This window comes from Anser anser (genome assembly GCF_964211835.1).
Source record: "Anser anser genome assembly, chromosome: 1".
Classification (NCBI taxonomy): Eukaryota; Metazoa; Chordata; class Aves; order Anseriformes; family Anatidae; genus Anser; species Anser anser.
The window spans coordinates 117,134,214-117,381,882 of record NC_139720.1 but is presented as its reverse complement, the minus strand read 5'-3'; the positions used below and the strand labels follow the sequence as shown (position 1 = coordinate 117,381,882).

The window sequence follows — 247,669 nt, the reverse complement described above, 5'->3', positions numbered from 1 at the left end:
GTGTACTCACTTCAGTTTGATGGTGAGACTGCTGCTTTTTTCTGAAAACGTAGAAGCTACACAGAAGGCTAAATAAAATGCCATTTTAATCCTTTGTATTTGCAAATTACAAGCACGTAAAAATTAGGTTCAGTAATATTTAGGCTGGCAACTGCAAATAACAGAATACTCAGATTCTCGAACTGCTGTTACTTCTACGCATTGTGCATATTAAATACGCTCATTAAGTGCAGCTCATTCCTTAAAGCAAGCACAGATATGTTTGTAGAGTCAGGGCCTTAGCTGCTTACTGAGAACTGTCCCAGATAGATAAGAGCATTCCCCACAGTTGGACCAAATATTTGCAAACACTAAGCTATTAAGGTCCTGTCTCACCAAATGAGAAAAGCACGCTCCCAGATCTCTTCTCTGAAACACCCTTTCGGTGGCAATTTACTGATAGCAGGACTGCATAAATGTATCAGAGGGCAAAACTGGATCCTACGTACAGTTGCTGGGCGGGTTAGGATTACTGTGGCACCTTTTAGTAATTTCCAAGTTCTAAATGTTACAGCTGTGTGCATAATGCAACATTCATATGCATTCAACCTATTCAGAAAGAGGAGATTTCTCATTTTAGATACATAGCATTACTCTTGACGGTGCGCTTTGCAAGTCTTTCATAATAAAGCTTTCAAAGGAAACGTTTATGTAGAAGAGAAGGGATGGGCTCCTATGCGGGTGGCAGTAATCTGCCCTCCTAATTTATTGAATAAAGACTGTAATTGCAGCAAGGAGATTGGAATAATCTAAGCAGAGCAGGGTTTCCCCCAGATTTCCATACGAATCAGGTGAGTTTTTAAGCGAGGATCTCGTAACAATGGGAGGCCTCTACAGCAAACCAGTTTCTTCTTTCATCACTCTTAGGGAGAAAGTTTGCAACCAGACGTGTCAACGACTTAGATGTAGTCCTCTGGCTGCTTGGAGAGCATTCCAAAAAGCAACCTTTGTGTGCCCGGTTTGCATGCACAGCACGTTCACATCTGCGGCCGCAACTTTACGTGGTATAGGAGGAGCCTGGGAAAAATGTGCGACTTATTTTATGATGGATATGGCTTTTAAGATTTTAAGGCTGAAATTAACGAGTTAACTCAGTCTAAATAAATGTCAAGCTTTGCTTCAGCTAGATCATGGAGATCTGTGTAACTCAGCTGGGAACGCTCCCTCTGGAGAAATTAAGAGCTCATGTCCCACAGCAGGATTTGGGCTTGGACCAAGAGCTGGCACTGCAGTGCAGTACTACTCCAAGGAGTTTCTGCGTCAGGATCAAGATGCCATCCTTTCTGATGAGTTATTATTGTATTGTTTTCCCCTTCTTCTTTGTTCAGGAGAAAAGGCAAACTACTGAGAGCCTCCTTCAGAAAAGGAAAAATGATAAATCCTTTATCTTATTCAACATTTCTCCTCTCGTTAAATCAAATTGCAATTTCCAGAGCTGTACATTAGCTGAATCACTGGCTGCATACTACTCACTCCATCTGTTTATATGGTTGAGTCACTGCATTACCAATATCTAACACGTTGCTTGGAAAGAATTTTAGGAGATCTGGAGGATAAAACCCCAAAGCTCTCTAAGATAAAGCTCCCTTCTGTACATTCTGTAGTGCCACGCTCTTCACCGCTCACTTTTGGCTACCAGAGATGTTAATTTGAACAAACTTCTATTTTAAGGAAAAAAAGCTTATCACTGAAGCACAGTGTATGCTTAAAAGCTGAAGACTGAACTGTGATGTAGGAAAACGCTATTGCCTCCCCTCGTGCGATGCCTTGCCCTGGAAATTGCACCGGGGGTTCCATGGCGATGGAACAAACATCTTTCACAACTCAACGTGTCTTTTTTCCACTTGAGATACCACAAACAGATTACCTTCTGAAGGCAAACGGTCTGCTTTTAATGATGCCAAAAGTTGAGAGCATCTTGTCGTTGGACTGCAAAGTTTCTTCCAAAATACGTGTTATACTTAGGAAGATATATTTTCATTTACGTCACTGTGGAAGGGGCAAAAAAAAAAAAAAAAAAAGGACTGAAGAGCAGAAAAGCAGAAGGACAGAGGTGGAATGAGGTGGAATTGCTGATACGCATCTTGTTTGTTTTATTTTTAAGAAAAATGTAAAAAGGACACATTATATGAATCCCACCATGGAGGACTATGAATGCATTCACATTATTCTGGGAGTTGAGAGGGAGAGAGTGAAACCAACTGAAATAAAAGAAAACCAGTGAGACTAGTTTTACCTTCCAGACCAGGGGCTAGATCCAACTCTCACAGAAGTCAGTGGAACAATTCCCACTGGCTTGAGCAGGATTTGGATTCGGCAAAGCGAAATGCAGAAAAAATAACCAGGAAGCATTAATGAGAGGTTCTCAAGCAGTGGTCTACAGAGCACTTTCTCCAGTCCATCGAGACCCGTCTTTCCTCTCCATTACTCATTTACTTCCAGCTGCTTTTACGGGTTTCTGCATTTTGGAGGCCAGAAGAACTGAGAGGCGTTAGTAGTGGGGAGGGAGAATGGCCGGCCGGCCAGCCTGCTCCCAACACTCTTTTGCAAGTGGAAGAGGAAAGAAAGCAATTGCTTAGCAAACAGAGAAAAAAAATAAAGACGGGAGTATCTGAAGGAGTAGAAGGCCATTAAGCTGAGAGGATTAGGCGGCCTTCAGTGAGGATTAGGTGCCTTGCTGCCTAATGCAACCGTCTAGCCAGATACCTGAGCTCCTAGCACAAAGCGAAAGAAGCTGAGCTCCACACACACGTCCGCGCGCTGAGCTAGAAGCAAATAGGAAATGCCAAGGGCAGAAGCGATCCACAAGTGCTCCCCTTCCTCCCTGCCAAGCCTGGGTTAGGGGAAGCTGCCACGCACACCCACCCCTGGGCTGAAAGCAGACGAGCCCGGCTGCCATGGTCCCTGCTGCAGGACTTACACCACCAGCTCCTGCAGGCCCGCACCACCAGTCCAGGTGTGACACGCGGTCCCACCGCCACATGGAGCCACAGCCCTTCCTCTGGAGCAGTCACGCACCTGGACCAGGCTCTGGATCAGCTGGCTGTTGTCTTTTGGGGCAGCATTCCCACTAACAGAGAGATTTCAGGCTCTTCCTCCACACAGAGGACTGTTATCACTGGGGTACAAGGCGGACACATGGGCGCGTGACAAACCAGGTGGACCTCGTTGGCGACTGATTCTCAACTGCAGGGCAATGCTTCCTTCTACCTTCACATCACAACAACCGTGTGGGCCAAAATGCCTTGAGTCCAACAGTAAATGCTTGGTGAATGAGTGTAAGAAACATGGAAACAACGGGATCAGCCTTCCCCTTGTGTCTCTTAGTTGCTCCTGGGGATCAACAGTTCAGCCCCTTTCTGAAACCTAAGTTGCAATCAGGCCATCACATTCAATAGCTACTGACAGTATTCTTCACCATTAACTCCTCCATTCCCTTTTTTGAACCCCCTTACAGACTGCGTTTCCATAATGTCCTTTTGCCAGCTGGGAGTTAGACTCCTAAGCCTGCCCCTCCTCACAAGAAAGAGGAGGTACAGGAGACTTCCCGGACATTTTTACCAAGGTTTATTAGCGAGAAGGCATTCCAGGAAAGAAGGGACATATCAACAGCTTGCAGAGCAATAAGGTACAGAGATCCCTACCCCGGCTCTGCATGACGTAGCTTTGGCTCTGGAAGCAGCAGGAGTAATACCAGCCCCGTGCTGTGCCCAGGTCAGCTGGTGGGCTGAGCGGCAAGGCGAGTCAGTGGGAGACCGAGCGCTACGCTAGGCCGGCAGTGCTGCTTGTGGGATCCATGCTTGTACCCCCGCCAAGGTCTGCTCCTTCCTCTGAGAAATACTGGCCTGTTCAGACCTGGGCTGGGCATCTGCAGTGCCGAGCTGCTTGGTGCCACACGGGCTCGTCCCAAGAGGCCTGCTCCCAAAGCTCTGCGCTGCCCCAGGACACTGACCCGCCTCCGTGATCCATGCAGGATCTCACCTGGAGGCTGCAGGGCAGTGGCTTTTATCTCCCAGAGCGGGTGCAGATTCGCAATGAGAGACTTAAAACCTCCAAACTGTAGGCCATAGAAGGGGTGCACGAAGTCCCACAGATCTGCAGACCACATGCTCCATACCACGGCTATCGGGTCGGGACCTGCACCCATCCGATACTGCGATTCTTCCTCATTGCAGTCAATATTTACTAAACAGCGCGGGTGATGATGAAGCAATGTTCTGTAGGATTGTTTAAGCAGGTCTGATCCAGCACCGTACCAGAAATAAAATTTGCCCGTACCATGCCCTGATTGCTCTCCTTCCCCATACCCAAGCCCAACCGCATCCTGCACCCACCAGAAAGCCCCACACTTCACATCATTCCCTTAGGAAGCAGCTGAGGTTCGCTGTTACAGTCCCCAGTCCCGGAGCAGGGTGAATTTTTTGGCATGCCCAACAGCCTGCTGCTGCCATGCACGGCTTCCCGATGACCAGACCCCAGCAAAGTTCTCCACAGAAGACCCTGGTGAGGACCAAATTAATTACTCTGGATAGGGGAGAGCTAGCTCTCAGCTCCTAGCCCCAACCAGTAGCCTACACAGTCGTGCTGCCTAGTTTTTTCTGTCTTATCCAGGGAATTTCAGGCCCTGGAGAAGAAGTATTAGCAACTCATTCTCTTTTACTAATGTATAAGGCACAGGGGATGGATTTTCTTTTGTGAAACGTAGTAAGTGAAGTTCATACACATTGCATCAGTTTTATAATATTCTGCATATTTTGGTGGCATTAGCTTCAAAGGTATGGCACTGCAGATGCCTTTCAGAAAGTGCCAGAAACACTACAGCTTATGACTTTGTACCTGTTGGTGGAAAGCAGGAATCAGCACTGCAGTCCACTTCGTATTTAACCAATATGCTCCATCAGTAGTTTAAAGCATCAGAAAAGGCAGCAATAAAATATGCTCTGAATGGATAGGTTATGTTCCCTCACCATTTCAGAGACTTAGAGTTCAGCTTTGTCCCTAGGGCTTGCTTCTCTCGTTTCTGCTTTTTGGGTATTGTCACTGCACCCTGGCACTGCCTTCTAAAAGTGATCGTGCTTCTGCTTTTCCAGTTGTGCAGGAATTAAAAAGCTGGATCAGGCCGGTATGTTTATTTCAGTATGACATCCCACGTATAAAATATGTGCCAATTTCAGAGGTTATTCTTCCTCATTTTCGTTATTTCAATCAGACCTACAAAAACGAACACGAAACATGCATTTTTTCTTTCTTTCTCAGTACTGTTTCACAGTACTGCATGCATCCACAGGATGATGGCATTCTTTTGGCAGCTAATAAGTGTATTCCTTGACCATACAATCTCCAAAGACAGAAAGCAGCCTAGCTTTCGTCCTGCCAAGTTGGTGCAACAGACTGCATTCGCACAGTGAGATGCAATTCTACCTACTCCTAGGAACAGTAGCTTTCTTTTTAAAACCCAGGAACAACATTTCATATTATCAAAGGTTTGGTATTTTCTATGTTTTCCCCCAATTAGTGTAACAGAAGCTGCCTGTAGCCACAACCTGTAGTGACTATAAATTCCAGCTGCTCCCCACGTAGCAGCGGGACACTGCTGGTACAATAAAACGTCAAAACAACGGAAACCTTCAGAGTCCTCGTTTTCCCGTCGTACCTAGACCCAGCCTTGCCCCTTTCTCGTACACCAGTTCGGTTTTGTATCACCGTCTCCACAGCTGACAATACTTTTTTCAATGGGAATATCACAACTGCGGCCGCTGCCAGAATCTCTTGGCAAACGGGCTGCGCTCTGAGTCACAGCCTAATGCCATTACAAGGTCTGCAACAGCTGCAGCAGTCATACATCTGCAAGTCATTTGAACATTTTATGATGAATAAAAACTATCCATTACATAGACCTATACATTATATATTAACCCTAATACTTATTCAGTTACACTAACAATAACCTTTTCCCTCTGCATGCTGTAAACTTCTTTGGCTGCAGCATGTGTTAACAGAGATACTTAAAGCTCCGTTCCATGGTGGAGCAGTCCCTGTGTACATATTACCTAACTTATTCTACCTATTTAAATATGATGGAAAGAAAGAAAGAAAACAAATTTAAAACTATAAAAAATCATACCGTGCATGAGGAAAGCATTTCTATAATAATAGCGTGAGACTGGATGCACTCGTACAAACACAGAGGATACAAGACAACGAGAAATACAGAGGAGGAATGAAAACATGGACTCAAAATGTATAGCTAAGAGATTTGATTATGATATGCACGGATCTCAAACCTATCCAGATGTCCCCAGCCGGCAACCTGATCCTCAACACCATAGCCAAGATCTGAAATCTAGAAAGTCAGAATGTCAAAGACAGGGTAGCGGGGCTTACAGAAAAAGGAACGGGAGTTGTGAAGAGTTTTGAAACGTTTAAAATAATAATGATAATAAAGAAACACAAGTGTGGGTTCATGAAAGAAATATATACAGAGCCACAAATTACGAAGTCAGCCCTTCAGGACATTGCATTCCTCATGCAAGTTGCTGAGCACGCTCAACATAAATAGGTGTAAAATACACTCACCGGCTTAGTGACTTCAAGGATAGAGTCCCATATGTGATCCTCTACCAGTGAGTCTTCTACATACGTATACTTTTACAACAGTAAATGCATACTGGGCAAGACATACCTCCCTATGAGTTTCACCAAAAGAGTTTTAAAGAGACAAGGCAAAAGTCTGACATTAGAGAAGCCTATCCTAATTTTTCCATGTGATTCATCCAGAGCCAGAATTTTACCAGCATCCCATATACATGTAACTATCATTTCATGTTAGTTCGTTATCTGTTGCTTGCAAACTCTTTTTGGAGCCTCAGAAATACCTCTTTATTGCTTCCTATTCACTTTTACTTTGTAGTTCGTATATCAGTCTAGTGTCCTTCCTCAGTGTCGCTGAGGAAGTGGAGTGTCAATTAACATGCTCTTCCACATTAAGTTAGATGTGTGGATTAATAAGCTACAAAATAGTGCAGGTTTTAAATACGAAACAGCTATATTCTGGTAGCCTCACGGTTAGAAAAGTGACTTTTAGAAAATGTTTTCTTGAGTCGATCTGCTTCCTCTGTGCAGTCAGAGGCCAAACTGTTTATTTTACTGGCAACCGTCTTTATTGCTTGTGCTGGTTTTAATATTTCCATTTGAATGATATAAACATTAGAAATGAAAAAAAAAAATCCTAACAAGGTTACAAACAGTTCATTTAAAGGGGATTTGAAAGGCGTCCAGCAGAGATCTTTTTTAGTGTGCGTTATGTTTCAGGGCTGAAAAACTACCTCGCCACTGATGAAGGGGAAGATTTGCTTGCTGATACAGCAGAATCTCTGCGGTCAATTCGCACGGCACCTACATCCCCGTCCAAGAAAAAAAAAAAAAAAAGGGAAAATCCTGGCCCTTCGGACGGCAAAGATCACTTACCCAGCGTGACGTGACGCGACGCAATGATGCCTTTCTAAGTCAGCCTCCGGCCGGCCGCCTCCTCGCTGCTGCTGGGGCCCGTCCCGGTGCCGCGGCAGAGGGAAGAGGAGCAGAGGGGTCAGCGGCACGGCCGCCACGGAGCCAAAGGGCAAGGGGGACGCTCGGAGCGAGCACGGTGCTTGGACTCGGTCGCTTGAAGTGCTGCCAGGTCTCTGAACGTTCGCGCGCGTACACCGGGAAGTATCAGAAAGCCCGAGGCCCGAGCAGCTGGAGCCGTGCAGTTGTTACCTGAAGTCTTAACATCCAGAAAAAGCGCTTCCCCGTTCCTTAAGGCTATGTGGAAAATCTCAAAAAAAAAAAAAACAAAAAAAACCAACAACCAAAAACCACCCCACAATCGTAAACGTACTACTAACATCAAGGAAAGAAGTTCCCAATTATTTTTTTTCTTTAGTTCTCTTTTTTTTTCGAAGTCGCCTCAAATTTGCAGGGGGGGGACGGGGTGTCTTTCTTGAGGTTTTCAAACAGGCTGCTTCCCCAGCATTGTGCCAAAGAAAGCACTCTCGGGGTAAGTCCTAAGGATGCTCAGAGCAGAGGGAGGCTGTGAAGGTGAGCAGCTGAGGGCCCAGCAGTGAGCAACCAGCTGGAGGAAGGGCAGGCTGGTAGGTTTGTCTCTGCCCCACAGCCATCTTCAGGAGCGGGGCAGAGCCGTGGTATTTGTCCCCTGGACAACAGCTTTGGAAAGGTTCCTCAGGACCCGAGAGAAAAAGCTCCTTCTGCTTGCCCAGCCACCAAGAGAAAAAGAGTTTAAAACCACTGGATCCTTATTGCTAATGGGAGGGTGATATAAAAGATGGAGGCCATTGACTGGTGTCCAGAGACAACAACCTGGTATGAATTCCAGCACCATTCCACTTCCCAGCAGCTGGATTTCTCACCAGGGTGGATTGCTGGTTTTGGATACCTCCCCAATTTTTCCCGTCTGTTAACAGTCTTCCACTATTTGGAAGTTGTATTTGGAACAGTCATAAAGCTTTTTTTTTTTTTTTTTTTTTTTTTTTTTTTTTTTTGTATCTAAACGGCCTTGCCATTGCTTGAATGCAATTTCAGAATTGCTGGCATTTCTGTGTAGGCTATCTGAAGCATATTTTTGTCAATGTGTTAACAAGCACTGCGTCTCCTGGGAGAACCTGAATTAGCTCAGGGTTTCTAAACAATATGCGTGCTCGACACAGGAGATGTAGGAAAAAATCTTTCTTATTTTCTTATGAGTTTTTAGTCTGAGTTGTTCTGTAAATAGACATGAGGAACAAAGAGAAAGCTGGGACCACTAACTCTTCATCTATAAAATGATGCCGAGAACCCAAGAACTGATGCGACTTGCCAAAGGTTACACAGGCAGCCAGGGGTCTCGCAAAGGAACCTAGAGCCAGCCCCACGCCCGAGCCATAAGGGCCATCCTTGCTCCCAGCTGCTACATTAGCCTTCTGTTTTCTCTAGTCTGAATTTCTTTCCTCACAATTATCCCCGTCCTAATATAACAGAATATAGGCCACTTTTAAGGACACCCCAGGGGAGTTCGGGAAGCGTCAGTACAGTTTAGAAAGGTCTGGTCTGGCATGATTTTAAACTAAATTAAGCATAGGAGATGCTTCTAGGACAAAAGAGCACATGAAAATGAGACATGAAAGCTTGAAGGGGTGGCTCTTTCAAGTCCTTTTCCAAACCTCCAGGGAAAAGTTAATGTTGCCCCCTTCTTTGATAGAGGACATTGGCATTTGCCTAGTACAAGGTGTCTTGGCTTGCATGTTCCCTCTCCAGGGCTGGAAACATGCTGTCATAGATTTTGGAAACTGAGTGTATCCGTCTCCACTCTGCAAACAGCAAAATGTAATACCAAAAGCACCTCATAATGATTGGGAGAGATAAGACAGAAAGAGAGAACATGTCAAAGACCCAACCAACAAAACCAGAAAGCGTAAATAATCTTAATTAGGTCATTTTTAAATAACTGGATATTAACTGCTTTAGGAACTCTCCAGACTTGACAAAACACTCAGATTTGGAAAGGGGTACTGCCATTTGAAGTGCATGTCAGACTGGAGAAACTGAGACTGCTGCTAAGAATTTTAGGCACTAATTTTAACTCAGATACCTGGCATGGGCTCTGTGAGCATTAGGAAGGAGTTAACACACAGCCCATGCGCTGTATTCTGTGGAGCTGCAGATTTACAGAACCACGTCCCTCTTACTCTATTTTGCAGTTAACAATTTGTTGAGAGCTGACCTACTGACCCTGTACATTGACCCCAAGTTTGTGGGATACTTTATTATTGTAAACACACATCTAAACCTATGTGTGTCCCTAACTAGATATTAACACATTCTTTTCTATCCCAAGCTTGCCATATATCACAACGCTTTCAGAGGTGGGGATGAATTTCTAAATGCAATGAAATGTGTGTAGGCAAAAAAAATTACAATAAGGGAGCTCAAAAATGTCGAGCAGATCGTATTGGGAGTGGTACCATCCTCAGGTGAACACTGAGGATAACACGCAAGCCCCAAGACAAATATGTATTTATAATTTCATGAAATGGAACCACATGAGAGGAGACAGATGGTCTGGACACTTGACAAGATACTTTGTTTAGAGTCCTAAGAGCTTAATTAAAATAATCCGGAGCGTAGAAGGGAATCTCTCAAAGGATAAAATTAAAACAAACAAAGCCACGTTACATGAACACCACACTTGTAAAGTCAATCACTCGAACGTTCAAAGCACCTGTACTACAGTGCTTACGTTGCCCTCACCGTGTTATCTCCTGTTGTCTAACTCTCACAATGAGATTGCTTAGCCATCCTCATCTCATCAGTCTACATCCTCATCAGTCTACAGTCGTCATCCTCATCAGTCTACCACTTCCTCGCGAGGGGGAGTGGAGAGGCAGGTGATCTATTCTCCGTTATCACCAGTGATAGGACTCATGGGAATGGTGTTAAGCTGAGGCAGGGGAAGTTTAGGCTGGACATCAGGAAGAGGTTCTTCACCGAGAGGGTGGTTGCACACTGGAACAGGCTCCCCAGGGAAGTAGTCACTGCACCAAGCCTGTCCGAATTTAAGAAGCGTTTGGACTGCACACTTAGTCACACGGTCTGAACTTTTGGGTTGACCTGTGTGGTGCCAGGAGTTGGACTTGATGATCCTTATGGGTCCCTTCCAACTCGGGATATTCTATGATTCTGTGATCTCAGTACCTTGGAAGATTGTAGAACAAAGACACCTAGGACCTACGTCCATGTTTATGAAGGACAAGAAGATGACTGGGAAGTCAGCATGGATTTACCCACGGTAGTAAACCATGCCCGACAAACCCGACTGCCTTCTGTGACGAAGTTAAAGCAGTGGGAGAAGAGTAGTAAGGATGAGAGCACCAAACACAAACAGTCTAGTTAGATAGCAGGTAAAGGTTTGGGATTTTTTTGTTAGCTGTGTCTTGTTGCTTTAAACTGTGATGATGTTGGAATGCTGGAGGTAACCAGAGAGACTATGGGAGCTCCAATCTTGGAGGTATTCAAAACTCAGCCAGACAGGGCCCAGGACAACGTGACCTAATTGCACCTGCTGCAGAGCAGAGGACTGATCATCTCAAGAGGCCAATTCCAACCTCAGTTTCCAAGAGTCTAAGGTCATGATCCTACAGGATAGCATGAGCATGTTTTCTACTACCTTCCTCACAGGACAGGAGTAGTCACTGACTGGGCCCACCAGCAAATAAAATCATTTGGAACAGACAAACGGCTGCTCTCACAAGCATCCCAAAAGCCACAAAGATCACAAATTCCCACCAGAGCCCTTTTGTGAGCTGCGGGATTCTGATCAGCATAAAGATGAAGAGTCCTACTCTGCTACAGTAGTCTGCTTCAGCAGACTTGGACAGCCTGAAGACTCTTCTTAACTTGTGTTCCCATCACCATGAGCAGCTAAAGGAAGAACTATCTTCAGATAGCCTTCAAACTTCTCACTGTTTATTCTTCACATGTAAGTGTAGACAATGTAATTGTACAAGTAGCTTTGCCAGTAGTGTCTCATGTGGTGGGAGAAAAGACTAACGGCAGATATTTTATGGCCTATGAGTTTACAGGCAACCAGAGCAAATGCATTGAACATGTTTTGTTGAAAGCTAGGGACATGCTTTGGAAGATTTGTAAGTGGACCAGCTAAAAGGCTTATTTCCCAAATTTAAAATAAATCTTGCAGATGGCCTTGTAGATTGCACTGGTTACCATGACTGGATGCCAAAGGAGACACAAGGACAGCCAAAAAAACCCTTCACCTTGCAATACCTGAAGTGATCAGCACAAACTCTGCTTTTATTACTACTTTTGGACCTCAGATTTTGGGTTTTCAACTGCTGTTGAATTCATAAATAAATTTTGAAGGATCTATGTGCAAGGAAATTATTGAAAGCAATTTTATTAGCAGGAGAGTTGATTGCTACGCTAGAAGAGATTCAAAGGATTTGAAGTTAGAAAAATCACTCCCTTCAACAAGAGAAGCAGGAGTGTCATCTTTTTAATGAGAAGTTAGTGAATTCCCTTTCTGGATTTTCATGTACTCCCACAATAACACACCATCTACACTGAAAATCCCACTTGTGAAGTAACCCCAATTCTATAGGGCTGGTTTTCACAAAGCCTATGCCGTGACTTGATTTCTTTCTTTCACATTTCCAGGAATTATGTGAATATCCTGGATTACACATTCTTTAAAACAAGGTTCCTGACTGTATCTGACAAGTGCCTAGCACAGCAAGACAAAGTTACTCATTATCATAACATCACTGAATATGAGCATATTGTATCACATCCTGCCTGAAATTTAAATGTTAGCACATGACTCAAACACAATGCCATCTGATAGGAGTCAAGTACCAAAAAACGAAGCCTTTTTCCTTGAAGTCCAGGAAAACACAACAGTGGGAAAAAGTCTGTGCTGTGCCCTTCCTTACATTATCCCCCCGTGCCAGAGCAGTCGGGCTGGTTCGCTGAACAAAACGTATGCAAGACACGCACCGCATGTACCAGAAGAATTATGAAGTTCCTTGACCTTACATTCCAGCTCCATTTTAGAGGTGCGGCTAAGACCACCGCAAGACACTCAGATAGGGTTGCACAGATACAAAGGGCATTCATCTTTTTTTTTTTTTTTCCTTTTTTCTTCCTATAGCTATGAAAAAAGGCTAGCAAAAGGCCTTATCTCCATATGAGTTCAAATAATGCTACAGATCCAGCTCAGGAGTGTAGGAATTGGGTGAAAAGACAACACTTCAGTTTCAACCCACTCCTTAGCTGATTAACTCAGTGTTTATAACACCAGCCCTCCTTAGAAATAAAAAGCACACTAGGCGACTCGGAACAGCTAACGATCACAGCTACCGCGAGCAGACTTAGCGAACACATAAGCATATTAACGGGCAGCATCGAATTTTTACTTTCACTGTTTAGATTCCCTCTGACAGCTCGCAGCCTCCTCCTGTCATCACAAAACAAACGACTAGGAATACATTTCGGCATCAGCACAGATCTAAACTACAGGGTTCACGTTACTGCACTGAGCCTCAGTTAACGACAGCACAGCAGCTTGAGTGCGGCCCTCCAGTGGGCCCTTAATAAGGGAAGTGTCAGAGAGCTCATTTTGAAGAGCCATTTCCTTATTCTTTCATCTTTTTAATGCTAACGGCTGATTTCTTTCCCTTTTACAAGTACGGCGTATGCGGTACCACTCGTGGCTCCGAGTGACTCTCTGCTCTTTATTCCTCAGCACGCGGATTTTTACATTTGCTGATTTTAAATTTCATAGTTGGAGTCAGTAATATGCTTTTTAGTTTTTACAGGACAATAAAATTGCTCGCCAGAGGTTTCTGACTCAAAATTCTAAACAGCAGATTGATGTAGGCCTCTTGATCCTTCTTACCATATTTTTGCCAAGTCTGAGTATAAAATAGCTGTTCTAGTAATTGCACCCAGGGATTTGTGCCCAATAGCCAGATAGACTGCTAAAGCTGACTCCACGTTCCCTTTGATCTCGCATATTCTGCTGCTTGAAAGAATACAGACAGGTGATGGAAAATGCTGGAGCTATTGCAAGTACAACCGCTCAAAGACCAATTAACACCGAAAAAACAAAATGAACAAAAAGCCAAAATGGAACCAAACCCACAACAGCTGGTGGTCATCAAGGCAGCTTTCCCAGAGGGCAGAAGACTGTTACTAATAGGATGGAAATACAAAATTTACTGAGACCACTGCAACTGCTGATAACATATATTGAGAAGTGCCTCATTTCTCACATTTTCTGCAGAGCGAGAGTGAAGCTGGGCAGCCATGTTAATTTTAATTGTGGAAAAAAAATAAGTGGGAACAGAAACAGTCCCACTGAACAATTAGCACGAGGAGCTGATTTTACCATTATGCTGTTTTTCCCCACGTTTAAATAACATCCAAGTGATTCTAGCCATAGAAATAAATTATTTCTCAAAGTGTAATCAGTGTAGTATAAATCATTAATAGCGGCCCCGTGAGATTCTCTTATATTTTATATAGCTTTAATTACTGCAGAACCTGGATGCCAGAACCCTCAGCAGAAGAAGACTGTGTTCTCCCTTTACACTAACACAGGTTTTGAGATGTCTCAGCCACATTACATAAATTTACATTCATCTACTAACACACATACACTGCTGTCACAAGAGACAAATACTACTTACCCTGTTTTGAGCAAAGGATTTAAAATTCAAATCCAGACTAGATGTAACCTCTGTAAAGCCAGGAACACGTTTGTGTGCAAGGAGAACAGCTCACTGCATTATGGTGATAGTAATACCTGCTAAAATCATGGCACATACTGAACAGACACATCCACACAAGCCATTACTTTCCTTGACACAGTGCTGAAAAAATGGTCAATAACAAAAATTTGGAGACACTGAAAATTCAAGACAGTTTTCCATTTTTTTTTTTTTTATAAACATATATGTATGTATGAATATTTACATACACACTGAGGGGTAAAAAAGCTATTTTTATTCACTGATGATTCACTGATCTGTTGCTTGATCATAAAAATCAAGGAGTGAGGGACTCCAAGAGCCAAGAAGAACTGTTCAAAAGCACACACATAAGTTATCATATGTTTATTGATTTATAATAGATTATACATCAGAGCTAAGTAGAAGAATTTTTATCATATAATCTGCATATTTGTTTTAAATGTGGTTCTTTCAGTGCCTTGGCGATGGTCTCCCAGAAGATGGCTGCGGCTGCCTGAATTTTGAGAGAACCACAACAGAATCAACGAAGGTGTATATATTATACTCATGATGCTGGAGGTTCTTGTAGGTAGAATTATCAAATTCTTCAGGAGCAGGCTGAGCAGCTGCTGCAGGCTCTGTGAAAACAAATAGTAACTGGTGACTATAAAGATGCTACTACAGAGGGCAATATCCTTAATTGCTGAGCCAACCTTCATATATTTTCAGATCCCACATTCAGGCAATATTAAAAAAAAAAAAGTCAGCAACAATAACAAAGGGATAAGTTTAGGATCACACAAGGTACCAGCAGAACTCCGTAAAGAAGCACAGTAGTATGCAGCAGGGGAATGGGAAACGGTACAAGTCATCTAATACAGCACAGGTTTTCAAACTCAAACTACCACCTAATGCTGGGGGAGGACTGGGCAGAACACTCATTTACATTTTGAAGACATATGTCTGCACTTCCTGGTTCTTTCACAGTTGCCTTGGTTTTCACTTCAGCCAGAACAGCAGGTGACATTCTTAGCAAGCCAGAAGAGGCAAAGAAGCAGCAGCAATGATATATCATGTCAGACCATGAGATACAGCTATTAGAACTATTTTGCAGATTGATTTTTTTTTCCATGGGGAAAAGTGACGGAGTTATTATGATCTTCACAGTTTAATTCCACATGTGGTTATACTGAACAATAATAGATCAAGAGCCTTTGATGTACATTTTCTTTCTTTGAGAAAGAATTAATTGCAATAGAATCTTCTAAACCTTGTAATCAGCTCTTCCTCCTAGGAGTAATCTAATAAAACTATTCAGAACTCCTTACTTCACATTAAAACCAACATTAATTCTTACACTTCTAGAATATTATGCAAATATAGGCAGTACTATTTACATAAAAGGTTCCTGTTATGGGCTGATTTTACAACCAAGGAAATTGCAAGAAATAAAGCTTTATTCCCAATATTAATTTATTCTCATACTCCCAGAGTTTTAACAATAGGAAAGACATACGCATAATCTAGTGAAAAGCTTCCTTGTTTAAATTTGCATGTAGTGGCTTATGTTAGCTCGCATTAAGCTCCTTTTTGTAATGCTACACCCTACAATAAAAACGCAAGAACTCAGGCAACCGAACACCAGAATTTCCCTTTAATTATGACACAATTATTGCAATGTAAAATGCTATCAGTTTAAGAGCGTGTATGCTTAAAATTCAGCAAGGCTTGCTTATAAATTGGCACGTAGTAAGCCCCGGTTTCAGCAAAACAACGCACAGCCTATGAAAGGAAACACCCTGAGCCTACTGCTCTGTTCCTACTGAGGCGGCTCACAGGAGACACCGCTACACGTACAAAAGCCAGATGATGCGGTCTTGGCTGCAAATAGCCCCAAGAACAAGCAGGCGTAGGCAAGCGTACATCCAACCTGCAAGAGACAGTTGTTCCAAATTAAGAGACAGATGCTCAGGAAGAAAAGCAGATGGAGTCTCATTTTTCCTGCCCAAATACACTGTACTTGGCTTCTCAAAGGAGAAATTTATCCCTGAGATCATCCTCCCCACACTTCAGACTTCTTGTGTGCTTTCTCTCTTAAAGAGCAAGGATTTCACAGGATGTTCTTCCAAAATGAATCAGAGATGTATTTCTGAGTTACCACGCTGCTATTTTGCTACTTCTTTAGCAGTTCAAGTCAGCAGTTTTTGCTGACTGCTTGGTATGCCTGCTCTACAAAGCGGATGACATCACCTGAACATCTAGGTCTGTAATGAGAAAAATTGCTTTTACATCTTCAGTACGCTTGCTGCAGAGTTTGCAGATGAGTGAAAGAGCACAGAAGTACAGACCACAGAAGGTATCATTAACTGTGAACATTAAACGTGGGAAAGCAGTAGCTGTTTTCAAAGAAGGCCTCAAAAGGGAGAACAAGATACCCTGAAGACAGCAGTGATGCCACTGAACAGCACAGCTAGGTTGCACTCTCTGCTGTCCGCTGACACCCAGAGGTGTTTCACTCGCAGTAAAGGAGTGTGGACCCACCTCTACCAACCTCCACAGCCCTACCACCTCCACAGAGCAAGAGGACCTCGAAGGCACAAGTGCTTCTTCCAGCATAACCAGGTCTACCACAAAGGTTTTGCTGCTGGTGTGGCTGTGTGTCTGAGACGTGGTTATTTTATAGGTCTGCAGGGCAAGTTTGCCACGTGGGCTTAATCTTATTCTGGATTTACAGCACCAGAGTAGGGAAGGCTGTTTCGTACAGCTACAGAGTGCCATAATCTTCACCTTGAATCATTGGCACATTTCAAGACCAAGTCCTCCTTCTCCTACTCGTATTCAAGTCTCTCCATGCCTCTTGTACTGTGCCCAGAACTGGACCTAGCACCCTGGTGTGGCTGCACCAGTGCTGAGCAGAAGGGAGGATCACCTCTCTCCACCTGCTGGTGGCACTCCTAATGCAGCCCAGGACACCACCGGTCGTCTTTGCTGCCAGGGCACACTGCTGGTTCCACCTGCTGTCCACTGAGACCCCGGGGCCTCTTCTGCAAGGACATCGCTTGAAGGATGTTATCCTCAGGGCTTTACAGTGACGCTGCTTTTGTTTCAAACAGGCATTTCTGTTAATTTGAAGAACCAACCAGAAGAGTGGTCTTAAGAATGGTACGCTACCTAAGTTGGATGTCAAACGCGGGAAGTCATAAAAGATCAGGACAGAGGGGCATTTACTACTGAAATATGCAGAGCAAGATCAGCAGGAAAGTCAACAGGACTGGTGGCAACTAAGAATGGTACATTATGGGGGTGCAGCTAGGGAGACCGTTATATGGTGCACGATGCTTTTTTCCTGAAACAAGTCACTGTCTCCTGTTTAACTCACAACAAAACCTGGGTTATGTTGTCAGCTCTACGCTGCTGCAACGTGACTCTCTTAAAAGCTACCAATCTCAGAATCAACATCTGCTTCTGGCATTACATTATGATTTCTCGAAGTCTCCTGAAATCTGAAGCACTGCAAGAGTTTGGGAAAGAACAGGGAGGAAGGAGAGGGGGAGGGAGAGCAGGATTTAAACAAAAATCAGATGACACCAAATTTAGCTCAGGAAAAAAGCAGCTACCAAATCCTTCTGAGGAAAAAAAAAAAGAAAAGAAAAGCGAAAGCAAGCTTTGTCATATAAACCCCATGATTTTGTTCATAATCTCGTTTTCATTTTATAAATAACAACTGGCTTATAAAACTGTAATTACAGTGAAGACTGCTTCCTTGCACAATGTAAGTGCAAACTGAGCGTTATGAAGCTCTTATAATAAAATTAGTAATGAATTTCTCTTCCAAAAAGTCACTGCTACACCATTAGCTTCAATACAGAGATCAAAGAATCACAAACAGAGAAGATTTGGAAACTATTTAAAAAAATACACCCTAGCCCAGAAGAATCAACACAGTTCAAACAATTTAAAGGTGTACCCTCTATCGTGCTGCTTTCTCCAGCTTGGTCACCTGCTTCCTGAACAGTCTCCTCCTTTGTACCCATCACCAACACCGCACTTTCAGAAGTCTCCTCTTCTTGTTTAGAAGTTACTTCTACTGCTTCTGACTCCCGTGCCTCCTTTACCCTTTTTGCTTCCCCTCTGGACACAAGGTTTTGCTTTTTGTCTTCCTGAGCCACTGATGGAGCTTTCAGCTGAGTAGTCGCTACCTGGCTTCCAGTGGCCTTTTCCTTCAAATCGGATTTAAGAGTGGTGTCTGTCAGGGCTTGGTTTTCATCCAAGTGTGGTTCTAAGGCCAGCTTCTGCTGATCTGCTTCTTTTGGAGCTGATTTTATGTTGGGGTCCCTTGCTTTGGATTTTGATGTTTTATGACCGACTGGTGCTTTAGAAAACATCACCTGCTTGATGGTAGATACATCAGGTTCTGTTTTGCTTGGCTTCTTCTTAGCTACAGATTCTTTGTGGCGTTTCTGGGGCAAGTTATCCTTTGGTAGCTTTGATGCATTTATTGTTACTTTCTCAGAAATGTTGGGATCTCGTCTAGGAAACTCCACTCTGGTTTTAATGGCAGCTTCTGAATCATCATCATCATTTTCTTCTTCAGAATCTGAGCTAGAATCTGAATCCGAGCTGGATGAAGATGAGCTTTCTTCTTCAGCTAATTCTTTCCTTATGCCTCCTCCTGTTGCAGCTGTAGTGTGTTTTTCCTCCTCAATGGAAGAAACAATTACACGCTGAGGAAATGCAACCACAGTTTTTCTTGACATCATCGTTCTCAGATCTTCATCAGAAGGTTTTGAAGCTTCCTTGAGATTAGTACTAGATATTGTCTCACCTTCATTTGGAGATTCTGAGCTAGAAGACAACATTTTAGGAAATTCAACTGTTGCCTTCGTGGCTAGCAGCTTGGTGCTTCCCTGAGGTGTCATTACATCTAGGAAACGGCATAAAGAGGGTTATCATCGTTATACCTGACATCCCTGTTAATTAACGATCTTAGTCATATAATTTTAACTTTCTGACATGATGTGGTAAAAAAGCAAATTGAAAGAAGTTATTATACTAAATATAGGAATTACGAAGCAGAAAGGTTGAGGACATTTTAAGTTAAAGACAACAGAGCTCTAGTTAGCACTGAACAGTTTCTGCTGCTGTGATTGCTGGAACTCATGAAATAACACCTTTTGCTCCTTGCTTTGTCAGACTCCTTACAAGACCTGTTCTTCTCTGTGCTTCAACTCTGCATCAGTGGAAATGGTTTACAGACACCTTCTTACCTCAGATGAGCATTAAGATAGCTTGTTAGCTGAGCTCTTCAAATATGTTGTTACAGAGATAATATTTGCCTGTGAAGAGGCCAGCAGAGCAGAAGACACAGTAAACAGACACAGCAATAGCCAGCCTTTTGCAATAGTTATCTTTTAAGCAGTAGGGAGGGATGACTCCCAAGGGACTAGTACCAGAGTAAGAGATACGTGAGGCCATACATGGAAGTATTACTTGCTGATGGGTCCATGTGACCTACCAACTGAATTGCATCTAACACAGTTTAACTCAGTTTCCCCAAGAGTCCATCTCCTCCAGTCCTCACTATCTCCACTTCTTATTTTTAGTTTGAGACCTCTTCCTAAAGAAGTGTTAGAAGACTTCCTGGTGCTTCACGGTAGCCTGTCTTTATTTCTTCTCCCTCACAGACACCTTCATTAAGCTGAGTTCTCCAGACAAGGAGCAAACAGTTGAAGAGGAGCAACAACTTTCAGGCCCTCACACAGAGTATCAAATACCTCTTGGAAGTCCATGCCAGTGATGTCCTTGAGAGGCTGATCAACAACATGTACTGTTGTTGTTAGAAAAAACAGGAGGACCAAAAGGTCTGGGAGTATATTAAGAAGCCACACCACCACGGAAATTTGCTGCAGCAAAGCTGATTCCATAAGGAGTTGCACCATTTCCAACCTGCAGTGTAATTCAGCAGATTTCCAGTCTATTGTGCAGATATATCTGCAGTTTGGAAGTCCAGACCTACTTTGCAGGACCATAAGTTAGATGCAGTTTTCCCCCTTACTAGCATTTTACAGTAATACCTTGTATGACCTAAGGCGATACCGTAAGTAGCACTGAATAGAAGCAAGTCTTTAGCAATGTCGAACTGAAAACATCACAGAAGAGACAGATATGTGGAATTAGAAGCAAAGTATTTAACAAAGAAATACAGAACTCTTAACATAAATTCAAATACAAGAGCAAAAAAAATAGTTTTATAGTATTACTGTACAGGTAATACTTTTGAAGAATTTTCAGACACATACTTCTCTCTGCCAGACTAAAGGTGCAGGGTGGGGAGGGGGGCTGAGGGGAGCAGGAGGATGGGCAGTTGCCTTTGGTGGAAGCCTGCCTGCCTGCAGACTGATGCAGCCAAACACAGAAGCCTGTATAAATTAATACTTCAGAAAGCGTCACTCCAGGCTGAAAAGTTCTTTGAAGAACTGCACAGGAAGAACACAAGAATGCCCAAAGGGAAGACAGACAAGCAAAACCTGCGCAAAAGCTGAAGAAGAAGTGTTAATACTATGACATCCTAAGAAATCAAGGAGGCAGACAGCATTCGAACTGAACATTAAGAGGAAGTACTGCTGCAAAAATAGTTTAAACAGTAATGTTTAGAAATGTTGAAAAGACATTTCCACTCACAAGCATCAAGTGCAATACAATCAGTACTGACACTTTAATTAGGGTATTTCAAACTTTGTATTACCTGATTTGTATGTGGCTATTGCTAAACTGACTCTGTCAGAAGAACGCACACAAAATGAGAACATTATCCCCAGATGAAACTTGGAACAGGGTTGTATCGTTAGTATCGTTAATGGAACATGTTTAAAACACATTCACACTCAGAAAGGGGGCATCCAGAACTTACAGGTCAACTCCCCATCACTGACTTCATTAGGAAACGTGACCATTTTCTCTAAGCAAAGAAAATGTGTATAGCTTGCTCCAGATAGAACCTGAAAGAGGCAGCTGCATCCTATACATCTTGACTAAACATAATCATTTGCAGGGAAAGCAGCTGGCTGAAAGAGGTAGAATAATAGGTCTCCTGGCACCTTCTGAAATCAGAGAGCTGCAGGACAATGAATTTAGAAACTGCTGTTATAACTACAGAGCAAATACGCTTAAAGTAATGCATAAAATAAGTTACAGTAAGAAACAATTTGTTATTCAGACAGGCCTATATCAATCTATGCAGAAAAGGCTTTCTCAATCCAAGCTTTTATTTGCCTTGGTATTTAAGAGGCAAACATTAAAAGCCAGAAGTCTGCATTCAGCTACTCTTTCAGTCAGCTTTTCAATAGCTGTCAACAAGTCTGATTATTCCCACATACGGTTCCTTGAAATTGTGCTGTTAAAGCACCTAGATCTCTAGTTTGGGATGAAAATCCTACTCATTGAACCGATTAGCCTCTACGTACTTCCAAACAGCATTTTGCACATGTTATCCTTTCTTCGAAATCTGTATTTGTATGTTGGCTTTGGTCTGGACAGAAGTGGTTCAAATACTCCTGAACACTGAACGCACTTTGGCATCCAAAGCCAGGTCTATGTCTTACCTGGCCTGCAAACCTACGGGGTAAGAAGCATTGGAATTAAATTGAACACAACTGGATCAGGGTACTTTTCTGCAACCTGGAGCAGATACTCATGCCTTGGGAGTTTTTCTCTCTTCCAGCAAAGTGCACTGCCTTTTGAACCACATAATCCAAGCACTTCAAAAGGCAAAGGGGAACGTCTGAAGTTCAAAACCACACCTCAATTTAAAAAAAGAAAAAGAAGTATGCTGCTACACTCATTTCCATCAAGCTTCTGGCACCTTGCAAAGCTTGTCTATGTTAGGACAAACATAACAATAACTCTTCAAGCCTGGTCAAGCATGACAACAGCTAACATGTTAAGGGGACGGTAACCAGGAAGGGCTGCGAGAGTTCCTAAGCTCTTGCTGCCTATTTAGGGTTATTTATCTATAACCCAAGGTCCTTGCACTTCCAGCGGGGACAGCCCCAGAGGCAGCTAACCGTGCAAGCCCCAGCGGGCAGGCAGAGCCCCTCGGCCCGCAGGGGCCCGGCGGAGGGCTGCCTTGCGGTTTTAAGGCCGGGACGAGGGTCTGGGGCCGCGGGTGGTGTCTTACTGGTGTCCGCCGGCGTCCCGGAGCCCGCCGGCCGGGTGCACAGCGCCGCCGAGGAGGGCGCCCATCGGGTCGTCGGGGGGTCCAGCCGCAGCGCCTGCAAAACAGCGGCCAACACAGCGCTCACCCCGGGGCCGGCGGAGAGCCCCGGGGGGTTAGGAAGGGGACGGGGAAAAACGGGCCGGCCCCGGGGGCTCCGCCACCGCCTCCCCGGCACTCACCTGGCGGGCGGCCGCCCGTCCGCAGCGCAGCAGCGAGGGAGCCGCCATCTTGCGGTGCGCCCTCTGCCCGCCCGGCTGGGCGTCATCGCCCCGCGCCCGCCCGCACCTGGCGGCCATGGCGGGCGGCGGCCGAGATGGCGGCGGGGGAAGGCGGGGAGCCGGCACCGGGCCCGGCCCGGCCGTGGCGCTCCGCGGGCCGCTGATGGCCGCCGCGGGGGGCAGCCGGCTGCTGGCGGCGCGGTACCGGGAGCACGGGTCGGTGCCCGCAGCGGTGGTGGGGTGCTCGCGTGGGGTGGTGTGCGTGGGGAGCACGGGGAGCCACGGGTGCAAACTAAGAGGGTAGGCGTGGGTTAGATATTAGGAGGAAATTCTTCTCTGTGAGGGAGGTGAGGCGCTGGGACAGGCTGCCCAGAGAAGCTGCGGGTGCCCCATCCCTGGAGGTGCTCAAGGCCAGGCTGGATGGGGCCTTGGGCAGCCTGGTCTGGTGGGAGGTGTCCCTGCCCGTGGCAGGGGATCGGATCCAGGTGGTCCTTAAGGTTCTTTCCAACCTGAGCTACTCTATGATGTCGTACTGAATGTTCTCCTGGGTGCGAGGGCCTTCGTTCTGGGGCTATTCAACTGGCAGCTGGGGTGAGAAGGTAGAAGTGTGCAGGAGGCTCTCTGTGTTTGCTTGTGCCTGCTGGTCAGTTCCTGTAAGGATTCCTGCACCCTTTTAGATGTTTCATGTATTCATTCTCAACGACGGAAATAACATCTTTAAGCTTTTATCCCTTAAAATTGTTTGTTTGTTTGTTTTTGGCATGATCAGGCAGCCATCAGATGTGTGTCCCCTGTACATAGACATCTGGATAAATGCTAGCGGCAAATACGTATGACCTCACAAAGTATGCGCAACTTATTCTGAAAGAAAAGGGTTACTTTGCCAAAAGGTGATAGTTTCTTCTTGTGTGTGTGTACAATGCAAAGTTTTAAACTTCCTCCGCTCTTTTAGCACTTGGGAAGCACATTTGATGGAGTTAGTTCCTTGAGGTAGGGGTCAGTTGGGCATATAACTATAAAATACTAAAAGGTTCCAGAACAGTTGACACTCTTAATGGTTAAACTCAGGTTTGTTTAAGTTCCAGTGATTTTAGTCTCTTGGTTTTTTTATTTGCAGGGATGATAATCTCTTCGTGTATGATTGCACCAATGTGGAAAAGAAGGCCCTAGAAAACAAACGGTGAGAAAATAAGTGTAAATGATCCGGTGTTTTCCTAGATGGTGCATCTATTCCTGAGGTTATGTCGCAGTGAAGATAATAAAACAAAGCCGTGGGATGACTCCTTGAACAAGTGATGGCCGGGTGGTCTTTGCTATCCCTGATGGATGTACATAGATACACATATTTGTGGTTTAATTCAAGAGGGGAGACTGTATACATGTTCATTTTTGTTTTAGAGAAACACCAGTAGTGTAGTCAATGATTTTGTGTGACTTTTGTTAGTCAAGACAATGCTTACAATGCTGCATCTTTTGTTAGACCATCTAAGGCAGGAAAAAAAGAAACAAAAACAGCACACAATCTTCCTTCAAGTCTGTTCTCTAGGTCATAAGGTTTCAAAAAATGAAGAGGTCTTTTTCTTAGTTTAAATCCAACCCCTGGACATTGTTAGTCCCCTAGGCAGTTTTCTTGTTTTTTGCTAAACTTGTATCAAGATCTGGTGGGGTGAACCCTAACACTTTTTAAAGCAGAGAATGATGTAGGCTTAGGACTTGAAACAGTTTCCTTCTTCGTAGCCTTTTTCTTTCCCACCATGGAGAAGAAAGAAACATAAAACTTGCGTCCCAATTACAAAAAGCCATTAAATATTTCAAGAGCGCTGGAACTATTAAAAAGTTACTGTCTGTAAACATCCACTTTGCTTGAATTCTGTGTTCTGAGGAATTTTCATGGGTTGATGGAACCTGGTGTGGTGGACTGTGCACTGTCCAGAGATAAGCAATCTGGAAAGCAGGATTTCTGTCTTAATTTGGATTCAGCAAAGTGCTGTGTCTTGTCTGTACTAATTAGTATGAGCAGAGGGCAAGTCCTCACATGGTGATACTGGTTCCAAGTGTAGTCACTGTTGCTGTCAGGTCCATGCGCTGTCCTGTATTGCAAAGTGGAGACATCTTTGAAAGAATGTAGGTATAAATGTAGTCCTGGATGCTTACATTCCATCCTCTTTAGTTTAGAAGAATGGTTTATCATACTTGTAGCAGCTTTTATTTACATTATAAAACTGTATAGGGAGGCTGTACTGTTTAAAACACTAGCTAATTGTTTTCAGCTGGTGCTCATATTGTGTGGTGTTCAGTAGTGATACCAAACCTGGAAGGAGCAACGGATATGCTTAAGGGAGGGCTCTTCTTATGAGGGATCTCAGCACCTTGGGAAACAGGCTGTCAGGAACCTCATAAGGTTTAGCAAAGGCAAATGCAAAATTGTGTACCTGGGCTGGACTAACCCCAGGCAGGGGAGCAAGATAAGGGTTGACTGGGTAGAAAGCACTTTTGCAGAAGGGGATTTGTGGGTTCTGATGGTCGCCAAGTTGGACATAAGTTGTCAGCATGCTACGGCAACAAAGGGAGCCAACTGCACACCAGGCTGTTTTAGGAGCAGTGCACCTTGTAAGGCCACTGGAAATCATTCTTCTTGTCTCTGTCATGTCCAGTGTTGGGCCCTGGGGAATAAGTAAGGCATGGATGAGCTGGAGCTAGTCCAGCAGCGGGCCACCAAGATAGTTGGGGCCTGAAGCATGTGGTGTGTGAGGACAGGCTGAGAGAACGGGTCTTGTTCAACCTGGAGAAGAAAATGCTAAGGGGAAAGTTTGTTGCTGTCTATAGCAGTGGAGCAGAGGATATAAAGAAGACAGATAAGGTTGTTGTATCTGCGCAGAAGGTCAGGATGAGACCTATGAGGAAAGCTTTTTCAACACGGGAGTACTTAAATGTGTTAACACGATACAGAGAGGTTGTAGAGTCTCCTTTCTTAGAGATGGTTGAGATTTGACTGCATGGGACCTGAGCAACCTGCTCTAATTTGACCTAATGGCAGTAGAGGGTTGGATTAGATTGTCTCTGGAGATCTCTTTTGTGTTATTTGTGTGAAGTTGTGCCTCTGTGAGTCATCTTGTAAAAATCTTAGTTATGGCTTCCAAAAGTTGTTTTTTCTTCCTATTAGCTTCAGTAAGTTGTAAATTAGGCTGTCATGTATCTGTTGGCATTGGAACAGAAGTGGAGGTGGAACGCATCCCTGGAGGTGTTCAGGGCCAGGTTGGATGGGGCTTGGTCAAACTGATCTAGTGGGTATCATCCCTGCTCATGGCAGGGGGTTGGAACTGGGTATCTTTAAGGTTCTTTCCAACCCAAGCCATTCTAAGATTCTGTGAAGCACAGCTTTTTTTTTAAAAAAACTAAACAAAAAACAGACAAAAAACCTTACTGCTGGCCTCTAAGGTGCGAACACAATCCCTATACCTTTGCATTAATGTTCAAGTTGGCTTAACATTTTAAGCTCAAATACAACTTTTAGCATTGTACTTTGCTCTTCATATTCCTTCTTGCTGGTGGTGTAAGAAAAACCTTTTCTGAAGGATTTCAGTAACTGTGTTTCAGGTTGTGAACTCGTTTTCTCCCCTTCTCTCTATTAGACAGGATGGACAACCAACAGATAAAGGAAGCGATGACATCCTAGCTTTTGCCTTCTCTTCATCAGGAGATTATTTTGTCTTGACGGATGACAACAAACGTTTGATTCTGTTTCATACTAAGCCTTCCTGGGAATGTATTAGCATCAGGTAAGGAAGCAGAATGTTGCTTGTCTCTTCATAATGGGGCTATGGCTAATTAAATTAGAACTATGAAATAGCAGTACTTGGGGTGCACGAATTTGCTATTGATAAGCTTCCTTCCCCCCCACCCTTTGTATTTAAGCATGTTTAATGATCTTGGGAGTTTATATTGTTGGCCGGGAAAAGGGTAATCTGTTGTTTATTCCAGAAGACAGCATTTGCATCTTTAAGAATTGAAACTTTACTCGCTCCTAGTGAATGCTGTGGTTGAGTCTTTAAGAGTGATACTGAGCAGTTCAGTGAATGCACTGTCTGGTTCTGTTGATTTGGAGCAGAAGACATTTTAGGGAGTTTGTGAACTCAGAAGCATATTTTTAGAGCTACTGCAAACTTTTCCTTCTGTAAGTGTAGTTCTCTTGAGAAAACTCTGTGGCTGTCCACCAGAGGTCCTCCAGTTACAAGTTTTTCATTGCTGCTTGTAATGATCCTCTGTTTAAAAAAAAAAAAAAAAAAAAAAGAAGGACCATGACATGAAGGAGTTCCTGAGAAGGTAAGTCAGCATGTGAGGTCTCTGCTTCTGGTGATCTTGATGAAGGCAAGGCCCTGGTTGCAATATAAAATGGGGTCTTACTCAGGTTGGTTGTGTGTGTAGGGTACATGACAGACCTTCGGTGGTTTAACCAGTGTTGTAGTGAGTAATCGCTGGCAAAACCAGAAATGACAAGTTCTGTTCACTGTGCATTCTCTTCCCTGCTGCCTTGCCCTGTTATTCCTGCCTGTAAGATGCCATTGGATAATTGTTTGACATTTTTATTTTCTGCTAGAGAGTCAACTAGAATCACAGATGGATTTTTTGGGAACGTTGCTACCTCCTGTTAGGAAACTGGGAATACAGGAAAACGGGTCTCTTTGTGGGGAAAAAAAAAGAATGCCAAAACTGACCTATGTAACTTGTGGTAATTTTATGGCAAGCTGTATTAAAGGTTTCATGCAGTGCTAGCTCTCCTAATAAGCTTGTTTCAGACAAGGGGAACTTTTGGATCTGTCTGTAAGGTCAAAGGCAGTACAGCTAAACTCGGAATTAGACTTCTTGTTAGCAAGGTATCCTATTTTGACACTGTGCTGCTTGAGCCTGCAGTGTGTTAGCAGGCATTCGTGTCCTATACGTTTTCCCATTATTATGGTACTTCTTTACACAGTCACTAAAAATATTGGAATTTATATCTGTCTACCTGAAGTGCAGTTTGTTGTTCTTTTGCCTCCAGAGGTCACTAAATTTCAGAGTAGGTGAATAGAAATGGCCATTCTCTATGATCCCCATAATTGGCAGTCATATATCAATGCTTTCAGGACATGGAGAGGTTTGGAAAAGAGGTGTTTTGAAAATGAAATAATAATAGTAATAACAACAGCTGTTAATTTGCAGAAACTTTCTTGAGAGTAATTGTGATTAAACCTATTACAAAACTTGTTTTCTGACCTGTGTGGTCCTTAAATTTATCTGAAAAGCTGTTAGAAAAACATTGCCTGCTACACTACTACTGGAACAATAAAATGCTGGATGATGATGTGGGAAAGTCAAAGTTCCAGTTCAGGGAGAAGACACCCTGAGACTATCTCTCCGACTGTGTGATTGCATGTGAGGAGGCAGAGTCTGTAAAGCTCCCAGAGGACTTTGTTTTATAGTACAAAGTGGCAGCTGGAGCCTCGCTGCAGTTTTTACCTGTGTTGCTGCAAAATAGTTGTACTAGGAGACCTCCTACCTGGCTTTCTCTTTTCCACGTGCTTAGGTTATATTTTTGTTAGAGAGAACACAAGAAAGTCTACCAGGCTTTCTTTAAAGCACTGGCAGGCTGCCTAGTCAAATGCTTCACTGAGGAAGTAGCAAGCAAAATGCAAACAAGCAGCTTTAATGCTTCACCTTTTTTCTCCCACCTTTCAACTGTTTTCTGTTGTATAGTTCATTGATCGAAGAAGTCTCAAAAGTGCTGTTTGCCTCTGCATACCTTACTGTAACATTATTCTCATTGCTGCTGTTTTAAGGATGTGGCATCTGATAGGTTTTTGTCTAGTCTGTCTCAATCTGTTTAGCTGGGTCTGAATCCAAACCTGCTGAAGTTCCCATGCAGAACTGTTCAAACCGTGCCATTTTTCTTTCAGGTCTGTGAATCGGAGATGCACGTCCCTCGTTATTACAGCTGCTGAGGATAAAATTCTGGTTGCAGACAAATCTGGTGATGTCTATTCTTACTCAATAACAGAGCCACAAGCAGAAGGCAAACTTGAACTGGGGCACTTGTCTATGCTACTGGATGTGGTAAGCGTGTACCTCCATGTAGTTGCTGTACAAACCTGCATTGCATTCCCAGTTAGAGTAGAATAGTTCAGTTGGAAGGGACTTAAAAAAAAAAAAAAAAAAAAAAAAGTCAAGTCCAGCTACCTGACCACTTCAGGGCTAAAACTTGCATTCAAGTTCTTTCATTGCTGCTTTGTCCCAACTTTGGGTGGTGGTGTGGTTTTTGTTTGTTTGTTTGTTTTTGTTTTTTTTTTCTTCTTCAAGAGTTTCTACTTCCTTTAGGTATAAATGACATACATGGTTTGGATTTCTTCTTGATGAGTTTGTGTCTGGATGCTAATTTTTGGAAAGGAAGCAAGCATATGGGTTGTCTATTCTGGGAGTGTGACTGTTCAAAAATTCTTGGTGTTACAGCCACAGAACACTTGGAGATGGAGTGCATATGGCAATTCACCCAGACCGTCATGTCAGTCTAGCTCTTCAATGTGATAACTTCCTAACTTTTGAAGATCCAGTGGGACTTCTGCTGTAGTGCTGGAGCTCAGAGGCTTTCACGGGACTCACTAGTCTGTGCTGCTTGTCTTAGCGAGCAAGAAAGTTGCTGTCATTAGACTTATGCTCTCTTGATGTCATCAAGTTTTATGCTTCTGTTGTAGGTGGAAATGTATGGCTTAACGCTTGCACCTGCAATTCAGAGTCAAGAAAAACAGATAATCTACTGCTTCTCTCTTCTGGTTAGGAAAAAGTGTGTTTAAACAAACGTTGAACTGCTGAGTACTAAAACTCTCCTTTTACCAACAGGCACTGAGCCCTGACGACCGCTATATCTTAACTGCGGATAGAGATGAGAAGATCAGAGTGAGTTTGACTAAAGCTCCTTATAACATTGTATCCTACTGCTTGGGACACAAAGAGTAAGTTCACTGTGTGCAGTTTGTCAGTGTGCCTCAATAGATTAAGTGCCCAAATCATATCAAACATCAGGTCTGCGTTACAAAGACTCCAGAGCTTGAGGGTTGTTAGCTCAAGGCGGTCTTAGTCATAAGAAGTGAGAAGCTTTGTGATTTGAACAGCCACTAATCTAATGGCAACTTGATGCAGAGTGCAGAGATCAGAGTTGGAGTGAAGAAATCCAAGCAAATAACAACAGCACTCTTCCTGTCTGGACATCAGACTACAGTGAGCTAGGGGCTATAAAATGGTTCCATAAAATAAATTCCAGGAATCACGCTTTTTAACGTAGTTTTCTAGTCTTTCTAGCAGCTGAGAAAAGGAACGTGGTGTTTTTCTTGAGACTGTTCTGTTTGTTGCTGTGGGCAAGAACATTTCTACATATAGAAGGATATATAGAAGATATCATAGGGGATATTACTGTAAAACTTCATGTTGCCGTGGTGTCTAATAAAATACGGAGTTGCCTCTGTACAAAAGAAAAAAAAATCAGAAAGGATGCTCTTTCCCTTCCCTTCCTTTCTTCTTCCTCCTGAAGTGAAGGTCCTTTTAGTTACAGCGGTTTAGTTTGGTTTAGAAAAGGGGAAGGTGGCAAGGCAACCTGCTACCTACACTGACATGATTCGGGTGCGCTCTGACCTGCTAGGAGACCGATAGGGGGTGTCCGCTAGCTGGTATGTCATTACTAGCCTACAGGAGGGACTGTGCTTTCCCTTTTCTTCTCAGTAGCTCTCCCATGAAGAAGATGGCAAATAGACTTAAAAAGGCCCTCTACATTTTACTTCTTAAAATGTTTGTCAGTTGCGCTATTTTCAAAGTCTCTTGAGTTTGCCTTCCTTCTCTATATAGTTTTGTGGGCTTTTGAAGTTTCTTTTGTTGTTGAGGGGTCGTGCAGTATTTTTGTCTTGTCCACTGCTAAATTTTGAAGTCCACAGCAACGGGGAAGCAAAGAAGACATGGCCCTGCATAGGGCACAGAACACATTTAATTCTCCTTGTCTGGCTGCTGACTTACCTGGGGATAACAGCACCCTTCCAGGCATGTTCTTCCATTAGATGATGCAACATGGTGTGGTCAACTTGCTATACCAGGAACAAGAGTTAGACAGTGTGACTGGGGAACTTGAGATACGGGTAACAACCTGTCTTAACTTACCCAGCAAGGTGTTTTAGTAGAGCACTTTGGACGCAGACTAACTTGGGGTACCAGTCTGATTTTAATAACATCATTTGGTAGTCTGACCTGGGCAGACCTGGCATAGTATAAAAGCAACAGACTGCTCATGTTAAAGGTCTAAGTAGTCTTTGATCAGGTAGGTTTCTATCGCATATTTACGCAGCCATGTCTGATCTTTCCACCTACTACATACACAGTTGTACTTTATAATGAATAGGACTTGATACCCAGAAGGACGTTTTTATACTGGGACTGTCGTGTCCATGCAGGGAGTTCATCAGTGGCCCCACAGTGGAAAGGCACTTGGCGTAAATTGCTTGATATACATTCAAAAAATCAATCTTTAAAAAGGGAATGAATAAAAAAAGGATGACATAAATCATCTGTCGCTCCAGCCTTGTTTCACAGTTCTGGATTTTCTTAGTTTGGTGGGGTGCGTGGCGATTCTTGTTGGATCCGTTATGCCTCCATGCACTGCTATTGCTGCTTTGTCATGGAAGTTTGTCATTACGGTGACCAAATCTCTTCTTGTGTGTTTTTTTTCTCTTTCAGTTTTTTAATGGCCTTAAAGTTACGCCTTTTTTCAAAAGCAAGACAGTCCCACTCGGGTACTGTTTTGCTCAGGGCACTGCATTTTATGTTGCTGAGCTCTAAGATAATAATAAGCTCCAGAAGTTGAGGTCCTTGTTACTCAACACAGACAAGTGAATGTAGACGCAGCAATATTACATACTTCTGAAAAACAAGCTTTCTGTCTGAATGTAGACACTGGTGGTAAATTGCCAAATGCTTGTTTTAAAAATTTTGTAAAACATTGTTTTTGATTATTCTCCAACTGTGATGGGAGAGAGGTGGTAGCTGAAAGCTGAGTCATCACCGTTGAAGTGTTTTAAAAGCATCTGTTGATTTGTGGTTTTAATCTACATCATGAATTGAGGAAGGGGAACCATGCTATCCGAGTAAATCTGTCTGCCTTAGCATTTTCTTTGTCTAAATACTAACGTTTTCATTTGGGAAGGAGTCAGTAGAATGCTCCGAGTGCAGGTGGGGAAAATAATTCTTTTGTTAAGTGGATCAGTAGTTTGTATAGTGTATATGCTGTACTAGGTACTGTAGACATACTTTTTCCTTCTCTTAAATGTCTCATATGCAGAACCTGTCTTTTATTAGAAGATTCTTTTTAAAATCAGTATTTTTTCTCATTGTATGTGTTTAAAGACCCCAGAGTGTCATGCAAGAGAGCTCATCATTTGACTTCTTTCCCTTTAGGTTTGTAAGCAGAATATTAGTAGTACCCAACTATCCTGATCTGCTGTTGTCTGCTTCTGGGGTACGTATTGCAATTTCTTCCAAAAAATATTTTTCTTGGAAGTTTAGACTTTAAAACCATTGTCTGCATGTGTTTTCCCCCAAGTCCCCTGGGGACACTCAGTATAATTTCTCATGGCTTCCAGCTTGCCTTCTCTCCCCCTCCTTTCCTTTCTTAGCTTTCTTTTCAGTGTTTAGTCATTCTATTGCTAGAGCATAAAAGCCATTTACAATGTTTATAGTGAAGCTAGCTTCTTATTAGGATCTTCAGGATGGAGAAATTGCCAAGTCCTCGCTATTTCTTCATCATTAACTCTTGCTTTGGAGCACAGACAAGTTCTAATCATTGGACTGTTTAAACAACTTTGAGGCAAATGAATATTATGCCAGCCTGCCATGATAATGAGCGTCTTAAGAATTAATGGCCTTAGAATCCAAGCTTTTTTTTTTAGAGGTTTTGAGATGAGAAAACTGTTCCCTCTTCACTCTCCCACTTGCTTTCCCCTGTGAGACTTGTTCTGAAGTATGTCCTCATCGTATGTCTAGTGCATGTGGTGTAGAGATTGCAGTGCAGTACTACACAATGCTTGAATGACAACTGAAGAAGTGAGTGTTTTCACCCCCGTCAATCCCTTTCTTAAATTGATGGGATCCTGCTGTCATGCCAGACCTGTAGAGGTTTGAGCAACCTGTAGTGAGTAGATGGAGTTGATCTAAAAGAAGGGAAACTTCTTTGTATCCCAGACTAACAAAACTGCGTAGGAAGAGAGCAATGTTTTCTGTGAAGATTGTAGTAATTCTTAGCGTTTGGTTTTGGCCACTGCTCTTGCATCACTACAGCTCTTGTCTCTTGTTCCTCTCATCGTTCTCTAAGCAACTGTACTGTTATTGCTGTGTCTTTATTTTATTCTTAGCAAGTTCTCTGGAAAAAACAGTCACTGAAGAGAGGTGTTTAGCTCCTCTCCAGGAGGTTACTAAATCAAATGAGAATTTGGGTGATAACAAGAGTAGGGGTGGAGAAGGGCAACCAGAAAGAATTGCTGCTAAGATGTTGATCACTATATTGCTGTGCTATTTGTGCTATAGGAGACAGACTTGAAATGTACTCTTGCAGCTACACAATTTCCACTTCAAAGGGAAAATTAAAGTTAGCACGATTGAATAATTTAGAATTGAGGGGGAAAATTATGTTAATTAAAATGCTTTATCTGCAGCTTGAGGTCTTAACTAAGTGACTATTTAGCAACTCCTGTGAGAAGCTCTTCAGGGAAATAGGGTTTAGCTGTAGGCCACAAGTGGCCACTCTTTGCCTGAGGAACTGCTGGTAATCAACTTGTGTTCGCTTCAATCTGCCCAGGATGGCACTCTGAGACTTTGGCACTATAAAAGCGGGGAAGAAGTCTACTGCTGTCATCTAAGCAGTGTCTGTGGGCCTGATGCAACCAAGACAGACCAGGTACGGCTGTGTGATAAGCTGTGTGTGTGTTAGTGCTTTTGCTGTTCTCTGGATCCTTGGGACTCCCAAAAGCGTTTGTCGCGTTTTCTTAGGAGTGCCTCCTTTCTGTCAGTGGGTTTGGAAGTTACGTAAGACCTAGAAACTGTTATAATAGCCTGGGATTTGGGGGAAGGAAGAAAGTCCCTGACATTCATTCTTGTCTTGCATGCGTTTCTAAAAATGCTAAACAGTGACTAAAAGCAGCTGTTGATAATTCTTGCAAAATAGAAGTTCTGCAAACCAAAACAAACCTTCACTTAATAATTTTTCAGAAAACACAAATTCCTTAATCTCTTAGCCAGAAAATATCCTGTAACACTGGAAAAATCTAAAAAATTAACCCGTTTTTAAAATGTTTAAATTGCAACTTGAGCAACATTTTACATTCTCTCTGAGCAAAAAGAAGCTTTGTAATGTTTGTAATCAGTTACCTGCAATGTTACTGTCTGGGGGGATCAAGCTGCTAGGATTGTTGTTTTGGATTGTTCTGAAGCTGGACAGTGTCCAAAACAAAAATGTATGAGTCACAGGTGAAAACTGAATACCCCAGGAGCAATGCTTGTACTGCCGCCTGCTCGGGCTGCTGATGTGGCGCACATCCGATGTGAGCAGAGGTTCCAGCAGTGCTTGATCTCGAGTTCTGTTACCTCTTGTCACGTGAAACAGCATGACAAATTGGCGGTGAAATGCACTTGTTCTTGTCCCTCACACGTACATTATATTAAGCCAGGTACTAATCTGTGGAGTTATTTAAGGGTTGTTTGTCTTACCATCCATCCTTCTGGGTGTTTTGTTATTTGTTTGTTTTAAATGTGAATCTCTAACAATCTTTGTCTTTGAAGACCAGGGTTGTCTCCTTGTTGTTAGGTGAATGGGGAGCCTGTCACCACGTATGGCTGTCGAGGCCAAAACGCTGCAGAATTCATATCCAGGCTGAAATGTCATTGAACAGTTGCGTCTTTCTTCCCTAGCATTTTGCTGTTGTTTTGGTTAGTTGAAGTCTGTTGTGCTGTGCAGACAGGAATCAGTAGGGATTTCTCAGAGGTTCTTTGCTGTTTGCATAGGTCTGGCCTGATCTTGTTAGTGGGATTCCCAGTTACTGAACTGGGAGCATGACGCATGGAAGAACCACATTCCTAGCGACAGACCTAACAACTCAAGGTTTTTTTTTCTGAGCAAAAGACATCAGCAGGGTTGTTTTTGTGTTGGAATAATAACATGCAACTTTCATTTCTATTTGTACATAAGCCCTGAGGGCAGCCACTTGCATCACAGCACGCAAAGCTTAGATACTGGAACACATGTTTTTTGCTCTTGAGTCCCTTTCAGCAGGAGTTCGTGATAATACCTATACGGACAATTTAACCTGCTCTTGAACTTGAAAAACATACTTAAAAGCAACTTCTGCCCATATGCATGGGGTGTTTGGCTCATTTCAACTTGAGTGTAGTGTTTGAAATAGATTTTTTTTTTTTTTTGAAGTAGCTACTGCCATTTTTTTTTTTCACTAGCAAAAATTGGGTGCAATAAATTAGGTCACAAGACCAGCTAGCTGCTATCCTTGCGTAGTCTGGGTGCAGGAGGATTTGAGGTAGTAGGGGAGAATTAAGATTGAGGTCTATAAAATTACTTTGTCATGCGTAGCCTTCTGGAAGTGTCTCAGAGTTTCAAAGCCAAAATGTTCTAACATTTGTGGTCAAAGTAGCTAATGCGAGTGCATTATTTGGTAGCCATTGAATCTATGCCCGCAGTAATGTTGTAAGGCATTTATTTTCAGGGTAAGATTTTTTTTTTAATACTTTGCCTTACAGCTTTATTGGATCATAGAGGACTAGTAAGCGACGTGCTGTGAGGAAAGGAGTCATTATTATTTTTAATGTGACCAGATGCTTAGACTGGCCTAGCACTTAGTAAGATAGCTTGCATGTAAATTAACAGTGCTTAGGATCACTGAAGCATTTAAGATTTGAAAAGACCTTCAAGATGGTCAAGTCCAACTGTCGACCTGACCTACCAAGTCCCATCACTAAACCATGCCCCTTAGTGCCACCTCTGATCTTACACTGAACCCTAACTACATTGCTTACAAATAAGTTTATCCAAATGTAATACAAACTAACAAATGTTACAGGAAAGAACTTGTTACTGCTTGCAAGAGTGGATTTAAAAGGAAAGAAGCTCCAACTCTAGTTTTTTTGAAGGCTTCTGAACATAATTCAGTAATATTTGCCTTATCTATACCTCCTTCTATAGGAAGCTCTTCATATGCTGATGGAGTCTCTTAGTAGAAAGTTGGGATGCCCTTTTTTTGTTTGAGACATCTGTTTAGCTGCTTTGATCCCAATGTGAGTAAACAGTGACCGAAAGAGAATACACACAAACTGTGGGTTAGTAAATATAACACATCAGTTAATCAACTGTATTTCTGCAGTGTTTTACAGTTCTTCTGCCCATTGCATGCATTGTGTGTCTTCTAATTGTGGTCTTGGAAGCCTTGGGCTGACCTGTTCCTTGAATCTGCGTAATTCTGCTTGCTACCAGTTCTTACAGGCATTCTAAAATCTGTCTCCCTGTAAAGGTGGTGCAAATCTAGTTATGGGTGCAGGAGACTCAGTTGGCTTGACCCAGTTGGTATGTATGTGCAAGAGGCAGTCTCCCGGTGATTACAGATAGATAAATGACATCTCAGCCTTCATGCTGTGGGTTGCCACCTCCATGCTGTGTTGCTGCACTTTTCAATATGTACTTCTGTCAGACCAACTATACTCTTTTAAGCCTGCGTGGTGATCGTTATTTAATGCACCATATGAAATATCTAATAATCGGCAGGGTGGCTTCCTGGAAAGATTGTCCAAATAGTAATTTTTCGTAGAGATTGTTTCTGTCTTGGTGGCCAGCCAGACCAAAGGAGAAAGGAAGCTTGTGTTTTGCTGGCATTGTAGTGCTAGAAATGCCAGAGAAATTGATGTCCAGCAGTGGTATTTAGCCCTACTGTGCATCCAGCTGTATCAAAGGGCAAGGATCATCATCACAACCTAGTGTGCAATTTATAGTCTGAATTTAAGGTAACAGACTCTTAAGTCAGCACTTTTTAGGTTGTAGCTGTCATGCCGTCTGCTAATGACTGGCAACTGAAGATTAGGTGGGGGTGTAATTGTTTTCTCCTTTCCTTCACATCACATCTCTTTTTTTTTTTTTTTTTTTTTTACCATCGATACCCACTATGAATGCACCGAAGCTTGAAACACAATACGAAGCATAATGATAATGGAATCAACAGTAATGGTGGGCCATATGAGTGCAGACGTGGGCTTATTTTGGTTGGCAGGTGATGAATATGTGTGTGTTTTGGGAATGGAGATGGGTTCTTGAGCAGTGCAGCGTTGGTTTCAGCTGATAGGTTGCAGACTCCCAGTTCATTTTCCCTCTACAATGGGAGTAATTCTCTCATTCCATTGTACTGTATAAATATTACCCTGGTTCAGAGCTTTCACCTCATTTGATCCTCTTGAGAGCAAAAGCTTGTTTAAAGTCCAGAACGTGAATTGCACAACTCCACCCCAGTGCTCCAGTACATTACGTTTTCATAGGGTTACCTCTTCTCACAGGCATCAAAAGATAATTTTAAGGTGTTGGTGGGCTGATAACACTGGCACAGAAATGCTGAATAAGTTAAGAGAGTATCAACTGAACATCTGTTTATCACAGGCTGTTCTTGGAGCTTTTGTTTAAGTTAACTGATTTCATAGGCTTGTCCTTGAACAAGATACTATTCTGGGCCTCGCATTCAATTCACTGATTGTTAACTTACCATTAAAGAAGCATGGAAAGGAAAGAGCTTACTAAGATGTGTCTTTGTCCAGCTGTGAGTAACATTTGGTTCAAATCAAAGTCTCCTCCTCCCTCCCCCAGTGAGGGGTGGGGAGAGCTTCTGCATACTTCACATTCACAAAACCTTTTGTCTCTCTGCTCTCTGACGAAGCCTGAACTGTGTAGGTGGGCACTTCCTATCACTGCGCTTACTGTGTGAGTTGTCCTGAGACAGGCAGAGAGAAGCATTGTTAGCAGAAATAAATAAATATATATATATATATTTTAATATCTTGGCTTATTTCCTTAAATGTCTAGAAAACCCACTGGTGGTTTACAGAGGAGTTGTCAGTTCCACTTAAAACTATGGTGTAAGTGGCTCCATGCTGCAGTAACTACATTTAGACGTGTTAGCTACAGTGAACCTTTCTGGTTCAGCCCACTCATCCTCGTCCTACTCGCTGTTTGGAACTGCAAGCATTTTTTATATCTGTTATACAGGGGGTCCTGGGTCTCACTGCTAAATACGGAATAACAACTTTGTATTTCTGCAGTGGGGCAAGAAATTAGTCCCATCTGTTTACCAGAGCTTTGAAACGCACCATCCTTTTGATAATGGCTTTTAGAAAGTGGTCCTCTTCTGTCCAAACAAATGGTCGAGTATGTGAGTGAGAAGTATGTGCTGCTGGCGGTGTGCATGCTGCTGTTCTTGCTTTCCCCTACCTCCCCCTAAAGATTGCGCCACATGATGGATTTTTTTTCTCTTCTGTGCTGGAGATGCTCCATGTAACTCTGGTTTTCAGCTATAATTATGCCAGTAATTAACTTTCTTTCCTGCTGTTGGTTCATCTTTGAGTAGCTGTGTCATGGACTGTTGACAAAAGAATTAGCTTCCTGTGTTAAATTTGCCGAGTTGGATGTTTGGAGGCTCTAGAGCTTGTTTGGCTTTCCTGGATTGATTGCAAAACTCCGAAGTAAGTCCCCTGAGGATTCCCATACATCAGCTGGCAGCTCAAAGGGTAAAATTCAGCTTAAGCTGGTAAACTAGAGGTTCGGTCTAGTGACCAGTGTCACGTTAGGGAAAGAGGTGAAGGCTGTGTGGGAGGGAAAAGGGGTCTGGAGGACAAGACGATGCATTTTCCCTGCCCTAGGGAGAATAACTCACTACTACTCCAGTAAGAAGGTTTTATTAATCAGAAATGCTAGTGTTATTACAGTGTAAAAACATACTTGAGAACCAGCCTTTTTGCCTTTGCAGTCTCATCTTTCACGTTATATGGTAGATACTTTCAAAAAAGCACCCTAGGGCATCTTCTCGCAGATTCTGTGCTCATCTCGAGTTCTTAGTTCCCACTCAAGGAGCCCCAAATCAGTTGTTAGATATTTCAAGTGGTACGGTTTATCCAGCAGAGATACTGCCCTGGTTCTCTTCCAGATAAAACTATTTATCTTCTGAATTAGGGCGTGGGTGTGGGTTTTTTTTTTTTTTTTTTGTGGGTGTTTTTCTTTTAATGAGGAAAGTGGCCAGAGGCCTTGTTCTTCAGAACATGTTTCATGTTGGGCAGTATGGCTTCACCCAGATGCAGGTTGAGAACAGGGGCAACCCAGCAAGGATTTTGGCAATGCATCACTATCTTCTTTTTTAACAAATGTAGTGTGTTTATAATCTCCAAGCTGCTAGTGTGATAGCCTGGCTAAGCAAACTTAATGCCCTTATTTATTTTTTATTTTTCCTTTAACGTTGCAGGGGAGAATTTTTAAGGGTGACATACTTTCCTTCATTGTCTTCTTTCTTGGTTTGTCTGTTGAGAGTAGCTCAATAAAACCTTTACATTTGGTCTCTGTTACGATGGCTGTGAATGTGGAAAGCTTCATTAAACAGCAAACACTGGTACACAAATATACTTGACTGCAGTTTAAATGTAATTACGTTGCTTAACTTGCTGTAAGTTAAGATACGTGCTAAATTTTCAAGGGTAAGACATGAAATTGAAAGTGAATTCTCTGCCTTTAAAACAGTCTTAATTTATAAGGATGTTTCTTTTTCTCTTCCTATTAGAAATACACTGTGACAAGAATAGCCTACTGCTGCCAAGGAGGTTATGTTGCTGTTCTGTGTGACTGGTAAGAACGAAGGGAATACTGGCTAAAGTCATCACAGCTCCTGTAAAGGAGGGAACAGCTTTCCCTGCTGGATACACTCACACTTCCCCAGACTGAAGTGTGTGGTACTGTTAATCTCTGAGTGTTAGAGGCATGCCTGTGGCCTCACAGGAAACCCGAGAGTCCTTTTTGTGCTTGTCCTCTGCTTGAATGCAGAGGTGAGTATGAAGGTTACTTGGCATAGTTAAGTTTTGCAGAACTTGTGATGCCCTGCCCTCACAGGAGGGAACACGAGGTGAGGATGTGAGAGCCCTGCCTGGCACTCAGGATGTTCAAATGTGTGTGTTTGTATGAGGAAAGCACTCAGGAGCCAGAGGGCCAAGCACTGAGGAACGCTGCAGTCCCACTGGCAGGGGAATACCTCGCAGGGATGGACAAAAAGCCTTTCCCTCTCTTTCCACAGCACCTTAAGCCTGCCGAGAAAACTGCTGTCACTGACAAAAGCTTGCCAACAGGACAGAGGGAGATTGCCAAAGCTGCCCATACAGTGAAATCATCTGTCCCCTCAGTGAATTCGGTCTGTGCCAGGGTGAGAAGCCTCAGCTTCTCCCCATCACGTGCACTGCCGGGCTGGGCGGCTCCCTGCGTGGGCATCCACACCAGTTCTGGAAGTGGAAGCCTTGTCAGCTATGGGCTATGCCTGTCCTAGTTCCCCCCAGGGGCCATGCCGTGCTCTGTCAGGTTTTTATTTCCAGCTCCACAGCCCAGCATTTCTAAACAGTGTTGTCTTGTAGACCTTGTAAGCCACCCATGAGGGAGCAGAGGTGTCCTGCCTGGCACACTGTAGACTTACCCAAGGGAGATTAGGAAGCTCTGTACAAAGAGGCTGTGGCTGTTAGAGGAGAGGGTGCTGTCAGGAGAGATGGAGATGGATACCTTGCCAGTGCGGTGCTAGAATCCCACTTTTCAGCCACTTCAAGGTGTCCTGACCCGCTCATTCCCTCCTCCTTTCCATGGTGGGTAATTCCTCTCCTGTTTTATTGTATACTGGTGCTCAGTTACATGCTCCTTCAAGTGAAGCCCTGTAGGCCGGTTGTGCTGTGATGAAACACTCCCCATATAAATCCTGATTAAATTCCCTTTACTACCTTTTTTTTTTCTAAAGAAGAGGCAGTATTGACTGCTTTTTCTTTGATATGACATTTGAAAATCCATTTGACATGTTAGGTATCTACAGCTTCTGCCTCCGACCACGTAAGCAAACTGCATTTGTAGTGTTATGGTATTTTTTGCAATTTCTAATGACTTTGCTTTGGCTCGGTTTGGAATTAGAGTGGGTGTTTGTAGTTTGCTGTACAAGTGATGGCAGTAGGTGGATTTGCTAATAATGGTAATTAAATTTTTTCCCCTCAAAAGTGTTCCCACAGTCTACATCTTTCAGCTTGATGCCGTTGCCCAGCAGCTAGTTTACAGACAGCAAATCTCTTTGAAACATAAAGGCTGGGACATTGCATTTGAGGAAGCAGGAGATATCTGGATTTTGCAGGAAGACAGCGAAGCCCCTCTTCAGTTGTACAGACCGTGTGATGGACAGTGGAAGGTAGCTACTTTTGTTACCCTAACACCATGGATGTTTTGTTTAGTCTTGACCTCGTAACAAAAACAGAGTGAACTGTGTTCCATGAAAACTGAATGACACATTTCTCTATTTCAGACTGAGTAGAAGTCTTAGATACCTCTCCTTTTACTTCTCTCACCTCTGTATAATGCAAAGCCATTGAGAGCTTGTTATCAGCCTCCTCTCTGGTAAAGCTAACATCTAGCATAGCAGGATGAAGCAGAGTGCTTGTCAGCCATTGCATTCAGTACTTTAAACCATTGCCTGTGCTCTCTGTGTGCTACACTTGATTAGAAACACAAAACAAGAAAATCCCCTTGTGGTTTGCTCAGTAACGCTTTCTGCACAGCCCTCTCAGTGCCTGCCTCTGAGAGATATTTTCGGGTTTGAGGCATCCTGGGATTTTTATTTTTTATTTTTTCCCATAGAACAGGCAGTCGAAGTTGAGGGGTGTGCTAACAAGTTCTCTGTAATAGCCTGTTAAATGACTGGAAGCTTCCTTGTTAATTTTTAAAGTCCCCAGCTAGTTGTGTGTTGTAAGGTGGGTTTAAATTACACTTCTAGGTAAGTTCTTTGACACTAATGTGTTCCTTCTGGTATTCCTTATCCTCACAAATTAGTAAGTGAGAGTCCATTTTCTTTCTTTCAAGCTATACAGGGTCCCCAGGAAGAACAGGTGAACTCAGGACAAGTTTCTGTAGGGGTCCTGAAAAAAAAAAGGAACCTAAGATTCTGGGGGGTTTCAACTCGCTGTCCTTTCGCTGTGCTCATCTGTGGCATTTTTCAGTTGGCTGTGATACTGCAAGTTCCTTGTTCATTATGCACAGAATATCATGCAATGTTCCTTCTTTTCCCAGCCTGTAACTGATGATGAAGGATTACAGAGGATGTCAAAATATCTGCGTGACAACTGGACAGTGTTTGAAGGTGAGAAATCTGGCCTGAAGGTGTAAGAACTGCAATTTTAGGTCTAAAGTGTTTGGAGCAAGATCAGAGTTGAAGTCAGTTCTCTTGAAGTTGCATAATCTTTCAGTTTTCCTTCCTCAGCTCCATCCCTCCATCTGGTGTGGGAATTAGTGTTGGTATTAAAGGGTGTTCAGGTTACTGTTCTCAAAAAAATGGTGTAGGTATTTATAGCATTAAAACTGTTCTACATAGACACCTTAGCATATGGTTGTACATAAACACCCTGTTACAGAGCTGCAGCAGTCTGTCTGACTGCTGTGATATTGAAAACTGTTGTTTGTTTTCTTGTCTCTTGCCTGAGCATGAAACTTTATTAGAAGTACGGTTGAGATAGTGAGATAATAGCTGCCATTAAGTTGGTTGTGCTTGGCCTTTGAAATCTAAAAGGAAGTCAAGTACCCTTCTGGAAGGGAGAGTGTTTGCACGTAGGTGTTGCAGACTTGATAGTTAGAGCCAGGCAGATTATTAAAAGTACAAGGGCTGAGTGAAAATGAGCAACGGAGAAGTAGTACGAGCAGACAGGGAGAGAGGTTCCCAGCATAATTTGGCAGTGTAGCAAATTACTGTGATACACAATAGCCTGCTGCAGCTGGGAGAGGAGGACTGCTCAAATGACAGGATCTATTATTGTTAATTAGTAAGGGGAGGCTCACATGATAACCACTTACTCCAGTGCGTAATTAGTGCTTGAGAAGGTAGTTCTCTTAAAAGAGGTGATCATTATATTGCTTAAACCCAGTCTTCTTAATATCTCTGTAGCCTTCTTTTCACTTTCTACAGACCAGTTTCATCTGATTGCTATCTGTGTAGGCTTTAAGACAACTAGGTCGGTCTGGAAGCAGATGTTGAACAATTTGACGCTGTGTTGGAACCGATCCCAGAAAAAGGTAGAGCAAGATTTAGTGCAGATTGATCAAGTCAAGAGTATATCCATTTGAATGGGTATCCAAAATGACTGTGCCATTCGTCCCAGGGCCAAAGGCCAGTCAATTGGTTACTGTGTGAGTGCAAGACCCTTGAAAGTAAAACCATGCACTTTGCCAAGTACCCGTGAGGGAGAGTCGGTATGTTTGTGTACCAAGACTCAAAGGTGTGCTGTATGTGCGTTACTGTGGAGTAGCACGCTTGCTTCAGGACGAAGCCATAGTAAATACTGGGTTTCCATGCTCATAAACAAGATTTTTTGGAAGTGAGGAAAGGTAAGAACAGAAAGGGGAACTAGAGGTAGCTAGTTTTGCCAGATAGATACTCTAACAAGTTTTAGAAATATGGACCTAGTCAGCTAATCTCTTGCGGTATTATCTACAAAAAAACAGTGTGATTTTTTTTTCTTTTTTTTGGGGGGGGATAATAGTTGCCTGTTTAATCCTATAAGCTTACGGTCCTGGTGATGCTGCGAAGAATGTTATGCTGGATTCACAAAACTATAGCAAAATCATGAGGGGTGAATGCTTAAAAAGTGCGTATGTATGCACTGTAGGACAGCACCGTTTGAAGTCTACTGCTTCAGGCTTATTTTAAGTTAGTGCTCTAGGAAAGAAGTCAGCTAAGGACAGTTGCATAGTAATTTAGGCCCTTTGCAGTGTTTAAGCGTGGGGGAAGAATGCCAACAGGATGTCTTAACAATAAGTTGCTACAGCAGTAGTTTTAAAAACAGGAGCCTCGAAGTTCTTGAAGTGTCCAAGAGAATTGTGTGCCTTCTTTGCTTGACAGTCATGTGCCTGCCTCTGTAGGCATTTTTCAGCTTAGTTGCGCTTGGCAATGTGAATTCAGGATGGATTCTTACCAAGTCAGACAGGGCTTACGTAGTGTAAATGCTGATGTTTAGTACAGTGGATAGGACCACAGTAAATAAGTTGAAATACCACTGTCTAGAATTCCAGCACAGGAAATAATTGCTGAGACCATTAAGGAAATTAACACTTGTCTTGTGTTCCTGTTTTGCCCACTTGCAGGATTTGTTGGTGCAGAGAGCCACTACAGCAGTCTCTACAAAGCTTCCTTTGATAACACGGCCGTCTACCTACAGAAGAAAGAGGAAAGGTTGCAGCAGCAGAAAAAGAAAAGGCAGGATCTGCAACATGGTTCTAATGGACAAACAAAAAAGATCAAAATAGAAGAGCCATCGCTATAACACCACCTGTTGTTAGCTTGTAACTTCTGTCTTGACGAAAAGAACTCATCTGGCTGTAGACTTTTTTTTTTAATGTAAAGTGATTTATAGAAGATTGGTTTAAACTTACATTCAGATTCAGGTTTTCCGGAAGCCTGATATGACAATATCCTGCTTGCAGCAGATATTTTATATGTGTAAGCTTCTAACAGCATAAAAATGTCAGCAGTTCAGTCTTAGATATCTCTAATGCATGCTATGTGAATATTGGAGATGGTTATTTTCCTTGAAACGGGATTTTCTTTTTGCCTACTGTGTTCAGGCTTGCATTTTCAGGTGGAAGTGCACTGATTAAAATTGACTTTTTAAAAAACTTTTTTTTTAAGGTCTGATAGTTAACGTAACTAACATAGTATAACTGGCTATGGAGAAGGGAATACTGCAAAATTCTTGTTGTATATGAAAGGTTTTAGCTGAGGCTTAACTATCTCTGTTTTTACCCCTTATCTTCATTTTACCTGGTAAAGCTTCTGCCTAGCTTCTAATCCAATGCTTCTTTATACAGGAAGGAGTGCAAAAACAGATTTTATACACTGGAAAGTTAAAAAAAAAAAAAAAAAAAAAAGTGACAGTTAACTTTGTACTATTGGAAGATCCTTGTGTTGCAATATGATCCTAGTGCCTCTGTGAAACTTATTTGGGAGGCCTATGAGCAATACTTTGGAGTGCATTCTGCTTCTTTGAACGCTGCAATTAGCCAAGAAACACATCTTTTTGAAAAGTTAACCAGCAGGAGCCTTGTGGGGTCACTTGTTGCTCCTTCGGCAGGCAGAAGATGCCATCTGTTAGATGAACGTGTATCATGTCTGTATGGAATATGATATATTTCAGCTGAGACTGTAAAACCAGATGTTGAAATCTGTACAATTCATTAAAAGTATTCAGAATTAGCCGAAGAATCATGAATGTTTCTCTAGGTCTCTTTATGTAGTTGTGACTTCTGGAGCATCTGGATGCTTTAGAATTTTGCAGTGAAATTCTAGTTATATTAACATATAAGGCGTTGGTGGGATGTAGCTTGTTTTGAAAATACCAGCTTCTGGATAATGACGGCAGCTATTAAGACTTCGTTGTTCTTGTATTGATCTCATTTAGGAGGGGGCTCCAGGGAGAGCTGTTGGGGAAGCAATTAAGGAAACTCCAGAATGGGAGACAGCTGGTCAGGCCTGAAGCATCCTCTCTGAGAATCCCGACTGACCAAACGAGTCAGAGAAGCGCTGATTGCATCCCGGGGCGGGAGATCATTCATCAGGCAGTTTTTGGGAAACAAACTGAGAGATTTTCTGCGTAAGCAGGGCCTTCTCCAGTCAGCTTTAGGGAAAAATTAGTGTGTGCACGTGGTTCGTCTTACTGTCTGGGGTGACTCTGTGGAAAATTAATAGTCCAATTTAAGAAGGCTGTCTGATGATTGCCTGAGGAGCTGTTTGACATCCGAGAGAACAGTAGCGCAGGGCCTGAGCCCCAGGGTGCAGCTTCGTGACTGCTCAGCTGAGGAGGCTGGTAGTGCACAGATTCAGTAGCGTGACCTTACCAGTAATCCCACTAGTTGTGAACTAAACAGGACAGGAGGAAAAAGCTCCTCCTAGCTTTCCTGCTGGCTGCTGGTGAGGAAATGATTCCTCACCCATCACAGGCCCTGCGTGTGCAAAGCAAACTGCAACATTTCCTAACAAATTTGCGTCTTCGGCAGGGGTCTGTATTGGATTATTTCTGCATGTCACAAGGTAATGCTGTTTAAGGTAGCGGTGTGAGCCAAAGGCAGGTCTCTTGTGTGTCACCCAACCAGTACTTTAGCCGGGTCTGCTGAGATAATGAGGGCTGGTCCCAGGAACTGCTGGTTATGCTCGTTCCTGAGCACAGGAGAGTTACAGAGATGCCAGAGGCTGGGAGCACGCAGTGCTGACCTGCAGGGATGGGTAGGGCAGGCTGTGTGCTCTTTGTGACACATCCTGTTCACCACAGAGGTTTTTGCCCAACCCTACCTTCTCTTTAGCAGCTTTGATGGTGAGTATCATGAGTTCACATGCACCAACAAAACTATTTACTTGTAGAAGAGGAAAATGTTCTGAGGAGGACACTTGGCTGCTTTCAGGGGGTAGGTTGCAGATCCTAGATGGGGAGTCAGCATGAATGTCCATGTTGCTACACTTCTAAAGGGTAAGAGACTTCCATGTTACCAATTCCTGTGCCTATGGGATATTTTCCCCAGCTGTTCTCCCAGCACAGGATTGAGCTCAGCATTTCTTGCTGTCTGTGGGATACCCTTGTGATCCCCACCCTGCCTGCTGTCCTGGAAGAAACCTGAAATCTCTTCCAGCACAAACTCTGACAGGCTGTGGTGTATGGAAGCAACACGAGATGAGCCACCTGGCAGATGACTCAGAGCTTTTTTTCCCCGAGTTTACCCTGTCCATTCCTATTCCATTCAATGTTTCCTTTTCTGCACGCAACAGTTCTTGACCTTAAGTTGTGAGCCTGTGAGTGTCTGTGGACTCCTTTGAAGGGGACTACGGAAATTGATTAGAGGAAGCAAGTTGTTGCTGGAAGGTCTAAATCCACAGAACTGTGCCTACGCCTCGAATGGAAAATGGTTAGATGCTTGTAAATATTAAAAAAAAAAAAAAAAGAAAAAAAAAGAAAAAAGAAAATGCCACTGCTACAGTCCAAGGAGTCTTTAACAATACAGGTATGGAAAAAGAATACTGACTTTTATTTCCGTAGCATTTTATACTGAAGCGTTGTGTCCTCCCCCCCGTTGCTGGGATTGTCATTGAAACCCTTTCGGCAACACGTTGAAGAGAGTGACCTTTTATGTGTCCTAGCACAAAGGGATCCTAATTGAATGCAGCCAAGTAGCATCATTTAGAAAGGTCTTTTTTTTTTAACAACAACAACAAAAAAGCATATTTACTCTGCAAATAAAAACAGCTATAAGTAAAAAGTTCATTTATTTTAAAAAATGTAAATAAAATAAACCTAATTCCATACAGTTGCTTTACATTGACTAATAAAAAATTTCTGTTGATTTTTATACACTCCAAAGTCTGCTTCAGTTGTCTTTGCTATTTGCTAAAATATTTTTTGCCAAGCGCCTTGACCTGAAAAGGAGAAGCCCTACAGGCTGGACGTACCGGTTGTCTCTGCTGCCATCAGTCCTGGTGAGGTGGTGTGAATGAGGCCAGGATGACTCAGTGGAGCCTGGTGCTTCGCAAATGAGAAAAAGCAGCCTGGACGCAATTTGTCAATAGCTGTAGATGCAGAGATGGGAAAGAAAGAGGGCTAGGGAATTGAATGGGTTTAGATGACAACAGCTCTTGGTTTCCAGTGTTTTTGTACAGGTTATCATGCACCTCTGGACACTGAGGTTCTGGAAAGTCCTGCAAGAACTGAGGAGCTTAAGTAAAGGCTCTTCCAACCCTGAAAGTGGGTCATTGTTTGGTAGCCCACACCCATACCAGCGCTTTTCTCAGTGTCCTGCACATCCCCTTCTCTCAGTCAGGTTGAGGTCAGCATAGAAATTATGTGGGAAAAACCTCTTGGGTTTCTGGAAGGTGAAGGAGCAGCCAAGGGCTAACCCAAGAGCTGCAAGCAGATGAGATATCCGTGCAGAGGGGAGGGACAAGCAAGCAAAGGCTGTGGCTGGTGGCATGTTTGCACACACAAGCCCCGTTTCAGTGCTGAGGGCCCCAAGCAGCAGTGTCATGGCTTTGGCTAGGGATGGGGACACCGTGTGTGGAGTAGCTCTGCTGGGCATGCCGGACATTTGCACCTTGCCACGAGAGGTGGCTGTGCAAATCTCATGCAATGCCTAACATTGGAAGCCTGTGCTGTAACACGAGTGTATCTCGCAGGCATTAGCAGCTAAAATCCATCAGAGCTCACCTGCAAATTGAGCTATCCCAACCAGGGGTGCCTCAGAGGCTGGACCACATCTGTGAACAACCATTAACGTGGATGAAGAATGGGCTGTGTGACACGATGATTTGCATTGGGGAAAGTTCATGGCACGAGCAACACATTTCTTTTAACACTACTTATTTCTCCATTTTCTGTTAATAGGATTAATGGATGCATTTGCATGTGCATGAGGGAGATGTTCCTGGATGCAAAACCTGAACATCCAGGAGCGGCTGCCCCCATTTTCCCTTTGGTGCCTACACCTCGAGTCTCAATGACTTTCAGTAGGGTTTTACTGAAGTCAGGGGGACTGGTGTTTATGGGAAGTGGAAGTTAGATTTCCTTGGTTGTTTAATTCAGTTTTTAATTCAAGCAGTTCATGATAGCTAGGTGGATGTATTCGCTCCAGAGAATCAGCATGAATTAATTACGGTTGAAGCCAATGTGACATTAACACAGTCATGGAGCCTCTGTGATTCTATTTCCATTGTGAGCTAGAGCTTTGCGGTTAAAGCTTTGTTTGCTTGTTTGCTTGCCTGAGATCTGTTGTGTTTAGATCTACAGGCAGTATATAGTACCTCTGAATGTTGTCCATAGGGATACAAAGGAGATTTAAAGGAAATTTAAGTCTCATCTGGAATGGAAACTTCACCTTCTGACACTGTCAGAACCATTTATGCGTGTATAATATATTGTAAGGAAACCCAAAGTTCTTCCTAACACAAAGCAAGGAGACCTTTACCCTGTATTGTATCCTGTTGTCAAACTTTGGCTTTAACTTCACTTGTATAAGGGAAGGGAACAAGAACCATTAAACATCCCGTGGCCCTCTCCCCTCTGGACCAGGATGGGAGGAGAAGGGGACAGCCTAAACCCTGCGCGATGGCCAGAGAGCAGTTCAACAGCATCATTTCCTTAGAGCCTGCCCCTTCTGCTGCTGCCAAGTGGAGGAAGTAGCTCACGGTGTTCACTGCTGCATTGGAACCCCTCTGCCACCCAACACTGCCATGAAAGTCATTCGAGTCTTGGGAGTCTCAGTAAATGGGGTAATTCAGGGACGGTTAAACTCAGGGAGGCATACACTGATTTAAAAACAATTTTAAAAGGCTTCCTTGGGAGAGGGTAGTAGCCTGTGTTGGATTTTCCCTGCCTAGATGATTGGAGATAAATGCAAAGTCTTGCCGCTTCCAACTTTGCTAAAGTTTGTGATCTGGTGGGCTAGGCCTTAATGTTTGTATGCGTACTGCACGAAACTGAAAGAGCTAGATGCACGTCTCTGTAATTTAACATCCTCAAATAGCCTGAGCTCTCTCTTTCTTGTGTGTATTTTCCCACTAATATTTAAAATAATGTCCTTGAGTGTACATTACTCTTAAGTTCAGCATCTATTGAGCTAGCACTATCAGGATTTTCCAGCGGTGAATTATATGGGAAATGCATTGGAAGAGCTGAGCAGACTTAGCCATGAGTGATACAGTTGTTTCCTATGCCTCCTGTAAGAAAGTCGCTGCTGCTATTAGTCCTTTCTGAAGTTGTTACCAGGGAAAGGCAGTTATGAAACAAAGTATTCAGTGTGAAAAATGCCAATTTAAACATCCATTTCGGTATTCCACCTGTGCAGATTTTTAGGAGCATAGCCTGATTAACTATCTTTACAGCTGTGTTGCAGCCCGCCAGGGATTTCTGCTTTTAAATAAAAACCATGTTACTATATTTTTTCATCAGCATGTTGTCAATATGGCAGCATCCTATATAAAGTCAGGCTAGTTTTGTGCAATGCTGGGTGTCTTAGATTTCTCTGTTGACTTTTCCCATTTATAATCACAGTATTTCACACTGGACTGCTTCCTTTGCTCTCTAATATTCCAAAGCATGAGAAAGGTAGGCTGAGACACACCAGCTATTTAAATTAAGACAACTTAGATCTGATTTTTCCTATTTCCCGGTCTGTCCAAGAATTTGTATAATTATCTATGTACCATTTGGAATTACCTGAAATAATAATTTATCATATTTAAGGCCAACAGTATTCAGCAAATAAAATGGCCTTTGGAAAATGAAGGCTTCTTATCTTCAAGGAAATATTACTTGTGATAATTAACCAATGCCTTAAGACTCGCATATACTCTGTGGAATACTTTAACAGGAAATTCTGTTTTGTAAACAATGCAACACTTTTGTGTGTTTGTTTTTGTTTTTCATTTGGGGCATCTTCTAGCAAGAACATTAATAATAATAATAAAATTGACAGTAGTTCTCAGTTTTCCCAAAATTTCTTAAGAGATCTTCTTTAGAGAAAAGATTCATTCCTAAATGTTTTTTTTTTTTAATACAAAGACATAGAAAATTTTGTCATTATGTCACAAGACCACATTCTCAGTCTTTTCCTACTCTTGCCACTACCTTCATTTAAAAATAGCGATGATAATAACAAAAAAACCTCCAAAACCCAGAAATGACAAAAACCCACCACCCAAACCAGGACAGAAGACCTCAGTGATCCCCTTCTTCTCGGTGTAAAGCCAGCTGCCTAAGATTTCAAATTGCTTGTCAAAAATAGTTTCATCAAATCAGGCTCTGTCCCTTGTCTACTGTCCATGGTACAGCCAGAAGGAAGTTTCAGCCATCTCTTTGTCTGGTTTTGGTTTTATAAACCCAGCACAAGTAGGATCCACAGTAAAAAAGAAATAATAAAAAGAAAAAAAAATCCTTCTGTTTCACCTTTGCAGCTGTAGAGGTGGTCCTCTGCATAAAAGGTTAATAGCTTCAAGCTCAAAGCCCCTGTTTGAGGGGGAAAAGTCAGAGGTAGCTTGGGCAAACAGAAGGGTTTAGCCGCTCCATTCAGGAGTGACAGGTACGAGTGTGGAAAAGCTGCTGCTGAATCTTTGTTTCCTGTTGATAAGCATTGTGTATATTCAGGAAGGCACTGGAAATGTGTTGAATAAATTAAAAAAAAAATAAATAAAAGCCTTTTTCACCCTATCTGCTTTTTTAATGCTTTCTGGGAAGCCCAACACAGTGCCTCGTTATCTAGATAGTGTGGGGGAAACCCGTTTACAAATTAAAAACAACTGTGATTCTTAGAAGGCTTCCTGTTCATTTATTGCCCCGTGGCCTTGTGTGGGGCTTTCCCAGCACCCCACAAGTGATGCCCTGTCTCGCTCCTTGCCCGTCCCGTGCCACCCTGCGCTGGCACCCGTCCACCTCCACCACCTTCCCTGTGCTGGAGCAATGGGGACAAGGCTGGGGGACCCTGTCCTGCTACGTCCTGCTCTGGGGCAGCAGCAGCTGCTTTTCCTTGCCTGCTGAGTCCCTGTGCCTGCCTGCTGGGGAGCGCAGGACCGCATGGCTCACCAGAGCCCTGTCTCCAGCTTTCCTGATGTCTTCTCTGCTTGATTTCCCTTCATGCACACCGCCTGTGCTTTGGCATGGCACCCGGTGCTCCTGCTCCATCTGGTGCCTGGTGTCACGCTGACCGAGTGACAGGAATCAGACTCTCCCCGCTGGTGTCACGGGCACAGTGCGTCTCTCTGTTAGTGCACTCCAGGACGTACTCTTTGCATCCCCCATCCATCCTTCACCTGTTGGTGACAGACGGGACAGGAGAGACGCCACCTCTTTCAGCTGTGGGCGTAGCCGGGCCTGCATGCTGCGTGTACATCTCGGCTCTTTCTGCAGCGTCTCTGTGAGCCCAGTTGCTCTTACTTTCAGCACACCGTCAGGGCCAGCTCTCTCTGCCTGCAGCCATCGCGTCCCTCAGCACGGCCTCGGCTCTGGCCGGGCGAGGTCCCGCAGGCCCTGACCTCCACCAGGGGCTCAAGGCCTAGCGAGCGCTGGCCCCTTGCCTTTAGCCGGGCCGGCTCCTCCAGGCGGGGACGCGGGGTGTGCTGTAAGGGAGGTGGTGAAATACACGAGCACAGCCCTGTGCTGACATTTCTGCCGTGCTCCCCAGGCCGGGACGTCACGGATTTGTGGCTCACAGGCCGGTGGTTGGAGCGGCACGTCCCCGCTTACGGGAAGAGCCGTCCCAGGGAGGGGTGAAGGCGGGCTGCTTTTTGCCCTAGCGTGATTTGTCCCGTCCTACTCAGAGTTTAATGGGCTCGTTGCACTTATACGAGCAGAGCGCGGTGTTCCCAGCTTACAATAAATCTATGTAATTTAGGAGGAAAACATATCTAAATTATCCTTATTTAAAGTCAACAGATAAGCTGAACGTGTAGGTTTAACGCTAGGCCTGGCAAGATCTAGGGGAGGGAGGGAAAGTCTCTGGATCCAAGCGTTCAGCCAAGCTCTGCAGAGAAGCAACCGGATCGTCTCTGCACCAAGCTATCTAGCAGGCTTCTGTCCAGGTGAGAAGGGGCTGCACCAGCCACACAGCACGTGCTGCCATGGCTTGGGTTCGTGCAGCCAGTACATCTTGCCTGAACCGCAGCAGAAGAAACATGCTATCAGCATCTCTGCCATAAGCCAAGCAAGAAATTTCAGCTGAAAGATGCAGATGGGTTTGCAGCGGTGACTTTATTTTGGAGAAGTGTAATTTAGTGGTTTATTGGTTGGGTTCTTCATCCCTGTGACTTCCTCTGTCTTTCTCTCTCAGAGTTTTTGGTGGCCAAAGGTGGCACCGGTACTGTGTGCGCAAGGGTTAACGAGCAGGACCTGAGCAATGAGAGCATTCAGCATCATCAGAGCACTGCCATCACCCGTCCTGGGGTGTACATCACAAAACACTTTGTTCCTTCCTCATACCGTTTGAAGTCACTTATGCTCCACTTCTGATTATGCTGTCATCTCCTTGAGGTATAAACCATGTTCCTCGGTGTTTGCAGGCTGCCCAGCAATTCGAGGCTACCACAGCATGAAGTCATCTTCCAGCAGAAAGTAATATGTGGTATTAGAAGTGAAGAGACGACTAACGACACCTACTTTAACTTCCCTTAGGCTGGGAGACGAGACAGCCATTTCTGTTTCATCCTTACAGACATTCCTTTCCTGGTGGAATGTGGTTGTCTCTAGCGAAGGCTGGATAAGTTTTAAACTGAGGGGCTTCCAAGTTAAATGTTCCTGTTTTAATGTATCCCTGTGCACTACCACTGCCCAAGTGTCCTTTCTGGAGCTAAACCGAAGAAGCGGTGCTTAGATGTGATAGCTATAGACCAGGAGTTGAGGTCAGGGTTGTAACTGAGCTGAACTCTTTGGAGACGATTTGCATCTAAGACCCTTGCTGCGATCAGTGACTACTGTGAAATGTCCAATGGGTTGTCTCAACTTGATCTGGAGGAAAAAAATGGGGAGGAAATATTCATAGTGGCCTCAGTCTTGAGAGGATAAGTGCTGACTCCATCTTTAGCTCTTGTGGCCATGTAGTTTGGATGTCCTTCTGGGGAGCTGTGCCCAGGGACGCAGAGCTGGAGCCTACAGGTGGCTGATGCACGTTACTTACAGAAAAGTATTCCTGGCAGAAAGGTTTGATGTGTTCAAGGGCTTCTACAGGCATATGATAGTTACAAAAATTGTTTATTGCTAGCACCATCTCACCTGAGAATAGTGGCTATTATCCTATCCACACTGCCAATTCCTTAAGAATCAGAAAATGTAAAAATTTTGCCTAATTTTCTTCCATCACCCTCCCTTGTCAGTTCTTCAATGCAATGGTCATGTGTTTGGGAGTGAGGGGACTGATTTGGGTGTTATCAGAGGGTTCTCAATGTATTTTGCAAAAGGGTAATGAAATGGTCTGCTTGGTGCAGCATGCTACCAAAGACAGAGAGTCCTTTTGGATTATTAGTCCCCTTCACCTGTGAAAAGACGGACGTCGCTGATATTCTTCTAGGACATTTTGAACGGTAAGTACCAGCATGAAAAGAAATGTCAGGCTCCTATATGCTTCCTTATTATTACGGTGCTTTTACATAGATGAGAATACATTTAGATGGGCTAAATAAAAAAGGGTTCTTAATGGAGTAGGTAGTAACATAATTCTGAAAAAAAGTGAGAAACGGGAGAAGATAAAAGGTCTCAGGTTTGGGCGATCTGGGAAATGGATGGAGCTGATGCAAGCTAGCGAATCCTTATTTGGGCAGAAAAGGGTTTAATTGTGCCATCACATAGCATAAAATGGCCCACCTGTTAGGCTTGTGTATCTGCCAATCTTGCATGCACTGAATGCTTAATTGGAATTTTGTCTAATGAGGGCCGTATGCAAATATGTATGCAGATCTATCTGCTAAACCTTCTGTGTTAGATGCTGCGTTGTGACTTCAAAAACATGCTGAAAGCCTGAAGGCATTTAACTTCTGTATCCATGTGGTTTCGTATTTTCTAGATTTCTTTTTTGCTGGCTTGGTTACGTGGCAGCAGTGTCCCACGCTTTGTTCCTTGGTTAGGGCCAGCACAGTCCCTAGTTTTATTCCACAAATGCAAAGCCCAGACAGGGGGCAATGCCCCATCTCCCTCTGGCTCTGCAGTGCCAGCTCTCACCCCCACCACAGAGGGAGGTGCGTGGTGGGGAGCCTCAGCATAGTTCCCCCTGCCCTGCCCAAGTCTGGTTTTCCCCCCAGGGGTCTCAGCGACACGTACAGCCTCAAGGCTGGGACCCCTTCCCCTCCAGGATGGCTGGGGGTGAAGCGGGGCCGCAAGGCTTGGGTTTTGGGGGTTCCAGTCTTGCTGCCGCCCCACATGTTGGCAGTGGCAGCAAGGTCACATCCACACTGTCCCAGGGGTTGGGAAGGTAGAGTAAGGGCAGCTTTGCACCGAGGCAGCTCACACATACCCAGGACTAACCCAGGGACTTTATCTGCCCTTGGTTATCGTGCTTGTTTACCAAGAAGCTGGTTTTCAGGTGACTTGCTGGGGGCACCTGCACGCAGCCCTCGGAAGGCTGCACCACACAGGCCCGCAGCTGTGCTGTCCTCTCGTTCAGAGGGCGAATTCAGACACGGCGGTGAAACTTTCTGCTGAGCTCGAAACACTGCAGGGCTCAAAAAAAAAAAAAAATCAGGCAAAAGGGCTCTGATTTTGACCCCGGTGAATAGGGAGCAAGTCATCCTGTGGAGCGTGCACCCTCTTTCGAAAGAATGTTCCTGGGACTGTCACTCTCTTTTACAGCCTGCAAACACCATTCTTACTCTGCAAACTCTGAGTTCCTCCTGTAAGTCACGCCACCAAGTCCCTCTTTGTGTACAGTGTGTCTTTAAAGATGATTATTGTCTCCCTAGTTAAATTTTAACAGCTGGGATGAGAAAAGACCTTTGTCCTAGAGATAAATTCAGAGGTGTTATAAGATTATTACACTGGAAATAATAGATTTAATCTCAGTTTTGAAATAAGTGAGGCTCCTGAGTTAGCCTGCAGAGCTGATGTTTGAAAAAAAGAGCTCTGCCATACTGATTAGGCAACTTTGTATTAATCCATTTATAAAGTTTTTGATTTAATTTTATGTATTCTCACACAAAAGACACGTGATGAGTCTTGATGGTGTACAGCACTGAAGTGAAGCTGTGCCTATAGTTCAGCGCAGTTCAAAACTGTGGGTGCCCCTACCCGAGCGTCCACAATTTCCCCCTTAGTCACAGTAGCTTAAGACACTAAATACTTAATTAAAATCAGCCGTAGGCATAGGAATGCATTTTCCCTCCTCCTGAAACTTACTCCAGCGGGTGAGGCTGGGTGCCGTGCCGCAGCCCCATCCCCGGCATGGGTGCTCGGCGTGGTGCGGGGCTGGGAAGTGGCAGCACAGTTTTGGGTCACCTTCCTGAAAATGGGTGGTGTGTCGTCCGCAAGCGAGGGAGCCGGGACAAGTCACTGCATCTGGAGATCTGGCCTTGGCAATGCACACAGTAGCCAGAATGACTGGGAGGATCAAAGTCTTGGGGGGAAAAAATAGCACAGCCTGGAAGAAATAAAATTGTCATTTATGACAGGCACATCGCCCCGGTGAACTTTCTGAGGTACACGGTGTTTTAGACTCACTCGTTAACCTGTAACCTTTCGGAGCAGATTCCTCCAGCTCTTCCCTGAGATACGTGGCTGCCTCCCTGCAGCTGAGAGCTTACTGGTGCCCAAATCCTGCCGGCCAGCCCTGCAGGCGCCACGTGGCCCGGCCATGGTGCTGGCGGGGTAATGGGGGAAAGGAGCGCCGTGTCCTCCTGTCCATGCAGTTTGGGCTCCCCAGTGCCCAGCCCAGGGGCTCCTTGCCTTCTGGGCTCTCCCTTCCTCCCTTGCCTCCCTGGGTTCTTGCCTTCTTGCTCCTCTGCTAGCATGGAAGGAGGTGGCGGAGGGACCCCGGTGGTGACCAGGAGCTGGGCTGGGGGTGGAATCGGGCAGGTTGTTTTGACGCAGGGCAAGGAAACATCACGGAAAACATCTCCCCGCCACCACCCCGCACAGTATTTTCTAGTAGGAACACGGTGGGTTTATGTATATCAAGGGTGATTTTGCCTAAGGTTCATAACATTTTGGGGACAGGAAGATAACAGCTTGAGATCAAAGCAACACAAACACTGCTCTGCATATTAATTTCATTTAACTGTGGGTTTATTAATTAAAAAAAAAAAAGTACCATCAAGCTTTCAAACTAGTGCAGAATCTTTAGGGGGGGAAGGAGGGAGCTTGCTCATCAGATGGGAAAATCTGTTATTCCTGTAACTCTTTTTTTGCCACAGCTGAGAGGAGACCAGCAGAGGCTTTCTCCCAGCTCCCATCCTTCCCAAACACTGTAGGATGCCCCCAGGTGCACCATGTGCTGGGCTCTCTGAACTGCCCAGCTACATTTGCAACCAAACCACAAGAGGTGATTTCAGCCTCCGGTGCCGTTTTCCATGGCCCCAAATGTAAAGGTCTTGCAAGATGGCTTTGGTGTGGGGGGAAAGCCTGTCTGGCCCCCAGGCACTGGCCGCGGCAGTGCACAAGTGCTGCCACTGCAATATGTCGATTTAGAAAGCAGACTGAGCGCTGCAGGGCCAGATGGAAAAGTGCTTGAAAAAAATAAAACGAAACAAAACAAAACAAAACAAAACAAAGCAAAACATCCAGCACAAACAAACGAAGCTCCCCTTCAAAATGCCACCGCCACCGACCACCAGCCCCTGGAGAAGAGGCTGGAAGGAGCAAAAGGGCCCCAGAGCGGATGCCCTGTTGGCGTTACCTTCACCTTGCCAGGTGTCTGCACCCACATCACAGCCATCGCAGTGTCACCGGGGCGCTCGTGGCTGGGCACAGGGGCAGAGCGGTCCCCATCACGATGCCCTCGCCGTGCTCTTCTTCATGGGGACGCTGTGCCAGGAGCAGGCACCCAGACACCGAACTGGGATGAAAACGAAAATGAGGCTGAAAAATTACGAGGGGATGCTATGCCCACGTAATACCCTTCTGTTAACTGGAAATGCCAGAAGGCATGGCTCGGAGACACAGGTTTGAGGAGGATTTATACCTTTCTATGCCACTTTTCTTGTTGTGTTTTCCAGCCTGGAGCACATCCAGCTAGCCTGCGCCCGGGACACCACCGGGGCTGTTCTTCTGGAAAGAAACAGAGCTGTTCCAGGCTCCTGCCGCCTCCGAGCCTTCGGGGACGGGGCTCTGCCGGGCCCATCAGCCAGGCAGTAAGCGTGTTTCCACACAATTTGGAAAACAGAGATTTTTCCTCAGAGGCATCGTAGCCAGCCTTGGCTGCGAGTGGGCTAGTTTACGCTTTCCAAGGCCTCCTGGTTCTACGTTTGTCTTGCACCAGAGCCAAGAGCAGTGTTATAAAAATGTCTACAGACAGCAATCCTGTGCGTGTGCGTGTGCCTGAGCACACCTGTAATTCTTGACTACGTGCCAAAGAAGTCAGGAGGCTTTCTTGCGGTGTGTGTGAGATGGTGAGGAGTGTGACTTCTATCCAGCAAGGGTCCAGATCTACCACTGCCTGATGAAGAAGAGATGCTTGGCTTGTTGGTTACAGCTTCTTCGATTATGAGAACATCTAGTAAGCTTTTTGGCCAGAAGCTTCTCTGAGGTCATATTTTCTGAAAATAGTGACTCCGGGTTCTTGCTCTGAGGAGCATTTGGCAGCCAAGGTGCTGCACAGAGGCGGGTCTCCTATTGAATGGAGAGGGAAGCCCGGGCTTGGCGACTCACTCCAGGTGGTATTTGAAGCCAGTGGCAGAGCTAGGCTCATTATTAAGACCACTGCTGATTTCTTGCACTATCGTAGGACTCACACATGGACCAGGAGTCTGATGACCAAGTTTTTCACAGTACAAACTTCACCTCCACCTAAGCATTCCCCTGGAGGGCTGAAAGAAAGAAGCAATCCCCTGCTGCATTGTTGCATTGCCCAGAAAAGCAGCACCCAACCTATTTTAACAACACTATTTAGAAAGTCTTTGCTTCATGTTGTTGGCACTGAACAGCCTCGATAGCAAGGGGGCAGGGGGCTGTGCAAGCAGGGGCATGGCCCAGGAGGGCAGGATCTGTCTCGCAGAATCCCTCACAGCAAACCAGAACAATAAGGACAGGAAAATAAGAAGTGTGCATGCTTTTAATGCCGCAAACCAAGCACAAAGGTAAGCCCTGCTCTATCTTTGGACGTTTCCAGGGTGAGGGAGCAAGCAGCTTGCAGCCAGAGCCCGCTGTTGAAGCAGGAGAATTTAATGCTGCCTGACAGTGCTTCCCCTGGCGGGCTCGCGCTCTGCACCAGCGCTCTGCTTCGCTCCCGCATGGAGCAGATGCCGCTGTTATTGCTGCTCAGAGGCAGCACCGAGACGTACAATTTCCATGTGCAGATATTTCTCTGGCGTTACATAACCCGTGTATTTAACACGCACTAAATTTTCACCGCAAATTGGCTGCCGTGGGGGCACTCAGGTTTTAAAAAAGCTGCTTCCTTCCCAAGATGTGTAGTTACACTACGGCCTTGGTTTGATCCGATTATGAAAGCCACACTCACGAATGAAGTGCGCATGGGGCTGTGGGATCTCATCATTAAAAAATAAAAAGAAGTGAATTCCCAGGGCTCATCGCTAGTTTTTCAAGCCGAACGACGTGGAGTAGTTACAAACTGTTTCATGTTCAGCTTTCCCCACCTGTGCAGGAGCAGCAGTGTACAGCGGTATGCATCGCTGTCATGATGCCGTAAAGACGCGTGCAGCAGACCACATAAGGTTCTTTGCAAGGCGCCTACTGTAAGGTAAAACAATAACAATGAGATAAAACATCCATTCTTAGTCATCGGATTAGGGAGAGAAAAGATTGAATCACACTTCAGACATCTGTCTGGCTGTCTCCGAAAACTTTGTTTTCGTGCTAAGTGTAGTTTTAAAATGTCACCCTGAAAACGTGTGACATTTTAGTGGGCTGATTGCCAAGATCCTCAAATCTGTTCATTTACATATGAATCACAGCATCAAATATTTTGGAAAAAAAGTGCAAGAAACTAGAATTATGAGAGAATGCCTTACCATCCCCTTGGTTAAGTGTATGTCGGGAGGATTGTCTCTTCAGAAATCTAATATTACAGAGGAAAATGAGATTAAAGAATGCTGTGGCACTCCTGTATATACCAGTAGGTCATGATTATTGTGGTCTTTTTTATGACAGACTGTAAATAGCAGCCTGGACATTCCCTGCTCTTTCAGTGAGCCACAGAGAGCATCGCAGCACCATGGCATGCATTAGTGCAGCCCCGAGTAGGGCTCTCCACATGTCTGATGCAGCTCTGATAAGGTCAGCGGGATCGCACCAGCATCCTCTGGTCATCTCTGCTGTGCACGCTTTCCAGTTTGCTCTGAAAAAATGACGGAGCCAAAGCAGGCAGCAAGAACCATCCATTACAAAGCTCCCGTGCGCTTCAGTTAGGGAGAGCTGAGGAGCCTGCACTCTGCAATTAGCTACTGTGCGCCAGCGTCCCTGATGAGGCGCGTGGGAGTTAAGCGCACGCATAAATACTTGCTGGATCAGGGCTTATGGTTAGAGAAAGTTCTTCTGGCTGAAACAAAACTTCCTATCAGGATCTAACCCTTAAACAATTTTAGTGGGAGGAGGGTGCAGTCGAGTTCCTACAGCAGGTTTTCTCATCTAGTGTAACTAGCTCGATGCAGGACTTGGCATGTCCTAAGCAATTGTTTATAGCTCCTGCACAGCACATCTGCTTTGGGAGCTGATTTGTGACGGAAATCTGCTTGAATGGAGATGGTAAATTTGATTTATTAGTGAAAAAGAAGTGGAGAATTCCTCAGCAAAACAATCTGGGTCACAATGTACTTTGGATTATAAGATTTAGTGCGGAAGAAAAGGTCCAAACCACACAATTCAAATCCAACTTTCAAGGACCGAAAGTGTTGAGGTTAATCAAAACTAGGGCTTAGTTCATTTGTTCGTGAAGATGCCTGCAGAGCTGGGAGCTGACCCCGCGCTTGGATCTTCCCATCTACCTTGGGGTCCCCCAAGACTGTGCAAATCCAGGGGCCAGACCCTTCTCCAGCTTGCAGCAGAAAGCCCCAAAGCATGCACACAAACAGACGCTTAAAGCAGCAGGCAGCCCAGGCAGGAAGGGGCACCAGCAGAGAGAGCAGGCTGGGGCTCCGTCATGGAGCTGGGGAAATGTGCAAGCGGGAGTCAGGTAGGGATGGCTGCTTTGATATAATACTGCTCTCTGTGAGGCTCCCAGCCTTTGCGAGTCATCGCTGAAAGGGATGCTCCCTCCGTGCTGCTCTCATGGTGTGATTGCTTCACCAAAACTGTTTCTGAAACCTCTCATCTTAAGGAGACCAGACCCTCCCCTCTCCTTTACAGCCCCTCACCTTCTCTTCACTTGTGTTCACTCTGTGAACACATACGCAAAAGAAAACAGGTACGACACCCATTTCTGTAGAAGAATATATTATTTAGCAGATCAGTTTAAAAGTAAAAAAAAAAAAAATCTGTACATCTTTGAAGGTTCTTCTTGTTGGTGGTGTTGCTTTTTGCTTTCACGAGGATAAAAGTCTGCTTGCACGGTGGTGTCAGCGTGGTGCTCCACCCCTTTGCTTGTGCTGAAGGACCCCCTGACGACAGCTGTACAGGGCCACAAAGCGAACCCGCAAACCCATGAAGGTTTTTTCTGACTTCTTCTAGTATAGAAAAACAAAATTGCTGGGCTTCTGAATGTACTGTGAACACTATAAAATTCAGAGAATAATACAGAGAAATGTGTCATTAGGGCCTACTTGGCAAACAAAAATATCTGCCAGGGCCCTGTCAGAATACAAGCATCTGTTAAGCTATGCTGTAATTAGCATACCGCTGTACACATGTATGTAGTATCTTGACTAAAACAACTTTTTCTTTTGCTTTTGGACGCCAGTGGATCATTTTTCCAGAAACGGCTCCTTACTCAGCTCCACTTTGCCCTTAAAGACAGCGGGCCTAATTCCCAGTGGTGGCCAAAAACGCAAACCTGCTGCAGACGGGAGCTGTGCTGTGACCTGCGCGGCGTCCGCAGGGGTGGCAGCGCCTGGGCGGGCGGGCAGGGCATCCATCCCGGCCACCTCTCCTCCTGAGTGGTCCCCGCTGGGTTTCGACGTAGCCGCCACGTCTGGTTGGCAAATACAGTATTTCTCGAAAAGAAAATAACCTTAGGGGTTATGTTTTGCTCAAAGTCCTTTTCTTCTCATTTCTCGGTACTGCCGGTGGTCAGGCTGTCGCTTTTCTTCTGCTGCAGCTGCAAGGAAGAGCAAAGCAGCGTTAGCACCGTGGATTTGCGCAGCTGCTGTGAATCCAGCACTCATCTCCCCACAGCTTGCTATATCGCAGGCACCATTTCATCCAAACAGCTCTGCGGCTAGGCCTGGAGGAAACAGAACTCGGTGTTCCTATCATCTGCCCTGTTATGCTCTAGGACTATTTGCTAACCCCTCTTGTTTCAGGTTATTTCTGACTTCAGGCAGCTCGTATTTTCCTAAGACCTCTTGTGTCAACACATCATAATTAAAGCTCCATCGGTTTGTATGAACTTTCTGTTTTGACAGCTTCTGTAAAGCAGAAGTAAAATCTCAGCTCAGGTTGAAAAAAGAAGAGGTCTTGGAAAGTCTTGCACTCATCTCTGAGCTCTTCTTCCCTCCTTTGAGAAATGCTCCACTCTAAACTGAAGAGAGCTGAAGGCTTTCTTCTCATTTATAACTCAGTGCTCTCAAAATGCGTGGTCTTTGATTAACCAGCCTTAGTGTTTGTGCTGCTCAGAGGCTTTTCCTCCAAACCATTTGGGAGGAAGTGGGAACTACAGCAGAAAGCCACCACCATCCTCCTGATCCGGCCTGGGACTTCCGTGTGAATGAACCTTCATTTTCCCCATAGCAAAGCATATCAGCACAACTAGCGCTCCAGGGCACTTCCCAATGTATTTAATGACACAGTGACGGATAGTGGCCTGTCTACATGATAAATTTGTTCATGTCTGAGAAAACCCTGGAGTGTGATGCCATTCGGGCAGGTTTTGTTGTCTATCTCAGCACAGAAAGGAAGTGCTGGAAGAGGCACGTAAGGAAGGCGTACAAGGCAGGCCTCCTGGGGCAGGCTGGAGAAACCACTCCTGGGTTTTGGCCTCAGGCTCTGCCCTGCTGATGAAGTCCGGAGGCCACGCAGATGTGGCCAGAGGGAGCGAAGGCTGTTATATGTATATCCAACCTTCCCTAAGCCTTACACGTCAAAACAAGAGGTACTCTGTAAACAGAGGTCCCCGATCAGCCTGAGCCATGAAATGGCTTCATTTGTTTTGTGTTCAACCCCACTAGATGCTGTGTATCTGAGAGCAACCCCTCATAAAATTCAAGCCCGTCCCCCCTGTTGACAGACTTGTGAGCAGAGGTCCCTTTCCAGAAGAGAAAACCGTGCCTCGGTGGTGCAGTCCCTTGAACTGCCCGAGCCCAGGACAATTTGTTGCTACCCAGTCCAGGCCATCTCCTTCCCAGGGGAAGGCAGCTCCCTCCTGGAAGAGGAGTTTGCTGTTGCTCTCCCCTCAGGCTGTTTTCCCTGGGCTTGTTCTCCAGGTGCCCCTCCTGCAGGCATCTCTATCCCCACAGCTGTGCTGGGGTGGGTGCAGGATGCTTGTGTGCACGCAGGCTGCTGGTGGCACGTGCCTGCCTCCAGCTCAGCGTGATTAATGTGTTTCTCATGATTATGACTATGCTTTAAGCATTCCTACTGTTTTGGAATTAAAGGGCTATTAAATTACAGTGTTTCACTTATTAAATCACAATGTTTGCTTTATCAAGGAGATATTTATGGCTCACCTCTCTCATAGCATCATCTATCTGTTTTAATTCCTCATAGCGGTCCCTGGATTCCCAAAGGGGCTGGAGCATCACCTCCTCCACTTCTGGGAATAGCTGGATGAAAACAAGAGAGAAAGTTGACATCTCCTTTTGCATTCACTAACCTGTACATGCTAGAAGTGGACAAAAGGCAGGGTGCGGAGCAAACATCCTCGTTTCCCTGGCTAACTCAACACCCATCAGAGCCCGTGATGAAGCACTGCACGCTCCTGGTTCTGCTCCTGGCCTTGGCTGACCCACCTTTGTTACTGTCTCGAACATGGGGATGAGAACGAACTTCAGGAAGCCGATCTGCGCCGTTGGCTTGGTCACTTTATCGCGGTCCATGAAAGGTGCCACAGGAAGCCCCTCCGATTTTTCTCGGTCACTCTGGAACAAATCCAGAGTTAAGGGACATTAATCTCGGCTGGAAGCCCATAGGGAGAGCAATGTACCAAGCAGACGACTAGCTAAAGGGCAGTAGCCTTCAGGCGCACATCTCAGTGGTGTCTGAAGATAACAGGGAATAGCAATGTGCTTCCCTCAGGCCGACATATCCTGCCTTGTTGAGAGCAAGCCTCTGAACAAAGAGAACTACAGTTAGCTACATCTATGCAGCATGGGCATGGAAGCCTTCACCTCCAGGCTTACAGGGCAACGAGGCCACCTGGTCTCTGCAATCCCATGGGAATAGTGGGGTATCATATTTCTGAGCATTCAGAAAGGTGTTAATGGCTCTCACCACTCCGAAAGAGGAGTAGGTCTTTGACTTCCTCATTCACCAGAGAGTGACTCTTTTCCAGGTACTCCTTCAGAAATTACTTGTTCTTCTTTAATAATGTTTCAAACCAGTTCTGGCTAGCTAGATCCATGGAGAATACCTCCTTTGACTGAAAGGAGTTTCCCAAGCTACCTACCTGACCCCATAACTTACTGTTTCTATGCGGGTTCATGGGCAGGGGAGTCACAGACTGCACATGCAAAAAAGATATCCCACTGCAGACTTTCACCTACTGGCTCTGTGGGCACAGGGATTTTGTTGGGTGGCCAAAACAATAAGGCACAGAGAAATTGTAATTTTGAGGAAAAAGCTGCAGATGCAGTGAGCTAGAAGAGTGTTGTCTTTCCTCTATGAATTACAGTCCATTGCATTCATTTGCTTTCTGAACAGCTTGTCTTGCTGACCTGCTTCTTCGGCTTTCCATAAAAGAAGCCTTTCTGTCTCAGAGCTAGCCCGGGCTGTCAGGCAGCTGAGCACTCAGAGCTGAGGTGGGATCTGGCCACAGCAGCCCACTGTGCAACTGCGTCGCTCCCTCATTCTTACCTGCATAAAATATTCCTCTAGCAAGCAGTCTACCCAGGGCTCTGCAACTTCCATCGGGCGGACCTCATTGGAGATATCGCAGCATTTTATCAGTATCATCTTCAGCTGAAAGAGGATAATCCTTTAATACTCCAGTCTTCACGTCAGCCCTTTTTCCCCTAGCCAGAACCCGTGTCCTTACAATGCAGTGGGAGGGAATGTTCTCAGACAGAAAGGACAGCTTTAGAATTAAATCAGGGGTCTCGAATGGATTCTATTCCACTCTCCCATTTACCCCATGTAAACCACTTATCCGCTCTCTGCCTTGTTTGCCCTGCCTGCAACACTGGGATGAGATCCAGCAGGATGTGTGCTTCCCTGCTGTGTGAAGAGTTTTGGTCCCAAAAGACCATGAAGCTCATTGTGAAGCAGGGCTTAGAGGCTGTGGGGAAAGGCTTCCCTGGATGTTAAAGACTCCAGGACTTTTAAAGCTGGAATAGTCTATTTTATAAAGAGTAATTCCAAATTTAAAATCATTTTGGTGGGGCAGGGGATTCCTTTTTAACAGTGAATCTTGATTCTTGATTTTTAAATAAATGAACATTCATCTACAAGATTTCACACCGTGCGCAGAAAAATCCACAAAATCTCCTTACACAGGTCATGTGTTCTTCATTTGAGTAATCAAAATTTTCCATTTTTTCCTTGAAAGAGTCCAGTATTTCTGCATGTCTCGCCATGTCTGTAGCCAGGATCAACGTAATTATCCCCTAGCAAAGAAAACATGTTCATATTGTCAACTTGACATTCTTTACAAAGTCTATTATTACAGAGAAAAATAGGGTCTTTCACACAAGAAAAACCTCACGTGTATTACATTGTTAACACTGATCTGACTTGGAACCACCAAGCAAACTGGAAAAGGGTAATAGAAAGACCATGGTATATGCAGATCTGGGTTGGCTAGATCTGTAACACTACTGTGACATCCTGAAGGTGCTAAGGTTTTTCCTTTCTGATTGACTAAGTGTGGAAACACAAACTTTACAACAGGATGTGAAAAGCCACTCTCTATTTGCCAAGATCCACTTTTGGTCCCTTGCAAAGCAGTGCACACTTCGGTTCCGACTCTTAATGGAGTCAACAAGGACGAGAGAAAGGCCAGTAGATGTGGATGTCCTCTGTGCTCATCCTCCTTGGATGAAGGGCTTTGAAATAACCAAGCACAACCAATGTGTTAGGAGCTCCATATCCTTGTGCTAGGCATGACTTACGATGGGAAAATATGTGGTTAATTTAAAGTGTGGGTTCTTATGCACATCAGTCCATTTTGGGCCCATGCCTGCTTCCCCTGCACTGACAGAGCAGTGACTCCAAATGGACCAGCATGTGAGCACTCACACTGGTCTGCAATTTCAGCTGGTGTGAAGGAAGCTTTAATGTAGAAACTAAGAAGAAATTTTTGTCCTTAGCGCTCTATTGGGAATTCTAGCATATTTTCATTTCTCAGGGATAACCGTGACAACTCTCAGTCCACCAGAGCCTCTTCAACAGTAAAAGTGCTCTGCTGTTGCAAATCTTTTCCCATTTTGAATCCCCGCTTTAAAATTAATGCAATGTTCTCTTAAAGCATAAACTTCTACCATGAGAGCATGATCCTTTCCCAGACAGAGCTAATCGGCTCCTTCAATAATATAAATAACTACACAAAAAATGTCATGGGCTTTAACAGTCAGGATGTGCTCATTATTTCTCAGCAAGACATTCCAGGAAGTGCTCCTGTGGACATTTTCCAAGAATCCCTCTTGGATCCTCCCAGTGCGAGGGGGCTTTTTCAGTCTTACCTTCTGGGGAATGATTCACTTGCAGCATACAGCAGGGAGGATGTGCATGCTGCATCTGCGGGAACAGTCTGTATAGCACAGATGGGACCAGCATTCATACCTGTCTTATCTGCTTGAATTGGTCCTGGTCGACATTGGAGAAAATGTTATATTCCGGCTGGGAAATGATCTGGAAAGCCACAGCACAGTGATGGTTCTCCAGCGGGGAGATGTCATTGTAGCGTACTGCCAGCTCCGTTCGTGCATTTATCTGATAGCTAATGTACAGAAAAAAACAATGAGAGCTCCTGCAGACTCATGCTAGCTGCTCTAAATCATGCTGCTTCCTTTTATTTACATTCTTCTGAATACTTATTCAATTAGCTGCAGTTTGGTTTTTGATTGTTAATACTAAATCAGATTTTCAGAGAAGACAGATATGACTTTAACATCATCTCAGGCACTCTTCCTCCATGTTTTTATTTATTTATTTATTATTTCACCAAGTCTCTGTAGCTTAAAGTCACATAAAATAAACACAGAAGGAGCTGTCTGGGCTTCATCCAACCCCCACTGATGCTGATGGACAGATTCTCACAGATCTCAGTCAGAACTGAGTTCTGCCCTTATTTAATGAGTGGCTACAAATAAATTAGATCATCTTCCTCTGTTTTTCACACACGCATACATGCACAGAAAAGTGACCATGTGTCAACAAATCTAATTTTCTGACACGGTATTAAATAGAAAAACATACATTTCATAATTTATAATTACGAAGTAATGTGAAAGTCAAATAACCCTTGGCATTTTAGTGCAATTATTCCATCTTGGTTAGCAGAGCTATACCCATTTACGCCCTCATTCTTTCAGCTGTGAAACATTTACTTTGTTTCCTCAGGAGTGGGGGGACTAGCTGAGGCAGAGATCTGTAAAAGCCTTTCCCTTACAGAGCCAAGGCCAGCTGGCAGCCCCAATCCAGACCTGAGTTTTCTGCCTTAGCCCATGCATGAGTGAATGGCAGGGCCTTGGGGGAAGGTCGTTGCCAGCTCAAGCTGTGAGAAGGAAAACCTGATCCACCAAAAATGCCAGCTGGCCTTGCCTTCCCAATAGGCTCTAAGGCAAGCACAAGGCAGACTTACGTGTTGTTATAGCCCGGATGGTCCAAGTCGTGGCATACTGCTGCAGTCATGAGAATCAAGATGTCAATTTGGGAAAATTTCTCCTGCAAAATACAAAGCATTAATGTAGTATTGCAATTTCTACTTCCCCTGTCCCCAGCAATGAAAAGAAGTAAAAAAACACCTACATTTACATTTCGGAGAGCGGCAAATCAGAGCGAAATGAAGAATTTTTCTATACATCCATTTACTTCAGTCAAGAGAGAGAATTCTGCCTTCCTTTCCAGCAAAAAATGACTCAGATTTGACTTTGTTGCATTAAATAGCAGCAGCTCAAAGGAGCCAATTTGCTTGAAACTCGCTATTACTTCAGAGATCATATAAAAGCACAGATATAGTAACACAGCCCCTTACAGGTCATTTGAGCATCCTGATTAGTTAAGGTAGGGCTGGAAGATAGCTGCCATTATATTCTGTATTAACTAAAGCCATGGAAAGAGTGGGAAAAAATAAAACTCAGTATCTCTACAGCTTCTGAATAGGATGAACTTCAACAAGTTCATTCAAACAAGTTTTTCTCCATACTCCTGACAAGAAATGCCAGGAACTGAGATGTATAACTATGGATGAAAAAAGGAGACTTCTGACTGGATCAAATCTGGTTTCTGCAGAAATACACATACCTGGAGACTGCAGAGCGAGATCATGCTGTACATCATCTGGGTCACGCAGAAGCAGTGCCGGAAATTGTGAAAGGGGTTGTTTCTGTAGTTGTCATGAATGCACAGCTGCAAAGAGAGGGAGCGGAGTCGTCAGAGATAGGAGAGCTCTTTCTTTACAAAAATGTGTGTATGTATGCTTTGTGCCATCCCTGGAGGCACTCTGTGTCCCCACAGGAGTCCTGTGGAGCCCAGCATCATTCTCTGCTAGGACAGGGTGACAGCACAGGGACCTGACGCTGACTTTTGGGGGGAGGATGAGAGGTCACTGCCTTTCAAGAGTCTGCCAGCAGGTAAAGCCTGCATCAGCTTCTCCCTCTGACCAGCTGGCCCTGGGCAAACATCCCAGCACAGCTGGAGGTGCATCTCAGGCTGGCGACAGGGCTCTGTGCTCTCATCCTGAACTGGTGGGTAAACGGCAGCGCTGGGGCATGGAAAGAGCTCAAAGTACATCGCCAGTGCCCTCTCTTGCAATCTTCTAATCACCTTTATAAAGGGTGAATTTACTGCAGGAGTCCTCAAGCCCCACCAGGATCCAGCCCTTCAACCAGGGACCTGACTTCTAGGAAGCCACGAGACTTTGGATGAAGTCAAGAGAGCTGTGGGGTTTCGATGCTTATTAAATATTTGGGGGCTTCATTGCAAAATCTGCTCAGCTTATCCTGCAGCAGGGACTTCAGAAATGTCACATCATTTTATGACAAACAACTAATGCCCCGCTATAGCTGACAGCCGGGCTGGTGGGCGGCATCTTGCAGCCACCGCACCGACACCGCGGTCGTGCCCAGGCACCGTGCAGCACCGCGGGGCTGTAACGTATACATCCAGCAGCGAAGCCCCGAGCATCCCAGGGGAGTCCTGACTCAGAGCACTGGAGGGCTGGAGTGACTGGGCTGCATTAGTCATCCTTTCCTCCGCTTTCTGGAGCGTTTCTGCAGCCAGTGGATGTGGGGGCAGGAAGGCAAGAGTGCGCGAGAGGCGGCTTTTCCTCACCCACTTCAGTTCAAATTGGTGCCCACGCTGTGCCCGGGGAGGTAGCACAGGTGGAAGCAAAGTCCTCCGGGATTTTTTTAAATCATCTTTCTGTGAAGCTGGTGTTTGAGAATGGAAAATACATAAAAAAAAAAAAAAACTCCCCTCATTGTTCTCCAATACTAGTGGTAACAAACTACGTGGAGATGCAAGCTAACGGGAAGCTGCCTGCCCTAGTGCTTGTGGGTGGCATGTTGGTGTGTGTTGATGTATCACCTTGTTGCCTGTGTTTTCAGGCTGTGAGACAGGAGGAGGAAAGTTTCTGTTTCATCTGTTCTGCGCTAGCCCTGATTGTATTGGGTTTCATCCTACCCCTTCCGTTCAGCTGCGTTCCCAGGTCAGCAGCACCAAGCTTTTCATCTGCCTTCTTCGGGGAGAGATTTCCCAGTTCTTGATCCTTTTTCCTCTCCCCTTTAATATAGACATATTATTTTTCTAAAATCGCTTAACCAGTCCTACACATAAACTCCAGCTAAGTTTTATGCCTTATCTAGGGACATAGTAACTTTGGTCCACTTTGTCCCTTCTTCCAGTCTCTAATAACCCTAAAGCCTCCAGCCTGCAGCAGCACCCCAAGCAGTGACAATCTCTGCCCTGTGCATGCTGGTGCCCAGGTGCTTCTGCTCTTGTTGAAATGATGCTTTGTGTTTTCTAGCCACCTTCTGAAAGTGTGGAATTTGTTCAGTCCTTCCTGGGGGTCTACATCAAGCATGTAAAACAGTCAAACTGTCCCCTCTATTCTGTGCATAGTCTTCAGGAGGAGACTGGCAAGACATAATTCTTCTCTACAGAAATTGTACGAGACATACACATACTGAACATGATGTTTTTAATTCTCGTTTTGATCAATTTTCCAGGTGGATGAGCAAGTTCAACTAACTGTAATTTTTCAGAGTATCCCTAAATCCTTCTTAAACTATCAGCAGAACATTTACTGTTCCACATCCTCTAGGAATATGATAGGTTTTTCTGAGAAAGCCAATGCTTTTTTTTTTTTTCCTTTTTTTTTTTTTTCTCTGAGAAAGTCAATGCTTCAACTTTTTGGCAAATTTTGTCTTGCAGTCTTACTTGGACCTGACAACACTGATTTTGTAATGCTCCAGCATCTCTTCTATAGACATCTTAGTTTTGGTATGATCTTGTCTTTCATGATTTGCATCTCTGCCAAATTCTCAACATTAAAGACCAAGGCAAAAAAAGGTTATTTAGCTTCTCAGAATTTCCTTTTCCATCCTGCCTTGCTCTTTTACTCCCTGTGGTTAAACACACTGAATGATTATTGCAAAGACTGTTGTGTTTTTTTTGACCATATCTGAAGCCACTCATCTTGTCTCCACTTACATTTGTTACCAAGAGCGTTCACTGGAAATGAACTGCTCTCAGCATTAGAAAGCCCAGCAAAAAAATGCAAGGCAGTTAAAAAATTGTCATTAAGAATTGTCATCTGTGACCCCAAGAATGCAAACATCTGCTGAAGGACTTAGACTTTAAGAATTTGTATAGATTGCCTGATTTCAATGGTATTACTTGTGTAAGCCAAATTAATTCCTTGCGTGTCTCACTTATTGATTTTAAATTTGAAAAATGGCAAATATCAGTAATTTGAAATACTTACCAACCACCTCTTTAACGTGATAGGATTGATGTTGAAGTCTTTCACCAGCCCAAGATCATGGTACATATGTTCCAAACAACTCAGCATCTGTAGCCAGGAAAAGACGGGTTATTGGCTTGGTAAATATCAGCTGAGTTTACAATATGTTGCAAAGTGAATTTCCTCCTTGCAAGCACTGAATAATTGCAGGGCCCTCTTGCTAAGATGAAAGAAAGATGTTCAAAGATTGCTTGATTAAAGACAGTGCAAGAGGGGAGGCAGAGAGGTTCTGAGAGCTTTCTGAAGTAGGCAGATCGCTGTGGACTTCATAGGTTTTGTGCTGGGCTTTGAATCACACCAGCTCTCTTTAGTAATTGTGATTTGTACATATCACAGCAATTTCTTCTCGTGAAAAAGTAGAGCCATTTTTCTAATTCAGGTGGGATATGGGCTTGTTCTACTTCTCAATGAAATCAGGGATGTAAACAGCTGAGGTCCTAGCTGTCCAGAAAATGACAGCAGAAAGTTGTCCCTCAAGAAACGCTGCTCTGGTTCTAACTCTACAACACTGCAGCAGGTTTGGGAACATCCATCCGCTCCCTTGAACTCTAGCTGTGACTCCCAGCAGCTGAAAGGCGAGGGCGGGCTGCTCCTCTGAGGCAGCATCTGCTCTGCGGCAGGAAGGGGATGCAGGCAGTTCAGCCCTGCCGCTCCCCATTCGTCTTCTGGGTTTGAAAATATTGCAGACGAAAGGTATCGATAATCGGATGTGCCTGGGCACATAACAGCTGCCACCCGCCAGACACGAACAGATTTCCGGGAGTTCAGGAGCCTGCGTATCTGCATTCCCGTTTCTGAGGGCAAAATCTGCAGGGGGTAAAGTGCAGCCATGATATGAGCCGCTGCAGTCCTTGCTGTAGACCGATCCAGGAGTTTTAATATGATGAGTGCAATGTCACAAATGTGGCCTTGGAGATATTTTTAGTTAGCTAGGTTTCTGTTATTTAGGCTCTTACAAACACTCCCGAAAAATGACTTCATCTGACGAATTTTTATATGTATCCAGGGAATATACATCGTTCATGCAGTAACAAGGGGGCTGATTTTGAGTCATTCAAACAGGAAGAAAAAGTCTTTCCTACAGGACTCGAGGGACAATGCCACAAGCTGATCAGTGCTCACATCACATGGCCAGCATTTCGCTGTAGACCACCATGTCCTGTCCCTAGCCCATCTAAAGCAGAGCAACTAAGGTTTATAATCTGCCTGCTCCACGTGGGGCATGCAGACGAATGCTCATTGCTAAGCAAGCACTGACAAAATCGAAATATTCTCTGTAAACATAAACCAGAGCTGAAAGGGTGAGACAAACCCATATGGTGCTCTGCTCACCAGACCTTGCACAGTATCTTATTGCTGAGCAGCACGCCTCCTTGCAGGGCATGCCTAATCTCCGCACCCTCTTGTTAGCCTCCTTCACGCCACCATATAGTGTTTCCTAGCACTCTGAACGAGTCACTGTGCTAAAACACCATGCCTCAGCGCACAAGAATCCGTGGATAATGGTTTTTGTCTCTGTTTTGTCCCTATTCTTTCTTAACAGTCAGAGCAGTGAGCCAGCAGTGTTGTGGTCCACCTGGCAGGTCGTAATTCTCTCGTGTGTTAGACCTGACAAGTGCTGAAAAGTTGGGGGCGAGCCATTTCGCCTGGGCAGTCGTATGGCTGTGATACAGGGAAAAAGGGCTGGGGAGGGAGCTGTAACTGATGAGCACCAGCCCCAGCTTGGCACAGACCATAGGATGTGCTGCCAGCCTCTGCCAGTGGGAGACCGACCCAAAGCCACCGGAGAGTCCTTCTGTTCTTCTACCAGCCAGATGCAATATCCGACAGGAAACGTGCTGTTCCTGTGGGAGGGTGTGGGGTATTTTTCCATGTCATGTTGCTCTAGAGGAGCTGAGCCAGAATGACTCTTGTACTCGTCTTATTGAGACAGTAATTAAGGTAATTGCTGCTGGAGGTGCTGCTAGAACATCCCACTCCTTCCCTTGAGAAAAGCCCAGCATTAAACCCCTGGTTTAGTCCTGCTCTCCCTTACATTTTTCCTAGGTGACATTTGCTCTTATTTACTGAACCTTGTTTTAGATCGTATTATAAGCTGACCATTATGGAGGCACCCTTCTCCTTCATATTTCTACAGAGGTTTACATATGGGCTTTCTAGGAGCTTCTGCAATACAGGCAACAAACAAAGAATAACACTAATAGCAATAAAAAATTGCAACAGCAATAGGAAAAAAGAAAAAGAAAAAGCAAGAAGAAAATACTGATAGGTCATGCATGCAGGTTTGCAACCTCTTCACAATGCACTGCAGAACAACCCTTTCCTAAAAGCGTGTGAATCAACGCATGCACCTCTGCCTGCCTTCATACAGCAGCACTCAGCTTCATTGATTATTGCTGATGCCCTTAAGCATGTGCTTTGCTGGGGATTGATTTTTTTTCAGATGAAAAGGCACAGGAGAACTCCTGTGGCAGCAATGATAGTGCACTGGTCGTTGTGGGACATTAGGAAAAGATTAAAGGGGAAAAGAAAGAGGAGTCAGAATATCATAACCAGCATTATCTCTCTGGCATCTGGTAGGGAAAAGTACTGTGATATGAAGATGAGAAAAATACATCGGGTAAGGTGCAGAGAAGGGACTATCTGGACTATCTGAAAAGGCTCTTCTGGCCTTTGTGGCTCTCAGAAAAAGTGAAAACCCAGCTAGAATGACATCGGTACCTCATTGGGCTCCCACAGCCAGACGTCAAATGTTGGTTTCCGAAGTGCTTCGATGGTCTCCTGGGACAGCATGTACTGCAGATAAAAAAGCAGCCAGCATTAGCAAGGGTCCCCTGCCACCAGTTCCCATCCACATGGGGTTTAGCTGGATTTCCCAAGGAAAAAGCAACACACCTCTCCCTCTGCCTGCCTGGCAGTGGGCTGCTGAATGGCAGAGGTCCTTGCAGACTAGGGAGGAAGAGGTTTGGGAGGAGACGGAGGAGGATGGAGGTGTTATGAGTGGGCTTGCAGGTAAATCCAGCAAGGGGATGTAAAGGGCATGGGTGTGGATCTGTCCCTGGCTGCACCAACTCCTCTGCCGGCTGAGCATCACGACACGCGGTGCAGCCAGTCCTGGCGGGATGCTGTGGAGCGTCTGTGCTTGTAGCACTAAATTAGCTGCCGGGTGTGATGTATCATCTTTCGGGTGATTTATGCTCCCACTTTGTGTATTTTTTCAAGAACGCCTACATTTTCAAAGTGGTTGTCAGCCTGCACGATTTGAGTGATTTTTTATTGTTACGCTCAGAGGTGCAAAACAGAATTGAGCTCATCGGCCAGTTGCAATTTGTTTACAAAATGAAAAAAAAGGAGCACGGAGGGTTAAAAAAACAGGCTAGATCTGCACTCTCCTGAATCACATTTTCGAGACTCTGTTGATCAGAGTCATTCTGGGACACAAAAGCCTTGTAGCTTTAATTGGCACATTTACTATAGCTGTCTCTAATTAGTTTGGGCTTACTGTGCTGAGCAGGTGAATGAAATTACCCGAGTCTCAAATTGCTGATACTCAAGGAAGGATAACACTGAAGACAAATTTTTCTTCTTGAGAAGGCAATGATGCTTTTGAATATATAATGTACATTTAATAATGATGTTCTGCAAGAAGTCTGTGAATTGCCAGTGCTGGTTTGTTATTTGTTAACATCTTCATTCTGTGGATTCATCACTTCCTAGCCTCTCTTAACATTGGACAAATCCAGCACCTGACAACTGATAACAAATTTTATAAATCTATCAGACAGAAGGCAAACTTCTTCTGAAACCAAAACGCCTATGAGCTTTGGTCTCGTGGCAATACAGACTAGTGGTTCACCCCGTAGTCACTCAGTACAGCTCTAGTTGTTAATTCAGGGTTCTAATACCATAGTGGTAGATCTAAGGTTGATTTGACTTTAAATCTACTTTATTATCAAAGGAAGTTATCAAGGGAAAAAAAAACAATTTTAGAACTGATGTTTTACGGAAATATATGTTAATGTCAGGAACACAGGCCTGTCGAGCAAAAGTTAATGAAAAGAAATGTAAGGCATCTTCAGAGACCTAGATGTCGCTTTTGCTAGGCAGAACAGAATAAACAGCTTCCTTCTACTAACACGGCAGGACTTACAATTTGCTGCTCTCTAAAGCTCTGAAGACAAATGTGCAAGGATGCACGTCCACATCATACACCTGCATCGCGGGTGACCATGTGCACTCGAAAGTGACCGAGCCAGCTTTGATGTGTGCAAGCAAATGCCTGCTGTTAAAGTGTGATTTGCATGCGTGTGCGCTGGTGTTTTGTGAAGGCCTGGGCTGGGCATGGGGCAGAGCACACCTGGTAGCTTTGAAAAACTGTGGCCAGTGCAAAGAGCAAAGATCCAGTGTGCTTCATGGTCCCAGCCCCATTTATCACTGCGGGTTTCTACTTGTATGTACCCAGTAGACATTTTTCTTCAAGCATTACTGTTTGTTGGTTTTTTTTTTTTGTCTAGCAAATACACTAACTTCTTTTCTCAGGGACAATGAATCATCCTGGAGAGAATCCAATGTCGCATTTTCTCTCTGTTTCCCTAGGTGAAGCATCCCCATAAATTACTTTTTAAATTAAAAAATAATCCATTAGGAGAAACCAGGCAGCAGAACTATTTTCAATTACAGTAGAGCTTTATAGGTCTTTTGGTTGTTTACTACGAGCATGCAGAATAAACAAATATAACTAGACAAAAGAGCGTTAAATGTTGACAAATGCAAAATGTTCATTAACATTTCAAACGCTAATGAGCTTTCAAGTATTAAAGACTACTGAGGAACCAACTCTAAGCTCACCGCAGGCAATGACATTATGGAAGCTTTTCCATTAGCTTCCAGGGATTTTGGATCAGGCCCTGGGTTTAGAAGAGCTAGGAGGCAGGCAGCGAGGAGGCAGGCTTTGTAAGCCAGCACTTGTCAGGGCAGCAAGCACGCGGCAGGACTCTGGTAAGATCAAGCATTGCACCGTACCTTTGGGTAGGATGGTACATCCCGCCGGGGAGTCAGCCTCTTGTTTTCATCCAAAAAGCTGTACTTGCAGGGACAGGTAGTCCTGAAATTAAATATTCAGGGAATGAAAAACCATGGTGCCTTGAGAACTGCCAGAAGTGCTCTGGTCTCTCGGTAGGCATCACTTGGAGAACCATGCAGCCTCCCAACCTCTTTCTAACGTGGTGCTGCTCAAAAGCTTTAAAAGTGTGATCTTTAGGATCTTCTCCCCTTGTGCAACATTCCCCTGACCCTTCTCTGTGTATTTGAATTCAACCCAGGAGCATCTTTCTTCAGACAGGTATCCATAGATATCTATCCATAGATACTTGAACAAGGTAACTTTTCTTTCAGCGAGCATCTTGTGTCTGCACATGCCATGCGGGAGACATTTGCAGACTCCAAGGCTGCATCAGGGCGGGTGAGCATCTGTTCTGAGGCATGACCATCTCGCCTGCTGTCCTTCAGCTGGGACAACAGCACGGAGGCACCAAGGCTTAGCAGATACATTCTGCTTGGCTCCCCAGTCCTGGAGGATGGGAGCCACTGCCAGCAATTACAAGTAATTAACACTTTCCTGGTTACTAACACCAGCTGCCAGCTATCTACTCTTCCTCTGAGTGCAGAAGAGCCAAGCTGATGCTGTCCCATCTGAGCAGAGGGCTGTGATGCTGGGAGATGCTCCGGCCTTTGCAGGACATCTACGTTTCTGCACCACAGCGTGAGGGCAAGAAACTCGTAGTTGCCCGCAGAAGTGTCCCCACAGCCACGGGGGCACAATAAAACTGATCGCTCCATGGTGTCACCCCCAGCAATCAGATAATGCTTCAGCTCGGCACGCGGTTCCCTGGGGGCTGATCACATGGGCTTTGGTAACTGTCCTGCGATGATGACCTTGCATTTTGCATTTATCCCTGCAGTCCTAACATTTGGATCATCCCTTCTCATTTTTCAACCCCCCTGACGAGTGAAGCGAACCAAAGTAGTGCATTAACATGTTTTGTCACTTTTTCAGGATTCACAGATTTGATAGCGCTTCTCTTCTCTCTCCTCTCTTCTTTCTTCTCTATTGGGAATTGGCCCCAGCCTCTTGACTTTTCTCCTCTCAACGTTGACCTCTGCTATCATTTCTCATGGTTTTGTCTGAATCCTCTGCAAAGTTATGTCATCTTTTAGCTCACAGTGCTCAGCTGGCTTCAGCCAGCTGCCTCCCCCTGCCCTGCGCAAGCGGATTCTCAGCTGGTGAAACACTGTCTCCATCGCCTCTAAATCCTCTTCCTCAAAACTTCACTGTGAGGGGTGTTAGTGGGATAAAAAGAGTGAGATTGGGGCATTCCTTGCCCTAACTGGAGCTGACTGCCAGGGTTAGCTGGGGGCCAGCCGACTGCCCCTATTTCCCAGCTGCTGTAAAACTTTGAAGCCTTCCTCCTGCCAAGCTGGGGAACACATCAGAGCTGGGATGCATCAGACCTTTACAAAAGTGAAACTGTATCTGCAAATGATCGTGTTTTTAAATGGCACTATAATGTTATTAGCATCTGCTAGCTTGAGCACAGAAAGCAGACTGGCAAAAAAAAAAAAGAAAAGCGATTTGAGTGGGCGCAAGTGGAGTTGCTTTGCTCTTCTGCAGGGTAGAGATGCACATTTCACATGTGTGATGACTCTTACAGACCTAGCTGTTCCTCCTTACTCTGCTGTTAGGTCACAGCAAGCGTAAGGATAGGTAGCCACGCACAAGTATAGCTATGCATGTTGTGATATTACCGAAGGGATATATGCGCTCACACGTTTGTGTATATTAACGTACACCACAGGGAGTAGGGACATGGCCCGTGTGCAGCCGTGGCCACCTGGGAAGGGGGAGTCAGGGCTTGTCCTCAGCAGATCCCAGTGGGGACCTCCTGGTGGCCAGGCCACCGAGAGCCCTCTTGGCCACCACGGAGGGATGAGCAACACCAGGGACAGCCAGCCTGGCCCGGGGCCAACTGCACGGGGCCGGCACAGCGCTCCCTGCTCCCTCTGCTCTGTTAGCAGGTTGCTGTTTGTGCTACAGAATGCAGATTGTAAAAGGACAGCCTGCGACGGGAATGAGTCACGGCTGCTGCTGGGGCAGCCTGGTACTTCCTGAAGCACCTGGCAGCCGCCCTGCGAAAGGGAGCCTGCAATAGCTGCTTTTTTTGGCTTTAGCCATCTGCCCGCGCATCGCTGCGCTCCTAAATGCAGCTCTCCCAGCTCCCCACAGCAGCAGAGATTAAAAAAAAAACACGTATGTTACTTGCATCGCGCCGGGCACAGGTCAGCATACGTGCGTTTGCGTTTGCTGCCCATCTGAGCTCTGCCTTTTCTAAGGAACTTTCCTCACACATCTGAAGGAGGCGTGAAGCAACCTGCAGTCTCTCACACTGGTGTGAATCTGGAGCAGGTCTCCCGAGGTTAATAACATTACTCTGCGTTTATGCCAGTACGACAGGTGAAATTGGCCTTAGACTGAACAGGACTGCATTAATACCCTGCCTCCTGGAATATCCGGATAGTAAAATTTATAAAGGCAAGCGATTATAAAGTCTAATTCTTCTAGCAAATCCCCCCATTGCCCTCAATAGGAAATAGTTTTGATTAAAGGTCACCGAGCTTGACCCCAAATGAAGAAGAAGCATGTGGCTGTCAGCACAGCACAGTTACACTTGCTGAGAAACCCCCTCACCCCCGCTCAGAGCAAGGTGCCTCCCGCTCAGTAACCTTCCCCATCCATCATCCTGCAACGATGATGTGCTTGTCCTGACGGGACACTTCAGTGACACAGGGGCAGACTCACCAGCTGAGACTGCATACCCTACAGAATGCATTTCTTTCCTGGTGTTGTTTTAATTACTGCAAAACCAAGCCTGACAATTGTGGCGAGCCCTTGAATTATAAAGTAAATTCCCAAATTCTTGTCAAAATTGGAATGGATGCTTTATAAACAACATGAGATCGTAATTAGAAGAGCAGTTACAAATACATTTGCTGTTTTCCAGAACATGGTTTGAATCTTACTGGCGCTAATTGGAGCTCTAGCCAGATCCCAAGCAAGCACTACATTTTGCAAAAGGTCTTTTCCCATTCCTTCTCTCCCCATACATCTGGACGAAGCATTGCCATTCAGCACGGTGAAGCACAGGAAAAATCACCCTCTGTAGCAAGACCTGCTTCTCTATTCATGTGGCCCCAGCTACTTTAACTGATGAATGGCACCGGATCCTCAAATGTTAAATTAATTTGTTGTTTCTTTCCTTGCTCCGTTGCTTTTAAACCCAGTGGACAACTCGATCCTGCAGAAATGTTGCAGGAGGGTTTGAAAGCAGCCGCTTATTTCTCTGGGTAGGTCTGGCGCAGAACTTACCTGCTGCTTCTCGCTGCCATTTCCTCCCTCATCTTTTTAATGTCGCTCTTGCATTTCTCAATCTCCACCACTTTCAGGCCTTCCACTGTCAACAAAGGAAAACACCAGGGGTGTTACCATGGTGAAACCCAAAGGCTCTGGTTTCACAATTGTGCAAAATTTCAAAGGGCTTTAAGAGGGGGGGCTGTCCAGAGAGCGAGCGAGCCCCTACAGCCCGCCCCGGCTCTCACACACGCAGGTGCTGCCAAAGCGATAAGTCCTGAAAACCCATAGGCATCCTTGGCTGCCAATTTCAGATAATAGCTCGAGTATTTTAATTCACAGACCGGCTACAACGTCTCGGCTTTTCCACGATTGCTAGCAGCAGCCGGCTTGTTCTGATGCCTTGACTTCTCTGCCGTACAGCACGAATCAAAGGAAATCCTGAGCAAAAAAAAAAACCCTCCCGCGATGGGGTGATAAGCGCAGCTAGACAAACGTGTCCCAGAAGGATCCGAATTCCCATTACGATAAAAGGTTTTAATTTGAAAGTTCACGCGGAGCACTGAGAGGCATCGCTGGGTACAGAGAAGCCGAAGCGAGGCTGCAGGAGCGAGAGAGGAACATTGAAAAATTTTGACTGCAACCATTGATTTCATCTTTATAGGTATTGAAGATCTGTCACATGTTTTTGCCAATCAATTGTGCAATCAAAGGTTATTTCTGCATGCGGCACAGAAAATCCTATATCCCCCCTCTCTGTGTAATTAGGAGAGCCACGAGGCAGAAAGTTTGATTGCCTGTTCGTGCTGCAATGCATTTCGGTCCACGCAGCTGGGACACCCCTGCGCAGGGCGAGTGCAGGGATATTCTCCCTTCCCCTCTTGTGAACTGCCAGCACGCCCAAGGACGTAACGTGGCACCGTTTATTAGGAACATGTCATTCACAGGTAGTCATTTCACAGCTCATTTGTGTGCTGAACTCATCGCTTGCATGGCCAAGCTGTGGTTCAAGGAGCTCGAGGGAAGGTGCAATGGGCCGATCAGCATTCAGTCAGTTTCTTAGAAGATAAGCACCAAAATCATACTGACCTGGAGGGGAACATGAACGTGATGAAAAACTGTCTTGGAAGGGCACAGCTCTGCAGTTAAGCAGAGACCTCATTTCTTTATGCTGGTAACAACAAAGATTGCTTTTGGATGAAGAACCAGGGAAGGGGAAAAAAAACCAGATGATTTTGAACCAAGCCAAAAATGTCATCTACCAGGAGAGGGAAGGAAAAGGAGTTTGATTTATGCTTGATCACAGGGATACCCTCCTCTAAAAAACCCCATTTCCAGATGAACATGTATTTTTGTCTAGCACCGTTGAAAGCAATTTCTTTGAGTGATCGCAAAGTGACAATAGAAGCAAGATGCTGTCCCGCTTAGTCAATATCTGCATTCTGGGGATCACATTGTGCTTTTTTGGATACCCAGTTGCTGCACTGCTATATATTCAAGGGTATCCACCTGGGGGAAGCTTGGGGGCTGCCGAAGTGGTGGCTGGTGCCTGTGCAAAGCAGCGGGAGCGGAGCAGGGTTACCAGACCCACAGGGTGGTAGGGCAGGCAACCGCGGAGGGGAGAGGAGATACGGTGCAAAATGGCAGCCCTGAGCGTTTTTCCCTGTTGCGTCTCTTCAGCTTGCTTCCAAATCCTCTCCAGGGGAGCAGGGAATTTACATAATTATTTTCTTAAGGTAGATGTGAGACGCTTACAAATTGTAAAGGGTTTTGCCAGCTCCCTCATCCATGTGTAGGCTGCTGCACAAAGCATTCCCAGCGCCTTCCCTGCATGGAGGCCTTGTCCAAGGAAGTCACGAGCTTTAGACTGGATCTAAAAAAATCACTTGAAAAGTTTTGGCTCCTTGAAACACATCTCTGCGATGCGGTCTCTGGACAGCAATGGGAAGGAAGCTGCAAACGTGCCATGTGAGGTGCAGATGTTGTGCTGTCGTGGGCACTTATCCCTGCACACACGACCCCGCCGGGGAAGAAGTCCTGGAGATCACACGTGAGAGTGGTGGGAAAGGGATCTCCGAAGGAGGCGGGAGAGAAGGCAAAACAAAAGCACAATTCTTTTCCCGTTCTGCTTGCAAATGATAAATGGCCTTGTCATGTGCGCTGATGAAGGGCCCATTATATTATTCTGCAGCAAGAAATACCTCCTGAAAAGACCCTGTGCTGTCTAAAGAAATCCTTGGGCTGCATCCAGCCCCGAGCAACCTCTGGGATCCCTGCTTGAGAGAGAAGGCTGGGCTCTCCCTCCCCCTCCGCTTTGCTTTGCAAACGTGCAAGCCTGGGAGCTGCAGATGCGGCTCCTTGGCGAATTCGGGAGGTCCCACCTTGAGCAGCTGGGTGCCCTCGCAGAGAGGGAACCCAGGGAGCTCCTTCCCCCAGGCGGGGGCTGCCAGAGGTGCCATGGGGAGCAGCATTTAGCAGAACAGCAGCAGGTCGCCGCGTCTTGCATTTGCCTTGGCCAGCCCGTGGCTGGCCGGGCTCCTCGCAAGGGGGGGCCCTGGGTGGGCTCCCCTGCAGCTGCTCCTTGAACAAGACTGCTTTTTTTTTTCCCTTTCCTGCTGACAAAGGCATCACTTTTGCTGAGCAGCTGCAGGGTCAAGGTAGCTTCTGGTTGAGGGAAATTTCAGGAAAACAACTTTTTCCATGAACCAGAAACTTTGGCGGTTTTTCTCTTTCTTTCTTTTATTTATTTATTTTTATTTCCCAGCCAGCCCCAGTGAGAAAGCGCTTTTTGCAGCTGTAGTGTCGGGGAAGTTTAAATGCTGCATATCAATGACGATGTGGCCTTCGGTGTCGAAACTGCGCCGTGTGACGGCGCCTTATTCATCCCCCTACCCTGCCTTTCCTGGATCTGTTCTATGCACAATATACTGAAAAACGACAAGTTGGATGCTGCCTGGAAAAAAAATAATCAGAAAAGGAGCTCTTTGACCAGATGAACTTGACTTTGTTGTTGCACAATAACTAAAACCAACCGTGTCACCGTCAACACACTAAACAAGCAAGGCAAGCTCGAAATGATGCTGCTGCTGCCTTGCACGTGCCAGGGGATGGCCAGGGCCGAGGAGGTGCAGACCCCTGTGCTCATGGCTCAGAAATCACAGGACAACGAGCAGTACCCCCCAGGTGGGTTTCGGAGTATGCTATTCTATGCATTCATCAATACTTCTGAGGTCACACTTTATTTGTGCCTCACGCGCTGTGTGCAGGCATGCTGATGTGATCGTGCTGCAGGGAAAAGCGTAACCCCATTTCAGGCCCGTTCCCAGTAGGCAAAAAGAAGAAGGAGGTGTGCGACATACAATTACCAGAAATGTATTCAGGTCTTAGCGCCAACGCCGGCTTTTTGTCGTCAGCAAGAACAAGCCTGACGACAGCCTGATTAATAGGCAGTGCTTCCCAAAGGAGAAAAGCTCACCGAAAGACAAAATGTACGACCCGTGCGAATACCCAGCGCGCTGACCCAAAGCAGAAGGCAGCTGCGTTACCTTCCTGCAGTTAGCTAAGGAGGTAGCAGGGAGAGCTCGGGCTGCAGGTGTGTTAGCAGAGCGATGCTGTGGGGGAGCCCCCGCAGAGGGGTGGGGGGCTGCTGGGTGCAGGAGGGAGATGTGGGGCCGGGGAGGGCAGGGGATGCAGGAGGGGAAGGGGTGCTCCGGGGTGGGAGAGCAAGGGTTTCTGCGACGCGAGCACAGGGACACTCACATTCAACCTTTTTCTCCAGCATTGCCAAGTGATTAGCTACTTCCGTTTTCAGTTCATTGATTTTAAAAACCCTGGAAAGAAAACCCTCATGTATTAATGTCATACAGTTAGCGCCGTGTCGACCCTAGTTACAGACTGCCAGAAACTTTTCAGAGGATCGATCAGGGCCACTTGTGGCTGCCGTAAGGAAAAGATTTTCCATGGCAATGTCAAACTTTGGGGCAGAAAATCCACGTTTCATCTTCAGAAAACAAAATAATTAAAACCAAAGGATTTTGTCGTGGCTCTGTGAATCTGCTGCGGCTCTGCAACACTCCAGCACCCCCCTCTCCACAGTGACTTGCTGTTTGCTGCAACCCCCCCCTCGGGAAGCGATGTGAAACTGATAATGCTCTGCCCAACAGCAGCACCTCGGTGCTGGCACGCGCTGAAGCTCTCCTCTGAATTAACCTGGTGGTGTGCTGAGCCGTGGTGGAGTTGATCTGTCCTACCAAAACTAGCTGGGATGAAATTAGCAGCCCTACTGACGCTCAGGAATCCTCATTGAGGAGAGACGTATGCATGTGATAAAGGGAAAAAACGGAACAAATCAGTTGGGCTTTGTGTTCTACAAAGGAGCGTTTCATTTGCTTCCTAAGAGGGCAGAAGCACAGTAAGAACATTCAATTTTAGACCAAATATAAGCTAGAATTGCTCGTGGTTTAAGCTACTGCATTGCTCTCGGCAGGAGGTACGTGTGTACCTGGCCTAAATTCGGCAGGAAGAGAGGGATTTGAAAGAGATTTTAAATGCCTCTCTACCTCCTGTGAAAATTTCACTTCTGGCTGATAAAAGAAACAAAACTTTAAATAAATAATGATGTTCAGCATCCTACCTTGAGAACTGCTCAGCAATCTGTCCCAATAAATTCTGGAACAATTCTTCTTTATCTAAAACAACAGAAGGGAGACAAAAGACAAAATGAAAAGAGAGGAGACACACTCAGCATCCCTGCAAGGAGGGATTTGACGACGAGGCATTCGGCCAAAAGTCATTCTTGGTCCCCTGAACGGTGTCAGCATTCGGGCACGCAGCTGAGTCCACCTTTCACCTGCCATCCTCTGCCTGGCAGAGCACAGGCAAGCTCTCCCAGAAGTTTTCTGGGGGTGCTGGACCTCTGAGAGGCATCTTGTTTGAAGGAGACCCTTTTGGCATCTCCTGGGTGGGACGTGTGGGTCCACCAGCTCCCGAGGACTCCCTCGGCTACCTGCACACCCCAGGTGGCCGCAGGACGCCGGTGCACCCGTGCAGGGTGAGTTGCGCCTGTCCTGGACCGTGGGGTGCCTTCATATGGCACCAGCTCACAGCCCCACTTCCCCGCAGAGCCGTGGGGCAGTGCCCAGGGGAAGGGGCTGTGCTGGGCGCCCCACGGCTGCCGGGGCGGCTGAGCAGGGCCATGGGGCCAGGAGAGCCAGCCTGGGGAAGCCCCGCGGGTGTAACCCACAGCACGCTGCAGCCGCGCTGCCTGCGGTGTGCACGTCCCTCCGGTCTCTCGTGCTCCAGGAGCGGAAATGTTTGCATGCTTTTCCTACACAGATCACCGAGCGCCCGCTTATCCCCTGCACAGAAGCACCCCGGTGGCATTTCGGGAGCTCCTTCTTGTGCTTTTCACAGCGCCCCTCATGAGTGCAATCACCTGCACGGAGTGCATCAGAAAGAAATGCAGCCCAGCACTCACAACATTCTCCTAAATAACAGCTCTTGTACCTGTTGAAAGGATTTGCAGTCACTCAGACATCGGAGACGCCAGAAATATTTGTCGAGAGCGTTCAGCTTTCGGCACAAAGCAGTTTGGCTGCTACCCCCGGGTCTCCAAACCGGAGCAAGCGCTCTGCGCACGGGAGGGCTCCCATCTAGCCCCCTCGCTTCTGCTGCGACCCGACTCCCAGTGGAGCGGCTGGCAGCGCAGACGAGATCAGTTCTTATCTCGCAGACCCATTTTCCAGTTTCCTCGCTCTCACGCACGCACAAAAACAAGCCTGCCGCTGAAAACCCAACCGAGCAAGCACCGCGTCCTAGTTAAGACGGGAGGAAAGCTTACCGTAGGCAGCACCTGGGACGACAGGCGAGTCCGGCGGCGGGGATTATCAGAGCCACCCGTGCCCTCTCCCTGCACTGCTGCTCAGCGCTGACAGCGGCTGGAGCGTGCGGGAAGCTGACAAGTCCCCTATAAACACTGGCCCGGTAAAAAAACAACCAATCTTACTTTCACTCCCTCCCCCTGTCAAAACTCACTTGGAGTACTAGGACATTCTCATCCCAGGAACAGTCAGCTGCAATCTGATGTTTATGGATGTAATAAAAGACTTTCAAAACGAAGATGTATGTTTTTATAACCCTAGGGTGCAGTACAGATATATGACTAAGAGTGGCAGCTCGTCTCATCTTAAAGGGACAACGAGCCTTTTCTTTGCCCGGCTCCTTTCAGAGGGGTAGCCCCCGATTGTGAAGAAAATGAACAAGCTCACCGATGTCACTCAGTCTTGCTCATCCCCTCCTCTGCAAACAGGAAAGCCAGGTGTCCTTTTACTTTCTTTGCTACTGTCTGACTGCTTTTCCCCACGCTTCCAGGCAGGGCTGACACGCCAGGTCTCCCCAGCTCCCTTTCTCCTCAGCTGCTTTATTTTTTCACTGCAATTTCCCCCATGCCTTTTTCGGTTCCCCCGTCTTTTCCGCCACAGCCAAGAGATGCTGTGAGGTCGTAGGCGTCTGCCCTTCTTCTTCCACACTGTCTTGTTCTCAGGTGTGCCTGTGCCTTTGGCTCAGGCGCCTGCCTGTGTTTCCCCTTCTGTGGTTTGTTTGGATCTGGGCAGTCAGTGGAATTTAGCAAACAAACAGGCAGGTGGACACGCGCCTCAGGAAGGCGCGTGTTGAAAGCCCACGTCCATGAGTCGCATCACACCGGGTGCCAAATTCGCTTGGCAGCTCGGGTTAATTTGGGCTGCCGCGTGCAAGCCCTCGCTAGGTGAATAATCCCAACGCAGCTGCCCTGCTCCCCACGCCAGCATCCGGGCTGCGCGGCAGGCAGCAATGGGGGCAGCAGGGGGGACTTCTGCCTCTGCCTCTTCTCTCTTGCCTGAGCCGTGGGCGTGAACGTGCCCCCAAAAGGAAAAGAGATCCCAGAATATGAAGATTTAGACACAATGATGAGCTTCTGTGGCTTTACCAGCAACAAACAGGTACCCGCACAAGAGCCTGTGCTTTGAGTCGTCCAGGAAACCCAAGTGCTTCCCTGCTGAAGCTGCCCAAATGGCTGGTGGGCTGGCTTGCCCCAGGCATGGGTCTTGTAGCAGACTCCTGCACCTGTCAAGACAGCTCTCCCACGTCAAGCAACATCCCTGGGGACAAAAGGTGGGCTTCCCTCCCTGCATTGTGGCTTCCACCCCCATCAGGGCAGCAGCAAGGGTGCTGCTCTCTCTGGATCTTCTCACCTGCTTTCCAGGGGCTGCTCACGTTGGAGGCCCCATCAGAAGGAGCCGTAGATGGTGGTATGGGGAGAGTGATGACCAAGCTCAGCACATCTCATGCACTTTTGGGTTATGTCCCTCATGAGGGCTTTACAGACTCACTCAACCTTGTAGCGGCAGGAAAGCCTCAGCCCATGCTTCCCCCCAGGTAGGACCACTGTGGGTCAGGCCCATTGAGCACCACAATAACTCCTTCCTCCATGCTCTCAGAAGAAAAATAAACTTCAGTTGTATTTCTCAAGAGCGTGCTGCCATCAGGATTTGTTCCCTTAATTGGCATTTTCAGCAATTTTGCAGAGTGCCTGAACTCCAAGTACAGCTACAGCGCAGCCATCGGTTTGTGAGTTTTGAGCCTGTTCCAACTCGAGGACGCAGACCAGAGCCTCTCTGGTGTCAGGAGGGACAAGATGCCATCTCAGAGCGGTTTTGCAGGCCAGGTGAACATGGTGTCTGCCTGGGAGTTTAACCACTCCGAAGAAGGTGACAAGCAGAAGACAGCAGGCAATGCAACGGCCCCGCAGGCTTGGCCCTGCAGACAACTGGCCCCACAGTGTTGCAGTGACCACCACTGCCTCCAACAGCCACTGAGTAATAACCTCTGTAATCCCAACCCTCTCCCTTGGCTACAGCCAGGAAATGAAGAACAGTTTCTTAGCAGGACTCTGGTGGATATCTCCTCTGCTGGATGAAAGCCACTGCTTGTATTTTCCTCCCGAAGGATTGTATTTTCCAGTCCCACCTTTTACAGCCTTTGTTCTGCTGAAGCATGCACCACTCTCTTCCAGCTGCTTGGGAGACTGCTGGAAAGAGGTGCGTCAGCTCCCAGCACTGTGGAAATCGGGGTGACCCTCTTTTGGCACGCTTTTGAAGAAGTTGCTTTGGGAGGCAGAATCACACAAGCAGAGTTGTTTCAGAAGTGATGGCTAGAACGGAGCTTTTCTATATGTTTTTTTCTTTTAATGAAGAAGAACAATTTCCCACTCTGCTCATTCTTCCTACTCTCAGCAAAATGTCAGGAATGCTTAAGATTAATGACAACCCATGTGAAAGAGAAACAGACACCAAGGAACACTCATTCCATCACACAGAGTTCAACTTTCTGCCTCTTTCCACAGCAGATTCTGTCTTATGCTTTGGCAACTTACCACCAGAATTTTTCTTGCCCTTTTCAGCTCAGATCTTTGGAAATCTTTGTTTTATAAAATCCAGGGAGGGAGCAGAGACCTTGCTGACACAGTGAGCTTCATTCAGCACAAAGCAGAGCCATGTGCTGTCAGCCGGGCTGAAAAATGAGGGCCCTGGGAAAGTGTGAGAAGTCATATATGGTCTTATAAAAATATACGGCTAGCTTCATGTGGAGAAAAAAAAAAAAAGCATTTTTTTTCAGAAAGCTCTTCGACCGGCTTCTCTGCTGGTATACCATGGTGGCATTCCCGGGCACAGCCCCACCAGCGTTCACCTTTCTCTATCTCAGGGTATGTGGATATTGGTTACACACACAGGGTGGTATATGCAGATAAACGCACTCCAGCCGAGACCCCACCTTGTCTGACCTGATGATGCATGCATGTACTCCTGGACTAGCAGCGTGATGCTGCCCCTGCTGAGTTTGTTACAATAAGGAAATAGTTTAACAAACAGTTTCCTTCCCCTTAGTGGTCACGTGTGTCCCCTGGCTTTGGCTGGTGACACAGGACCAGTTTATGGCTTGCAACAAACTTCTCTGTGATAAAATTCTTCCCTGTTTTCTCTCTGCTCTCTTTTGCTCTCTGCCTGCACAAGGGCCCGGCTGTTGCCTCTCCAGGTCAACCCGGGCATCCTCCTTCATTGCCTAGCTGTGCCCTTTCCTATGGGCATCTCTGCTGTGGGGAACATGGACACCTCAGAGAGTGGCTTCAGTTCCCTGCACCTTCCCATCTATAAAAGACAGCACTGCGAGACACTGTGTTTTCTCGCACAACACAGGAGCCTAAGCAAGAAAAAGCAACTAGCAGGAAAACAGCCAAACTGCCTTGCCCCTGTCCCAGGAGCCTCAACCATCTCAGTAAACCATTTTTGTTCAGACACAGACTTCCTGGCTTCCTCCTGTTCTTCCCACGTGCTCTCCATTCCCCAAATGATCTTAACCTCTTGACCCGTCTCTCCTATCTTCCCATTTTACTCCTCCAGACTGTGTCCCCAGTGATGTTCCCTTCCCTCCCAAGGGCAGCTCCACAAGATACAGCCCAGGGTCCTGCTCAGGCTGCCTGAGAGCGAGTGGCAGGAGATACTGCAGTTGCACGGATGAGGGCTGCTGTGACTCAGACAATCTGCAGGAATTGCCCCAACCAAATGCTCTGCTCCAGTGCCCAAGAGCTGCTGGCCTAAGCCCAACACCAGCACGCAAAGAAAAACAGTAAAAATGCCACTTCAGTCCTGCCTGTGGAGGACAACACCGCTGTGCGCTGGGGAACGTATTCCAGATGTCGTCTTTCATCCAGGCCTCCTTTAATCTTGTCAGGTGTATTTAAATATTTATTACACTCCGAGCTACTATGCCCACAACAGAAATTATGCTCCCTCCTCAGCCATTTGGAAATAACACAGGGTTCAAACGCAGTGCGCGGCTTTCAGCAGAGGTTTGCTGAGGGATGAACAAAGCACTGCAGGATGGGCTTTCAAACGTGGTCGGCAATGTCTTTGCAGAACCGCTGCTCTGTGCTGAGTCAGGCCCAGGCTGAGCACTTCGGAAGTCTCCTAGACCCCAGCCATTTCACCTCACCTTCAAAGATTTTGAAATTTGGGGACAATTTTTTTTTTTTTTTAAAACTTTCCTCCAGAATACTTTTCATTCTGCCATAGCTTCAACCACAACAGAATCATCTTTCTTCCTTGCATCTCAGCCATGTAATTTCTGAATGGAAATGACTGCAACCTCAGTTTTAGCAAATTCAGTTCAAAAGGGTTGTTTTACCTGAGAGCTGCCCAGTGGCAACAGGTATCACTTTGTAGGGAGACCTGGAAGAGTTGGAGAGGGTTGATGTTAGCAGTGCTGAGAAAGCAGCTTGTATTTCACATCTGCATTCCCTGAGGAGGAAAAGTATCACAGAATCACAGAATATCCCAAGTTGGAAGGGACCCACAAGGATCATCAGGTCCAACTACTGGATCCACACGGGACCACCCAAAAATCAGGCCTTATGGCTGAGAGCATTGTCCAAACACTTCCTGAACTCCAGGCTTGGAGCCAAGACCACTTGGAGTAGGCTTGGGGCTATGACCACTGCCCTGGGGAGCCTGTCCCAGTGCCCGACCACCCTCTGGGTGCAGAACCTTTCCCTAACCCCCAGCCTGACCCTCCCCTGTCCCAGCCCCATGCCGTTCCCTCGGGTCCTGTCGCTGTCCCCAGAGAGCAGAGCTCAGCGCCTGCCCCTCCGCTCCCCTCGTGAGGGAGCTGCAGGCCGCCATGAGGCCTCCCCTCGGCCTGCTCTGCTCTGGGCTGAACAAACCAAGGGGCCTCAGCCGCTCCTCATACGGCTTGCCCTCCAGACCCTTCACAATCTTTGTAGCCCTCCTTTGGACACTCTCTAATAGTTTTGTGTCCTTTCAGTGTGGTGCCCAAAACTGCACATGGTACTCAAGGTGAAGCCACGCCAGTGCAGAGCAGAGCAGGACAATCACTTGTGACAATCACAGAATATCTGAACATATTCTAAGCCCACTCAAAATCTGTCATTTTAAATATGGAGGGGGCATTTTTATGTACTATTAACCCTCGGTTTACTGCTGAACTAGATACAAGGAGATCTTTCTTGTGAAACAAACATGGTAAATATGCCTCCTCTTTGGCAAGTCTCAAGAGCTTGCAGACTGAGATGGTGAGGAGCTCTGCTAGGCTGGAAGGAAGCTCCTGTGGTGGGGACCATGCTCATGGCACCCAGAGCAAGAGGTTGTAGCATTGTAGCATCATGTCTGCTGGGGCTCTGACACGTGGCACCAGTGTAGGTAACACCAGTGACAAGTCATGATGAAATTTGCAATGGAATAAGTAACAGCAGAAGTAGGAACTGTGAGCAGTCACAGTAAAAATAAAAGTGCAAGGCTGAACAAGCAACAGGGAGCCAAGGAGAAAAAGAAAAAGGGATGTGGAGACAGGAAGGGCCAACGCCAGCGTGGAAGAGGCTTAACCTCATCAAAGACTTTGACTTCGCTTGCGGCTGATGTCACGGTTTGGTCCTAACAGAGCAGTAAAGGAGCCAGGGAACAAAGGAGCTGGGAGCCTTGACAGCAAACAGAGTGGGATGGGAACAGCTGTTCTACATTAAATACTTAAAAGCAGTATTTTTTCCTCAGACAATCACTCCTACTTTAATAACAAGCAAAAAAATCTTCAAAACCAGCCGGCATCAGTGTTATAAGCCAGCAGGCAGTTTGTGCTGTCACCTCCCTGCCCCTGGCAAGCTGCTCACCTCATGTTGCCTACAAGAGGCATTGCAGCCCAACACCCCCTCTCCCTTGGGCACGACTCCCCTCTTGAGGAGCATGTTGCAGCAAGGCTTACCTCTCTGAGTTTGCTGGCATCGTCGGGTCAATGGATACCATACAATTGTCTGCTGTCAAGAGGGAGATGGTTGTGTTTCTGAAAAGTATGTTCCAGAGAGGTTTATTTGAGCGAGAAATGCTGGCTGAGATCCTGTGCTGCCATGCGCGGCGCATGGCCATTTTCCCTCGTGCAGCACTCCTGGCATGGCTGATGCTGCCCCGAACCCATTCTAACTTGGTGCAGAAAGGGTCAAAGCACAGGGCAGGGTAGGCTTGGTGTTTTGCCCATTTCAGTTACCAGAGATGTTACTGGCAAAACGTTAAGCGTGATCATCTTTGATCTCAGAGCGAACTTTGCTCCTTGGTAATTCTTGTATACTGTTGACTCATCAACTAATAATTTCTGTTGAAAAGCTATGTTTTGTGATACATTGACTAGGCAGCTATATATTGACTCACAATATACAAATCACTACCAGTCTTTAAATCATCTACTAACTCCCTTACCAAAACAAACAACACAAAAGTCTTGCTGAATATGGAGCCTTCATTTTCATCCTGTGCTAAGTGTGATATCATAGGTTCAAATGTAGGCCTTGAAGGTCTGTGCAGGCTCCAGGAGCCTGATTAGAGTGAATAGAATTGCAGAAGTCCTTTGCTGAAAATAAAAGGGCAAATATGCTGTGAACGCCCTACTCATGAATGACTCTGACTGCTAAACCAAGTTTCCTGCTTGATGGGGTGGAAGTATTTGACATCACAGGCAAAGGAAAGTTATTAATGTCTTTAATGTCAAATGGGAGGAAACAGCAAGGATAAACAGCAAAGGCCATTAATTCTGTCCAGCAACCTATGCAAATTCTGAGTCAGTATAGACCATTTTATCTTTCAGTCCCCAGATCTGGAGTCATATAACAAAACCACGATTAAAGGACTGACTTATTTTTTCCTGTGCCTTTTGTTTTTTTTTTTGTATCATAAACCTGTACAGACAGAGGTAAGCACCATGGCTTATTGCATGCTTCTGGGCATCTGCCTGGTGCTGCTTGAGGCCCACCTGCAGACAGCAGATGCCCTCTGGTAGGGGTGGGTTTGTGGCATGGCTGAGGGGCTGCCCTCCCTTTATTCTATAAAATGGTTCTCTTGGGTTACTCAGTTTGTCTGTCCCATGCCTGGGATTAGTCTGTATTGTACCTAAATAAAAAGTTTAGCACCTAGTGACAATGCTTCTCATTGGCCCCAAGTTTTTCCATTAAAATGCATGTTTTAAAAATACTGTTGCATTTCACTCAATATGGGGAATAAAATGGTATAATTGTGAGGCACGCAGAGCCCATATGTACTCTGGGCAGGGATTCTGCACTTGGTGTTATTTTTGTAGAGTAGCTCTGTTCTGTTCAAGGCGGCTAAACACCTGCCAGGGCTTCGTGCACTTTTCCAGCTGGGGCTGTCTGTGTTGCCCCAACTTCTTCTTCCAGAAGACTGGAATGAGAGAGAAGCCTGGAGAGCAGGTAACCAGATCATTTGGGGCCTGGCTTTAAAATGTCCCTAGAAGTAATGGAGCAAAAGTGAAATGAATGTCATAAATGAGAGGCCTACCTTGGTAACCCTGTTGCGATGCAGAAGAGGTCCATAATATCTCTGGAGTTGCAGTATTTACTGAAGATCACCTTCCAAACCAAACAGCAGCAGGGAGAAAATGAAGACAGAAGAGAGAAAGGACAGTTAGCTCCCAGTGGGAGATGAACTCTATTCAGGCTTGAACTGGGCCAATTTTAAGGCTCAGCCTACCATTCCAATTATCTGATTTGACTCGTGAGCTGGGATATTATATGCTCCCACTTTAATACATTTGCTATTTTGTAATAAAAAAAGAAAGCTCCAGAGACCTAATTGCACTATTCAGAAGTAGAGCAATAATGTATGAGAACTGACAGCAGAAGGTATCGCATAATGCAGTAGAGTTGCAGGATGGCAACAACCGCAAATATAATGGAGCAACAGCCTGGATTTAGGAAGAAAACAACCCAAATTTAGGGAGCTCCTTGGTTGGTATAAAAATGTACTGCTATTTGGATTACACCAACTTAAACTCTCTGTAAGCAGAAGAGAGCATTTTTCTCCTCCAGTTGTGTCCAGTTCCGTGCAGTCTAACAGGCTGCGGTTGTTCCTGCTGCTAGGTCAAGGCTTAGACCTCGAGGGGTCAGCATCGGGGCTGGGAATGCAGCATTTGTTTGACCCCGTTGCCATACAGCCCTCAGTAACACAATCCCATATTCCTGGTAGTATGGGGATGTTACGTGATGCCCAACCCAGACCTCTGCTGCCCATGCTGGCGAAGCTGTGGGATGCTCTGCCAGCAAGGAGGGCAGGCATCTGCTAATGCCTTGACACAATGCAAGCTCTTGGAGTTTTAGAGGCAGTGCCAAGCCCTGGGGAGGCTGTGCTACAGTGAACACTGCCTCTGACACTTCCCCCTGCCCATGTCCAACTCCACGCTGCCGTCCCAGTGTGGGCTTTTCTGGCTTCTTTTCTCATCCACCCCCCAATTCTCCTTACTCTCTTGCACCAGCATGGCCAGCCTGCCCTCAGGCTCCATCTCTGTGCCCACCTAGTCCTGCTGGGGTCTAGGTTGAGATTGTTATAAACATGATTTTTGGAGCTGGCGATTTAAGTAAACCTATCTCGCTGTCCTTCCTCCTGAAATATTGCAGAAATCAGGACAAAAACACAAGGTCTGGCCACCGTGACTCAGTCCTGTTGTGCATGCAATATGATACACCAAAACCTGATGCTGGAGCAATGCTTCAGGTCTCACTTTACATGGGTGGTTAAAAGCACCCTTATTTTTCAGCTAAGCATCATTAGTTGAATGATATCCATGTCCTCGAGAGACGCCTGTGACTGATACAGAAATATACACTCACCTTCCCTGTTTTCCAACCCAGATGAACTTACACTAGGTAACATATTTACTTTACTAAAACTCAAGGCAATTAATTGCTTAGGTAGTTAATAAGTGTTACTGAGGAAATGGGTGGGACTAACGCCTGGGTGTGTTCTAAAAGGCTGTTTTGCTAACTTCCTCGGTGATTGACCCTTGTTTATTAAAATACAGTAGCAATCAAAGCAATAAAACATAGCTAATCAGGTTCAGATAGCACGGAAACCCTGCTCTGAGCAGAATGCAGCATGCTGTTGGAGTGATAGCTGCTAAAATTGGCTGACAGAGTACTGGGAAGCTGCTCCTGTACCAACAACTTGCATATGCTGCAGCTGAGCAGATGATGTTAATTGCAGCTGAATGCAGGGTAAAGGCTTGTGTTGTTCTGGGAGTGTTATTTCAGGTATTGAGGCTTCTTTTTCTGGAAATCAATTATTATTGAGTGGGACAGATAAGAGAAGAAAAGACTAAAAAGATATATATTTAAAAGACATTAAAGGTAAGAAAGCTGCCTGACTCAGAAAGCAGCAGGAGCTTTCATTTCATTGAGGATGAACGTTAATAATTCCATTACTCCACGCAATAGTGAAAGAGTGGGAAGATAAACAAAGACTGTAGATATTATTTTCTAGTTTATGAGCTATCTCCATACATGTTATTTATCTTTCCATACTTGGCATTTTTATTTAGGTTTACTAAAAGTGGATTTGTGAATCACCCACTGCACTTTGATACTCGTCTCAGGATGTAAATGGTTGTTCCCAGCTCTTGTGTTTCTTTTTTTTTTCTTTTTCCTTCTCTTTTTTCCTAATCAAAGAGCATATGCTACTAAAGTTCTCTGCTTTTGCAACCTGCTGAGCTTTTCTAACCAACTTCCTTCTCTTTTAAAACAAAGCAGACAGCCTCCAGCGTTTCCCAGGACTATGTAATTGTTCCTGTTATTGCCTGCAGGTTTATGTTCCCAATAAAGCCAATGTCAGTTGTGCTGATGGAATACAACTGGAATGCATTTTGGAGAGACAGGAGGACAGTGCTGTGTACTATCGATGGCTCCAGCCCAGTAAAGGAATCCTATTTGCCTCAAGTCCATGTTCGTTGCAGGGACATTAGCACCACCAAGCTGATACAGTGACATTTGGCTTGTAGCCATACTTCAGCCAGCTGGGACGTATGGCTTCTCCCATGACCAGGGAAGGTGGCTGACCTGCAGCTTTGAGGATAGCCAGTCCTGCTGCCACTGGGTGGAGAAATGAGCACCTTCCACGCTCCCGTGAAGATGCAATTGGCAGGGCAGATGTCCTGAACCCATTGGTGTTTGGCCCAGGTCTCCATGATGATATTTTTCTGGCACCACTTGTAGGTCTGATCCAGACCCACAGCCAGCACTGAGGGATTTCACTGCCCTTCAAACCTCAGATGTCTCAGCGGTCTCTGACCCAGTCATCATCTTGCTTAGACCCCCCTTCCTATCCTGGTGGCAAGCCAGGAACTGCCATGACGTGTCCCAGCACCTCACTCCCTGCAGTATCGCCTGGGGCTGGAAGACAGCACTGCTTTGGACGGGAATGAGACCTTGCTATGGAGCAAACAGAAGCCAAAGACAGGAGACCACAGCAGTTTCTAGAGCTGCAGTAGCAGGCTAAGGTCTTCCATGAACAGCACAAGACACTCAGTTGTCAGAGTCCCTTCTGAGGAAAAGACAGAGCCAAAATCATGTAAGTGGTCTCACAGAAGTGATACACTGCATGGGGAAGGAAAAATGAGGCTTCTGCTTCAGCTTGCAGATTGATGACTTAAATGCCACTAAGAAAATCAGCCCTGTGTAAACCCCATTAATCGCGTCTCCCTTGGATTTGTGCCAGGAGGGAAAGATGTTCCTCCAAAATGATGCAACATCTGCAAACAATTAGTTTCTTCTGTTAGAGAGTTAACATTATTTCATATTTCTGCCTTTTTTTTTTTTCCCTGTTAGAATAACTTCTACCATGTGCAGAAAAATTACTGGAAAACTAGTCTTCCCTGAATGCTTAGTTGGGTCATTTTAATAACACTCCATCAAGACCAAGAAGTAGTCATTTGATTTAAGCAGGGAACTCTGTCTTCCTGCCTGGGAGAGTAATGCAAACGCAAAGCAAAGAGGGGAAAAGCAGAATGAATAATAACTCAGGCTTTTTGGAGTGGAAATAAGATGTTGATGAAGCATGCAGTGACTGTGAAGTAGGACAGTGTGACTCAAGTCGGATGCCTGGTTCCTGGCCCAGAGCTCACTTCTGTGGGGCTGAAACTGCAGCTGCTTTCTCTTCTGCAGTCCTTTCTGCATTTTTTTGGAATATATATATATATATATTTATATTTTTTTGGTCTTCCTCTGAAATAAGGGGTCATTCTCTCTTAATCCACAGTATCCACCTCTGGTATGGGACAAGGATTTTAAAGCCCCTCTCAGAAAGAGCAGGGATTGAGAGTCCTGGTGTCTGGCTGGCGTCCTCACTTAGAGGAGCAGTTTAGCATTAAGGACCATGATGGAGATGTTACTAAGGGACCACAGTGCGCATACTCTGTGACCTACCAGTTTACAACTAATTGCATTATATTTCGCTTTGAGATAGGATGGGTAAACACACGGCCTACAAATCCAATTTCTGTTCTATATTTGATCCTCAGAACAACCAATCTTCTCTGTACACTGCAAACCCCGTCCATAACGTTATCCTCTCCTGATCTGCTGTTGGTAATTGGGTTTCCTTCCAAGTATTTAACTGGCTTCTTTTTTTTACCCTAGTGAAACTCGTAGATGAATAATGCAGGAATATTTTCAAAGCCAGCCTATGCTCAGTTTGCAGTCCTACTTCCTTTTGCCTGCTGTATTCAAGACTTTTAGCACTTGCTGGTGTTTTTCATTCAGCTCAGTGAGCAATGTTCAGAGTCAGGCCTTAAAGTGTGGAGGTAAAGCAATCTCAAATGATGATCTTTGACTAACGAGACTGAAGGATAGTGCGTCAGCAAAGACTCTGGTAAAACTCAGTTATGTATCTCTCATGGATCAGGGAAGCTGTTACTGCTTCTGTAATAGTAGTTTTCACATGGAGGATTTCTGAATGAGGCAGACGGCTGATGTGAAATTTTCATGGTGATTTTCCCTTTCTCTACAGCAGTCTGTGTTGTCCATGTCAAAATGAAGCAGGATACAGAGCTCTTAGATAACTCTGTAGAAATCACTGGAAGGAACTCATTTTTCTAGGCAAGTAAGCAAATAGATCTTCCTCAAAAAACAGTCACGAGTACCTACCTTATCAGGCATGGCTCTTGATATTCAACAGAAGCCTTACCTAACACCCCACATCTAAACATCTCCCAGGCTTCTCATTCATTGAATTCAGATACAAGTATTATAGCACGAGCCCAGATATCTCCAAACTGTCCATTCTTTATTTCTTGCACTAATTAACAGTAGATACCTGGAAAACCACTCCATTTTTCTGAGCTTCGAACATTAAACAGTATTAAAAATAGTTTGCCAGCTTTGCCATCTGTTTGATGTGTTAGGAGCTTCGCTAAGAGGGGAAAAGAAAATAAATGTGTGTGTGTGTGCATAGGCCTGTGTGGGAAAGAAAAAGCGAGTGCCCTCGACAAAGAATCCTAACAGAAATTAAAACTGCCTGAGCTCTCCAGACCCTGCCTGTGTTAGGCAGTGAGGAACAGGACAGATTTTTCACTTTCAATGGCCAGAATGCTGCAGCCCTGCTGGTTCACACTTACCTTCGAGCCGTGGCGCGGCTGGGCAACATTTGTTTCAACATGGCACCTACATGAAACGTACCAGTGGGATTCGTCTGACGTAGCTCAAAACGTCTACGTGCTAGATGTCTCATCCATGTTGCTCAGCTAGGCACCTGCTATTGCTGGTAGAGGACCACTTTCAAGGGGAAAGTCAGCCCACGCGTCTCCAAAATCCAGTCTAAGATGGGTTGAATCATCCTCTGGAGATACCGCCTGCCTCCCCAGTGCCTGTGGGGGAACCTACATGACTAGCTTGGAGCAGTCACCACTGACTTTTAGATGACTGTGGTTTATGTTTAAGTGGGGTGAATCCCGTTAGTTCCCTAATTATGTACACTACCCTGAAAAGAGAAACAGGAGCCAGACAGAGCTGATGCATCAGGATCCCGAGGCATGTGGTTGTATGGCAAGCTTCAGCTCCCATCCTTTATAACATTCCTGAACAGAAAGCTACGAGAAAGGAGATTTTTCTCTTTTTTAGGAAAATGTCCATGATGCAATGATATGTGTGACTCCCCTAGGGCAATCTTGGACATCCATTGAGAGGGACAGTATGAGAGAGGTGGTCTCTGGCACTATAAGTAAGGATCTCATCACTTTATAGAGTTGTTGGGGCTGTAGAGGAAAGAGGTTACATTAAAGAGAACCTTGTGCACCCTACTGACTCCACCAAAGGACATATTGACAGTATTCAGTCTTTCAGCAATAATGACTAAAGGAAGAATACAACCGGGAACCAGCAAGGGAGATTTTGTGATGCTGAGCTGAAAGTTTCTTAGTTTCTACAGAAGATACAGAAATATTTCAACCTTTGACAATTAACTAAAATGTTTATAGTCTAGCTTCTATTAACACAGAAAGGGCACAGAATTGCTTCTAATGGAGTACTAAATGCAATTAACCCTGTAGCACATTAATGCATTAGGTTTGAAATGTCTAATAAACTGGGTGATAAAGATGCTTTAGGACCAAATGTCCTCACTAAATGTGAGCTATGCTAGGCTGCTTGTTTCAAAAATACTAACAAAAATAATGATGCCTGATGTTCCAACATGCTTGATAATGTAGGGCTGGTAGAAGCGTGATGTTAGTCAACAGAGTAAGGAAAAGCAGCGAGAGGTGAAAGGCCGGTTTGCAGCTGTAGAAGTTAACCAGAAAGGTGCTAGAAACAAAATGGCTTTGTCTTGTTTGTACTACCAAAAGAGTCTCACATAAATAATATGAGTTTCTATGGTTTGCTTGTCCAAATCCTTAAGTAGTGTTAGCAGGAGGGTGTTAAACTTACACTTTGTCTTGGCTAAAGTGAGCATGGACTGCAATAGGTACAATAGACTACATGTGACCACAGAAAGCTCAGCACGGGTAAAGAAGACTTCCTGGTGGATGGCTGTGGAAGGGTGATGGAGCTACGCTGGAATTATGGAGCTGTGCTGGAATTGTGGCTTGGCCTCCTACGTGCTCGGAGGATGCTCGTTGGGGAGGAAAGACGGGAGGAAAGGTGAGAGAGGCCTCAAGTACAACATTTTCTCTCAGTTTTTAAAAGCCTGTTTTGAAGCCATTATTACTCCCTCACATGTTTACATACTCTTTAGGTGCCGTAACATGAAGGAGTCTGACAGAACCTGCTGTTTATTTTTTGCTGCTTTACAATGAGGACATCTAGCAGCCGCCTTGAGCTCACCGGGGCCAACTACAGTCGCAGAGCTAGAGCTGGGGTTGGCCAGACTCCAGCTGCACCACCTTGCACCCTGAATCACCCACAGAGAGCTGCCAGTAACAAGAAAATGGCCTTGGTCCCACGAAAACATATTTATGCCTCACTAAAGAAGCCAAGGAGGATTTGGGCATTGGAGGAACCTGCGAATGGTGGCCAGGCAGAGCAGCCCCAAGAGGTGTCCACGTCCCGACTGCCCGTGACCTCCTCCTCTGCACACCCCAGTGTATCACCCTGAAAACCAAACTGTATTGTGGTAAATCCTTCATCTAAACAGACACGGGACGAAGATGTGGGCAGTGCAGAGCATGCTTGTCCCCTGTGCCAAGAGAGTCACGGGGACTGTCTTGCAGCAATTAGGGGTGCAAAGATGTTTAATGGCCTTGAACTGATCATCATGCCACTATTTTTCTGCTGTGTGTTGTTTTTAATCTGAATCCATTTCGGCGTGTTAAAAATAGCACAGCGAGCTTTGGAAAAATCTGTTGGGTTTGCTGGAGTCTAGGCATTTATACCACAGTGGCTGTTGCTCTAATTAAAAAGAAAAGCTCACATGACAGAAACTATTCCTATGCCCTGACATTTCAGTGCAATAACCGCAGCACCAAAACGCAATCTTCACTTTGTTCTGCTCTTCGTGGACCTCAGGCCAAGGGGAGCAAGAGCTGTGGGTATCTCGTCCTGCTTGATGGGCCAGCACAGTAGACGCTGAGAAAGGTTGGAGTCAATACATTTCTCAGAGGAAAAGAAAGCTAATTTCTCTGCTCAGCATCCAAAATGACTCAGTAAACCAGCAAAATGACTCCAAAATTCTTGATTTGCTTTCTGAAGGGGAAGAAATATCACCCTGAGTGATCTCCTTGAATCTCTGACAAAAGCAGCAGTCCTCCTCATTTTTCCAGATCATTCAGGCTCTGTAGGCTTCTGACTTTCCATCCTTGTTACAAATATGATGTTGATTAAGACACTGGAAACAGAAATCCTCTCAAGACAAGCATTTTCTCAGAAGAACTCCTTACAACTGTGTGAACAAAGCCACCACCCTGTGACATTTGAAAACAAGAGCCATGGAGCCACCCACCTGGGAATGTGGCCACTGGCTGGTTCTGCTTTCTCACCACTTTAATCTCAAAGGTCAAAACCAAATGTTCCCCAGTAGTTTCTGTGTGGAAAAAAAATTAAAAATGACTGTGAGCTCCGTGCTGGTGGACTTTTAATTCGAAACAGACTCGACAGGAATTTTTCTTAAAAAAGCAGCCAAAGGGTTAATGACATTATGAAGGCAAATAATACCACAGAGATGCTGTTGGTGGCTTGCTCAAGTTTTTCAAGGCAAACCTCGCTTCTTCACTGGCAGGCTGGGGGGCGTGGGTGCTTGACCCCATCTAGTGGCACTCCAGGATTGAGGAGAAATCCCTGCCCACCATGGTGCTGTGAGGTCTTCTTATCTTCCATGAAACAAGGACACTGTTCCCCACTCCACCGTCTTCTCCTTCGTCTGGCAGCAAGCCCAGCTGTGTACAAGTGGGGCACGGACTTGTCTCTCAGGTGTGTGAAGCCCTGGACATTAATGCAAAGTGCAGAGGGAGGTGGGTGACCAGGCAAGTGGCTTATGAACTTCTGAATGTCTCTGGGCAAGAGCATCCTTTAGAAACAGATAAATCCAGCGGTGCTGATTTCCCCAGGTGTGCATCCACATCATGTAGGCACTGATAAGGAGGGGCCTTATGCCAAAACCCCATTTTTCAATCAGCCCCAAGAACAAATGGCCTCTTTGAAGCGGGTCTGCGCAGGGCACTGCTTCAGCATGCAGCTGTAGTGCTGTAAAGCCTTTGATCTTCCTTCTCCAGCAGCCTTGGCAGGGCTGTCCCCTCCACCTCGTGCTTCGCTTGCGTCTCTGCCTCCACCAGGTCAGCAGGTGGTCACCCTACGGGCACCTTGGTCCCCTGTTTCTTGGCCGGGACACAGCTATCAGCAGGCCAAAACCTTCTCCTGGAGGACACAGAAGCCAGGCTTTTGGTTGTGAGCACCCACAGCGACATTCGTGCTGGAGTCATTCCCTTCCATGTGTCCATTCAACACCAGCAAACTCTCCTCCAGCTCCAGCCATTGCTGCAAACCACCGAGCCACGTCCCTTCGCCCTCCCCACTTGTGCCTCTCTGGACCTGATGACACACAAACCTACTTTGCTTAGTTCAGCTCTTGCTGCAGAGCGTTTTCAAGTGCTCATCTGCAACCTGCGGGCTCCCAGGAGTGGTGGCATGCAGCCCACTGGGCCTGCGTTGTCCCTTCATTCGCTCCAGCGCAGAGGGGAAATCGCATCTTCCAAAACCAGCAGCACACCCTGAGGTCGCACTGGTTTAAGGTGCGGTGGAAACACAAAATTGACTATTAGTAATTGCCACCATGACTAATCGTCCTTGTAGCATGGCCAGTCCTGGCCATCACACAGCTCTGCCATGTCCAGCAAGCCAGTTGCAAGTTGGAGCTGAGCCCTTTCAAACTCAGCAAGCTCTGCTATAATGAAGCTCATACCTCATTACCGGCTCAGCATTGATTTAATGAGTTCCCTGTAGAAGCCTCAAATATTGCATTCCTCAGAAGATTAAGGGCTGCTTTTTTTCTCTCCAAGGGATGTTGTTACTGAGGAGGCATGAGGATCTGAGATATGCCCTGCTTACCCCTGGGTGAACCCCATTTACTCGGTATTTTTATAGCAGGAATCCTTCCAAACATTGCACAGATGGAATTTCACATCTGACAAAAGAAACAGATAACATTTATCGAGCAAAAAAATACTTAATGCCGCCTGAGTTTGCATTTGCTTGTTCATGCGATTGTGCCTCTTCTGTGCTTTCAGTGACAAAAGTGCTCTCCAGAGACTGGCTCTGTGAAAATGCTCTTTTTAAAACAAAACAAAAGAAAACAAAAAAACCACAGATGAATAAAAAAAACCAGCCAAAACCCAGTGGAGATGACAAACGATGTGATTTACTAACACCTACAGAAATGCTCCGTACTCTCTCAAAAGAGCAAACTCCCCCGGGTCCTGTTTCCGACAGTCGGCTCCACGGCAGTGCGCAGCGAGGCTGCTGGTGGCGGGGGTCCCCCGGGCAGTGACAGAGGGGACCGTGGGCAGTGGAGGCACGCGGGGTAGAGCATGGCCGAGCGTGAGCTCTGCCTTTGCCCTGTTCCTGTGGCCATTCATACACGAGAGAGAAGGGAAGGGGAAGGGCATCTCCGCTGGTTTCTTTTTAAAGGAGAAAGACAAGGCGCGGCTGGGTGAAACGACAACTTAGAGCCGGAGCACAAAGGATGGATATTTGGATTTTGCAAGTCAGAGCTTACTTGTGAGCCTCTCGGTGGCTTTCGCTCTGTTTCATAAAAGGCACTCGGTCTGTGGCCAAGGAACTGCCGACAGAAAGAAGAAAAAGAGGACTGACTTACAAAAACACGGAGGCGTTTCCCTGTTTAAAAGCTGTGGGCTCTCTGCTCTACGGTGTGAGCTCTCCCCTTCAGCCAGAACACATTTTTCCCTGCAGTTTCCCCTGTGCTGTGAACCGTGGCTAAGCAAACAAGGCAGACTAACAGGAGTTCAAGATTTGATTAACATCCATCGACATTTACAACCGGCTTCACAAGGGCGGCGGGGCCCCGCGGCACCGCAGCCGCACAGCAGCACCCGGCACCTGCCCGCCCTGTAACTTCCCGCTAGGAAAGCACCCGTCCTACAAGCCCACTGGTAGGCAATCCCAAAACAGCTCCGTGCTCTCCAGCTGCGGCGGCCGGGCTGAAAGCCCGGGGAACACCTCTCCGCCGGCAAAACTTTGCAAACACGTCAAGAGGCTGCTCTCGGAGAGGGGTCCTGCAACGCTAAGAAACTCCCGCGCAGGCAGCGAGCGCCGGCAGCACCGGGCGCTCGCAGGCTGCCAGCAGCCCCTTCCCCATTAAATTAAAATCTGTGTACAAAAGCAGAAGCTGCTGGAGACCCCCCTCCCTTTCAAAAGAGGCTTGAAGCCCGCAGCGGTGCTGAATGCAGGCACGCGTCTCACTCGCCTTACAGAAAGAGGGCACCCAGCTAGCACAGCCTGCAGCCGCCGCTGCGTCCGGAGACGCCACTTTGCGAGAAAACAGCACAAGTACCTTTTGAATTCTTCCATCAACATCCAAATAAATACACTTGGGCCGGTAAGTTGAGGAGGCAGATCCCATCTTGCTACAGCCGGGCTTTTACTGGGCCTTTCCCCAGCGTCAAACAGAGCGGAAAACAAGGCTTATCCCACCAAGCCGAGCCACCGCTGCCTGGCAGTTTGGTGTCCCTGCTCCTCTGTGTCCCACTGCACTCTCATTCTGGGGAGGTCCCTCCTCTAACGTGCGCGCATTTTGCTGTGTCTCTGTCTCTCTGCCACCTCCTTCTAGTTGTGCTCCCCTCCGAATCCAGCTGCCTTGGGCAGGCAGGGATGCGCCTCCAGATGCTCTCCGTAAGTGCCCTCTCCATTCCCATGGCAACAGCCCCCTTCTGCTCTCGGGCTGGGAGCTGCGGGCTCGCGGGCACACGCACACAGCGCCGAGCGGCACTCACGGATGGGGGGAAACCTCCCCCACCGTTTTTACCCTGAAACGGGAGCGGGATTGCTAAATTGGTGCCGACCCTTTTGGTGAGCTTCCCGCAGGCTGCCAGCAGGCTCCCAGCTGTGCCGTGCGCTGGAGATGCCCTCGGACACCCACTGCAGCCAGGGCTGGGGGCTGTCTCTGCCCAAACCCGGCAGCTTGGTTTCCACATCCCTCCTGTTATCGTGAGCTGGGAAGAAAAAGCAGCAGCCGTAAAGCCACGAGCACCAGAAGCACAAAGGACACGCAAAGCCCACGCTCTTGTCCCGTGCCACCCCCGGAGTGAAGGCATGTGCTGCTGAGGGGAATGTGAAGCATCCTGGCAAGCCTGTCCCCCGTTTGAAGGTGTAGCTAAAAAACGAGGAGGGAGGAAAGCACCCGATGGCTGACTCTCCGAGCGGGTGCCAGGTGCCATCTGCTGCGTGTCTGTGCTACTCCGCAGTGCCCGCGCCTGCCGGGAGCTGAAAGAGCAGCACCGGGTGAGGCTGGGTCACGGAGGGGAGCGGCTCCTCTGCCCTCGCACGGCACAGGCTGTGTTGAGTGCTGTGACCAGCTCGTTCTGGCACTGTTAGCGGTGTTTTCCGAGGCTGCCGATGGAGGAGCTGCAAGAAGGTGTCCTGATGTCCTTTGTGCCAGAGCCTGGCAGAGCTCGGCTTGTGGGAGCGGGTTCGACGGGGGCTCAGGGTCGCCTTCCCTGCCCAAACTGAAGCCTGGCACCACCCGACCCATGGAGGAGACCAGCGAGGTTCTGCAGGCTCCCCAGCATGTGGCAGCCCTTTCAGGAGAGAGTCCTGTACGGCTGTAGGCTATCCCACAGACTACCCCACCAGCTATCCCACTGACTATCCCATCAGCTATCTCACAGACTATCCCATTAATTATCCCATTTACTATCCCATCAGCTATATCGTAGGCTACCCTGCCAGCATCCCCTCGGCTATTTGGGGGCGGTCAGACAAGGTCACAAATCCACTGCAGGGTTTGATGGCACTTACTGAGATGTGTAATGATCAGAACCTCACACCGGTAAGAGTCTGCCCTTCGATTTCTGTTTTAAAAATAAACTAGCTTATCCAGACAGCAAAAAGACAGGTTCCAAAATCAAACTGATGATCCCATTCCTGCCGCTCCATTTTTCTCGTACCTACTGTTCACAGGCATTCATATTCTGTGTATTTAAGTCCCTGCACATGCACACCCCCTTTAATTACTTTAATAGTCATTGGAAAAAAAATATGTTCTGCACTACAATTGTTAACCACTGCACTTTTCAAGAACATTTCATGTCGAAGTGAATCCAGAGAAGGTGAGCTCTCAGAAATTGTGGTAAGAGCCTGCGGAAATCTAAGGCCCAGCCTGAAAGGTGACAAAAGATGACGTTTGTCAAAGTGGACGTGCAGCTCTAGGAGATCACTGCCTGCCTTTAACAAGTCCAACCCCCTCAGAGCCCCCTATTTTATTACACTCTGCCACGTGGGTGAAAATACCTTAGAAGAACTATCCTACCATATCAAACTCTACAACAGCTCACCAGCTGGGCCAGATCCTGCCCGGCAGGAAAAGTGCCTTTGGGCAAGGACAAGGAGGAAAAACCTCAGGTTTCATGCAAAGCGCAGGAGGTACTTTGGTGCCCTTGGAGGGGAGTGATGGGGGTGTAAGGTTGTGTTCGGAGTTGCTTCCTGGACCACTGGGACTGGGAACGTGTGGCCTGGCCTCACGGTGGTGATGGGTGGCTGGAGCATGACTCAACTGTTTTAAGGAAGGTCATGTATTTTGAATTAAGAAAAAGAAGCAGAGAATGAAAAAATAACCTTTTTCCTTTACCTACTCAGTACCTAAGCCTCTCAGCTGCCTCCTTGGCTCACTAACCTTTTCTTGCTGGTCCTGTCCTCCACCTGCAGGGTCTCTTGCACATGTCTGCCTTGCTCAACACTCCCACGGAGCCTTGTCTTACTGCTTGGTCTCTCTACCTCACTCCCCTCAAACCTACTGAAACGCCTCGTTGCCCATAGAGTGGTGATGGTTTTCCCTCTGCCCCCTCAGCTCCTCTTTTCTCCCTATTTCACCCCATCTTCTCTCTCCTTTCCTCAGGGGTTTTGCCACTTCTGAGGGACTTTTCTCCACCATGAACATGAGTCAGGGTCAAGTCAATATAGGAATTAGTTTTTCATGGCAGTAAGGCTGCTAATGGCTAAACTGATGGTTATACCAGCATAAGCTCCACCATCACGTCCATGGCAGAACACATTTGACTTTTGCACTCCAGCTTTAACTCCCTTTCATACGCCTATGGAAAGCGTAGGACTTTCTGTATACAGAAATTTTAGCTTGCTTCTTTGCACATTTTTTTTTTATACACTGCCAGGTTTCCACAGAACCTGGCCTGGAAATGATCACATTTAATGCTAATCATAGAAGGAGTGATTGCTGATACTAGGACCTTTCTGTGATCTGTCTATCTGGGCCCCCAAAACCTGCATTCAGGTTTCACCATGCAGCAGCTCAGCTCCCTACCTCGCTCTTGGCTCCAGCCCCATTTCTCGGTCACCTCAGCCCAGCCCCAAACCGCGTTGTGCAGCCATAACCACACGGGTGTCCCAGTTCCCATGGCAAGCCCTCCTGAATGTGGGCTGAAAGGGATCTGCAGCACCTCCTGGCATGGCTGGTCCAGGGGGACTGCGTGTGAGACAGGTCTCCTGTGGGCTGGAGAGGTGGCATTATTCACTCTGGGTGCAGTCTTGCTCCTTAATACAGCAGTGCTGGCCACTGCCGTAACAATAAGGCCTATATTATGGTAACAATTACTGTTAAAATTCTGGTAGCAGTGGTTCTTGCTTACGTCTCAAAACTCGCCAGCACAAAGCATGGGAAAGACAAATAGGAAGCACTGTTAAGTCACAAACTCTTACATCGGCTCCTTTTTCGCAGGCCCTACAACAGTGGCACGGTTGACCCCAGGTCCTGACTTTGCTCAGGGCACTTTGCATCACCTCTCCTGGCTCCCTCTGCCTGCCAGGGCGAGCAGGACCTCGGGCACTGCAGGCACAGAGAGCTGCGGCTGCCTGCAGGCAGATTTGACTCCTCTTCGATTGCTGCAACCCAGCAGGCTCTCTGGTGGTTTTTCAGGCTCCCATCCCTCTCTACCTTCCCTTTTTCCACATCTTCCCTTAATTTCTCAGTCCCCTCCCATCTCTGTAACCCTGCTCGCTGTTCCTAGCCCTTCATCTAAAGTATTTTCATGGATTCAAGAGTACCCAAGCGCCTTGCAATCTTGCTGTCAGCACCGCTGTATGCCGTATGAAGCATGCAGTCCATGTGCACATACACAGACCCTAGCTGACCACTAATGGTGGATGTAGCCAGCGTGTTGGAGCCTTGGTGCAGAGCTTCTGGGAAAGCCCAGCTATAAAAGCTGTTTTCATAAGGTTGTGGAAGAAATTAGCAGACCCAACTGGAACCTTCAATAGCTGATGGGGAAAAAATAAATGAAATTAACTGTGTCTGGAGTCACTTGCTAGATCATTCAGAGGGCTGGGAGCCAAGGAGTGGAAAAGTAAATTCCCTCTACTGGACAAGATTGGCTCACGCTCTTGGCAAGAAAGCCTGAGTGGCGGACCGGAGTCCGTGCTCCCAAACAGGAGGTAAGCAACACACGGCTCTATTTAAAGAAAACTGCCTGGCATTTTACACATCGCATGAAAGCAAAGTTACCTCAGATGCATATTCTGGGAGGCAGCCATCTGAACAGCTCGGTGCTGCTCTGCGGCTCAGTGCAAATCGTCTCTTTCCATCTTTCTGACAGGCAGACCTCAGACATCCTGAAGTTTAGAGACAACTCGAGGACTAATGAAGGGTTGCTAATGCTGGTGCCAACCTGGCACAGCATGCCTAACATAAGCATGGGATGAAGGTCTGGGGGAAGGAGGTCTGTGGGCCTTTGTGTCTCGGTGAAAGGGATGGCATGGGCAGAGAGCTTGGCATCACCTGCGGCAGTCGGAGAAGGACGAGCATCCGCTGCTACTGGCAGAGGTCCGAGTGGCCATGTGAACATCTGGTGGGTCAGCATAAAGGGACTTTTAACAACCCTTTGCAGTATATAAGAAATGAAATACTATTTTAGTGTGATTTTTAAAATATGTCTTCATAGACATCGTAATACCTCACACATATGTAACATTTTTTCCACAATGTACATATTTTCTGATATATTTCCTGTTTGCATAGAGCATTCAATGTCGTTGCCATTAATGGCCAGAAGCCCATTGTATTTTCTTTATACAGTGGATTAAAGGGGCTCATCTTTTAGCGTGGGAGGCCGGAAGAGAGCTGAGAATACCGTGTGAAAAGGATGACAAAAGATCGTGGGCCCAGGTAGTACAGAAGTGTCTGACCTGCTTCACCAGAGAGCTGAAAGCTGTATGAAATACGGAAACTTCTAACACTCCTGCAGTTTCTGAAACCATGTTGAGTTCAGTGATGCTGCTCCCTGGGAGCGTTACCCAGACAATCACCCATTATGCGTCTCTCCATTAGCATTGTCACCATTTCTGACAGCCGTAGGTCACGGCCACAGCAAGTCAGAAGACTGGATGAGAGATCATTAGCGTCTGCTTTCAAATAACACATTTCTGATTTTTCTTTTTACTTGTCTCCTGATTTCTGAACCTGGCTGTTCATCCAGGTCATGTACGTGAGCTTTCGTCTACAACTCTGAGAGCCAGAGGTGTTAGCCAAGGAACAAAATTGAACCGGGATTTTCATGCCATAATAAGGCTCCAGTTCCTGAGGAAAACAGTAAATGTCATGCAATTAATGGTATGGTCAGGAGAAAGGGCAGCACTGAAGTATTACAGAAAATGAAACGGAAGTAGCTTATGGTGAGGGTGGGTCTCTCGTGAAAACTGAGGTGGTTTTTTGGTCAATATTTTTCACTACCCTTTCTCCATCCTCCGTTTGATTCTGCCCCACACAGCCTCCTCCTGACTTTTCACTGTGGTGTTGGGTCTCCTCCCACACCTCCCTCCCCGTCCTGCACCCTCCTGCTCATATGTGTGGTCCCAAGCGAACCCCAAGACCAATAACATTTATTTCAAGGTGTGAACATTAAAGTCCAAGATATTGCAAGAGGTAAAGAAAAGCAGCTCACGACTGCTTCCCTTCCTACCTTCCACACAAGCAAGCATGTGCAACGTCCAAGAAGCCCACCCACCAGGGCAGCGTGTCCAGGCCATCTGCCCAGCAGCCGGACACCATGAAGACTGAGTCCAGATCTTAGGCCCAGGATCAGCTGCAATGACACGGAGGACAAGGGACACTACCTTCCAAGTCTTCCTCGCATCTCCTGGGTTATTCCTGGGTTGGTGGCCATGTGCGGGGTTTGGGTGTGTCTTCTGCACCCTTCTGGGGCTGGCAGTGATCAGCCTCTCCACCCCTTGTCCCACCTGTGGGAATCATCAGGACTCATCACTGCTCTTCACCTCCAGGCCCAGGTCTCAGCCCATAGCCTTGTGTAACAACAGGTAGATGTCCTGGTGTCCCGATGACCTGCTAACTTATATGCCACGAATCACAAGCCATTTGGAGAGCCCCTTCCATTTCCTGGCTCCCTTGGGGCTGTCCCACAGCCTCTCCTGTCTTCTCACAACTGCATGGGTAGCATGGGCCAAGGGCCCTGACTGCACGGCGGTGTCCCTGCAAGCCACGGGCACAGCAAACTGCACAACCCTGGACTGACCGGCAGCCGTGTGAGGAAAATCAGGGTTTGCCAAGGGCCATCATGGGAAGCCTTGAGCAACGAGAGCAACCTTCCCCTTCAGGGGCACTGCTGTGGTGGTTTTTGGGTACATTGCCAGGAGAGCAGCTCAGGGACCATCACCAGGGACAAGCCTTGATGCCCTGACGGTCCACAGCTGCTGGCTTTTAGCAGGAAACTTCTCCCAGAGGGTTTCCGTAGTGGCTGGATCCTTTTCTGTCACTGTCCAACACAGCCAAAGCCATGTCTCCATCCTAGTTTTTCATCCTCTCCCCTTTCCCTCCTTTCTTTCCTCTTTTTCCTTCTCCTTTGAGTGGATTTCACTGAATTCACCTTGGACTTTTTTTTCTTTCTTTCTTTTTAAAAAATCCTTATCCTTTCATTGTCAGTTGCTTCTCCACAGTCTGGACACTGGGCGGGGAGGTTTCCCCCTCCCTGAGTCTCTCCCTCTGCCCAAGCGTTTGATGGAAATGCACTGTTGGCTCTCAGCTGCTGTCTCATAAGAGAGGAATTAACTTTTCACAGACAGCAAACAAGTTTTCTGGTGAGAAGCTGAGAAGATCAAGAAACTTTCTGAACACATAGAAACAAAGCAAAACCCCAACAGCTCTCTGTTAAAAAGGGGACAAATCTGTGGCCAGCTCTGCTCTCCAACCCCACTCCTCTTCCCTGCACTTTTACTCTGTTTTTGTTTCTCTTGCTCATTCTCTCATCATGTCCTCTGACCAGGGCTGTGCTCCTCACTACCTGCCCTGGTATCTTCATCCACCATGGCTGGGGGGTGCTTCACACTCATCCCCCTGTACCATTTCATCCAAGGGGTGCAGTTTCCCCACCATTTGCCATCAGCCCCTCCTGCCAGCAGTGCAGCCCCACTCTCTTTTGTCCCTCTGCCCACGGAACAGTGCTAGCGAGCAGAGGAAAAGCTGCAGAGCCAGAATTACTTATCAGTAAAATAGGATTCCTACAGAGAAGCCAAGTCCTGCTTGCTTTGGAGCCTATGAGAGTTTGACCCTTGCATTTGCTAGGGAGAAAGCCAAAGGCAATACATCACTTTGTTTTTCTTAATAAAATGGTGCACTTGGTCTGTTCTATTTGTCTTCTACACGTCCCCTCCCCTCCTCCAAGCCACCACCACCATGCTCATGGAGTGCACAACCAAGACTGGAGCTGTATTTAAAGAAGTATGCCTGCTGCTGAAGAGCTGCTGCTCAGAAGCATGCCTGGTTTGAGTGTACATCTCTGTGTGAGGTGTGACTGGGTGAGTCTCTGCAAGTCTTTTTGGTGTGCCACGGGTTATGAACACCCCACCACTGCACACACTACTGAGATGTCTGCTGGCTACCATAAATTAAGTATTGCTATAGGCAACTGAAAGCTGGCAAATGTTGTCCAACTTGGCATGCTAAGTTTGCAGATGAAACTAAATTTGGAGGAGTTGTTGACTCCCTTGAGGGCAGAGAGGCCGTGCCAAGAGATGGAGGGGATTGTGCTGCTCTGCACTGGTGCGGCCTCACCTCGAGTACTGTGTGCAGTTTTGGGCACCACAGTATGAGAAGGACATAAAACTATTAGACTATTAAAGAGTGTCCAAAGGAGGGCTAAAAAGATGGTGAAGGGTCTAGAGGGCAAGATGCATGAGGAGCAGCTGAGGTCCTTTGGTTTGTCCAGCCCAGAGCAGAACAGGCTGAGGGGAGGCCTCATGGTGGCCTACAGCTTTGTGTTGGCCAGCTTCAACAACTGGCCTCACTGCATAAGGTAAAGGTTGATGAATGTAAGCTCAGCCAAGTCCTCCAGAGACCCAAAATCCATCACCATGTATCACTGTAGGAAAACTTTCTGCTTTGGCATCCATGCCTGGCCACCACAATCCCCCATGGAGGGCATCAGCTGCTGCAGAAAGCTGTGGTACCTGTATGGGCAGAGGCCAGCAAAGGCTGTACACCATGAAACAGATCCAGAATTTGATTCTGGGGGAACCAAACTAACATTCATGAAGGAATTGCTTGGGCAAACTTGCTTTGTTTACAATCACATGTCACAGAATAAGAAAATTGCTAGAAAGGCATGCAGCAATGGAGCATTTACTAGATCCATTTTTTGGCATAAAAAATAAGATATAGTTGATCACAGGGTTGTTTGTTGTTGTTGTTCTCAGCAAAACACATTTACATGGGCAATTTCAACTGTGCCTGGAAAACACAGACAGCAAAAGCAACACAGAAGGGATGCGTAGGTGAGCATACTGGATGCTAGTGATTAATTTTGTCTGCTGTTATGGGCCTGGGAAAACTGAAAAAAACTGTGTATAGGAACCAGTCTGTGCTGAGGAATACCATTTCCTTTCTGGTGACACACTCTGGAATGAGATTTAGATATTGCTTCGACAGATGCATTACATTATTATAGGATTTCAAGCAGGCAAATAAATGTAGGAGCTTTGTTTTCCCTGCTACTGAATGGCTTACATCATCTGTAACTTTCCTACCACGAGGTCTTATTTCAAACAACAGTGATGGGGAAATTATCCTGAGAATCAGACGTGTTAGCTTTACTCTGACTGATCAGGGAATTTAATCAATTTGTCATTGTTAGGTGTTTTGCTGAAGAGGGATTTCATCCCCCTCAAGTAATTATTTACTGAAATCTGACGTCTGTAAGGTCAGAGTCTCGTGATTTACCTGACAGTGAAACATATGAGAAGTTAGCCTGTCAAATATAGCTCCAGTACAGGTATCAGTCCTAGAGCACCCGTTCTCAGGTTTCCTCATCCAGATTTGTCAGTCAGCCCAGTTCTGCATTTCTGGGCTGGTGACCCCAGTTTTGAGACCTGTCAATGTGAAAATCAGAGCAAGGAAAACTGGTTTACTGATATTTCTCTGTTTTAAGCAGCCACTCCATTTTGCAAGCAGATGTGCTGACCAGCTGTGCTAACATGTTCTCCTCTTCAAAGCAAGCGAGCAAACTTTCTTACTCTCAGCCCTGTAAGAGAGCCAAGAGGGAAGCACAGAGCTGCTCTGTGCTGGCACCGAGCTGAATGCGCCCACACTTCGATGGGGTGACAGTCACTCCAGCACACAGGACCATGCATATCACTTCAGAACAGAGAGTATGTGATCGATACATTTTTTTGAGCTCTTCTATTATTTGCTAGAATGCTTTTTTGCTTTCATATAACTGGAAAGCTGCAGCTAGAGGAGGAAGGGGGAGGAAGTGTTACAAGGATTCCCAACAGCAATAGCTAAGTCAAACCCCTCAGTTACATGGTTATTAGCCCCAAGTATCAGTGGAAAACCAAACATGCAGATTCTGTCATGGAACAACACAACATTCAGATGTTTCCTACCAGATGATAGGAATGATTTAATAATAGCTTCAGAACCTGCTGTACTTATTAAGCTAAAGTCTCACGTGGCCTGCAGCAAAATTGGATGACTCAGACTCAAACATAATACTCTGTCCTCTGCAGCAGAAATAAGAGCATTGTGTTTGGCAGCAGAATCAGAAGAAACCCACTCCTTACTAAACCTAAACTTTACCCTGGATGTTATTTGGCTGCTCCATACACTCTATGCCAACTACCCTTTGTATCACAGAAATGAAAAGGTGAGAATTCAGAAGTTGCAGTGAAGTCCATCTCTCTTTCAGCTTGATCCTGATTCACGCTGTAACTCATGTGTATATATATACACACACACACACACACAAATGCATCTTCATCCCTCTTGATTTAGCATATGAACTCAGGCTGCTGCTTTGAGTTCTGACCTCAATGCAAGCTGCTGCTGGTTTCTGAATAACCTGAGAAATTCAGGCCACCTGTTAAGGATTTGGGTACCAGATAAACTTAAAAACTGCAGCGCCCAAGATGGCAAGGACATATAACATTTTTGAATTCTCCAAATGCTTGCTCCTGAGCTACACAAGTGAAAGGAGAATGACATCCTAGAAATAACATCCCTAGGTATTAGATCTTCGCTGTAGCTTGTCAGTACAATCACTAAAGTACTAACAGAAAAGGCTAAGCATCTCACCGTAACTCCGCTCTGCCACAGCTCATCTGTCTAATACAATCTCTCCAAGGTTTTACCTGCTGTGAATCTTTATGTGAAACAAACAACAGAAATTACCTTGGTCAGAGATCACAGGCCACAAATAAAAATAAAAAAATCTAGCAAACATGAAACCTGTGTCCTGCAATCTTGGGAGGAAACACTACAACGTCAGAGCTAGGCTTATACAAGAAAGTGATTTGTAGGGATGAGGAAAAATGAGATGTTTTAGTTCATTTTTTTTTCTGTTGCATTTTTGAAGACACACTATGAACATGATTAGAGGAGGAGAATCAGCTAGTGTGATGGTAAATAAATGCAAGTATCAGAATAATGCAGATACTATGACGCTTAGTTTTGAAGCATGAACTCTACCCCCAACCCAAGACTCAAATAACTGTGGTAACCTAAATATCATGGGAGGGATTCAGACCCACACAGGACAGGCCTTCACCTTACCTGAAAAGTACTTGCAAAATGTCAGCCGCACTCAGGTTCTCTACTAGTTGCTCATCCGACCCGGTTTCCACCCTGCTATCCCATGAGCAAAGGACAACACTGATGCCTGAAAGTGCAAAATCAAGTAAGTGTGACTGGATGCAAGTCTCTTGATGGCTTCAGAGACCCTGCAGAGCCTCTCCGTCACTGCAGCCATCAGATGGGGAATTACCCAAACCCTCACAGGCATTTCTTATAAGCACAGGAACCAACTGGTCTGTGGAGAGGAGAAACTACAGATGTGAGCACAGAAGTGCCAAGCTTCAAATAAGCCCTCTGGCAATTGAAAAATCAGAAGATGGTTCAGGGAGAGCAGTCCCCTCGTCCCAGCCTGGAAGTGCTGCTCAGCACTAAGGGGCACCAGTAAGGACCTTTGGGGTGAAATGGCTCTTCCCCTCCCTCTTTTTATCCCAACACCAGATTTTCACTTTTCTTTGTAGTTTCTCAGTCAACTCAGTCTTCTGCACTTTGCAGTCTTTGCATTTTTACTAGTACCAATCCCACGTTCACATTTCTATAGCTCCCCAACTGTGCCCTGCATTCAATTACATCATCACTCAATGTCCTTCTTTATCTTTCATTTACAATATTGAACCACCTTTCAGTCTCTGCATTGCCTTTTCTCAGTCTGTAGCTAACATTTCATAGGCAAAGGACTTGTTCTCTTTCAGATGAAACCTGCTCAAGCTCTTGACTGCAGCCTTCTGCGGAGTCACTGGAATGTGCCTAATCCCAGAGCCTTTCGCTTGCTCTCTTCTCTCCTTGTCCTCTTCCTAAGCCTGCATACACAGTTTGTAAAGGCAGGAGGGACTCGGTGATTCCTGGAGATGCAGAATGACCAGCCGCTACGTGATTCTCTCTGTTCTCACCATGACATTTCACCCACAAAACAACACACTTTGTGTAGTTTTGCTTTTTCCTAGTATTTACAGAAGTACAGGAAAGAGCTATTTTTAGGCAAGAGATATTCAGCATCTGATGCCAACCTTTCGCTTACCTCACTGGTTTCCAGCAACTGCCCTTTTTCTCATCCATTGTCTCTACTTATGCTAACATATATTTCACTACCTTTGCCTTTTTTTTTTTTTTTTAAACTGTGACATGCAGATATACCTTTCCAGGAGAAAAAAAAAAGACTCATTTGTATTTATTTTTATCTGGACAGTTATTTAACAGCCACAACAAAGGATATTCTATGGATGTGTGCGCATGCACCCTTATTATATGGCATAGAATACAACCGGACAGACGGTCCCTTACAATGTGAAGTTGTGGTGTAAACCATTTGTGGACAGAGATCTTAAACATCTTCCATTTCTCAATGGTTTGAAAAACTTGCCGTGAATATTGCAGTCAGCCACCAGGAAGGAAACGTTTTTGGAACCCCATCCGAGTGAAACACATTACTCGGAGCATCAGCCTTTTAACAGCATTCCTGTGTTTACACTTACACGGCAGTACATGCACAGCTTAGTGTCATCCGCTGCCTGAAATGTCTGGACCACAGATAGCATTACTGAAATGTGGCTAAATATTTGTAACCTGCCTCTGTAGAAGAATAAGGGAGAGAAACACCAGCCCCAATATCATCAGGAGGTGAAGAAAACATCCTTTTAATTCTCTGTTTCAGTACAGTGTCAAAGAAGACTTTCAACATGTATTTGACAGCTAATATCCTGGTGCAGGAGATGAGCAGAGTCCCTGAAATAGGCCTAAAAAAAGTTTGGCTCTTGTATCCATAGACTACAGAGCCATGAAAGTTTCACTGCAGCAGAAGGATAATTATGCTACATGTATACATCAACAGAGAAATACAGATGAAGAAAATAAATAAAAAAACAAGCATCAGCTAGTGATGTTAATTCTCTCCTTATTCTCAACTCCTAATCAAAAGAGGGGAAACAAAGAGGGGATAAGGACATTTTATAGCAATGAAGTTTATTAAGCTCTGAAGCAGTGAGACACATAACATGCTGTAAAAGTCACTGGACACAAGGCTGAAGTAGAGCAGCAGTTAAAGCAGCTCCTTCTCCCTTCCCAGCTGTAAGGAGGACAGTCAGATTTTTAACTCAGCATGGCAGAAAACGTAGCTCAAGGTTACTGATGCCCCAGAGCACTGAGATGCAGAGCTCCCGGTGAAAGTAATGGAGCCCTGCGCCTGCGGTCACTTTGCAGGCACAGCAGTCTGGGAGCAGAGAGGAGAAAGAGTCCATGCTATCGCACTGATAATTTAGCAAAGAGCAAAACAAAATCAAAATAGATTTGCTGTGAGGTGAAAGTGACATAGTTCAGCAATAAGAACAACCTATCAGATAAACTTCAAGGTTGGGGAAAATCACTACATAATCTAATCTAACCTCCTATATAATATGCAGGCCATAAAATTTCATTCAGACCAGAGAATACCACCATCACCAATTCCAGGCCTAATAATTTGATCAGATTGTAAACAATCTTTCTCAACTGAACTCCGTATGAAGAACAGCCAGGCTCCAACAGCTCTAAATAACCTCTGACTTCTTTTATACCATATTACGCCTACGTAACTTTGAGCAGCACTTCTCATACAAACAACTCCAGGCATCAATCACTGGAGAAAACTACCAGCACCAGCTGAATGGATTCTCAAGTGTGAGTGCTGCTGCAGAAGGCTGAGGTAGCGTGACATTGGCATAAACACAAATGGAGGATTCCCATTATTATTCCAAGGATATTATGCAAGAAATACACACAGGAACCTTCAGAAGAGGCTGGCAGAATCCCTTCTGGAGTTTCCTAGCTGGCAGAATACACAGGAATAGGCATGTTTCGGTCCATGGAGTAGGTCAGCATCTTAATTTAGAGGCAAAAGAAATCAAAGTGATCTGTGAATACATCACTACCTTCCTCACTACCTGTTTATCTCTTCCCTACCCTATAAACCCTTCCAATGCACAATGGAGGCAAACCTCCACTGCAGCATCTCCAGCGACAGCCAAGGCACTGCTGAGGGTGCAGGTACTCTGGTGGAGGCTCCTGCTCCAGATCAGGCAGGACAGAAGCTTGTACCCGAGTCTCCTTTCTTACACATGAAGGCCCAAGCTATTACTTGCCTGTCTCTGGGAGGCACTTTGGGCACTTTCTGATCAGAAATTCTGTCCAAGACCCTCAGACACATTTCTAACCATAATTGTTTTCCTTTCCAAGCAGTTTTTCCCCTGACTCAGGTAACTGTACTCCTTCCCTCCTAGATGGAAATAAGGAGGCAGAATATACCCATCTGATGCAGCTGATTGGAAATAATGATGTTGCACAACCCACAATCCCATTAAATGAAAAAAGAAAAATACCTGTTCAAGTTGAGAAGGGTATTGTTTTCAAAACAAAAGGTTCTAATTTGTTCTCCTAATGAACTATTTTCATTACCCTCACAGGAGACAGGAGCGCTGTCTCAGCAGGGATGTCTACCCTCCAAAACAATAAATGGAGCATTTCTTCATGGAGATGTAAAAGATGAAGTAATCAGCATTTCTCATTTTAAAGCAGAACCCATTTTTATTCTACACAGAAGATAAATAGATAAAAATTCACAATAACCAGCATTAAAAACAAAAAACAAACCCTGCAGTCTTATTTCAATTCGGCTCTACCTACTGGTCATTCATATTTCCATATACAAAATTTTGTCAGTCTTGCTCATTTCTGGATGAACGAATATTGACACCCAGTAATAACAAAGCAGTTTGTTCACAACCTGGGTGACCCTTAGGGTTGTTACAAAAGAGCAGCAATCTTCATCTTTTTGTTGAACACATTCGTTGCTGGGAGGAACTGAAATGTGGCACATTAGCAAGGAAAGATACGTCGGTGCAGCGGGAGTCCCAATTCCCTCCTGTGATCAGTGGAAGGAAGGACTCAGCCCAGCACCTCAAGTGTTTTCACAATCCCATATCTAAGTCACTTCAGCACAATAGCTATTCAAATAAATAAATAAATAACAGCAGCAGCCCCAACAAGTAAAACATGTAAAATCCAAAACACAGTTAAACATCTTTACAATGTGTAGCTGTTAAATATAACTGAAAGCATCTCAACCGAAGACTTCAGCCCATAGGGAACAGCCTCTCAAAATCTGAGTGCGGCAGAGTATAAGAGCATAAATCACGTTGATAAACTAGTGATATAGCTCTACATAGCTTTTTGGGGGGAACAGATTGGCATCTTCAGCTAAAGTTCTCCATCCCTCCTTTCTCACACAGTTCTTAAAGTCATGCCAGCACAGCTCTTTTGGGGATGCAGCGTTATTTTTCCCTGCAGGCTAGATGAGTCCCCTGATCTACTGCAGAATTCTGTGGCATTTAAATACATCCTAAAGCCTAAATGCAGCATGGATTTACCAGTACAGGCTAAGTGTCCCCCCCTGGTCTCAACAGGTTTACTCAAAAGGTGTACAGTTAACCACTGATCTAGGTAACTGCAGCTTCAGAGCCTACCATAGAGCATTCACTTGCAAAAAGACTTTGGTACCTGCCATAAATCTTTGTGGGACTGAGGTCTTCCCTGTGTCTCTGTTCAGCAAAACAGATAAAAAATGAACACATTCTTATGCTGGATCAAGCATAAAGCACATGCTGAATCAAAACAGTGAAATAACTGATCAGAGACCGAACCATTACAAAACAGTCCTGGAAATTAAGTATTGTGCCAACACATGGAACATAATACCAGCAGCTGATGAGACATTTCTCCACGTTTTCCCAGGCTATTTTAGAGTGCTGTTTTGTTAATCAAGTACAAACACTACTGCATTGTTTCACAAAACTTACAGCATAGTTCAGAACAAGACATGTGCCTAGAACTTTAATAAATACAGTTAAGAACAATACACAGTTTAAGTTATCTAACCTTCACAATCTAAGTATAAACACCTCGTACAAAAAAAATCCTTTTTACTTTGTACACGTTTAAAAAAAGATCACAGAAACATCTGTTTTGCAAAGGAGATACCTGTATGAAGAGATGATATGTTCTGAAGACATTAAATTGTCTATTTGCTGGGTAACACTAGTTACTGAAATGTTCTCTTACAATCTACCACCTAGGTAATTTTTCTTCTCTTATATATACATACATATTTTGACTCTGAATCTGAAACTCAAAGCCACTTGAAATTAGCCACTTGAAAGAGATTTCTGGTTATTAAGGCCCTGATCTGACAATGACTTCCAAGTGCACACAACACCACCGGAGTACCCAACAAAGATCATTGTGGCACTGGGCACTAAAGCAGCTACTCTTTTCAATCCTGTAATGCTAAAGTGTGGCAGCATACAGTTCTTTGCCACCCCAAAGGAACCACCCGTCATTTCAACCCAGCCTAGAGGAGCAGCACAACAATTATGTGACGTTTGCACTACCAGTTTATAATGCCCTGAAAATCGTTAGAGCCCCCCACTGGAAATTCTGACTCATAACCCACTTCTTCTTGTTGCCTGGGACTCTGTTTTGCACAATCCTAACTGAGGACTAACATCTACCCAGAGAGCCTGTGAAAACCGCTAACTGTGGTACACCGCAACTGTAAATTCCATTTCATTACCTACCGAAAGGTTGGATGTTGTCCTTGGGATTAGAATTTGTGCTATAGTTAAAAACTAATAATATGGTGAGGTTATTATTGTCTGAGCAGCTTTGAAATCCTAACAGCAGTGTACATTAATAACCAGCTGGTCTTGCCCTCTATAATGTAATGCCCTCGATCACGGTGATGCACACGATAACATAAGGGATACTTTGCTCACTGACACAGGGACATTTCACTGCTAGACTGTCTGTTATGATTTCAACATCCTTCTGCTCTACTTCTGACTTGTTTTTGGAAAACACACAGTACAGCACTTTAATTAAAAACATCCTATCAAAAGAAATAAAAAGGCACTTGGTATTTCTCTTTGGCTCAGTTGAGGCGCTCTGCTAAAAGCTTCCCAAAGTTCCCGTCCCTCCATCTGATGAATAGTTGCCATCCTGAGGTACTTATTCATGTGCAAAAATAAGAGCTTCAGGGATTTACCAGTTGCGTTTCTCAAATTGCTTCCAGTAAACGTGCAAATATTCTTCACCAAATAGAATCTCTTAAGTATAGAATAACACATTCCACAAAGTTTTTTTCAGGGGAGCGCTCTGGTCACTTACGCAGTCATTCTTCCAAATCTGGTCTCTCAGCTCAGTGTTCTTTAAACCTGGGAAAGGACAGCAATCAGGCAGGAAAGCCCTAGGTGTGAGGTGTAACAGCCACTAACTCAAAATGCAAGATCTGTTCCTTGCTATGTGTTTTTCTATTCTATTTCACTGCTCCAAAACAGCCAAGGGGCCCAATTTAGATTTTGCTTAGGTAAGTGTGACCCCTGTGATTCACTGGATTTTTTTTCCTCAAAACCTTGTAATTTCAGTCACCTTTCCTTTATGGAGACCTTTTAGCAAAAGCTACATTTGAAACTACCAAACAATACACAGAAAGCAAGCAATCAAGTAGCTTCTTCTTCCTCACCTGCACACACCGTGATGAAAATCAGAAATATTACATATTCAGGAAAAAACAAACCCTAACTAAGAGACTGTGACAAGTCTGTTTTCAGGTGCTTTTTAAAATACAAGGCTCTAAAGAAAAATAAGAATGATTTAAGAACATTAAAAAAGATTACTTTTTTAAAGAAAAATTGAAAAAGACAAACGGACATCTAAAAACCTTAGTATGTTCTGTCTACACATGGGTATCAGCTTAGTAACATGTTCTTAAACTGTTATTAAAGACCAATAGCTGTATGTAACACTTACAGGGTATGATCTGCATTACACCGAAGTTCCTTCTGAATAAGACGGAGTAAGAACTGTAAAGAGAGTCACAGTATCTGTGTTACTATCTGTACAGATATGCCAACAAGCTAAGTTTCTGGATAAGATGCACACTTTTATTCAAAGAGTTCCTCATTTGAAACACTACCTTGTAATGCTGAAATCATTAAAACAAATAAGTAAATAAATAAAAAAGAAAAAATACCGATGCTTAATCAATGTTTGGAACAGTTTTCACAATGAATTCGCAACAAAAAATAATTTCCTTTTTGCAACTGAGAGACCAATTCCTGTGTAAGAAAACAACAATGATTTTCCAAAGTTACTTTACCAGCAGATGTGTAAAGAAACCAGCAGAGGGAACCCAAGACTTCAAGAAAACATGGCAGATGGAAATTTTGGATCTTAAAATTATTTCAGCTGCTATTCTGAAGAACAGTTGTGCGTGTGAAAAGGTTTAATCACACAATTAGTCAAGATGAGTGATTTTAGTCATGTTTACTTGCATGTGTAGGAACAGGACTTTTAAGTGCATTTTAAAAGTTGTGCTTATGGAGACAGTCCCCAGGAAAGTGATTTTACAAAAAAAAATTAAGGACTCCCACATACATTAAAGACAGAATTAGAACTATTCCAGGGTTCATCACTGTTAAAGGTTTCCTTACCTTAAGAGGCTCACCGTTACAAATGGAATTTTCTTCAATATTATTAATTATCTGAATATTAAGTATTGCTATTTTAAGGTATTAGACCTAACATTTCAGAGATATGTGAGTGGCCAAGCATGACCGATCTGAACACCACGTGTGAGTCTAACCCCCCTCCAGTTATCTTTGAATAAACAGGAATTGAATACAGGCACTTGTACTCTGCACTGCAAATAACAGTAAAAGGAGTTACAAAAAAAGTTTTACAAGAGCAGAGTCAATCCTGTCAATAACAGTATTTTCAAAATGCATTTTAACTGATGCTGCAAGGAAATGTTTTTTTTTTTCTTTTGTTTTTAACAAGTAACTATAAAAAAGCAGAGTTTTAAGTCTACTTAGGAAAACTACAATTTCCCAAACCCCACTGCAGCACAGAATGGCTAATACTGAACAAACAAACTAGTTCAAACCAGGCTTTATAGAGCTGCTGACTATTAGAGGGAACATACTTTGAATATTCAACTTATTAACATGCGGAAAAATTTAGTTGAAAAATTTGGGCTTGAGTTTAGAAAGAAAGCCTCAATCCCAACGCAAAACAAAAATTTCTGCTTGTCTCGGAGAGTGGTCTGACACTCTCAGCATCAGCTCCTCTGCTGAAGTACAGGGCTCAGGGGAATACCCTGCAGGCACAGGGTTTTGTCTGGGCACAGCTAGTAGAGAGGAAGGCGTATTTCTCAAGTGTTTCACAGTCACCCCACTCTTTCATGAGCACTTCCATCCAGGACTTCAAAAGGAGAGGATAAGCAAGTGACACTTCAGGACACCTCTGAGGTAGAGTCAGAGTAGCACTGTGTTCTGCTGGAGCAGAGCAGACAAAGCTGGTACAGATGCCTGCTAGGGAAATCCATGGCAAACACAAAAACATAACCTACAGGTTAACCTGCAGGTGGCTGCAGCAAGACTAGCTTCAAAGGTACAACAAGACACTCCATGCCTCATCTTGTGTCTTCTCTGGTCTTTAAAGCAAAGCAGGGCATGTAAGGAGTAAAAAACCTTTTCAGATCTTCCCATCCAGCATACAGGAGCGGGAGGGAGGAAAGTGGATATGCTCTGTACCGTGTCACAATGTGTGTCACGCTCCTTTTCCCTAAGCATCTGTGCCTGGTTACTGTCGAAAGTGAGGAAGCCAATTTTTGTTTAACCTAGTACAGCAGTTTCAGGGCCCATCTGGAGAATGTGATGTATTAACTTTCAGCAGTTTCATTATCATAGTGATTTTGGTGGTACAGCAACATAACAAAACAGTTGTTACTACTTCAGTAAACCAGCTTTAAAGAAAACAGAAGTAATTCTTCCATGAGTGGAATCTGAGGCATCTTCCAGCTCTCTATATAAAGGTTTGCTTACAATTAGGCCTGCTGTAATCTGCTCAGCCAGCCATTAACAGATGTGTATTTTTTCAGAAATTGAAGTGCATCTGAACTAATCTGCACTTCTGATTAAAATTAAATGAGAATTTCAAAATGAGCTACTTTGCACTTTTATTGAAAATTTCCTATGCAATTGGATGTTGGTTATGACGGACTATCGAATTTGCAAAAGGAAAATGTGCATTTTAACATATATAGTTCAGCATAAAGTAATACACAGCAACCAAGAAGTACTTTTAGACTTACTAGCAAGGCACACGCATCTGCCACCATGAGCATGTAAAACACGTTGTTCCAACCAGATGGGGAAATGAGACCAGCTAAGAGAGGCCCCAAAGCCGCACCTAAAATTTAATATTGATACTGTCAGAATGACGCAATGTAAGACTTACTACGCTGAAAGACAGCTATTCTGAGTTAGAACATCCATTTATCCACCTAGTTAACTCAATATTACCTTATGGATTGAAATGTCCCAGAAAGTGCAAAACATAACTGGTACAGCTGGGAACTTAACACATGGGAAGCTGGAAGGCTGGAAGTTTGAGAAATGCCATTCGTTGGCTCAAAAAAAAAGGTAACGTCCATCCCACCTCAAGAAGAATCCTACTCAGTTTTCCCTTCTACATGCCAGTGCGGAGGTAGTGACTAGAATATCACCAATCTCACAAACAGCCCCATGGCATCTACTTTTTGGATCTACGCTCAGTATCAGTCTATCACCCTCTTCCTTCCTCCTTCTCTCCCTCCTTTGTTCCCTCTCTCCCTCCCTCCCTCCGATATGGGAACATTAGGGAGGCTTAAGGCTAAGTTTGCTGTACTCCCCATTTCCAAAACTGTACTGAGTCTTGGCAAAACATGAATCACAGAGAGCCTAGTTTCACAAAGATCTTTTCTTTTAACAACCTACCACAGCAAAAGCAGGTTACCTTCCAGCTCTGGCTTACCTACAGATCCTGTTCCATCGATGATTGCTGTCACTGTGGACAAGGCTCTTGCATTCCCTTTCAGACTTTTATGGGTACCCTAAAGTGACAAAGACTGCTCAGAACCATCCTGAGCTGAACTCAGAAAAAGTCTCTACAATGTCCACACCTCTTTGTGTGAGATGTACATTGTGAAGTTGCCGAAAATATCCTAGCTCAGATCCTTTTATCACTACCCAAAGAAACCCTCCACCCAATCAAATGGTTGCCTACAGTGTTCTCCTTTATTCAATCAGTTTGTTTAAACAATAGCTGTGAAGCTTTCTCTTCTGCACATTGTGGATTCAAGCAACAAGGACAACACTATCGCTTTGCATTATGCTGCAAGACTGTTTCCATGGCCATCTTTTCTTCTACTAATAAAGCAACGCTCTGCAGAACAGAAAAAGTTCTGCTGTGACAAGAATACTAGAGTACCAGAACTATAAATATGAACTGAAAAGCTAATTCAAAGAATTTGTGAGTCAAAAGAAGCCCTTCAGTCCCAATTTTAAAAGGCAGGTCTTCAGAACTACAAAAACAACAACAAACGACTGATGAAGTGAATGACTTTGCAACAAGATAGATAAACTAAACATTTCACAGAACTGCTAATCAGACAGACTTATCTTCGTACACTGAGGAGAATACACTCAGGAAACCAGTGATTACATAAACTGAGACCTTGCTCAGGTCAGATGTTTGATTGCTGATACCTGAGGAATCAGTTAGCCCCTTCAATCTTCTTCCCAACCGACAGGTAGACATCTTGTAATGTCAGGCCCCACTCTCTAGCTAGCAGTCCCTTCAACAACGTTAAGGATAAAACAGGCAGGATACTAACCAGTTTTAATACAGGAACTCTAAAACAATCTCAGTGACTGAGTTCAACACAGCTTATCCATCTCACTTTGCTTTAGGACAGTGCAGCTCCTTCACTGACAATCCTGCAGAAGTCAAATGGCTCTCTCTGGAGGCCAAAGCTGCTATGCTGGAAGCAGAGGAGAAGCCAAACTCACCAAGTCAGCAGAGACAGCAGTGGTGATCAGTGCATAAGGTCCGTTCACCAGGGCACCACTGATAAGCAGCATCACTGTTGCAAGTTGGACAAAACCAGAAAACGTGAGTTGCCTGAAAGACTTAACTGTAACAACAGGAAATGTCATAGCCTGTGGTTTTCAAACAGTTTATTCCTTCCTTGGCTCCCCGACCTCATTACAGGGGACAGGAGGAAAAGCAACATACATTTGTATCTCAGTGCAAAGCTCCACAGTATAAATTCCCAAAAATAACAGGAGACAGGACAGAGTCAAAGGTACTTCCCAGGGCCCTTATTGATCCTGGTAGTTCAGAGAAGGAAGAAAGTCTAACCAAACTGATTCTAAGAGCAGAGGATGCTCACAGCAAGTTGACCATAAGCACACTCCTTGTAGAGCACCAAGCACCAGACAGCCCTAAAACTTATCGAGGTCTTTATGTAGGTGAGACATTATTGTCAGCTCTCGTGTTTCAACTTCTGTTTTGATGTAATAGATACAGATGCAAAGGGATTCGGCCGACATATGTAAAGTTAAAGTCATTTTCAAAAGTACTGTAAGTAGTCTTTAAACTACTATAAGTAGTCTTTTAAGGTGTCTGATATTTGGAAAATGGGATAGAATAAAGCCTATGCTGATACAAACAAACTCCGTAAAGAAGACTAACGATATTACCTAAATCTCTGTTATCTCAATGATTAGTTGACATGAACTAACATTATTTGTTAACTAAATCATGTCACCACTTTCCTATCTCCTTTCCTTATCCCACAAAAAACCTGCAGGAGAGAGTGTTCATTCCACACTTCCTCCTCTCAGGGGAAAAAAAAAAAAAGCAAAGGGCAATGGATCATAAATGAAAAGTTCACATAAAGCGAGGCAGAAAATAATTTAAAAATACTCACCTACAGTAGCCTCAAGGCCCATTTTACTGACTGCAGAGAACATGTACAACTGCAAAAATGAAAACACAAATGTGTTATACTACCAACACCCTCATTAATGGTAAAATCCCTATTTTTTAACTAAAATGGGGAAAATATCTTTGTTGGTATCATGTGAAAAGTAGTTCTCACATCCTAGGTTTTACGAAATCCTTTCAGAGCACAGCAGCATGGTTGTTTGATTTGGACAGATCAGGGAGATAAGGAGCATGCTGCTCTTCCCCATGTGTCCTTTCAGAAGAAAGGGCTATATTATGAGAACACTCAATTTTAAACTCTCAAATTGCCAGCTCTGACACAGCACAGAATAGAACTCACGAAAGAATCAAAGCTCAAAGAAAAATGCACCTCATATGTCCAACTGCCAGTTTTCCAACAGAGCACAGCAGTTTTAGCCTTTGAGCAACTAAAATTCTGGCTAAAAACTGGACATCGTATTTTACAAAAGAGCGATAAACTTCTCATATAATCCTGTAACAAGCAATGCATTAGACTCGTTTCATTGCTTAGTTGAGGCAGCCCAAATGTCTATACTTGCTCACAGGCTCAACTTCTTATGCTTTTAACCCGGCCTGAACTATATGTTCAGCTTAGAAGATGCTGCTTGCAGAACTTCCTGAATGCTGTCAAAGTCCCAACCACAGCTGTCAGAGAGAGGCAAACTCTTACTGTGGGTGCCGCCAGCAATAGCATCATTCCGCAGGTGGATGCCCTCTTCTCTAGCCTGTCTGAAATCAGGCCTGCCAAAATTCCACCTGAAAGAAGAGACAGGTACGTGAGGAGAATATTCTGTGCATGTTTCACACAAAAGATATCAGCTATACTTAACGAAATCCAACCCAGATTAAAACAAAGTAATACGACTTTCAATGTATAGTTACACACAGCAACACAGATCACGGGCCTGATGACATAATTTGCACTTAGCAACAACCTCATTAACCCAACCAGTTTTGACTTGGAAGGTCAGGCAGGAACAGGCAGTTGTTCTGCCTCATTGGTTATTCCAACTAAATTTCCAAGATGGTAGGGATGGGGGTGAAACAGAGGTGGAAGTATTTAGAAGTCATTGCTCTGCTGCTTTTGAATGCAAAATGCCTTTGCACCAGGTGGTCCCATTCTGCCTGGAATTCCGGGCTCCATCTGTGCCCAGCTAGTCACTGGTCCCTTAACTCCTCATGTGCAACAGTAAACTTAGCTGTAGTGTGCTCTGTCCATTTCCCAACAAGGGAAAATGAGCTATTTTAGATCACAGGGCAAATGAAATACTTGTTTCTCTCTCCAGGCAGCCACTCTAGGCTCTTCAATTTTCCCTTCTGGTGTTTGCAACGGCTGTACACAGAAGCACTAACTGGAGTGTGCAGCAGGAGCAGGCTGGAAGGACAGAGGGAAAGGAGCTGCCAAAACGATATAAAGGCAACTTGGTACAGGGAGAAGGAAAGGAAGTTCTCTGGATTCTCCAGATTCCTCAACATTGCTGGGCCTGCCTCTCCCTCTCCAGCTGCCCATCTCCGAAGTGCCTACATCCCACTCAGACTTAAATATAAATGCCAAGGGTCCAAGCAGCACACAGCACAAGCACAAGCTTGTATTCACAGTGGAACGAAACACTGCTGAAAGAGGTCATTCACATCCCTAAGCTGATGCCTAACTCTGGCTCCAGCTGTCTGGGATGAAATAAGCAGTGAAAAATGGCAGAAGCGACATCCAGAACAAGCCTGGAACAGTAAATGCAACATACCTCGACACTTGTATCTTGAACTAGCAGGGTCTACATAGTTCTTGATCCAGTGAAACTTCCCCACCATGAGCACCATTTTCCAATAGACTGATAAAGGGCTTATTTCCAAAAGGCACTCAGGGAGGGGAAGAGAGGATAGCGCTCACACAAATCAGCTGGGTATTGAGATGATTATGCTTATTTTATTGTGAGCTATTCTGTCTGACTGGCATTCAGTGGTCACCTCACAAATTACAAAGGAATAATCTCATCCTTATCACTGTAATAATCTCCCAGCTTCATCACATACAGTTTCATGAGATATTAAGACAAAAACATGTGGCCATTCACCTTTGAGCCCCACAAAAAATGCACAACTGTACAGCTGGGATAGTTCTGTTATGTTAGAGAAAATAAAAATACATTTTGACACATGAAGTGACAGAGCCCCATGGGCCAGAGCTGATGGAGATAAAAGACGCCATAACATTTGGCTCAGTCTATGCTGGCCAACATCATTGGCTCTGTGATTTGCTCAATTGAAAGATTTTTTTTTTTAAACTAGATTTTCAATGTCCAACCCAGCTCTCTACTTAGTACCTTTACTGCTGCTCTTCTTCAGTGTATATAAGGTACAAGACTAATATATTCAAGTTGTGTGTACCACTTTTTTTTGCTAAACTGGTCTGATTAAGGATTGATATTCAAACTTACCAAAGATTCCACCCACATCAAACAATGTAGAAAGATCCCCAGCTCTTTTGGCATCAAGATGTTCTAGCGACAGGAAAAAAAAAAATCCATCATTTCCAAACCACAAAAAGCAGACATCTCAAGTCTTGTCATGCTAGGGTAAATACATCTAACATCAGTCTTGTTTGTTCACAGGAATAAGATAACAGAAGGTGTTGTAAGGTATCATTTCATAGGGCAAACAACAATGCATCATAACTGGTTATTCAGTGACACAGACTTTTGAATACAATTACATCCATGGCATGACACTTTTAACACTTCAGCTATAGATAAAGTCCAAGCAATGGAGCTGTTGATTGTTAAAGTTTGGCTTAACAATATTCCCATTTGTGAATAGCCACAGAGTCATGAACAGTTAACATATGCTCCTAAGTGAGGCTCTTGGCTCTAAAATCACAGTTAGTATACATTTGGATTGCCTGCAGAGCTTCTTGTCCTGAGAAGGGCAACGAAGCTGGTGAGGGGTCTGGAGAACAAGTCTTACGAGGAGCGGCTGAGGGAGCTGGGATTGTTCAGCCTGGAGAAGAGAAGGCTCAGGGGCGACCTTATCGCTCTCTATAGGTACCTTAAAGGAGGCTGTAGCGAGGTGGGGGTTGGTCTATTCTCCCACGTGCCTGGTGACAGGACGAGGGGGAATGGACTAGAGTTGCGCCAGGGGAGGTTTAGGTTGGATGTTAGGAAGAACTTTACTGAAAGGGTTGTTAGGCATTGGAATGGGCTGCCCAGGGAAGTGGTTGAGTCACCATCCCTGGAGATCTTTAAAAGATGTTTAGATGTTGAGCTTAGTGATATGGTTTAGTGGAGGACATGTTAGTGTTAGGTCAGAGGTTGGACTCGGTGATCTTGGAGGTCTCTTCCAACCTAGATGATTCTGTGATCACAGAATTTGGAGTCAGCCAGGCATCCCCCAGCAAAGGTTCTGTGATTCATCCTGGAGGCCTCCATCACAAGACAGCTGATGGTGATGTTAGTCATTAGATTACTGGCCACGTGCTTGGTGTAACATGCACTGTGCAGTTTACATAGAATATGAAGAAACAATGATTTCATCAAGTTCACTGTTTGCCATGGGCAGCAAGGACCACTGTTTGCATATACTTATATTTAGTCTAACTCATGCACTATGGGGTCAGAGTTCCAAGAGCGTTATCAGGAAGTTTGGCAACCAAGTTTCATTGTGTTAAGTATCACATTTCAAAAGCAGCTAAATTTCTAAACACCGTTGGTAGTTTTTAAAAGCTTCTGAAATACATTTGATAGAACAGTATCTGCTAAAACAGTGGTGTCAGTGGCACTACCATAACCTCAACAACAACGAATCTGCTACAGCACAGACTGGAGAACTGTGATAAATTTCATTAATCCTTCTGTTACCAGCCAGCTGCTTTCAAGGTATCCTGTCCTGCAGGAGGTTATTGTTTATTTGGAGTCCACACAACAGCCTTTAGCTGTAGTATTTTCAGCTGTGTGCATTTCAGTAGATTGTTTAACCTGTCTCTCTCCACTTGCTGCTATTGCAACACTTGTCCAGCACAGCATTTTAGTTAGCTGGGGGCTTAAAGGTCACATCATGACTCACAAGAACAGTAATTTCTCTGGCTAGGGAGAACTCCTTTCTCTGCACTCCGCAGCACAAACAAAAATGCTGCACTACTGAACACATAAGAAAGCTCATTTAGATTTTTCGTATATGTTTTAATTAGGCACTTTGATCATTTAAAAACATTAAAAAAAAGTATACTTTTCCGATTTGTTTGTAAGGGCCAAAGTCACAGCATTGCAACTTGGAATTTTTGAAGATAAACCGCTTTTTTTTTTCCTTTTGAAAATACTTTCTAATAAAATTGAATTCATAAAACTGAGAAATACGTTTGTTGGTGACTTAAAACTCTCCTGCTACTCTTGCAAAGATAGCCCATTTCAGAAGCAGTAATGTTTATTTTCTTATTTATTTCAAGTTCATATCTCTACACAGTTTGTAGTCATAATTCTGTTTCTCCTTACTGTGATACTTACCCACATTTGTGATATAGAGGGGAAGCCAGAAGAGGAAAGTATAGCTCACCAGTTTTGCAAACAGAAGACAAAGGGAGAACTCTATGACTCCCTAAGACAACGAAGGAAACAGGAAGTTAGTATCTTAATAGAGGCTGTTATCTACTTTCAAAGATCACTATGAAATCATTTCTAAGAAGCATTTTACCCTTTCTTTTTCTCTCAAAAATTCCCTGAAGGCTTTCTTCCCCCGAGAGCATAAAGATTACTATCAGAGCTGACTGTGATATTCTACTTATATACATTCTCTTAATTATACTGAATTGAACAGAGAGAACACCAAAACGAACAGGAAGGATTTGATTCTGTCTGGAACACCTGTATCACTTGTTTTCCTCATTTAGAGACTTTTTATGCAGCATTGTGTGGGAGCATTCCAGAGGAATGGACGTATTTTTATGTTCTTTAGATCTGCCCTTCAGATGGGGTCATCAAAGATCTCTCCCTTATTAACTCTATACAAACAGCCAGTTCACTGGCATGACACAGTTCAGGTTAGTATGTGACAAGAGCACACTGCAGATAGGGCAGATGCCTATTTCAAACACTAATTTGTTCCATCCTCTTTCGTGCTGGGTATATGAAAGGTCTACTTATTGCACAGAGCTGTAACTAAACTGCCAAATTAACCTATCTTCATTCCCCTTACCATCTGATTTTTTTGTTGTTGTTGGAGAACGGTGTTTTTAAATCCCTCATATGGTGTACTGCAGTTATCTGCAGGGACAACACACATACGCAGCCGGCTCTGCTTCACATACAGCCAAGACCCTTCCCAAAAGCTGGCAGGAAAAATACTGTGGAGTTACAGAGATTCAAAGAGGCAGCAGTAGCAATTTTTCTACCTATTTTTTCCACTTTGCCACAGGAAGAACAGTTGAGACAGGGCATCAGACTGGTAGAATGAAAGAATGCAGGAATACAGTGGATTTCTTCCGCTACCTTTACACTTGGTTCAAATCAAGTTGGGTATAATTTTTTCCTATTTGTGCATTGTATTGAAGCTGATAGACTTCAAGCTGATAGGACAATCAAGGCTGATTTCCCTGAACTACAGGAAACTTATTTCCTTTTCTTTTAGAAGCAACCTAAATGTTTGGTCTGTCTCATACTTCTCCATATAAACAGTACAAGAGATTAAAAAAAAAATTAAAAACAATGTTGAGGAGTGTAAAAGAGAAGCCATGGAACGAAGTTCTGACACAGAAAAGTACTTACAGGTTCAGCCTACTCTTCCATTCTCAATACTCACATCATTAACTAAGACCAGTGAACTTTTACGTTACAGGCTGCTACAGTATTAATTATAATGAGGTTAAAAACAAAAACAAACAAACAAAAAACAACAAAAAAACAATTTATACAGTCAGTGGAGCCTAGATGTTTGTCTTGTGTATCAAAATCTGCTTTAGCCTACATAGAGCAGAGTTGCCAATCAAAGCTTGTGATGCAAAGTTAATGTCACCTATCACTCCATCTAGAACTTCAGGGAAACCAGAAGGTAAAACCTGACTCTTAGAGGAACAAGCAAGAATAGCACATACTCACAGGTATTCGCAAGGCCCCAAGGAAGCTGATAGCTGATGTCCCATGTCTGCCTTCTCCAGTGACTGCACTGCTCGAGTTCAGTGATGCCGTGCAGTTTTCAGTGTCAATAAGCAAATGCTGCATCTCTGGGTCCTGCAATTTCCCCCAGCAACACCATACACAAAAGAAGAGAACAATGTATTAAAACACTTATCAAAGTATCAAATCATTCTAAAATAATTTATTTTAAAAAAAGTATTTATTTTGTTACAGAAAGTTACAGCTTTTAAAATCTCTTGATTTGAATGAATGGAGTGTAGAGAAAGACTAGGTATTATATGCAGAAAAAGGGGTGAAATAAGCCTGGTCATTTAGGCTTGCGTGTTAAGCATTATGGAATCAAGTTTCCATTCTATAGTGACTTTTTTTCAAGTTGCAAAAATCCTACATACAGAGTACAGTCTAAAGGAACAAAATTTCCAGTCTTCCCTTGCCCCACTACCTATACGTGGTCTAATTAAAACTGAAAACCTCCCGAGCACTACAACACATTTCTGTATAAAGCCATGTGTTATCTTCCTTCTGTACTAACATCAAGGTCATTTTTCAGACTCTGTAACATCTTAATCAATAATTTAAATACAGGCAAGGCCATACTTTCAACTGAGTTATGGATACTGAATGCTTTTTGTTAAGCGATAATGAATTTTTCACCTGTCTCATTTGAGCATTGCAATCCACGAATTCAAAAAAGTCTGAGGTTTACCAATACTGCCTAAGAACTCAATTCCAAGGTCTTTTCTAAACTAGGAATGATTTCACTCTAATAACAACTCCATTGGCTGCTAAGAATAGTTGCGGAGCAAGTTATCACTCAACAAGAATAAGCCATCCCAGTCTAGCCACAGACAGATCTCGTTATTTTTATCCATTTTGATATTACCCAAAATGTTTGTACAAAGTTCATAGACAGGGTGCAGGATTTATGGGAGACCCTACACTCTGACGAAGCAGGAACCAGAAGACAGGAAAAAAATATAAACAGAAATCCAGCTCAGCACTGTAAATCTATGTTACAGTACATGAGTCACTCCAGCAGGAGCAGCATTCATCTTCTGAATTAGTGGAGCAACTTCAAAATTTGAACTATTTTAACAGTAGCAAAGCAAAATACCAGCTACTAACATTAAAAAAGTCAACGGAAGGTAAGTCTAGATAATGCCTCAGGGCATGTCTCTTGCAGAATTTACTCAGCAAACCTCATCAGGATTGTTTGAGGTAATGCTGCTCATTTCCCAGACAGGCAGCTCTGAACTTATTTAAGTATAGAGGGTTAAATATGACAGTGAAAGTGACCAAAGTCCAAATAACTTATTTAGCATCTCACACTGAAAACCTTCACCAACAGTATGGAATTTTTGCACTGCATGTAGCTAAATGATAAATAAAAACATCAGCTTGTACTTCGCAGGGATAACATTGTTCAGCCTTGACAGTTTGTCATGGACTGTGATTAGGCATATGGCACGCTACTGATCTCTGGGGAAGGATTCATTATCCCTCAATTTTGTACAATTTTCAAGAGGCCAACCTGACATAAGCAGTAACAAACACATGGAGGTATTCAGGTCGCTTAGCCAAAAACAGTTTTGTTTTTTTTTTTCTAGTCACTGCATATCCTGAATATTTATTTTTACAGTAATTGCAGAGGTCAGGAAAACAAACAAAACAGTAAAAGCTGCCACTCCAGTGTCCTTGTAGTAGACCAGCTCATAAATGCAGAACATCTGTTGCTTGTGCAAACACAAAATCTGACAGTGATCACCAGCTCAGCATAACCGTAACATGACCATTGCAAAAAGGAGAGGTGTTCAACTCCATTTTGACAGGAGCAAGATCATCTCTTGTCACTGGCAAAAAATCTGGGGGTCCTAGGCAGTGACAAAAAAGGGATTTTTTTTGTTTGTTTGTTTTAAAAACTTGTTAGCTCCATAATACAAGCATATAACCTAGCTGGCTATGGCTGATTATGGCTTTGTTGTCAGCGTTATCTCCCTGTTGTGCCCACAAGGGAACACCAGTCAGTGTGGGAAGGGGCACATCTTCCTTGCCCCCTTGCTCTGCAGGCTCTTTGCACAGGCTGACAGGGAGGGGGCCCATCAGAGGTACCAGCAGAGTTAAGAGAGGAATCTTTGTCAACGGATTTGCTGACTATATTTTAGCTCTGTCTTCATGACTTGTCTACAGACACCTACTTATGTTCTTACATCTTCTCCCCTTATCTTCCAGCTAGTTGTCAAATAATACTGACAAATGATTTCTGGGCTGGAGACTGCTCTTGGGCAGCTCAAAACGAAGAGGAGTGTACTCATTATGCTCAGTAAACTCCAGGTACCATCTGTGTTGAGTTTCATTCTGAGTCACTGAAGGAAGGGTCAGTCAGACTGGTCACAGGGGTTACAGAGAGAGCCAACCAAAATTACTAGCAGAGCCTTTCCTTAAAAAGTTCAAAACCTTTCCATCCCTGCTGATTATAATTCTGGGAAACAATCTATGGGCAAAGAACGAAAAGAACAGGAAGTTTCTATTTTCCTGTAACAGTCTCAAAGAAGCAGAAGAGTTAAAAAAAAAAAAAGGCTCTCTTCTATCCTATCCTCTCAGGATATAATGTGTCAAATGCACTGAATATTTCAAATGTGTACAATTTTTCAAGGGGAAATTTTCAGTTAATTTTCATCACAAGAAAAAAATCATTTTGCCCATTAAAGGGCAAATCCAGAGGTCAGTTTCCAGTGAGAATCACAAACACTGATGGTTACAAGCTTTAAGCATGATTCCTGTGAATAATTGCTCTTATTTACAATTCTCTGCCTCCATGCATACTAAGTGCATACATTTAATACATCAAAAAAAGAAGACAAGTGATACTGTAAGGAGTGGACAGACACCACAGAAGTAAAGAATTTCAAATGTGTTGTCTTGAAAATATCTGGCAGCATTTACTTTTGCTGGAACTGTATGAAGATCACAAATTAAAGACCAAAAAAGTAAGCATGCTATCTTACTCGATTAGGCTTGCAATATTTATGTTAGATAATGCTTTGTTCTCTTGTCTGACAGTACATTAGTATATGAAAAGGGAAGCAGATTTCAGAATTATAAAAGGAAGATCTACTTTTACCAATAATAAATCTAACGTAAACTTTCCACGTGAACTTTAGGAAGTCTACTATACTATTTTACAACAACACATCATATTTTACCTGAGGCTTGCTGGCTTCCTTAGCATTTAAGGTTGGCATGTGGACTCTGAATCGAGATGCACCATTCAGGAAGGCTTTAGAACTCTGAAAGAAACAAACAACACCTCCCCATACTTTTGTTGCTTGTTTTTTTTTAAAGGATTACATACTGTTAATCATTTCCTTACAACTAAAGTCTTTGTGCATCATAACATAAATGGATGCATCTCTAATTAAACGACTGTGCATTTTGTTTTGCTTTTTTAAGCTTTTATGCAGACCTATGGCAACGTACAGAAAATGCAATTACAGCTGTATTTGAAGGCTCACTTTATACTGCTGTTATACAGCAGCAGCATACTGAACTCAGAGCACAGTCGTGCCATTCTTAACATTTTTAGCAGCTCTTTCCTCTACTGAACTTTCCTTGGCATTGCTAACAATTTTTCTCATAAGCAGATAATCCTAGTAGCAACTACAGATTTATTTATTTTTTTCCCCCCAGGAAAACCTTGTTTCTTCATTTCTCTTCATTTCAGATAAGATTATCCCGCTAGCTTAGTCTCACACCATTCTAACCCAGAAATGGGTAAGAGACCATGCTCCTATGGGCTACAGGGTTAGCAAAGTCAGAGTGCTTCTGGGGTGCTCAGAACAGAAATCAAGGCAACAAGCTGTATTTTAGGCCCCGGATGGACCTCAACTAACCCACTGGTTTTTACACATATTTATTACCACGTGCATTAGCGTATCATTTCACACCAAAATTACATCCCTTGGAAAACACTATCCTGAAATCCTTGGCTTAAAAGGACTCGCCAGGGAGATTACAGTTTGTCCACTGAAATAAATATACAGCTTCAAAGTAGGCTTGGAGTCAGGCAGGAACAACCTATTGCTAAGACCACAAGAAGCACTGTGCATTCCTCAGGGATGAGGTATTTGCTTCTAATGTGTCAAATCACATTCTGAATGCCACATTAAAAACAAACAAACAAACAAACAAACAAAACCCACAAATAGATAAAAAGAAACCACCACAAATCAGAAAAGAACGCCCATTCTCACTGAGCATTTTAATTTGAAATGAATCACAAAGTAATTCGTGCCCAACACAAATACAAGGATATATATTGTGGTTTCCTTTACACAAAATGCCATTCATCACCCAAATCTTTCTAAGAATGCAAGAAGCTTTTGAGAGGTGGGAATAAATTTCAAAATTTGTGCTGTTCAATGCAGAGCTGAGGCACAAGCAATCTTGGGCATAAAAATCTTGTTTCTCCAAAACAAACAAACAACACTGAAGGGCACAGGGTCTGAATGTCAGATTTTAAAATTTTATCTTATAGAAAATTAAGCTCTTATCAGAAAGTGATTTACAACAAACTGTGGTGAAGAAAATCAATTACCTAGAGAAAAGTTACCTACACCTTTATTTAGCAGCTGAGCAGAGGAAAAAAAAAAAGAAAGACGACTTCATCTGACTGTCAAAAGTAAGATTTACTGTGGTAAGGAGGAAATGTCTGTGGATAAGGACTAGACTCAGAGGCTGCACATTTAATACTTAAGACCTCTTTCTTCTTTTCAGAAAGATAAAAACTGCAGTCTGGTTTCTTCTAAATACACAAGCACTTTGCCACTGCAGTTTAAGAGATGTAGGTTTCCTGGAAATAAAAAGTCAGGTTAAAGAAAGTTCCTAGAACATAAAGACAGGTCTGTATGAGCATGCTGCAATGAACACATGTACTTATGAAAAAGAAGCACAAGGAGAAAAGACTAGTAGCAATAAAAAAGTTCTAAATAATCATGTTTTACAAATGCTATTAAACCTTCTCTTCAACTTTGATGATAGAAGTGCACCAATGCATAGTAAGGCACACTGACTCCTTGCTTGCATTTGTCATGGGCATATCCTTCTGGAACACTGTAAATTAAGCTTCCAATTCTAGTAATTAAAATCATTTTATCATAACAATGTTTTGAAACAAGTTTCAAATTCATAAATTAGAGCCAACGTGAATACTAGCAAAGAAAGCACAGCTGAAGGAATCACTGAATAAAGAATGAGAACCGCACATCCAAGGCTCTCTGCTTGTCTCTCCATCTGTTCTTCTGGGCAACTCAGTAAAATCAGATTACTCACCACTACAAACTCTGTAGAAATACTGGGCTCATGACCATGCTGCAAACAAACAGTAGACCAATTTCATCCAAGATAGTGATATCACAGAGCGATGAATCTAATCTTTAAATCTTAATATGAATCTACCTTAAATTATTCCCTTACACTGAGTATTTATTTCAGTTGTTTTTAAACAAAACCAGCCTCACTCTTCCACTGTGAGGTTCAGCTTTTGGCACCCGCTGGCATGGCTGCCTGAACATAACCAAAACATTTGTCTGAAGTGACCTGCTACAGTCTTATGAGCAAAGCAAATAGGTATGTTTCTTTAATTTCTTAGAAAAAAACACATTTCTAACTATTTACAAAAGCATACAGGATATTATTACCTGATATGACTGAGCACACATGGGCAGTTACCATTTTATGCCTGCCAACAAATTTTACTCTTGTTCAGCAACGCTGGAATTTTGTTGCCAGTGATAAGAGATTACAGAGTCTGTTTTATTACATGAACCTTCCTTCAACTAGCAATTTTTATTTATTTTTAATTTAGTAATCAGACATGGTCACTACCACATCTGCATTTCCAGATCTTCTTGAACTTCTTTTCTAGCCTTTTTCACTTCCTCAACTTCTACAATCACCCTCCCCACAGCGAACAGAAACCGTGAGCCATATTTATTACAGGATTTATACATTTTATATTTTATCTATTGTACTTTGCAGACCACACAGGTCTGAAGTGAGATCCTTAAGCAATTCAAATAGAGTACAGCTTCCCAAGACAATGACAAGTCTGAATCTGAAAAAAGACTGAGGCAGGCAGAGAATTACTTTTTAAAGCCCCCTTTTTAAAGATTCACAGTTATGAATATATGGAACAGGGAAGAAAGAAGTAATGCCTCTTGCTCTGGAGAGCGAGGTTTCCAGGGAAACAGTACGTCAAATGCATTGCTACACAATGAGACTGCACATGGTGCAGTGATCTTGCTGATGTCCTAGAGAAGATTAGGTCAAATGATAGTCTCTTCCCGGGAATTGGGGAAAGCGTAATAAAAAACTTCCTAAAATACTAGATTTTTAAAAACCATCATGATGAGTAGATACTGAATGTCAAAGTTTTCCATACCAGCTCCTTAAGATATATGAGCAATCCACTGTGCACAACTCTTTAGTTGTGCTTTCCGATAAAATTATATTTGAAACAAAAACTAAACATTTACTTCTATAAATCTTTGGAGTGAATTCTGTCAACATTATGCTCTAGGTATTATAAAAAGCAGCTGACACGTTCATGGGAGCACTTACAAAATACAGAAAAGCTGAGAAAAAACTGCCTCCGGTTAGGAGTCTCTAAGAGTCACATAAAAAATTCTCATACTTAACAGAATTTACCTTTAAGAAGTGAAAGAGAATTAAATGAAAAATACAGAGCTCATTGTGAGTGCAGCTTATCTCACAGTAAGAAACTAAGAATAGGACTTCCACAGACCATTACAGGTAATCAGAAGCTTTATCAGAAGCCTTCCATATGAGGAAAAAGTCCATTAACTGGTAAAGAAGAAGAAATAACAGAGCAGAAAAGTCATCTTCAGTTACTATTCAAGAAAAAGAGAGCTTTTAAAATGTAAAAAGCCATCTGTCTAGAACTACTGGTGGGGGAGGGAAGAAATAGAAATCATCCCTGAACAATCTACCTGTGATACTTGCAACTAGAAGGCATAGTTCACGTTTACATACACATGCAGACAACCTTCATATATAATCCTCTAGTATTGGAAAACACACATGGGATTCCCATAGGACCTTTGCTCCAACGCTTCCCTCAACAGCCCTGATTTGCCCTCACACATGGGAAACCCCAAGACCTCCCCCAAGACCTTCTTTTGCCCTACTGTTCTTCCAGATAACTGGTTGTTACACAGCTAGTCTTCCTAATTCGCTCCTTTTTGTTCTATTTTCTTGTCTAACATTTTTCTCTTCTTCTGCTTGAATGGCCTCCCTCCTCTTGGGTTACAGCTGCACAAGGCAAGAAAAGAATCATCTTCTCATGTAGTAAAGTTTTCTAAGGCACATCTCTTTGTCATTGACATAGCTCCCTACGTTACTTAATTTTGAGCACATAAAAAGTCGTGTGATCTGTGTAAAATGCATTGGGCAAACATCTTGGTACCAGACTGTAACCACTTCCCAACCTACATTTAAATAGTGTTTGAACAACCTTGTACTAATATTTAAAGCAGAAGGATTTCCTTTTAAAAACAAATAAAAGTTAGAACTTTGTTGCCACAACGTCAGGAGAAAGTATACATGCAATGTTTAGCAACACAAAGAAAGCTCAGAAAGCTTCAGGCACGTACTTTAAGCCTGTTTCACCACTGCCTTGAGTGGTCAGTCTCTGATACCGGGTTTTCAAACTCCTGCATGGTATTTGCCCTTGTGATCCAGGCAGCATGTGTCCCACAGAAGAAAACAGTTTGTGTGTATGATAATATATTTATAGCCTAGTGAGGTTTGCTACCTTGCAAAATAGTTCACTATCTTGTCAAAATTTAAGCCCTTGAAGTATAAACTCTTCTAAACCAGCAAGATCCATTGTCTTGATACCAGTAACCTGTGTAATCAATACATGCTAAAACCTCACATGATGTTTAAAAAAGAAATCATCTATATATAAATAGCATCTCCATCCTTGAAGATTTCAAAATTTGACTAGACAAGTCCTCAGCGATCTGATCCAATGTCAAAGTTAGACGTACTATGAGCAGAAAGTAGGATCAGATGATTTCCAGAGGTCCCTTCCAACCTGAATTATTCCTGATTCCACAGAACATACAATAGTGTGTTGTCATGTGACCCATACCACTAAGTACAAATTATTTCTCTCTCCATTTCACAGTTCTTCATTGATGTCAGTATCATCTGCAATAATTCCAGTTAGTTTTGGTTAAATAAAGGCTGCGTTATACTGCAATGAAACTCACCACAACAGACTGACTGCTTTAGTCTCTTTACCTCAGCTTCACATTCATCCCTTGCCTCCTCTTTTCCCCAGCCATGCATTTGCTTGCTCCAACACCCAATACAGGTTTCTCAGCCAGTGAGAACCATCATAGGGTATGGTTGGCAGCTATCTCACGATGCCATAACCAAGCAAGGAGGGCAAGTGGAGGATATAGGTCAAAATGCTCTGAATGTGCTCAGGAAGAATGGAAGAAAATAAGATAAAGAAAGATGAACAGTTTTTACTTGGTTTGCTGTAGTAAGTTCATCCATTACAAAACCTGAGCTAAAACAAATTCATTCACCTTCTTGATTCATATTGCTTTGATAGAAAGTAAGCTCCTGGTTTACTACTGAAGCACAGAGGAAAAATCATTCCCTCAATTGTCAGTTATAACAACCTGGCACATAAGGGCCATGCAGATATCTGATTACCAGAACTACCATAAACCTGTATATTAGAAGACAGAAATCACAGTAGAAAAAACATTCACTTACACTGGATGGCGTGGAGGAGCAACTTATATCTTTAGGATCTGAAACACAGTAACACGCACAGTTAAACTAAATGCAAGCACAAAGAACCAGTCTTAAAACACCTATCAGTAGCGTCATTTACCACTAATATGCCACCAGTAAGATAACACAAAAGTAGTCCTGATATAAGTGTTTAATTGTATGTTTAGGAGAAAAGAAAAGGGTGCTTCATGGTACCATTCCCATCCTAAGACCACAGTAAGTGCTCTTCTGGCAGTCCATCTCATTACAGCATTCTAGTTGTGTCTACAGAGCTTTTTACTTCCTCATATAGGACAGTTACAGCAAAATAAGCATTCATAGTATCTCTGAGTTCACACAGGAAAAAGAGAAGGCATTCCTTTTTAATTTCTTATTTAAGGTGACAGAAGATGCTCTATTGGCTGATTCCTGTATTTTGTAGTACGGAATACAGATGCCATGGGTTGAATGGTAGCACTGAACACACATTACAGCTAGGTGGGGTATTCTACTATTCAAATGTATCTCACTTAAAGAATTGAAAGACAGGGAAGTAAAGACAGGGCAGCGGACTGAATTCTGAAGGGTTACTCTCTTTCTTAGGTATGCCAGAGCCTGAGTGTATGAACTCTTTAGACATACAAAGGTTTTTGTCCATCTAGTTCTAAGAAGTTGTTTCAGTATCGGTGTACCTCGAGGAATATTCCTTAACTATGCCCTGGGACATCTTGCTTAAACTGCTGGTGTTCCTTCACCATAATGAGCCCCTCCACGATTCTATTACACTAAAGTACTTACGTTCAATAAGAAAGAGGAAACAAAATATTCCCATCACTGCAATGATAACACCAGGCATCACAAAGGAGAGACCCCAGCACGTAGACACCCAATAAGCAGCAATTAAGGATCCCAAGATATTTCCCACTGAAGTGTGCGAATTCCAGATTCCCATGATCAATCCTCTCCTGCACAGGAAAAAAAAAAACAACAAAAAACCACACAAAAATAACCCACAAACATTTCTTATTATTCCAACAATAAGCATTATCATCTTAAGAAAAGTTTATCAAAAAGACTGCTCATCTGTGACGTCTGTGGAATATTTGAAATCTTACTGTTGTGTAACTAAGCACTTCTTTACGCTAGTCTTTCATCTGGCAATTTCAAAGCACCTAAATATTAATAGAAGTGTTCTAAGTACTTCTCTGTACATGACAGAGCTCATCCTGCATTTAATGGCATTTAAAGGCACCATTAGGGCTTCCATATTTCTGGACAGAGTTTGTTTGATAAAAACATGTATGCAAACATTGCGTAGCATGTGCATGCTAAGTCTGATGCTTCTGTGAATGGAAGTCCCGTAGACATATTGCACAAGTAAGCTGATGCTTTGGGATTTATTAGACCAAAGAAAACTATCTGTATAGGACAAGTAAAGCAAATCCAGTGATTTCTGATCGCATCCTGGGCTTGCTAGGCACTAGTTGAAGGTAACACCTGCACAAGATTGGCTCAAAGATACCAAACTGTTGTCAGCCTGGAAATCTCAGATTAGAGCTGCTGTAGAATAGCTGCAGCAGGACTAACGTAAACCACAAAAATCCTACTGAAGTCACAGCAGTTAGCAGTTTTTATCCTTCTAAGTCCTACTGAAGGCAAGGCCATTTTCCCAAGAGTTTACCTGGAACAACCTAGTTTTAACTAAAACAAATCTTTTTCTTTGGCTGAAGACAAGATCCAAGAGGTCTGCTCATGTTTCAAGGAATCTAGAGCAAAATGAAAACGAGAACCAGCTCACTGACTTTCAGAACAGAGCCCTATCCACCAATCCATTATCCAGACTCCTAAAATCCATGAAGCAGACTTTTGCTTTTGCACAAAACAATCTGAATGTGTCTATTTTGCACAGACTTGATAATTTTGTTCGGTATTTTATGATGGTTATCATTCTGTTTTGTAACCAAAATGGCTGCAGGGACTACGGAAATCTAGTTTGAGACTACATTTTCTTAATTGTCCCATGACTTTATATAGAAAGCTTACACTGAATTTTCACGTCTTCCTCTTGAAGTGATTGACAATAAGTTCATTCGGTGATATCTACAATGGACACCACTACAGCAGCATTATTATATGCTACAGGCATCAACCATTATCAGAGACAATGAATTCAGCATGCAGCTCTCACAAAATTTATGGAAAGTTTCTGTGTGGTATGACAAAACAAGCATTATGAGTGACCTCCAGTTAGGATTTAAAAAAAAAAAAAGATGGATTTAAAGAAAGTGACAAAAAGAAAGGTTAAGTCAGCTGCCACATCTATTTTCCTTTTTAAATTAAATTTCAAGTTTTTGTAAGTGTGTTAGGAAAAAGATATTAGACAAAAAGATATTTTTAGAGCTATAGCCTAACAACTGCTTTGAAATACAAATGAAAACACAGGAAATTCCATAATAAAAAGGCACAATAACAGCCTTTATTAAAAGTGGTTTTAGATTGATGATATTTGCAAGAATTCTTCTCAATCCAATTCCAAAATACTTCCTCTGAAAAATTAAACATCGGACTAAGGAGCCACCAGAGAACACTCATTTGACATGACAGAGAATATTTCAAACTGCTATGTAAGCTAACTAGCGTAACAAAGATAACTCCTCTCAAGGACCCACCTAACTGCTTGTTTTATCCCCCAAATCACTGAAGCAATAGATAGATACTTAAACTGACTATAATATTACAGCCCACAAATGTGTTGATTTGTACTTCCGAAACTCTGGATTACAGATTATTTACCTTCCTTTTCCAAACCAGTTGCCAATACATGTAACGACACTTGGCCAGCCAGTAGTTTGCACCAACCCATTAGCTATCTGAAAGTATACAGAAATAATAATAAACAAACATACCCTGTAATACGTCAGGTTCCTACATAACTCCTGCTGAGTGCTGTGCTGGGAAAAGGAAGCCTATGCAACTGCTTTGAATTTAGAAATTTAGTATGAGAGTTTCAAAAGCATTCTTCACCAAGAAACAAACAGGTTACAGCATTTCACAGATATTCTTCCCTCTACCTAAATATTTCCAATTATTTTATGATGTAAAACACACCAAAAAAAATTAAAACACATGCTTATCCAAAAACACATTTCACAGAACTGAACAGACAAGCCAATTCCCTTCATAATAAGAGCTATATCATACTCTGCTCGGTTTGAACATATGGCAAAGCACGTTTGCAATCAAAGTGAAAAAAAGAAAGCTTTAGGGAAGACTGGACAACTTTGAACATTAGTTTTAAAACAATTAAAAGACATATGCAAATAAACTGAGAGGAGAAACTTAACGTACTGTATTCAGGCTGAAGCGAGAACTATTTCAGCCTGCATGTTGCAAAGTTCGTAAGGAAATCCTAACTCATCGCAACTCCTACAAAGCTCCCTACCTAGAATTACACATTAACACAAAGATGACAGCATAATAATTCACATGTACAATGAGCATTTACCAGTTAGGCTGGTGGTGTGAGGCTGTCCTTTGCATTACAGGATTCACTGTCCACATCACGTGGTGGTGCAGCATTGTTAGGCACACTTAGACAAACCTTAAGGGTGCTAGCTCTGGTCTTGGAAACCACATAAGCCAAGAGCCTTGGGGGGCAGTGACATGGTTAAACAGGAGACTTAGTGAAATGGTTATTAAAGCTTTCAGGACCCAAGTTAGTATCGCTGCATGTCATGTCGCACAATGCCATGCAAACATGCCAGCTGTGAAAGTGCTACTGAGATAACGCAAAGAAAGCAACTGTGCAAGGTGCAGACCTGTTCGAAATGACTCAGAAACGCTAGTCATGTCCTGGTCACGACCTAAATTCCATTTTAGATCAATGGTAAATATTTGTGTGATGCCTGATTAGATCTACAAGTGCTCTGAAAAATCCCACGCAATGAACTTTCATTACAGTAGCTGCCTGTTCTCAGCCAAGCGAAGGTGGGAGACTTCATCATTAGCAGCATAAATGTAATTTTCCTGCATAGAAAGCCAGGATGCGTCACTCAGGTCTTGGCAGACTGACAGAAGTAAATACATTTGTTTTAAAACTCGCCCACATTTAAGCTTGCAAAGATTTGATCAATGATTTGACACAGACTGAAACACTAATTTGTTTTCAAAGATTTCTTCCATTAAAAAAAAAAAGAACATTTTTTTGAAATAAAACCTGGGGCGATCCACTCAATCATTTCTGACTGTCATCAACGACAACGTATGCCAGCCTTTTGATCTTCCCATCTAACCACTAATCACAATTTGCAACTCAAAAGGAAAAAAAGAAAAAAAAACAACACTAAAAAACACCATGGAAACTTGGAGTATCTAGGTAACGTTGTGCCTACCTGGGCCATTATGTAAAACCACAGGTTATGTATATTATAGAAATAACCCAATCCAAACATTGCAGTGAAGAGTCCGCTAGCAAGCATTCCAACTGTCAGATAGTACCGGATAGGTAGCCGTTCTCCTATTATCCCACTTGAAATGTGGAAGGGAAGAAAAAGAAAAGCTATAATTAAAAATGAGATCACACCTCAAGCTTTCAGGAAGAAAGAATATTTTGCGCTGTTTAATTCAGGTTGAGGAAAAACTTTACTGGTAGTTTCTTTTTTTCTTTGCAGAAGCAAATAAACATTTTTTAGCACTTGTCAGAATAAAACAGCAAACATTTCATGTTCATTAACTGCCAAGTGCTGACATCTGCACAACCATCTTTCAGGGAGATACTCACCTGCAGCACATTGGAAGTGACTACTTAGAGAATTATTTTCCAAATGATCCATAACATAGTACATCTGAACCCATTTAAAGTGAGACTTAGCTCCCTTACTAATGACTTTGGTTATGAAGGTCCCACTTCTAGTAAATAAAAAAGATTTGGCATCTCTAAATGGGAATTAATATTGTAAACTTTTTGATGGTTTTCATGTATTTTTATGAGGTGTCTGCTACTGTCCTTCAACTGCAAAGAAAGCCAGGACAATCACTTTTGTCTACACATGCATGTTGGACACATGAAGTTTGGGGACGTATCCTAGCTGCAGTGGAACATGAAGGAAGACAGGCTAGACTGCAAGCTGGAAAGCATTTCTGCATAAGGCAGTCAGATGGGGGTAAAAATCTTTCTACATACCAACAGGTATGCAGGTATCACTGGGAACTCAGGATTTTGCATTTTTTCCCCAGCAGCTAGCACGCAGATGGAAGAATGACATCCAAGTTCTCATTCTCTTCTTCAGAAACTTTACAATTGGAAAGGACAACATCTCAGAAGCAGTACAGCCTCCTATGTGAGTGATAAAGAAGCTTTCCAAGAGAGATTTACCTTAAGTACATTCCGATTGCATATGCACACAGGAATGAGTAATCCAGTGCTCCCAGTAACTGCTTGTAGTTATTCTTATCTAAGAAGATATTTTCAAAACAAATCATCAGTCTAAACATACCAGTAACTTGCCAACCATTTTTACATAATATAAGAAAAAAAGTTAGTGAACATGCATTGACATTTAATTTTAAATGGATACTTTTAAAGGAGACTTAAATGTGCATTATTCAAAACACACATAAGAACAGAAAACCAACTCTGCAATTTACCCTTTTATCTGTAACGTATTAGGAAAACATTGCTAGGCCCACTCTTAATTCCACCTTATTCATTACAGCAGTTAGAAGAAACGTCAGTTATTAACAAGGTGCCCTCTTCTTACAGCTCCTTAGATGAAACAAACAAAAAAAACAACACAAAACAAAGCACTAAACTTTAAAGGGCATTCTTAAAAACACAGCGGAAATATATGTTTCATATGTGTTGTCCTAAAAGCCAAAACAGCTTAAAAAATCCATCATCATACAGGCTTTTTGAGGAGTTATCTTAATGCAGTTTATAGAATGGTTAGTCTTTTGCATTTCACTCTCCAAATTCTTACCAAGCACAGTGATAGAAGTATTGTTTAAAAAAAATAAAAAAAGTCCAGCTCTGTACAAGAAATGACCATAATCACAGCAAACGGCACTTGGGAGAGGCAGGGATGCAGCAGACGGGACTCCACCCAATTAGAAACACGAAGTCTAGTCTCAAGTGACCTGAGCTCATACCAAGACAGACAATTTGTGTATTTGCAAGGAGCCACAAATTTCCACTGACTTTGAGAATAAAGAAAAAGTTATTAAAATATTCCTCTTCCAGTGGTGCTACCAGCTAGCCAGCTATGCTGCCTCAAAAACAGAGCTGAAGGAACAAGTCCAGGGCACACCCCAAGGGGCAGCTTTGCAATAACACATGTGTTCATGGAAAAAAGAAGGACATGAGCTCAGAACTTTTCGAAATTAAGAAAGCTAACTAGTGGTTTAGACAAGCAAACTCAGTATCCCCTTGGTCAAGAGGCAAGAAACAGCAATCAAGTTTTACTGCAACCCAGAGCATTTGGAAACGTGTGGAACTAAATCGTTTCAATATACTGACTACCTTGCAGACGGCAGTAAGTACATAGAACGCTGTCCACAGAAAACCAACAGCTCAGATTTCTGATTACCTTGGAAAAGAGGGGGATTTTTTTTTAATTTTATAATTAAAGAATAATTAGAATGGATTATTGATTGCCAGATAGACTGGAGTGGACTAGCACACTGAAAGAATGGACTATTCCACTCCACTGATGTTGTTCTTGGCAGAGATGAAAGTGTCAAGGAATGATTCAAAATCTCTGTTAAATTCAAATATAATGAAATTTGAAATTACTTTGTAAGTAGTTATGTGTATGTACATATATATATACACACATACATATCTATATTTTTAAGTAAAAGGCCAGGTTTATAAGCTGTTCAGGAAGTTAGCAACTCTATTCTGCGATAGAGTCCCACATTTTTCTTCATTAAAATTGCAAAAAAAAATTCTCTCTGGCTGAGATAGACTCTGAGAAGTTCCAGTTTAGATAAACACTAAGTAATTTCATTTAAATGACTGCTGGACCTTGAACTAAAGCAGAAGAAAATCAGAATGATTTATTTTATTCTGTCCCCTTTTCTTCCTTAATAGACATTCTAAAGCCATACCTAAACCTCTACACAGTCCCATTTCCTGACTGAAAAGTGTTCTACCAAAACCTTCTCAAAGCTCTAACAGGTACAATAATGTCAGCTGTTTAAGCAGGCAAGACATTAAGTCTTGACTTAACTTGCTTTGGAAAAATTAATGAGAGCATTGGAAAAAACGCCCCTCCAATACACATCTCCTGAATCCCTCCACATAAGAAGAATAGCAAGAGACAGATAATCTGATTACTAATATCAGCACGTTGTTATGGAACAAAAAAGAAAAAAAACGCCTTACCAAATGGTTCCCAGCCGCACTGAGATGCATTAGATGGCTTTTTGACAGGCTGAATCTGGGCAGCATATTCTCTGTAGGAGCTGAGTTCAACTTCATGCGAAGCAGCACAATGCTTATGCAGCTCTCCCTGATACAGAAAGGAAATTTGAGATGGAAAATTCACTTGTGACAGAACCCTGTTAAACTCCATTGAGCAATAAATTTAATAATTCTGGGTTTGACACAGGTTCATGTAGACCTACTGAAACCAGTAAAATTGTAAGTCATTAATTGCTTGGTATTTTGCTGAGTGAAGCCACCATTACATCTAAGAGTGATCACCTGGCTAGTAATATGCTACACTGAATTGGTGTTTCTGACACTGCAGGATTTCAAAATTAGTCACTAACATCAAGCTATTTTGCCCATTTTTACTCATCAATTATATATAACAACCCTGGGGATTTGATTTGTGTTTGGCAAGTTACAGATGCAAGAGATTAGAATAAAAAAAACCCACAGGTATAGATAATATTTTGTCACCAGCTTCACTGGGAACAGAAGCGAAAAAAAGAAATCCCATGGAGTGCGCAGCAACGTACAAAAAATCCCAAGTGTGCATACAACTATGAATATGATGCTCAACAGCACTTGGAATAGTCTTGTACATGTCAGTAGAATTTTATCACATTTAACTCATCAGTTACAAGAGCCTTTCTCAAACATAAGAATGTCAACCTGTAAATTCTTACATACCTACAGTTTAGATTAATTCACATGAATAGTCTCAAGTGTAGGCATAGCTGTTCCAAGTCTTAAGCCCAAAGAACAGAAGTACAAACAGTATGTTAGGAGTGGTGTCACTGACGTTTATTACATAAATGTCACTGTGTGCCAACTTTATCAGGTTTTCATCTTTAAAACCATTCCAAGTTAAAGGTTAACATTGTCTTTCACAAAAGAAAGCACTGAAAAAGAAGACTACTTCCTCTTCTGATAACAGCAGAAGGATGTTTAAACAACGACACAACCTTGCTTACCTTAACTATACTGATAGGTTTCCTTGATAAATGGAAGCTGGCATACAAGAAGAAGGTGAGAGTGAAAATGAAGGCTCTATACCTATAATATAAAAATGGATACATATTTGAAAATGATTTTATTCGTATTTTAGTGCTGTTACATACAAAGGTTACACAAGTCATTTGTAACCTTGGAACAGTTTAAGACAACTTTTTTCATGTTCTCTAACAGCCAGAACCACCCTAGCAGTAGTACTGCTTTAAAACATCTGCTCTGGCTTTGGAAGGGAGTTTTGCGATATACAGATATGGACAGGAGTTTTGTGATATACTACAGAGCTAATCTACTTTGGTTACTACCTTTCTTTGGGGGCTATTAAAAGGCAGTTCAACGTTAAACACACAGTCAGATCTCACTTTTCACAGTCTCACCCAGGTTTCTGCTACAATTAAGACATAAATGATGGCTGAGTTGTTAATTTAGCTCCTGTGGATTATTATTTCTTTCTTTCCTTACTGCTTTGCGGATTTTTGCTGTATTTTTGCCTTCCTCTGTATCAACAGAAATCAGCCACTTCTAGAGACTGAGGTACAGACAGACACTGACAGTGTGTACTGGAACACATGAACATAATTATCCAGCTTTGGGATTGGAAGGGCATTTTCCCTCACACCTTGCTGCCATCCTTGGTTTTTTCCTGCAGTTCATCTGACCTATAAGGGCATTTCAAACTCCCTGCCACTTCAAGTGTTAGGCAAAGACAGCAAACTGATCTATTCTATTCCCTACCTGCAGCACTTATTTTTCAGTTGTTTAAGGAGAGTGTTTTGTGGATTTCTACTTTTAACAATACAATGGGATCAGAGCAAATCTACTGGCTCCTTCTAGCCTTAATCTTAATGTAAAAATCTGCAAATAAAACCACATATATACATACACAGATCTGATAACTTAGTATGGCCCCGAATTATTAATTAATCTTCAATCATTTTCTGCCTAATAAACTTCTACGTAACAAGTGTTTTGTCTTATAGTTCAGGCATACTCACAAAGACGCTAAAAAAAAAAAAGATGGGTTAAGTGAGTTATCCTGTGAGCTGGGTTACTCACTCCCATTACTGCAGGCATCTTCATGAGTGATAAAAATACAATGACTCTGTCCTTCTGCTCTACTAAATAAAGTACGTGATAAATTGTTCCAATGGGGATTGCTTGGTCCTTCATTTGATTTTTTTGGTGTTGTTTTTATTTTTTTGGTACTCACACACAACTGACTCAGTATTCTCTCTCCAAAAGAAGAAGAACCAACGCCATCCACCTTCGAGAATTAACTTTCAAAAGCATTTTTTAAAAAAATATTACAGTACCAAGAACTAAGATCATAATTCTAAAGGTCTGTATCACACATTAATTTATGGGGAAGACTATGTACTTCTTATTAATACAAGAAGGCTAATCTTGAGCACCCCCCTCAACTATGAGTTTGAAAGCGGAATGATGAAATTTATCCCCGCAAATACACAACTTGAAAATGAAAGCATAAAAGGATTTACTGTCTAGCATACTTGACAAATACTTGTAAAACGTGAGCAATATTTATTTGTTATACAACTGACTACATTTTTTTGCTGTATATACCCAGTGATGAAAAGGCAAAAACAGAGCAAGGCAACAGAATCATCTACCCCAGACACAAACCCGTATCGTCTAAAATAAAGAGCAGCACCATACTTCAAGACTTACCACTGATCTCGTGAAAATGAAGTAATGAAGCGAATCCCAGGAGGAAGCTGAGCCATCTACAGCTGGTATCAAATCTTAGGCGACACGATTACACTCTTGTGAAAACGTTAGCTGCTGTTCAGAATGTGTAACAAAGATCCTCCCCGAGCTGTGCAATTGTAGGCTGTTAGCAAACTCGGAAGATCTCCCTTTAGATTCTTTTCTTACACGTTCAGTCACCACGTGGCCAATTCTTCACCCGGTTTCTGTTAATTGCTGATCTGTAAATAAGAAAAGCGGGTAAGTAAATGTTCTCATCAAGGTATTATAAAATTTTCTAATCACAATATTTCAACTGCAATGACCTATTCCATATAGAAGCCATTACCATAACTAACCTAGATACTAAAAGTGTAATGGAGAACTCTAAGCCAGTATAAATTGCAGCCTTTTCTGAATTTTATGATGTATAATCTATTTTGAGAAGTAAGCATAGGATAAAGAAGCAGGGGCAGAAGGAAAAGATGCACTTACAAGGAACACGATTCCAAAGCCTGCTGACATCGAAACACTCTGCTCTTGTCCCAGAGAAGAGTACAAATAGGCAATTATCGACCTTAGAAAGGTCTATTTTAACACATCGGAAACATTCATGAGGCTGAAATTTGCTACAAAGGTGACTGTAGAGTTTTCAGCCCAGAACAGAGAACCCTCCAGCCCGAGATCCGGTGCAGCTGAACAATGCTGCCAGCAAGACTTGACCGGCACTCCCTCTTGCAGCCTGGTTCCCCTGTCCCAGTACCGGTGCTGCACAAAGCACCAAATCGTCAGCAAACTTGGAAAAACAAACAAAAAGTTTCCCCGCTTGAGCTTCTCTACACCAGCTCACCCAGGGGTCAGGCAGCACAAAAGAGAAGGCAGGCTCACGTACAAATGTGACATGCAGGGAAACAGTGAGACCAGGCAGCATTGATTCAGTTCAGTTTAAAATGTGGTAAGGTTCCTCCTGTTTCTTCAGACTCCGGCCAAAGCCCCTCAACAGAAACAAAAACGCACTGTACCCTTTATTGCAGGTACTACAACAGGAACTAGCTGCACTGTTATTTCGCAGCAAGTTTTGAGTCAGCTGTCGAGTAGGACGACAAAAGGTGCTGTGGGCAAAGGGTGTGCCTGCAACCCATGCCAGCACACCGAGCCTCCCTGTGTGCTAACAGCAGAGCCCTCCCAGCAGGATGGCGAATGAGTGACGTACTAGGTAGGACTAGGACCATCAGCAGCAGTCTCCCTGACCAGGACCAGCACCGTAACCCCTACCCTGCTGGCAGCATAGCTAGTGGGCTTCAAGCCAGCACCAGCCACTGCCACGCTCCTGAGCCTGAAGCTGGACCAGCTCCCCTGGCAAGCAAGGGGAAGCAAGCTAAAGGGAAACCAACCTCCTCTGAAGTCAACACACTGGCCGAAACTAAGGGTCTGTCCTAACCTGGGAATTTTAGAGGCTGTTACATGACAGGCAGACGAATGAGCCTCTCTCCTCTCCTCTATTACAGAAAGAAAAGCTGACTTTCTGTCCTCAGCCAGCTGAGTGACAACACCAAACACGATTCCGTTGTGTCAAAGCTGGCAACTTGGAAACTTCACTATCCACACAGGCTTTTCCCTTGGGAGAGGGAGAAAACTACCACCTCTTCACATAACAGACCACGTTACCAAAAGCCCGAGGGGCTGGTCCCTTATGCAGACACATATTTTTGTCATACCTTTAATTTTTCATAGTGTCCTTGACATCTCCCTTCTCTGGAAGTGAATAGACTTGCTAATCTTGTTTGGCATGTTCCACCTCCTCCCCCTGCCCTGAATCAGACTGCGCAATTAATCAGCAAACCCCATAATCATTCCCACCTCTCCTGCCACGAGCTTCCTACCACTTCTCTGAGGCTGCTGGGGCCAGGGAGAGTGCAACCCTACCTTTCTCTCCTCGCCCAAGTCCAGCCATAGCTTCCCACCTCCCTACGTGCCAGGCCTTGTAGACATGCAGCGCTGGTCCTAATGGTTGATCTATCACAAACCTGCCCTGAGAAACAGCTGATCCAATAGAAGATGCGAACTCACTCTGCAGCCACAAAACTGCTATTTGAAGCAGCGGGAGCATGAAGACAGGGACCATAGATGGCACCGCAGCAATGGCTAGCTGTTACATCAGCTGAATTTCAGACTAACAAATGCCTATCAGTAATTTCATGTTTGGTTGAAGTAAGCTCTGGATAGCGCCAGTGGGAGAAGAAAGGCAAGAGGAAAAAGAGGTGGGCACTACCTGCCACCACAGAGCAGCTTCTTCCACCCATAGCACACCTGTTTCAGGATCCCAACCCCACCTCCCCTCTCTCTCAGTTAACTCAAATACCAAAGCTGTTCCTTAAGTGACCTTACTCTAAGTGAGGGGGCAGAAATATTTACTGGGGAAAAAGAAAAAGTGAGAAGCTAGCAAAGAAAAAAAAAAATCTGATGTCCTAAGTCTCTTCAAATGGTTCCCTCTAAATATAATGGGATAAGGCAATCACCATCACAGAAAAGGAATTGTTTAACAGGTTACTATTTAACAGCTTTAGTGCAAACAGTCACAAAAAGACTTCACCCGTCTTACAAAAGGTTTCATTGCTAAGTGTTCGCAGAAGGCAGCACAGCTGTGCACCTGCTGCACAGAACATATTCACACCCCCTCCTGCTTTTTCTAAAAACAAACAACCCCCCCAAACAAACAAAAAAACCCACGCCACCACCAACCACCTCCTAACTCCTTACTGTAAATCCAGTCATGAGGCCCCAGCAAAGAAGGCTGGACTATCAGCAGCCTTTCGAGAGCAACACCCTAACTCTATTTGGCAGGGGCTGATTTCATCTTATCTTCGGCAGGCGGGGACCCAGATGCTGGCCTTACAATGTCTCGAGAGCAGTTCTCATTTGATTGTCAACTCCGTATCTCTGTCCCTGTAACTCCACAAGTTCCTCTGACGTGCAGGTTGTGCATTTATTGACAAATTACGCTTCCCACGACGAAGCAAAGAAACTCGTGGCAATAAAACTTGTGAAGGGGTTATTAGGAACACATCCTGCTGTGGATGGAATCAGATTTTAAAAAAAGCTATTATTCAGAAATGTCATTAATACACCACAACAAATAACTGGCCGTTTACCAATGCGTCCTTTATATTTCCGTTTTACTAACGAAGCCTGAGGACAAAATCCAGTCGCTTGAACTGGCCTTTCATTTTCGGTAACCATTTTACCTGATGGAAAGCAAGTACTTTCGCTTCCTCCTGCCGCACTGCCACGTGTGAAGCGACACTGCCATACTTTGAGCACGTATTTACCTTCCAAACTTCACGCTGTTCCTTCAGGCGTCCCCCTGCACCACGCGAAGCGCAGCTCCCTCCCTGCTGCAGGAAAACAGGGTCATTTGGGACTGGCTTTTCCCACTGGAAACGCCGCAAAAGCCTTGGCTCGGGTGCTGGAGGAACCACACGAAGCTCCCAGGCCAGGAGCGCGTTGCTCGTTCAGGTCCTCGTCAGGACACGGGCTCCGGAGGCCGCGGGGCACACAGACCCAAGGCACGCTGGACCTCACACCCCACACCTCAGCCAGCACCGCCCCGACCCGCTGCGCTTGGCGGCTTGCAGCCAGCCCCTCCCGGCCGCCCGCCTTCGGTGTAACCCCGGCGGGGAAGGCGGCGAAGCCCGGTGTCGCCCCGCAGCGCCCGGCCCCGCAGCTGGGGCCGCCCCGGAGCGGCGGGGAGCCCGGCCTGCCTCATGCCGGCCGCAGGCCGAGGCGGCGGGGCCGGGACGAGCACAAAAGCACGGCGGGGGAACGGGCTGCGCCCGGGCACCGCCTCCCGATCGGCCCCCGGGGGGCGCGGCAGGTGCACGGCACCCCCCCCCCGGTCCCTCCCGGTCCCTCCCGGTCCCTCCGCGCCTACCCTCCGCCGCCCTGCCGGTGCCTTCCTGCTCCGTGCCCGAGCCCAGGGCGGCCGGGCGAGGCTGCCGAGCGCCGCCCGGCCGCGGGTGCTGCGCGGCGGGACCGGTCCGCCCGGGCCCCTCCCCGCCGCTCCGGGCCGAGCCGAGCCGAGCCGGGGGGAGCAGAGCGCCCCGCGGCGGCAGGGCGGGCACGGCCCGGCTCGGCTCGGCTCCGGGCAGCGCCATGGCGTCGGCGGACCGCGGGGCCCTGAGGGGGAAAGGAGCCCCCTCGGGGGCAGGCCGAGACGGCCGGGCAAGGAGGGCTTCTGGAGACTGACGGGGAAACTGCCGCTTTATTTAATTGTTTGGTCTGAGGAGGGGGGAGGGAAAGTACGGAGGAACATCCATTTTATGTGGCTTCTCCAGCTGCAGGTGTGTTTCTTCGTCGTGACAACCACCTCGCCCCTGCTCTGGTAGTTTCATCCAGAAGTTAGTCGTGGTTGCCTTGTATAGGTCTTAATTCATCTCCATGACAGTTTGTCCCTTAAAGTGTGTCACCTGCCTGGCACAAGCAACCTGCTCCTGGCACTCATTATTTATGATTTATTTCCCTCCTTCCCTCTCCTCTTGCACTGCCTGTGCCAGTAATGCCAGTAAACCAAACTGGTTCCCACCACCTAGGCCCCCCATTTCAAACACTTATTTCCATGCAACCACAGTGGTCTCTTCCCTGCGATTTCTCCTTTTGAACAAACAAACCTTTCTCCCTTAAAATAGTGAGTGCAGGGTCTCAGGGTTACACTGGACCATCACAAATGCCAAAGGGTGTTGCACAGCCTGCTGCTTTCTAGCTTGTCACTAGCAGATGTTGGATCCTGCTCAGGGTCGCAGCTATCTAGCTGTGATCTGTAAGTACTGAATCTGAGGTTAAAAAAACCAACACACACATACAAAACAAACAAACAAACAAACAAACTTCCCTTCTTCTCCCCCAAACGCTACAAAGTTCCTACTTTAAAAGCTAATATTCTTGATTACGATCATTCTTCTAATTAGCTGATCTTGATTCAGAGATAAAAGCAAAAGCTTGCTACTCAGCATCAAAAAGACTTGCATTAGCACAGCGTGTACCATTGTGCACAATAATGCAAACCATGATTTCATCCAATGTTTTGGTGTTGGTGCCTATAGTTGCCCTCCACATTTTACCATCCCGCTATGATGGTGCATGAACCAGAGGAGGAAGTACTTCAGGCCTCCTAATTCTGTGGAGGTGTGTCATGGAAATGCCATTGTCTTACTAAGCGGGCATTCGTTCCCTGAGGTGGAACGGCACACGCTAGCATCAGGTGTAGACGGGGTAATTACAGCCAGAGCAGAACATCTGGGTATGCTGATGCTTGTCATTTCTGCTGTAACAGCTCTTCAGCAGAGAAAAAAAATAGAAAGTGAATGCTCCCTAGGAAGCGACGTGCATGAATCATGTCGCTGCACCTTTGCACCAGAACAGGAAGGCATCCAGGCAACATTTATTCCAATCAGCACACACACAAAATGAAGATTTACCTCTTTACAGCGGAGAAGGTCAGACCCATCATGGTGCATTTGTTTGTATACATGGCTAGTCACCTCAAATTATCACGGCAACTATCATCATCACGCAAGATCCTCATATTTTTAAAATTTATTTTGGCTTGACTCTTTTTAGTTCCTTAAAGAATTTAGCTTTGCTTAAGTATCTTTCTGTCTTCCATTACAAGCAACTTGCAAAAAGCACAAGCCAAACAACACAAAAAAACTTATATTTTTCCTACTTAAAGTAGAAACTGCATTTCCCATTAAAATACAGGTATTCTCCCAGTCCTGCTGGCTGCTACACTTGGCACAGGTGCTTTCTGCTGTGCCAGCACTGGTCACCAGCAGCTAAAGCTGACAGAAGCCAGCAAAAAAGGGTAAGAACATGCATATAAGGAATGACAGGAGGCTTGTGCTGCTGCTTGTGCACCACAGTGCTGGTGGGCAGCAGCAAAGCAGGGCCAGACATCAGCTGGAGATAGACAGAAACAGAGGGAGTGGTTAAAAAGCAATGCACAAAAAACATTATTTAAAATAGCATATATGATCTATAGCCTTGCAGAAAAGAACAGAAAGGGAATTTTGCCAGTTCCTTTCTAGAAGAAAACAGAAATGAAGGATATGGTTCAGTAAATAGTTGTATTGGTAGCAATTGTGGCAGCAGCTTGGCTTTCTAAGCCTCTGGCAACATTCGTAGTAGAAGAAATAGGAAAGGGTGTGCTTTTTTCTGCCAAACCAAACAAAAGTAAAGGTATATGCACCGACAGATGCTTACTTACACCTCTGCTGGCACTTCTTTCTGAAAATATAACCTAATTTCATGGTGGACAGCTAGACTGTATTTCTGTTGAACAAGAGTGGTGCTTTTAACGTCTCCAGTCCTGACTTTGCAAAAACACTTTGAAGTCAATGGATGTCAGCCGTCTTTTGTTTGCTGCACAGGTGATTCTGGCTGAACTGAGGTCTGAATACAAATTATTGCATCCTTTAGCTGGTTAATGTATTTATTTGCTTTCCAGCAAATTGCATGAGCATACTTTATGATTCCTGGTTGCACAGATGGGAAAGGCTAATCTGTATAGCCACCGAGAGATCTCTTTGTCTTAGGGGATCCAAAAAGTTCATAACTTCTTTACATAATAATGGGTTTTAGATAGCATTTTACTATATAGAAAGTAATATTTACTTAGACTTTATTCCACACAAGTAGCAGAATTCCCTGGACTGGTATAATCATGGCTTTTAGTTGCCTTTATTAGTTTTGCATGCTTTGTTTTCCCAACAGAGCAGCTGGGTTATTGTATAAGCAATTCACATCAACGCTGGGTGCAATCCAAATATAGCCTGCCATCAGGCTTTGGCAAACAAATATATATACATATATATATATCCAAAACAGACAAAAAAAGAAAGAGGCTGTGAAGGATGTGTCTGCATGGACGGGAGCAGACAGGTAGAGCCCCGTTGCAGCCATCCTCAGAAAGGACTGGAGGTGGCCAGCTTCGGGCTGGGAGCTGTACAGCTGAGTTGGCACGGCGTGTCCTGCCTGCTGATGGGAATTTTTAGCTCTGGCACAGTGCCACGGTAGTATGACTACACGGTTTCCAGACCGGTACTTATCGCCACATCTAGCTTGCAACGAAGCTAGTGAGAAACACCAGGAGTTGTCTTCGGGAAAAGAGATGGGCAGACAGGACCACGGTGCCAGCAAAGCCTTTTCCCCGACCAGATAAGGTCAGTACCTGGGTACTAAAGGCTGCTTACAAAGAAAATCTGTAGCCAGTAGAACATGGAGGGGGCAGTAAAACTGTCACCAGGACTCCTAGATAAAGACAGATATTGCTGCGATCGCAGGAGACATTTAGGAATATGGCATTTATTTGAAACCCAAGAGTTGTCTGTCAGTTCAGAACCAGAAAAATTAGGTCAGTCTTGCTGGTAGGACGCTACTTTGACACTTGTGAGGGCTTTCCAGAGGGGTGGAGGGTGGAACTGTGAAATCACCTCATATTTTCTAAAGAAGGACCTGCAAAAAAAAGCAGTTATAGCAACAGGGGTGTCTACTAGGGTAGGACCTACTGGATAAAGTCCCAGGCAAATCTACTGCATATGTCCTGTTGTTATGGGGATCTGTGGCCCTGTAGTTCGGATGGAAGATTGATGGTTAGAGACCAGACAGTCTATTGTACCTTCAGCCACCTGCTCACAGAAAATAAATGGTCAAGAATGTACTGACAATGCAGAACTAATACATATAATCAAGCAGTTTTATTATAAATGGAATATGCAAACCAAGATACAGATCATCTAAGATTACAAAAGAAAAACATTTATTCGAGGATTTTATCTTGAAGAATTTATTTTGCTTCCACCAGGAAACAGGAGAGTTTCTTTTGTTACTTTATGCTTATTTCTACCCTTCCTAAATTGGCCAAAGGGCTGAGCGGAAGTGCAAGAAGTAGCTACAGAAACAATTACTGAGGAGTAAGCAGATTAAACCAGGCAGGTAGGCTACTGATAGATTTCATTTCTCTTTGCTTGTGGATCACTGCAGAGTAGTCATATGAGAAGGGAGGATGGTGGCATTTTGAAATAGAAATCAAATACCAGAACAGTTACAAATACCACGGTATAATAGAAAGCAGACTAGAGTAGAGCCTACACTAAATCAATTGTCTTGCAAGTCATGAATAAGAAGATAAAATACAAAGGTATCTGAGCTGACAGGAATGAGCAGGCAGCAAAGTAGTCCCATCTACCTCAATCATTTCATTCTTCTCTTTTGAATTCATTCTGAGTTACCAGACTGGAACTTCAGATGTTTTGGAAAAAAAGGATTGGGCTGCTTTATGTCATTATAAACTGCATAAATAAGAAGCTTAGGTTTGCGGTTACATTTTTGTTTGTTTGGTTGGTTGGTTTTTGTTTGTTTCCTTAAATAAATAAATTCATTTGCAGTGAAAAACTTAATATTAACACTGCTTTATTCTTGTACTTGACCAAAAGTTATTTTTTATCTCATAAATGCCAACTGCTTTCTTGGTAGAAGTAGTAGTGCTGACTGTCTTAAAAGGCTTGGGAAAAGATATTAGCAATAATTTCCTAAATGGAATAGCAGAGGTACGTATGCATCCCAATTCCACTTCAGTGGAAAGGAAAACCTGAAAGAAAAAAAAAAACTTGAAAATTTTCCCATATGTCTGAAGAACAGATTGTACTCTATACTTCAAAATTAGCAGTAAGGTCAGAGAAATGGGAGGCAGTATAAATGTGGGTATAAATACAACAGCGCGCTCTTCCTTGGCCATTTTACAGGAGGGAGCTGAAGGGTTAACTTTAGCCAGGACACAAAGAAGTACTGCCAGTATTTCAACAATAGCTTTCATACAACCTTTTCTTTCCTTATCATCTGGCTTTCAGGATATCCCAATGTTACTTGTACTGGGTGGGAGGAGGCAATTGTGAACTGAGTGGCTAGAAAGGTCATTTACTTGTTTTTCTGGCTTGCTTACGAGCACAAAAAGAGGCTATCTTTGCTTGGCATGCAAACAAACTAAGCAGCAGCTTTCATTTTGCCTGTAAAGGGCTTAAAACAGAGCTGTATGGAGAGAAGTTCCCATTTTGCAAAGGATTTTGACAGCTCAGAATCTGGATTCATTCTGATTTGGAGGTGAAAAAAACCCCCACAAATATATGGAAGTTAATGACAGTAAATTCTACTTTGTCCACTCTTTGCTGCCATAACCTAAGAAAATACTCTGTTCAGAATATTTTGAATTTTTTAATTGCATCTTATAGTACATATGGCAGAATAATAAAAAGACCTGAAATGTATATTCTGAAACAAGAACTCCCCTTAAGATATTATTTTAATTCCCTAATCTCACAATTTTCCTCTGAAAGGCTGATAAAGTCAACCTGCTTTATATTGCAGTTTCAGGAGGAAGAAAGCTGATTTCATTAAGTTTTTCCGACAACTCCAGGTTACACTCTGCAAGTAGATGATACTGACCATGCCGTATACCAAACTGTGGTTTTGGCTTTTCAAAGGAGAAGGATGTAAATGAACATATTTTATGGAATAACAAAATATTTCCCTGCAGATTTCTGTTCTTTAAATAACTGGCAAAAGCCATAATCTTGCCTGGGCCTCCCCTCCCCTACCAAGAGAAATAAATTGTCACGTGCAGCTGTAATTTAGCCCAGAGCACAACTCCAAGTGACGTAGTGCCCAAGGCATGGGCCTCAGAATCTCAATTTGCCAGTACAGAAAGTGAGGACAGGAACCCTTGAATCAGGGAAACCACCTCAACTCTCCCTGTTCTGGTGGCAGGATTTGAAATGAAGAGCCCCTGGAGCCATGTCCCTGGATGGGTGGAGTAAAGCCGACTGACGGCACATTTCTTGCCTCTGGGGAAAGGATGCCTGGCGGGACAGGGGGTGGGAGAGGCAGCTCCCAGCGGGCAGAAAAAACGAAGCACGCCCAGCATGAATCCACGAGCATGCCGCCTTTACCACATCAGAAGTAACACATACCGTCATTTCTGACGCTCATTGTGGTTTCATAGCTCAGCCCATGTTGAAATTGAGCCCTTGAGGCCAGGCCTGGCACAACAGCATTTTCCTCCCCAAGTCCCTGCACCACCCAAAGTCTCCCCTCTCCTAACAGAGAATAAAGTCCAAAGACAGGCAGGAGCACAGCAAGGCCTTAAGCATGCATTTTGGCCATTCCTCCCCACTGGGGCTGACTGGCTAAATTTAAAGGGAGGACTGCAAAGCAGGTTAAAGGGAAAGCCAAGGCTGTCCTCTCCTGCCATAGGCAGGAGTCCTGTGTCTCAGCCTCTTGCTTTGCTCTGTCACTGCCTCTCCCTGTTTGCAAACATCTCTGGCAGCAGCAGCCTCGGGGTTTTCTTCCCAGGGGCTCCCTCTCCAGTGGTCCAAGATCAGCAGGACCTTAAGAGCATTTACAGTATTATGTCAGTCTTTTGACAGAAAAGGAAAAAGAACAAGAAAAAAAGGATGGAAGTAGCCCTTCTTTCAAGAGTTTCATACTTAGAGCTTAACTCTCATCTGACATTGAAATACACCAAAATGCAGCTGGAAGAACAGAAGCTACAAAATATACCCTCCTTGTCATTATGTGCATCTGTGCAAGCTGTAGTTGTCCTCACAGAACAGCTAGCTGTAGAAAACTTCAAATGGTGCTTGAGGTCAGCTGCGTGATCCTGAAATACAGATGCTTGTGCTATCTGCCATTTCTAGAGAAATTATAAAGAAAGAGCTCCCGTCTGGTTCCCAAGCCAAGTGAACTGTTTTTTTCCTCAGATCCTTTCCTCCTTCATGACTCTGAAACCATGCATCCAGCAAGAACATTTAGTGACAGTGAAGGGGAGTTTGACATTTTATTTTTTATTTTATTTGACATTATTTGACAGCTTGTCCCTGCTTCCTGTGTGTGTTACAGCTGTCCCCTGGGCTACGTGAACTTTGAAGCTACAACACACATCCGGTTATTTCTGTCATTGGGTTGAACAGGGCACGCCTCTATATGCATCCCAAATATTTTCCCTTATAACTCTGAGTCACAGTGTCTGCTTACAACTAATGTGCCACTCACAGACTAAGTAAGTGCTTTGGTAGTTAGAGACATTACCTGATTGTAGATAAAGGCATTTAGCCTTCCTTAGGTGAAAGAAGAAACTTAGGTATCAAGAGTGATAAAGGAGAAAATGCCTGTGCTTCAGGAAAGTGTACTCATATCCAATTGTGCAGGAGGTAAGCAATTAGAGTAGTAATTTACATACTCTGCAGTTACTTATTAACACTGCAGCCATTATGCAAATCAGACTTCCCCCGTCAGATGCTGGGGAAGTGGAAGAAAGAGAAACAAACACAATATTTTGAGTTAATAAATGTATAGCTGTGTAATGCTCTGCCAGTTAACAAAATTTAATTTCAGTGCTCTTAAATATTTCAGACAGAAAGCACTCTCAAATTAATGACAGAGTGCTAATTCGGGAGCTCACTGGATTCCTACTAGCTAAGAACAGGATGCTTTTTTCGTCTTTCCTCAGCTGAAAACAAGATGTACATGCTACAAAAGTGACACACCTTGATATTGGCTCTTTAGATTCTTACCTGTAAAACCAACAAAATGACCTGGATATACGGCATATCTTTGTATAGAGATCCTGTTTTTCTTCTGTTTTGGGTGGTAAATCTTTGACCTACATTATAAAGTGACCTCCAACACATTTGCCAACCACCTGCCACTCCTTTTGCTGCCTACCTCAGACACCTCTCCACCTCTGCACAGTGCTTGGCTAGCTAGCTGCTTTTCACCATGCACACCCTTGCGTGGCTCCTGTTGTGAAACCTTAGCCATTAAATTGCCTCGCAAAATGACAGTGAGGTGGTTTGCCTGTGCCACAGAATCCCGGGATGGCTGAGGTTGGGAGGGACCTCAGGAGGTCACCCGGTGAAGGGGCCCTGCTATCACTGGCAGTCCCCCAGTCCCACCAGGCTCCTGCAAGCACTGTGGAGCAGGCAGAAAGCACTGTCACTTGGCAGAGAAGTGAAGTACCCCTTGTATTTAGCAAAGCAACCTGTCCTTGGCAGCTGCAGGAAGTGGGCACTAGCCATGATGGAGTGACAAGAAACTCCCTTTAGCCAAGGAACTTCGGTGGCCATGGTGTACCAACCCCCTCCTCTTCCTTGCGAGCCACTCCCTGCTACTCCTTGGCCTTTTGAGAAAGGAGAGCCCTCTTCTTGCCTCCCTACGTTCATTTAGCTGTAATTATATTGGTATGGGAAGCCATCCAGTCGGTTCTGCTGTGCTTTGGGTAGAAGAGAAGAGGGAGTTTGTCCCGAGTGCCCTGAAATGCAGAGCCTGACCATCACCAGCAGCGCCATGGGCAGCCCACAAATGACCCAGCACACCGAGGTCCTTTGTCTCACTGTGCCGGCCAAAGCGTCCTGCCAAGCTGGCTGCTGAGATCCTGAGGGATTTTGGATCCTGGGGCTGAAGGCTTTGGGCTTCACCCAAAGAAGTGTGTTGACAGTGGGATTCACCACCCTGCACGGGTAAAGTCTGCTTTTAAAGGGTGAAAACTGTAAGACAATAATGAAAAGATAAGATCCATGGACTTGGAGTTTCTGAACGACATTAAACCTTACAGGAAAAAAAAAAAAAAAAAAGAGGTGTAGGTGAAGGAATGACTTTAAAATCTAAATGTTTACAGGCTAAACCTGCTGAACTACTGGGAACCCTCCGAATACTCGGAGGTCTCAGCTCACCAGCCGCTTTCACAACCCTTAGGTAAACGGAAGAATCACAAAAACAGGGAAACCCAGCCCACCCAGGTAAACGAAAGAAGCACAAAACAGAGAATCGCAGACTAATCGTTTATTAACGCAGCAATCCCCGGCCCCACGGGCCCTGCCCCGCCGCCCCTCAGCACCCGGGACAGCAGCGCGCGCGCCCCCGCCCGTTGCCACGGCAGCAATATGGCGGCGGAGCGCTTCCCTCCCTCCGCACCGCCCCGACGTTGCCAGGGTGACGGCGGCGCCGCGGCCGCAAGATGTCGGACCTGAGCTCCGAGGAGGAGACTGAGGATACCGAGTCCGAGGAGACCGAGACCGAGGACACCGAGGACACCGAGGCCGAGGAGACCGAGGCCGATTTGGGGGTCCGGCGGGGCGCCGTGGCGGGGAGCGGTGCCTCGGAACAGGGCGGGAGGGCCAGCAGGGAAAGAAAAGGGCGAAGGGCGCCGGTCACGGGGTGTTGAACGGTGTGTGGTGGCAGGTCTGTCCCTCTCAAACCGTTTTTCATCGCATTTCTTTAGGAGTATGATGGTGAGCGCAATTCAGCAGGTGAACGACATGGACGCGGGAAAGCACAGCTACCCAATGGTGATACGTACGATGGTGAATATGAACACAGTTTGAGAAATGGACAGGTAGGACAGAGGCAGAAGGCAGTGTTTGCCTCACGTTTCCACAGTACTGTTAGTCTGGTCACTATTGAAACAAAAGTGAGAACTGACAAGTATTTTATCTATACCATATATGTTTCAGGGGACCTACAGATTTAAAAATGGTGCTTACTACATTGGACAGTATCTTCAAAACAAAAAGCATGGCCATGGTGTTTTCTTTTATCCAGATGGATCAAAATATGAAGGTAAAACACAGAATGCAGTTGCAAGGATTTCCGTAACTGAAAGGCACATTTCTGGAGCCCCCATAATACTAGGAGATGGTGAAGAGTGTATTATTTTAAGAAGATAAATTTGCTATGCAACATTTGCCTTTTATCCCTTTTTTAACAAGCTCTGAGAACAGTGTGTTGGTTTTTTAATTTATTTATGGGGATTTATGTGGATTATTGTGAGAAGCGTGGTATTTAGTAGCAGTTTGTTCTTGTCACTCATTGAGTCCAGTTCCTGGGTCTGCACAAGAAAGATTATAACTACTTATTTCTGTATGATGATTAGAACTAGAGTATGTTCACTGCAGACTTTATTAGGTCCACCCTTAAAAAACAATCAACTGATCAGAGCGCTTACCGTAGGATTTGGATGCCACTGTAGTTTGAAGAAGTTGAAAACTTACACAGTTTCTCTTCTTCCAGCGGAACACCTGAAGCCTGAAACAGTATACAGCAGAGTAGATCTTAAGCCAAGACAGGTCTAGCTGACATGACAAAGCCCACAGGCCTGTGTTTTCAAATCACCCTCCTTGTATTGATTTTATTATTGTTCCTTAAGAAACAGCAACTGGGGCAACAAAATGAAGGCAGTGGAGGTAAATGAGCAGGGAACCACAAGGCAGAACTTCCAAGACAGATAGCAGAACCTGGAAATTCTGTATATGGGGAAGTCTTTCCTTGGCCGCAAAGAGCAAAGAAGACAGTATCTGAATAGAGGAACAAAACCATCTCAAGTGTGAACATCAGAAATTTTTTTGTCCCTAAATGAGAATTGTTCTTACACACATATCCAGATCAAAAGGTGGAAAGTTATTGGATAATCTTGCATGTGGAGCTGTTGTCTACTCTGTTACATCTACTGATGGCTCTTCTCATTGTCTGTCGGGGTTCTCACCCATTTGTCAGATACATGATAAATTAAACTTTTCTCTGCCAGAGAGTACCAGTACTTCTTTGATTTAATCTATTTTGGTTGATAGACAAATTAGATATGCCTAGAGTTTAATAGACATATGTTTCCCTTTCATTTGAGATTTTTTGTGTTTAGTGGGAGGAAGTAGTCTTTGTTTTTTTGTTTGTTTTTGTTTTTTAGTAGCCAATCAGTATGCTGGCATAGCTTTCTTTTCCTTCGTTAATAAGGTGCATTCTCCACTCACTTAAAAATTAGCTAAACTCATGTATGATAACTTTATTATAAACTGGCCACTATAACACAATGAAATATACCACATCTCACTCTAGTTTTGATGTGTTCTCATTAAAGGAAGCTGGGTGAATGACCAGAGACATGGCTATGGAGAATATACCTATGCAAATGGAGACACCTACGCTGGAGAATGGTTTAACCACAATAGGTTTGTTTCATTCTTACAGTGATGTTTCAAGTCACCCAGTAGCATTACAATATGATGGTTATTTTCAAAGTGTAGATGACTGCAGCAAATCAAGTGTTACTGGATGACGTTGGTATTAAGCCTTAATACCTTACATATAACAACATCCTACATTCTTTTTATTTGGTAATATAAAGCAAGATTATTTTTTTTTTCTCCTTAGGCATGGACAAGGTACATATGTGTATAAAGACACTGGATCTAAGTATGTTGGTGGTTGGGTAAATGGAATCCAGGAAGGAGAAGCTGAACTTATTCACCTAAACCACAGATTTAGGGGCAAGTTTTTGAATGGAAATGTAAGTGTGCTGGAAAATTCTCTAGTCATTTGAACAGTTAGCGTAGAATTGTCTTAATATCATCTGTTTGCATTTAAAATGACAAGGTAGGCTCCTGTTCATGTGTAGTATTTCTTGTACCATACATGTAGCAGATGAAACAGAATTGATCTGCAGATCAGGAAGCCAAGTTTCTGCAACTTTGCTTTTAAACAGTATTACAGAATCACAGAACGGCTAAGGTGGGAAGGGAGGTCATCTGGTCCATCTCCCTGCCCAAGCAGGGCCACCCAAAGCAGGCTGCCCAGGGCCATGCCCAGGTGGCTTTTGAAGATCTCCAGGGAGGAGACTCCACAGCTCTCTGGGCAGCCTGTGCCAGTGCTTGGCACACTCACAGTAAAGAAGTTTTTCCTGATATTTAGACAGAGCCTCCTGTGCTCTGGTTTGTGTCCGTTGCCTCTTGTCCTGGCACCGGGCACTACTGAAAAGAGCCTTTGCACCCTCTCTTCAGGTATTTATAGATATTGAAGAAATCCCCTTGAGCCGCCTCTTTTCGAGCCTGTACAGTCCCAGCTCTCTCAGCCTTTTCTCACAGGAGAGGCGCTCCAGTCCCTTGTTCATCTTGGTGGCCTTGTGTTGGACTTTTTCTAGTATGCCCATGTCTCTCTTGTCCTTGTACAATATTGTTATTGACTATTATGTGAATTTTGTAGTAAAGCATATTTTACATTTATATGCTTAGAATTTACAGACTTTATAGTTCTGTTGACCTTTTTGTATCTCTCTGTGCAGCCTGTAGGTCGTGGAAAATATGTCTTTGATATTGGATGTGAACAGCATGGTGAATACATTCAGTCAGCAGAGGTAAATGAAATAATGAAAGTTACACTGAATATCAGAGAACTCAGTAAATTGAATATACTGCTGAGTAATCAATAAAATGCCTTACAGATACTGATGTTAAAGTATCTTAGATCTAACCAGTCAAAAAAGGTGGAAATTTATGCTTTCTTTAGTATTAAATAAGGTTTCATTTTACATTTTTCTTTAGCTTCTCTACTGTACAAACTTTGACAACTAAAAGGTGTGATTTTTGCCTTGCTTGCAGACAGAAATGCTTTTTGCTTAAACCTTGGAAGAGTCAGGACCTACCCCAAAATTTTTAGGTTTCTGTGGTTTCAGACCACGAAAGAACCGAAATATCTGTCTGTACATTTAACCTGTATTCCACTTTGTTCTGCACACCAGAAAACAATGGAAATTATTTCTTGTTATATTTCTGAATTGCTTGATGCTGTGTCTGCAAAAGGTAATTTCCAGAAGATTCTCGTTTTGGAAACATCTCCCATCATTGTCCAGGTCCTGTTGGAAACTTAGTATTCACAGCTACTAATCATAGGGAGCAACTGGTATCAGGGCCTCCTTATCCTTCTCCTTCAAGCGTGAACCTTCTTAAGTCTTTCTGACTAAAATGATGCTAAATAGCTACAGAAGTAAGAAATAATATTACCGTTTTGATTTCAAGAAAATATGCCACATTTTACCTCAGAGTTTTCTACCTCTGTTGTCTGACACATTAGTTCCCATTACATACTTAAAAAAATTCTCTAATGCGACAATTGTTTTATAACATAATCAATCTCACTATGTTTCAGGTTTCTTCTGTTGTGTATATTTTACCTTTTCCAAGTGAGATTTACTTTTTATTTTTCTGTCTCTCCACATTGGACCTCTAATTTTATATCAGTAGTGCTTGGCTATTAGCTTTAAGAACCAGAATGATATTCCTGTGGTAGAAATGATGCTTTTTGGGAAGTACTGCTGGATACACTATGCCTCTGGAGGAGACATAATCCTTCTTTTCTGGTGGGTGGAAGAGCAGTGAGTGATTAGCAGAAATACATATTCTGCAGTATATGCAGCCCTGATTCTGTTCCAGGTGCTTTCTTTGGCCAACTTGTTCTGACAGCTGTAATGACACCTGTTCCTGTATTTCCACCACTAAATGTAGCTGTACATAAATACCATTCTCTAAGTCCTAGTTAAATATTTTCAAAATCGTTATTTTTTTAAATACTAGGTAAAACAATGTAAAAATATTCCTAAGACAGGACAAAATAATAAAAAAGATCTTATCATTAGTGATAGAGATTTGCAAAACACAGAGACTGCTTTGCTTTTTTGGCTAAAAGCAACAGAGCCTCTAATCAAGCATCAGATTTGTATTTAGGTGCCTGGCAACAGCTGGCATGAGTATCTAAAGTGATGTGTATATAAAATTCCCAGATGATAGGGAATTGTTGGATGTCCTGATTTTGGAATACTAGGCCGTTAGTGTGGGAGTTTAAATATGAATTTAAGAACCTAAGGTTAAGCATCCAACTTCTGAAAATCATTACTCCCAGGAAAAGTCATCTCTTCTCATATGAATACTGTAGTGACTATGTAGAGCAAGGAACAGTGCTGTCACTGAAGTAAGATTAAATTTTGCCTTTTGCTTTCATTGAAGTAATTACAAATCAAGGCCCATTTAAAATAAAGAACATTTTAAGGGAAGTTAGCTTGCAATGCAGGTAATGATTTTATTACTAATGCTCCTTCAGATTTTGATAAAATAAAGCTTTTTTTTTTTTTTTAACTGAAAAATTTTATCTTCAAAGTTCAAAACCATAAGCTTTGTGCAGTAACTTACTGCTTCCCAAATCCATTCCAAGGTCTTCCATAATCAAAGACAAAGTCAGAAAGAGCTGTTTTACCACTCTGTTCCTGTATGAGATCGACAGTGGAGCATCTACCAGGCAGAGCATCATGTCTTAATTTGCCACTGCTATGCTATAGACAGGCATAGAAGGGGAGACATAGTTAATATACCCCTCACGGCCACTTATTTTGAGGAAGAGAGAAAATTTTACATTTAAGAAAGAAAGCTGGAAAGCACAGATCATTAGTATTGGTCAACTGACTTCATCAATGTTCAAAGTGTTGTTCTCTTCCAAGATGTGCAACTGCTGAAGTTCCTCCACCTGTCAGTGCTTTAAAAGTCTGTCTTATTGCCATTTTGAGCCCAGGTAAAGAAATCTTAGTACATAAGCACATATCATCTTAGCTACTGCCTTAATACCCGTAAGATGAGATCCTGGATTTTAAGAGTTGTCTTTTAGGATAAAGAGGAGGAAGAAGAAGAGGAGTCCTCATTACTTGCTGCACCAAAATGGAAAGCAACAGAAATTACTAAATTAACACTCTGGACACCCAGTGTGAAAAAAGCACCTTCTCCCAGTGAAGCCTCCCCGGCGGCAGCAGCAGCAGCAGGTGAAGCAGTGGAAGAAACAGGAGGAGCAGTAGATGGAGAGGAGACAATGCCAACAAATGCAGGTTTGTTCTGATGGACAGCTGGAAACTCTGTGCTTTGACTATCCCCTGAAACCGTTTTTTTCAGGTTTAATTTCAAGTAGTGTGAGATGTTTTTTTCCCTATTATTTACCATATATTCAGTATTGGAAACTACCAAGTCTGTTCATAAATGGCACAATACATATACGTCAGTTTTATCTTACATAGCATAATAAGAAACAACTGTCTTGGGAAGCCTGTGAATCATTTTAGTCTATATCATGGCCTGTTATACAAACTTCATTATAAACAGTTCCAGAAAATGTTGTGGGTTTTCTCATGTGAGTGAAGACTGCAGACTTCAGTCAGTTATTAGTTGCTGAATGAAAACAAGGAGTGCAATTTTGTAAAAAATAGTTTTCTTCAGTATTTTTAATTTTCATATTTCAGTCACTGATGAGACCGCTGATGGTAGGGATGATGAGCCTTCTCCTCGTGAAGTATCCAGTGAAGTTTTCAGCCCTGAAAAGCATGCAGAGGAGGAAGATGAGGGAAGCAGAGGGGAAGAAGAAAACATACATGCTCAGGAGGACCAAGGTGAAGAATGGGGCATGCATGCTCATTCTTCAATAAGCAATCAGGTTTGGAAATGGTGCATGTCAGTCAGCTGAGGACATGCTGCTCTTGCTGGAAGGCCCATTTTAAGGCTGAAGAGAATGTGGGAAGCTCTACCTTTTGTAAGGAGACCAGTCCTCTAAAGATATAAACCGTTTTTGAGTAATCAAATTCAATTTGTACCTTAACAGTGCAAATTTGTGATATTGCAGTGTGGCATTATCTGCACATGTAGAGTTGACGGCACTTGCAGAGCTGAGTTTAGAGGTGACCGCACTTGCGAGCTTCTTTTTGTACAAAACTGAGAGAGCAGATGTTCGACCCTGGGGAATTCAGGGATTTGAGCACAGCACTTTTCTGTCATGACTGGAACTGTGTGTTCCTGTTCTCAGGAAACAGACAAAAAAATCTGAAGAAACAAGTCTTAGGTATTGTTCTGCATTATGATTCGGATAGCCAAAAGTTAGTGTCTGGTTGATTGTTCCTATTACAAAGCAAATTGGTTTGGCATTTGGAATCTAAGGTTTTCTACCGGGCTTTTTAGAAGCCTATTTTTATAGAAAATTACTAAAAAGCAACATAAAAGGAAGCATCTATGCTTACCCATATTTAGTTGATAAGCTTCCACCTAATAGTGCTTTTTGCATTTGTTAAATGTTACCATTTACAAGCTTCTGATGCAGGAAAACATCAGATAAATTTCTCCATTTGTTATCCATCCATTTTACAATAAATCAAAGCAAAGCCCTACCCATAGAGATCTGAAAGACTATTCACTTGAAAATTGCATAAGAGTTCTTGTAACTTATTTGCTCTCATTTTTCACTCATCACCTCTGAAGGTGACCTCCTGCTTCAGGGCAGACTAGCCAACTAGCTGATCCGGTATGTAGGACTGATATCTTACAGGATCCCCGGGTTTGGATCAAATCCAGCAGAAATCTAAGTAGGTTTCCTGAATAGCTCTGCTTTGGATTTGGCAAAAGCTCGTTGAGCCTGGTTTGTCTCAAAGTCTTTTGGACTCAAGTAAGTCATTTTTGACTGAACTTGATTCTAACAAATTTTCTGGCCTACTACAATAAAGCAGTTCTGGTACCCCCCCCCCCCCCTTTTTTTTTTTTGGTATATTTTAAGGACAAATGTCTCTCTCTCAAAGACAGTACAGATGCATATTCTAATGCATGAAAACACAGGAACGTGATAGGTGTTTTTGAAGGTCTTTCCAGCTCTATTTCTAGAGTTAGAGTTGGATTTTACATATTTTTCAGCATAAGTCTACAGCCATAATTATTTAGGCTATACATTGTTCCCCTGTCTTTATATTTAGCAAGATTAAGTTATAGTAAAAGAAAATGATTTGAAGAAAATACGCAAACTGTAAGGAGCAGATGTAACAAAATCTGTTTTCTAGCAGGTTTGCCTTCTCTGTCCCGTTACTGTCATTTTTTCCAGACAGCAGTTCCATCCTTACTCCATGTTTCTGTGCTGCTTCTCTACATAGGAGACATTCTTTGGCTATTCCAGAGTTACATATGGACTGGCTGGCAGTCAGTCTGTGTGTACTGAGTCTGTCTGGCAGCTGACAAACAATGTACAACAGTTAAGTTCAAGTATTGGCAGTGAAAGGCAGTGGGAAGGAGGACTGTGGTAGACAGCATGATCCTAGAGTTATGTTTTAGGTTACTAGGATTATTTTCCAGTATTTTATACTATTAATTTCAGTTTCCTGTTTTTTTTTTCTCCTTTGCTTCCACAGGAATTGCTAGTTTAGAGGATAAGGAGGATGAATCAAAGGAAGCAGAGTAACTGGATACAACCAACAACAAAGACAGGCAAAAAAAATCAGAGTAAATCATTTGTTATGGTAAATCTGAAATATTTTTATTCATAAAAACCTTAGTTAAGATATTTTGAATAAACATTTCTGTCACTGTTCTGTCTGGAATATATCTCTCTGAAACTTTTATGATCTCAGACTGTGCAGTCTCAGGACCAATTTATTCCACACAGCAGGCAGTCAGTTGTTGAATTCAGTATGGGATTACTCTGGGTCCATAAAGTTGTGTTCTTACACATTTGCAGAATCAAAGCTTTGAAATACTAGGCATGATAATTTTAAAATGGAACATTTGTATGCCTTCAGGAACAGAGCAGACCCCTTAATGCCTGTGGTAAGTACATTGCTTTTGAAGATCTATGTTCATTTCTTCACAGGAAGATGTCTTTCAAACCTGATGAATACCTCAATATTGCCCCAAAGTTCAGAAGATGGTATCCATCTTGGGAATTAGTTAACATGCTCGAAGGCAATCGTAGAATCTTTTAGTTTGGAAGTAAACTCAAGAGTTCTTTAATTCAAAATTCTGCTCAAAGCAGGGTCAACTTTAAATTGAGATCAAGTATCTTTTTTCTTTTTTTCAGTGAAGTCCAGAATACTTCTAAGGGTCAAAGGTGCACAACCTCTTAGCAATGTATTTGAAAGCTTAGGTATCCTCAAAAGGAATACTTTTTTCTACTTATATCCAGTTATAACTTCCCATTTTCCAGTTTATGACCACCATCTCTTAATTCTCTTACTCTGTACCTCAATTAAAAAAGAAGACAACCCTTGACTTTATATTACCTTATACATATATACATATTATTACCTTATACATATATATATATATAGGAAGGCTGCTGGTATGTCCCCCTAAAGCATCCTCTTCTGGCTAAACAAGCTCAGTTCCCTCAGCCTCTCCTTGCAGGTCATATTGACTGTTCCAGCCCCTGATCATCTCAGTGACCTGCAGCTGGACTTGCTCAAGTCTTCTGGTACTGACAGGACCTAAAACTGGATGCAGTATTCCAGACAGAGTCTAATGAGTGCCAAACAGTCCCTTCCTTTATTCTGCTGACTGTAGTGCTTTTAGTACAACCCGGTGTGTTGCTGTCATTGATTGCTGCCAGAACACAAGGCTGACTCTTGCTTAGCCTATCGTCTGCAAGGTCCCCAAGTCCACTGCAGCAGAGGTGCTGTCCAGCCATCAGTCCCCAGTCCATGGCAATACAGGGCTCCCTCCCAGGTGCAGAACAGGATCGGGACTTGTTGATTTCTTCAGTATTCCTCTTGGCCCATCCTGCTAACATGTCTAGGTCCGTCTGAAATGCAGCCTTGCTCTCAGAGATACCAGCTGCACCCCCTGGTTTAGTTCTGTCTGCAAACCTGATGAGAATCAACTCTGTCCCCTCTAGGTTATTGATTGCTTCATCCAGTGCAGCCCCTAACCATGCCCCCACCTCACAGCTTATGCTCATGCCTCTTCAGGGACCCTGCTGATGTCCCATTTTCCCATCCCCAGTGATTCACAGTCTGCACACCTCCTCCCTCAGGTAATTCAGCTGGACCAGGACACACCTCCCACAGGGGAGTAACTCATTACCTACAGCCCCATCAAGAGACATCAACTCAAGACCTGGACACAACATCCCGCTGCCAAAGCCAGGTCTAGACTGACACCACGGATGTGCCAACGGTACTTTCCCCACTGGTGCTGGAGATCAGGCCCAGAAGCTCATCAACACTGATGTTGCACAGCCCCACACTGTTTGCAGGAAAGTTTCTGCCTTCCCCCAGCACCCACACAAGTTCTGTTTGCTGCATTCCCATCTCCCAGCTGAATAAGCATCCCCGCGCAGCAAGAAAAAGACAAACACCCAGCAATCCCTTATGGGCAGGCAGCTAGCTATGAACATGCGGCTCCTTTTAAATCAAGAACCTGTCAATCAGGAGGCAGCTAGCAGGAGGTATCAGCTGAAGAAGCCTTCTGGAAGCTGCCAGAATCAAATGTCATTATATATATAGTAAGTCAAAAGGCCAGAGCAAGGCGGAGCTGCACAAAATATTGTACAAGCACTATATGCAGTAGATGTATTTTTCCTCTTCTGCAGATGAAAGAAGCTGCTCTGAAACATTGTTTTCCTGATAATGTGCAAACAATACCTTAATTGTTACTAGATGCATCTTTGTGACTTTAATTTTCTTCCTCATACTTGTGAGAATATTGGTATGACTGCTGATGGGTCTGGAGCCTGAGGTAGAGAGCTGCCAGCCTGCAGCAGTTTGCTTTTGAAGTGAAATAACTGGCTTTGGCCTGATTGCAGAAAGAGATGTCGAACCAATATTACTGAAACAGGGCTTACTTTTTTTTTTTGTTTAATTATTATTTTTATTTTTATTCAGGAAATAAAATCTATTCTAAAAGTTTAGTTTAGGGGAAAAAAGGAAAACATTTTCTCTACAACTCACTTCAGCAAAGATATACCCAGAAGTTTAAGTTAGTGATAAAAATGGATTAACAGAAAGTGGAGATAAGGAGAAGAATTATATGAAAAAAATAGTTTATTACTTCTTCCCATATTTTTTCTCCTATCAGACATGTCATAGTGAGAAATTTTCCAGGCAATCTTTTCCTTTGTATCTTACATGCCTTTTTTTATTTTTATTTTTCCTAGTCACACCAGTGTGACTTCAGTGAGCAAAGAGATGTGCTTTGGCAAAAAGAAATGATGCATTTCCATTATTCCAGTAGCATGATCAAAGCAAACTTGGCTTGGTAATGTTGTTGGTCTTTTTATAAGAAAACTACAAATCATTAGTTTACTAGCTGTTTACTCACCATATTCTACTGTAAATTTGGGAAATACCCTCACAACATATTATTCCATTGTCCTAATAGACAATGTCTATTCCTTTAATTTCTTCCGATTTACTTTCATTTTAAGGTAATCTTCAAGATGAGTTGAATCTTGTTTGATTTATGAATTTACCTTTTTCTCTACAGCATGCAGTACTGTACTGTTTGTTAGTACACGAGTGACCTCCAGTGGCATAGCAGCAAAAAGTACATCCTTTCTGGAATACAATCGAGGACAACTAAGAACATTCGGAAGCCTCTATGTGTTAGGAATTGCTCCAGAGAAGATGGTTTGCTCGTTTTGGAAACCACGGGTGCTTTTGTAGGAGGAGACAATTCATTTCACTGTAACTTACAGAGATACCCTAAGGATAATTTGTAAATTAGTGAGTAGCAGTTCCTTCATCACTGTCTTGGAAAGAGAGGAACCCCCATCAAAAGCTGTTGCACTGAGGTGTGCAAGCCCCTCTCATCCACCTGTCTTCACTTTTCAGTAATGAAGACTTTTAAATAGCATCAGAATAGTCATATTTGAAACCTCTTACTGAATTAAAAAAAAAAAAAGGCCGAATGCAAGGATATGACATTGAACTTGAGGTTTTGAAGTTTTCCCTTCAGCTTTTTGTCCCTAGATTACCATTCTAGTGTCTGAACAATTTTCTCCAAAGGTGGCACAAGGGTTCTTTAAAAATATTACGCCATTTTAACCTGCGCATCTAATGTTGGTTTAGATGCCCAAATTTTGCCTTTAAATCAATGGCACGTAAGCCAATGTGAGTTTTAGGTTAAAAGTGCTCTCCCAAATCCAAAGCTATTTATGAAAAGGTGGTGCTTAGAATATCTGTGCTCCACATATCTTAGAAAAACCATCAGAAAACTCTGTCATAGTTGTCTTGCAGAGCTACATCTTCCCCAGAGATGGGACTCTTTCCACAGTGAGCAAGGAAGCTGGTCAAGATAGTTCATTGCAGCTAAAGAAAGTACCTGGGGTTCTCAAGTTCTTGATAAATCCATGCATATCTACTTCCACCTGAAAGTGCAAATGTTTTAAAAACCCTCAGAGAGATGTCTATTTTACATTTACAGATGATAAGGGAAAAAAGACCTGTTTGAGCTGTTGCATTTTTCCTCTTTCATCCACATCATCCTAAGGGAATTTAAGCCATTTTCCAGAGCGCTATGATCTATGCATGCAAGTTGTAGGAAACATCCCTTTTGCCTAATTTTATGAATCCTTGCTTTCTTTATGTTTGTGAGGCTGCAGGAGGAAAACCTTGCAATATATAGGTCTTTTCTCTCTTAAAAAGCCTTCACATGCAGTGGAACACAAGTGCACATCTTTCCTCTTTTCTAGGAAGTCTTTTTTTTCCCCTTCCATTTTGAACGCAAATATTTTTATTTATTTATTTATTTATTTATTTATTTATTTATTTATTTATTAACTGGCTGTGTACTTTTCAAACATGTTCAGCCTGGAGACTTTTACCAAATGAGAAATAATGTCAGAAGTCACATGTTAGGGATCTTTCTTATAAGCCCCCTTTTAAGTATTGAAAGGCTGCAACAGCTTCCATACATATACATCCCAAAAGGCCATGTACTCTTGAAAGGGTCTTTGAAAACTTGCCTTGTTCAGACAGTAGGCTCAGCAAAGAGTTTATCTGTAACATGTTTCCCTAAGAGATGGAGCAGTAAATGGCTAGTCTTTGTAAAGGAATGCATTGCACATGTTGCCGTGCTCTTATATTCACCAAGCACAGCCCAGTGCTTTGCAGGTAATAGCTAAGGGTCACAGAGTTGTAGCCACATTAGCACACTGCTATGCCTGAGATAATTAATACCATTATCAACTAAGGTCAAAAATATCAGTGTTATTCTAAGTTGAGAATGCCTCACCATGTGTGGCGTGGATATGAAGATCTCTGCACGGATCACTGCTGAGCCATGTGGGCAAGTGAATAGTGAAACTATTATAAAGGAAGGAGGTGTTTTGCATTTCAGCACAGATGACTGCAGAGTCTAAAATTTTATTGTGTATATAAAATGGGAAGCAAAGCTGTAAAAGAGATTTGCAGGCTCATTCCTTATTCTTCCATCCGGCATACACAGTGTGGCTCCATTCATGAAGGAGAGCAATTGCTTGTGATTCATTTGCCAACCCACACAATCACAGAGATTTTCACTGGCAGAGGTGTTTCCACAAATGACTCTTTAGAGTTTTCTAAAATAACAGCTACTCTCATACGCTAAACAGTTTCTGCACCATCCTCAAGTATGGTGGCGTACCGGATGATGTTCAGCTGAACACCACAGCGCAGAGTAAATTACCTTCTGACACAAGTTTTGTGGGACCCCATTTCTTAAGTACATCCAGCTTGCTATTTTTTTTTTTTTTTTGTAAAGACTGATGCTTGGGCAAGCTTATTATGAACAAGCTGGTACTTGATAATAGTTTATATTGCATGTAGTTTCCATTCTGCATATTCTTTATTCAGCTTTCAAGCCTACTGGTGGCAAGAGAAACCTGACAAAACGGCTGGGAAATGATGTCTTAGCATCAAACAAATTTAGGTTCAAATGAGCTTTAAAAGACAGAAATAAGGTCCTTGTATTTTAAATGTGTTCTGTCAAAACTGAATTAGTGAATTTGCATAAACAGATTTGCAGCAGAAATCACTGCTGTGAATTAGAAAACATACGTATGTTGGTAGCATCTCTATTTACTTTTCCCCTCCAGTGGTATCCAAACACCAGAGTGCTACAGATTTAAGCCTCTGTTTTCCAAACACTTAATTACACAAGTAGTTCCATTAAGGAGGCATCTTCAGGTGGATCAGGTTGAATGTTTTTAGCATCGTGGTCTTGTTTTTATTCTCTGTGTCCATAGAGGTAGGAGATGCTGTGTCCCAAGTTTCCCCACCAAAAGGAAAGAAAAGGAAGCTCAGGAAGATGCCATCTGGAGGTTTTGCACAGTTTTTCTCTGAAGGAGTAGGCAGAGGCCATGTCTGCACAGGTACACAGCACTACTGACTTCACATTACAAGAGATTCCTAAGAACCAGGGTGTTATCTATTCATAGCTTTTAAGTGTCTTTTCAATTTGTCATCTGCACTGTTCTGCTCCTGCTTAGCTGGGGACACAGATTTGAGAGTTAATGTTAAAAAGCAGACCAGCCAGCCTCCGCTGAATGCAGACAATGATATTGACGGTTGATCGCCCTTTGGTCAATACAGACGATTAAGTAAAAAGAGTCAGAATATTGAAAACAGATTGGCAGGATCACAAAAAGGTGTGAGAACATCTGTTTCAGCAGACATGGCCTTGCAGATGGGTTACTAGTCTGTAGTGTCCCAATTGCAGAAATGGAAGAGAAGAGGGAAATAGAAAATTGCTGCTGCCACAAGAAGCTGAAGCCACTTTTGAACATAGCAGGCTGCTGGGAATTTGCTTTCCAAATAGACTCCATGGGAACCTGGGCTTAGGCAGAGGAGGAGGCTGCAAGACCCACTGGGAGGGTAAGGTGCAAGAAGGGGGGGAAACAGCAAAAGCTGTGAATCCAAGACTAATCACAAAGTTTGTCAATCTTCACAGAGAAATTGTTTTGGCATTGTGATTATAGACAAGGAAATTGCTGAATGGTCCTAAACATGGTGTTAAAATCAAAAGGCCCAAAGTGCTCTCTGAATCCTTCATGAGAAGTATCAGATCTCCCCAAAAAGCTGGACTGTAAAATGCAATGATTCACTAACTCCTTCCAATGCACCACAGTACAATCTTCTGCTTGTTCAAATATTTCATGCTGTTCTCATATTCCAAGAGGCGTGAACATTTTAATTTTTAATCATCCATTAAAAAAAGTGCTATAGATCAAGACCCCATCAAGCAATAACTACTGTTCTGAGCCAGCAGATTTGCACATTTGCCTTGTACTATTATCAATGCTGGCACAAGGCTTTGGAAAAATCAGGAGCAAAACAGTCGCAGATTTGTTTTCTCTCTTGCTTTCCAGAAGAACTGGACTCAAGTGTCTCTTCATGTTGTTCTGCTTAAAAGTAGGCACAAACTTACTAAATGAAAAATTTCTGTGTTATTGTCCTATCAGGGAGTATGGGAGGAGTGTTAAACTGAGTGTTAAAAATCAGAAAATGTGTCCCCCACATCCTTCAAACACACCTGAAGATCCTATTAGGCAAGTAAGTTTGAGGTTTTGTTTTCCCACAAGGTGTCACCATAGATTAACTTCACTATAGGTCTTTATCAAAAGAATTTACATTTTCAGTTTTTAAGACATAAGTGAAACGTTCGAATTCTCTAGGTAGTACTAGAAGTATCTATTAAAGTACATAACTTTGTAATGAAATAGCACCAACTAAAGAAAATTACACTGGAGTAAAATAATATCTAATTTCGAAGCTGCATACATGTCAAAAAAAAATGAAAAGGAATTTCCCATTTCTTTTGCTTACTTCAAAAATAACTTCAAAGCTTCCAAGGACATTTTCTTCATTTTACCCGTGTTCAGCAATTTAATTCATATTATGTACACATCCCATCAGGAATTCTCTCTCCCTGCTAAATTTTTGCAACTAAGAATCCTCATATGTTGAAGATATAATTTCAGCTCTGATCCTACTGAGATACAGTTTTAATTGCTTGCTATTTCTGTTCAGTTAATTTGGATGGTAGAAATTGAGAAGTTTTGACAAGTTAAAGAGTATTTTGTAACAAAGTATTTCTCCTCACCTGCTCAGCATTGCAGCGTGTGCATTAGAAACTACCACACGAGAAATATTTAAGTACCCAAACCCTCTTTCTCACATACGCTGAGGTTTAATTCACTGCATTCACTGGAGTTAAATTCATTGGACTGCATGTCTAGTGGGAAAAAAAATAACAAAAACATTGTGGGATTTTGGTTCAAGTGTCTTAGCAATCTTCCTAGCAAGCGTGTTTAGTTTGCAAGGGTAGCGGTGGTGCTCTGGGAGCCCTTTGATTGCATGCCAGGATTGGGTAAGGTGGTTGAATCCTTCCTCCTCATCCTCACCTGTAAGAAGGGTCCTGTCAAGCAGCCTGCACACACTTATTTTGGATAGGAGCTTAACATCAAGAGGACTAAGGTGCGATAAACTTGCTTTTAGGAACGATATTTCTGCAGGTGGATAGGAGTAAAAATGCCAAGTGATGTGTTTCCTTGTTATGCTGTACACAGTGGCAGCAGAGTAGGAGAGCTGTTCAAAGCAACAAGAAGACACTGGTTTTGCAGGTCACTGAGCACAATGGAACCACACTGGAAATGCATCTGATGCTCTTGGATGAAGGGAGAGGTGTTTTGTGTTTTATTTTATCGTTTTAAAGGAAGACAGATTCTTAACCAGAACGGTATCTGCAGCTCAGTTGAGGATTAATGTCTGAGGTATTATGAAAAGAAAAAAAAAAAAAGCTTATTTCTAAGAAGAAAGGGAATGTTTCTCATGCCACTTTGTACCCAGCAGGCAGGCACATCATGCCCAAGCAGGTTGCAGCCCTCACTCACCTCTCCGATCTGCTGCTCCTGGCTCTGTCCCTGGGTGGGCAGTGTGCCATCACGCCCTGCTCTCACCAGGTGTCATTTCAGCAGCAAGGCTTCTCCCTTGCCATGTGAACTGAGAGCTCCGCTGTCACTCCTGCCTGTCCCTATCCTCACCCAGGCTCTTATTTGGCTCTGACCAGCAATGGTGGCCAGGCCACCAAGTGCAAGGCCTCTCCCCTTACACAATGCACAGGCACGTGTCCCACAGGAGAAGAAAGACACTGCCTGTGATCTGCTTGCATTTCTTCTTACACAGGGAGGAGGGATTGTCCCAAGGTTAGAGCAGCTGGAAAGGCCAAAAGCAAACAGGTGTAAGCCTGGGATACAGGATGCAGAGTCCTTCAGTTATCTCTCTGGGGACAAAAGGGAATTTGTCAGAGGTGAGGGATGACAGTAGCATCAACTATAAAATATGCAGCCGCTCCCATCTGTTCAAACAGAGCCAGGTCCCCATCCAGAGGCTGTATTTGGAGCAAAAGCTCAACCCAGAAACCCACACCAATGCCTCCACACACCTGGTGCCACGTGTGCCCCAGTCGGAGCCCCAGGGACCATCCCTCACGTTGGGGCTTCAGTCTGTGGCGGTAGCTCTGGCCTTGCACCTCGTCCAATGACATTTGTCCTATGGCTTGCAATCACTTGGTGAAATCAGAGCAAATCACACCAAAAGCAACATTATTTACAGAGAAGAAGACCCCACGGGAGTACTGCAAGATGGGAGCTGACACCTCAGTTGAAATGGAGCTGGAAGCTCCAGGGAGTGACATGCCCAGGGCCAGGTCCTTGCCCCATGCCACCCCCACTCCCCTGTCATACCCTTAGCAGTTAGAAAAGCAGGAGTCCAAGCATCCTCGCCAGATCTCGGAAGTCAAAACAGAACATTTCAGGTGCAGGACTGGGACAGATCTCCATGCCCACCAGTAAAGGTGCTTGTTGGATGCCCTGCTGTCTGCATGCTGGGTGGGCTTTGCTGCATGCCCTTAGGCTAAAGGTACACAGGCAAAGAAGTGTCAAGAAGGTGCAGGGAGAAAAAGAATGATAGTGAGATTTTTTTTTTTTAGTCATGCTAAGAAAGAAAGTTAAACTTCCATTTTTCTCTTCTCTTTGAAAGAAACATTTGTGCTTTCCCAGAGGTAGTTATCCAAAACGATCATTTAGAAAGGAAACCTGACTCTGTGGCAAGACATGTTCCTGTTTGTGCATAAAATTTTGGGGCTACGCTTCCTTAAGCAAACCAACAACCAAGAGAAGAGCTACAGAGACCTGTCAGATGACCGGTTTGGCAGCTGTGTCACCATTTATATAATTTGGCACGGAACAGCACAAAGCAAAGCTCTTGTTCTGCAAGTGCCATCTCAGGAAGCATTCAGCAGTTAGAGTTGCTCACGTCAAGGTTTTGTCACCAGTACGGTAATGCAGGGCATCTTTCTTTGCCTCAGCAACAGTAAATCAATCAGTTCAGTTTTCTCTGAAGCAAATTGTTTAGTCCCTTTTGCAATATGGATCACTGTGGAATCACTGAGCAGGGGAGCTGTTGTGGTAGAAAATGAACCTCCTTTGCAGAAGAGGTAAATAAAGTGTCACTATAGTATGTCCCCTCCTCCTGTGCTCTTGCAGAACTGGAGGAGTCAACAGGAAACCAAGTGGCTTTAGGTAGAGATGATCTCCTCTTTGGGTAGGAGATGGCTTTTTTTCAGTCCCAATTTCTCTGCTCGTCTGAAAATATCCAAATAACAAAAGCAATTCTTACCGGCTGTATTTTGGTCTTGGAAAATGCAACAACGTCAAATTTAGTGCCTTTAGCAGTAGATTTTATAATCAGGTAATTCTGTATGTATTAAATGTTGCACGTGGTACCTCCAGAAAAGGTTTAACAGTACTTTCTTCACCAGCATAAGAGTCATCGCTCTCTTGTATGCCAGTTCCATGATTCCTTTTCTCAGTCACTGAAGAAAAAGCAAAATTTAGGCACCAAACTCAGAAGTGTTTTCTGTGCTTTGACTACTTAGAGAGGGCAATTTCCATCCACAGTAACTTTTCTGGATGAATTGCTGGACTGTGCTGAACCAGAAGCTGTCTTCACCTCATTTTTAATGGCTGCAAGGACAGAGCCGGTTTCTAATCTTCCACGATACCATTTCTCCAGTTGAACGCTGCATTTGCTCCATGAGTTAATGTCTTCACTGGGGGATTAACCATTTGCCATTTGTTCCCCTCTTTGAGCTCTTCACAGAAACACATGCCTAGCGAAGGGATCTAGGGAAGAAGGACACAAGCAGGAGTTACCAGCACGGCCATTGCTTTGACACGAAGGAGGCATTGTAGCAGAACAGAAGAGCAGATCCTGAGACCATTCTGGGAACAGATATTGGGACATTTTGCTGCTTCTGAAACAAACTGAAAACAGACTGGAGGCCTGTGGTGCAATAGCTGAGCCTGTGTCATCACCCTGCACTCATGCTTGGATTTGAAGATCAAGATGTGTTCACTCCTTATGCTTTGACAGCGGGTGGTAAAAATATATCTAACAACTGAAATCTCCTGTCAGTAATACCAAGGCAGATGGTAAAGAAAACGGGGGTGAAAAAATCTGCCACTGGTGCTAATGCACAAATAAAACAAACAAAAAACCTCTGCGACAAAGTCTCAAGTGCAGGCCTCACTTGTGAAGCTGGCAGAAAACCCTCCTCCACTTCATTTTGTAGCTGAGCACTTAAGCTGTGAACTTGAAGTGACCCAAAAAACATACAACTTTGAGTGAGTCACTGAATATAGCTGCAGTTCACACTCACAACACCACAGGGAGGAGAAGAAAGGCTCTTAGCCCTGCTTCTGTATCAAGGAGGCTTGTGCCAGAGGGAGAAGTTTCCACATGTGCCTCTCACGTGGAGGTGTTACCTGGCACTGACTTCCCATGGGAGTTGGATGAAAATCTCCTCTGAAGAGTTAGCCACTAGGCACATGCTGTTCAACAGGACAAAGTGTTTCTCTTGACCATCAGAGCTGTGCTAAAACTACATGAGATTCCCTTTGTACGGAGAAAGCTAGTGTTATTGGTATTGGCATGCAGTTATACACATGCCTCGCTGCATAAGAAAGCTCCATATTAAAGGTACAGCAACACAAAGAGAAAGCTTCAAGCTGAATGAAAAGGCTTCTCACCTTTCGGACCACCTGGGCAAAGTCGCTGCTGTCTTTGGCAGGGAGCCCTATCAGAGGTCGGGTGAAAGATGCCAAGGAGGAGCCATGGCCCACGATGAGGATGACACCTGGTATACCACAGTAAGCAAAGAAAAGTAGTAAGGGGGTTGCAGCACTGTCAGGTTGCCATGCTGATGGCGTAAGGTTGTTTTGGGGCTGTTTGACTTTGCAGACATCTTTGGCAATGTGGCAAGGTGTACTGTGCTGGTCAGAAAAAGTCTAGCGTGTTGTAGACATGCCAGCTAGTGAGAAAACGCATTTCCTAACAGCTCTCCAGAAAAAATAGATTATCTTATGCTGAGCTGCATCCTGATGTAGAATGACCATGCAAAGTATATACTCTTGCAATTTAGCAGTCTTCTGTTTAATTTTCCTTTTTTTTCCCTATCCCATAAACTGAATCTATTTTGATTTAGTATAGATGAGGCCAAGAACTACAAGTCTACCTTGAACTCTGTGCAATACAAACTACCCATGATAAATGTGTTTCTGTTGGCAAATCTCTGCCTGTTCCTGGCATTGAAAGTGTCCAATGGAATATACAAAGATCTGAAACCTTTACCTTTGTTGGGGCAAGCAGTGATGATCTGTTTTATAGCTGCAGAGCTTCTGCTTACGTAGTCTTCATAACTTTCTGATGGTACCAGAGAAGAGAGTGGTATGTTGCTTCTGACAATAAAATCACAATCGTATGTTAATCTAGATGAATACTTGGGCACTGTTAGCACTATTGAATGAGAACACCAAAGAAGAAGCACTTCGTTAAAAGAATCTGGGTTTATCCACTGACTTGGCTGGAGTGCTGATACCTCAGCTTGCATTAGCTTCCCCCACAATAATTTACATTAAATCTCATGACTATACCTTGTAGTGCATAAAGCACCAGATGCAGGGAAAACTGTGCTTTAATTAAACCTGTAGTTTACAGTGGATGCTGTTAAAAATCTCATGCCTAAGAAAAGCTTGTGCTTTGAGCAGTTCTGTTGGTAAGGACCACTGTCCTTGTGTGGGTGCAGGCACACAGAGTGGTCCAGCTCCAGACATCCTGACTGGGTTCAAACCAAGATGCTGATGACATGAAGGCTGCCAAGAGCTGGTCCCTCAGCGTTAGCCTCCTTAGTAAGCAAATCAAATCAAAATCAACCATGGACAAGGCATATCAATATCAGCTGGACAAATGCATAGTAAAGTCTGTCACTGCTAAAATTAAAAAATAGTATGTTTCCAAGGATGTAAACCACAATGAACCATGCCTAAGTATAACACCATGTTAGAAACATGATAAACACCATGTATCCTGCCCAGACACATCCCAAGGTCCCTCAGCAGCCTCCATGACCCCAGCTGTGTCCATCCTTGGGAGGAGGGGGAAGAGCCTTCGGTGTCCTGATGCGTGGTGGCCAGTGGTGCCAAGGGTAGGCAGCTGGGAAGGCCAAATTCCTGGTGGTGAGAGGCCCTGCTGGCCTCCCAGGGTGTTCATTTCTTTCTACAAACAACTGCCCCACCGATTTGATAGTCTCCTTATTCAGTGAATAGGCAGGAGTGAGATTAGATTAATATATTGTTGTAGGGCTTGGTATCGTAGTGTACTTTTACAGGTGAGACCTCAGTACATTCCGTCAGCACAAACTGCAGAACTAGAAAATAAGTGGTAAAACCAGGTGGCAGGCTCCTACTATATTGTTAATCATAACTAATATTAATTCTGGCCAGGTTAAGTCCACTGACAGGGAACAGCCCAGGACTTGACCCAACTGATTGCTGTCCCTTGCAGTGGGTGAGTATGGTAAAGCCACCCCCTGAAACCCAAGGATTTTGAACCCTGCATGTGACAGGAAAAAAGCAGCATAATATGTGCAATTTTACAGCTCATCTGCTCTGTTTTTGCCTGGACCCGAGTGAGCAGCAAGGGGCCTGAAGGCTGCAGTTAGCACTGCTTCAGAGCTTTCCTCTGCAATTTCTACTGCTCTACAGTTGCACCCTTTGCTCTGTGGAAGTTTGAGGCAAGTGATTATGTATTGAAAAAAATAGGGAAAATGGTCTGTTGGTGGTAAAATACACCAGAATGTACATTGACCAAAGAAAATTAAGAATTTTATTCCATTATGCAATTTCAAATGAAGATGCTCACTTAATTGCAAGATACACATTAAGAGCTGAGAAGTTTCCTTTCTTATACTTGTGAGAAAACTCAGACACAAACTTTTATTAGCTGAGCAATTTCCTGGAGCGGGCTGTGCACTGCACGTACGGAGCAGCCCGAGCGAGAGCAGGGCGCGGAGCTGGGCTGAACTGGAGGCTGATCATTTCCTGCTCCACTGTGGTTTGTGAGTGCTCAGCGGTGGCATCACCCCCCTCCCCGAGCTGTGGGGGCCCCAAAAAATCCTTTCTGAGCACAGTGTTTCTCTTTGAGCAAGTCAAAACATAACACCCCCATCCCCAACAGAATGTGGCATGAACACTCATTGTAGTGAGCTGGCTTGTGTTGCAGTCACCTCTCTCAACCCAGTGGTAGAATTGAAGGCGACATCAGAGCAGGGCTTATCCCATACACAAACATCAGATGTGTGCCTGTGAGCCTGCTCGTTATATGTGTGCACATGCTACATGCCTGTGTGACTCCATGTTAGAGCAGCAAAGTTGATTCTTGCCATAAGACCTCAAACAGCATATCTTACTATGAGAACAGATCATGCAGGCTTGAAATTGATTAGCGTGACCCATTTTTGGCAATGTCCATAATGGTTTATGGCATATGAAGCCATGAGGAGGTACCTCAGGAGAGAAAGAGCCAGCTCTACCAGCTAGACAAGGAGCAATTACCTGTAACTTGTATCTATTTTGTAGGAGGCCTCTGTCAGCTCTGTTAGAGTCATGAAGTTGGGAATTACTTTGCTTGCTTCCCACTTAGTCCATTCAAATAGTCCTGGTTCCACCCTGATTTTGACTTTTTGGTCTAATTTAAGCCCTGAAAGAAAAAAAAAAAAAAAAAAGTGTTCCTTAAAAAGAAAAAGGTACACTCAAAGTGTTACATTTGGGCAGCACATTCTGCCTTGTTTGCTGTAATATTTTCGTTACTAAAATGAATTACTTATTGTTGAACAAAAGAGGATCGTGTTGTTCAAGTGAAATCAACATATTCTTGTCTGACAGATGCTAAGGCACCAAAATTTCTTACATTATTGTTATTCCTGGAGCTCTATTGTAAGGATCTCCAAGTTACAGAAGAGAACAGAAAAAAAAATCTCAACAATGCTGCAATCAATTTTTTTAAAAAATCCTTTTTTATATAACATTTTGCTTAGTGACCCTCTTTGGGGCAATAATTCATCCTACAGTGTCAGAAATTGAATTCTCATGTAAAAAGATGCATTCTTTTGTTCATTATTCTCAAGAGAGGTTACTGAGTGGCGTGAGTTCCCAGAAGAAATGCACACTTACTAATATTGATGTATAGATGATGACCTGTGAACCTTTAACAGACCTATTGAAGGGGAGAGGTGAGGAAAAGGGAAGAAGAAGAGAAGCAGAGGGAATGGGAGAGGAGGAAGGACAGAGGTTCTAAAATATGAAGGAAGTATCATAGAATCATAAAATCATTTGGGTTGGAAAAGACCTCTAAGATTATCAAGTCCAACCATTAACCTAGAACTGCCAAGTCTACACTAAACCATGTCCCTAAACAAGTAAAATCATTTGGCTTGCAAAGGCAAACTTTTTGAGGAGAATGTCATGTTCCCTGATTCAAATAGGTATACTTCAGAGCACTGGGAACATTTGCTTTTTGGCTCAGAAAGTTTCCTGAAAGAGCTGCCAGTGGTAATTTGATTTGTGGCTCCTAGTGCTGACTTCAACCTGTTGTGAAATGCATCCATTTCACATAACATCAGAGTCCATTTATGTGAAATGCCTCCATTTCATATAACATCAGTTTAAAGAGAGAGGGTTAGAGTTAATAGGATAGAGCTCTTCAGATCATACACCTGGCAGCAGGTTTATTGCTGCCTATATTACCAGCCAGACAAAAAAGCCTTGTCTTCCCTGATTAAATACGACATGAAATAAACACAGAGCTGTACATCTTCTCAATTGCTCATCCTAGAGACTTCAAAGAAGTTTGACAAAGACATTCTCACAGTGGCGAAAGCATGTGATCAGATTTTCTGCCTTACCCTGAAGCACAAGATGGGCTGTCTGTACGCAGCGGAGGGCAGGTGACGAGTAGATGTAGCTGACTGCCACCTCCTGGTCCAGCAGAGCTTCCCCTGGTGGGAACAGCAATGTGAGGTGGTCTTTTACAAATCGTCATAGATGAGAAACTGCTGCAAAATATTTTCTGCAAAAAACAGCTGGGACCAAGCGTAGGAAGGGTAATTACAGCAGATGCACTCCAAACATGCAAATAGCAAGGTATTTGGCGGTCTCTTTGTATCTGAACCATCAGAGATAAGCACTTGCACCAGATTTCTTTGTCAAAGTCAGGCATGCAAGCTCAGGGAGCAGAAACTTTGTCTGGTGAGTAAATTGAGTCAGACTAACCCATATCAGCCACCTGGCAGTTATCTGTGATGAGATGACCACAATCTGCTGACCATGAAGCTGTGTCCTCCAGCCAGCCCCTTCACTCAGTGACCACTGAGTAAAACGTTAGTCCCTTGCAGACTTGAAGCAGGACACAGCTAGTGCTGTAGTTTCTTTCTTTTAAATTTGCCAGGAACTAGCAGTCTGAATCTCCAAGATGAGCAACCAGCCTTGTTATTTTATTATTCTACTAGCCTCATTTTACTATTCAACAAGATCTTGCAGCGGTTGCCCATCAAGAAGATGGCAAAAAAGAAGATGTTACCAAAAGGAGTGCTGCTAGGAAGTATTTCTGCTACAAAGCCAATATGAGCTTTGGCAGATGATAAAAAAGCCTGCTTCCCAAAACCTTACATTTGCTTTAAGATATTATCCACCTTACCTATAAGTCTTGACTGGAAAATACCACAGCAAGATAAAGGAGGATCTTGCTCAAAATGCTTCATGCTGTCTTTCCGTTTTGGTAGGGTGGGAGGAAAGTTGAGGTCTGCTCTGTAGTATTTTCCTGAAACGAGGTGGAACATTTTACTGTGGTATGAGGGAGGCAGCAGCTGTACATACAGTCTGCATTTCGTTGTAATGGCTCTATTTCTTTTGAATTCTCAGCCCAGAGTTACACCTCTGCTGGCAAATAGAACAGGCCGGGGCCCCTTCTCTGGCCACGAGGGCAAATGATGCAGCAGGGCACCTGCCTGAAGAGCTAATCTCCCTTCCCTCTACCTCCAACACCCACACTGAACACTGAGAATGGGTGCTGGTCTGTGCTCTCTCCAAAACTTGCCGAGAATCTGGGGGTGAGGGGAAGCTGCCATCAACCAAGATCATGCCGAGGAGAGAGCTAATAGCCAAGTGATGTGGGGGATCATGGGTCAGGGCCTGAACTTTAATGCGTACAGGATCAGTTCAGCAGTACGGACATAGCGTCTCACTGATGAAAACCCCCAGTGACTACTATTACCTTAAAGAGAACATGTTTTAAGGTCACAACACTGACTTGGGAAACCACCTGTCCTAACAAAAGAGCACCTCTTATGCAAGCTCTGAAGGAGATAAAGAAGGGAGTGGAGAAGAAAGAGGCCAAGAAGTCATGAGAGTCATGAGAATTTGGCTTTGTGGGACCCAAATGAAAAAAAAATCCACTATCAATATTCTTTTGCCATTGCCAAAAACATTTCCATTGAAGAAAAATGAAACCAATGAATCGATTTTGAAGCTGGAAGGTACTGGCCTCATTATCTAGTATGAGTTTCACACATATAATATAGACGATCTCCAGCATAACAAAGGAGTCTGTCGACATAAAGCTTCCTCCCGAACACCCCCTCCTTCTTGTTCCCCTTCTTCCTCCCAATACATACTTCCCTGCTCTAGGTTGGTTTTCTCCACCACAAATATTTTTTTGACAGCGACAGAGAGAGTGCCAGGAAATTCAACTTTTCATTTAGTTCTGTGTTGACGTGTCATTTCCACCATGGTTTGCTCTTGCTCTTCCTCTGCAAGTTTGGCTAGGGATGCACACTGTCAACAGATCATTGACACTGTGTCGAGCACAGAAATGTGAAGGGATCTGATAAACACCACCTGGTTCAATTGAGTGACTAGTGGTAGAGATTTCATGCTCTGTGCATCCCCCAGTGAGACATATGAATCAGTAGGACATTATGAAATACAGGTCAAAACCATGTTGTGCCTGGCTGTGCAAAGTTAGTCACTCTTTTGTGTCAGCATTTACATCTACACCTAGGAGACTGAAATTTTGTACCCATTACTCAGTAAATTTAGTTCAGATTTGCTAAGATCCTCCCATTATCTTACTCACCATCTGCAGTTAAGCACTGTTGAAGCCAAGATTTCCCGAAGACCTGATCAACTCTTTCCCCATGGCGCATCACCAGCACACCTCTTCGCAGAGTGGCGTTCTGAGAAAGCTGTATAAAAATTGCTTTCTGTTACATTATATATAGCCTGCATGAAAAGTCTGGATTCATGGATGCTGCCCAACAGAGCAAGGAACAGCAGTGCTGTCCTAAGAGGTTTATAACAAGCACAGAAAGGGGAGAGAAAGGAATTGTTAAAACATATTTTTTTATGAAAATAGTAACCCTGACTGGCTCTCTGTTGAAGGCAAATGAAGAATATCCCTGATCTTCATGTTAGGTTTTAACTCTCTGTTTACACTAGTGAAAGGTAGTGCTGCTAAATCTTTTAATTCCAGTGTGGGAAGGGATTATAATTCTAGTTTTTATTGTGTAGTTGGTATAAACAAAAGAGGGAAATTAGCTATGTGGTTTAAGTGTTTCTTTTCCTACTGAAAATACCAGTTTCACACTTTTCTGACAGTGCATGGTCAAGTTAACAGTGAACCCAGATCTCCTGTAAGGCCACATTTTTCCTCAGTGTGCATGGAACTACAATTACATTCTAATTGTTTTGGGGTTAGTTTACAATGAACATAGATAGAGATGAAAAGATAAAGAGGAACAGCTCAAAGGCTTTAAATCTTTTTCAACAGCAACCCCTCGCAGCATTACTGCTGCAACACAGAGTTTAGTGATGTGTATCTTCATTAGCAGAGAAGGGAATTCTTAAGAAGTGGTATGAGATATATGTATTTTGCTAAACACTACTGCATTTCTGCCATAAGGCACTAATCAACCGCCATGAGGTCAGAGTTTAAAACTAAGGTTTTGTGGTCTTGCTTTTTCTGTTTGGGGGGAGCTCAGAGGCTGGGGAAGCTCCTAGACTGAAGACGTGCACATCTGCAAAGAGCGTTCCTCAGGCCAAGCAGTGCCTCTGCCACAGATCTGAGATAGATAAGGGGGCCAAGAGCACTCAAGAGCTGGTGGGAAGACGTGGCTCTTGCAGAAGTGTCTGTCTAACAGCCGTATGCACAGTTGTCCTGGGGGCCCCCAGGATGGAAGTTCCCTCAGGGCGCTCTCAAGTTTCTCTGACATCAACACAAAGGAACCTGGGCTTATCCCCCAGCATGGGGAGAACACTCCCAGCAGGACCAGCAAGACCAAAGGGGTCTCTGCAGCATGTCAGGAAAGGCCTGTGATGGAAAGGACTGTCTTGGCCACCCTGAAAGTCAGAGCTAATAAGGCAGCGTAGCAGCAAACATGCTGTAGGGAAAAGCCAGAGTTCCTCTCGATTTTGCTCTTCCTACCAGGAACTGTTTGGGAAACCTGGGAAAAGTTGATACATCAGCTTTGAAATGGGACAAAAACATAATCCCAGTGCTCCTAACTTGTTCAGATAGCTGTTCTTTCTGCAGGTCTGTGCAGTTATTTGCATTAGCTATGTACCTAAAACATTAAAGAAGATGAAACATTTACATGTGATAAGTGTATCCATGAGTACATAAACCACCAGCGTGCCATCCGTAGAATCTGGGCATAAAAGTAACAATGAACAACGAGCCTGATACTGCTCTAGTTACTCTGCAATGAAACCATTTGAAAGACAGGGGAAGATGTGTCTGCACCTTACTTGTCAGTCTTGTCACTGTACCTCTGCACAGCCTGTGTTGTGCATCTGTGCACAGAAAATTTGTGTGCTGGGCTACTATGGCAGCAACAGAGTTTTATGAAAGAAGGCAAGGGTAATACCACATTGTATATACTACAAAATGTATATGAGATATTATAATGTGCAGTGTGAGTGTATGCATATTTAATTTAATTTTTAATTTTAAATTTGCAATATTATATATATTTATTATAACGTGATATGAAAATATTAAGGAGAACCAGGAAGATACTATTAAATTTTATAAATGGCTTTACTTAATAGCATATCTGCACAACTACATGGCAAAGATAAGAAATAAAAAAACACAACTACCTGAAGTGAAAGAATATTGGTTACACTCCTTGATGTAACAGGATTATGGACTTCTCCGTTCGGCTTTACATTAGGTTCATTTGCAGACTGGGTGACAAATTTTGAACCTGGTACAAAAGCATATTCCCTGTAGAAAAGGCAGAAGCAACACACACAAATACACGCACAAACAAACATATGGGCACACACACAAAAAAAAGAGGGGATTTTTAAGTCACAGTTTTGTCCACAGGCATGATAGCCACAATGCATATTCCACTCAATATTTTTCACAGACATGCTTTCTAGTTTACCACTTTGCTCTTGAGTTATAGTCTGTCTGGTAAAAATGCGGCTAAAATAATACAAACTGATGGCATGTATTGGGTGTAACCCTTCTGAAGTGTGAGCTTCAAGCAGGAAACACTACCTGTTCGCCTCCTCTCTGCCTCTGAGAGCTCAGCAAGGACCGCACCTACACCTCCTGCTCCAAAAAACTAGCTCTAATCTACAAGTAGCATCAGCCACGCTGTCAGCTGCAGAGCAAAGCGCAGGAAGCCAGGCAGATGCCTGCTGATACAGGTCGAATTGACAAGGCAAGGGTGGGCGCATGGTGGTAGAGTAACATTCGCGTGGTTTCATTTCAAGTTAGCTTTGCAACCTCTTGAAAAGATGTGAAAGAAGAAAGAAAAAAAAAAAAGAAAGCTGGAAGCCATGATGAAGGCCCAGTCTACTCTAAAGAATGTGGACTTTTAAAATTCATTAGGATGTTCAGGTTATTTGAGAGCAGAGAGAGGCCATCCTTTGAGCAGCTGGACTCCGGGTTTCCATGGGTGCATGTCCTATCCCTTTCCATTCAGAAATCTCATCTTCCCAACCAGACCCTGAGGACCCCCTCTGCTATCCCCATTCCACCCCACCTCCAGCTCTCTCCTGGCAGCCCACAGCTGGCAGTGAGGAGGAGAACCAGCTACACAAAGCAAGCAGCACCCACGAAGCCCCAGCACCTGTGGCGAGGATCGCAACCAACCTGTGCTTAACCCATGTGTCTGACTCATTGGCTCTCTCTGTGTAGTTTTCAGGAAGAAAACCCCTGCAGCCGGTACGGTGCGAGGTCCCGATGACCCAGCCTTCGCTGACATCGGACTGCTGCGTTGGGTCGACGTAGATGAAGTCCCCGGCGTTCATCATGAGCTCGTCGATGTTCTGGGGTTTGTACTGGAAGAGGGCCCTCAGCGTCTGGGGAAGGACAGAGCTGGGTCAGGGTGGAGCTGGCTGTTGCAGGGGTGGCAGCAAATGGGGGACATGTGCTCAACCCTTCACTGGACACAGCCACCAGCACCATTTCCTGCACTGCAGCTTGCTCTTTCAGCAGATACATAAAAATGGGTATGGAGTGCGTGTAAAAATAGGCACTTGGTATTCATAAAATTGCTTTTTTCCTGTAACTAGTATAGGCTTATTTGAAAGCAGGCATAGCAAAATCTTTATCAGCTATTTTGGGGATTATTTGCAGCTCTCCTGAGTATGACCAAAACCCAATATGAGACTTGAAATAAAACGAAACACTGATCTGATTGAAAAATACCAACGGTTTATCCTTCCGTAGTTTAAATTTGGAAATGAGAACCAGAAAAATATTGACTATTTTTAACTGGGAGTCTGTTAAGCCGAAGATCATCAGGGACAACTGTGCCCTGCTCACTGGCGCATCATGGTTCAACAATCAAGAAAACTAATTCTGCTGAATAACATTTTACTGCAGAGCTGTAATCTGACAGATCCTAGCAACTGTTCAAAAGTCATCACTTCCAGTCTCTTTTATTTTCTCATAGCTAATTGTGAGTTCTTCTGCTGGAGTTTGGAATCAGATCTTGCTGACACGCAGGTCAAGCAGGTAACCATAAACATATCTCCTACAGACTCAAGAGTACAGCTTTTCAGCCCAAAGAAGTACTTGGAACAACCATGCATTTTGAAGGACTGTACTGTGCATGTACTGACTTCTTTATGGAAAAAGAAAAAAAAAAGCAAAATAAGTGTAGGAAATATTCTAACCACAGACTCGGAAAACTAAATAAATCTGATGACAGTACCTGGTAATGCACAAAACGCATGTCTCTTGAGTAGAGAGCTGCTACCCACTGGCAGGTCTCCCCCGGGTTAATGCATTTGGCTAGTTGCTCCAAAGTCTTCTGGTGGTGAGGACAGAACTTGTGAGCCAAGGTAAGGTGGAGCTGCTTTAGGCAGGGCTTCACATGGCAATCTAGGAATAAAGCAATCAGCTTCACATCACAACACAGAAGTGAAGGAAAGCTCCTCTTCTTGTTTCATCCTACATGCTTTGTATTATACAGGAAATATCTTAGTAATTAGTAGTAGAGTAGATCGTAATTTTACTGAATCGTTTTGTTGGATGTCATGGCTTTAATAATGCCAAAATAAATCAGAAATCTGGACTGGATTTGCCCCTTAGCTTCAGCTGTGAGAAAAAAGAAAAATAAAACAAAACAAAATGTTTGATTTCCTTTCCCAGTCTAAGAAGTATCAAATTCTCTTCTCCCAGACCAAGCTATTCTGGGGCATCATCCCTTCAGTCTCCGCTGAAGATGCAGTTTCTCAGTGTTGTTTGGAAAATTTCTATAGTGCTCATTGCACCAGTGTCTGGAAGTCCGTGCCTGCTCCTAGGGCTTTACTTCTTTTCTTTAGGTCTTCCTTCTTTAGTGTTGCAGGCCTGATTTTAAATATATTTTTCTATTTCCTTATTTAATTTGTTACCTTGACAACTGCTAACGTACAAGGCACTTCACCCGCTGGTGATATGAGTGTAAAATATTTGTTTGCCCTTGCTATGCTTCGATTGAAAAAATCTGGGGGTGCGGGAGATCCCCAGCTGGCACATAACCACTGAAAGGAGATGGGTGACTCAGTTTCAGGAGGAGAAGGACTTATGTGAGCACTAGGGAAAACCCAGGCCTGCCAGGCTGCATTTCTTTGCATTTTCATTTCTGCCTTCCTTCTCAGCCTGGCCACAGAGGGTAGAGCATCCCCAAGACAGAAAGGTCTGCTGTCTTCCCAAAGCTGCATGTGAGATGGAGAACTAAGCATAATTACGATTTGGTTTATTTCCTCCAGACACATTTTTTCTCTTTTTCTTCTGTCCCCTCGCAATCATGACACTGGTCTTTGGTGAAGAAAAGATGGGTATGTAGGTCTTGAGATAGGGAGGATTAAATCCCTGCTTGTCTTGGACATCCCGATCAATGGCCTCTCTAGTTACACAGCCAAACACTTCAGTGTGTGGATCATGAAAAGAAAGCCAAACCAAGTAAAACCTTTGACTAGATTTCTTAAAGAAGAAGGAATTTATAAAAGCATTTAGCATTTTTCTTTTTTCTTGCCCATTGAGTTCAGCTAAAACGAAACCTTCTAGCGAAAAGCATTCTATCTTCAGAGTCTACAACAATCTCCCCATGCCAAGTTATTTTTGAATCTGTAGGAGGAAAGTTGCAGTAAAACATCTGCTAGGCTGCTGCGGAGACACAGGAGTTGGTTTCAGTGTCATGTCTAAGCATTTGTGTGACAAGCCACCCATTTTCCCTCCCATGTTGATCCTACCTGCCAGGGCTGAAGCCTCTGAAGAGAAGGCCACAGCAATCTCTTTGAGGATATTTGCGTGGCTGTCGCTGATAAAGAAACCAAGGTAGCTGGTGGATGAATGTAGTGATAGGGAAATAGTTTGCGGAAATTTTTGTGAAAAGTTGTTGACGATTTGCTTTAAGGTGTCGTACAGTAACTCCACTTTCTGGTCTTCGCACTGAAAGAAAACAGAGGAGGAGCATCTTTCACCCACCAAACCAACAGCCACTCCGGTAGGCTGTCTCGTACAGTAACACCAGAAAACAGGATAGGCATTATTTCCCGAGAAAGACAACACACTTACAAACTTGCCTGAAATTCCTGGTATTAAAATCTTTCATATCAGTCAGCTTGGGCAACACAGTAACCTGGTGCTATAATAGGAGATGGGATCTTTTACCTTTATTTGTATCTATCCAGGGTAGAAAAGAACCAAAAGATCTGACAGGTGCGCACCAGCCAATCTGAAATGAGGCAGGGATCATGATGTCTCTTTTCAATTCTAAGTAAGAATTTGTATTATTGTTATCCTACAGTCCTTAGCTGGAATCACTCTGGTTAAAACTTTAACATCTCAGATGCTGAGCAACATACACAGGAAAGTTAATTAGGAATCTTTGTAATTATGATCTTTAATGCTCTAATCACAGCAAATTAAAGGATTGTACAAAGCCATGCTTCGACAAAAAGTGGCAATTAAGCAATTTAAGAAGTGGATAGATAAAAATGGAATTTTGCCATCCAGCCAAAAGCACAGACATTAATGATGCTTCCTTTCCACACTGTTTTACTCTCCATGGCAGTGCTATTTGCCCCATTTGGCTTTTGCACTGGGTCAAGCTGCAGAGGAGAAGAAAGGAGCTACAAAACACCACCTCCTCCTGCTTAGACAGTCTTTCTCTCTCAAGTATTTCTCAGGCCATAAACCCAGTGCTTGGTGAGGCTCAGGCGAGGTGAGGAGCGATGCACTGAGAGGGCACCAGCAGGCTGGGCTGGGCAGGACAGGGGCGGGTGGGAGCCTGCACCCAGGGTAAGTGCTGTGCTCCTCCAAGGCTGACAAGTCCATGCGATGCAAGAGACGTGGGGCATCAGGAAACAGGAGAGGCTGGGCTGGGAGGAGGAGGTGGGTGCCAGGTCAGTGGGTCTCGCTTTCTACGTGTGAAGCACCCAGGTCAGCTCTTGCTGACAGCTGAGGAACAGAGAATAGCACTGGAGAGTGCATTTATCCCTAGAAATATGCTACCCGAAACAGGGCTGAGGTGCACGAGGTGGGGGATACAATTCAGTCATCTCTTCCAGGGTCAGGCCTTTTAACTTGCCACTTTTCAAGAGCATGGCATTCATTGTTAATTAATGGATTTTACTCTTCGTAATTGTGGTTAATGGCCACCGGATACTGTGCTATTCAGTATTTTGCAGCAAAATACTTGTATTTTCACTGTCTATGCTTAGCAGCATGGTTTAGCATGAAAAATAATTAACATAATAATTTTGTGCAGCTGCTCTATCTCATCTCTTTCTCAGTGCATCTCAGATGAAGCTGATGTTCATGGTCAGCATCAACAACATGCAAAAACTGGATTCCAGGTAGCTCCAGAGTTTGTCTAGACCAGTGACTCTTTGCTGGTCATTGCTGATACTGGCACATTCACTCCCACAGGGGAAGCAGCCTTACTGAGATGTTTGCTGAAGGGTTACTCAGCATTCAGAAGACCACCTAGGAGGACAGGAGCATCCAGAAGCAGAAAATAACTAACCAGGAGTCCAGGTCAGGAGCCTAATTTCCATGTAAAATTATTGAGGAAATGACTCAATTGCACTGCCAGATTATACTCCATGTCTGCAGCCTATGCTCCTTCTATCCCTGTGCATTCTGCTTCTCTCTTTTTCACAATGGCCAAGCTTCCACAGAAAGTATAAAAGCTGGCTCACCCCACCATAGCTACGGCCTACTGGCTGGGGCTCACTGGGGAGGCAGGAGTTTCCATGAGATTGCCATAGGCCTAATATTAAAGCTGTCTACATCCAGTGCTAACTCTGTCCCTGCTGCACAGTTGTCTGAACACAGCCACTGTCACCCGAGGCAGGAAGGTTTAACATCACAGACCATGGGATCACAGGATCACAGGGTGGGTGAGGTGGGAAGGAACCCCTGGAGGCCACCTGCTCCAAGCCCTGCCCAAGCAGGGCCACCCAGAGCAGGCTGCCCAGGGCCGTGCCCAGGCGGCTTTTGGAGATCCCCAAGGAGGAGACCCCACAGCTCTCTGGGCAGCCTGTGCCAGGGCTCCTCACCCTGGATGTGGGTCACGTCAGCTTGACTACCATGGGGTTGTTCTAGTGTAAAAGAATGCCAGGTGGTCCAGTTTCACCAGTGGTCAGTTTGACCCTTGCACATTTTTTGTGCCTTACCGTGAAGAAGTCACAGAGAGTGACGTGAGGGAAAATCTCATGGGCTCTGTTTTTCCCACACTGTCGCTTGCTCTCTTTCCAAAACTCCTGCAGGCGGTTATAGAAGCAGCCGGTGGGACACAAGTAAAGAGCATACTCCTGAGGGATTGGGTCATCCAAAGAGGGATCATTGCAGTGAGAGTGCAACCTGAAATCAAAAGCACGTCACACAGTGTAAGCATATGCACCGCTTATTTTTCTTTCCTTGGCTGAAGACATCCATAGTAGAAACTAGAAAAAGGAAACACAAAGTTGGTACTTTCTTACAAATGAAAAGCTAAAATGAAATCTGCTTATAACATTTCTCTCATATACTAACCAATGGAGCTGTAAAGGCCTTTACTGTTTTGTTTTTCTTCAGCCTTTTGTGTGTGTGTGTGTACTCTGCATTTTATTAAGTACCTTCAATTCTTTCAATGTCTGAAAGCAAAAGAAAGAAAAAAAAAAGATTTTTAGGTTTTTAGGATTATTTCTCCCCCTTTTTCATGACTGCAAACAGAGGACAGGAGGAGGAAAAAAAGGCGGTGGGTAGAAAGATGACAAAATGAAAAATAATCAAAGATTAAAAGAATACTCAAGAAGACCTGGCATATTGGTTCAGACCTAACAACAGTGAACAAGACAAATCAGAAATGCACAGGCAAAGATCAGAAGCTTGTATCCCAGGTGATGATATACTCCACCTTGTTCTGCACATGCTCTGTGTTTGGCTTCACAGCTTTGGGACTGGGGTGAATTTCAGAAAGCCTAGTGGCATCCTTGACAAAGCTTTGGGAAGAACATATTACTCTGAAATGTTCTGTCTAGCTTTCAAGAACAAAGCAATCAAACCAACCAAACAACCTAAAAAAAAAAAAAAACAAACCAAAAAAAAAACCTCCTCCCAAAAAGGAAGACAAAACCCAAGAAAGATTAGCTTGTATTTGAGAATGGATTAAAACAAAAAAGTGAATTATCAACATTCTGATAACACAGTGACCACTCCGTGGGAGTCTTGGTACAGACAAATAAAAAAACTTGAAGGGGGGTTGTCAAGGCTAACAAGTGATTATGGCTCTAATGATACCTCCCTCTGACCATCAGCCTTTCAGCTTATTTTGTAATGACTTTCTCAAGGGAAGAATATGGTCTGTTTGCCTTCAGTCATTGCCATTTAACCCCACGTTGGTACTACATGGCTCTGTAACTGCAGCCACTCTTTTACAGATATTTTTCCTTGTTTCCTTCCTCCTTTCCTTAGGGATGGAGAGGACAGATATTACCGTGTGACCCCGTACCTGTTGCCCAAGGGTGCACACCAGGAGGTCCCACAAGCTGTGAGTGCTGTGCCAAGACAGACATTTACCCTGGTGCATCTCTGAGTGCCTTCCTGGACATGCCCCAATGCATTCCCCCAGTCAAGGAGCCTGTGGTGCCTTTGCAATGAGCAGAACTTGGCAGCCAAGTTGAAAATTAAGCAGGAGGTTAAACTGAGGACAAGTGTCTGTCCAGAGCAACAGGTCCCATGAAACGTCACTGTGGGAAAAATAGCTGCTTGTGCCCAAGACTGCCCTTTGCTACCCAGCTCTTGATTTACCTTAGGCTTTCTGCAAATAACCTTGCTACTCAGAATACGCACAAATAAAATTATTTCTTTCTTTGCATGAATTAAAATGAAAAAACAAACAAACAAAAAACGCCCACCTCATATGCAGGGTTTTTAACAGCAGCCAACTTTAAATTGAGTGGCAGAATCAGCATGTGAACAAGTGTTTTTAGTCAGTTTTAATGTGAAAGCACACTGTAGAAATCACTGGTGCTTACCATTTTGCAGCTTCTTCTATTGTCTTTTGACCAGTAGCAGCCAAGGCTTTTTGCCTAGAAGAAAACAAAATAGATTCATCAGAATAACAGAATACATTAAACTTTGTTTCCTGTGACTTCTAGAAAATAAAGAAGAATGGACATGCTGTGGTCACTGAGTCTCTTTTCCAGCACAGACAGGACCTGTAATGACTAGGTTATTCCTGGCAAATGTTAATGTTCTTGAAGCCCTCCAGACAAATTGTTCCACTGCAAGTCTTTAATGCCTTGAAGAATGGTAAACTGTCCACACAATGTCCACAGGATATATTCTGGAGATGTTTCCTCAGTAGTCCTACTCATTACATGGATTTCCTTAGCTTTGGGTAAGCCATCCCTCCACATACTGTAAGACCAGTGTTTGCTCTGCTCATGGGATAAGGTTTTTGTTAATGATAAGCCCAGATTCAAATGCCAGGCTCAAGTCCACACATGCAACCAAAGCAAAACATACTTACACTGGGGTTTGAAAATCTAGATTGAGGATTTCTGTAGCCCAGAAGAGAGTGAGATCTAAGCCAACAGTTCAGTCTAAGATAAGGGACAATGTCTCAGTTTTCTCTCACTTACGCAACTGTCATTCTCTGGGATCAAATTTGATTTACATTTCCTTTTCTCCTTAGATCTTTCAAAATGACAACTATGTTCTTCATATGAACAAGTTTTTGTGCCTAATGGTAAGTTTTTGGAAGCTGAAGGATCCCCAGTGTTTAAGTAGCACCTGCACTTCTGCTACTCTACTGACTCCCCTTTCTCCATCACATCAAATACAAATGTTTGGTGTTTTTGTTGTGCTCCCCACACAGCCTTTCCTGCTCTGCTGGTGATGCCAGCCTTTGTCACCCACTTGCTACACCTCAGTGCAAGTGTTTTATCACTTCATGCCGTGCTGCTCCTCCCATTCAGAAACGAGCACTTTTGAAAGAGCTTGACTTTGCAAACAGAGCTTGACTTCAGCTTTTCTTTATCATAGGGCCTGCACAATCATAAAAGTAATAAGACAAATGGTGACCTGAGACCACAGCCTGTCATGATGCTCAGCAACATCTTGCTCCCTCGTACTCCCCTCTGTGCCTATTCCTGCCTTGCATCCCATCATATGAGTTGGTTGTAGGTACTTTGCAACAGGGTTTATTCAGCCCTCACTTTAAGCAGAACATTAGGTTTTAACTAAACATCCCCGTGCTTCCAAGATGAACATTTGAAAGATAATGCTTAAGATAAATTCTGTATATTCCAAAGTCTTTCAGATAAACAGTAGGAATAAATCCTTGAAAATCTGTATTAAAAATGGTATCTTTACAGGGAGAATAAGCTGGCTCTTCCTTAAAGCAGAAAACTGCTGGCATGGTTCAGTTCTGTCTAAGCATGAGAGGTCCATTTTTCTGATCTGATGCTAGGCTTGACCCTCAAGTATGTATTTTTTGTTCTTTCTGAAAATGTTTCTTTTGCATGCTGCTACATTATGAAAGGTTTCATAATATTTCCAACAAGCCCTATTTTTATCGGGCCAGGACATCACAAAAGAACAATTTTTCAGTACTTTCATTTGCGGTTGAATCTAGGAACTAAAGAGACAGCTAAAAGCTTTTATAAAATGTCATCCAAATTTTGAATGTCTTAAAGTCGATAAAGACAAATAAAAAAAGAAACAAAGTGCTTTTGAACATTTTGTCAATTTATGTTGACTTGCATTGCACTTTGTCCACAGTTTCTTGATTTTGACCTGGAAAGCACAAAACCATGTCAATAATAGCAGAAAGTCTTTTGAAGAGGATTTAAAGAACACCACATACAGGGGGAAAAAAAAAGGAAAAAAAAGTGAAACTAGCCATTACTTTGGGGTGACCAAACTTACTGTATCTACTAAAGAAATGATGAGCCAGATTTTCAGCTCCACAGCTAAAATTCCACTGGGTATAACCAGAAAGAAAGAACCCACAGCTTCCCTGTAAGCTGTGCCATCATGTCTAAAGACAATATGCTAGAAAATCAACACAGCACTTACATATAGAGCCAGTTCCACTTCTTTAATTTTCAATTAGTCAAAATGGAGGCTACATAGATATTGGTCTCCTTTTTCAAATGCTTGTATGAGGGTTCCTTTAACATTTAAATAAATTGATTCATTTTCTGAACAGCTAATGTTGATAAGTCTGTGGCACAACTGGCTGCAACCATAGTGTCCAGACTTGCCCTTCAAAAGTTTGCAAATCCCCCGCAAAACATCCCTGTCTGACTAGTGCCATACCTGGAGGAGGACTGACCAACATCTTTCTTTTTAATTAACCTGATTGTAAGTGCTGCCACCAGCTTATCTCCCCTCTAAGGGAGTTGCCAAGGATAATGCCTGACATTTTCCAGGTAGGACATACTTTTGGAACAAGATCCTGATTGAGGACAGAAAGAAAAAGTGACGGACTTATGTGGCATCTTGCCACATAAGCTTACTCTTTTAAAACAATCTCCAGTGACACAACCCAGCAAGAGGTTTTTGCCAGGCCTGAACTAAACTTTGGATAGAAGTTACATTCACATGTAGCTCCCTTGTAATAACAACAGTAAGTGGAAAAAATGAAAGGATATATCCCAGGAACGAACTACGGATATCGACTTCTTAATTCACTGCGAAGCCTCTCAACCTCAAGATGCAGAAGGGTGCGTGTCTTCTGCTATGCGCAGTATTTTTAGAAATGGATCCAGAGCAGGCTCTTTTAGCAATAGGAACAATACATGCTGCTCTACAAGGCCTTCAAAGCAAGATAAGCCTGATCCCCATGTGGAGACATCACTCCTGAGAGGTGACAGGCTCTCTGCTGTCTGCTTTCAGGTAGTTAAGATAAACACCTTGTACTGTACAAAGGTAGCCGAATGCAATACTCACGCGATGTGAGCTGGGAATCCTTTGGCCAGGAGAGACTCGAGGAGTACAGAGGGGCTTTTGCTCCTGTGCTTGTTGGCCACCTTTGCATACAGCTGCGTCTCGGCCACCGCCATCTCCGCTCTCCCTCTGACTGTGCTCAGTGCTGACAGAAATTGGGAGGGGGGAGGAGGGAGCAAGAGAAGGAAGGAGCAAGAAAATGAGAGAGAGAGAGAGAGAAAGAGAAAGAGGCAGCTAAAAAAAAATTAAAAACCTCAAACCTCTTGTGATCTTTTCTGACAAAAGCTGACATCCTGTTTTCGTAGCATGTGCACCTATGAGTTTTTGTTTTAGGGTAGCTAAAAGAGCAGAAAGTATCTGCAGGCTGTTCCCGTCTGCCCTAGCATAACAAGACTAGTAGTCCAGGGGTAAACACCACAGACAGGGTGGACTTGCTGAAGGTTTTGACACAGGATCTCTCAGCCCTTCATTTTAAATTATCTTCCTGAGGCCAAGAAACCCACCTGAGCTTCTACCGCAGAGGGAGGGAGGCGAGAGGGGATGTGCTGTGGCATGTAAGAAGTTAGCTTGTAGACTGAACTCATTCCTCTTGGGCTCAACATTCATGTTCTCCAGCCTCTCCTGTACGTGGATCCCCTTATGTTCTCAGCCAAAGGCCACAAGCTGGCCAACTGTGCAAGGCCAAACCCAATGTCCCACCTAGATGCAGGGTCTGGTCCTGAGATGCAGCAGGGGGAAGCCTGTCCTTCCTGGTGGTGCCGATACCACCACAGGAGCCCTCACGGAGTGGTGCTGGCCGATCCCTGGGGCTCACAGTGTGGTCAGAGCAGGTGAAATGGCCAGAGGCAGATTTCCCTGGCTTAGGCTGTCCCTGCTGAGGGTACTGCCTCTCCCTGGGGAGGATGGGAATGAAAGGGTCGCCAGAGCTTCTGGGCTCACAGAACAAGGCCTCACACGGCCTTCTGTATACATCCTAATTTACTTTCTTAAAAGGCTACAGGGAAACTGGCTTAAGAGATGAAGAGAAGCTTTTAATGCCATGGCCTGGATGCGAACGGTTAACAGGAAGGTGATGAAGTGCCCTGTCCTTTGGAAGTGCCAGCTTCCATCATGTACAGCAAAAGGACTGACTGGCTTCCCTCACTGCAGATAAGTCCCAGGAGGTGGGTGTTTTCATGGAAAACATGCATTTCTTCCCTGGCCTCTCAGGAGTCCTGTTTCACTTACACTACCATGGCCTTTTGCTTCGTGTCTCCTCCCCCATCTTCCCTCCACCCCCCCCCCCCTTAGTCACCTCTCTTTACTTAGTAAAATACCCCAAGCCAAATTTGGACTACTCTTGGGTATTTTGTGAATCTGAACATACATTTTCATTTTCTTAATCCTGGACTACAAGTTGATACAACACTATCAGTACAGGCACACCATTTTTAGGAATGAGTTACTGCTAGCAAAGTACTTCCAAAATATTGTACAATATTTAATTAACCCCTCTTAAAATGTGCTCATTGCCGTGAGTGTACAAAAAAAGGGTAAAATAAGTCCCTTTTGCATCTGCCCAAGGACCTTGTTTGTGGATGAAAAGAAGCACCTGGTGCTTCTGCCTCCTGCCACTCAGGGCTGCGGGCAGACTCCTCAGCTGCACAATTTCTGATAAAAGATGAGCAAGCCCAAGCCGGTGTGGTTTAACTTCTGTGGTGTTTCTTTGCTTGGGAGGTTACAGAAAGGTTTGCAAATACTGCAATATTACCTTACGCTCTTTTGCTGATTAAAATGCATGCTGAATTTTTATCACCCCCTTTCCATAGCTGTGCCATCCAGGGCTACCCGATAGCCGTCCCGGGTTGGGTTTCACAGGCTGCCTCCACAATGCTGCATGTAGTCAGTGACTGAACGGGCAGCCTGGGGGAAACCTTTCCAGAGGAGACTGGCATAGCAAGTGTGGGACTTCCTTTTGGCTTCTTTTGATAATGAAGAGAGAAAACAGTTTTGCTTTTAACCATGGCTTCTCAGGAAGAGGTAAGTGAAGCTTTGGGAGGGTGTGATGTCCTCTAAATAAGTGACGCATCTGTGTTTTGCTCTCATGTAGTGTACTTCTCAATGTTGTTCTACTTCCAGATGAACAACTTATGCAGCAATTACAAGGTTTTTAAATATTTAAAAATCATGCACAGCAAGCTGTCCTTTTCTCTGCCTTAAAGCTAATGGTTTACATGTAAAACTTAATTTATGCCCATTGAAATGTACATTGAAGTTTATCAAATGAAAGAGTAGAAACCTTATTGCAGCTGTTTGCTGAAAGGTGAAAAGACATTCCAGGTGATTAAAGATTTGTGTCACCAACAAAACGCATATACTTTGCCTAAAATGTGTCACTGTAAACATTTTCTGGGATTGACTTTGCAAGCACTTATAGTGCTTTTACAGCTTACCAACTCCACTGTCTTTAGCAAGCCTGGACCTATTTCACAGCACTGTGAGTTCAGAAACATTTTGTCACTGATAGTGTTCAGAATTGGAGCCAAAAATTAGAATTTCAAAGCTATTTACCCTAAGTTCTCATATAGCCCATTTTAATCATTTTCCAGTGTGTAGAAGGTGATCAAAGGTTTTCTCAGGTAAATTTCAGTGGCCCCATGCATGAGGTTGCTGCCAGGTGCTGTACAGGTGTCATGTGCTTTTCCATCTTTCTCTTGTTTCTGATTGCAATTAAAGAACACCTCACAGGGAATAGATAGAAATTTCAGGGAAAACACCTCTGGTGTAAGTTATTTAAATTAGCTACAGTGCTTAGATGAACCTGAAAATAATTTAACTTCAGTGGTTTGCTGGTTAATTAATTATAAGAGCTTCTCTCATGAAGTAAATAAATTTTACGAAGTGATTTATTTTGGGCAAAAACAGCGTTCTTGAAAGTGTCTCTCTGGATTCACTTTGTATTTGCATTACATTCAAAAAAAACTAACAAAGAAAGCATGAAAAAAACTAAACGTCCCTTCTTATAATGAGAAAGTCGTCAAATTTTTTAGAGGTGATTGATAGAAAAAAATTGCTTAAAAATTGTCTTTTTTTCTTTTTTCTCCTGTTGATCCAGGCACAAGAGACAAATCCCACTACTGGAAGTCTTGAAATCATCTCTGTTACAGAAGATGAACCTCCAGTTCCAGAAATTCACTTTTCCTTCAAAAGATTTTTCAGCATACAAGTGAGAGTTGACCCCAGTGCAGATGGATCTGGTAGGGACACTGCATAGCTTTTGACCTTTGTAATCTGAACAGCTAATGTAGCCTTGCAAAACTATGCTTGCACACTCATTCAGAGAAAGCAATTACTTAGCGGAAGAAACACAGCCTCACTTCCCCAGCTGTGAGGTTTGCCACCATATTAGCAGGTGATGACATCTTGCGTCTCTTGTGTCTGCTTGTATGCACAAGCATTTTTCGCAGCCAGATTATTCAAACACTTCAGCCACATAGCAAATATTTGCCCACACTTTTCTGACATGATTTTCAGTGGATTATTTGAAATTTTCTCAACTTGGAAATTGAGGCCATTACAAAACCCAAATATACAATATATCGGCCTCGAAGGAATAACACGTTTGCTACTTCCCATAGGTTTCACATCAAAAATACCCAGTAACTTCAACAGAGACAGAATGAGCATCAAGGGTGAAGATGAAGCAATTTAATTTTACAATCCATTAGCTACTACAGCTGTCTAAAGTTTTTTGCATACTAGACACCAACTCCATTGCCAAAAGCAGCTATTCAGCTGCTCCTAGGGAGGGGCTGGGCAGGCTAGGATTTACTTGTGATTCTATAAGCACTGGGAGACACTCTTCATCCTTGACTGATTTTAACTTTCTGCTCATCTCAGACTCAAAGCTTGAAGAATGAGTGGGCGAAGAGCTGCATGAATCAAAATTGAAGACAAGGTTCTGCCAGCTCTTTTGTGTACGCGTGTGTACAGATGAGAGAGCTGTGTGCTATTTTCCCATAGTTTGCACTTTGAATATCAGAATACGTTACACACAAGTGAACCTTTCATTATTTTCATTGGAATCTGTTCTCTTCCTGATCCACAATCCTACTAAGTTGAGGTCAATTGCGGAGGTGAACAGTGAGCAGGACCTGCTCATGAGACGTATTTGGCAATTACTACTAGTGTCTATTTTAACTTTAGCTGCATATTTTTTCCTGAAAACTCAATCTCAGCCTTGAGCCATTGCTTAGTTCTCTACTTTTCTTTATAGAAAAACCTTGGCCAGATCACCTTTTCCCACGTTTTTCAAGCTATCTTATAATTTGGAGTTCCTCTTTTTGCAAATTGCTATCATTTTCAATTAACCTTGCTTCAAAGTCCAAAAGCAACTTTCTTTCTTCCTGTCTCGAATACTATTTATTAGCTGGTCCTGTCTTCTTTCCAGTATGCCTGCTTATGTTTGAATTTTTAGGCACCTTTTACTCCATTCCATGGGTGTTCCTCCAACTCTGGAGGAATGAAGCTGTGAGGTAGTACGGAGCTGTGAAGCGTGAGGTAGTACGGAGTGCTCAGAGCAGCATCTGAAAGGGGCTGTGGCTGGAGGGAGCACCAGGACCACAACTTGGTACAGGCAAGAGTCAGAAGATGTCACAGACAGGAACCATCATCACAAGGAGATTCAAACCAGTTCATCCATTGCTATTTCTGCTTAAAGACTTTATTAGTCCATTTGAGCGTTCTGTGTTCTTCAGAAAGTATATCAGTACCCTGCATACAGGTTTGATTACACAAACAAAGCAGGTCAGAATTTCATTTTTCTTCAGGGTTTCATGTTTTCAAGAGAGGTGTTTGCATACTTTTAAAGCTCTCAGTGTGATGTAGCCCAAGATAACCAAAACTTAGAGCTCACGCTCTTGGTGGCATTGAGGACAGGCCAATCGTGCGCTGTACAGGTATGATTCAAATTCCAAAGGCAATGGGGCAGTTACTGTTCCACCTAGTTGAATGTTAGATGAATCTTCACTGCAAACTCAAGCTGTTTTAACTTCACAGAATCTGTTGTCTCTGTTTGGTTTCTAGGAGATATTGAACCACCTTCGATGTGCCATGTTTTAATCTCCCCAAAATACCTTCCATATGTCTGTGTTATATTCTTTGTAGTAATCCTAGCAGTTGCCATTGGCCTGGGTGGTGAGTACAATTAGTTATTCATTAAGTTCTCAATTAACCATTCAAATTCTTAATTTTTCATGAGCCTTCTGCTTAGAATGGAATTAAACTGCTACTGTGGCTTGCTTACTGAAGTAAAAAATCTTGTTGATGCGATGGCTTTAAATTTTATTTACATGTATGAGTAAAATAGATCTACCACTCATGAGAGGGTTGGTGTAATATTTAGGAAATAAGGGAACCTGCAGCCGTAAGAAATCTTTCTTCAGTCAAATTTCACTGATTCATCTTGGGTGGTGACCTAAGAACTGAGAAACCAATTTAATGTAATGTGCATAGTTTTGTCCTGTAAATCACTTCTTTAAGTTGGGTTTCAAAGAACTACTGAACTTTCCCCTACAACAAACAACCTCAATGAAGGAAAGAGAACAGGATGAGCTCAGCTGTGGCTGGAAAGTGTGACCTGCCAGGGGCTGGTGCCAGATATGTAGGGGGTAGAGCGGTGCCTCCATGTCTGCAGCTGGGATGAGCGAGGGTCTTCTTGCTTTGCTGGTGAGGAGCCAAGGCACACAGAAACTTACCCTGGAGTGGAATGTATACTGGGTTAAGGGAGTTGTGAAGAAGCCAGCATAGACAGCAAGGCCGATTCATCCAGCATTTCATCACTAATGGATGAGTTTAGCAGCACCGTCAATGTCCAGGTTGTATTTCAGAAGTTCCTAAAGTACAGGAGCTGTCTTTTCCTCATCAAGACAGAAATATGGACAGATAATGAAAACCAGAAGTGCTGAATTAATATCCAAGTGTATTTTCATCACCTTGTTTTCTTTCATTCTTGCTAGTCCAATACAACTGCATTGGGAAGTTTCGCTGCCGGTCATCCTTTAAGTGTATCCAGAAGTCAGCCAGGTGCAATGGTGTCTTCAACTGTAAAGAAGGAGAGGATGAGTATGGATGTGGTAATTCAGATTTGGTTATAAATCCCTCCTACCTCCTCCTGTAGCATTTAGCATATTATTAAGAGATATGTGTTGTAAAGAATTTCAGTGAGACAGAGGAAGATAGAGAGTGATGGATTATCTAGATCAGGACTTAAGAGGAATGATCTCTCTGGGGTATTGATTTACAGCTTATGAGAAATCAGACTGCTCTTAGGATAAATGTGATGATTGCTGAACACTGCTACTGCCATATTGAGCATGCTTCTCAGTTAAAAGTCTAGATGTTTTTTGACTTCCAGCACTTCCTCTGTTTGCAAGGCACACCATCACTGCATTACAGTGTGTATATATACAGCACTCTGCATTCGCTGTTACACAATTGTGCTGTGCCAGTTCTGAAGGCTGCAAAAGCCTGTTGTTATCCTATGGGATGTGGGAACTGTTTTTTTTCTGTGCTGAGTACTGTGCAATTTGCTGTTGCATGGGTGAATGTATTCTCCCACACCTGAGTTTTTCTTTGTAATGGTTTATGGCATCGCAGGGCATTTAAAATGGTCCCTCCTTGTCCTGAACTGCAGAAGGTGACTGTGATGTTTTCAACAGCTGGAGGGAAAGGATCCCGATGTTTGGGAGCAGCAGAACTGACTTTTAGATCAGTGTATTTGTAATTGTGAGTCCTGCACCTGTTGCTGAGGAGGCAGCATGGCTTGCAGTGGTGTTATCTCCCCATGATGGCTCAGTTCCTGCCACCGGGCTGGCACAAAGAGCCACCTGAATGATCCGTGCTGGCACTGGAGTACAGGCATTCCCTGTGAGCTGAGCTCCCAGCCCGTGCACCTCTGCTCTCCCCAGCCGCTACCTGCCCATCAGCCCAGATGTGCCAGCCCCATTGCATTAGTGGGAAGGGCGCAGAAACCTCCGTGGGAGCCTAGGGGCTGTTGTTGTTGTTTTTTTTAAAAAAAAAGCATAGAAAAATTCCATCAAAGGATCCAAGTGATGAAAAAGACAAGTAGTAAAAACTGCATGAACCAAGAAATGTGGATGCCACATAGGGTTTTCTTCCTCTGAATCTCAAAGTCAGGCTGAGTGGCAAGAGAGCAGTGCTACAGGTGTTCACCTCTGGATCCTGGCGAACAGTCTGCTCAGATGACTGGAAAGCAGAGTATGGAAATACTACCTGCAAACACCTGGGTTTCTCAAGGTATGAATGTAAAACAGAAGAAACTTTACCTGGCATTCTGAACAAACTCTGAGGTTCGCAATCTTTCTAATGAAACCTTGTGTTGGCATGGGCTTTAAAAGAAAAAAAAAATGACTTAACAATCCACTCTTGTGAATAGTTGAGTATTCAACAACATCGTTGAGGAGGCTGGGTTAGTTGGTTATAGTTGAGGAAGTCTGGGTTGATGTGGAAATAGTCCTGAATATTTGTGCACCAAAAATGACATTTACTCCTCATTTACTCCCATAAATCCTGGATGATGGCTACCTGCAATGCTTTGGTTAAATCTTCCCTGTGGGTTGCAGGTACCTGAATCCTACCTGTCTCTCAAGTAACTACAACCTGTTGGTAAAGCACTAAACAATGTATGAGCATTTTCCATTTCTTTCATTTTCTTGGCAGGAAAATTGCATTTACAATTGGTGTCATTAAATCTGCTAGGAAATGCTTTGTACTTCCCTTAGTGAGGCCCAAGCTAGGTCCACCTCGCACTAGGGAAGAACCTGATGAGGCAGTTATCACAGGATCACTGAATAGTTTTTAATGGACTGACCTGATTCCTGGAAAAAAGCACCATTTCTTTCAAAAAATTTCACACAACTGAGAAAGAGTTTGGAGTTGCGAGTTGCATTATGGTAGCATCATTTTGATTTCTGCATATTAGATTTGCAATATAAAGCTTCTTTGAGTAAGTTCTTGTTGCCTTTCTGATAAGGTACATCTCAGTTGCTCAGTGCAACAGACAAGGAAAAGCACCCTTCCTCCTGCAAAATATAACTCTAGGAAAAGGAGACAATATACAGTGTTTCAGGAAATGTGCCAACCAGTTACAACAAGAATTCTATCACAATATTAGTATTAAAATTTACCCTCTCTACCAGTTAAATGCTTCTCAGTATGTGTGACTTCCGCACCTGATTACGTCAATAGTACACACGTTACAAAAAGAGCTTCTTGGAGAGGGTAGGATTGCTTTACCAAGTGTCAGAATCCGGTCACTGTGGTTGCTGAGCTGGATTTTCACTAGAAGAAGTGTTGAATTATTCAGATGGATTACTGAAAGTCTGTCTGATGAAGCTGTGTTTATGGTTTATTTGCAGTTACGTGAGTTCAGGTTACCTGCCGGTGGCTGCAGTCGAAAAACAGTTTCAAAGACATTTTGTGTCCCTCAACCACTGGTTATCAGCCGATCAAGTGACATCTCTGCACAACGCAACAAACCTGAGGTATGCTTCAGCTTCTTGGTTGAATGGCAGAAAACCAGGTTGTTCCTGTAGTGACAGGAAGAGAGTAATTAATAGAAGGAGAACTCTTAATTGTTTGAGATTGCTGCCTATTTTTTCAGGCATGTAGTACTTCATAAATTAAACTGCAACAGGGGAGGGTCAGGCTGGGTGTTAGGGAAAGGGTCTGCACCCAGAGGGTGGTCGGGCACTGGGACAGGCTCCCCAGGGCAGTGGTCACGGCATTGAGCCTGATGGAGTTCAAGAAATGTTTGGACAATGCTCTCAGACATAGGATCTGATTTTTGGGTGGTCCTGTGTGGGGCAAGGAGTTGGACTTGATGATCCTTGTGGGTCCCTTCCAACTTGGGATATTCTGTGATGCTGTGATTCTGTGATTTGTGATGTCAGGCATCATAGACCACGGTTCAGTAGCAGTTTAGTTGAAATACTAATTAAAAACCTGATCCAAGGCCCATTACAATCAAACAAAGGCTTTATAATGAGCAATTTGAAAAGTCTATTTGTCCCATGATTCCTTTACAACAAATGGATAGACACCAGGCACTTATCTTTCTCTACTGTAGAGCAGTTTCTTTCAGTTTACAGATCCCTAGATACTTCTCAGTGGGCATATGAACCCTTTATGGTGCATTTCTTTATCTTGACAGCTGCTTGCTTTTCTTAGTTACTTTTCTCTGAGAAGCAAGCTATGGATCCACGGAGACTACAGATCACATTCTGAAAACCGCTGATGAGCCTCCCCTCACAGAAGGGTGAACCACTCTTCAGCAGGATGAAGTATGGTCTGCAGACTCACAGTGGTGTCTAAGCTCCTACCTTACTCCAGCTAAATGTCTTAAGTAAATTGGATGAGTATATGACTCTGTGTCTCTCTTAAGATATGGGTTATATATATTTAAGTGCACATAACTGTATAGGGAAAAAATGGTATTCTTAAATTGGAACTAATACTGTACTGTCTCTTCATCTTAGAGAGGAATGCACTTCTGGCAATGTAATCGTCTTAAAATGTTTGGGTAAGCATCAGCAAAAGTGAAAATAAGAAAAAAAATCTGTCCTTCATCTGTTGCAGGGCAAGAGTTGGGAAGAATTGTATACTCAGGGGCATACCATCAGTTTTTCACACACAAGAAAAATTGCATTTCTTATATAAAGTTTCAAAGAATTTCAGGAAGCCAGAATAAGCTGGGAGGGCAGATTTGGCGTATTGGGCAGCAGGAGCATTTTGGTGAGAATCAGAATAGGAGGCAAACATTTAAGGATTGTGAGTTCGGTAAGTGGGCTGATACCACAATTCCAACTCTTTTTCAACCCCCCCTGCCCCAGATTGCGATACGAAAAGTCAAAAAACAACAGCAAAAAACTCAGCAAGGGAGAGGAGAGGCTTCAGCCTGCTTATGTGGGCTCCTGGGCACCTATACATTTTGTGGGCAGAGCAGTGGGCTTCACAGCTCAGCAGAGCACTGTGTCTGCAGGGGAGAAGACGTGAACTCCACAGTCCCATATCAGCTGCCAGGCACAATGCTGCAGGAACAGGAGGGTGGAGATGAGATCTCTGGGGCAGCCCCAGACCAAGACGTGGGCCATAGGGTAGGGGATGGGGATGTAGATGGGCCTGAGGATGGTCCTGCTGCAGAGACAACCTGGCCTTGGGAAAGCTGGGAGGAGAAGGGCTCAAGGTGACAAAAAAAAACGTGTCTGTTTCCCCCATGGACCATAACCTTTGCTTTCTGGCAGCATGTGGGACGCGGGCCAGCTACGGGCCGCGGATTGTGGGGGGAAATGCGTCCTCCCCCCGCCAGTGGCCCTGGCAGGTCAGCCTGCAGTTTCACGGGCACCACCTCTGCGGAGGATCCGTCATCACCCCACGCTGGATCATCACGGCTGCCCACTGCGTCTACGAGTAAGTCCCTGAATCGTGGTGTCCCACTGATCGACCCTGCTTGCAGTACATCGTTGGGGACACTACAGAAAAGGAATCAAGCACTGTGCTTTATCTTCATTAAAAAACCTGCAGGAGAGATTGGGTTATCCTTATTACACAGGCTTACTCCAGAGGATTTAAACCATCTCTCCTTCTTCTTGCACCAATGCAAATCCTTATGAAAAAGAGTTGCACCAAAAAGTGATCCGAATGAAAGGGCCCGGTTTTCAAATATCCTGGGCACTCCCAGATGCCTGAGAAATCAGCTTAAAAAAAAAAAAAAGCATATAAATGTCAGATTTTAGGAATCTAGATCAGCAACTCTATATTGCATGTGAATTAATAGGTCAGGAGAAATTTGTACTTGCCTGCTCTGGTACTCAGAAGATCCAAAATAAATCACAAGACTCTGCTCAATTTGACAGGATCAATCAGCTGTAGTTAAGAGTTACAGTGTGCTTAGTGCCCTTTACCACGTATTCTTTGAAAGACTACTTTGAAGGAGTCTTTGAGGTGTAAATAGATGCTAAACAATTGTTTAGACCATTTTTTGTGTAGTAATACACATGGTCTTCTCTTATTTATATAATGAGGGCTATTGTCTGGTTTTGCAGTCTTGTTTGCTGCCTGTGATGCAAGTGAGCTCTTCTTGCTCCAACAAGCCCCAGAGCACTGTCACCAAAGCCATTTAGGCAACTAAAATGAGATTCATCTTACCAGTTCTAGGTGCCCTCAACATGGATGCCTGCTTCTAAGCAAGACCTCTGGGATGCTTTTATATCCAATAGAGAGTGGATACAGGACAGACAAATCCCACTCCTAGATTCTATTTAGAGCCCTGTGCTGCCATAAAAATAATTACTTAGGTGTTAAGCATTTTAGGACTTTTGTCCCTTAGCTTTATCCCCCACAACCCAGTTGGCTGTGATGTGTTCAAAGGCTGATGGAGATGGGAGCTGGCAACACAGCCCATGTTCCTGGAGCCTTTTCCTGGCACCACCGCTCACCTGTGGCTAGCCTGGTGGGGTGAAGCCAAGAGGAGAGGAGCTACTCATGTGCTGGCAGATGAACGACGTGGCTGCTCGTGGGCTGGGGACAGAGGCACCTTCCAGAAGGAAAGGCTCTGCCTTGAAAACACCTTGCCATGAGTGCCAACTCAGTTCGCCTAATGTCTGAGCACAGGCATGCCAGGCAGAACCATCAGCAGCTGTGGGGTCACAAAGAAAGACAGACAGTTTCTTCAAGGTATACCAACGCAAAGCTCTCATGTATTTGTAAGAAGTTGCATAGACAACATGTCAGTAAGCCAGTGTGTTGCTAATATTAGTCACCTTTTCTGTGCTTTTGAAATTAGATGTAAAACGTAGCCAATATTAGTAGATCAGTAAGCCAGTGCAGCAGGCTGTAGTTATTTGCCTGCAGAGATTGATGTGGTTTGTAAGCTCAGGAGACACGCAGAAAAAATGAGAGTTTTCTTGAAGGTTTCTCACCCTCTCTTACCTCTTTGTTTCAGCCTGTACTTGCCGAGCTCATGGAGCGTGCAAGTTGGTTTTGTGACTCAGCAAGACACCCAGGTTCACCCATATTCAGTGGAAAAAATTATCTACCATCGAAATTATAAACCCAAGACAATGGGAAATGATATAGCACTGATGAAACTGGCAGCTCCGCTTGCTCTCAATGGTAACTCTTTCTGCGAGCTTCCACTTGGCTTTCTCACCTCTCTAGCTAGGATTGGGCAGGGTCTTTCCTAGCAGAGAAAAAGAAGTTCCTTAGGTCTGCCCCAGGCCAGTCGGGTGCATCCTCTAAAAGCAATGAGAGAAGAGCAGCACAGATGCACTGAGACTGCTGCTGTGATGGCAAGGCAGGGATCCCTGTTGAAACAACATGGCATGTCCCCAGTGCTCCCATGTCCCCAGCCATGGGGCAAGTCTCATCTGCCCCAGCACATGCTGCACATGGCAGCAAAAAGCCCTCTCCGACCCCAGCATCAGGAACTCCTCTGTACTCCATATCCAGGCACACAGAAGGAGAATATGATCTCAAGTGCTGCAAAACATTTCCGATCCATTCTGGTATTGGCTTGCTGAAGGCATTTAATAAAAGGCAAACATTAACTTTAGTCTTTCTAAATTATTTTGCCTATCTAAAATAAATGCCCCACCTCATTTTTCTTGGACGTCACAGAGATTTTTATGTCTTTGCTGTCCCTATTTCTGTGAGCACAGGAAGGTCCAGCAGTACCCAGAGCTGAAAATCAAACTTAAATTTCAAAGAGAATCCAAGACAATTGATATATAATGATGTATTTAAATTAAAACCACGCAGCAGAATGCCACCTACAGCTGACACAGCTAGTGAATGGAAATAATAAATAATAATATTGTATGAATGTAAATGATCACCTACCAAGACCTCCTAATCACCGTGAGCTCTCTCTGCAAAGGGGAGGCTGGCTCTCTCTGACACATCTAGATTGTCCATTCCTTAATCAATACTCCTGAAATCTTTCTACCACCCAGTTTAAATGAAAATTCAGCTTGGATTTGTTCTGTTTCAAATCTCAGCTACTGCTGTTTAATTTTGCTCAGGGTCAAGTTTGAGAGGCTGCCAAGAACAGAAAAGGCTCTGCACCTGAGCTGGGGGCCAGGGGCAGCCAGGGGAGACTTGGAGGCTCCACCCTGGGGGCTTGGTGCTTGCAGCTGGGACCATTGCATGCTGTAGAACTGAACTGCTAGGAATTACCCACTATAATGTCATATCTTCCTGCCCTTTGGTGCCATACCACCACACCGGGACCTTTCACTGCCATAGCAGCATGCCACGGGGGCTCCGTTGTGCCTGTCAACTGAGTACTAGGTGTATTTCTTGTTTGCTCATTCATCATTTTACTGACATCCAAACACCTTCTTCATTACTTCCTACTTGAAACAAATTAGGCCTGGTGTAGGTATTGTTTCAAACCTTGGCTGCAAGGCAAAAGACTTACAGGACTGCCAAGCTATTTTATGTGGAGACTGGATGGTTTTCATAGCAAGTTCATGGCAAGACAAACCCTGGAAGTTTTACTCAGTCATATAACTTTTACTAAATTTTAAAAGCTGTTCTCTCTTCTCTCTCTCTCTCTCTCTCTCTTTAAATAGGTCACATAGAGCCAATTTGTCTGCCTAATTTTGGTGAACAGTTCCCAGAAGGGAAAATGTGTTGGGTATCAGGATGGGGAGCAACTGTTGAAGGAGGTATTTTAAATGTCTGCTGTTAATTTCAGTACATTAAAACATCTCACATAAAGTAAATACAGGATTTGATCGGAGCCTTGTTCAACATTCAATTTTGTGGAATATCAGGGGGGGAAAAGATGACATTCCTAAATTTTATGGTCACCCTAGAATGGGAATTCTTTCTTTTGCATGGGGGCAGATGAGGTAAAAGTGCTGTACAAACCCTTATTGCAAGGAATGGATTGGCACACTCTATGAAAAGGATGAAAACCACAAATAGACAGCAGCACCATCCAGAGTGTTGTACTGAGACCTCAATCAAACCAGCTGTGTTGTTTATAACTTCAAGCATTGAAAGCAGAGCATGAATGCAAGAATCAAACATTCATTTTTTTCCAGTAAAAGTATGTATGTATTTTCTGGCAGGTTGGATGATAAAGAAATTGGATTTGTGAATAATGTTACAACAAAAAGGGATTTTTTTATTTTTAGCATGTCTCATGGGTCATGTTAGTCAATAATAAATATTGAATCACTTTCAGTTGAAAGTGCTTGAATGCTCAGGTCATTATTTTCTATTAATTCTTCATTTGTCTCATTTAAAATGTTCCCGTTGTTCAGAGAACAAGAACAATATTACCTGACCTACAGATAATAGCAAAAGGTGAGAGAAAACAGAAAGCAAGGTTTACAACATTAAAAAAAAGTTCTAAATTGGAAGAAGAGAGCGTGCAAGTACTCCGATTTGTGGGAATGATTCATTCAGACTCTCGTGAATACTTATAAAATAAATCAGATGTTTGCAGATGTTTTGTTGACACATGGGTTCTAAATTCAAAACAAATTTATGCACTAGTATTAGAAGAGAGTGCCCAACTAGCTTTTAAGATCACTATTGCCATTGCTTATCTAGTTTGAAGTAGAAACGTGGCTTGCAGCTTTTTATTACATACTGTGATAATTCCCAGCTCTATGCAGTCATTAGTTACTGGAATTTGTAAGTGATGAAACATCTGGTTGCCTTACTTGTATGTTGCAATTTTAACTATATTTCTTTCATCCTTGATTGCCAGCTCTTCATATACTAAAACATCCTCTGTGTATAATTAGAGATTACTTTCAAAGATAGAGTTTTCGTTTGTTTGTTTTTGGTTTTGTTCTGTTTTTGAACAGGTGATACATCCGACACAATGAATTATGCAGGTGTTCCCTTGATTTCTAACGCAATTTGCAATCACAGGGATGTCTACGGTGGGATCATAACTCCTTCAATGCTTTGTGCCGGTTTCCTAAAGGGAGGGGTAGATACCTGCCAGGTATGAAATTTTCCAAACTGCAAGTGTGCTCATTAACAGCGGCGATGGAAAAACATGGGTGATAAGCTATCAGAAGGCACTCCCAGGCTTTTCTTGGGCAAACATTTGTTCTTGTGCCATTTACTCCATTCACCATGAATATATAGCACTGACTGTGCACACATTCATATGCTACAATTCCCTTCTTATATTTCTTCTGTGGACCATATCGGCTACTTCTGAAGCCAAATTTACTTAAGATATTTTTTAATTTCTCATATGTGCTACAGTGTGGTACCATCCTTTCTTTGCCCTGGCTATGGCCTCTGCACTGCACTGAATTGCACTGCGAACATCTCTGGAGGCCTGCAAGGTGCAGAAACCCTGTGGTGAAAAGCAGCCAAAACATTTATCAGAAGAGGAGCAAAGCATGCAACTTTAGAAAAAGTAGAGACAGGAAAAAGAAGAAAGGGTTTGAGTAACTCAGACTCTTGTCAATAATTCATCCCTACACACAGTAATGCAGGCTCACCAAGCAAATTGTGGATGAAGGGCAAGGTCTGTGGGGCACTTCATGATTCCAGTGTTAGCTAGTCGCAATTACATGAGGAACGAGATGAAACCAAGGCATAAGGTGCACTGATTGTCATCAAAATGCCTGTTTGCACAACTTCCCCAGCAAGGTACCCAACACCAGAACATTGTAGCGGCCAGCAGAGCTGCCCAAAGACAACATGCTCAGTGTATGGTCCTACTCTTTGGCTCTTTCTGAATCCCTGTTTAATTTCTGTTGTTGTGGTGGCTCTGATGGTCGTAGGGCCTGAACAAAATAAATTGAGAGTTTTCTGTAGTTACTTCGATGGTTTTTGAGAGCAGCAGCTGTGACACCATGGCATGGAGACTGCAGATTAGCAATGCCCTGCCTGCAGGACAGACACATCCCCCAGCACCTCGATGTTGTTTAACAGCAGGCTTGGATGTTGTTTCTGTTGTACTGTATCCTAGCTGGGCAAAGAAAAATAGGATCTAACAGGCATCTCTAAGAGGTCGCCAATTTCTGCTGTAACATATGCTTATCCCAGGACCCAGAGCAGAATGGAAATAAGAAACTTTGAGTTACTGGACTATGCCTCTCCCCTCACCCTGCCAAACAGATATTCCCATCATTTTCTGGGGCACTGACACTTGTTTTAATTCTTTGTCCTCCAGGGAGATAGTGGGGGCCCTTTAGCGTGCGAAGATATGAGCATCTGGAAGTTGGTGGGGACCACCAGCTTTGGAGTGGGCTGTGCAGAAGAGAACAAGCCAGGCGTCTACAGCCGAACCACCTCCTTCCTGGACTGGATACACGAGCAGATGGAGGTGTGGTTTTGCCCTGTCTCCATCTCTAGCTGTAGCTTTGCTCCATGTGTGCCATGCAGGATTCAGCTCCTATTTGTCACAGCTGACTGGTGCTGTAGGGCCATGTGTGATCTGAGAGCACATTTGTCCTGTGGAAGCTGAGTGGGGAGAAATAAATGGGGAAGTGGGGAAGGTGTTGGCTGAAAGGAGAGAAGAGCAGAGGCAAGGAAGTAGGGGGACAGTACAACCACCTTCACCTGCCCCAGGTGATTTGTACCTTACAGGTATGCACCTATGCACAGGCTCTTAAATTTCATTCTTCTACCATCAAGACGAAACCACCCTAAGCACAAATCAAAGTGTACGTCCCATCCTGCTCCACCCTGGTCCTTACAGACAGAGGATCCAACACTGCTATTCCAGCACCCAATTTGCTGGAATGAATGAATGAATGAATGAATGCATGCATGCATGCATGAATGAATGAATGAATGAATGAACAGCAGTGGGGCTATGCCAGCAGCAGCAGCACAGCCCCCAGCCCCAGCTGTGCTGCCATGCTGCCACATGCTGGAATCACTCCTGCCCTCATCTGACATGTGAAATAGGTTAGATTTCCTCCTCAAACTGAGGTGCCAATGTCAAGCACTCACAGACAAGGAAATTCCCACCGTGAGATTACATGCGCAGCTTTAGCTCAGTCCTCTGTCTGTATACTGTATGACACACACCATTTTCACAGCCTATGTTACATACAAAGGTTTATGCTATCCCATGCCCATCTGCCACACAACAAAGCTAGAGAAGACAGGATAACATGCCCAAAGCTTTAAGAGCTCTGGTATTCTTTCTTTATTTCTTTTTTATTTCTCATGTCTGTCCTGTCCCCTGACCCATGTTCCCCCACATGTCTTTGGCATTGTGTTCCCCTACATCCAAACATAGTTTCTAGAAATGGCTGATATTTTGCACATGCAAGAGAAATGCAAACATTTCATATGAAGATGTCACATCTAATGAAATAATCAAGGGGAAAAAATATTTAGCTAATTTTTTTTAGCTAGAAATTCACATTATAATTTTTCACAGGTACATCCATCAGATTAAACATATATTTATCCCCCTAAAAAGGACTTTCAGTTGCACCACAGAAGCACAGACACTTACTAATACAATGAAAAAAAACCACACAAAAGAATGTAAAGGTAATATACCTTTGAAAACAGGACCAAGTGAATGGCAGTCCTGATCTGCTCTTAAGTGCTATTGCTCACTGTGGATTGGGATTCATTTGATCTCTTCAGAAGTTCCTCTCCTTTCTTCACTCTAAATTAGCTCTTGTAGTTAAGACTGAGCAAAGAGGTTAGGAAAGTGATCCATTCTGATCTAAGAGATGCAAAACTGCAAGACAAGGAATTTGGCCATCAGCTTGCCCTTAAATGGTTGCTTTCTGGAAATTGGCTTTATAACTTCTCATCTTTCAAAGCCAGTCATCTAATGCAGAGCTTGATCAAAGTTGAGCTATTTGTGTTTTCTGATCTTCTGTTCCCTGGTTTAAAACCTGAATAAAGCATTTCTGTCTCAGAAATTTTCAGGAGCATGCAAATATTTTGCTAATGGCTCTCCCCCTTAAGTGCAAAGGGAAGTTCTTTACTGCTTTCCTCTAGGTGGGGAAAATTACTTGGTGTCATTTAACAAGATGTTTCTCCAATATTATGAGCAGAATTTCTCTTGTCTCCATTCTGAGAATATCAATCACTAGGGAAGGAAGCAAAAAGTTTATAGTGCTAATTGGAGTACCAGTGACCTACATACATGACTGTCTGAGATATACTGAGAAAGGTTCCCACCTCAGATGAAAAACAGAAAAAAGAGAGAGAAAGATAGAAAGAAAGGAAGAAAGAGAGAAAGAAAGAGAGAAAGAGAGAAAGAGAGAAAAGAAAGAAAGAAAGAAAGAAAGAAAGAAAGAAAGAAAGAAAGAAAGAAAGAAAAAGAAAGAAAGAAAGAAAGAAAGAAAGAAAGAAAGAAAGAAAGAAAGAAAGAAAGAAAGAAAGAAAGAAAGAAAGAAAGAAAAAGAAGGAAGGAAAGAAGGAAAGAAGGAAAGAAGGAAAGAAGGAAAGAAAGAAAGAAAGAAAGAAAGAAAGAAAGAAAGAAAGAAAGAAAGAAAGAAAGAAAGAGAAAGAAAGAAAGAAAAAGAAAAAGAAAAAGAAAGAAAGAAGGAAGGAAGGAAGGAAGGAAGGAAGGAAGGAAGGAAGGAAGGAAGGAAGGAAGGAAGGAAGGAAGGAAGGAAGGAAGGAAGGAAGGAAGGAAGGAAGAGTAATGGAACAACTAAGAGGAAACAAAATAAACCCCTTCAAAGCTTTCTTAGCTCCCTGTATGCACTTGTCCCACATGCAGTGTCTGGCACTGTTACTAATATATTCCTCCTTCCCCCATAACCATATCTCTTCACAAATCTTCTGTTCCTGTCTCAGCCCACGTGATGCTGACAATGAGTGAACCCAAGTGGTGACAGAAGCTGATGGCATTCGCTCAGGTTCACAATGCATGTGATGGGAATTAGACCATGTCTATTCTGAGGAGCTGGTGTATTTTTGTGAGGAACAAGCATTGCCATTCCTATGGCAGAACTGGCTCCAGTAGCCCCCTGGTGCCTTTGGTGACTGTAGTACAGTAAAAAATGTCATTTCCTTCCAGGGTTCAACAGGTAGCAACATGAACGTTTGAATAGATGCATAATTGGTTTTGTTTTCTAGAGAGAAGAGCTGCAGACCTGAAGGGAGCGGCGACTTGCTGGGCTTCTGAACACCCACGTCAAGATGCAGCCCCACAGAAGGACCTACTGCACTCTTCTGGATGTCTGTTCTGAGCTTTCTACCTTCATGGACTACTTTTTACCATTTCTTTTTGGTACTGGTAACTGTACTTAATGAAAACCGTTGCACATCCGTCTTCTTTTGGATGGAAGAGGCAGTTTCATTCTGCATGATGGACACAAGCATTTACTGTCATCTACTAATTTCACACAGAAGTGCTAAGACTGATAACCCAGAATGCTGCAATAAAGTTTTGCAAGCACCAAGGGCAAAAGACTACAGGAACTTCAGATCAGGTTGCTTGTTACTATTTTGGTACTTCCCTTCCAAGAACCAGACTACAAAAAGATTTTTTTTTTCCTGAAAGTATTCATGTATAAGGCCCATGCAGTGTTGCACAGGTACCAGCAGTTATTTTTTATAGACATAAAGCACACAGGAAGTAAGCAGTTGGCAATTTTGGCACACATTGGGCAAGTACACTCAACTTTTGTTAGGAAAAAAAAAGAATTCACTGGATTCTAGTCTTTTATCATGTGAGCAAAATCCCTAAAAATTGAATTCTTGGATGTTTTGTTGCTGTAAATGGCTCTGAAATGAGCAACATACAGATGATAACTTTACTGAAAAATTCTGAGATTACTGAATAGTCTTAAAGAGAAGAGGGACTTCTTTACTGCTTTTTGACAGGCTATAATGCCAAAGTCATTGCTCTACGTATGGTGTACCACACAGTACAATATCCATTGAATGCTCCCAAGCTCATGTCATGGAGTACGGCTCACTAAGGCACTCATACTCAGCTGCCTTCCCTGTTTTCTCTCCCTTTTTCTGCAGACATAGATACATAGATCCCACACCCTTTGTACCCACTAGTGACATCAGTGGTGCCGGTGAACTGATGGCAGCAATGCAAGCATTTAATCTGGGGACAAAATATCTGAAGTGCTGCTGTGGTTTCCTGCTTTACAAGCCATTTTAATGCAACAGCGTCTTGTTGTTAGTTTGAAAAATGCCCGATCGTTTTGCACTTGCTCTCTTTAAAAAACCTGGGATGCAAGTTATCAATGTAGAATTGAGTGCAAGGGGCTAGGTAGGCTTAATAACAGACAATGTTGTCAGAGCTTTTCAATACCAGCCAAAACTGATCTTATCATCTGATCAAATGCTTATGATATGCTTGAAATGTGGTTTTGGAGGCAGTTCTGTTTGCCTTTAACTCCGTATCTGTATCACAAATGTCATCCATCACCGCTGCAAGAAAGCACTGGTGAAATCAGAACTGCATTCTGACTGCAGAGTGGGGTGAAAATTGAGAGAGAACAACAAACCATCATGAATGGGCAACCTCTCTGTTGTTCTGTGGATGCTCACTTCAGTCTCACAGGTCACTGCACTGACATCTTTCACCATCACAAAAGGAACTTCAGTGCAATGTGAATAACACTTCCAGAAACAGCATATTGGAAAGAAGAGGGAAGCATCACTGTAAATCCAACACAAAAGTTGGAAAAAAATGGAAAATTTCAACTTGACAGAACTGTGACAGCATTAAAACGAAGTATGTTGAACCCTTGTGTAGCTAACAGCTTTTTTTTTTTTTTTTTGAAGTGTTTTAATGTTCCCTGTTTGTAGACATAACACTTTCACAGCCCCAATATGGCTCATGTTTTGGTATTATCAGCAGTCGGAGATGAGGTCATGAGATGATGGCAAGTCGCCACTCCCTTCAGGTCTGCAGCTCTCAGATCACAGAGTAGTTATTTCATATTTCTGAAAATGTCCCTGAAAATTCCTTTTGAACTCCTACTTCCATAAAAAGACTGCACAGTAAGTATACATTGTGAGCCACCTTTATATTAAAGAGAAGCCCAATGTAAAACACAGAAAGCTAGAGTCTTCTAGACAAGAAGCCACATTATTCCCTAAGTCAATAACCATTATTGATGGGTAGACCTAGCCCGGGCTCTCAGAGCTGCAAATCTCTCTTTGGATTTGTTATGCCCCTTGCTGTGGCATCTTAGGTAGAGGCAGAACCTTTGTCTCACTCTATAAAGCTGGATTTTCCTCCCCCTGCTTATGCTTTTAACAAGCATGCCAGAGGTTTAAAAATGAATTTAACTACAATACAAGCATTTTCTTTGCACTAAGCCAGGTGAAGATATGTGGGGTCTTAGGACATTTACTCTGGGAAGGGTTTTGTGCAGAGATGGCCATTGCCATCTCTCTTTGATTCAAAGAGAGGTAGGATCAATGAGGGAGTCTCTACAGGTAGTCAGTGTTACAGCTGGAATGAACTGGTAGACAGTAAAGGAATTTCAAAGAGGTGACACGAGGGCAGGTGACCATGCCTGTCCTTTTCCTTGGATTTTCTTCTTCCTCTTCAATGAAAATAATTAGCTACACTGCATGTGTATGCACAGAGGCCTGCCAAACTAGATAGGGGTGAAGGCAGCTCTCATTTAACTCATTCTGATTAGGAGTTTCATGGTGAACACCTTGGAAATATTTAAGATCTTTCTACTAGAGGACTGTGTATCTGCTACATTATTAAAGAGGATGATGAAACAGCTTCTAGCTTGTGAACTCACATCACTGGTTAAAATAGATGCACTGGGAAAGGATTACATTACAGTCATAGTATCCCTTAGAAATACAACCTGTTTGTTGCATCACCTGTGGAGCAAACTTGCATCAGCAACAAGCATTAGACTCTCAGAAAATTCATCCGGTGTATAACTTTCAAGAAATGTCCAGCACATGAAAAATATTCTTTTTCCATCCATCACCTGCTCTTGTCATCATGAGAATTGTCTGGAAGTTGAGATAAAGCTGATAAGATTGGATGAATTTTTATTCAATACACACTTTTTCCCCAGATGCTCTGATAACATACAAATAAAATCTCTTTTGTCCAGTTTGGAATTCTTTTTTTTTTTATTATTATGATTTTTTATTTTTTTATTTTTCACTTGAGATGCCTAAATAAAAAGGCAATTTTGGTAACTGTACAGAGATTAATTAGGAACCAATGTATGAAAATCTTGGGGTTTGAGAAAACAAAAGTGTATTCTGAGACTTTACATGCTTTCACATGCTAGCACATCCTCCACCAGGAAGCAAGCACTGCACGGAGAAGGGTGTGTGAAGCAGGGCTGGGCTTGTGGGGGCTTTCTCATTGTGGAGATTCATGTAAAGTTGTAAATGCAAATACACGATCTGCACATTAAACTTACAAAAAGAACAGATCTGGATCATCCAATTGTTGGTGGTCTTCAACATCCACCATCTAGGTGCTGCACTGTAAAACCTGCTGTTGTGGTGACAGACTTAGGTCTATCACTGAAAGGTGAAAGATACGTTCTCCAGTATCTCTGTGAGCATAGTGCATTTCAAGATACACAGCTGGAATTTCTTTTCTTCAACAAAACAGCCCTGTGAGAACCGGTATCACACCTGTGGGGTGCAGAAACCTGCGATTACATAGAGCACAGTAAGAAACAAGCTTACTTCAGCTGTTTAACTTTAGGGAAGGTAGAAGGAAGTGTTTCTTATCTCAACTGAAAGAGCACACTTGATCATTGCCTTTAATCTCTGTTTTTACGTATTTTACAGGAGCGGAGGCATCTGAGCTTGTTTTCTTGCTTTTGCCACTTGCTTTCTTACTGGTACAGCACCTGCCCCAGTACAAGACAGCAAGGTTGTGTTCCCAGCATTGATGCTGGTTAGCCAGGCAGGATTTTGAATGCTTTGCTTCAAAATTTGGCACGGGAGAAGTAAAAACATAGCTCTGAGGATTGCAGAAAACAGTCAGACCAATTTTTGCTGGTTAAAAGAAAATTGACTCTGTACCTCGTTCATTTTTCTAAAGAGCACTTTGGCAGCTGCCAGTCTGAGCAATATGAATATATAAAGCACAATGGACATGTGGAAAACAATTAATGACAAAACCTGCTTTAATTCCTTAGCAGAGGCCTAAATAAATGGAAATTAGCTACAGTGAATGGGATCCCACCCTGCACACCTACCTTTTGAGGACTGTCCCCTGCTGCAGCTGGTGCAGGACAGGCTGGTGGGACCCTGAGGCAGGCTGTGGCTCTCCTGAGAAAGGATGTGCTTGAGTGGGTCCTGCTGGATGAAATTAACGTGGCTGCTGAGGGCAATAGTGGTGATGAGGCTTTCTTTTCTGAGGTGTAAATTTTAAAATAGATATGGTCCCACAATAAAATATGGTCTATTTTAAAATAGATATGGTTATTCTGCAAATAACCAGTTTCCACCCATCTTTGCAGACCACCCCTCACTGCCCCTTTACCTCAGGTACCCCCCCCAAAATGAGCTGTCCTCCTAGGGCACCAGAGCAGTAAGGGCCTTGGTAAGGAGCTGCGTCACTTGAAGCCATGAGGTGGCTTCAGCCATGAGATGAAGCCATGAGATGGCTCCAGCGCCCTGAGGCTTGGCCTTGGTCCCGCGTGCCTGGTGGGAGCTGGGTGCTGCAGCTTGCCCCGCTGTCGGCTGCTTTGGCCACCAACACCACTGGGATGGTTTTGCAGCACTGGCAGTTTGGCCACCCAGCCTTGGCACTGCACCATCCATCAGCATCTCTGGCGATATAGAGGTCACAGACAGATCACGGCAGCTCTACCACTGCTGTGTGGTGGCATTGTCGTTGTTCGTAGGGCTTTGCAAGCTTTGTAAGCTGAGTACGCTGTGATCAGCCCTCTACCCTGAAAGCACGCGTTTTGCATAGAGGATCGAGTGGATGGTGGCTTTAGCTCCTTTTTATACGATTACGTCACACCGTGTCATGCTGTCACTTCTTTGAGCACCCGCATCCTCAGCAGCATCGCCTCCATCACCAACTGATGCAATATGCTCAGGATGATTTTAAGCCCACAGCAGATGGCAGCATATATCAAAATTTTGCCTACAACCTCCATTTAGAAAATAATAATAATAAATAATAAAAAAACCCACAAATAAATGCTAAACTGGCTGGCATCTGGACTACCAGAAGTGGTTAATGAGAAGATGTCGATGGTCCCCGCCAGGGAGGGGTGATGGGGGAGATGCCACTGCGCCCCCGATGCTGCTGCTCAGGTCTCCTCTGGTTATCCCAAGGTTTGTGGCCGTGCTGGGATGACCAGGAGTCCCAGGCTTTCTCTTGCTTTGGTGTACAGGATATATTTTAAATATTGAAGGACTACAGTGAAATAGCTGTAAGATGTCACTGCGGAGCTGCTGTTAACCCAGAGAGATCTGCAGAGCAGCTTATTATCCACATCTAAAACTACCTGGCTAGACTATTCCCAGCTGAGTCTGAGGCTGTAATTGAACAATAACAACGAAAATGTCCCCTTTCCCTACAAAATGTTTTGTGTCACTCGCCAACGGCAGAAAGAAAAAGGTTTATTTAAAATTTTAGCAACCTTCCCTTTTATTAGCATCAGGCTGGGACAGTATCACAGCTTACAGGCCTCAGGCCAAAACACAACTGCCACGAAACGTATTTCAGTACAGGCACCCAGTGCTAGGCACTTACAGCCATGTGCTGTGAGATAGCTTGATTTCAAGAAACCCTTGAAGCTGGTGGAAAAATGGAAGCTAAACTTCTCCAGAAACATCTTACTTCATCTCACTGTGGACATTTTCTTCACCCTCACAGACTGAATATTTTGGCACAATTACTTAATTCTGCCTGTGGAAACTGTAGAAACCTAAATATGACCTTATAATAGTAATAAACCATCAAAAGCAAATTTATGCGTACCTTTTCTGCTTACCACCTCAGCTCACCCACAACAGAAGGCCAATGCACTCCAGCCGTAGTGCCCATGTCATACTGCAGTGTAAGGTAGCTCCTCCTCAAGGGTCCAGTTATGAACCCAAACCCTGCCTAATTACCTTTACCATTTAATATGTACAACTTGCATCCCTTTTGAAGCTTCCCACTTGTCAAGCCTCAGTTGTAAACTGCTGGGCTGTGCTATACTGAAAGACCTTTATTGTCAGCAATACTTTCCATACCTTGCTTTCCTGTTGAAAAACTAAAAGCAATTAAGTTTGTTAATTTTTTCCACATAGGCTGCATGGAGGGAAAGCAGGTGGCCTATTTATAATCTGTTTTCTTCACTTCATCCTCCTGCTTCTCCTGCACTGCGAGGCTGGAGCCAGGATTTGCATCCCTGCTCCTCCGTGGTGCTGAGTCCCCACATCCACCCACACCACCGTAATCCCTGCTTTTTATAGCACCTCCACCTCAATGCCCCTAGATCCTCTCTACCTCTCAGGACCTCCTTCTCACCTCATAAGCCTTTTGCTTTCTCCACCCCCCCGCAGATCCCAGTCCCCTGCTATAGGGAGCGGGGCCATGTGCGGCCCCAGAGCTGGCCGTGACACCAAGCTGGGGCCACCACAGCCCCTCTGGCCAACCTCGTCCTTCAGCCTCAGGGAGCCGAGCTGTCAGGTGTTTTTCTTCTTGGATGAAAAGAATAAAGCCTCAAAAAGGCAGGTGGGCTTAAAAATAATCATGGGTCAGCAAACCAACACACCAAAAAAAAAAAAAAAGACTTGGACCAACAGCTTAAAGAGCGTTATGGGTGTTTTCATTTCCAGCATCCCTCCAGGGTATGCAGCAGGTAACAAGAAAATGCTGACCACAGACTCCTGTGGGACTTGAAGCTGTTCATCCCTGCCTGAGACATGGGTGAGCTGGAGGGGGAGCAGCAATGGCTGCTCACAGCAGCCCTCTGAGCTCCCGCAGCATCGCTTCATGGGACACAGGGACACCGCTGTAAGACTTGTCCTTACAGAGACCTGCATGTCACTGGGGATTTGCCACTCACCAGAATGACATAAATCCCACAAACACGCTTGGAAGCGTGAAGAAGACTGCAATGCAGAAACAGAGCCGGGGCCTTCCCAGGAGAAGGTCAGAGCCTACAAGGCGACAGAGAAGAGCCTCAAGCCCACGCCACCGGCTTCAGCATGCCCAGCCCCTGACTCCTCTCTCCTTGCTCTCCTTCCTGCTTCAGGACTGCAGAGACGATGTCTGAGCAGTGTGAAGGAGAGACGTGCAGCCCCACTTGTGCCTTAGCCACAGCTTTCCCCAGTCCTACAGAGAGCCCGTGTGTGTTATCAGCAGGGCAGTGAGAAGTGGGGTGGGGAGTCCCCAGGGAGCAGGGAGGCTGCACAAATGCTCCCCTACCATTTACCTGGGAGCATTTACCTACTCCACACTGTTAAAAGAAAGGGGGGAATAACACACCCCTGTGTACATCCATTTGCAATTGGCTTTGTGCATGTGTCCCTCGCTAAATAAGAAACCCCAGTTCTTCCCCCCTACACCCCGAAATTGCAGCACCACAGCATTTTGTTTCTGGATTGAGCATTATCTGAAGGCTCCCCATTACCTGCATAATTTAAGAAGTCAATAAAAACTATTGCTGTACACACACACAAATGCACTGATTTGGTGATTCACCAGATTGGAAACAGCTTATTTAGCGACGGGCAGGACACACCCCGAGATAAAGGAGAGCCAGGCAAATGCCGGGGTGAAAGCCTGACAGTCAAATGCAGACCCCCCCCACACTATTTTGGGGTATCTTTGCCAGCCTTTACCTGCCTGTTCACGGGACACCAGGTGTGCCAAAAACATGTTAATCGGGGGTGATTAAAGGAATAAAACAGCCGAAAAGCTCCTCCTTAGGCAAACGTAAATCAGGGTATTTGGACGAACACAACTATTAGAAAATAAAATCCTGAGTGCGCTTTTGCCTGCAGGCACACGCTCTGCCTGAAGGTTAAATACAGAGAAGAGCAATGCAAGTGGACTCATCCCAGGTCTGGGTGGTCTTCTGGGACACAGTCTGGATGACAAGGGGATGTGACGCCGTCTGTGAGGCCAGCGTGCCCCAGCACACACAGAGCGACTGCTTACGTAGCAGGGAACGGCAGTGAAGAGGCGTTTTTTGGTAAAGTCGACTTTCGTGTTCCCCACTGGGTGAGCTGGTTTTAGGAATGAATAGCTCAAAACATGCATTTCTTTGAACCTGATCAGAAATGACCACAGTTTTTTCTTTCTTGGGTTGGCAGAAAGCAGAGTTAATTTAACTAGCCGGCAGCTCAAAGGAAGCCTCACCATTCTGCAGGCACAAAGTGGGGTGTGGGGGGGTGAAGCTATTTGCTGCTTTCAGTCGTGCATGGGTGCCTCTCCGCTATGTATGTGACACCAGGAGAAATGAAGTGGCAATAGGAACATCCCTAGAGGACTGCATTACAAAAGAGCTAGCCAGTTCTCATTCTCCAAGTTAAATGAACTCCAAAAGTAAGCCAATATTCAGAAATAAAGGAGATTTTTGAGGTGTTTAGTTAATCTAGTGCTAACAATATAAGAAAGATTTATTTAAATAGGTTTCTACGGCATCATCCTGTATAATCCCTGTTGTGCATAGCTCAGAAACGTTCTTTGTGCAGGTGTCTGCAGCTCACCTGGCAGAGCAGCGGGGTCACTCTGAGAGTCTCTCAGGTACCGCAGTACAGTGTGCACAGAGAGCACGATGCAAAACAAGAAATAAAGGATTCCTGATAGGTGTTCGGCACACAGGCAAGGCATGACAAGCTGTCTGGATTTGGTGCTTTAAGGCAAAGAGTCCTGCTTTTGCCTGGGGGGGCTGAAGGAAGGTTCCCCACCCTGCAAGCCCATCTTCACTGGCACACTGGAGCTGAGGCTTTTTGCATGAGCTTCCCCTTGCCTTTCACACAGACCTTCCCCATCACATGGCCCCCAGTTTCAGTGACACCACTGTTTAAAGCTATTTAAACTGTGAAGATTAGTGTATTGCACTTCTGAATGCAGGCCAAGACCACAGCCTTCATCACTAAGCAGCCCTTTGCTTAAAGGATTAAATAGATCCGTGCTGGGCCTATTTATAGTGGAAGGCAACATAACCCTGAGTTCACAGGTACATCTGGTATGAGACTGGCATGTTTGTGACCCTGGAGTGGCTGTACCAGGTAGACAGGAAAAAACATGAATTTATGGCTATGTTTTTATATCTATATTTTACAACATATATTTGTATGTGTATACATATGCTTGTGACGTGTATATACATATATATATTGTTTAGCTTATCCTTTGCTTTAGATAGACTTTAACTAATGTGATGTGCCCAAGAGCAAGGGAAAACCATGGATTTCAAGGCATCACAGAGGCATCACACAGCTTTTGTGTATATACATTTTTGTGTACGTGCATTGCTTTGCATACATGCAGCATCCAGGATCTGCCAAGCAGACATCTGGGGACATGGTGCCACCCCAGCACCTCATCTCCCTGGGCTGCAGTATGGAAGGAGCCACATGGGAACACCTGGACTGTAAATACTTCCCTGTCTTCCTTTATTTTATCCCCCACCATGCAAAATCACCTTTTCTGCATCTTTTCGTGTGAGCATGTTCAGCGCTCATGTCAGTGGTTTCTTTACATGAGCAATAGCAGAGGGAAAATGAACAGAATGGTCAAGAGCTCAAAGAGCTGCATTTATCAGGACAGCAGAATGTTGCAGCAGAGGATGAGCTCTCTGCAATCTTGCTTTTCACCTTTTCTTTTTTTTTTCTTGTGATTCCATCCAAAGCATTGTCTTTAAAATCGATTTCCTGCAGAAGCTTGTCTCTACTTAGACACCCTGACTAATAGCAGTGACACGAAGCCTGGCTAGCCTCACTCCACCATCCCCTTCTCCTACTGTCATGGTTGGTGCAGCAACTTTCAACAAAGCAGTTTTCCCTCCATGCTGCTACCAGTCTGTTGGGCTTGGCTGAGCTGCTGCATCTCCTATCCCCAGCTGGCTGGGTGTGCAAACCACCCTGGATTGGCGCTGTGTAGGCAAAGAAGCATCCCCCAAGCAAGTTATTTAGTCAACTTGAACAAGAAAATATAAAATAAAATAAAATAAAATAAAATAAAATAAAATAAAATAAAATAAAATAAAATGTTGGGTGTTTAAGGGGTTACCCCTACTCCTTTTAATGACTGAAACAACTAGAAATGATCAGCAAGCCTCTTGAATTCCCAGAGACTAAATCATCATCAGAGCAAATAAAGCAATATGGAGATGAGGTGTAAGAGGAAAGGCTCTGTTACAAGTTTGGATTCAACCAGCACCAATTTTTAGCTTTGAGCAAAATAAATTATTTTCTAAAATGATCCCTGAAAGACTTTTTTATATTTCTAAATGTCAAGCTTCTATTTTGTATACATATCTTTTAGTTCAAGAACTACTTTTGCATGTTTCAGTCACTCTAAGACCTGAAGGACTTGCAGGGAACTTGTGTTCTTGAGCAGTGGCTGAAAGTCCCCTGAAGCATGCCAAAATGGCAACAGAGAGGTATGTGCAGGCAACTACATCATGTCTTAGACCTCTCTGGACATAATAAACATTTGGACCGCTAGCACCTGTGGACAACTGTAAGTAGGGACCTAAACACCTGTGAGTTATCTCTGGATATCTTATAGCTACCTAACGTAAATAGTTGCACTATGCACCTATGTGTGAAAGTGCCAGTACCGTTGGTTTGGGCTAAATCTCAAACTGTGAGGTGTTCCACACCACCCAAGAGCAGTATCGAGAACTTCCCATCCAGCAGGGCAGAAGAGTCCCATTGAGTCCTGGCAGCTCAGTGCAGGTATCTGGGATGTCCCAGGTGAGTGTGTGTGGCACCAGCGTGACTCAGCAAGCAGACAAATCCATCCCCGTGTGCCAGTGCTGGAGAACTCCGAGCTCGCACAAGATGGCTGAGGAGCAGGAAGAAGTGCTAGGAGGAACTCAGGTGTATCTGTGGATTGCACTGAGCCAAAGGCTCATTTGTATCTTGAATCCATTAAGTACACAAACAAACTAAAAACCTTAAAACCACAAAATCATAGAAAAAATTGTTTTCTTTCTCTTGTCATCCACTGGAAGGCTGCAGCATTGCTATGGTATGCCCAAACCCACAAGCCAGCACTGTCAGGGTCATTTCCCCAGTGCAGCCTACAGTGCGGGGTTTCTGATTGAAGGAGACTCTCCCATCCAGGTCTGCACCTCCTGAGGTCCAAACAGGAGGATCCTGGCAAAGAATGGTCAAGGGATTTCTCTTCCTTAAAGGAGCCAGATCCCCTCTGGGTGGGTGAGGATGGTTGGGGAGAGGTAGGCTGGTGGCAGTGCGGCCGAGAGCAGCTGAGGACAAGCAGGGCCCCAGGTGCTAGCACCTGTGAGCAGAGGACAACCACCATCACCAGCGTCCCTCCTCCTCCTCCCTCCGCAGCACCCAGTCCACATGCCAGAAGAGGGAGCGCAAGGCTCACTCACAAAGCGGGGTGCAGAGCTTTGGAAGATCTCAGCACTCCCGAGGTTCACATGCAGTCAATTTACAGAGAAAAAAAAATGAAGACGTTTACCTCCAGTAATTATTCCCTTCATAGTTCCTGTCCCCTATTGCTGAAGAACAAAAAGCAGGAAGCAAGCACCGGTTTTGCATGCACCAGAAAGCTGGCAGGGCAGGGTTGGCTCTGGCGCGGCAGCAGCTCTCCGGGTCTGGGGCCGCACACCACCACAGACCCCTCTGTCCCCATCTCTTACATTTCAGGGGGGCTTGCTCCTACGCTGCCACTCTGGATGATTAATCCTACCCTAGAGCTTGTGGAAGAGGATTTCAAAAGCAGTTTCACTAACTTTGTTGCAGCGGGCGCTTGATGTGTGTGCCCTCTGAGCAACCTGGGCTGGGCGGCTGGGCATGGCCTCAGGGGAAGGCTGCCACCAGAAGCCCAGGCCACATGGCCGACCCTGCTCATGTGGCCTTGCCTCTTCAGAGTGAGCACCGGCCCACCATGGGCTGGGGGGTCCAGGACTCCCTGGCCCCTCTACTGCCCTACGTGCAGAGAGGACTGCAGGGATCAGGGCACAAAAAGGGCACATACAAACTTTTGGTGGGACTGCCAGGGTCATGCCTGACTCTGCCTGGACAGTCATGCAGGGTGCATCGGATTAAAAGTCACCAGCCCGTGCAGGAGCAAGCCAACAATGTCAGCATAAACCTTCTGCTGTGCTGTTCTTCCCTGGTGGCAAGGTGTGGTCACAACAGGCCCTCTGAAGCCCTGTGAAGCCATCTCTGTCCCACACTAAGCTCGGATCAGAAGGTAGTTTGTAGTGCAACTGGGAACTCAAAACCATGAAGCAAGTACTCCCTATGGCTTGCAGACTTTATATTTTTAATTGTCTGACGCGGCAAATGAATACTAAGAGAAAATTATTTCAAAGAACTTTCTCCTCCTTCCAGTCACTAGCTGTGTCAAGGGAGAGTGATGAGTTCAAGACAGGAACAGCCTCACTGTTTATGTAGCAAAGCAGAGGATCTAAAACTCTTCTGCTTCATGGAAGTCTATATGTCCAGAGACACTTTGATTTAACCAACTAAGAAGAGAAAGAAAGAAAACAAAGGAAAGAAAGAGAGAAATGACAATATTTAAGGGTTTATTTTCTCACCCCATCAGGTCAACAGATAAATGACTCACATTTCCATACCACAATATATATATATGGAGCATATAAATTCATTTGTCCTCATACAGTCGTTTTGCTATGACCACAGCACAGGAACTGGTTTCTTCAAGAAAATGTGTAAACCTTTTTTTTTTTTTTTTTTCTTCTTCTTCTTTTATTAAAGGTGAAGTGATTGAGATCAAGCCAATAGCAGAAAGTCTGAAAGTCCTGTTGGGACTAGGGTACCCACCTAACACAGATGGCAACCTAATGTTTGTACAGAGCTGAAGCCCTGGCCACTGGGGCACTGCGGCGCTTGCTGTGAAGAAAGGATTAGCAGAAAAACAGCAGAGCATATGGGACATGGGTGTCTTGTGACTCTGTGAACCATATATCCATCTAGGCAGTGGAGCTACAATGTCCTTGGAAGAAAATATTTAATTCTCCTAGCTGACGAAGGTAAAAAAATTCACTTAAACTGGTTAAAACATCTTTCTAAGGAAGAACTATCAAATATTTTTCAATCTGTTCATTTTACTATTTCCGTCTCTGGCCTCAAGTTTCCAGCCACCATTTCAACTGATGACAAAATTTGTCTGCATTTTTTTTTCCCAATGACATTCTTCATGAAGAAAACAAAGCAATCATTTTGTTATACCTAATAGCCTGTTCACATGCTAGCAAATAAAAGTAAGAGGTACTAAAAAGGTCAACTGAAATGCTTGATATTGTTAAGCAATTTGATAGAGATGGCTCATCACCACACAAGACAGCATGGGATGTTTTCAGAAAGGCACATAAGCACCCGTTGGTACAGGGGAAAATTACAGGTGACTTATGTCTGTGTAATCCAGTAGAATATGTGCAAAAGAAAGTTAAGCAGATAAAGGGAAACTCATAAAATGCAGTCAAAAAGTGTAAGATGTCAGCAGCACTGTTGTGCGGCCAACTAACTTGGTTAGCCAGCATTTTTCAGGCAACTGCCTTGCCTGCTTTTATCAAAGGAGGAAAGCACCAGGGCAGTCCCAGGTGTTGAGGACAAAAACATCCATAGCTCCTGCATTCCCTTTTGGTGATGCTGGGACACCGCCTCTTGCAGCACCTGTGCTGGGACCTGCTGAAGGTGAAGTTTCACAAGCGTGCCACAGCGCTCATTTAAAGCTGGCGAGGCTCACCTTCCCTGCTCCTGCTGTGTCTCTTTCGGAAGAGAGGTCAGGAAGGGAGCAAGCCTCATTTCCAAGGCTGACCTCTGAAACACCCCTCAGCTCTCCTGGTGGCATCTCCCATGTGAAGTCTCTTTGGAAGTTATTTTTCAGGAGCACTTTTGCTGAGGGTCTCACCAGGGTCTCTGCTTCACACCATTGCCAGGTCTGGTTTTCCCAAGGGCCAACAGTGGAAAATCTCTCAGACTAATGTAATACCTAAGAATTTACCAAATTTGTCCTGAAAGTAGCAATCAGTTTGTTACTTTATACGGTTACAATGGCCAAGTTTAGTTACAGCATGGGAAAAAGAAAAAAAAACACTTCTGAAAATTTCTGACCAGCATGTTGGCACCCATAACTGGGCAGGGAATTATCTAATCTAAGTTTGTATAAAGCTACACTTAGGAATGGCAAACATAGCATTTACTAAATTATAGTTATTCTGAATAGATCCCAATGCAATCATCAAGGGTTATACAGGTGGCAAGAAGTAATTCGAGTTAAACTATTGGCAGAACTTTTTCTCACTACTAATGTAATTTCACTAAAGAAAAGTGATACAGCAGGGAAAAGGGACTAAGCCAGGAATTAACCTCCAGTCGAGGCTGGACTCTGCAGAGGCTGAGGGGAAAAACCCCAACCCAGAAACCTTCAGTTTAGGGCACCTGGCTGGGGCTTCCAGTTTCTGAGGCCTCTCTCTGACTCATGTAGCTCCCCCTCTGTTTCTCCTCGTGCAGGTGGCCTCATTAACGCAAGCAGTTAAATCTGCATTACGTGAATGTGGCTGATTCTGTTGCCTAATGAGAAGGACATTTGGCAGGAATGTAAGGGCAGCTGACTTGTTGCTCAGAAATCAGGCCCTTTCGTATAGGGGCCTCATGTTTCCCACATTTCTAAAGTTCTCTTTTGTTATCGAGGAGATGACTAAAGAGGTTACAAACCTCTCCAAACAGAATCCAGCCAGCTCGAGACTATAATGTAGAAACAGCATTTGTAGAATGTGCAAGGCAGCAGTGGGTTCCAGCAACCCTAAACTCGTCATTCAGTATATATGTAATTAAATCTTAGCGACCTTCCCGTCAGCAATGCAATTGCATTTTTGCCATTGCAACACCCTTGGCTGCAAAGTGCTGGGGCTGTGGGTCTGGGAGCACAGCCAGCTCAGGGTGCAACTCAGCAGGGCTCTAGGGACACGCAAGGGGGGCGTTTGCCACCAAGGAGGTGAAATGAGAAGTGCCATGGGCTGAACCTTAAGTGTGTTGGGTTTGCAGACCATTAAACCTCACAAGCACTTCTTTAGCATGGATGTGGTTAATGTGCCATCACCCGTGAGCAAGGTGCCACGTTCTCCATGCACCTGAGAGCTGTCATGCAGACACCACAGGTCCTGGGGACTGGCAGGAGAAAGAGTCGGGGACATCTGGGTCTGCATGCACAGCTGGTCCCAGCAGCGTTGTCCACACCTGCGTCCTACAACTGTGTCCTCCTGCAGCCTGGGTTGCAGGTCACCCCCAGCATCTATATCACACGGTGTAGCCGCAGGAAAGCAACAGCCCCTGAACAGCCCCAAAGCCTCCCATGGTGCTAGAGCAGAGCTGTCCTGCTGTGTGTGCTGTAACAACAGGGCTACCTGTTGGGTGGCTGACTGTCACCAGAGGTAGCAGGGTCCAGGATGGTCTGGTGCCATTTCCCTTCACCCTTCAGGAGGGATCTGTGGTGTTACTGGGCAGTGATGCCCAGTGGGATGGTTTGCTGCCCTTTTGGGTGCTGGAGGTTTGCAGAATGGGCAGACAGCCCCCCTCTCACACTGTTTGTTGGGGCAGGTTGAAAGTACCAATGTGCACATGCACACAACACTTCTCTCCCCGGGTGACTGATTTCTACACACTGGCTGATGATCCCAGAGCACACATACCGGTGGCTATTTTGGTCTGTTTTGCAGCCAGTATCCACGTAAGACCACATTCTATGGTTCTATGATTCTGTGTAAAAGCCGAGGCCATTTCACAACCACAGATGCATCCCCTTCCTTGAGAAGGGGTAAAAGCCCACGGGACATCTCTGATTCTTCCGTTGAAAGCTCTCCCAGAGCAACATTCATTTGTGCTGACACCAGCACACCCCCAGCCCTCTCCCTTCCTTGCCCTTCCCTCACACCAGCGTCCAGCTGTCTAAAAATGAGCCCAGTGTACTGCGTATTTCCTTTTTTTCTCTCTATTCTTATTTGTAGTCCCTTCATCATTACTTCCCACAGGACTATCAATAGCATATTTGTCTGACACAGACAGCTTCACTGCTATAAATTCTTCACAGCCCATTGAATAGAGACTTTTTAATTAGGTTTTAGAAAATTTCCATTAGCAGAGAGACATTGAGAATTCAGGTCTCGCTTCTGAAAAGCAAAGTATGATAGAGATGGAAGCTGCTTGATTTACTGAAATATCAATATTTTCATCCCTGTATTTATGGGCATGAATCAAATGCTGTTTTGTTGCTGTGGCCAGAAGTGTGTTTGACAATTTGCTTGATTGTGCTACACATGAGAGATTTAAACCAGTGATCCAGCATGAGAGTCCTCCTGGGCTACAGTATTGTCTGCATGACACATACAGAAAATGCGAACAATACCTTTTATCATCCAGATTTGATTGCTTTAATATTTGCAAGAAAAGGGGCTATGTTCTCACCATTGAAGTTGTGTTTTCTTTATTTCATTTTTTCCCATCTTTAGCTCTCATTTTGCCCTGCCAGAACTGAGATAGGGTCTTATATGAAAGGGGAAAAAGATTGAGCTGAAGCCACCTCTGCAAGAAGAGTGAAGGTGCATTGCCTTCACTGAGGCTGATCACCGCAGCTTCTGCACCTGAGGACAACTCAGAGACTGTCTGTACCTCCATGTGTTGACTCCCACGGCCCCCTTTTTCTCTCCCACAGTAAAACTGGCAGCACCAGGCCTGGATTAAAAGTCATCATGTGCGTTCCTTGATATACACCACTCAGATTTTGAGGAAAATACAAACACCACACAGCTTGGCCTGACTGCATTTCCGCAAACTCTTTCTGTAGACCATATGTGGGAAGCAAGTCTTCTGGAGCTCAGCAGGGGACACATCAGTTAGAGCTCTGACTTGCCCTTTGAGGGACCCTTCTTCCCCTTCTGCAACAGGATGACTCTGATTCTGGTCACCTCACTTGGGCAGCTGAGTCCTGTGCTATAGTAAGTGCCCCTTCCCGTATTTCTACAGTTTCAATATTCAAATGTGTTCCTAATGGTTCCCCAATCCAGCTATGGAGGGTTATAGTCAACATACTTGCAAAATACTACACTGACTACAGTGATAGTAGCTACAATTTCTTTTAATTAGGACATGACTGGAGGATGGAGGAAACTCTAGGAGGATTTCAACCAATAACGAATGTACAGGTGTACAGAAAAATGAGATGGCTCTGATCATAAAGAAACAACTTTGTAGGCAGCTGGATATGGTATCTCACTCAAATAAAAAACAATCTTTCCAGCTTCATAATGCGTAGTCCAACTCTAAACAGATTTATTCCATGATCTGACTTGGTGCTCATTTTCAAAAGACTTTGGGAGCTGCACTCCTGAGCACAGAAATCAACACAGGCCTAAACATTGAATCCACCAGCAGAAGGACCAAACTAACATCACACATTTTGAAATTAATTATAAAGTATACTCTCTCTCAGGAGTTCACTGCCTTCTCATAGGATGTTGAAGCCCAACACTAGTGGAGATACCAGTAACCAAAGATCCAAAGACCCTTCTTCTCCATCACTGTTTGTCATCTTCAGTCTTACAGAATGAGAACTGTTTGCATCATGAGGGCTCATGTCAGAGCCTTGTTTGGACTCATGTCCTAGGACAGTGGTGTCCAGCAGACCCGAACTATCATCCATCTTCCCAAGCCAAGGGGCTACACAACACAGACCTCATGCTGCTGAGAGCTGGAGCCTGCACCATGTGTAGAAGGAAATGGCTCAAAATGGGGCCCAAGACACCAACCTCCACGGTCACAAGAGAGTAAGCATTTACGTCCAGTATATTCCTGGCCACTGGGTATTTGGGATTCTGGGAATTCATTCATGTGTCTCTTCATCTGCTGTGGTGTTCCTCATCACTGCTGGAGCCCATCAAGACGCTCATCTAGACCTGAGATGAAGACCTTCATGGCTTCTGTAATGAGAGAGCAGGTGGGAACCTGCAGTAACATATTGTAAAAATACAGTAAAGAAAAACGTTTTATTATTTTTTGTTTGTTTTTTAGCTTTGAGGGGAGGAAAACTTTTTTTTTCTCTTTCTGACTCTTTCCACATCTTTACAGTTTACTTCATATGCACACTCTCTTTGAAAGACTTAGAGGGAAAGTTTAAAAGGAATTTTATAGCTAGCCTTCTTCTTTCATTTGAATTTAAAAAAAAAAAAAAACAACTACTTATTTCCTTCATTATTTTGTTAACACTTCTGAATAATTTTACTATATATAGAGAGAGTTTTCCCCTGAAGTAGTTCTCCCATCTATCCTCATATTCTCTTGCTGGCACTAGAGTTTAATATTTCTGCCTCTATTTTTAACTACATTTAAGTGGTACAGAAGAAATGCTTTGCCCATTCGCTGTTATCAATTAAAACAGCAATAACTGAAAATTGCTAAAAGCAACAGCTACCCTGTCTGCCACCACAGTGGGGTCCTGTGGCTGTCCCCAGAGAGCAGAGCTCAGCGCCTGCCCCTCCGCTCCCCTCGTGAGGGAGCTGCAGGCCGCCATGAGGCCTCCCCTCGGCCTGCTCTGCTCTGGGCTGAGCAAACCAAGGGACCTCAGCTGCTGCTCCTATGTCTTGCCCTCCAGACCCTTCACCACCTTTATAGATGATATATTTATGTTACCACCTGCCATGATATTGATGCATGAATTATGCTAAAATTGTGCAATTTAGCCCATATTTATCAGCTGCCCCATGCAATTGCCCTCAGCACATTGGAGTTCAGAGCCACCAACCAGCCTTGGTGCCTCCCCGTTCCCCGTGAGAGGTGCTGGCCGGCTCATACCCATCGCTGGCTGCGATGTATTTCTCTGCACCTGCCAGCATCCTTCCCTCCCTCCCTCCCACCAGTAACTGTGGGAGGAAACCAAGCCAGAAAAACCACCACCACCCCCTTCATGAGTGGTGCTAGTTTTGGGTCTTTCTTCCAGTAATCACAACCGATATGCGGGGGTGGGTTTGCTTTGGGTTTGGGTGAGTTTCAGAAGTGTCTGTGAAACTCCACCCATCACAGCATTTTCCGTTCTCCAAACTGGGACTTTTTTAACAGATTCAGAATTAAAACCAAACTAGATTCTCTTAATTTTGAACTCTAAACTTTCACCAGATGATTAAACTCATCAATCCAGGAAAGTCCAAAAAGATGCTCCGAAAAATAGCAAAAATCAGAAGAAGTGATAAAATCATGTGATTGGCCAGACTAAGCCAGGCTAAATCCTTCTCTAGCCTGGATCCTGTGTCAGGCATGGCCAGTCACAGGTGCTTACAGAAAATCTTGAAGAAGAAGTATGGAGCAATCCTTCTCCTGGTAGGTCCTCCCAGACCAATAGCCAGAGATTTAGAGTCTTCTGAAAGAGAGTTTATACCTTGACCACCATAAACAGCAACTGCCAATGGCCCTCTTCTCTGGGTAGTCTTCTAGCCCTTCCATACCTCTAGCCTTCTGCTTTTGGAGCAATGAATTCCAGTGTAGTCATACACTGTGTTCTCCTCATGTACAACTGCTGCCTCATCATTTCATTGACTGCCTTTCTGGTTTCAGTATTCTGAGAAGTGATGAGTGACATTAGCTGAAGTCCAGCCAGCCAGCTTCCTGTCCTCAAAAGCAGCCAGAGTAGATGCCATGGTAAGAGTTAAAGAGCAAGTCAAACGGGCAGTGACACTTTCCCAGATTACTCTTCCAACCTCCAGTGATTTGCAGCTTAGTCATTGTCTGAGACAGACCTGTTGCTCCAAACCAGTTTTCTTCTATGAGTTCATCCAATTGCTTTCCAGACCCACGTGAAGTTTTAGTCCACAACATCATGCAGGAGGGAGCTCCACAGCTTAACTACATCATTCCCACATGCTCAGTGAAACACCATACTTTTTCACTTGCTTTGAATGTGTCACTCAGGTGATCAAATTTTTACATTAGGTGAGACAATGAGCTAATGGTATATTCTTCTTCTTCTTGTGACTTTTATACATTTTGTAGCCTGGAGATACCCAGTGTACATGGTCATCCCTGGTGCGAATGCCGTCCCACAATGCCAGCTTTCCCTTCATCCCCATCACAGGACCTTTTACAGGCAGGAGATGGAAAATAGGGCAAGGAGAAAGCAGATGTAGTGTGGGTTTATAAGATAGCTTAGCAGTGTTCTCCGTGCTCTGTGCTATCCCTTCACTAATAACTGTTCACCTGTCATTTGATTTTCTCATGGTTGCTAAGCAGTAAGCTGGTGTTTTCATAAAATTCTCTCGTACTCCACATGCTAATATCATACACTGCACTCACTCATACCCAGGTGATAATAACCAGCTCAGGGCTCATCATTTTGTTTGAAAAGGTAGGGTTGCTCCTTTCCCTGGCATGCATTGGAAATGTTCACCTGCCATCTTATTCTGCAGTCATTCAGTTCTGCAAAATCCATCTGCACAACTTGATCATATCTTTACCACCATGGAAGCATTGTGTTGTCAACAAATTTTACCCTCTCGCCTCCTTTTCCAGATGGTTTAAAAGTTTGTTACACTGCAAAGGTCTCAGCATAGCTCTGCAGGAGACTCCTCCTGACCTTTCCCTGCAGTGAAAACCATCCACTGACTCCCACCCCTTGCTTGTTACCTCCTTCTTTAGCCACGAGAAAACTTCTCCTTCTGGCCTGTGACGGCATAGTTTCTAAGATCCTTACATTCTTCAAAACTTGTTTTCATAGCTCATTGCTCCCATGAGCCAGGGGGCTTTTCTCAGCATCTCTTCTAATTACACTTTCTCCTTTTTAACTTGGGGGCAACCAGTACTTCACAAGAGGATGCAGGTGTGGGCACAGCAGGGATGGCAGTGGTGTCAAAACTCTTTGTACTCAATCCCTTTCCTAACAACAACTAAAACTTAATTTGCCTGCTTGACACTTTGAATATTCAATTGGTGTATCCAAAGTGATGCAAAGATCTCTTTCTGAGTGACAAGAGCTAATTTACAGCCCATCTTTGTGTTTACGTATAATTAGGTTATTTTTCCTCCATGCACTTTACTTTACACTTACCCACTCTGCCTTTCATTTGACATTTATCACTCAGTCACTCAGTCTTGTAAGAAATTTCTGCAACTCTTCAGTTACCTGCACTTTTGAAAAAATATGAAAAATAATTCTGAATCATCTGCATATTCATCACCTCATTATTCACCAACATTTCCACATCATTTCTGAGTGCGTTGAACAACAAAAAGCCTCTTCTCCCCCTTGTGATAACTGACCTTTGTCTCCTATCTTAGAAGAAGTTATTTGTTTACCTCTTTCTGATTTTACTTCCTTGTAGTCAGTCTTTTCTTCTGTTTTCTTTATTTGGCTTTGAGACAAACAGCCTTTTTTCTTCCAGTAGCACCCTTTGCTCTATCGTTTAACTATTCTGGGCCTACATATGTGCATGAGGATATCCTTTTCACATATATATATTTTGGGGGTAAGTATTTACTCCTGAGGGTCTCATATTGCGCCTCTAAACAGCACCACCCTGCTGTTTGCAAGCTTTTCACCCATTTTACTCATCCTTTAAGTTCCTTTTAATGTTTCCCTGGCTTACGTATTTCCGTAATAGATCAAGATTTGGGCTTTTTTACTGCTTGGGGCATGTTAAAATGCAATACATCATGATCATTACCATAAAGAGTCCTTTCAACAGCTACCTCTTGAACCACATTTCTCAGGCCCATTTCAGAAGTTTCTTTTCCTCTCTGGGTCACTGCAGTGATGGGCTCTAGAAAAGAAATGAAGGAACGTGTCTTTCCCTGTTGCTGGTTGCAGCCACTGTGTCCTTTTCTCCACAGGCTGGTCCCCACCTCACCTCAGGAGCCGTAAGCGTTTTCTGATGTTTTGGTGCTCCCTCCAAAAAGTGAATGCAAGCAATGTGTGAAAATCCAGAGCATTAGGAAAAATAATATGCTCAAATCTAGATTTCTAAATTGGCACTGAGCTTTGCAGTTGCAAAAAATCTTTTTGCAATGTATTGGATGTTGAAATTCAGACTTTTAGATCTGACTAAACTCTTGAGTTACATATTTGATTAACTTCACATAATTATTTTTTTGTTTGTTTACCTTGTGTATAGATGCTGACCACAAAAATGTGACAAAAGTCCTTCTCCAGCACTGCCTCTGGTTTGTAGAAAGGATGTATTCTTTTTTAAAAGTCCCCTGAAAAGGTTTGTACATACCAAGTTAAAGTTGGTTTGGACACCTACGTTAATATATCTCGTGGAGGTGTATTTATCTAAGCGATATGACTGAATGGCTCTCAATGCTTACTTTGAACCATTCGTTCCCAGGGTTAAGATGTAAGGTTTTCTCTGTTTATTTTCTGAACCCGCAGTGTTATTTGGTAGATAGGCAAATAACAACCTGAACTGAGGGCTTTTGTGTGCTCATTCATCTTGTTAAAATATGTGGGAGGCTGACGGCCCTCTCCCTCATGTGCTCCAGAAATGCCAGGGTTTTCTCACTGCTCCCAGCGTATGCATCAAGACAGCACAGAGGCCTGTCAGAGACCCTGTTGTATCCCTTATCCTTACTGCTCCCTTTTTTTGAAATTTCTTTTTCTTTTTTCTTTTCCTCTCCCCTTTACAGCTCAAGGCTTCTTCCTCCTTCTGTAGTTCTTTCTCCAGACCCATGCAGTTCAGGCTTTGGTCCCACTGAGGGTGAGCTTAGCAGACACAAAGCACGGTGCAGTCGTGTTCTCCTCCTGCAGGAATGTTCACCCAAATTCAGGTGTATGTGAGGGTCACGCAGCTCCTCTCTGTTTCTGTTTGCTCCTGACTTGGTAAATATGTGTTTAATTTTTTCCAAAGTCTCACCTGTCCCTTATCACAGCCTGTGCTTATTGGCATGTGCAGCTTCAAGCTTTATGGTCTCGTACTCCACAGTTAGGTTTGGTTGCTTTTTTCCAGCAGTGGCTTTTCTCAGCTCCCCTGCGAAGCCTGGCTTGGCTGACTGCTTCCGAAACAGGGCCCTCCCTGAAAGAGAAAGGGAAAACCCAGCCCCAGCCTGTGCCCAACAAAGGCGAGCAGCACCCACGCTCTGCCCACCTCCAAGCTGCAGCACAAGGTCTGCACAACATCCTCCTGCTTGCTTTGTGGGAAACAAAATTCTCGGGCATGTTTTACAGCAGACCGACATCTACACAAAGCCTTGTTAGATCCCTCCCACGCCCACTCAAAGCATTGACCTTTTAGCTTCAAAAACACAGGGATTTCCTACTCGGGCTAGAGAAGAAGCTCTGTGAGGGAAGCCAAGGGCACCAGCGGCTGTCGAGAAGCAAGGCAAACAGCAAGCCTCACGATAAGGGAGGAGAATATTGCTCATTCCTACGGTTTCCATAAACACTCCTAAAAAGCAGCGTTGCAGTGACCAGCATGAAGTGAGCTTTGCCTAGCTGGTGTTGTGAGACTAGCACTGCTCCTGGGTCCTCCCCTCTGCTGAGCATCCCTGGCACAGCTTGAAGGAGCAAAATCGCCAAAGACAACCCCCAAAAATCCCCAAACGGGAGAGATTCCTTGTTGCTCTGCCTCTGGCTTTTTATCTCTTATGGTTAGTTATTTTAATGAATGTGCAAAACTTGAGATTTATTTTGTGGGCTAGTGTACAGTGGCATTGATCAGACAGATATTTCATGTAGCACTCGTTCTAACCACAGAATAAAATTCCCTTTAGGATCCCAAACTCCCTTTTGGATGAAAACCTAATTAGTGCTGTTGGTTGATGGGTTGAGGAGCCCTTCCAGCCCCCTTCAGGAGTTCAACGCAGAGCTACCGAAAGGTCTGGGTGGATGCCAGCCTCAGGGAAGGAAACACATTTGCAGAGAAACCCCAGATAATGTCCAAGGCTTTGCTACATAAACATATCAAAGATCTTAAAGTAATCCGCTGGCAGAAAGCGTGAAGCTTATTTCTTCTAGGGTGTTTGTTTTAAGATGCCAATCACGCAGCCTTTCCGCAGCGAGAACTCGGTGGAATATTTGCCTTTGTGTGCATGGTGGGATCGGGCCCAGGAGGTGACAGCTTGCAGATAAGGACTTAACTAATGTCCCGTAAGAGGCAGGAGGGACAAGTGTTATCGGTGGCTTGCCTGACTCATGCCGTGGGCTGATAATCTCCCGTGAGCTGCTGCAGCAGCACGAACACCGCACAGCTGCCGCAGAAAGGCAGTGTTGCAGCCCATCCCTCCTGGTACCTGCTGAGGAAGGACGGTGGAAAAGTCCCTCCTGACTTCCCTCGGGCCAGGCATCACCGCTGACCTTTGGGAGTGCGGTCAGCATTGTGCGCGTGGAGAAAAACAGGTGAATTTTAGGTCTGATGCTCCCTCCTGGGGATGGAAGTGAGAGGCGTGAGGGCTGGCACATGGTCCTCTGCTGCCTGCAGCTTGGTACCTCATGCGATGAAGCATACACAGTACCTGATTTCCGAATCATGGCTTTCGGTGAGAAGTGCTATCAATATATTCAATAGGGATGGACATAAATAAAGTCTCAGATAAGTTAAGCAGAAGAAAAATGAGATCTGTTATTATTTTCCTTGTAGACCCAAATCCCTCCTGTAGGGTTCAGAATGCTTCTCGACAAATAAATTGCCTTCAAAACACAACCGCAGAATTTTAAGGTTCTTGCTTTAAACCTTGTTGAGGAAAGAGGCAGAAAACAAATTCGTCTATAGTAATCAAAGTCATGAAGACGTAATTTCTACCGAAGATCAAAAAAATGCGTTAAATCCTCATCTAATGATGAACAGGAAGAATTCCCTGGTGGCTACGTCACAAACCCTTGAAATTGATAGTATATGTATG

At 43.9% G+C, this 247,669-nt stretch overlaps 7 protein-coding genes and 2 long non-coding RNA genes across 38 annotated transcripts; 4 read left to right on the top strand and 5 right to left on the bottom strand.

The window, feature by feature from the left end:
- Positions 1-14,687: 14,687 nt before the first annotated feature.
- Positions 14,688-22,851, bottom strand: NDUFV3 (NADH:ubiquinone oxidoreductase subunit V3). Of its 2 annotated transcripts, none has more exons than XM_083840582.1 (4): positions 22,713-22,851; positions 22,495-22,588; positions 18,286-19,163; positions 14,688-14,956 (listed from the first exon to the last, which is right to left on the bottom strand). In XM_083840582.1, exons 2-4 carry the CDS (start codon positions 22,557-22,559, stop codon positions 14,790-14,792), a joined length of 1,110 nt encoding a protein of 369 aa, XP_083696708.1. In that variant the 5' UTR covers positions 22,560-22,588; positions 22,713-22,851; the 3' UTR covers positions 14,688-14,789. The 2 variants fall into 2 exon arrangements, with proteins under 2 accessions (XP_083696708.1, XP_083696707.1); XM_083840581.1 differs by having other exon boundaries at positions 18,286-19,242; positions 22,713-22,845.
- WDR4 (WDR4 tRNA N7-guanosine methyltransferase non-catalytic subunit) lies at positions 22,828-45,310 on the top strand (the record flags this gene model as incomplete). Its single annotated transcript, XM_083840598.1, has 11 exons — positions 22,828-22,967; positions 23,869-23,931; positions 26,384-26,530; positions 28,685-28,841; positions 29,622-29,734; positions 32,217-32,277; positions 33,613-33,711; positions 39,620-39,684; positions 41,080-41,263; positions 42,139-42,208; positions 44,203-45,310. The coding sequence occupies 11 exons, from the start codon at positions 22,828-22,830 to the stop codon at positions 44,379-44,381; spliced, it is 1,278 nt and encodes a 425-aa protein (XP_083696724.1). The 3' UTR covers positions 44,382-45,310.
- Positions 45,311-61,155: 15,845 nt separating this feature from the next.
- PDE9A (phosphodiesterase 9A) lies at positions 61,156-105,056 on the bottom strand. Of its 13 annotated transcripts, none has more exons than XM_083832613.1 (19): positions 104,005-105,056; positions 103,210-103,272; positions 93,022-93,092; positions 91,442-91,519; positions 89,855-89,967; positions 84,270-84,324; positions 83,396-83,466; positions 79,655-79,739; positions 76,255-76,336; positions 73,954-74,028; positions 71,194-71,280; positions 68,511-68,615; positions 67,849-67,931; positions 66,828-66,984; positions 65,540-65,653; positions 64,905-65,009; positions 63,842-63,970; positions 63,560-63,655; positions 61,156-61,992 (listed from the first exon to the last, which is right to left on the bottom strand). In XM_083832613.1, exons 1-19 carry the CDS (start codon positions 104,071-104,073, stop codon positions 61,942-61,944), a joined length of 1,689 nt encoding a protein of 562 aa, XP_083688739.1. In that variant the 5' UTR covers positions 104,074-105,056; the 3' UTR covers positions 61,156-61,941. The 13 variants fall into 13 exon arrangements, with proteins under 13 accessions (XP_083688739.1, XP_083688745.1, XP_083688744.1 ...); XM_083832619.1 differs by having other exon boundaries at positions 89,855-89,898; positions 104,005-105,054; XM_083832618.1 differs by lacking the exon at positions 103,210-103,272 and having other exon boundaries at positions 104,005-105,054.
- Positions 94,520-99,753, top strand: LOC310898214. Of its 2 annotated transcripts, XR_014583078.1 has the most exons (3): positions 94,546-94,769; positions 95,318-99,644; positions 99,739-99,753. It is a non-coding gene; the product is annotated as an uncharacterized lncRNA (long non-coding RNA). The 2 variants fall into 2 exon arrangements; XR_014583079.1 differs by lacking the exon at positions 99,739-99,753 and having other exon boundaries at positions 94,520-94,769; positions 95,318-99,283.
- Positions 105,057-118,281: 13,225 nt separating the features above from the next.
- On the bottom strand, positions 118,282-155,793 carry SLC37A1 (solute carrier family 37 member 1). Of its 13 annotated transcripts, none has more exons than XM_083832719.1 (23): positions 155,639-155,793; positions 155,037-155,102; positions 154,604-154,778; positions 151,690-151,949; positions 149,964-150,045; positions 148,945-149,071; positions 146,935-147,013; positions 145,952-146,087; positions 144,354-144,430; positions 142,359-142,525; positions 141,561-141,598; positions 138,078-138,116; positions 135,953-136,036; positions 132,711-132,842; positions 131,124-131,214; positions 129,066-129,128; positions 127,301-127,386; positions 126,593-126,641; positions 125,670-125,743; positions 124,633-124,711; positions 123,932-124,029; positions 121,588-121,640; positions 118,282-120,992 (listed from the first exon to the last, which is right to left on the bottom strand). In XM_083832719.1, the coding sequence occupies exons 4-23, from the start codon at positions 151,743-151,745 to the stop codon at positions 120,977-120,979; spliced, it is 1,626 nt and encodes a 541-aa protein (XP_083688845.1). In that variant the 5' UTR covers positions 151,746-151,949; positions 154,604-154,778; positions 155,037-155,102; positions 155,639-155,793; the 3' UTR covers positions 118,282-120,976. The 13 variants fall into 13 exon arrangements, with proteins under 13 accessions (XP_083688845.1, XP_083688846.1, XP_083688838.1 ...); XM_083832720.1 differs by having other exon boundaries at positions 155,037-155,099; positions 155,639-155,777; XM_083832712.1 differs by lacking the exon at positions 154,604-154,778.
- Positions 155,794-164,720: 8,927 nt separating this feature from the next.
- Positions 164,721-172,963, top strand: RSPH1 (radial spoke head component 1). Its single transcript, XM_083848152.1, has 9 exons — positions 164,721-164,878; positions 165,035-165,148; positions 165,267-165,372; positions 166,664-166,754; positions 166,957-167,092; positions 167,864-167,935; positions 170,233-170,446; positions 170,855-171,001; positions 172,775-172,963. The coding sequence occupies exons 1-9, from the start codon at positions 164,771-164,773 to the stop codon at positions 172,822-172,824; spliced, it is 1,038 nt and encodes a 345-aa protein (XP_083704278.1). The 5' UTR covers positions 164,721-164,770; the 3' UTR covers positions 172,825-172,963.
- Positions 172,964-179,516: 6,553 nt separating this feature from the next.
- On the bottom strand, positions 179,517-204,108 carry UBASH3A (ubiquitin associated and SH3 domain containing A). 2 transcript variants are annotated; one of them, XM_083848111.1, is made up of 14 exons: positions 203,681-204,108; positions 200,758-200,811; positions 198,916-199,102; positions 196,486-196,684; positions 194,964-195,133; positions 193,898-194,106; positions 192,886-193,015; positions 190,865-190,973; positions 189,428-189,550; positions 188,637-188,729; positions 187,288-187,432; positions 185,027-185,133; positions 184,426-184,532; positions 179,517-183,519 (listed from the first exon to the last, which is right to left on the bottom strand). In XM_083848111.1, the coding sequence occupies exons 1-14, from the start codon at positions 203,791-203,793 to the stop codon at positions 183,382-183,384; spliced, it is 1,884 nt and encodes a 627-aa protein (XP_083704237.1). In that variant the 5' UTR covers positions 203,794-204,108; the 3' UTR covers positions 179,517-183,381. The 2 variants fall into 2 exon arrangements, with proteins under 2 accessions (XP_083704237.1, XP_083704238.1); XM_083848112.1 differs by having other exon boundaries at positions 192,889-193,015; positions 203,681-204,083.
- Positions 204,109-205,366: 1,258 nt separating this feature from the next.
- Positions 205,367-222,850, top strand: TMPRSS3 (transmembrane serine protease 3). Of its 3 annotated transcripts, XM_083821596.1 has the most exons (14): positions 205,367-205,404; positions 205,486-205,696; positions 206,772-206,913; positions 208,742-208,852; positions 209,674-209,790; positions 210,850-210,973; positions 212,095-212,220; positions 213,214-213,257; positions 213,979-214,144; positions 215,679-215,848; positions 217,309-217,404; positions 218,560-218,702; positions 219,891-220,043; positions 222,779-222,850. In XM_083821596.1, exons 2-14 carry the CDS (start codon positions 205,679-205,681, stop codon positions 222,797-222,799), a joined length of 1,431 nt encoding a protein of 476 aa, XP_083677722.1. In that variant the 5' UTR covers positions 205,367-205,404; positions 205,486-205,678; the 3' UTR covers positions 222,800-222,850. The 3 variants fall into 3 exon arrangements, with proteins under 3 accessions (XP_083677722.1, XP_083677721.1, XP_083677723.1); XM_083821595.1 differs by lacking the exon at positions 222,779-222,850 and having other exon boundaries at positions 219,891-220,412; XM_083821597.1 differs by lacking the exons at positions 205,367-205,404; positions 205,486-205,696; positions 222,779-222,850 and adding an exon at positions 208,134-208,614 and having other exon boundaries at positions 206,782-206,913; positions 219,891-220,412.
- Positions 222,851-226,161: 3,311 nt separating this feature from the next.
- On the bottom strand, positions 226,162-236,821 carry LOC310893073. Its single transcript, XR_014578694.1, has 3 exons — positions 236,355-236,821; positions 226,867-226,969; positions 226,162-226,294 (listed from the first exon to the last, which is right to left on the bottom strand). It is a non-coding gene; the product is annotated as an uncharacterized lncRNA (long non-coding RNA).
- Positions 236,822-247,669: the final 10,848 nt, after the last annotated feature.

Coding starts and splice junctions, on each gene's coding strand:
- UBASH3A (XM_083848111.1), bottom strand. CDS start 203,793: ATGGCGGTGGCCGAGACGCAGCTGTATGCAAAGGTGGCCAACAAGCAC. Junction 195,134..196,485: donor AGAGGCTTCAGCCCTGGCAG/GTAGGATCAACA, acceptor CTTTATTCCTAG/ATTGCCATGTGAAGCCCTGC. Junction 193,016..193,897: donor GACACATGGGTTAAGCACAG/GTTGGTTGCGAT, acceptor CCTTTTCTACAG/GGAATATGCTTTTGTACCAG.
- PDE9A (XM_083832613.1), bottom strand. CDS start 104,073: ATGGGATCTGCCTCCTCAACTTACCGGCCCAAGTGTATTTATTTGGAT. Junction 68,616..71,193: donor TCACGTTAAAGAGGTGGTTG/GTAAGTATTTCA, acceptor CTCTCTTTGCAG/CTGTGCATTCATGACAACTA. Junction 65,654..66,827: donor AATTCAAGCAGATAAGACAG/GTATGAATGCTG, acceptor TTTCTTTGCTAG/GGGATAATTACGTTGATCCT.
- RSPH1 (XM_083848152.1), top strand. CDS start 164,771: ATGTCGGACCTGAGCTCCGAGGAGGAGACTGAGGATACCGAGTCCGAG. Junction 165,373..166,663: donor AGATGGATCAAAATATGAAG/GTAAAACACAGA, acceptor TTCTCATTAAAG/GAAGCTGGGTGAATGACCAG. Junction 171,002..172,774: donor ACATGCTCAGGAGGACCAAG/GTGAAGAATGGG, acceptor TTGCTTCCACAG/GAATTGCTAGTTTAGAGGAT.
- SLC37A1 (XM_083832719.1), bottom strand. CDS start 151,745: ATGGCTCAGCTTCCTCCTGGGATTCGCTTCATTACTTCATTTTCACGA. Junction 142,526..144,353: donor AACTGGTTTGGAAAAGGAAG/GTAAATAATCTG, acceptor TTTCCTGTGCAG/GAGAGGATTGATCATGGGAA. Junction 138,117..141,560: donor GCTCCTCCACGCCATCCAGT/GTAAGTGAATGT, acceptor GTTTGTTTGCAG/CATGGTCATGAGCCCAGTAT.
- NDUFV3 (XM_083840581.1), bottom strand. CDS start 22,829: ATGGCCGCCAGGTGCGGGCGGGCGCGGGGCGATGACGCCCAGCCGGGC. Junction 22,589..22,712: donor GACGGGCGGCCGCCCGCCAG/GTGAGTGCCGGG, acceptor GCTGTTTTGCAG/GCGCTGCGGCTGGACCCCCC. Junction 14,957..18,285: donor AGAAAGCAGCACGATAGAGG/GTACACCTTTAA, acceptor TTGTTTTCACAG/AGCCTGCAGCAGCTGCTCAG.
- TMPRSS3 (XM_083821595.1), top strand. Junction 213,258..213,978: donor AATCGTCTTAAAATGTTTGG/GTAAGCATCAGC, acceptor GCTTTCTGGCAG/CATGTGGGACGCGGGCCAGC. Junction 214,145..215,678: donor GCTGCCCACTGCGTCTACGA/GTAAGTCCCTGA, acceptor TCTTTGTTTCAG/CCTGTACTTGCCGAGCTCAT.